We start from the raw sequence: 288,358 nt of genomic DNA, 5'->3' as shown, positions 1-288,358 counted from the left end.
AGTTTAGACTTCCCTCCTCCCTTTCCTTGGTTCCCTATACAAGCATTTGCAAAAGCTGCATCTCTTCCCTAACTCCTTTTATTACTCTTTATTCTTCTTCCAAAGCCACCTTTTAACTGCTAGATTTTAAATTAATTCTGCTAATGTATTTGTTTACATTTAAAAATAAATAATCCCCATTCTTTGCTGAAAGTTCTTGATTTCTTAATCTTCCCGTGGTTTTGCCATTTCTGCATAGTCCATTAACTTTACTTGCTATTCTTCCTTTGTTGGGACAGTGACCTCTGGGCAAGTAGCACCCTGGCAACCGTGTTTGCATACATAAAACAATTTGGCCTAGTCTTTCGGTATTTTCTAACATGGCCTGAAGCAGAGAGGTATGACTCCATTTTGAAATGTGATTCCGTATACTGATTATTTCCCTATCTGCTCTTTTAAAACAAAACACCACCTTGCCAGTACAATAGTACGGGACACAATGGGCAACAGACCGCAGAGCTAAAGAGGAGCACCAATCTTCAGGCCAGAGGTTCTTCATGACTTGATTCAAGCAGCTTTTAAGGTTTCCATTCCTAAGCCCCTATTGCAACAAGTTGCTTGCTGGGAGCTGTCATTGTCAGTCGTCTTAACACCCTGCCAAACCTTGCTGCAATCTGACCATGTGAGTTTCCTACTTTGCTGTACCTCACGGCTACCAACCACAGGTGGATGAGAAGAGTCAGTCACCATTGCTAAAAATCTCTCTTTTCAACCAAGTAATGTCATACAAACCTTTTTTGGGGTTTTTTTTTTTTTTTTGAAGTTCGGTATTTAGATGTGACAGCTTGAAGCATTCTTTGCAAGAAACCAATTTTCTGGATCCAGATAATTCTGGGTTGTGAACAGTATCTGGGGCAGAAGCTGCTTTAGTAGGGAGTACTCATGTAGGGAGATGGGCAAATGTGACCCTGTCTTCTAGACTACTTCATTGCTTTTCATACATCTGACCACCAGATCTATCAGGAGTATCCTCAAGGATGGTGCATTAAAATACAGGAGATTTGAGTGACTGCTTTATAACCTGGGAAGTACGGTAGTAAGCAGAGAGATCCCACCAGGTTATATTTTAGCCCCTTCAATGTTCTGTACACCAATGGGAAGGAACAGTATAATCTACCTGACAACCGACAGCTTTAATTCTCAGACTTGAGAATACAATAGCTTCTTTGAAAAACTATTTCCATGTTGTTCTGGGTTAGAGGTTGATAACTAAGCGACTAAAAAAAGAGGTGCCATTTTTGTTTTCTGATTAACGTAAATCCAGACAATACAGAAATGATTATTGCTGGTGGTCTGTGTGATTTTGGGAATGGATTACCTGTCCTGGACAGGGCCCTCTGGAGGATCAAATATGAAACTTTGGAGCACACCTGCATGTGGTGGTCATGGTGCAATGGGATCCCTGAATACGTCTCCTGGCATCAGCAAAACATCTACACCTCCCCACGCCAGGGCTGAGTTAATAAAAGGGTGGTGAGGGTGAATTACCTTTCATCCCTTTAAAAGTACATAAAGCTGCAAGAGAATGTGGTAAATAATATATGTTTTGCAACTTCCTCCTTTAACTCTATGTACCTGGGATGCGGATGGTGCTGTGGGTTAAACCACAGAGCCTAGGACTTGCCAACCAGAAGGTCGGCAGTTCGAATCCCCACGACGGGTGAGCTCCTGTTGCTCGGTCCCAGCTCCTGCCAACCTAGCAGTTCGAAAGCACACCAGTGCATGTAGATAAATAGATACTGCTCCGGCGGGAAGGTAAACAGCGTTTCCGTGTGCTGCTCTGGTTTGCCAGAAGTGGCTTAGTCATGTTGGCCACATGACCTGGAAGCTGTACACCGGCTCCCTCGGCCAGTAAAGCGAGATGAGCGCCGCAACCCCAGAGTCGGACACGACTGGACCTAATGGTCAGGGGTCCCTTTACCTTTACCTTTTTACCTGAGCAGCAGCACAGAAAGCGGACTGTCAAGATGGGAATGAAGGGGAGTGATCTAGGAGTCTTGAGGTAGGAACAGAGAAGAAAGTGAGGTCCTACAGGAGAGCAGGTACTTGCAGTCCCCACCCCAGCAACTTGGATTCATAAATGTTCTCTTCAAATTACATACTATTTTCAAAGAATCTCCTCCTACCCAACAGCCATCATATCACAGATCACATTCATCTCCACTGACTGAAGCATAAAAAAATTATGGGTCCAGGTGCTTTCAAAAGCTGATGTGGCACAAATACATCAACCTGAGGCACAGATCTTTATGGATCTTCATAATTTTTACAAGGAAATCCCCTCAAAGCTACAATCAAATCATAGGACACCTCAGTATGCACAGTCTCTTCCTGGAATTTATGTTTCTGTAACTGGTGGTATTGTTGTTTACCGAAGTAAAAAAACATGAAAACCCATGCAATGTATTTTTTGTGGAGGTGGGCTACACACCAGATCTGCGCTTTTTAAAAACTGCAATGTACTATAAGCTTGCACTGTTGAGGACCTTGTGCAAAATTATGGAAAGTTCAATAGCGCCTGTTTTTAGTTTTGCAGGATCAGATTTTTACCCAGACACCCGGAAAAACAAAGTGTATGTGCATGCTACTCCTTTCCTGCTGATGGGTGAGTAAACAGAAGGACATGGAAGAGGGAGGAGAAGCAACTGGAGAGTGGCACCCAATGCACACTCTCAAAATAGCAAATGTTCCCATAGGCCCCCAAAAGTTGGTGACTCCTGGTAGCTTAGACTGGGAAACTTCCCTGAATGTGTTTGTTCAGACAAGCATATAGATCATGGCTCGCCTGCCCCCAAGGTTCCAGATCTTTCCTGATCTGTGCTCTGTGAGGAACTGCACAATTGTCTGGACCGTTAAAACCCAGGCTTTTTAGACCAGACATGCTTCCTTCTAATTCCGAGGCTAAGATATTGGCAAAAAAATAAAGGTTGCAGTCAAAAGCATATAAAAAATAGAAGTGTCTCTTGACAATAGCAAGAACAAAACTAAAAAGGGCTATTTCAGTTTAGCTCTGTAGTTCATCACCCACAGATGTCAATGGGATTTGGACATGCCTAGCTTTCTCTGGGTTACATCCCAAATGAATAGGCTTTAGCTCATTGGTAGGGAACATCCAGCCTTCCACCCTGATTAGTCGACAATATGGTCACTAAAAGTGGCAATATTGTAGTGCAAAAGTAATAACGACTGAAGGACTTAATAAAGCACAATCTTAAATGCAATCCTATGCATGTTTACTCAGAAGTAAAGCCCAATGTCTTCAAAACGATCTACTCTTACATAAGAAGGCACAGAACTGCACGCCTCATGACGTCCTAAGAAACACTGTGTCACACCCAGACTTTTTTCATGGACATGTTGCTATTGCTGTTTTACTAGTTCTATGTTGCATTTTTCTTTTAGCAATATTGTTTATGTTGTACACAACCTTAGGGGGTTAAAAAAATTAAGCTGTTTAATAATGCTTATAAAAAAAAACAAGTCCCAGAGGTTGGCCCACCATAGTATTTAGGACTACCCACTTCCCCCAAATGCGGGTTAAACTGTGGATTAAACCACGGAGCCTAGGACTTGCTGATCAGAAGGTCGGCGGTTCGAATCCCCGCGACGGGGTGAGCTCCCGTTGCTTGGTCCTACCAACCTAGCAGTTCGAAAGCACGTCAAAGTGCAAGTAGATAAATAGGTACTGCTCCGGCAGGAAGGTAAATGGCGTTTCCGTGCGCTGCTCTGGTTCGCCAGAAGCGACTTAGTCCTGCTGGCCACATGACCCGGAAGCTGTACGCCGGCTCCCTTGGCCAATAAAGCGAGATGAGCGCCGCAACCCCAGAGTCGGTCATGACAGAATCTAATGGTCAGGGGTCCCTTTACCTTTACTTTCCCCAAATTGGACACCATATAACATCAGATGGGAAAGTTCAAGGAAGAGTCTCTTTTTGCCTCTCTAGTTTGAAGTCAAGCAATGGCTGCAGAGGAGCTGGAACTGCAAACAAAGAATCTTCCACTGAAAGCCAATACCTGACCTTTGAATCGCTTGTTGTCACATGATTTGAGAGGACGGTGCCCCACCCACACGCCAAAGTGGTCCACACTGGTGGGATCTAGTTCCTCTCACCCCTGCTGTGTCCCCAGACCCTGCCGCTTACCACTCCTATCCCAACTCCCTTGCAGCCTGTGTAACCAGAGCCGAAATCTAAGTCGATACGTCCAACGCTTATGCTCATGCAAAATGAATGAAAAAGTAGCAGACACAAATTAATCAAGTTTTACTTTTAATAATTTTCTTAGTCAAAAGTGTAGCTTTGAAAATCTCTAGCTATTTGTGAAAATCTGAAAAGGTTGGGGAGCAGCCTCACTCTGAACAACACAGTTTGCATCTGGAGGCTGGGCTGAGCTGCTTCCAATCTCTTCCTTCACCAAATTAAACCAGTGCCATTTTGAAATTTTAAAAAAGTCAAGCCTTAAAAAATAATAATAAACAAACTGAGGATGTACTGTAGTTGCGCACTTTGATTTCAAGGATATGGTGGGGTGGGAAATTAAGTTTCTTGTACAGTGAACCAAACCACAAAATAAACGATAGTTCATAGAAACCACTGTAATTAGAATGTATTCTTAACGTTTGAAACCTAGTGAAAATAAGGTTGCCACCTTACATTTTTAAGGGTGTATCTACTTTTCAGTGCATCTACTCTTTTGTGCTGCTCTGATCTCTGCCTATGCCAAGTGGTCAGTCAGTCAAACTTGCCACCTCCTTGGGCAAGAAAACAAGCTTTACATTTTAGAAGTCAGAGAAAACAGAACAGAAAGATAGCAGATAAAGTTGAACTCTTCCCTAGGAAGTAAACACGTTTTCCTAACCGAGGGCTGCACAATTCTCCAAAGGTACCACCTCTCTCATTTTTCCTGGACCCTAGTCTTCCAAAAGCAAGATGGCAATCTTAGTAGAAAAGGGATGCTAAATCTTTTAAATAACTTAAAAATCTTTTTTATTATTATTATTATAAAGCAGCAAAAAACATTTTCCTCTGCAGAAAGAAATGTTAGGAAACACACCAATGTAAATCACTGTTCGGAGAAGAAGAAGAAGAAGAAGAAGAAGAAGAAGAAGAAGAAGAAGAAGAAGAAGAGGAGAACACCTGCTAGTTTTCAATTTCACAATAAATTCAAAACTATTTTAGAGCTATTCTTTAACCTCATCAGTACTGTCTGAAGAAGATTCTTTGGCATCTTCAGTCTCTCTGTTACTTTCCTCTTGATTTAGATTTTCGTTTTCCGATTTGGTCCCGTTAAGCAAAGAATTGTCACCATTCACAAATCCGTTTGCTGCAACTTCTGCCCCAATGGCTTCCTCAATCTTTAAGTCCTCTCGATCCTCTGTCTCTTCGTCCAAGTTTCTCAAGACAATTGGGAGTCTTGAGTCTGCCACAGTATTCTCTAGTAAGGCAATATTACTCTCTTCATACTTGGGGAGGAGAACTCCTTCTGCCATTTGTTTGCCATAGTACTCTCTGTTGGCGGCCGCACTCTTGACTGCTTTCTCCAAAATTTCTTTCTCTCCTAAGCGCAGTTTAATAGCCATTGTCGCGTGACAGGTAAGGTCATGCGTTTCCAAAAAAGATTTATCATCCTAAAAACAGAAATTGGGGAGGGGAGAAGAGAAGAGAATAAAACGTTGTGTATTCACCAAAATCTAAGCAGGGCTTTGGATTTTAACCATAAAGCTGTACTTCTGTAAGTGGTCAAAGGTACCAGTTTTTTACACTGCTGTATTAATAATAACAATGCCATTGTTATGCCAGGTCAAATGTAAAAATGAATGCAGTTATACATAGTGAAAGGTAGCAGCTGATAGGTGTTCTAGGCCTAAGGGGCAGAAAGAAGAGTCATTAATTTGAGGAGATAATACTGAGTATGAAACGGTCTTGAATCTTAAGTCAGTGGAGGTCTGAAAAAAAGGAAATGTTTGCAATTCGAAGAACCCTTTTGAGAAGACAAAAGAGTTTCCATGCCCAGAAAGACACTATAGATAGAGTAGCTGGAATGAGTGTGTCTGAAAAGTGGGTATAAATCATAAGCATTAAGAGGTCCATTCCTGCCTCCTCAACCCCAAATTACCGCACACATACTAAAATAGAAAATTGCTTTTTTTCAGAAGCCCAGCATATGGGCTGTAGATCATGGTCCATTTCTGAATACAGTGGTACTTCGGGTTACATACGCTTCAGGTTACAGACTCCGCTAACCCAGAAATAGTACCTCGGGTTAAGAACTTTGCTTCAGGATGAGAACAGAAATCGCGCAGCGGCAGCAGCGGGATGCCCTATTAGCTAAAGTAATGCCTCAGGTTAAGAACAGTTTCAGGTTAAGAACGGACCTCCGGGACAAATTAAGTACGTAACCAGAGGTACCACTGTACAAAGTTCAGAAAACCTACAGTGCAGCAGCCAAATGATGAGCTTACACCTCTAAACATCTCTCAAGCACAAAGAATACTATTAACTCCTTTCTAGAGGAGAAAGGCATCAAAGGGAATGTTTTTAAAAGATGAACTCATTCCTATGAGATTAGACCAAATATCCTGTTAGGTTTACAAGTATGAGCATGCTCTTAGAAGTCTTACCAAAATAGTGGTTTTGTAGGTTTTTAACAGAAGAGATGCCCTGGCTTCAAGGAATGTCCAAAGTTTCACCTCATTGTCCCAGCTCACTGGAAATTCAGAATTGCCAAGAGTGAAGATTCTGTCGATTGCATGCTCTCCTATCAAGTGTTCCTTCAGCTCATCTGTTGAGGAGGAGAAAGGACAATCAGCAATTGCTCCATTTATTTTGGCCTCTGGAAGGCTAACAAAACCGAACCATTCATGAGCATTAGTAAGTGGACCTGTTGCTTTCTGAGTTCTTCAGAGCTGAAGCTCCAGACTTTACTGGCACAGAATCGATTCTCTAAATTCAAACAGAGCCTTTCTGGCCATCACCAAGTTCAATGTGATTTTCTTCCAGCTAAGTCTGTGAAAATATCACAGCCTAAGAAGGCTTCACCACCACAGAGTGTGTATTGTTCATAATTTTAAATTTTTGTGGTTTTACGTTGCTTTTATTTATTTCATCTTACAAACTCACCTTGAGAGGGTTGTTTTTTTTTTGCATAAAGCGATAAATAAATACCTAACTAATGATCTTTTATTTGCAATTCCCCACCTTCCTCAATATAACGTCTCCAAGAGAAAAGAGGTATAAAAATCCTGAAGAATATATTTTGGCTTCCAAACTAGGCTTGTAAATAGCCACTTGTGTAATCAATTGTGACAAGTAAAATTTGCCTAGGTTGGTTACAGCATGGTGTTGATAATGGCAAGGTTGCAGGTTCAATCCTTGCATGGAACTGCTGTATATTCCTGCACTGCAGGGGGTTGGACTAGATGATCCTCAGGGTCCCTTCCAACTCTAAAATTCTATAAAAGCTTTTGCAAACTGGAAAATAGTCTTTCCATATCTTCAATGTTCCATTAATGTCTACCAGAGGATGGTATATATGGTCAAAAAGGCTGGGATATTTTTTCTTTGGTGGGCTAGTAATTTCTCTGGAATTCTTTGGAGGCCTGAACTTTTTTTCCTTAATCCCATTTTGACCTTCAAACAATCGAACAAAATTTGATACAATTTTTCATAACGGTGTTTGTTTGTTTTTTTACCTTCCGTCATGCAAAACACTCTAAGGAAAGCCAGAAGCTGGGCTGAGATTGGAGGCTCTGTTGAGTGCAAGGCAAACACACTAGAACTAGAAAAAAAGGGAATAAGATGTCAGTCTTTGGTAGCTTGATTATCCGGTATGAAAATCCTTAATTTATAATATATTCTTATTATTGTAAAGTGAAGCTGCATAAGGGTCAATCCAACTTCTGAGCATTAAACTGAAGCTGGTCAAACTTTTCTCAGATAAAAATTGAGCAATTCCTCCTCTATAATAGATTAGTCAAGTATTACTTCACTATTACTTTATATAACTACCTAATAAAAATTGTGCATGCTTTCATTTACCACGTTCAGACCTATAGAAATCTCATTTCCAAGCTACAAAATATTAACACTTGCTCCCTTGACATACTGACCATCAGAAATTATTGAAAAATCCATTCGAAGAAAATCTATTCAATCTAGCAAGATAGCTGGCAATTCAACTAAAGAACACTGACTAGATATTGTACAATAGTTTGAATTAAAAAGATTATGGTTCAAAAGTAACAGTGTGTGTTTGGATTTATGGTTCAAAAATGAAGGATGCTGAAAGCATTATAGGTCACAAATAGACTATGACAGTACTTTTATAATGAGGGGAAACAGAGAGCAAAAATAGCAAACCGGCATATTCTCTTGCCCTCCAACAGACAATTTATTCTAAAGATGTTGGTAAACGTGTCTCATAATCAGCAAACATGCTTAATAACAGCAATTTAAGATAACTATATAGGAGTGAGATATAATGTAGGCTCCACCTACTTTAATGAACAGCAGTTTTGCTATAATGTTCTACTTGACCTTAGAGCTTGAAATGTTTCAATACAAAAACAGCGTCTTTCAATTTGACTTACGTTGGGATGCCAGCGCGAGCTAAGACCTCTGCCTTCATAGCATACAGCCTGTCACTTTTACTCACTCCAAGCTTTATTTTCACTCTGTCATGTGAATTATTATCAAAGAAAAACCCACTGTGGATCACAAATTCAGCATTTGACCGAGTGCCATAAAAAATGTAAATCTAGGAGGATGAAAAGAGAAGCGAAGGGACAGAAAAATAGCTTAGGATCAACTCATGGAATGACAAATTACACATTACACAACCCCCCCCCCCCCATACTATAGTGCTGCAGACCACAATGCATATGAGAATGCTATCTTTAAATAATGCACAAGGCAAACTTTAACCCTAGGAACTACTTTTGCTCAAACGCTTTGGACGCTGTTCTAAACATAGAGACCTCTACCCGCATGTGCCCAAAGCTCCTCTATTGACCATCTTCAGAACTACATGCATTAGAAATAGAGAGCAACAAAATTCACACAGAAGTGCAGCTTTTCCCAAAAAATGGTGTACCATGAGCTGTCAAATGACTTGACCAAGCAAAGAAAGAGAACACCTCACTTAAAAAGATGGCATTCACATTCTAAAGGGACCTCAAAATATTACTGGATATTATATTATTCCTGAACCGGGTTCCGTCTGACAGAGTTTGCTGATACTACGCAGGGGGAAGGGGGGAGTTAACTGAGATTTTCCTTCTGCTTACCTTCCCAAGGCCACTGAATGGAAGCCAGCTAGCTGAGAGACTCGAGGTCTACTCTATGTGTTAAATAACATCTAATTCTATAAATGTGTATTGTAGCTATCAGAACTGGTGCCCTATGATTAACTTTGGATAGTGCTCCCCCTTTTCAACAGATATCCAAGAGAATGCTTATCCTCTCTCCAGTGTGTCAACTCTGCTTCATCCTTCACCTCTGTCGCATTCTGTTAGCCATCAGTGGATTTATACTTGGGCTTTTTTAATGGAAAAAGCGAAGATCATCTGAGCGGCAGGGGTGCAAAGTTTTTGCAAAACACCAAAGCTAGTAATTTTTCCTAATAACTAGAAATGGAAACCTATGCCCGCTAGTGAGAAGTGGGATCTAGGGTCGGTGTGACCCATTTCGCCACCAGCTCTGCCAGCACTGTTGCTGTGGCGCTGGCATCAGCATCAACTTCTGGTGAGATATTGCCAAAATCTTGCAAGGTTTCTCGTGATTTCGTCAAGAGTTTGTGGGACCAATGCCGGCACTGCTTTGGAGGCTTCTGCTGCCTGAGGCAGCTGCTTCGTCCTGGCCCATAAGTGGGCCGGCCCTTTACTTGCTGGAATATTCTGGTCTGTTTCCCTCTTCATGGGGATGGAGGGGGAAACAAGATCTTGCTGCTAGCCCACATACATATCAGTGTAAGGGTGCAGAGCATAGCATATACCAAGAGGAAGGGAGCTCAGTTGGGAAAGGAACAAAACAGAGACTCAGAGGAGGTAGGAACCAGGTCCCCTGAACAGCAGCACGCATCAGTAGAAGAAGAAAATCTGCATCCTGATCTCTTTAGTAATTCACGTGCCAGTCACCATGTTGCTTTTCAGTTACCGGTGGCTAATAGATGCCTGGATTTTTGGACTCTAGAGAAGGGGGCATAATATTCTTTCCACTTTCCCCACGTATATAAGTATCAAATTTAACTTAATTGTGTGCATGTTTATGGGGACAAATGACCTATTTTATTTTATTTATTTATTAAATTTGTATACTGCCCGTCACCTGAAGATCCCAGGGAGGTTAGCAACAGACTATGAGAACATCCAATAATTTTACTTAATAATGTTGTTTGCTAAATTAGCAGCTGGGACATGTTTCAGAATTGCAAGAAATTTATGAGAAATTGTAAACCTATATGAAGCATCCACTTCAAGCTGTTGTGACAGGGTGGGGTATAAACAGCATTAACAAATAGCTCTTTATACTACATCACAGGGAAGTCCAAGAATTAATGGTCAACAGTAATAATGGACAACATGAATCGCAAGGATATGAGAAGTGAGCACTGAAGGCAGATATTGATGCCTGTTAAAAGGAGCTATACATCCCTTGGAGAATGGATCCTGACAGCTGAATTGGTTAGTGACATCATCTTTTATTTTCTGGACGGTTAAGTGGTAAGAAGTCAGAAAACAGCTGAATGTGAACTAAATAATGCCAAAGAGCAAAATGCTGAACAAACAATGGCTGCCCAGCTCATGATGCTCAGGTCAAGTATTTTAAATGTCCTCACCTACGTGAACATTTCTACCAATGTGCTATCATTCAAAACAAAAAATGGCTGAGTTACTCATGGCACAAGGTAAGGTTGCTTTAGATCAAGGCATTCTTCTTCCTTTGCAATGACAAATGCACTTTTTATGTTACAAAAAAGGAGAGCTATCTATCCTCAGTCTTTATAACACATTTGTAAGGAATGTCTCATGGAACACTCCTAGTGAAAATTAACAAGACTCCTGAAGCTAAATTAGAATTGCGTGTATTTACTATCAATTGGATGCATCTGTACATGTACGAATTCTACACATGGAACTTCAAATGTTAAATCACACACACACACATCTCAAGATTACCTGTTCGTCAGCCTTAAAATCTTGAAGTGCTACACATTCACAACGGTCATCTTCCAAATTGTAGCCTGTAGTGATCTATACAGAGGATTCAAAAGAAAGAAGAAAAATGTTCAGCATTTTAAAGTTGAAGCTTGTTTGTATGAGCCTGATCTTCCTTTAAAGCAGGCACCCCCCAAACTCGGCCCTCCAGATGTTTGGGGACTACAATTCCCATCATCCCTGACCACTGGTTCCGTTAGCTAGGATGATGGGGGCGGCCGCCGAGACCACATAACACCGGTCTTGAAAGACCTACATTGGCTCCCAGTACGTTTCCGAGCACAATTCAAAGTGCTGGTGTTGACCTTTAAAGCCCTAAACGGCCTCGGCCCAGTATACCTGAAGGAGCGTCTCCACCCCCATCGTTCTGCCCAGACGCTGAGGTCCAGCTCCGAGGGCCTTCTGGCGGTTCCCTCATTGCGAGAAGCAAAGCTACAGGGAACCAGGCAGAGGGCCTTTTCGGTAGTGGCGCCCGCCCTGTGGAACGCCCTCCCATCAGATGTCAAAACGATAAACAACTACCTGACATTCAGAAGACATCTTAAGGCAGCCCTGTTCAGGGAAGTTTTTAATGTATGATATTTTAGTGTTTTTTGGTTTCTATGGAAGCCGCCCAGAGTGGCTGGGGAAACCCAGCCAGATGGGCGGGGTACAAATAATAAATTGTTGTTGTTGTTGTTGTTGTTGTTGTTGTTTTGTTGTTGTTGTTGTACCAAAACAGCTGGAGGGCCAAGTTTGAGGGTGCCTGCTTTAAAGGATGTAAAATGACCACTACTTAAAAAATAACAAGAAGAAACAGCACCTACTACCCTGTAACAAAGTCAAGCCCCTTAGTCCTTGGGGAAGTTACCTTGTATTTTCCTTTCTTTTAGAGCAGTGATTGGGGAACCTGTGCCCATCCAGCTGTTGCTGGATTCCATCTCCCTTTAGCCCCAGCCAGCATGGACAATGGTCAGGGATTATGGGAGTTGTAGTTTAGCAACATCTGGAGGGCCAGAGGCTCCCCAACCCTATTTCAAAGGCTGGTGAGAGATTGGTCAGATATCCCCCTCCTTTTTTTTAAAGATGGGGACAACATTTGCGCACTTCCAGCTTGCAGGGACCTCACCTGTTCTCCAACAATTCTCAAATATTATAGAAAAGCTATAAAAAATGGCACCCTTCTAGACCACTTTGTGTTGGTCCTGAGTTCACTCCTCTCGCACATAACAGTGCTGTTGAGTTTCAAGTTACTCCCATGGGGTTCTCTGCAGCACTGCACTAAGAGAACTAGTTTCTGTCACACACTTCAACTCTCAGTGCATTTTTCATCACTCTGAATCAAAAAGAGGAGTGGATAACTGTGACTCTTTGGGGGATACTTTCTTCAGAGGACTCCAATTTATTTGCAAATAATCTCTTTATCTGAAACTTAGGTAATTATTCTTAGATGGTGATGGGATTTTGCTGTGGGAAGATGAAGAAGTTGCCACTTAACCATATTTCTTTTATCAAACCACAAGGACTAAAGTGGCTCATTATTAACATGGAAATTGTCCCACAATATTATTTTCATAAAGCAAGAATGTTCTTGATAAATCAAGCTGTACAACACAGAAAACATACCAATCTCAAGGAACAGGCCTCATACATAGTTGTGTCCTGAAGATGGGATTTGAAACAAAATCTACAGTTTCAATTGGGGCTGCAATGCTTAGTTGAATAATCAGTTAAATCAATAGATTTGAAATCTTTTGATTGATTTAAAAGAGTGCCCTATTTAATCAAGCTGCAGAAGAAAAAGAGGGTTGCAGGTATCATCTTAGAGGAGGTATTAATCTTATATCACATACAAGTGAATGCCTTTTCTAGTATGTTGCCTGCTCTGACACATGCCATCATTTAAACACAAAGGGAAAATGTTTTTTCTTCTTCTTCTTCAAAGTAACACCTTTAATCAGAATACTTTAAATTGGATGACAATCAGTTTCAAGTGTTTCAGGGCTCTTTTAATGTTTCGATATATAGAATTTGTGGGAGGGTGCCTGGTTTTATGGCATATGAAACTTGTTTTATGGGCTTTCATTTTAATTTTTTTTAAAAAAGCTGTTCCTCTCATTCCCTAGTGGAATAGCTTCCTGCTTTTTTGTCCTTCTCAAAGGTTTCTCTTTTCCTTATATCATTTTTGTTTGTATACAAGTGTTCCAAACAAAAAAGCAGCTTGGAATTTGGGCATGTCGGATTTTTATAGTTCTATTAAAAAAAATCCTCTTGTCCCAGGAGCTGAAAAGTGAGGAGAAACTATCCATGGGGGATCAAACCCATAAGGACTAGCGCAGTAGTCCCAGCTAATCCCCAGCACCAACATCCAGGGGAAATATAGACTACAGTCTAGCAAGGAGGGAGGGGGGCTAGGAAACGCAAATAGCCACAGCAAAGGGCTCTGAACCAAATAAAATCCAAAGAGCTAATGGACAGTTTTGATTTTGAGTATCAACCTGCCCACAACATTCATTGAGCTCAAGGGAAACATCCCCTTCTATATCAAAAGGACATGAAAAGTAAACCTTAAGACACGAAAAATAGGCCAATATATGCACAAAATGATGCATTAAGAAAATGTTTCATCAAATTGCAAATTTGGATCCCCCCCCCCTTCCAAAAATGCTTAAAGCTAAATGCAAATTCAATGTTACAGTGCTGGTCAGGTTTAGTTATAGGTCCCCACTACAGTTCATGGACTGAGGGTGGAAGGGCAACAGATAGGAGGACTCCTCCCTTTATTACAGCTGGCTACATTCCAGCCATACAAATTATTGAGGTTTAAACGAACGCACACTCTATCCAGGCAAAACTCATGCATATCATCCCAGTTGAAGGACACATCTACTCGGGCAAAAGCACTTGAAGGGGGCTAGGGTTAGGGTTAGCGAGAGGCATGGAGGAGCACCAGCCTGAGGGAATGCCAAGGGCTAGACAGAGAGGCTTGCAGGGCTGCATATGGACCTAGGCTTGAGATTGCTATATTATTTGCAGCTATGTTTTGAGAAGGTGCATGAGGTTCAGAAATGTCTTTGCCAACCAAATGGGACAGTGCAGATGTCCCAGCGCAGATGAAAACTGTTTACACCCAGGTGTGCTACAACACATGGGCAAGTCCTGTCAATGAAGCATTTCCCTGTGAGCTTAGCACAACTCTGGCCTCTGATTCCATACTGATGCTCCATGAAATCCTGACTCACTGCATGAAAGCTGGAAGAGAGATGACCCTGCCTTCTTTGAAGTCTGCTGCAAAGTTGGTGGAGAGATGTTTCTCCAGTCACGTCAGCTATAATGCATCTCTATTCTTGCTCTACCCCATGGGCCTTTCTTCTTCTTCTTCCACAAGCTAAATAATAAAAGGCTCTTTTGGTTTTAGCTGGAACCGTGTCCATCCTGCTTTCTCTTGCTCCTGACACTACTAATTAGATCATCCTGTTCCAAGAACTCTGTCAAGAATACTGTCTTCATGTATTTCTCATTGTTATTTTCTAGCGGTTTTGTGACTTGACAGTCAAACTGGTTGCTGGTGCTGCCAGAGGTTTAGAGCCTACTGGACGGAGAGGATCATCATGCAACAAGCCCAAAATTATTAGTATTAATACTATAGAAAAACAGAGATACAAGAGATCCATCAGCTGGTATCAAACATCATAGCTCGAGAAAGGAGGCAACATATCTCTGTTTTTACTGCAGATTTGGATAAAGACAACTTCTGCACAAAGCAGTTCCTTTGCATATACTTTCTCCCCCCAGCAAAACTTGTATTGATGATTTTGTTCCTCAACATTATATTGTACTTCTTCTCCTTTCCAGCTATTAGTTTTAAGGTGGTACGGTCCTCTGAAACAAACATTTGGATCCCCAAATCAACACCTTTCATGCCTAGAGGGTGCCCCCCATTCTGCTGCTTACTACAGTCATACCTCGGGTTGAAGTAGCTTCGGGATGAATATTTTCGGGTTGCGCTCCACGGCGACCCGGAAGTAACGGAGTGCATTACTTCCAGGTTTCACCGCTCACGCAGACACTCAAAATGACACCATGCGCATGCGCAGAAGCGGCGAAATGTGACCCGCGCATGCGCAGTCGGGTCTTACGTTTACTTCAGGATCTGAACAGGGTTCTGGAACGGATCCCGTTCGTATCCAGAGGTACCACTGTATTGGAATTCTTTTACCTCCGAGTGTCTGGCTCCTTCTTTTTGTGTGTGTTAAACACCTGTTAAAAATATCTCCTTCGTCCTGACATATTTAGTGTTGTCTTGACAACCTGAGACATATCCATTATCCCAGGGATAGCCACTGTGAATTAGTCAATGTGCTGTTGGACTCTCTCTCTCTCTCTCTCTCTCTCTCTCACACACACACACACACACCCCCCAACAACACTGTTCTTACCAGCCCATTGGTGTGATTACACATGTCCCATAAAGGAATCAGTGCTAAGGTAACCCGGGAACCATCCTCAGCAGGAATCTGGTTTTGTCGTGTCATGACAGAGGAAACTGCCCATCTACAAGACAAAATACTCAGTTTAGTGAAAGCCATAGATAGACAAAAAGTTCCAATTCAGATTATAATCCTTCCCAACTTTCTGCCAATAGCAGGGGAAAAAATCTGCTCTTAGTACCAACCAGTCGGGTGAAAAAGACACATTGTTAGAATTGAACAGGGTGCCTCTGAGCACATCAAGAGCCAAGGAATAACTGTTCAGTATAAGAACTGAAATGAGTTCACAGTTCTTTCAGAAGAACATCATTCTTTCTCCATTTCAACAACCTAGGTTTTTTGGGGGGTGGGGTGGGGTGGGTCATTTTGCTTGCTGTACTGTCTTCTGTCCACGTATGGTGACCTTTAAAGCGATATACAGCTTTGGCCCTTGAAGGAGCATCTCCACCCCCATTGTCCAGTCCAGACACTGAGGTCCACCTCTGAAGGCCTTCTGTCGGTAACTTCATTATGAGAAGTGAAGTTACAGGGAACCAGGCAGAGGGCCTTTGCGGTAGTGGTGCCACCCTGTGAAGCACCCTCCCACCAGATGTCTATGAGATAAATGTCTATATGACTTCTAGAAGACATCTGAAGGCAGCCCTGTATAAGGAAGCTTTTAATGATTTATGGTTCATTGTATTTTAAGTATTTTGTTGGAAGCCACCAAGAGTGGCTGGGGCAATCTAGTCGGATGGGAGAGGAGTAATAATAACATTATTGTTGTTGTCGTTAATAGTAGTAGTAGTAATAATAATAATAATAATAATAATAATAATAATAATAATAATAAATCACTTGCAGCATCTATCTTCTGAAAACCTAAAGGAATGTGGGACAGACTAAGCAAACAAACAAGTTGTATCCAGTTTTGCTTAATGTATTGGTTTGATGTGACAGCTCAATAATAAGTCAGAAAATTAAGATAATTTCTCTGGGAGTCAATTCAGACATAGCAAGACTTCTTTGAATGTAATTCCTTTTCTTACAAAGCATGCTCCAGCATATATATATATATATATATATATATATATATATATATGCAGGTTTTGGTGTCTTCGGGTGTCTTCCCGTGTAAGAGTTGGGGTGTCTAGGCGACGTTTCGACGAGGTTTCGCCTAGACACCCCAACTCTTACACGGGAAGACACCCGAAGACACCAAAACCTGCATTCCTGTACCCGTGAAAATCTACGAAAGCAATATATATATATATATATATATATATATATATATATATATATATATATATATATATGTATGTGTGGTCTTACTTTTGTTTTAACAGATACCAGAGTATTAAATAGTAACTATGGGCCAAGGCCAATTAAAAAAGTAATATAAAGCATTAAGAAACGTAATACAACAGCATTTAGAAACAACAATTAACTAATGCTAACTGGTTAGCTATAAAACTTTTGATGGTAAAATCTAGATGGCTAAATTAATTATATTCTCTGATCTGTAATATAACTGCTATGGCTGGACCAGGGATTCATGATTAATAACTTGATTATTTTCTGGGGAAGCATTTGAAGGCATTTAACAACCCACTTTTATATAAAAAGGGAAACCAACCTGTAATCATCATAAGTGAAAGAATCCTTTAATGGCAGTTTGCTGGCATTAGGATGGGTCTGAGAAATAAGAGGATTCAGAGAAGAGTTGAAAAGGAAAAACAAAACAAAAAACAACAACCAGAAATCAGTCAGCAGAATTTCATTATTTAGCTGCCTAACAGATCCTAACAAGAGCCAAATGAAGCAGGAGGCGTCCAGCCGCGCTACAGAGGGATCATCATGCTATTATGCTCTCATACATCACTGTCAACTTAATTTGTTGTGCCCAGCAGCCGCTATAAATCTGTTTCTTCATATTTCAAAGACTGGAACCCACAACATCTCTCACACACACATTTAAGGTGGACTCCCATCTCCACGCCACACATAAAAACTTGATTGAGAAAAAGCTTGTCCCAATTATTTTCTTTTCTTAACCTGAAGTGTTAATTCTATGTTCTCCTTAGTCACACTTTAGGGGTGAATGTATTTTAAGCATCTCTCTTCCTTTACATCCAAAAATGCTTCTTTTTCTTTTTTTAAAATAAAAACAATCAGACGTTACATACACCTTGCAAGTCATAATACATTTAAATGTTGAAGCAGTTATGGTCACATGCATAGGTTATATAATTATATTTTGGACATACCACATGTTAAAGGCTGAATGCCTCTGCACCTTACAAGGCAGTAAGCCCTATTGAGATAAATGGAATTAAGCTCTGAGTAACCATGCTTAGAATTGGGAACGTAGGAAGCTATTGGTCCCTCTACTTCAGTGTTGTCTCTATGCTGACTGGCAGGGACTCTCTAGGATTTGGGATGGAGTCTCTCTGGTCTTCTCTGATCTGGTGGAGGGGAAACCAAGGCGGGTAAAAAGGAAAGCCTCTTCCCATCTATGTGAAGGAAATGTGAACTTGCCATTCCTACTCCCTCTGCAGAATGCTGGGATCTCACTCTGGGGTTGGGTTGAAATACTCCACATCTGTTGGGAAAAGAATTCTGAGCAGGGAGGGGTTGTTTGTTTGTGTGCATTAACCATCCCTCTCCCCCCCCCCGGATAGCTCTGCATGATACTCTTAATTTTAGGGTTGAGGGTTTGAGTCCCATGTGTTGGGTGAAAGACTCCTGCACTGCAGGGGGTTGGACTAGATGATCCTAAAGGTCCCTTCGAACTCTGCAAATCTGAATCTAAAATCTCTCCCTTTGGGAAGGAGCTCATAACATGCCCAGTGCCTGCCGCTCAGCCAGCCCCAGAAAGAGGAAGCTCAACGACTTTGGGGGTGTCTCAGGAATTTTACTTTCTGAAATATGGCAAGCCTACCTTAATTATTATGAGGAAATAAGAATGATTTAAAAGAGGAATTAATTACACAGAACTAGCCTCACGTTTCTGGCCAACCGACTTCAAGTACTTCCAAAGCCACTTTGCCTTATGCACTTTAAAACACAGTAGCTAAAAAGAATCATAGCCTTTTGAACATGCTTAAAAAAAACCCTTTCCCCTCTTAAGAGATTGAGAGCCATTAACAGTATCATTTTAATATTCCATTTCAATTACAGTTGAATAGGCAGGTTTCAGTAAGTGATCAAATGAATGGTTATTTCTAATGATACAAATGAGTTTTGCTTGGATGTATCTTTGCAACACTGTTAATGCAAGGAGCTCTATGTAGTGTGCTCCTTTTTTCTTTTTTCTTTACTCTTGATGCATTAGCATCACAAGTGCATGGTAATTTATCATCTCTCACAGTAATGTACTTGCTGGCACTGTGTGCAGGACAGTAGGGGATGAGGTAAAAGTGGCTCAAACCGTAAATCAATTAGAAAACAAAAGCTTGTGCTCAGTGCACAATTTTAGGCAAATTATATATTACAAAAGACTGCCAATTGGGTGTTATGTCCCAGGTGTCTGCTCTCTCCAACCCCTTAAATTAGCCCTATGGATGGACTAGCTCTGAAAACCACGGCTCTCTCAACTAATAAAAAATAAGTGATTTGGTTTACATGCAAAATTTCATTTCAGACTATTTTAGTTGCATATTCTCAGAATAATTTGTGTTAAGCTCAGTGTCACAATTTAGGATAGTCATTATCACTAGTCTCATTATAAATCAAAAAGCATATTGAAATCAAAACCAAGCACATAATTTTTCAGTTATCCCGTTTTTGCTGTTTGACAATGTGGGCATTGATACAGTGAAAATATATAATTCAAGGTTACACAAATGGTCCGATTTTGGTAAAAGTTACCTTGACAAGTACAAAATGTTCACAGATAACTGGTTATTAATTTGCTTAGATATTTTGCATTGACATGGCGGGGAAAAACACATTAGAAAGCCAACATCTTGTCTTGTTATGGGCAAACCCTTTTTGAAAATACCTATGGACATCATAAAACAACCTTAGACAAAAAGTGCTGTTATTGTACATTATTTTTGTGTAACAATTCAACTAAGAAAAGGGTTCTTCCAGTTAAGCGGTCATACCCTTTGGTTAAGATCGCTCTGAAGCAAAAATGGGATTGCTAGAATGGCTATGACTCCACCTACTGGTACCAAACTGGAACACATTTAATACAGAATACAGCCTTAGAACTCTTGTCTTAAAAACATGCAGAAGGGCAATTTTCTTCAAGATGGAATTTAACATCGATTAAGATATAGTTGATCAGATTACTTCACCACAGACTGAAAGAAGCTAACTTTTTCAGAGAATGAAAGCTCACACAGACCTTATTGTTTGGAAATCTATGTTTATCCAGTAAAAAATGACAAAAACAAAAACGACGTTGGCTTACAGAAAATTAAAAACTGACCTTGCTTTTGTTTTCATTATGATTTTTTAAAATAACAACAACAGCTCTTTAAACAAGACAACAATACAACTGATTCCGATGTCACATTAAACCAGAATTCACCTAATAAACCCGGTCAGTGGAAGCTCTGTTTGCACAATGGGACTTTCAACCACAAAAGCAATTAGCTGAGGGGGTCAGGGGAGCCCCAAGAACAATGTATGAGGTGAGGGGGATTCAACTGTGGCTTAATGATTCCCTGCTTTGCTGTACTTATGCCCATGCCAAACCACAAGCTTGTTGTGTCCTTCGAACTTGGGCTCTACAAACAAACCACAAGCCATAGCCCAAGTTTGTTATCAAGTGATTGCTACATTGCAGGGGGTTGTATTAGATGACCCTTCCAACTCTACAATTCTGACTCCAATGCAACAAAGCAAGGCTTGTGGCTTTTTGCAGCCATGATCGAGGGAAGAGTGAAATGGGGAATTCTGAGTAGCGTTATACATGAACTATGGTTTAATATGACATTCAAATATATAGTCATACCTCGGAAGTCAAATGGAATCTGTTCCGGAAGTCTGTTCGACTTCCAAAACGTTTGGAAACCAAGTAAACTCCTGCAGCCAATCAGAAGCTGCAGAAGCTGCGTCAGACATTCGGGTTCCGAAGAACGTTTACAAACCGGAACACTCACTTCTGGGTTTGTGGCATTTGGGAGCCAAAACGTTCGACTCACAAGGCATTCAACTCCTGAGGTACGACTGTATCCATAAAGTCACTTAAAAGCCTTGTACTGAACAGACCAATTTAACCTCACGAAAAAAGGAGCAGATCACTGCCTCTGGAAAATCACCACTAAAAGGGCTCTGCTTCACATGCTAGCGGGTTCATGAACAGAGGAAGCCTAGAGCAGAGCCTCAATACATAGAAACTTGCCTATTACTACCTCAGGCTATGCAAATGGGCATTTCCTAAGGTATTCTGGTCCGGGACATAATCTTAACAGTACACTCTCATTAAAAACATGCAATCTACACATCCACTCTGTGTCAAGAGTAACCAACATGGTGCCCTTCAGATGATGTGGACTACAACTCCCATCATCCCTCAACGCTGGTCATGACTGGGGCTGAAGTGAGTTGTAGTCCAAAATCTGGAGAGCATCATTTCAGTTGCCCCTGCCCTAAGGGACTATGTGACCCATGTGTAAATGCTATGTTAGTCATCCCTTGGTTACTAACCTGATTCCAGCTCCTTCTCAGTATTTTCACATTTCCTGCCCCAAACATACAAATTCATCAAACACTGCCCATAGAAGAAAGTTGCAACAGAATGCAAACTTGATTATGCATTTTGAAGTGTATGCTTTGCCCATAAAGGTATTATTTCAAGGAGGAAAACATAGGACTTCTCAATCTGTGGATGCACATTTATAGTTCCAGTTTTATCCTGGTTGTGTTGCCGATACCAAAATAGCACTGAAAGTGGACACATTCCATATCTAACACAATTGGTGTTTAATAATGTGTTAAATGGCAAAAACTAAAAATGATCAGGGAAAATAAAAGTCAACAGCTTTATACAATGTTTTTGAAAGCCATCTGTACCTTTTAAGATACTTTTTTCAAAGGAAATTTCCTTATTTGTACAGTTCCAGAAATCAAGCTCTACTCTTAATGGAGCACAGGAAACAATACTGAATTATAATACAAAATTATTACTGTTTCACAGCAACATATACGTGTTTAGAGAATTGTGTTATAAAGAAATTAATTGCTGAATTTCTGAGAATGCTTTCCAGAGTTTTAAAGTATGTTGGCGTATCTCTGCTGAAGTGACCAAGAGAAGAATACTCTGATTAAAAAATCGATTTAGCATGCAGCTTCTCTTTACAGTCCCTCGGTAAAAATGAAATCTCCCTAACAAACACTTAATAAAACCTGTCAATATATCTAGAAAGAAAAATGACACAAATGCATTAAGTATTAAATACCCTTGGAAAAAGTCACATATTCCATGAATTTTTGATGTACTATCTTGACATTAATGTAAAACCTTGATATTTATAATTGACAGATATTTAATAAAGTATAGAATATGGCTGCTGCAGAGCATGCAAATTTTTCAGGTTGATCAAAAAGAGATAGACACTTATTCAAATGAAGCAACCAGTTGATAAATGGCAAAAATCAGATCTTTTAAGTTCATGCTTCCTTAGCTTTAGAAACAGTATTACATTCACTTTATTTTAGTCAACTCTGAGTATGTAGCAGACTTCTAAAAAAATGCAAATGGGAACATTAGGACAAATGCTTAATTGAAAAGCACACACTGCCGTTTTATTGGACTAGTAATAAGACTATTTACATGGATATTTGTAAACAAAGAAAGGTTTGGAGATGGGAAATTTAATTCTAATAGATGGTGAATCAAGAGACCATAGCTATGTATGTCTACCTCAATCACTAGGATCGTGGTCAGCTCCATTTAAAAGGTAAAGGTACCCCTGCCCGAACGGGCCAGTCTTGACAGACTCTGGGGTTTGTGCGCCCATCTCACTCTATACTTAATAATTTATCGAGATTATAACTAACACTTTAACACATAGCTAGGCAATTCCATAACTGACATAGTGAAGAGTTCACATGCCACCTTGGAAAATATATTATCACCTCTTCTCCTGTCAATGGGAGCCTTGCTCTTAATTATTCCAATTTTACAAATATATTAGTGCAGAGAAAAACAAAAAGAGAAGGAAGGAGAGAACAAGAGCCAACACTGAAATGTGCCGAAATATCAGCTGCCACTTGCATTGCTGTTTAATGTATTGGATTAGCAATCAGAAAACTACCTTCAACTGTTTTCCTGCAGCGAGTAATGGCATTGCAGAATCTGGATTGAGTTCATTCCTGTATTAATAGCTCACACATGCATCTGAGTTCACTGACCAGTTAATGTTAACTGTATGCTGTAGAATATGATGGCTGCCAGAAGAGGCCTTCAGAAGTCCATGTCTTCACATGAGCTTAATTTGCTGGTGAAAAGAATCCATACATTAATTCTCATCTTTCCAACAGCCACAAGGAATCCCTGAATGGCACCAAGATGAGGTTATTTTCTTTGTATCATCTCAACGTGGGTTATAGTTAAGACCTTTGTGGCAAAAAAGCAAGGGGACTTTAAGGTACTTAGAGGCTTAAGATTTTCACCTTGTTAAGTTGCATGTCTTTGAACACAGAGCTCAAGGCTTTTTCCCCCTTTTGACCAAGCACAATGCTTTGCTGCCTCATTCTCAGTGGTCTCCCCTTTATCCTAATGAGATCTTTTTTCCTCAGCCCCTTCCTATTAATAGGCAGGAGGGGGAGGAGAGATCTCATTAACAATCAGTCTGGATGCTACATGATGATTTCAGGCCAACGTGTAAAGTGTGCAGAAAAAACAAGCATGTGCCATGCATGTGCATAAGGCTTGCTCCAGTAAAATCTGTCAGCACTTTCTGGCTGCTACTGCTCTGTCCGCCACGAAAAACCTTTGAAGCAAACAGCTCTAAGAGAACCTCTTCTCGCTAAAGTTGCTGTAACTGCAAGTCCTGTTAAACAAATAAATAACAGAAAAAGCAGATCTGCAACATTTGATTAATAAGGTACACTGGTTGATGAAGTAACTGTTTCAATATGAGTACAATACATCAAGTGGCAAGAAGAGGTATCTTAGAGGAGGCATCATCACTCCTTTTATTAGAGGCATTCCCACTCTTCCGTCACGTGGAAGCAGAATGCCTCTTCTAAACTGATACAACACATATGTACATCCACTTTAAACTATTTTATTCCTATGCAGCTTTAGCCAATCAACTAAAACTCAGCTGATTAAATCAGGTGTTCCCCTGATTAGGTAATAGCCGTATCAAAGAGAAACTCACCTGGTTTGAGTGCTTTCAAATTAAGTACTGTGTACAAGAATAACTGAAATTATGTTTGCAAATAATGAGATACGACTGAATTCAAACACCTTATCATGAAAACTACAGAAGTTAATAAGTAATATCAGCTGCTTAACAAATACGTTAACAGAATATGAACAAATAAGAGATTACATGAAAAAAATGGGCCCCCATAATCGGCAAAAATATACTACTGGATATCTGGGAAAACATTTTGCAAATGGCATATAGATTCTCCATAAATACAGTAAAAAGGGTGGACTGTTTTAAGATCATGACTAGGTGGGTATATTACTCCAATTCAGATACAAAAGATCAATATGTCAGCAATAATACTTTTTTAAAAAATAATGTAGATTGGTTTATAATCCATCTATTAAAGAATGGGTGTAGAATAAAATGCAGGAGGAAACCAAGGATTCTCAATTACAGTTAGAATCAGTAGCAAAATAATCAAGAGTAACAATATAATTTTTGCAAATATACAAAATAGTTCCAACATATAATCAAAACAATATTGATCAGAAGGCACCTTTCAATGCATTACTAGACCTAAATACTATTATCACTTTATTACTGACTACTAAACTGGGAAGCTAAATTTAGTGCCTTACTTCCAAAACCCAGCTTGCAAATTTAAATATAGAAGCAAAGCACTAACCACAGTTTGCTTATTCAAATATCACAGCAAACTACTGTTAGCAAAACTCAGGAAGTGGAAAAAAGAACTTGTGTAAAATGAGGAAGAAGGGGCAAATGAACAAGCAAAGATTTTTCTGATCACCAAGCCATGGTTTGGCATTAAATTGGAACACAGCTTAAGTGATATGCCACAAGGTAAACTAAATCAGTGTTTCCCAACCGGTGTTCCGCGGCACACTACTGTGCCGTGAGACATCGGCTGGTGTGCCGTGGGAGGGAGGCGGGCGAGGCGGGCGGTGAGAGGCGGCGGCGGCGAGGATCCGCGTCGAGCCGGGGGCGGCTCCGCGGTGGTGGTGCCGAGCGGCGGGGCAGCGCGCGCAAAAGGGAGGAGCGCGAGACAGCGGAGGAGGAGGAGGCCGGCATGTCCGGGCAGCAGCAGCAACAGCAGCAGCAGCAACTCCCGCCGCCGCCCCGTCCTCCGCCCGCTATCGCCGCCACCACCACAACAGCCGCCGCCGCCTCAGCTGCCGCCGTCCCTCAGTCCCTCGCTCTGCTGCCTCCTCCCACCCCGGCAAGGGGGAGGGAAAAAACTTTCACTTTTGTGCGTCCCTCCCGGCGTGACGCTGCGCGCTGACGTCACGGGGCGGGGCTTTAATGGTGGTGTGCCGCGAGATTTTTTTCCGGTAAACAGGTGTGCCGTTGCCCAAAAACGTTTGGGAAACACTGAACTAAATCATTCCTGATACTTAGAAGCACGCCATATTGTAACTTTATGCACAATATAAATAGCAAAAAATGTTAGCTGAACCTTCAAAGAAACATTGATAATGAAATAATCTGGGGACATACAGAGGGGAAAAAATTGCCATCTGAGTTTTGAACGACATTAAATTAATACCAAATTTCAAAATAGGGTATTTCACAACTTATTTTGAAATGAGGCCACATTGAATAAGAGTCTGCATAAATAATGCTCGACACACCCCAACACTGTTTAGCTATGGATGGGTTAGTCAAGTGCTTATCTGCCCCAGAGAATCAGTGCTGAAACAGCTGGGAGGCTACACAGCAATAGTTCCTTGCTGTGCCTTCTAACTGACTGCAACCATCTTTATGACTTTTTAAGTCTAAGAGAAGTATCATTGCATTTTTATGCCTACACCCCAACTGAAAACAATAGAGAGGGCATAGTCATGGGAAGGTGTGAGGTTGATCACCTTAAGGATATTCCAGGCCTCTTTCCTAATTCTTATTTTTTAAAAAAATTCAAGGCTTCCACCCTTTCAGTGAAAGGAATTGTAAGCAAAAATACATTATCCAGTTTCTGGCCAGTGAGGGCAAAGGAGAAGGATAACTGACAAATTAATACTAGAGGGTTTTTTCTACAATCAAACGGTGTGTGTGTGTGTGTGTGTGTGTGTGTGTGTGTGTTTAAATAAATAAATAAATAAATTTGAAGTATTGTTACAATTAATTATTATTAAAAATTAAATACCAACAAAAGCTGAGCTAAAACTGTGTCACTAGTCAATAAGAGCCTATAATTAAATGTGCATCAACCAACTTTCCAGTGTTCTACTAGCCCATACTCTGCAAGTAACTCAATGTCTTTTGAGTAGATTTCTTCAAAGTTCTTCTCTTCCAACAGTAATTCTTGTCAGCTTGCATTATGCAGAAAGGCACACTCAAAAGATGTACCCTTAGGAAACCCACACAGCTTTCTAGGGCAAACTAGATCAATCATATGGAAGGACCAGCATCCATTAAACCAAAGGTATTGGGGGGTGGGGAGAGAGAGAGAGAGATGGGTATACACATTGTAGTATCTCAAATTTATTTACTATACCCATGTCACCTTCCAGCTGGCCTATGAAACAATGAAAAAGATCGTGCCTTAGAATAAACACTAACCTAGGATAAACTCATTGAATACATTGGGACATTCTGAGTAAATATGCTTGGGATTGCAGTGTTATGAATTTTAAAGTCCCACTAATTACAATTAATTAGAATCACGCATAGATTTAAATATTTTCCATTCAATAATGTGGTGAATCAAAGTTACTAATGGTCTGATTCTATGCATATTTACTTGAAGCAAACAACAATGGAAATTGCACTCATGTATAGCACATGATGGGTATATAGTACCACTTCCAGGACTAGGGGCACCATGTCGCTGAATACCAATCGCTGGGGGACTTCCCAAAGGAAGCTGTTGGTTGACTATTGTGTCAAACAGGATGCTGGGCTCTTATGTTCTTACATAAATTGTGTTTTTTGTAAGTTTTAAAACTGTTCTCAATGTTGCATTTTAAATTGTTTTAAGCCCTGGGACCTTAGGGTGAAGGATGGGTAATTAATAATAACAAAAAACTTTGAACTATCTTGGAAGGTGGTGGCCTGTTCTTCACTGGAGGTTTTTAAGCAGAGGTTGTATGGCCATCTGTCAGGGATTTGTTACTTGTGATTCCTGCATTGCAGGGAGCTGGACTTGGTGACCCTAGGGTTCTCTGCAAATCTGATTCTATGAAGGCTTATAAATTGGTATTTGGTATTTGGTATAATCATACAATCAATAATTCAATACCCATAACCTTTACAATGTAACATTCATTTTAACGGCCAGACTCTTCAGTAATTTTTAGATACTACCAGTCAGGATGCCAATCAGAGTCTTATGTAACAGCTATTTGTTTGTTGGCATTTATAAACCACTTAATATTTTAAAAATCTCTAGGTAGCATTTTCACTGAAAGCTTAGTGAAAACACAAAAACTCTTGGTGTTCTAAACAAAAGCTATTTTCACCAGTCCACTGAAATTACCTGATATAATGGTGGTTAGCAGAACCCTTTCTACATGGCAAGAGCAGTGCGTACAAGACAGAGCAGTATGTTAGGACTTTCAAATGACTTCAGATTACTTTGGCTAGTGCAGCAATTATTGGACAGCACTCAGAGATGTGAATAGAGGGAAGCAATTATGCTTAAGTTTTATCACAGCGAACACAGAAAGAAGCATTTTATAAGTTTCACTTCAGAAACATTCCAGCCTCCTACACTGAGACGTATCACAAGACTCTAAGAGTGTATAAGATAATCCATTTTCTAATTTAGTTAAATTACTAATTTCCACCAAGATAAGTCCCTTAAATAGTTTAACAGTGCTTAGAATATATATCTCCTTTGAGTATTTCACTCTAGATACACCAGCTTTCTACTGTGCTTTGATTTTATTGAACATTCATAACTGCAGTTACATCAAGAAAAAAAAGTATTAAATCCTAACAATAAGGCCTATGTATCAGTGAAAAAGTATGATTAACTGTTGAGGCATGGAGTCCCAAAACACAGATAACTTCCCTGGGGATGGAGGCAGTTGCTCTCTGGAAGTGCAACTTGATATGAGGAAAATAAGCGGTTGTGCTATTATAGCTGCAGAATCAACCGCTCTTCTGAATTTGTGGACAGGAGAGGGGTTAGAAACCTCATCTTCTAAAGCAAGTCTCCATAGACCTCTGTATTTTCTAGCCAACATAATATTTCTCCCAAGTGCGGCTTAAAAATGTGCAGAAACAATTTCATCTAATATTGGCATATATGGTTTTGAAGCACAGCGTTTTCAGACAAAGTGTTTGGGGAGACTATTTTAATGGGATCGTAAGCCATTCAGAGAAGCAGAAATAAATTAAAAGTAGTTATGTTGGCAAGCAGGGTCCAAAATACAGGAGATAACTGTTTCCCAAATGAGAAGTTTATGATTTTCAAAATGGGAAGTTCTCACTCAGCCTCCCAATTTTCCCACTGTTACAGAAAAGGGACTTAGTGAATTGGTTTCTATTTATCTTGAAAATATTAGTATCCAAATCCTGGGTGACAGTGTAGCAAAGGGACACACTCTGCTGTGTGCTTCAGGCTGCCTAGCAGGGATCCTCACCTTGCAATATAGAATATGCTAGTTCTATACTGTGGATGGTACACACAGATCCCACTACTGGAACGCTCGTTATTCAAAATCTCAGTTATCCAAACACAAAGAATTATAACCCAACCTTGCTGATTCAAATATCAGAAGGTTGCCCACTTCCTTGTTTGTGTTATGCTGGTTGAAACCAGCTGTTTCAGGCAGAAAGCATGGAGGGAGGGAGAGGGATCAGACAAATCATGGATTAGAAATGTTCCCATAGGAAATAATGGAAATCATCAGCTCATTGTGCAAACACTCGCCTAACGAACAATTTCCTGGGAACGCACTGTGTTCGGAAAGCAGGGCTTGTGTGTCTTCAGCCCTTGATAATAATTCCACTCTTCTCCTATCTCTAGCCAAACAGAGTTTCTGCCCTCACAATATTCGTCTAATTATTATTTCAAAATGTCTTTTAATGGTTCCTTCTCACAAATTTTCCCTCATTTTGTTAGTCTCTTGCAAGGATCTGTATTGAGGCCCCAACTCATCATATTCTTTATGATCTCTCCTATCATTTCTATGTTGACAATTACAATTTTGTCTTTTCAAACTAAATCTTAAGAATTTGGTCTTGCCAGATCTTTTCTTTGCATTGTTCTCCCCCTCTTAACTAGTATTGCTATTCTTCTATAACACTTATAATCTAGGTATTGCTTTTGATTCCACTTTATCCTTTTCCTCCCATATCTGTGACCTTGCCAGATCTTTTTTCATGACCTCAATATTTCTAAGATTAATTCCTTTCTTCCATATAGCACTACTAAAACACTTTTCAATCTGTTATTATTTCTCATCTTGATTATGTTCTTCTTACCAGCCTTCCTTAATCTACATCTTGGTTCTCTTACGAATGCTGAGTCAAGTCCCATTTTCTGTTTTCATCACTTCCACAATGTTCCTGCTTTGGCTTTGTCAACTTCACTGGATTCCACTTTATTTCACACTTTAAAATTCAACTTTTAATCACTTGCCTCACTTTATATTTAATCTCTTCATTCTTTTGATACATGTCTCTTTTCTAAAACAACATTGTTATTGATCCTTATCTTTGTCTATATTCAAACCAACTTCATTCCCCCCCCCCAGTCAACCCCCTCCCCCTTTAATTACTATTCTCTTCTGCAGGCATTATGAACTCTTTATCTATGCCTTTCTGCTAAATTGTGAAGTCCCTTTATGAGTGTTTCCCCCCCATTTGTAAATCACCTGATATAGCGACTATATAATGTGATACCTCTAGAGTGTAAAGGTAAAGATAAAGAGACACCTGACCATTAGGTCCAGTCGTGACCGACTCTGGGGTTGCACGCTCATCTCGCTTTATTGGCCGAGGGAGTCAGCGTACAGCTTCCGGGTCATGTGGCCAGCATGACTAAGTGAACCAGAGCAGTGCACGGAAATGCCGTTTACCTTCCCGCCGGAGCGGTACCTATTGATCTACTTGCACTTTGATGTGCTTTCGAACTGCTAGGTTGGCAGGAGCTGGGACCGAGCAACGGGAGCTCACCCCGTCACGGGGATTCGAACCGCCGACCTTCTGATCGGCAAGTCCTAGGCTCTGTGGTTTAACCCAACAGCGCCACCCGCGTCCCTTGCCCTCTAGAGTGTAAGTTACACATTAATTAATTAATTAAATTACAACATTTCCTCTTCTGGATGCTTGCTTGATTTCATTCTTCATCTCTAGATCTTCCCAAACATTTTCATCAGGGAACGATAGTGTGTCCCCAGTACGTACTAAAATACTACTGGGACCAAAAATCATCACCCACAATGATTCTGTCCCTTTGGGGATTTCTAGCTTGCTGGAGTCAATGCCCTATTTAACTTCCAGAGCAACACCACCTCCAGTATGTCCTTCCTGTATAGTTTATATCCAGAGATTGCTGTGCCCCACTTATTCTCTAATACATGTTGCACCACCACCACTCCATAAGAACATATCTATGCCAATATACCTTGCTACATATTTTCTACTGTAAAAAGGCCTCTGTGTAAAGAGAGCATCTCAGGGAGATCCTTTTGCTGACTTGGCAACTGCACTCAGGAGTGGGTACCTCTCCTCTGGCATGCAGATCGAGGAGGAAGCAGCTGTCTGGACTGCATTCTGGCCTTGCCACTGTAGCACCTTGCCTGTAGGGATGAATATAGGGAAATACACTCCTGGTCCTTAACTGTGCAAAAGCAATAGACAACAGGCAGGTGTGTTAACTGTATGATGGTTTCACCTTTCCCTGTCCGTAGAACTTTTAGAAAAGTAGCTTTGAAACACTGGAAAGCTGCTGTGAAATGATCAATATGGAGACATTAAAGAATAGTTAACGCCCCTGACAACCGTTTTGTGGTTCTTTCCCCCCTGGAAGCAATTCAAATTATACTGAAGACTGAGGAATGTTAGTTTTCTAGGGGTGTTATTTTGGCAGTAGAGACATAATACTGTTTTGAAAGCAATACTTACGTTGAAATGTTTTGTTACTAAGAAGGTGAATGAAAAGCTTTCATCATTCACTTTTTTCCCCCTCTCTCATTTCCCAATCTGGCAGAAAAGGGGGTTCAGCTGGGAAAGTACTGCTGCCTACGTTTTATGAGCTAAAGAGCACTGCTCTGCAATAATCTATGGACCAATTCCCCTTGACAGAAGGCTGCGACCATGCCCCTTGTGAAGCTGGGGGAAAACTTAAAACAGAAAACCACTGCATATTCATTTACAAAGGCAAACTAAATTATAGATCTTCAAGGAACAAGGAATCAGGAATCTCACTCTGAATGTAAAACTATATGGCTCCCTCTTGTGCTTATTACACCACATTTCAGTGCATAGAGAATCCAGCATTATGCAATAAATATAACAGATTCTGTTCACTCTGCTGTGCACATTCAGTGCCCATAACATGCTAAAGGTAGTAACACACGCAAACTGGGGGGGGGGGGCAAGCAAATGGACATATTAGAACAAACTGCAAACCCCTCCTGAAGTAACTTGAACATCTAAGCCCAAAACCCTTTCTCTTTCTTGAAGTGCAATCTTAAGAGATCCAGTCACCTGCCTCCGTTCACATTTTAAGTATCAAATTGCATACATTTCAATGGTGTCAGTGCTGTCCTTTGCCTGGAGCAATGGGCTATTTCTGGCAGGCCAGCGATGCACCTGTGTTTAGTTGTCAAACCAGACTAATATTCAGCTGGGAGCAACTGTAAAAGGAAGAAGTCTCTGCCATCTTCATGAACATTCAGACTACTTAGAGACAGGTAGAGCTCGGCTGAAAACTGCCCTCTTTTAAACCTCCCCTCTGCTCTCATGAAGAAGCGATTACTGGCTACCAAACAAACATAACACATCTCAAAAGAATACCTCAAAATGCCATCACTTTACAAAAAGCCACCGTGGTGCACGAAAGAGTGCTGAACTTGGACTCAGGTCAGCCTTGAAACTCAACTATGCCACTGATTTCATACCTGTTTTCCGTGGTGATTTTGTCCTATGCTTGATTTTGCATTTTTAGTTTTTCTTTTTTTAAAAACCTATGCCAGTCATTATCACAGGGTCTTTGTGAGAACAGGAGGAGATAAGATACTATGTATTTATTTGCCAGCTGATGGAAAGGATGCATTTTTTAAAGTAGTTCTAGTTGCCTCTCATACAACCCCTTGGATTTCCAACGAAATATGGCACAATTCACTAGACAGCGACAACAATGCTTGAAATCTGTAAAGCACTTTCAGGTGTTTGAAATGCTTCATGTGCATATCTAATTGCAATCCTTACAACGGCCCTGTAAGATAAATCAGTATTATTCGCCATCTACAGGTGGCTTGGGAGATATGGGAAAGAATGGCTTACCTAAGGATCAACTAGTGAGCTAATGACAGAGATCAGATTCAAATCACGGGCTTCCTGGTTAGTAGCTCTATCTCTTAGCTGCCACAAAATGTTCTTGTTCAGAGCTCCAGCCAGTTAGCCATGCTCTCTTCCAGCAGACCATCTCTACCCATCCCTGCTTTAATGTCTCTCCTTTCCAGCATGCTCTGTCATCACTGGACTGTTTGTGTTTCGTTCTTTTGCTCCCTTAGGCTATAAAAATATTGCTAGCATTTCAACAAATCTCAGCATTCTTCAGACTCTGCTGATACTTCTTTATTGTTTCTCAGTGGCCCCATCTCCATCAGCACACACCACCTGAGTTCACTATTATAGGGACTGATATATGACTGAATCTCATATGGGTAAGAGGTTAGTAGATTGGGGTTGTTTTTTTAAATGATGCAACAGCAGCTAGGCCATAAGAGCATGAGCATAAGAAGAGTTGAACTTTAGGTGCAATATGCATTTTAACAGGTCCCTCTTAAAGAACATACAGACACCCCATTATTCCTCCCAAGTACATCTCTCACTTGGAAATTCTGGCAAGATGATGATCACACCTCTGTCCTCTTGAATGTCAGTAGTACATGTAAATTATAAATTAGCTATCATGCCATTTAGTGGTAAACTTTACTAACTTTGCACTAGGGTAACATATGGCAGGCATGAAGATTGGTTAGCCTATCAGTTAATGCAGTGTTAGATGCCTAGCGTTGCCAGTTTTAATAATAATGCTGGAGCTTATCTGTGACATTTGCATCTCATTAATATAGTACCTTCTGTTCCCAATGGAAGAAATCTAAATCTAACCCTTCATACAATAATATAAGAATTGTCCATAGGGACGCGGGTGGCGCTGTAGGCTAAACCACTGAGCCTCTTGGGCCTGCCGATCAGAAGGTCGGCGATTCGAATCCCCGCAACAGGGACAGGTCCCACTGCTCTGTCCCAGCTCCTGCCAACCTAGCAGTCTTAAAGCATGCCAGTGCAAGTAGATAAATAGGTACTGCTGTGGCGGGAAGGTAAAAGGCATTTCTGTGCGCTCTGGTTTCCGTCACGGTATTCCGTTGCGCCAAAAGCAGTTTAGTCCTACTGGCCACATGACCCGAAAAGCTGTCTGTGGACAAACACTACCTCCCTTGGCCTGAAAGTGAGATGAGCGCCGCAACCCCATAGTCGCCTTTGACTGGACTTAACTGTCCAGGATTCCTTTACCTTTTTAACCTTTTAAGAATTGTCCAGACATGGTTTGAACTCCCCAAATTATAAATACCACCTAGTGGTACTATTACAACTTTAGAGCAACCTAGACTCCTGAAGCAAAGAAACAAGACAGTTTTTGTATAAACATAGCTCTTGAAATGAAATAACGGATTTACTCAGTACTATGGAAACCTAGTGTTGATATTTTTCATATCCTCTGTAAAAAACAAAACAAAACCACTCACATAGCTTTAAAGGCAAACTGGGACTATTTTGTCTAGCCTACCTTTCGAAGTGGCTTTTATGACAACATTAAGTACAAAACTTTAATTTTAAAATATTAAAAAAACATTCTAAATAATTGTAAATAGATATTACAATTCAATAAAGACAGGCAGGAAGTAGATTATGTTTCAGCAGAGATTTTGTTCCATTAAACATTGATGGCTGAAACACGCTGCTGCATGGTACACCCATCTGTATATTGGAAACATTTCTGTGCAATAAAGGACTGATGAAGGCTGAATAACTACCTAAGAAATCTTTGCCTGATTTTTAAGGAGCCGCAAAATGATGTCTGAGAAGATGTTCTGCCAGTACACTTTACCTGAATGACACTTTTTCCATAGTGTTAACAATATAATGCCTTGATTACTCACAGGCAGCTACATTACATCTGTGGCTATGAAATGCTATGTGTGACAAGGGTAAGACATAGGTCTAAGAAAGGAACACTCATAAGGAAAATGTATACAGATTGAGAACAGACGATGCTGTGTTACAAGAAACAAATGCCATTTTCAGAACTGAAAATGTTCTCCTCCCCCACAAACCTGCCTCCTCAAAAGAGTCCACTAGCTTGTCAGCTCTACAGAGCTGTCAAGAAAGAAGGAGCTAGGGATCAATAGTACTACTGTGCAGAGGCACTCAGCCCCAGATGAGCTCCTGATGCAATGGTTTCACAGCAGTAGCTGTGATACTTTTGCCCAGGGAGCTGGCAGGTAGGCCACTACAAAGCTGCTTTTCTATCTAGATTACCTACCCAGTAGTTCCCAAGCTTCCCACTCTACAGGCTACTTAAAAACTGTTAATTATCTTGGTAGCCAACTCAATGATTTTTCTGCCTGTTGTAGCAACTGTAAAGTCCTACACTAGATGAATGATTTTAAACTGTATTTTTATTGCTTCTTTTATTTCTTATTTTTTTAATTAAAATTTGCAAATTAAAATGCAATACAATAAAACAAAATAGAAATAAAGAAGCAATAAAAATACAAGATGAATATTTAATGCGGGTATACTGCAGACCACGCGAATGAAATTCATGAACCACAGTTTTGGAATCCCTGATCTACACATCGGTGTGAATACTGGGGTGTAGGTACTGAAATAGGATTATGACTATAGGAACTATGGTCAGGAATGAAAGTCAACACGTGAACACACAGGAGAGAACTTTACCTGCAGCCAAAGGGTTGCTTACTCTATGATGTAGCTGTTTCCATGCCTCTAAAACTAAGTGATTGTCTGCCTCTTCTACAGAGCAAAAAAGCAACTACAGCAAAAAAGAGACAAAGTGAGCAAAGCTCCGAGACTGAGCCTATAGTTCTTTCCTGCTCATTCATGTACCCTCTTTGAACCCCAGCCACTTCAAAGAGTTAAGAAGCAACAACACTACTTAGTACTTTGAAGATATTATCTGGTACAGTTTGTATAAAAATGGGACTCCACAGTTCATTACGAATTTGGCTACCCTAAAAAAAGATACAGAAGAGAGCTACAGGGGTGATAAAAATCTAGATGGCGAGATACTGGTTGTGTTTAGACTGCATGAAGTAAAATTATATGGTGTCTGGGTTTTGCTGCCTTTTTATCATGGTTTAAAAAGGCCATAGTTTACTCCAGCAGAAAATTTACTCAATACTTGTAGTGTCTAAACTCAAACTAAAGCTAACTCAATTTACTAACTAAGATGACAGGACAGGAGATACACAAGTGAAGTATTTTACTACTGAAGTAAAGCACTTTTAAGATCATAAGCATGAGCACACTCTTCATAAAATAACAGTAAAATAAGTAGAGGAACATTGAAACTGCCTTACACAAAGCCAGATCACTGTTCCATAGAGCTCAATATTGTCTATAATGATTGCTAGTGGCTCTCCATAATTCACACAGGAGTCCTACCCAGATCCAGCTGGAGATGCCCAGGATTGAACTTGGGATCTTTTGCATGTGAATTCATGTGATCTACCACTGAGCTACAGTACTTCCTTAAGAGGAAATATATATGTTACCAAAAGGAATTAGGTATATATTCGGGGGGCGGGGAGCAGGGTGAAGGCTACAAACGAAGAGTCATACATGAGAATGAATGAGCTCTGCAAACAACTGAATTATTGCCATTACACTCTATATCATCTGAAGTACATCAGCAACCTTACAGGCTAAAGATTTTTCACTAAAAATGAACACAAAATTTCACAAGTGCATGCCAGATGATCGCAATCATTTTCAGATCATTTTGCACATGTGAACAAAGGAAAATGAAGCCCTTCCCATTCACTACAAAGTATCTTCTGCAGGAAACCGATATAGCACATTTTGAGTGATTCTCAAAATTCCATCACAACAACCCAGGATAGGTTTATGCAGACATCTAAAGGCTAGACACACCAGGGGCAAAAAGTAGTATTAATCAGGTATCCACTATAGAGAAAATAAAATGGTGCACTTGCGACACTGCTGACTGATGGCGGCAAAATCTACCCTCTTCCAATAACACTAGAGAGCTATCCCAAAATGTATGTCGCATGTGTGCACTCAGAACAAGACGATGTACTGCACTTCTATCAGAGGTCCTTCCATATATAACCACCACCTCCACACACAACAACTATCATAGCAACAGCATTCTGCTAGTATAAGCAATGGTAAAAAAAGTAATCAGGTTAGCATTGGTACTGTGGTACTTAGAACTTTAGGCCACTTAACAAGCCTTTTAAAAATGTCAGAGTTCTACTTTGCTATGGTCCTCATATAATGCAGTGTCTGTTCCAGGCTCTTACCTGAATAACTTTGTAGAAATAGGCGTACTGTCGAGCAGTATTTTTATATTGGCTGAAAACGTCATGTATGGCCTGAGTTGACTGAAGATATTGAACCTCATCTTCTTCAAAGTAAAGAGGAGTATTGTATTCACTTGGGAGAGTTTGGATGTAAGGCAGCCAGAAAGAACTAGGATTGCAGCGTTCACAAAGAAGGTGGAATGCTAACGTGATGTTGCCCATGGCTTGGAGAATTCGGTCTTGAGAATACAAGGATCCTAAAAAAGGAAAAGAACCCATAAAGAAATTTTAGTCCCCCTAACAGGATTCCTAAGTGCATATTAAGTGATTTCTGTAAGAAAGAAAACTTTAACAAAATAAGTAGGTCTTGCAATAACATGGGTTTTGTTTACTTCCTATTATAGACTTTCTGTAACTTTCCTGTAACCTTTAAACTGATCTAAAAATGTAATTTCAATAAACTACCGTATTTTTCGCTCTATTGGACGCACCGGACCACAGGACGCACCTAGTTTTTAGAGGGGGAAATCAAGGAAAAAAATATTATCCTCCCCCCAGCCCCAAAGAGCAACGGACAGGCTGCATGCAGCCTGTCCACTTCTCCCAGAGCTTCTCATAGACCCCCGGGTTCCCCCCCCCAGCCCCAAAGAGCAAAGAAGCCAAGACAGTGCACAGGATCCATAGCCGCGCAACCTCTCCAGCCAGGAGCTAAACCTCTCCAGTGCAGCTAAAGAAGACAAGGCAGCAAGCGCGATCCATCCCGCTCACTGCCTTGGCTTCTTCTTTAGCCTTGCGCAGCATCTTTAGTCTTGCACAACGGGATGGACTGCGCCCGCTGTCCACCGGGGCTGGACTAGATGACTCCTGGGGTTCCCTTTCAACCCTGCAATTCTATGACCTCGGAAGGTGTTTGGGGTCTCCACCACTGGAGGCTTTTAAGCAGCGGTTGGGGGACCATCTGCCTGGCGTTCTTTAGCTGTGATTCCTACATTGTGAGGGGGCTGGGCTAGATGACCCTTGGGTAGCCCTCCCAACTCTATACAGTCCTACAGTTCTGCGGCAGGAGATCCACAGCCACTTCAGACAATGCCCACTCCCAATTTTCATCTGAGAGACATGTGTCTCTCAGTACCCCCCCTACCTGCCACACTTCCCCCACCCCACTTAAGCTGAGGGAATTCCTGCCCAGAGAAACTCCCAGCAATCAAGGAGGAGGAATCCGCTGCAGCCGTGAGCAGCGAAGAGGATCCATGGTCCCCTTCCTTCCCTCCTCCGTGGTTGCTTTGAAGCAGGAAAGTGGGAGAGGAGCTGCTTACACGAGTGTAAGCTGCTCCCCTCCCACATTGCCGCTTCAAAGGGAGCCCGGGAGGAGGGAATCTGCTGCAGCCTCGAGCAGCGAAGAGGATCGATGGTCCCCTTCCTTCCCTCCTCCGTGGTTGCTTTGAAGAAGGAAAGTGGGAGAGGAGCTGCTTACACGAGTGTAAGCTGCTCCCCTCCCACATTGCCGCTTCAAAGCAATCATGGAGGAGGGAATCCGCTGAAGCCTCCAGCAGCGAAGAGGATCCATGGTCCCCTTCCTTCCCTCCTCCGTGGTTGCTTTGAAGCAGGAAAGTGGGAGAAGAGCTGCTTACACGAGTGTAAGCTGCTCCCCTCCCACATTGCCGCTTCAAAGGGAGCCCGGGAGGAGGGAATCTGCTGCAGCTTCCCCCACCTCCCGCAGAAGCCGTGCGCTCTTTAAAGGGGCTGTGCGACTTCTCCTGGCTTTTCTGAGAGGTGGGGGAATTCCCCCACCTCGGAGAAAAGCCCGCAGGAGCCGCGCAGCCTTTAAAGAGGGTGCCGCTCTTGGGGGCTTTTCCCCCAGGAGGGAGAAGGGACTGCTGCAGCCAGTCAGTCCCTTCTCCCTCCTGGAGAAAAGCCCGCAAGAGTGCACGAAGCTTGTGTGCGGCTCTTGAGGGCTTTTCCCGCCTGCCTCCCCCCTGCATTCGCTCCATAGGACGCACACACATTTTCCCTTGCTTTTTAGGAGGGAAAAAGTGCGTCCTATGGTGCGAAAAATACGGTAGTTGGCATCCATCTGTCTCAAGAGACAACAGAGCGTGCCTCTAGAGGTGAAACCAAACCGCTGTGTTAGCAGCACTGAAGTGACCTCCCTGGAGCGCAAGCCTGGGCAGTGTGTATGCAGGTCCTGGGCTGCCCAGATAACAAGACACCCCTCTTGGCCTTGCTGAGAAAAGAAAGCAGAGCAATACATTTGGCACCAGCTTGGCAGCAGGAGTTTGTCAGAAGGAGGCGTACAAGGTGCCATCCAACCATCTTAGGGACTCTACTCCATATTTGTTTAGGGTTTACTCCTTAGCCCTCTCCTCTCCTGAAGATATCCCACAAGGCAGCAGAGGTTTAGGACCAGAGTTTTCTTTCTGCTAGATGGGCTACCTTCCTAGTTGACAAGACCCATTTGCCTCTCACGTGTAGGAACCATCTTCTTGACTGTTGGACTCACCATAGGTATCATCCACTCAATCTTCCAGAGTCTGTCTTTGCATGCAAGGGAATACCTAAACTCACTGAGGGTTTGAGACCCATTGGCTACCCGCACATGGTTTAGCCAGCCAGTCAAAGCTGTTTCCGGGCTGTGGCCGCGGCTGCATGCCAACAGCTTCTAGAAGCCACAGGTGAGAGCATGGTAGGGACCAAAGGTAGACAAACTACTCCAGAAGAAGTATGAAGTGTCTCCCACCAGAGGTACTACCCCTCCCCACACACCCCAATTCAATAAATAATAATAAATAAATATGATACATTGTTCAAGCATTGTAATAAGCCCACTAGACAATTCTAACTGACAATTTTCATCATTTTGCTAGTGGAGAACTTTCCATCAATACACCCTTTGCACATCTGCAAACGCATTCAAAATCTTCTCTTACCCAAAACTGAATTTTTCGCTGATTCAACAGTCATCAACAATTTTCTGGGAACCCAGAGAAAAAGCTCTTCTGCCTAGAAAAACACAAGGAAAGTTCACAATATCATACAGATCTGATAAACATACTGGATGGTAACAAATTGTGGTAATCCGCCTGCAAAACAGCCATTCTGCTAGTGGAAGCACAGTGGCACAGTGCACAACCTAAGTCCAAGTCTTGCACCTGTGAAAGATGCTGGGCAACACCTGGTGCAACCACTATTATTATACTCTGTGACCATTAAGCCTCTGCACTATATGTGCTTGTGCAATGTTTGCATCACTAATTGGAGGAGGATGGGGAGACAGGCCATTTATACCTAACATTTTCTTTCACAAGGGACATATTAGCACATCGAGATACAGTATTGTAACATCACTGTCTTCTGGAAGATAGAGGATCCTGCTATTCCACATGAGGATCTCTGCATCAGGACCATGATTTGGACAAGCTCAACACCTGTAGTAAATTTCAAAAGATCTAGTCTTTTGCCAATTTAGTATTTCAAACACTGGGGACTGGTTGAGTGATCTTTAAATGCCCCCCATGTACCTTCCAATGCCATCCTATACTCACTTTTATCTCTCTTGTAGCTTTCAAACCAAAACCCTCTTCACCAAAGTTAGCCACTTCAAAGCCCTCTGTAGATGCACCATTCTTTCTGGCCCAGTTAATTAGTTCAGTGAAATAATCTTCTCTTTTCCCATCAAATACGACAGACAAACCTATGTACATATTTAGCAGCAGAGAAAAACACAATGAGTCACCAGTACTAATTAACACAGACGTTAAAAACGTTTAGGAAGCATTCATAGCAGCTTTTAAAATACAGTTGTACCTTGGAAGTTGAACGGAATCCATTCCGGAAGTCCGTTCAACTTAAAATGTTCACAAACCAAAGCACAGCTTCTGATTGGCTGCAAGAAGCTCCTGCAGCCAACCAGAAGCCACAGAAGCCTCGCTGGCTTCCAAAAATAGTTTGCAAACTGGAATAGTCACTTCCAGGTTTGCGATGTTCGGGAGCCAAAATGTTCGGGAACTAAGATGTTTGACTTCCAAGGTACGACTGTACAAGCAATTCAATTCAATTTGGTCAACCAAGGCTTTAATTCTCAGCGTGAAAAACAACGTGCCAATAAAAAGTGAGCTCAAGCAACTCCCAAATTCCTCAGCGAAAACACCACATATTCTGCCAGTCAAGTCACATGCTTATGAAAAGCTATTGGCCACAATTCCTTTGTTTTTCTTGACCACAGATTACATTATCTTAATTTGCCTTATATTTAGGGAGGGTTCACTTTAATGAAGTTCTCCTTGGCATCATTATGAACCTACAAATCTTTCTCCAAGTAGGCATAGGATAAGCCTCACAAGCTAGGGCAAACAAGGGAAATGGTAAAACTGTAGAATTCCATCAGAGTGAAAAGAGTTAGAAATGCCAGAATTATTTACTGTAGCTAGAGATATAAAAGGTTAAACATTCCTAACAAGGTCAATGAACTGTTTCTTAACATTATTGTACTGCAATGTTTTAAAACATGAGGAAAATACTTTATTGTATAAATGTGAACGAGGAAGTGTCTACAGCAGCACTTTTAGATTGTTCTACCTTTTTTATTTTAAAAAGTTAATATGCATGTGGAGCTCAGGCTAAGACAGATTTTCATTTTACCATGTAGAATAAAAGCACATACAGCCCACATGTGCACTTCAATAATTAAACTCACATTTTTACTGTGATGCCACAAATAAAGGGGAAGAAAAAAGCATAAACAAGAGGATTGTTTCTAGAAACAAAGTGCTGAGTTCCCTATGGTGGTCACTTGCAAATGGGACTGCCCAATTTTTGGTATCTATTCAAGCATTAACAATAATCTTAATAGGAAATATCTTTTCAAATGTAAACACTTGTTTTAAGATGTTACGCAAACATATTCTACCAGGTTAAATGTGACTAATGAATCATCCAATACTAATTATCATTGCAGACACTGCAAAAATAGCAGTTGTGGTGTCAGCACACACACAAAGAATGTAATGACTGATGAAAGACCAGCTATTTTGTTTTAAATAAGGGGAATGCTTACAAATAAAAAGCATTTAGCAACTAAACAAACATGTTTCACAACTAAACATTTATAATACTTGAAGTGGTCCCTGAAAGTTCAACACTCAGGTGCTCTGCTCCACTCTACAATACAGACTAGTCTCTGTTCAACACTTTTGCAAAGGAATGAAAGCTCAGTCTTTTTGAGAATACTAAAATAAGAAATATTTGTGACTCAGAGTGTGCTTGGAATTTAATTAGAGTCTTTTTTAAAAGACAGAAGGCAGCAAAACGCAGTGCCAAAATTACTTCTGACCACAAGCAATTAGAAAAGCCATTTCTTGTTTACCTTTCTGTTTTTTACGGATTCTCTCAACAAGAGCTCGGATCTGTTGATACTCTTCCCACTCCTTTCCAGGACCTGGAGTTGGACTGCTACATTCTGGAAGGATAAACAAACAAAAAATTATTGCTCACTGAAATTTAACATTTCTCCTCTCCTTAACATCAAGAGAGTATCATAAATGGATTTATATGTTCAATTTCATAACTTCCATTTGAACTCCAATACTAAAAACATATGTTCACTGAAGCCATGAACCTCTAATATATTTTACAGGAATAGAGGGGCTAGAGCTTGGATAGACTTTCCGTTCCTAATTTAAATACTGAATAGAACAAAATTCAGCCCTGCCTATTTTCCACATGAACTTATAAAGATCATCCCCTTCACCACAACTATAGTACAACATACTTACTTTGTAATAATTCACTAATTAGATTCAACATTTCTTTTGGAGAGACTGCTGCCGTGGCTCCAGTGCCTGACTTCTGAGTTTTCACTCTGCTTTTCTTCCCCATCTTCCAACTAAAAGAGAACAGTAGTTAAATAAGCAAGGGGTTTCTGTTACTACTTATGTTCTCTTTCTTTCTTTTTTTGATACCAATATATTGAATGCTGGGGAGGTGAAGATGAGCAAATATCTGGAAGGCTTGAAAGAAAACACCTGATTCTCTATAAAAATTTGCACCTGTGAGTGGTGCCTCATAGGTACAGCTTCCGCTCCCAGATCTGTTTAGGAAGGACCTCCAATCCTATGGAGCAGATTGCATGAATGGAAGTCTGTTCTGCTCAAAGAACTTGGGTGCCACTCTATTCATTATTTAGACTTTTCTATACCATCCAGTTATCCGAGCTCTGTTACTGAAGTGTATAAGAAAAGCATTCCCATGTATAACTAAAAACACTGGTAGCTAACCATGTAAGTCACGTTAGCATAAATGTATGTATGCATTTATAAAAAATATACACATTTTAAAATGCTCAATAAATTGGGTTTGATCCTAGTTGCAATAAAATGTTTTATTTAGAACCTATCAAAATAGAACAGCTGACTTGCTTCCTGTTTCATTTATTTTGATGAGATTTACATTAATGTATTTAGGGCTGGTTTGTTGAACAAGGTTAAGTAGTGCCTACCTGTGCAAACAGCCAGTGCCAGTGCTTAAAATGTTTTTCTCTGCTAGCTGGTTTTAATATATCGAAAACATAAATTTCTGGAAAACCACAGAAATTTTCTCCAAGGGAGAAACTGTCAAGTGTTGATGAATATGCTTGGTACATGCAGCAAAGTCGCATATCCAAATATAGAGGATCCAATGAACTTGGCACCAAATAGCATGCAAGAACAGTGGCAGCAAGAGTTTAACTCATCTCCCACTCTTAACTCTTGTTGGCAAAGATCTCATGTTGTGTTCGGCTTTGAACTTCTGTTCTACCAAAATCTTTCCTTGAAAAAAGAAATATATATATATAATTTTCTTCCTTCCCACACAGTTTTAAACAAACAAAAAAAAGTGCACCCAATACTTTCCTTCAGAAGGCACTCACTTTGCAATAAATAAGTTCATTAGTGCATGATTTTGCAACCTTAACACCCTGTAACCCTAAAGTTAGATTGATAGGATTAGGAAAACTCTGCAAACATGTTGCTCTCAACAGAATGCTTTAGGACTCAACGGCTGCACAATCTATTAATTGGTGCAAACATAAATATTCCAGAAACCTTATCAGAAAGAATAAGGAGAAGATCTCTATCACATAACCAAGGCTAAGAAGAATTTCTAGCTAACTTTTATCAGATTTCTTATTTAAAACATGCCCATAAACACATTTAAGGTATTGTTGCATGCCATCCCAATCTCCGAGTGGTGTGAGATTCCAGGGGTCCCAGGCACTTACCCGGGGTTTGTGTTTTCTTTTGGAATGAGACACTTTAGAGACTGTTGAGACTTTATGATATCTGCTTAATTTACACATATACACAACCTGAGCCTACGATGGAGAGGTTCACAGCATTAACCTCCCAAGAAAGTCCTGCTTCTCCAATAGCCACAGCCTTGGATTGCAGCGGAAATCAGGCCTGTCTCTCTCTCTCTCTCTCTCTCTCTCTCTCTCTCTCTCTCTCTGCCTTTCCAGCCTGTAGCTTTCGCATCCAGCTTCTAGTTCACAAAACGCAACTCTCAACTCTGGGCTTTTGTCTTTCTAACAGACAACTGAGGGAGGGGAGGTCTAACCCTTTGCCCTCTGGCACAGAGCCACCCCCTTTGCGGGCCATTACCAGGATGGTCTGGCTATTCCAGCAACTGAATCCATGCTGGATCCAGGAATTGGAAGGGTGGCTCAGGGCATACAGCCTATCTGCTGCAAACTCACAACAGTATTTTAACACTATACACACAGTATTATTTCTACAGCATTATCCACAAATAATGACAGAACAGATCCGTACCCTGAGGGTTTTACAATCTAGGATACCAGACAGACAACAGAGAGAGGGAAACAAATGGAGCCAGGATCAACAGGGAAAGGATGTGATTATTGCATTTACATGTACTTAGGATAAGTTACACTACAGCATGGAAGTTCTGCCAAAACACCTGAAGTCTAAAAATGAATTGTGTCATCACACTTCTGGCGAGTTGCTTTTTAAAATGCCAACAACTCCCAACTGCTGTTGCTATAATTTAAATCAAAAGTACAAGAAATTTCTGCACAGTGAAATACTATCCTCTAACAGGAATCTCAGAACTGTTTTGAGTTCACTGTGATACAGTGGTCACCTCTATAACAAAAAAAAAGAAAAAAGGAAGAGATAATTTTCTTTGGTGCAATGCAAAGAAGTTTAACAAAATGATTGATTTAAAGCACCTAGATTTAAATAATGGAGTTAAATGAATTACGGTATAATAAGTTCTGAAACTGTTAAATTTTCTTTTTGTACTATAAAATAATATTTGCTCATAAAGGGTTGTGTCCAATTAGTGTCCATTGGAAGATAAAGGTTATTTCCCTTTTAAAGCGGTCCATGTTGGTGGTCACTACCATGTTAGCAAACTCCATGGTTTAACTATGCAGTTTGAAGAAGTATTTCCTTTTGTCTGCCCTGAATGTCTCACTATTTGGTTTCACTTGATGATCCAGGGTTCAAACATCAGGAGAAAGAGAACCTATTCTTTCCCCCACACCTCATGCATAACTATACTTTTGTAACCTGTCCTCCTTACTGTAATAAAACAGAATACTGTACATGCTGCAAACTAACATTTATGATAAGAACCCAAAGGCATTCTTGTCTTTGAAAAAAACCTCTAGAATAGACTAAATTAAACCAGTATCAAAGTGGAAGTTAGATGAAATCTTTTTAGGGGAAACAAAGACAATCATCAACAATAAATCCTCTAGATACAGCCAATAAATCTCCAACTCTTTCCCATTCTAACTTATTTCAAAATCCAAACTAGCATAATTATTTCAGTACAAGATCAAAGTAAGATCACAATTTTACAAAGTGGCTTTTAGCAGTCCAAGCTCATTTGTAAGAACTAAGCAAAGCAAGTTTCACTGCAGAAAAGCCTACTCATTAAGGTGTCATCTGAAAGTACACTCAATGGGCAAGATCCACTCGCGCAACAGGACTTCTCCTTCCTGTCCTCCCTTTGAAGCCACCTTGGGGAAAAATATTGCCCCAGAGGATTCTACAAAGAATGCTTTGGGGTGCACAGAGGGCTGGGGTGGAGAAAAGAAACTTAAGTCATGTTGCACAAGTTTTGCATTGGGCAAATTAGGCATGTATCATTAGATGTCATTCAAAAAATTGTCATCGTTCATTTAACAGAAAATGAGATTACATATTATTTTGCAAATACTGCTGAGAGCTAAGACAAGTTATGCTTTAAATCCTGAGATTTTTATGACTATGGGGACAATATACAGAATAATCCTTTAAAATCTCAGAAACAAGACGAGGGCTAGGGAAACAAGGAAACTGCCAGTGAAAGCCCTTCTTTTGCTCTTTAGCGAAACATGCTCCACTTCTAGCTGCCTCACTATTTGACCAGATGCCGGTCTAGTTCAGTACTCAATTGTGGCCTGTTAGATAATCCTCAGAAGTCACAAGCAGACGTCACAAAAAACCCATTCCCTTTTCGACCCCAGCATTTGATGTATGGAGGTGTACTGCCACTGAACACAGAGGTTTCAATTTTATTTCTTGTAGCTAAAAGTCACCAAGTCTACTTGAATTTGTAACAGTCTGTTACCATTTGTTACCTTTGTACCCTACTACTGCAGAGAAAGCCAGGAACTTAGGCCACCAGTAACAGTCAGTATGTTTTGCAATGTCCCAAAATTAGTACTTGGGCTGATGTAACTGATACAGCAGTGAAGCTACTTTCCTTCACAAAGCAACTGCCTACTGACAGCAGACTGCATCAGAAACTCTTGCCCTATTTGGGGGCTCAGTCTTAGAATCTTAAAAAGCTCCAAGGAAGTAAAGTCCCTAGGGAGTTTGTTCTACTATGGAACAGATCACATTCAAAGACAGACACAAGGAGGAACACATATTCTACTTGTGAAGAATCTCTGCGCTACTACGGCGGCAAGAATGTTACTTGCCCCAAAATGGACAGAAGCAGAAGTCCCAGCAAAGTAAGAATGGATACAAAAACTTATGGAATATGCAGAAATGGTGAAACTTACTGGAAGAATAAGAAATCAAGATCACAAACTTTTTATAAAAGAATGGAAATGGTTTATTGAATATTTACAAATAAATTGTAAACAGATAAGAACACTGGCAGGATTATTGTAATAACCTGCAGTTTTATAAGAGTATATATTTAAAGTAGATGAATAAATGAGCAAATTAAGTTAATTTGGATATGCAGAAGATATTAAAAATAAACTTAAGGAACTGCAGAAAGAGGGGGAAGGAAATGAAGTTTGGAAATGTTAAAATGATTGTAAAATTAGTAAAATGTATAAATCTGAAAAGCATTAAAAAAACCAAAAACTCTGTGATTTAAACCTCTGATTTTGAAGGGCTTTAAAATATGTTGTGCAGCTCTCTAGTTCAGACCCCAAATTCGTGGAAGGTTCTAAACTGTGTACAGTTGATCTGCCCAGAGTGGCTGGGGAGGCCCGGCCAGATGGGCGGAATATAAACAATAAATTATTACTATTACTATTAAAACAGAGCTGGGTTGCATAACCCTGCTTCTCCTTGCGTGTCCCCCCCCCACGTAAGACTGAATACCCAAACAGTACTTTCTTCTTACAAAGATAAATTCTACTTGTGTTAGCTATCACAGTAGCATGGTTTATGACTGTTTGCCTGTCAACAGAACCAGCTCCCCTTTTAAGAACTTAAATCAATCAAGAAAAATTAGGTTTCAGCAAATCTATGTAGCAAAGTCCACAACAACTTTCAAAGAAAACGCATTTCTCTTGTTAAGTTCACACACTAGAAAACAATGGCATCTTCCTGACATTTAATTACAACATGGTGTATCATGTTTTGTACATGCAGTTTCTCAACAATCATTAAAATTAATTGGGATTCTGGACGCATGTGGGTTGCAATCAATTTATGCTAATAAAAAAAATACCTACTGAAAGTATATTATCAATTAAAAAAGTGAATATTAATTCTGTACTTAATTTGCTAAGAGTTTGTAATTCTCCAGTTTCTTTGTAGAATATGGAATTTTTAAAGATCATAAATGAAGTTGTACCATACTAGCAAGGAGACAAACTTATACTGGTGTTTTATTTTGAGATAGCATGTAGTCAACAGGGTATTTTTAAGCAAATTAAAAATAAATGAAAGTCACAATAAGCAACACAAGCCTGTTTGCTGGCTTTTACTCTTTCACAATTTTGTCATACAAAGGCTTTCCATATACCAGAAGACAGAGTAAGATCCAATGTCAAACAAGCAGACTTCTGATTTGCAACAGTATTTCTCATTCCTTCTCCTAACTCCCTGCCATTCCCCAAACTCTCCAAAGCAGACTTTTTCGGGGAGGTGGGCAGCAGGAGAGCAAGGAGAAGTTCTCTTACGTATATTGAAGTCTGTTCTACCTTTGCAGAGACACCTTTGGATACAACCCAAAGAAAGGATCTGTAAAGCATATCTAAAGCATTTAGCAAATTCAAATTCCTAACCTAACAGTCTGCCATAAGCAATGAGCAGGTTAAATCATGTCACAGATTCCACAAAACAAGGAATAGTAAAATGAGGTGATGGCTAGAACAAGCTAGCCATTTTGCTGAAGCAGATGTTGCGATTCTGTGGCCCTTCAGATGTTGCTGGACTACAACAATTCTCATCATCCCTGACTATTGGGTACGCTCACTGTGACTGATGAGAGTGGAGTCTAACAACATCAGAAGAGTCAAAGGTTCCTCATCCCTGTCCTAAAGGAAAATGATTCCCAAATGAGAGATGAAGCATAATGATGTTTATCAGTTTCCTTGAGAGCAGATCAAGGACATGCACAGCCTGGCATTCAAATCTTGCAATGGCCAACCAGCCTATGGAAAGCCCACATGCAGGGCATGAATGCAATAACCCTCTCCCATTTTTCTCTTGATTTTTTTGCCATATTTTTAATATTTCATGGTGAGGGGCACATCAGTTGGGTTGAACACAGAGGAAGGGAACCAAGATTTCACAAAATAAAAAATGCCTCCAAACTACAACGAAGATCTTAATGCATCATCAAGTCTTGTTAAATTTGTGTTCCGCTTGCCTCCCACATGAGCCACAAGTAGATTGCCTATCTTTCCCTCAGGAACTAACAACAAAGAACCCTTGGCACGGCAAACAGCATCACTCCATTACCCATATATGACTAGCCATACCTCTGCCAAGACAGTATTAAGCGGGTGGATGGATAAATGCAGTAAAAAGTTAAACCTACTACAAAAAAAGACTTTGAGAAGAGAGGAAACAAAACTTCAGAGAAAGGGACATTAAATTATCAATGAATAAGAATGGAGAATTCAAGATGGAAGCAGGTGCAATCACACTACAATGAATATTTGCTTATGAGCAGGTTAAAGTAAAAGGGGGAAACTGTACATTCATTTGGCAGAAAAGGTCTGGAATCATATAATCATAGTTGGAAGGGACGCCAAAAGTCGTCCAGTTCAACCCTCTGCAATGCAAGAATCTCAGTTAAAGCATCCATGACAGATGGCCATCCAACCTGTGTTTAAAAACGGCCAAGGAAGGAAAGTCCATCACCTCTTGTGGGAGTCTGTTTCACTGCTGAACAGCTCTGTCAGAAAGTTTTTCCAAATGTTAATTGGAATCTCCTTTCTTGCAACTTGAAGCCATAGGTTTGAGTCGTACCCCCCAGAGCAGGAGAAAACAAGCATGCTGCCTCCTCCATGTGACAGCCCTTGAGATATTTGAAGATGGCTATCATATCTCCTCTCAGTCTCTTTTCCAGGCTAAACATACCCAGCTCCTTCAAGCGCTCCTTATAAGGCTGTTTCCATATCCTTGATCATCTTGGTTGCTCTCCTCTGCACATGTTACAGCTTGTCAACATCCTTCTTAAACTGTGGTGCCCAGAACTGGACACAGGATTCCAAGTGTGGTCTAACTAAGGCAGAATAGAGTGGTACTATTACTTCCCTTGATCTGCACACTACACTTCTGTTGATGCAGCCTAGAATAGCATTAGTTTCCCCGCCCCGCCCCCGCATCACACTGTTGACTCATGTTCAGCTTGTGGTCCACCAAGACCCCATGATCCCTTTCACCTGTACTGCTAGTAAGCCAGGTGTCCCCCATCCTATATTTGTGCATCTGGTTATTTCTGCCTAGGTGCAGAACCTTACATTTGTCCCTATTGAAATAACACTTTGTAGCTTGCGCCAAGTTCTCCAAACTGTTACGGTCATTTTGAATTCTGATTCTGTCTTCTGAGGCATTAGCTACCTCTCCCAGTACTGTATGGTGTTATCAACTTTAATGAGCATCCCCTCAATTCCTTCATCGGTCATTTATAAAGATGCTGAACAACGGGCCCAGGACAGAACCCTGCAGCACCCTTTTTACTTTTTTCCAGGATGATGAGGAACCATTAATGAGTACTCTTTGGGTTCAGTCAGTCAACCAGCTACAAATCCACCTAACAGTTACCTCATTCAAACCACATTTTACCAGCTTCCTCTTGAGAGTATCATGAGGTACTTTATCAAAAGCCTTACTGAAATCAAGATACACTGTGCCCACAGCATTTCCCCGATCCACCAAGTTTGTAATTCCTTCAAAAAATAAATCAGATTGGTCTGGCATGACTTATTTTTGAGAAACCCACACTGGGTCTTAGTAATCACAGAATCCTTTTCTAAATGCTCACAGACCGACTGTTGAATCATCTGTTCTACGACCTTCCCTGGTATCAATGTCAGGTTCCCCGGTCAAGTAGTTACCTGGGTCTTCCTTTCCTCCCTTTTTGAAGATGGGGACAACATTTGCCCGCATCCAGTCTGTAGGGACTTCACCTGTTCTCCAAAAGTTCTCAAAGATAACAGACAAAGGCTCCACAAGCTCCTTTAGTACCCTTGGATGCAGCTCATTAGGCTCTGGAGATTTGAATTCATTTAAAATAGCTAGGTGTTCCCTCACTACCTCTTTTCCTATCTTGGTCTGCAGCTCCCTCCTTACATTATTTATTCTGTTATCACCAGGTTGAGCATCGTTTTCCTTTTGGGTGAAGACAAGGCCAAAGTAGTTCCGCTTTTTCTCTGTCATCCAATAGCATTTCTCCCTGTTCCCCACACAGAGGACCTACCACGTGCTTGTTCTTGCTTTTACTTCAGACATAGCCGAAGAAACATTTTTTATTCTTTTTAACTTCGCTTTCAAGCCTAAGCTCATTTTGCGGTTTAGCCAGCCTGACTTTCCCCTGCAACTGTTGGCTACACGTGTATACTCCTCCTCTGTGATTTCCTCTTTCTTCCACTCTAGGAATGACCCCTAGAGTTTGTATAAAGTAAACTAGCATAAAAAAAAACAGAAGAGAAGAGAATTGAAAAGTTATGGCTTCATCCCTATGAGGAATAGGCAAAAGAAGAAGAATTATCTGCAAAAACAAGACAGACATTTAAAGAAAGGAATGGAAGTTGTGTATGAGACAATCAAAACAGTTGCATGGAGAATTACAAAAGAATTACTAATGTCAGTATGATTCCTGTAAGAGAAATGGAATTGGCATTAAAGTCAAGATGTGATAAATGTACCATTGAGAAATTTAGAAAACAAGCAGCAAAATACTGGAACTATAGGCAATTTAATCTGAGAAAGATATGATAATCATGAAATTAAGCTGAATGCGCTGCAATCCTATACACCCTTACCCTAGAGCATGGGTAGGCAAACTAAGGCCCGGGGGCCAGATGTGGCCCAATACCTTCTAAATCCGGCCTGTGGACGGTCCAGGAATCAGTGTGTTTTTACATGAGTAGAATGTGTCCTTTTATTTAAAATGCATCTCTGGGTTATTTGTGGGGCATAGGAATTCGTTCACACACACCCCCCTTCAAAATATAGTCCGGCCGCCCACAAGGTCTGAGCGACAGTGGACCGGCCCCCTGCTGAAAAAGTTTGCTGATTCCTGCCCTAGAGAATGAAATGGGGCTTACTTCTGAGTCTTAGGCTGCAATCTTGAACCCACTAACAGGGGATAACACAGAGAGATTGTGAGTTGTCAGGAAAGGGCAATATCCAGTGTTGTAAGATAGGAAGAGGAAATAATGTTGACTAGTAGGGGAATGGTAACAAGGGGCCTGGTCAAGATTAAAGTAAAAGCAAAAAACCATCAAGGAACGATGAGAATCAGTGAAGTATTTCTGACAGCCTCACTGTGTCTGTACGAGGGAATACAGACATGAATTTGATTTAATAGACAAGGTAGGTAAGTGAATACCGGGAGTTTCATGCATGCTGGCAGCTAAGCCACATTATGACAAACAATAGGTAATATTTGCAAAACATCAATGCCAAAGAAACTGTGAGGCAACTGTATTACAGTGATAAGCAGCTGTCATGCAGGCCCCTGAAAGCAGTGTTTACCTGTTACAGTATTTATTAGAAAGTAGAAGCTGAGCAGAAATGGTGGACGGCAGGAGGCAGAAGCCAAAATTGGGCATAGAACAGGCCAGGATATGAGGAGATGAATATGCATGGCGGAGGCCGGTGCGTGCAGCAAATGCGTTTGCGAAATGGGAGAGGCGGAGGGGCAAGGCCCTTAGAAAGGCTGCAATCCTATGCACACTCATTTGGGCAAGGAAGGAACGCCTTGCCCCAAAAACCCATGGGCCCGACTTAGAAATAAACCATGCGGGCGGCTGCAGGGGCGCATCTTCAGGATCCGTTGGAACTGATGACCCCGTCTCTCTCGTGCGTCGCCTCTTCCTCCCCACCCCCCGCCGTTGAGATACGCATGTTTACTTCGGAAACTGGGAGCGTTATGTTTTGTAGGATGGCACCGCACGAGTGGTTTGAAACACACACATACACCCGCACCCCTTCCGACCCCGACTACAGCCCACGGGAAGCGGCGGTGGCGGTTCTCCCGGGCCAATTTACTAGCGCGGACATGACAGCGTGCAAGGAAGAGCGTGTGAACGGGGGCTGACACGGGATGACGCATCTAGGCGACCCCCTGAATCGCGTGCGTCGGTGTCCGAAGAGAGCAGCCGGCGGCGGAAGCGTCTTCCTCAGTGGCGTGTGAGGGCCCTCAGCCACATGGGTTTTAAAAATTTATTTAAATAAGAAAGACACAGGAGGAGGAAGGCGCCAGGCAGGGCCGGAGTAGCCGCCACCCGCCTCGCCCTCCTCTGAGGCGACGCACGAGAGAGACGGGGTCGGGGTTAGGCCTCCCCCCATTTACCTTTTTTAGCGACGACAACACAGGGTTCAAAATCCTCTCACCGGACGGCGCTGCCCGGGGTGTGGAGGGGGGAGGGGGAGGGGGGAGGAGGAGGAGGAGGCGGCGGCGGCGGTGGCGGCGGCCGCGAAGCCAACCACAGCCCCGCCGCGCGCGTGCGCGTAAACACACACCTACAAACTCACTCAGCGGCTCTGAGGACCCAGCGCTGGCCCCGGCCCGCCTGCGGCCTCCCTCGCCCGCCCCTCCAGCGGAGCCCAGGCCTCCGCCGCTGCCATTGGTCCGCAGTCCTCGCACTTGGGCGGGTCAGCCAATCCGGCGCGCCTCCTGTTCGCCCCCCCCCCTCTCTCTCACACACAAACACACTTCTTTTGAAAGGGTGGGGCGCGTGCGCGAGAGCCTGAGGGAGGGAAAGGGCAGCGGAGCGAGGGCGAGAGAGGTGGGGGGTGGGGGTGTTGCGAATTCTGATTGGCGGGGGATAAGAGCTCCGCCCAATAACACCGCCCCCTTCCTCACCCCGTACGTCTTCTTCGTTTACCCACCTCCCGCCTCTTGGAGAGCTCATTGGCTGGAGTCACCCGCCTTCGTTTCGCCCGTGCGTCCCTCCCATTGGCTAACGGAGTCTAGGGCAAAGCGGAGTGGGTGAGAGACAAAAACCAAGCCTCGTCTCTCTCTCTATCTCGCTCAAACGCGGACGTGATCAGGGGAGGGAGCGCCTGCGCGCGCGCGCCGGGAAAATGGAGGAGGCGGGATTAAGAGTCTAAGGTGGGGTTTCGATTGGCGGATGCGACTCGCTCGTTGGCGTTATTCCCGTAGCCTGCGTGACGCAACGACGTCGGCAACGTCTCTGTCGAGGCTCTCTCCCAAGATGGCGCCGCGCAGAGGTTGTCGTTGATGCCTCGACGCGTTTGGCTCCCTGTGGCGCGTTGTTTCTGTGAGTCGTTCGGGGGAATGCGAGTGGCTGAAAGAGGGTTACGGGGCCCCCGGAAGTCTTCTAAAAAGGGGGACCCTCCTAGAAAGAGCTTGTGGCGGCCACAGTAACGATGGTTGGGAAAGCGTTTGCTCCACTCTTCCCGTTTTTGCCTCAGCCCCTCCTGAAACCGCCTTAAAAGGGCTCTTGAGGAGGTTTTTGATAATAATAATGATGGTGATGATGACAATGATAATATATTTATAGCCCGTCCATCTCGCTGGGTTTCCCCAGCCACTCTGGGCGGCTTCCAACAGAATATTAAAAACGATAAAACATCAAACATTAAAAACTTCCCTAAACAGGGTTGCCTTCAGATGTCTTCCAAAAGTCAGATAGTTGTTTATTTCCTTGACATCTGATGCTAATGATATAAAGGATGTTACCGGCAAAAGCCTATGTCATAATAAAATAGTAAATTTTAAGGTGCCGCAAAACGCTTTGGTTGTTTCCTGTTATTTGTGTGTGTGACATTTTGTGTGGGAAACCGTTGTCTTCTGGTCATATAACTAAATCCTTCCCCCCCACCCCCAAAGGTTCGGAAGTTGCCCTGTAAAGAAGCCAACGCTTGAAAACCGGGAACCGTTCGGCATCAATAAATGAAGGAAACAAAAGAGAACTCCAGCCCTTCTGTAACATCGGCAAACCTGGACCACACGAAACCATGCTGGTACTGGGATAAGAAAGACTTGGCTCATACGCCATCGCAGCTAGAAGGACTCGATCCAGCTACCGAAGCAAGATATCGGAGGGAAGGTGCTCGCTTCATATTTGATGTGGGAACCCGTTTGGGACTGTATCCTTTCAGTTGGGTGTTGCACAGTTGGTTGGGTGTTGCTCTTTTTTTTTTTAGCAGTTGAGAATTCAGTTAAGATTTTTCTTGCTTAAACACCTGAATACTTTAAAGTCAGGCAGAGTAGGTGTTGAGGAGTTCCACCTGAATACTTAAGTCAGGGTTTCAATAGCTTGTGTGCAGTGATCTGGTGCAGTGGCTTATAGGATGGGAGGGAGAGTACCCTCTTTCCCCTTCCACCCTAATACTGGGGACAGTCATGAAATTGCTTTCTTGCAAAAGTGTCAAGATAAGTTCGTTGTAATGGATCTGCGACACTGGCACTATGCATGGGAGTGCATTCTTTGCAAACGACCCCATGTAGATGCATCATCATTAAAAAAAGTAAGTTGTCATCATTGTGTTTTGATGCATCATTCAGTTTCATTTGCAGTTAATCTTTAGAGCTGGGTTTGAGCTAAAATCTGTTCAGAGCCTTATCTTGTAATCCAGACATTATGATACGCTAGCAACTGGGATAATTTATTTTCATCGATTTTATATGTTCCATTCCTTCAAGCAGTTTCCAAGATATGTAAGTATAAATATGCTGTTTTTATTCAAAAACTGTTAATAGCACTCTGCCATTCATGTGTATTGTCCTAAACCCAGAAGTGACCAGAAAACATCACAAAATGCGGCAGAGTGGGGAGTTTGCAGGCTTTTTCATTGATGGTTCAAATATATGCCATTTCACTAGTGTTCAGGTGCCTCTAAACGTAACCCCTACGTAAATGGGGGGGAGGTGTGTGTGTTTGCCTGTACAGTCCATAATTCAAACTATAGTTAGGCTATAGGTTAGCATTTTTGCTGGGATCATACCATAATATGTTACATTATATAGGGACAGTTTGTTTTGCAAATTAAATTTCTACCAGTCGACAAATCTGAGGGTGAAATTGGTGATTTCATAGTTGTACCTCGGCTCCCAAAGCCTTGGGAGTAGAATGTTCCAGCTCCTGAATGATTGAAAACCAGAAGTGAGTGTTCCAGTTTTCGAATGTTCTTTTGGAAGCTGAACGTCTGATGGGGCTTCTGCTGTTTCCGATTGGCTGCAGGAGTTTCCTGCAGCCAATCAGAAGCCAACCTTTGGTTTCTGAACATTCAGGAGGTCAAACGGACTTGCAGAACAGATTCTGTTTGACTTTTGAGGTACGACTGATACCTCGGAAGTCAAACGGAATCTGTTGCAGAAGTCCATTCGACTTCTGAAAACATTCAAAAACCAAGGCACGGCTTCCAATTGGCTGCAGGAACTTCCTGCACTCAGTCAGAAGCCATGTCAGACATTCAGATTCCAAAGAACATTCACAAACTGGAACACTCACTTCTGGATTTGCGGCGTTCGGGATCCAAGGTACAACTGTGTAGTGATTACATTGCCAGTAGGTGGCCTATTAGAAACAGAAGATTGAACTAGGTGGAATATAATGTAAGATCATGTTCCTATCGTCCCAAGTTGTAAAGGTCATATGAATTCCACTGTTGCACTTCATTGTGTGCTCTCACAAGTGGCACAACCCATTATTGTGTGGACAAATCCGGCATGACACGATGCCATTTTTGTTTGCAAAATTATTTCATGGCTGGCAATGCTAGCTACTATGGTTTCTGGAAGCTCTTTTATTCTCATGATGCATTGATCTTGGTCAAGTACAGCAATAAAATCTTATACAACTTTCCAAAATACCGGTGGTGATGGTGAACAGTTAGTAGGGGCTTCAGTGTGGTGTGCATAGTCCCACTTGTGCCTGCAAAGGCCTTCCCTGACACCCACGGGACCCTCCTCCCTCTCTTCTCATTGCTTGAAAGAAGCATTTTATTGCAGCAAATAGAAAAGGTTGTAGTGTGTGCTTGGTTTCAGTCTGAGTATCGTGCCCTTGACAGTTTTTCCAGTTTGCAAATGTGTCCATGGGCCCCAAATAGTTGACAGCCCCATCACATCGATCAGATATATATATTTTGTTTTGTATGAGTGGATAATCTGTTCTTCTTTTATAAAATAAAATTATTATTTTCTCTGAATTTTATATTTGGGCAACTTTCTAAAGGAGATCTCTCTCTCTCTCTATCTCTCTCTATAGGTGACTGGAGCTTGCTGTCTCTTCCTAGCAGGAAAAGTTGAAGAAACACCCAAAAAATGTAAAGATATAATCAAAACAGCTCGTAGTTTATTAAATGATGTGCAGTTCGGGCAATTTGGAGATGATCCAAAGGTAAACGGACATGTGCTAAGGATGCTTTAGCTTAAGTTAACATGGTACAACCCTAGTAATATTGTCTGTAGATATCTAGTATAGCACATGATTTTAGTGATAGTGTTAGAGTAAAATAGTGTGAACTAGAAGTCTTCTTAAGCTAGATAAAAAACTTGATATTTTTAAAATAAAATATTACTAGGACCTTTCATCAGTATTTAAACAGCTGGAAGATATTTCAGTGGTTGGGTTCATTTAGATAGTATTTTTGCCATATGTTATTTTCAAAGGCGATGTGTATTGCAGTGCTTGTGTGTTGTTCTCCTTTGCGTTTGCCTGTCTTTTCAGCAAAGAAATAATCCACTGCACAGGGGAAGCAGTGAAACTGGCCACACAGAGTGCAGCCATATGCATACAGTAAGCAAACTGGAACAAATACACTTTTGTCACTTATTTCTTTGTTATAGTTATAATAGGCATTTTGTCAGCCACAAAGTCTTAAGATGACTTAGATATAAAGTTAATTTTCAAAAAAATAACATATGCTGGAAAGTCTTGCAGGTTAGCATGAATATAGTATTTCATTGGCTTTTTTCTGCATAATTTGGTAAACGGTGTACATGTCTTGCTAGACAGTGCTGCCGCATTATTTGTGAGTAACTTTGGATGTTTGGAAGCTTTTGAACACCTCTTGGAGCAACTCCCTGTAAATATCACTGTGGTTGTCTATTTTTTGTGTAAATTTCTGTAGACCCAAGCTTTGAGCTAGTCATAAGGCACTCAGATAGCCAATATTAGTAATAAGGAACTGCTTGTCCACTTTGACTTCTGAGAATGTTTCCTCCAACTTTACTTGGAGTTTTAGGCTCAGAAGCTCCTGTCACAGTTTGATGGCTGAACAAGCATTTGGTTCCACTTCTCCCATCTTCTCATAGCCATGAATGGTTGCCTAGCTCTCGCACCTAGTGCTATAAGTAATGGGGGGAAATGAAAGAATATGCTCAGGGAGTACTGTCAACCTCCAAAGTATCCCTTTATGAAGGATATTTTACTTTGGCTGTTGGAAGTCATTCCTGAAATAATTGAAATCCGGAAGCTCGTATTTCTTTTCCTAGTAATTAGCATTTGACTGCACTTCTGTGCAGTTTCACTCTTTCCCCAAAACTGTGCTGCAGTATTATGGACTTTTTAAAAGAAAAAGACAAAAACGTGGTTGTACAGCAGGGATCAGCAACAGGATTTGCCATTGGGCTTTATTGTGGAGATAGTACTAGCTAGGAAAGTAAGCCCTCTCACTGCCATGAGAACTTGTAACTTCCCCCATTGTACCTTCCTCTTCTCTTCCCCTATTTTTCCCTTTCTGTGACACTTTGCCAGCAGATCAAGAGTGTGGGTTTTTTTGCCAGAAGTGGAAACTGGAGGCACACAAGGCTTGATCGTAATCATGGTTCCTTATGCTCTGCTCTTTGTTGTCTCTATGATCTCTAAGTCCACTGTGATGCCAAGTATAGGCTATGAAAAAATAATAAATAGGATATGGGGGAAAAAACGATTCTGGTCATCAGTGAGGTAGAAGGTGATTTCCAGTTGCTGAACGTTGTTGCACAACCACAATAATGTGGGTGCTTATATGCACTCATTTTATATAGCTGTTAAAAGCAAAATTTTAGTTTTTAAAATTAAGTGAAGTTACTGCAGACAAGCCCAGAAGTAGATAACCATCGATGTGGCTATCCTTGGCATTATTGTGTAATGCCACCTGGAATTTTATAAAATGTTTTTAAAAAAATCAGTTGGCTTTTTGGAGTAATGGAGTCCTTGCTCTCTTCTTATGACATTTAGGAAGAAGTTATGGTTTTAGAGAGGATCTTGTTGCAGACAATAAAATTTGACTTGCAAGTGGAGCATCCTTACCAATTCCTGCTTAAATATGCTAAGCAGCTCAAAGGTATGAAAATAGCATTGCATTTCTCAGTGCTGGTGTGTATGTTGTTGTTTAGTCGTGTCCGACTCTTCGTGACCCCATGGACCAGAGCATGCCAGGCACTTCTGTCCTCCACTGCCTCCCGCAGTTTGGTCAAACTCATGCTGGTGGCTTGGAGAACACCATCCCACCACCTCGTCATCTGTTGTCCCCTTCTCCTTGTGCCCTTCATCTTTGCCAACATCAGCGTCTTTTCCAGGGAATATTCTCTTCTCATGAGGTGGCCAAAGTATTGGAGTCTCAGCTTCAGGATCTGTCCTTCCAGTGAGCACTCAGGGCTGATTTGCTTAAGAAAGGATAGGTTTGATGTCCTTGCAGTCCAAGAGTCTCCTCCAGCACCATAATTCAAAAGCATAAATTCTTCGGTGATCAGCCTTTATGGTCCAGCTCTCAGTTCCATACATCACTAGCTGGGGTGTATAGGTGATGTCATATTCATTTCCCCCCGCTGACTGTGCCAATTTAATCAGCCACATTTTTAGAAGAAATTATTGAAGGGTGGGAGGCAGACAGATGAAATGTCTGATAGGCCATTTAGCATATTTTGCGCTGAATGTGTGTGTTTTCATGTATGCCATTTGTTTTGTAGATTGAGAGCTGAGCTTACACTTACTCAGGGGCTTCTGCATGCCTTTTCTCAATGCCATTTGTTTTGTAGATTGAGAGCTGAGCTTACACTTACTCAGGGGCTTCTGCATGCCTTTTCTCAATGTAAAAATCTGTATAATAATAATAATAATAAATTTTATTTATATCCCGCCCTCCCCAGCCGAAGCCGGGCTCAGGGCGGCTAACAACAATCAAATAATCAAACAGTCAAATAGTCACACAATCTAAAAATATTTCATTATAAAAAATAATTAAATCAAATTGATGGCAACCAATTAAGCAAAATTCTGTGCAGGTTGCCAGAGGAGGGAGTCAGGCTGCGCCCTGACCAAAGGCCTGGTGGAACAGCTCTGTCTTGCAGGCCCTGTGGAAAGATGTCAGGTCCCGCAGGGCCCTAGTCTCTTGTGACAGAGCATTCCACCAGGTTGGAGCCGCAGCCGAGAAGGCCCTGGCTCTAGTTGAGGCCAGCCTAACCTCTCTGAGGCCTGGGACCTTGAGGGTGTTATTATTTGCAGACCATAGGTTTCTCTGTGGGGCATACCAGGAGAGGCGGTCCCGTAGGTACGAGGGTCCTAGGCCGTATAGGGCTTTAAAGGTTAAAACCAGCACCTTAAACCTGATCCTGTACTCCACCGGGAGCCAGTGCAGCTGGTATAGTACCGGATGAATGTGATCTCGCAGCGAAGACCCCATAAGGAGTCTCGCCGCGGCATTCTGTACTTCAAGCCTGTTACAGTTCTTAATGTGCCTCATGAGGCAATTGTCCCTCAGGCCCACCTGCAGCTCACTTGATGTCATATGATGTCAGGCATGGGATAGATAAAGCTGTGGTTGAAAAGGAGCAATTGAGAGTGCTTTCAGCATCATTCACATTTGATGCTGAATGCAAGCTACACCGTGTGGGCTTGATCCTCCTCATACCAGATGATTAACTGGTGGGCGGACCCTGCACACCTGTCAAATGGGACTTGTAGAAGGTTGGTCACAACTGGATCCAGCCCACCACCTGAAACATATTCCCCACTCCTGATAAAGTAGAAAGTATGAATACTGTGTGGTAGATCATCACACATTTTTATTTTTTTGTGCAGTGAAACTGCAGTGTATTCTTTCTTCTTCTGAGGAGAAGACATCTAATTCTGCTTAGGTCAAAGAACGCTTCTCACTTTTTCATTTTCTTTTTAGCTGGAGTTGCCACAATTCCAAGTAGCAGCTGAGGGCTGTGTGTAGAGAGCTATTGTTGAAAAGGTTAGACTTGCACATTTGCTGTTTAGTGGAAGGTCTGATTCTAGCCTCTCTTTTTTGGCAGAATGTAGCCTTCTCAAATGGGCTTTGACTCCACAATCCATTGAATCAAAAGCTTCATGCGGTTGTGTGCAAAGTTCACCATCTAGATGGAGATAGCCATAAAGAAATCTGTCTCTGTATATACTTGGCCCCAATGTAGGTATGGAAAACATGTAAAGCTGTTTTTCTTACTGAGCCTGCAATCTGCAAAAACACAACAAATTTCTTTGGTTTTAATCCTATATAGACTTCTGTGAAGACCAGTTTTACTTCATGGGGCTTCTGAGTGAAAATGCATAAGGTTGTGTTACATATCTGATAATCACCAGGCTGTTTCATTTTCTTAGTAATCCTTATCTTTTCTCCTTTCCTCTTTCTGTTACGTAAACCCCCCCCCCCCCACTTCTTAATAGGTGACAAGAACAAAATTCAAAAACTGGTTCAAATGGCATGGACATTTGTAAACGACAGGTAAAAACCCTGCAATCATATGCTAACTTTTACTAAAAATCATTATGCTCAGTAGTTAATCACTTACTGAGGCTTCCATTCACTTTCTTTTCTGAAGCATTTCCAAAAAACTTGAAAATGGCATTATTCAGACTTTTAGTCTACCCCATCCCACATCCTTGGCCACACATGACAAGTGCTCTGCAATGTGGCTATAGTTGCATATTGAAGTGTGTGGTGGTTGGAAGAGGAACATGATGTGGGAGTGCTAAATCAAGTACCTGGAAATGGTAATGGGCTGGATGGGAGCCAGTGAACTAAAGCTCAGTCCAGAGAACATGGGGGTGTGAACAGTGGATGATTCATCCACTCAGTTAAGTGGCATTCAACCTGTTGTCGAGAAGGTTGCACTCCCCTGAAGGATCAGGTTTATAGTCCTGAAGTGCTCATTATTCCATCTTTGTCACAGGAGACACAAGCAGCCTCTGGTCTGAAGTGCCATTTACTAGCTTAGCCCTCCCTGGGCAAGGGATAGTTTCACTTCAGTTATCCAGGCCCATTAGAACTAGTGTGGTGCATTGTGCATGGGGCTGCCTTTTGTAAATAGTCCAGAAGCTTCAGTTAGTGAGATTTATTTACTGCCTTCCTGCTAAAGGATTCCCGGTGGTTTATGTTTTATAATACCATATACCAGTGTCTGATGATAATGGATTCTGGTTTGGTTTTTCTAGTCTGTGCACTACATTGTCGCTGCAGTGGGAGCCTGAGATCATAGCGGTTGCTGTCATGTATCTGGCCGGCCGCTTGTGCAAGTTTGAGATTCAGGAGTGGACGTCAAAGCCAATGTACAGAAGGTGGTGGGAGCAGTTTGTGCAAGATGTACCTGTGGATGTCCTGGAAGGTATCAAAAATATTTGCTGCCCAAAACATTTTTCTCCGAACCACTACCTTTACAACAGGCATGATTTATACAACTTGAATACAAACTGCTGTTTATTATAAACCAGAATATAGCATGATAGCTCGGTTGGTTGGAGCATGGTGCTGATAATGCCAAGGTTGCAGGTTCGATCCCCTTGTGGGACAACGGCATATTTCTGCATTGCAGGGGGTTGGATCCTCGGGGTCCCTGCCAAGTCTACAATTCTGTGATTCTGTTTAAATAAACTGGGGTCTTCGCATCTCTCATTTAGAGCCTGTCTGGGAAAAGTACTGTTTCATGTTCTATTTGCCTCCTTCCTAATATTGATAAATATTTATCAGTGTTTATATCATACCTTTTGAACCTTATTTGTAGGTGTGGAATGCTTTGGGTCCTTCAGTAAAACCATGTTTAAAAAGGGCCCATACTTTTAAAGAAGAATTCACTCAACAGTTTGCCTTCTAATGGTTTTGATCTCAATCTGGTGAGCAGAGTTCTACTCACATAAAGCTCTGCTGGATTGGGGGGGCAAGTTACATTTATTTCTTCTTTCTGAAGCCCTCTGTGCCCCCTCAAAATTTGCTCTAGCAAGCACAAGAGGCAATGGGGGAGACGGGGGAGCTGCAAGGGAAAGAGGGAATGGGCAACAACCTCATAGGGGGGCAATTGTTTGTCATGGCCAGCTGAGAAGCTGGCAGGCACTCAGAATGTCATATAAAGGAAAGTTTGTGGTTCCTTGGGAAAGCGTTAGATAAAATGTTTCTGGTATGTTTTTGAACACAACTTACAAATATAAGTCTCAACGCTTTAGCTGTTCACCAGAGTGTGTAACTTTCTGTCTTTTATTTCATTGTTTTAAAAGACATCTGTCACCAGATCCTGGATCTGTACTCGCAGGGGAAGCAACAAATGCCTCATCATACCCCACATCAGCTGCAGCAGCCTCCTTCCCTTCAGTCGACGCCTCCGGTGCCTCCAACCCAGCAGTCTCAAAGCTCAGAGCAGTCACAGGCGCAACAGCCGAAAGAGTCTCAGCAGGCAGGACAGCCACCCCCACCCCCACCTCCGCAAACACAGCCATCTAAAAAACCATCTCCTCAGTCAAGTCCTCCCAGGCAGGCGAAAAGACCAGTGGTAAGAATAACAGAAATGATATTATTGAATTGGAAAGTACAGTGGCCATTTTTTAAATCAGACGTTGGTAACAGGATGTCTTACTGGAGAATCTTTATGCAATACAGAACTTACATAAAGCTCTTAATTGTACATGAATAGAATAAACAAATATCTAAAGTTTTGAGAAAGCATGGAACAATATGGAAAGGTACATGGTGTTGCAGTTTTATTGATTGATTGAAATTACTTCTAAGCCATCTTTTAGGGTAAATCCTCCCCCCAAAGCAAAGCAGATTCCAAAATTAGAATATAAAGCATAATGAATTGAAGCTGTAAATACGCAGCAGCCAGCAGGTAACATTAATCCCAGGTTAGCTATAACATTACAAAAATAGTTAAAAATGAAGCAGCATCAAAAATACACTAGCTTAATTAAAATGCTTAACCATAAGAGAGCAGCGTTAAAAAAAATTTCATTGTCCTGCAACAAAGGACCCTGGTGCATCCCAACAAGAACGGGGCTGAATCACTGTGTTGCCACTACTGAGATATTTCCTTTCAAAACACGGAAGCTGAAGTTTTATCAAGTGACTGCATGGCCATTCTGGTGTTTGAAATAAGGGAGCATGCACCAATTTGTGCAGCATAGATCTGTAGTCAGAAGATCACAAGCTAAAAGGCTTCAATTATTTGGCTGTTAAAATATTGAAAGGGTATGAATTTGTGCCACTGATATGTCATCATATTAAGGATTTTGGTGATAATATTTTTACAAAATATGATTCTACATTTGACCCTAACTCTTAACTCACCAACATTTGATGTCCAGAGAGGCTAATTTTGGATTTCCTGATACTCAGTGCTTTGAATACTGCTGGTGTGATTTGAGTGTTTGATCTGCACATTTTTTTCTCAATAACAGGCAGCATCACCAAAGGACGAAACCAAAACTGCAGGTATTTTCCCCCTTTTTGTTTTAAAATGATCTTGTTTTGCATGGTAAAACAATGGTTGAATTATTAAAGTGTACTATTATGCATAACTACCCGCAGCTAAGTCACAATGAGTGTTTAATTGCATTGCTATTTTCTTTGAAGAAACCTTGTTGCTACTTTTTTGGGTGTGACACTTACAAGATCACCCGTTTTGCTCTATTTTCAGAGGCTCCTCCTCCTAAAATTGCAAAAATTGAGACTTCACACCCACCAGCACCCCCTGCGCATCCACCACCTGGTAAGTTCTGCTGCCATCTGCAAAGTGGGTGTTGCCTCCTCTGTTTTTCTCTGAAACTCTGCAAACGCTGGAATTGTCAGCATATGGTTAGCCTGTACCCAGCACGTCCCACAGGAGCCCAGGATTTGGATGGCTATTGCAATGGTGTCTCTGGCAGCCTCTCTCTTACATCATGGATGTTGGCTTATGTTTCCACTAACCCAACCAATGTACCAAAGATGGCATTCAAACCAGAAACTTCCTTTTCCAACGCTCCGTTTCTGCTAAAGATTTCCTCTGCTGTTGTTTTGACAAAAGACATTGGACACATAATCCGGCAGCAAGGGAGTTTTTAAGTCTCTACTGCAGCTGAGTCTATTAGGCCAAAATGGTTATTGTGTATTGTTGAGGTTTTGTTACACGGAGGAAGCTGAGGTTGCCTGGGAGCATACTGTTGATTGAGGTCGAGTTCAACCTCATCAGGACAAAGGAAAAATCATGTCTTCTCCCTTTCATGTCCAAGCAAGCAGCATAAGCAATAGCTACACACAAAACGGAAGTTCCCAGCAAGCTGTGCTGGAGTGTAAACAGGCATGTGACACACAACAGTCACGCCTGTTCCCCTTAAGGTGGAATGGAATAGTCTAACACATACGTATCAGCTCCTAACACGTACAGATCAATTGCCCAGTTAGCTGACAGTGTTCTTTCTGTCATGCGCAGATGCACTTGTGACTGAAGTGTTGTGTTCTTTGTTGCTGTTTTTCAGAGCATAAGCCTCCTCTGACCGCCGCTGTTTCCATGGCAGGCGATCAGACGACTACAGCCGATTCTGTAGACATGGCAAAGGTGCAGATTGCTCCTCCGTCGCATCCCGCTCCTGTGCATCAGCCGCCCCCTATGCCTCACCGCCCGCCACCTCCGCCTCCGCCGTCCAGTTACATCACCGGCATGTCCACCACCAATTCTTACATGTCGGGAGAGGGCTATCAGAGCCTTCAGTCAATGATGAAGACTGAAGCACCGACCTACGGAGCTCTGCCACCCTCCTATGGACCTCCAACTCACTTACCATACCACCCGCATGTGTACCCTCCCAACCCTCCTCCTCCTGTTCCGCCACCCACGTCATTCCCCCCACCAACTATTCCTCCTCCTACCCCGGGCTACCCGCCACCGCCTACCTACAATCCTAACTTCCCCCCTCCCCGGTTACCTCCTTCTCATGCTGTCCCGCCGCATCCTCCTCCAGGACTGGGAATGCCACCAGCAAACTACCCCCCTCCTGCCGTGCCCCCTGGTGGGCAGCCGCCAGTGCCACCTCCCATACCGCCGCCTGGGATGCCACCTGTTGCTGGACTTGGACGTGCTACCTGGATGAGATAGCAGTTGTACATAGCATATGCTTTAACCTAGGGGGTGGGGGAAGCAAATGGTTTAAACAGAATAGCTGAGTGGCAACTAGGGGAATAGTCTGTATAATGAAGAGGCTGGTGTATGGGATCTGGGAGGCAGTGACTTAGAATTTTGACCAGTTTGTTCACGGTCAGTAGAGAGCAATGCAGGCTTTTTGTTTCAATATTGCAAAACTAACTGAAATCCAAGTTGTTCCGAGTTCATTCTAGCACTGGATTACTTTGCACTAGTGAAGATGTTTTAAAAGCCATATTGGCTAAGTTATATTGGTAAGAAGAAAACTTGCTTCTAGAAATCAGTGCCTACTTGCTGAGTGTCGGGATTAAGGTTAGCATTCCATCCGAGAGACCCTTTCTGGTTTTCATTTATGTAGTGTTCCAGCAACACTTAGAGGCAATTTTATTTAATATATATATGCACATATATAACACTCAACAACTGATTGCTGATGAGCCTCCATTGGTGTCTGGCTTTCTGTCATTTTTGGTTTGGAATGTACTGGGTTCTTGACCTGTAATGTATGTTTAAACCTACGTGCAAATTCCTGTACATAAATATCTATATTTTCTAAGTGTGGAAGTCTGAATGTAATGGCATATTGTGATTTACAACTTGGTTAAAAAAAAAAAAGGCTGACTTTGTGGAAATGTACCCGAATAAACCTGGTCCTGGAATCTAGTGTGGAGAAGCAGTCATTTATCCCAATAATTGACACCTGGTTAGCTGCAGCATTAGATGGTTGCAGCGCCTCTCCTCCCAATTCAAATTGTGCTACTCACAGTCACATCATCTATCTGAATTACATAACTGCTCTTCTGATACTTTCACCCTTCCTACCACATTTTCTGTGTCTCTCTGCAAGGCATTCCTAGAAAGAGACAAAAGGAATGCCTTAGCAGTTGATAGATTTTGCTTGCTGCTCTAAGTCACAGTCAGCTACTGGACAGACAGATGATGGCAACCAATGTTTTTGCCTAAATTGTTGTTGTTTAGTCGTTTAGTCGTGTCCGACTCTTCGTGACCCCATGGACCAGAGCACGCCAGGCACTCCTGTCTTCCACTGCCTCCCGCAGTTTGGTGAGACTCATGTTTGTAGCTTCGAGAACACTGTCCAGCCATCTCGTCCTCTGTCGTCCCCTTCTCCTTGTGCCCTCCATCTTTCCCAGCATCAGGGTCTTTTCCAGGGAGTCTTCTCTTCTCATGAGGTGGCCTAAGTATTGGAGCCTCAGCTTCAGGATCTGTCCTTCCAGTGGGCACTCAGGGCTGATTTCCTTAAAAATGGAGAGGTTTGATCTTCTTGCAGTCCATGGGACTCTCAAGAGTCTCCTCCAGCACCATAATTCAAAAGCATCAATTCTTCGGCGATCAGCCTTCTTTATGGTCCAGCTCTCACTTCCATACATCACTACTGGGAAAACCATGGCTTTAACTATGCGGACCTTAGTCGGTAATGTGATGTCTCTGCTTTTTAAGATGCTATCTAGGTTTGCCATCGCCTTTCTCCCAAGAATACCAATGCCTAAATACCAATCGGCTAACCAGGAGGAGAACCAGTTCTATCAACTAGAAGGTCCTTCATTAGAGTAACCTGGTCCTTTGCTTGTTTGTGGTAGTGCTGCAGAGCTGGGGGTCCCTGACTTTGGGTCCAACAAGATGGCTGTTTTCCCCATTTTTTAAAATGAGTGTTGTCAGAGCTGCTTGAAGATCCTAGCTCACAGAGGATCACGCTAGCCAGCAGTCATTAAGTAAAAGTCTTTATTGAATTACAGTTTCCATTCTCACGCTGCTGTCCGCAACTCTACGTCTAGTAGCTAGATCGGCGAAGCTCCGTCTGAATCTCCGCCCCGTGCGCACCAACTTAATATCCTAGCCTTGCTCCACCTTTTCCGCCTGACTGTCCTCCTCTGGGTCCCTCTACCCCCCGGGGCTTCTTCCTTCCGGGATTCTTCTGACGCTGACCCGGACCCTCCTGCCTCCTTGCGCCGGGCTTTAGGACCTGGTTCCCTTTCGGGGCTGCTTACTGCGCCGCCTTCCTCTGCATTTGAACTTGGCGCGCGCGCCCAACCTTCCACTTTCCTCTTAACCGTTTCTTCGCTCCCCGATGGAGGTGTGGCCACTCCTGACTCATGCCCTCCCTCCTGTGGTGAGCTGCCAGCGCTTCCCCCCTGGCTCCCTTCCTCTTCCCTGCTTCCTGGCGGTGACGCTGGTCCCGATTTCCAGCTGCTCCCCCCTGAGTCTCCTCTGGCTCTATCTTCCTGGGGTGCCCCCCTAGACTCCCCCCTTGCCCTGGCCACTGGTGCTCCTTTCTGTGAATCCTCTGATTCACTGGAAAGACTGGGAGATCTCGGGTAGTCGTCATCACTCATCCTTTCCTCTGCCTTCTCCCCTTCGCTCTCTGTTTCCTCCCTTGCCCGTGCCTCTGCTCCTAAACCCCTGACATCCATCCCCCCCTCGAAGCCCCCCAGTCCCCCTTCCCCTCCTTCCGGTGCTGGAGCTGGGGGCTGCTGTTGCAAAGGGACGAACGTCGGATATCGGTCGCTTCCCGTGGCAGGCCTCCATCGGAACTCTTCCGGGTCTTCCCCCCTGCTCTCGTTGACGACGGTCACCTCCGCTTCCATCTCTGTGCCGCCGTGCTCGAAACCAGGGTCGTCCCCGAAAATGTCCATGTCCGTCTCTCCCTCACTTCCTCCTGGCGGCGTTGCTCGTCCTGAGCAGTCCAGCCACTTTCTGCGGAACTGCTCCTCTGGCCTATCGTCCCACCAATACGAGGGTTCTGAGACAGATCCCGAGGGTGACCCCTCCGGGGAACGGACGTCTCGTGTTGGTTCCTCGTCCGAGTCGAACCCCCGGAACGTGCTGGCCGAAAGCGTGGGCGTGAAAAGCCAGTCGTCGAAAAAGTCTGCTGGCATAGGTCTATGTGGGAAGAGGGCATGAAACTCGTCTTTGAGCAGAGGTTCGTCTAAAGCGTAGCCCGGCACCCAGCTGTTCGCACTGGCCGGGGTGCCCTCCCTGGCGAGAAAGTATTCTACCCCCTCTTCCCCCCATCTGGAGTCCAAAATCTCCGTGACGTCGTTGATGCGCTCCTTCTGTGCCGCTCCCGCGTGCCCTGTTCTGTCTTTGGCCGGACTCGGCGCCGTTCCGGGTTCCTGGAACCTGTGCGGTGCCTTGTAGGGAGTGAGCACCGATCTGTGGAATACCGGATGCATTCTGGAACCCTCCGGAAGTGCCAGTCTGAAAGCTACCGGGTTGACCTGCTCTTCGACTTGGTAGGGCCCCAGTTGTTTATGCCCTAGTTTCTTCTTGGCCAACGACCTGGCCGGCACTGCGTGGGCTGCTAACCAGACCCAGTCTCCCACGTGGAGCTCTTCGCCAACCCTTCTGTGCCTGTCCGCTTGTACCTTGTATGCGTGTTTGGCCAGCTCCAGGTGGCGCCTCAGCTGATCGTGGACTTCCTGCAGCTCCGACGCGAATGCATCTGCTGTCTGCGGCTCCCCTTCCCCCATTCTTTCCAGTCCCGGGAAGGTTCTGGGGTGCCTCCCGTTGTTGGCGAAGAACGGCGTGACCCCCGTGGATACGTGCTTCGTGTTGTTGTAGGCGAACTCTGCAAGCGGCAGGTAATCCACCCACGTCGCAGGCTGTTGATTTGCATAACATCTCAGGTACTGCTGCATGATGGCATTGACCCGCTCCGCTTGCCCGTTGGTCTGCGGGTGTCTCGCCGACGCCAGGTTGATCTTGACGTTCAGGAAGCCCATCAGCTTCTGCCAGAAGTTCGAGATGAACTGCCGCCCGCGGTCGGACAGAATAGACCGTGGCAGACCGTGAACCTTGAACACGTGGTCTATGAACAGTTTGGCGGTTTGCTCCGCCGTGGCCACCTTAGCACACGGAATGAAATGCGCCATCTTGGAGAACAGGTCCACCACCACCAGCACTGCCGTCTTGCCCCTTGAGCTGGGCAGATCCGTGACAAAGTCCAGAGCCACCCTTTCCCAAGGTTCGACCGGAGTTTGCAGCGGCTCCAACAGTCCGGCCGGCGGTTTGTGCACTGGCTTGGCCCTCTGGCAGGTGTCACACCTCGCCACGTAGTCTGCGACCTCCCCTCTCATTCCAGGCCACCAGAAATCCCTGGCTACTAATTCCACCGTCTTCTCCTTGCCAAAGTGCCCGGCCGTGGGCGCGTCGTGCAGCTGCTGCAGCACCTTGGCTCGAAGTTCGTCTCCCGGCACGTAGATGGCCCCTTTACGGATGAGCAATCCATCTCTTAGCTGGAAACCGTCGGCCGCTGCTTTGCCCCTTTGCACCTCTGCCATCTTTGTTTGTGCGAAGGAGTCCCCCTGCAACGCTCGCCGCACCGCCTCTAGGTCCACGGTCGCCGCGGCGCACGCCCACACTGTCGGTGCGAAGATGTGCATGGCGGCCGCTGGTGTTGCGTCCTCCAGATACTGTGGCTTACGGGAGAGAGCGTCTGCCATGATGTTGGTGTCCCCCGGGACATACTCTATTCGGAAGTCGAAGTTCGCAAAGAACTCAGCCCAACGTATCTGCCTCTGGTTCAGGAACTGTGCCGTGCGCCAGTGCTCTAGATTCTTGTGGTCCGTGCAAACCTGCACCGTGTGCTTGGCGCCGACCAGAAAGTGCCTCCACGCCTTGAACGCTGCATGAATGGCCAGCAACTCCCTGTCCCAGATGGTGTAGTTCTGCTCGGACTTGCTGAGCTTCCTGGAGTAAAACGCTCCCGGTCGCCACACCCCCTGCGGGTCTTTCTGCAGCAGGACCGCCCCCACGGCTCTGTCCGAAGCGTCTGTCTCCACCCTCATCGGCTTGCTGGGGTTGACATGAAGCAGCTGCTCTTCCGACGCGAAGAGACGCTTGAGTGCCTGAAAGGACTGCTCCGCCTGCTCTGTCCAGATGAACTTCTTTTTCTTGGAGCTAAGCGTGTCAGTGATGGCCGCCGTCTGCATCGCGAAGCCCTTGATAAACTTGCGATAGAAGTTCGCAAAGCCGACAAACCGTTGGACCTCCTTCCGGTTGCGCGGGCTCTTCCAATCCAACACTGCTCGAACCTTGGCGCTGTCCATGGCGAGCCCCTTGTCAGACAGCTTGTAGCCCAGAAAATCCACCTCCGGCACGTCAAATTGGCACTTCTCCAGCTTGGCGTAGAGCCTATGTTGCTTTAGCCTGCTCAGCACTTCCTTGACGTGCTTGTCATGCTCCTGCTGCGACTCCGAAAAGATCAGGATGTCATCTAAGAAACAGACGCACGTCTTGTAGAGAAGTCCCGCCAACACGTGATGCATAAATGCTTGAAAAACGTGGGAGCCATTTTGCAGTCCAAAAGGCATAACTCTGTATTCGTAGGTACCCAGTGGCGTGAACATGGCTGTCTTCCACTCATCACCCTCCCGCATGCGAATGAGGTTGTACGCCCCCCGCAGGTCCAACTTGGTGAACACTTTTCCCTTCCGCACCTTCGCCAGGAGGTCGTCGATTCGGGGCATGGGGAAGTCCGACGGCTTGGTCACACTGTTCAAAATCCTGTAATCCACCACGAGTCTTTTTTGGGGCGTGTCTCGCTTCTTAACAAAGAATACAGGACTGCCCCCCGCTGCCTTGGACTCTCGGATGAAACCGCGCTCCAAATTATGATCGATGAAGTCTTTGAGTTCCTGCAGCTCGTCCTCCGACATGGAATACAGCTTCCCTTTAGGCAGCGCCGCCCCCGGCAGCAGGTCCATTTTGCAGTCATATGGTCTGTGAGGGGGTAGCCTGTCCGCCTCCTTCTCGCAGAAAACTTCCAAAAATTCTGCGTACTTGTGGGGAATCGCTTGCAGCGTGCCTAGCAGCAGCTGTGACTCCTCTTCCTCTCCTTCCTGCCTGGGCACGATGCAGTGTTCAGCACAAAAGGAAGAGCCGAAGACCAGCTGCCTCTGGTACCAAGCCATCGTTGGGCTGTGCTTGTCCAGCCAACTCATGCCCAATACAATGGGCGTGTCAGATAGTTGAGTGACGTTGAAGCTGATGATTTCCCTGTGATTCCCAAGTCGCATCACCATTGGTGGCGTCTGCTTCACCACTTGCCCCCCGAGCAGCTCCCCGCCATCCACAGTGACAACCTGCAGGGGCAGTGTGGCCGGCAGCAACTGCACAGCGTGCCTGTCGACAAAGTCCTGCCCTATAAAGTCTGCATTGCTGCCTGAGTCGATGGTGATTGGCACGTCCATGGTGATTCCATTGGGCAGCTGGAGAGATGCTGTGAGCCTCACTACTGGTTTGGGCGGGAGGGGGTTCACTGGCTGTAAAATCTCTGGGGACTGCGTCACTAACACGTCTGGCTGGGCCCCAGTGCCTCTTCCTCCAGCCAGACATCGTCGTTTCCCTGCTGTGTTCCTCCTTGCTGCGTTGCTGCAGTCACCATTGCTGAGGCTGCAGTGAGCTTGTGGGGCCTCTGGGGACACTCTTTCGCCATATGCCCTGGCTGCTCACAGACGTAACACTTCCTGTTCCCTCTAGGAGGCTTCGCTTTCACTGTTGTCGGTGCTAGGGCTCTGGTTGCTGACTGAGCCCTTGCACCTCCAACCTCCATAGGTTCGGCTCCTCCTCCTGGCGGAGGCGTGGATTGCGCCCGCGCTGCTTCTCTGGGAAGGAAGGAGGGGCCCCCGGCTGGTTCGCGCCCTCCACGCCCTTCGTCCTTGCTCCACGGACGGCCTTCCAGCCTCACCCCCACTGCCAGTGCCCGCTGAACGACCTCCTGGGTGGTTCGGGGTCTCTCCCCCCTGGCTATCTCATCTTTAATCGAGTTGTGCAGCCCCTCCCAAAAGAGGTCTCTTACAGGAGCCGAATCTCTGTCCCATTCCAGGGCGCTGACCAAGGCGAAAAAGCGGGCATGATACTGTCTGACGCTGGCCCTTCCTTGTCTCAGCCCATGCACCTCCTTCCGTGCAAGATCCACGTCAATACTTGATAAAAAACACCCATCCATCGCTTTAATAAAGGCATCCGCATTCTGGAGCGCCGGATCCTTATCTCTCCATAAATTGCGCAACCATGCTTTCGCATCCCCATGCAGATGGGACATGATGAACCCCACTCTCTCTTGTTCATCTCTAAAGTCTTTATGCAGCAGTTGCAGTGCGCACAGTACGTCTGCTCTAAAGTTGGGATACTGTTGCAGGTTCCCATCGAAGTGAGAGAGCAGCCCGCCTGTCCGTCTCGCCAACCCAATTCCCTCCTGCCGGGGTGTCTGCTTTGCCAGCACGTCTAACCTGACCTGGAGATCCCTGCAGGCGGCAGCTGCCTCCTCCTCTCTCTTCCTGGATGCTAGAACCTCGGCGTTCAGTTGTGCCACTGCTTTTCTGAGGTCCTCTATCTGCTGCTCAGCCGTCATGTCGTCTGCCATTCGTGAGCTCGCTAGTAGGCACCTGTTTCTCTCCCCTCCTCGAGGCTGTAGATGCCCACAATGGAGAGACGGAGCTTACTGTCAGAGCTGCTTGAAGATCCTAGCTCACAGAGGATCACGCTAGCCAGCAGTCATTAAGTAAAAGTCTTTATTGAATTACAGTTTCCATTCTCACGCTGCTGTCCGCAACTCTACGTCTAGTAGCTAGATCGGCGAAGCTCCGTCTGAATCTCCGCCCCGTGCGCACCAACTTAATATCCTAGCCTTGCTCCACCTTTTCCGCCTGACTGTCCTCCTCTGGGTCCCTCTACCCCCCGGGGCTTCTTCCTTCCGGGATTCTTCTGACGCTGACCCGGACCCTCCTGCCTCCTTGCGCCGGGCTTTAGGACCTGGTTCCCTTTCGGGGCTGCTTACTGCGCCGCCTTCCTCTGCATTTGAACTTGGCGCGCGCGCCCAACCTTCCACTTTCCTCTTAACCGTTTCTTCGCTCCCCGATGGAGGTGTGGCCACTCCTGACTCATGCCCTCCCTCCTGTGGTGAGCTGCCAGCGCTTCCCCCCTGGCTCCCTTCCTCTTCCCTGCTTCCTGGCGGTGACGCTGGTCCCGATTTCCAGCTGCTCCCCCCTGAGTCTCCTCTGGCTCTATCTTCCTGGGGTGCCCCCCTAGACTCCCCCCTTGCCCTGGCCACTGGTGCTCCTTTCTGTGAATCCTCTGATTCACTGGAAAGACTGGGAGATCTCGGGTAGTCGTCATCACTCATCCTTTCCTCTGCCTCCTCCCCTTCGCTCTCTGTTTCCTCCCTTGCCCGTGCCTCTGCTCCTAAACCCCTGACAAGTGTGAATGTGTGTTCATGGATTGTTAAGGATGTTGCCTCTTTTTGTGAGGGCATTGGCTGCTTCTTTGTCTTGTTTTGATGGTGATAGATGTTTTGCTTATTTTGGATGGCAGGGTCTGAGCATCACTAGTTCTTTCTATGAAATGGCTATATTGTGTAACCTACAACAGGTTCTTCAATTTCCAGATGTACTCCCTGTCCCCCCGCAAAAGAAACGGGTTGCTGTAGAGCATTATGTGGGGGAGATAAAGAATGACACTTAGGCATGTTCACCTATAAAAGGCATGAGCCAAGTTTTTTTCTGAACATGTATTTTGATCGCCCTTGGCAATTCATGAAATCACATCCTTCTCTTTTTCCATGATCACATCTTTGCATTGACTTGCTGAAGCTTCGGGGGGAAAGCAATGTCGTTCAGTGGTAGAACATTATTTGACTTCACCCCTGGAGGCACACTCCATTGTCTTTCAAGACAGACCGAAGCCAATAGCAGCAGCACATAACATGGCAAGGACTGTGCTGGGTAGAATAACATTTCTGCACATAACTCGTATACACTCCTCTTTCCACAGGGCCTATGAATGGTTTTCGATGACATGTTTGTTCCCAGGTATAGATATATATTTTCGATTTCTGCTCCTTTTGAAATACTGCAATTGCTTAGGAATAACCAGCAGGTCAGTGACACGGTTCTGCACTGTTCATATTGACAGCAGGACATCAGATGTCGCCAGAGCGCAAGCAGATCCATTTCAGCTTGCTGCAGGCTTGGCACTCTCCAATAAATTTTGTCTAAAAGGTCATCAGCTGTAGCAAGGAACACGGTGTAGCACTTTCATAAAAGCCACACCATGCTATCAAAGACTATTACACAGTTTCCTGGAAAATGATCAACACGGTAATCTTTACAGCTGGAGAAGAAAAGTCAACAGGAGCTGGTTTACTGGAGTTTGTATAATAAGGGACTTAGTCTTAGCTAAGCTTTTCTGGACAATGTAAAAGAGAACTTGTTTTCAGAAAGCATCACTTTTCTTTTGATTAGTGAATGCTTTCTGGTTATACCTTTTAACAGGAGAGATTTTTTTTCCAGGTAGAAGCAAGCACCTGCTGGTTCTGGAAGGTTACACTGCAATTTCAACTTTCGTAAATAATTTTGTTTGCTAGTGAAAAAAACCAGAATATAAACCTCTGGTACTGCCGTGTAGCTCAGTGAAAGTGAAATCAGTTGTCTGTGCTTTCAGAAGTGGATGAAATGTGTGTTGTGGCCGCCTTCTTAATTAACATCATCCCTCCTGTATATATTTGAAGCAGACTCCCAATTGCTATTTTGGACTATAATTATAATCATCCTTGCATATTGACTGTACTCACTGGGGCCAATGGAATTAGTTAAAAGGACAAAAGGAGTAAATTATGGTTAAATACTGATCTGATTTAAAATATTCAGGTGAAAGCATCTCTGCAAAATATTCCTATAACTGCAAACTAAGTTGAAATATTGCAGGACTGCAAGATCACAGGGTGAACAGAAACCATTGTCCTATCCTAATTTGAATCCAATTAATTTAAAACCCTTAGTTTGTCAAAAAAACCAACAACACAGCTCACTTACAAATAAGGTATTTTATTTTCTTCAACTGAATGTATGCACTATCACAATCTCTTACTTAATTTTTACTAAAATATTTCAAATGAAGTTTTACACACTTATCAAAAAATCTGCTTACATTTTCTCTCCTCCCCACCCGCCCCATCCCAACTTCACAAAAGCAAAGTGATTCAAAGGTATAAACGTGTGTGCTAAGATCTAAAGACATTGCTTATATATACATGAGCAGAGGTACTAATTTATTCCAGTTCTTTTAGTCAGTCATATACAGAAAATATAGCGGGGCTGTAAGATCACAGGTTGAGCAGAAATCATAATTTCATACTGATTTCCAAAAGCAGCACAAATTTTCCCCACTTTATGAAAAATATACAATTTTATCACTTTACAGTCATGCACTTTGAAAAAAGATCAGTAGTACTTCTCCCACCTTGTTTCTAAAAAGGTAAAAGGTCACTTTAAAACACTGATTTATCGCTATCATTTGACTAAAAAAAATGTGCCGTTTTGAAACAAGGTTGTGCTCTTCCTCACAAAGGTACAGGGAGCCCGCCCACTTGGAGTTTGCCATTTCACAATTTTCCTCCACTTGCAAATGTTAAAATGTTACCCATTTTTTTCAAAAGAAAGGAGGGTAGAGGATGGAAAACCATGAATTTTGTTCGGACGTTTTAGAGCAGTTGCAACTCAAAACCGAATGCTCACGAATTTCTGGGGTATAAAAATTTGGTCCCAGCTTTCTGAAGCAGGTTGTAGCTTTGAACTTTCATTTTTTTTAAAATGGCCATCGTTTGTAGGGGTGTGTGGCTGTCCCTTCAGCTGAAGAGCAAGATTTACACTCCAAAACACACACTTTAGAGCACAGTGTGCAATGTTTATTTTTGCTGTTTTTGACAACTGAAACTTCAGCACCCAAGTCATACTGCCAAATCGTTGAGTGACATTTCCCACCCGTTTCCCGATCCCCAAGGAAGACACTGGCTTTAGCTCAGGTTGAGCTAAATACAAAGCAGCAATTAACAAAACAAAACAAAAGTACATATAGCATTACATCTGTAAACTCTACAATGCATATCTTGCATTTGAGTGTACCTTATGCTTTCATCTATGAAAACATAAACTATCCTTTCATTGCAAAGAAAAAAAGAACCCATATAATTAGAAGTACTCAGGAGCAGGGGGAATTATTTGCTTGAATAGGGCTAATTATAATAATATGGTTTGTGCAATATCCACTATAGCAAGTTTACTAAGTCCTGGATGTCTTCTCATTTTCAGATTGCTTGGGGGTGAAGGTAGCGCTCATGGCATTTGTTGGTTTCATGGCCAACACTTCATCCCTGTTGTGTTTTTAAAGTTTGAATTTTACCCAATGAAATAAAATGCAATGCAAGGAAGTGTTTTCCTTTGGCTTGCCAGCTCCCCTGTCATTCAAAAAGCTGAAAGAAAAATCCAGCCCACCCAAACATCTGGAGTGGGATCCATAAGGGCCTGAACTATACACCAAAACACTACTCATCAAATTTGCAGATGACACCAAACTGGGAAGGGTAGCTAATGCCACAGAAGACAGAATCAGAATTCGAAATGACCTTAACTGTTTGGAGAACTAGGCGCAAGCTACAAAATGTTATTTCAATAGGGATAAATGTAAGGTTCTGCACTTAGGCAGGAAGAAGAAGAAGAAGAAGAAGAAGAAGAGGAGGAGGAGGAGGAGGAGGAGGAGGAGGAGGAGGAGTTTGGATTTGAAATCCCACTTTATTACTACCCAAAGGTGTCTCAAAGCGGCTCACATTCTCCTTTCCCTTCCTCCCCCACAACAAACACTCTGTGAGGTGAGTGGGGCTGAGAGACTTCATAGAAGTGTGACAAGTCCAAGGTCACCCAGCAGCTGCATGTGGAGGAGCGGAGACCCAAACCTGGTTCACCAGATTACGAGTCTACCACTCTTCACCACTACACCACACTGGCAGAACCAGAAGCACAAATATAAGATGGGCGACACCTGGCTTACTAGCAATACATGTGAAAAGGATCCAGAGGTCCTGGTGGACCACAAGCTGAACGTGAGTCAACAGTGTGATGCAGCAGAAGCAAAAAAGGCTAATGCTATTCTAAGCTGTATCAACAGAAGTATAATGTCCGGATCAAGGGAAGTAATAGTACCACTCTATTCTGCCTTGGTCAGACCACACGTGGAATCCTGTGTCCAGTTCTGGGCACCACAATTTAAGAAGGATGTTACACGGGGGAACATGTGCAAGAGGAGGGCAACCAAGATGATCAAGGGTATGGAAACTAAACCTTATGCAGAACGCTTGAAGGAGCTGGGTATGTTTAGCCTGGAAAAGAGGAGACTGAGAGGAGATATGATAACCATCTTCAAATATCTTAAGGGCTGTCACATGGAAGAGGGAACAAGCTTTGAGGGTAGGACTCAAACCAACGGCATCAAGTTACAAGAAAGGAGATTCCGACTGAACATCAGGAAGAACTTTCTGACAGTAAGAGCTGTTCTGACAGTGGAATGGTCTCCCTCGGGAGGTGGTGGACTCTCCTTCCTTGGGGTTTTTTAATCAGAAGTTGGATGGCCATCTGCCATGGATGCTTTAGCTGAGATTCCTGCATTGCACACAAAAGCTCACACCAATAACAAACTTAGTTGGTCTCTAAGGTGCTACTGGAAGGATTTTTTTTATTTTGGTTCTGTGAGGAGTGAGATCATTAAATGCTTACTGGCTAGTTTCACATTTCTCTTGAGCAGGGCACACTTCTGTATGAACAACTGCCTAAATCTATCAGTAGTGTAGGTCCCATGATGGAATAAATATCACAGCCCATAAATTCTGCTGCTTAATACTTTAAAAGGCTTCTTGTTACTCCAGAGGCTGGGCACCATTTGATCTCTTCAGCAAATAGGTGGATCAAAGCAGGGCTACATAAATCTCCCCCCCCCCCAAAAAAAAAACACACAGAAAAAAACATAAACTGTTACTTGTGGCTTGCAGAACTGATCATCTCCTTTGCTACCTTCTTGTTGGGATTCATAAGAGTGGAAAGGAGAGGAGAGGGATCAGTGGGAAATAATACCAACTCAATAAAAACAGAAGATTTGCAAATCTACTATTATATAAATTAATGTGGAATATTGTAGAAGAGAACTAAGGTTGGAGAGAAAAAAACGGTTATTTCAGCATAGACGATAGTTTTTCAGAGGCACCTGGTTCAACTTCCTGCAGACACAGGAAATCGGCCACTACAGCAATCACTGACAGGTAGACCAACCAGCCTCTGCTCAAAAACCTCAAAGAAAGGGGGGGTCCATCACCCTCCAAAGTAGTCTGCCCCACTGTCAAATGGCTTACACTGTCACTTCTAACAGTGACAGTGCCTTAAGTGCCTTATCACTTCTAACTCTCAGCCATTTTCTGTGTACATGCGGGGGATCTCAACTGTCAGATCTCAGCTCGGGATCTCAGCTGACCTGGGCCATCCCTGAGCCTCCTGTCCATTCTAAGCAATCCAGATTCCCTAACTGCTCCACCTGTACTGTCCATACATGCCTGCACACCTGAGCTTCTCACATTCACCATTTTCACTTAAAAAGAATGTAGGTGCATTTTTTTAGAACACAACAGGCAAAATGTCCTCTTAAGCTGTCAGTGGTTTCATTCCCAGCAGGGGGACCAATTTGCTCTCTTGGACTTTGGCTCACATGAGAAATGGGTTCTGAAAGGCTGAACTACAACTGACCTGAAAATGGTTTGGGTCAGTTTGAGCCTATTTAAATGGATGAGTTGGATTTTACAGGTATGGAGAGGGGACATGGGCATAAATATTTCTGGTATTACAGTTTTCATTAAGTGAATGTTCACCTGAGTATGTTAAGGGCTTTTTGGGAGAGAGTGCCTGGAAAAAAGCCTTGGGTTCCAATCCTCATTCCTCTTACTTGAATAAGAAAATAAAGGGGGGGGGGGAGAACAACAGGGAGATTATCACTGTTATATCTGCCTGTGGTGAGAAGAGCAAGGAAGGAGGGAGGCTGTGTTGTGAGCCCAAGGCCCCACCTGATCTCTCCTTCGGATAATTCCCAGGGGTGCTGCTAGGTGACCTGTTTATTGAGTATTCATTCACCCCGACTTGTCAACACTGGCATTTATTCTGATTTGTTTCCGGGGAGGTTAGATAATGATGCTTCAAAATGAGTGTTTTCCCACACTGTCCAGAGCATGTCCCCATCACATTCCTTACTGCAATCTTTTGAGGAAGTGAGTTTGTTTGACGCACAAGACCTCACCATCTTGCACGACCTGAGTTTGCTGGTTTGCAACTGAATCCCAGCAACTGTCTGGACGCCCTAGGTCATAAACCACATCCAAATAGGCCCAGTACCTGGGTATGGGAAGGATTTGCAAAGCCAAGAAACGCTGGAACATATTCAAGTGGAAATGCAAATGGAGAGGTATACTGGGAAGACTTTGACTCAAATCTTTTCGGTTTATCTATTGTTTGCAGATCTATGTGGGTCCTCAATAAGTACAAACCCTGAATAGTGGCATCCAAGAGAAACAGGCCTAAAAAACGGAAAGATCTAGCAGCACAATAGCCAAAATTCTTTCTGAGACCAGACTGCAATGGCTGAAGGTTTGGCAACTTCAGGGTAATGGAAAACCGCAAATATCTGAAGAGTGAGCATTAGCGCCCCCCCCCCCAAATCTCCCTTTCTGTTGGTTATTTTACACAAGTGGGATTTCATAGCCGGCTAGTGAGTTGTTATGCTTTCTTGGGGAGAGCCAACATCGACTACAACTCCCAACAGCCTTAGCCAGTGAGTGTTCAGGGTGATGGGCGTTGTATTCTAGCAATGTGTGAAGCTCACTCTGCTGGCTCTGCCTGCACTATACAATTTGAGGAGATGTACCAAGAAATGCGATGAAACAGGGAGAAAGCGATCAAAGTCTTTGGCAGGTTACAAAAGAGCTGCATTGTCATAATAGAATACCGGCGGCCCGTCCACCTTATACGCAGGAGTTCAAAGAGACACTTGATGCGGGCGAGTGGCTGAACCGCGGAGGCAGCACTTCTGAAAGACAGCGTTTTCTTTGTGCGACACAAACGGCTGCTCCTCCGCTTACATTTATAGATAACACCATTCCGCACATTATTTCAGTGAGAAGAAAGAAAGAAAGAAAGAAAGAAAGAAAGAAAGAAAGAAAGAAAGAAAGAAAGAAAGATAGCAAGCCACTCTTTGCAATGTCATGCCAAGGCTGAAATAAATATTTAAAAAATGGAGAGAAGGGGTGGCATTTTCTTTTCAGTTCTGTAAAGCATAGGCAAGAGGGGACACTGAAGAACTGCTTCACACATAATCTTTTTTCTTTCTTTCTGGCATGGAGCTAACGTCTGGATAAGCAAAAGCAACAACAGAGACAGAAGCACGACCGCTGGAGGGTGATGCAAAGGTAGGCAAGGCAACTGTACCTTTCGCTGTCGGATGCAGAGTTGCATGAAAGAGGGAGTTTAGGCAGGTGAGAATGGGATGCTGCCCTTACACTGAGGAATCTAGTTCAGTACTTTCTCCAAGGCCTAGCAGTGGTTTGAGGGGTTTCAGGCAGGGGGTGCCACTTACTGAACGAGTCTCTTCCATGCAACTATTAGGAGCCTGCTCAACGCCAGCGCCCTTGGGTAAAATGCTGTTAGTGGGGCTCCATCTCTAAGCGGGCTCGCCTCCTCTTTCTTCCCTCCACTCTTGCCCATTTGCCTTCCTCTCCCTTTGGATGCAAATCAGCACCACTGCACACAGAGAGAAAAAGGCGTGTAAATCAGGGGTCAGCATACTTTTTCAGCCCACTGTCCCTCAGACCTTGTGGGGGGCCAGGCTATATTTGAAGGTGAGGGGGGAAGAACGAATTCCTATGCTCCACACATAACCCATAGATGTATTTTAAATAAAAGCACACATTCTACTCATGTAAAAACACGCTGGTTCCCCGACTGTCCGTGGGCTGGATTTAGAAGGTGTTTGGGCCTTAGTTTGCCTACCCATGGTGTAAACGTTAGGGTCCTTTCCTCCTCGCTCACTCAGAAACTGCTGGGGAACAGGCAGCAAGAAGGCCACAAGACCCCAAGAATTGGCAGTGGGACCTTGGCTAGGGTGTGGGCCTCGGCAAATTGGTCAGTGATTCCGACCCTTGACACCAGACCTGAGCTGGGTCCTCCTGAGCACTTGATCTACTCTAGCCTACCATTCGCCGTATGTCAACGTTGCATTAAGTGCCTGCTATTATTGCTTGGAAGCTGCAGCATTTCTGCTGCAGCAACGTGAAAAAAATGTAAGATTATGGAAGCGGGGTCTCCTTCGCATGAATGCCTCGCCCGGAAGCCGCTATGCAAGAGAGATGGGCAGACATCAGGCTTATCGGGGCTCCCTTGCTTTCTGCAAGAACCGCAATATCTATCTGATGCAAAACAGATAACAGTTAGAATATAAGAACGTGGTGCCACCAAGCATGTTCTGAGCCTAGGAATCTGTTCTCAGCACCAGAACTGAAAGGAACTTACAGGAAAAACCCATTCGAAAGCTTTCTTCATGTCAGGCAGCCTAAGTAAGGTGTTTTTGCTACTGTTGTAACAATGGGCGGTCAAAAGCCCCTGCAAATCAGCCAGAGATCAGACCCCAGCAGACCCTACCTTCTGCCCATTCCTGATCTAAAGCAGCCCCCATGACTTGCGGGATTTGGGAACTTCAGCCTGGGGTGGGGCATGTGACCTAGAAACATGAAGGCAGTCACCATATCTTCAGCTGTGCAGGCCGGGCATTGCTTCTCAAAACGCACATTTTAATACCAACCAAAGATCTCTAGCAAAGCTTATCACTCTCAACAGGTAATTGCCAAAATAATAAGGCTACAGAGATATCACAGAGCTACTTCTGGTGTTGTGGATTCCATGTTAGTTTCTAAAACAACGCAGCTGGGGTTGTAGCTCCGTGAACAGGGCAAAGTAAGAAAGGGCGGGTGCTTTTGGACGACCTGTTTTATTGCGCATTTGTCCTGATTTGTTTGCAGGGTGGTGTTGCACCAAAAAAAGTGCACTTTCCAATGCATTTATCCATCACTTTCCTTATGGCAAACAGCCTAATCTTTTTGGGGGGAGGCGGAGGAACGAAGCAGTTGTGTTGTGCAAGACCTCCCAGTCAACTCAATGGGGTGCAACCAAAATTTGCGATCGCAAAATGGCAACGGACTGGAAACTGTAGAGGCGAGGAAGGTCCCTTGCTTTTGGGTTCAGGTATCTCTACATATGACCATACAACAAAGCAGGTTGTCACTACAATACAAATGACACAAATCGGCCATTGGAGGATAGTTATTAACCCATTTAACATTGTTCTGGATCAGCACAGCCTGCAGGCAAAGCCTTCCAAACTGCCTTATTTACACTATAAACAGTTACAGAAAGATGGGAGCGAGTAGGAAAAGATAACCCCGGCAGCTAGATGCAGAGAAGTCCCTGTTGCTCTTCCTCTTTCCTCTCCCAGCCTTGCTGCGTGAGGTGCTTATAACGGGCCTTTGAACTGGTTTCCGGAAAGATGTTGCCTGATGGATGGTTTGGAGCTTGCTGCATCCCCCAGTTTCCGCCAGACGACCTAAGAGCAAAAGGAAAGAGAGGGTGCTTGTTACCATTTATTTTATCTGCATTTGTACAGAGTTTTCTATCCCACCCTTCTAGTGCCTATATGTGCTACTCAGGGTGGCCTACAACAGTTTTAAGACTTCATTGTCCTAAAATACGATAAAGGTAAAGGCCGTAAATGACCCTACGGATGCTAAGCTTGCAGTTCCGAGGAATTCCTGGCCCCAGCTGGATTTGCGAGATTCCTCTCTGATTCACTAGGTGGCACCCAGATCCCGAGATAACATTGGCTGACAGGTTTAAAATGCTGATCTTGTTAAAGTCTCCCGAAATTAGAACTAGAGCGGGAGAGATGCCTTAGGTAATGGTATCAAATCAGCAAATTAGGCTCAGAAGTTGAGTTCAGAGCTAGGTCAGTTGCTGGCAAGCTTGCAAGAGTCATGTTCCCTTCATCAAGCATTGCTTCCCAAGTGGAGCAAGTTGTGTGCCCTTCAGACACAAAGTTGCCTTGCATTTGAAATCCAAAAATGCTTAGAGCAGCCATCGCCAACTGAGCGCCCTCCAGCTGTTTTCGACTAGAGCTCCTATCCGTTCTTAATGTATGATGTTTTACTGTGGTTTCACAATTTGTTGGAAGCCACCCGGAGCGGCTGGGGCAACCCAGTCAGATGGGTGGTATACAAATAATAAATTATTATTATTATTATTATTATTATTATTATTATTATTATTATTATTAGCCACCCCTGCTCCCAGGCAAGAGCCATAGCTCTGCCCCAGCAAAATTACACGTCTTGGACAATTTCCTTAAGACACCTTCCTTTTCTGAATCAACCGAGCGAAAGAGAGGACTGCATTACGAAGGGCTGTACCAGTGCAGGGCTCAGATTACTGAGCCTTTAAAAATCCCTGGTCTCCAGAAAGCTCGCCAGCCAAACCAGACTCTTAGGCCAGGTCTGTTTGGCAAGGTCTGTTTGGGGAGTCCATTTCAAAAGACCAGGAAGTGTTGGCAGCATTCCTGAGAAGATTTCCTTGTTTGTCGTTATATCTCCGGCTGTGCAAACATCATTATTTTGTTTTAAAAAGAGAAGCTAAAAGGGATAGCCTCTTGAGGTGCAGCCCTCACATCCCTGCACCAAAAGCGAGCTTTTTCTAAAGGCAGATTACAGATTTCATTGTCGAACAACAGAGCACATTCCGCAGTGCTTCACATCCCAGAGGGCGGATTAGTTGATGGCACTTGCAATGGCAAGATGGTTTGTGGGAAACCACCCAAGTCTAAGGTTCACAGCGGTTTTCCAGGGACGTATCCTGGAACGTTTTTTCACTCTTTGTGTGTGGGAAAAACCACGATGCCTTTCCCGTGCAACAGTGCGCTTAAAGAAACAGGGCTTCTTTTGTCATTGGTGCTTATGGCTTCGTGCCATGTGGCAACCCACAAGCCCAGGGTGTTCACATCATACATAGATTAGCGGTTTCCATCTACTGAAAGCTTCTAAATTGGACCAGATCCCACTGGGGAGTATGAGCTTTCAACCATAACTGTTACCCTAGGTGGCCCCACGAGCGTTGTAATGCTCCAAAGTTTTGTTTATGTTTGGTTTTTAGGGGAACAGACCTGAAATAGTCAAAACAAGTGGATGCGAACCAGAGAATTTCAAGGCAGAGGTTAAATCCTACCCACTCTTATCGAGAGATCACTGACACAGGACTGGGCTGCAGGGCTGCAGTCCTATACACAGTTAACTAAAGATAAGCCCCAGTTGAGGTTCCAAAGAATATCTATCTATCTATCTATCTATCTATCTATCTATCTATCTATCTATCTATCTATCTATCTATCTAAACATGCACTGGGGCAGTCTGAAATTGAAGATCCAGGGAGGCTTTTCACTTGCAAAAGAGGAAAGAAGGGGAAGTAAAAGATGACCACAGTTTTTGACTTTCAAAAGCAATTTGTTATGCACAACCTTCAAGAGTAGCCTTTCCCAACCTTGGGTCCCCATAGCCTATTGGACTACAACGCCCATCATCCATAACCAGCAGGGGCAACGGTCAGAAATAATGGGAGTGGTTGTTGACACCCAACTGTCGCAGGAGACAATGGAGAAGTACATCTCTTGAGGGTGAAGTCAAGAGTTGCAGCGCCCACTGCAGCTGTAGAGACTGATACGGGAGAGACATGTTTCATTGCAGCTGGGGCAGATGAAGGCACCTGGTTGTGCTGCTGCAGATGCACCACGGCGTTTCTTCTCTCTGTGCTCCTCCCAGTGCCCATTCCTCCTCTGGTCACTGCTATGGAAGCACAACCTGTCTGCCTCCAGGCACTGGAGACAGGAGTGTCAGCATGCTGGGAACATGGGCTTGGGAGAGCACGTCTTTCTTTGAGACTCCCAATAACATCAGGGAACCCAAGGTTGAGAAAGGCTGCTCTAGAGTACCAAGACACTCTCTGGATTATAGTCCAATAAGACACACAGGCCCCGAACCATTCTGGCTATGGGAATCCTGATTCATGAATGGAATTCCCCCCACCCACATTTTTCAGTGAAGGAAGCCAAACGCCAACCATAACTCAACACACAAAATACACCAGTCCATATATCCATATATATGTGAGGGTCTAAGTCGGACCCAACCTGGTGCCCTTCAGATGTTTTGGATTACAACTCTCATGTAACCGTATATAGGATTGTAGATTTAACTGATTTAATAACAATTCCCATTCACAGGAAGCCTTAAGAACTGTGGTTTTGGGATCAGATAGGGGGAAAGACCTTCAATAGGTGATTCTCATCGCCATGTTGAACTATAATGACCATGACTGGGAGGATGGAAGGAGCCAAGATGGTCACATTTCTGTAAAACTGCAGTAAGCCTCTGCAACCTTACACCCACAAGCATTCTGAGTGTGTGAACGTTTTGACTGACAGTATTCGTAACCCAATTTCTCTGCAGGTTGCAAAGACAACAAGCGACTAAGCCTGCACACACAGAACAAGATATTGGACAGCATTTAACACCACAGTTGGAAGTGAAAAACTGAAATGGGAAAGACTGTGAAAATGGGTTCATTACATTGCACATTTCACGAACAATTGCTTTCTCCTTTTCACTCAGGTCTTCTTCATAGTTTTCTTGTATTTGCCTGTCCAAATTCTCATGGACTTCAAGGACCTACAAACACAATGGACATGAAATTGTAAAATGATGTCACACAGTGATAGGCCCTAAGGTACCCCTAAGTGGAATGACCACTCCATCCTCATGCTGTCTGCCACGTTGGGAGGGCAAACAGGGCAAAATCTCAACACACGCATAGGAGAGTGGGAAGTCTAATTGCCAGTAAAACATATGGAGCTTGAGATAAATGTTCCATCTGCATATATCACTAAGCTGGAAATGAATGGTTAGCACTGGGGGGGGGGGTTCCGGGGAAAAAAAACATATGATCTACTTTCAACATATGCATACACACTTTTTGCAAATGGTCACTGGATGCTGCCCATATTGCCATTGAATTGTGCAGTTCCTGACACAAAAGAGCATCAGGTGCAAGGCAACAAAGCTGGAAAAAGCTGTGGCCTGACTCAGATCTCCTGCTCCAAAATCGTGCCAAGGTATGGTGAAAAGAGACAAACTTCTGCCGTCATGGTTAGGTACAGAAGACAGTAAAGGAAGAGTGGTCCATAAGCGGTTAAGGAAGGACTGGAGCTTCAGTGGTAGATGCTATGCATACAAAAGGTTCCAGGTTCAATCCCTGACTTCTCCAGGGAAAGACTCCTGCCCTAAACCTGAGCCAGTTAGTTGGACAATGCTGAGCTACAAAGATGGACAGTGCGGCTCTGCATAAAGCAGAGCGGCCACTTATGCATTACCTGCCAAAGAGCAGACAAAAGAGTACAATCGTACCTTGGATCCCAAATGCCTTGCAAGTCGAACGTTTTGGCTCCCAAACGCCGCAAACCCAGATGTGAGTGTTCCGGTTTGCGAACGTTCTTTGGAACCCGAACGTCCGCCACAGCTTCCGATTGGCTGCAGCAGCTTCCTGCAGCCAATCAGAAGCCGCGCCTTGGTTTCCGATCTTTTCGGAAGTCGAACGGACTTCCGGAACAGATTCCATTCGATCTCCAAGGTACAACTGTATACAGATTTGCAGAAGGTGATGCTGATTAAACTGTACAGACACAAACGGATAAATCATTACTATATTTTAAACAGAAATACATCTCGCCGCTATGGGAAAGACCAGGTGACTGTGTGTACCTGCTCAGTCTGCTTTCCAGGTATGGATATGGGCAACTTCAAGGCCCCTGCTCTCCCTTCTTGGAGTTCTTTATCTTTAATATAAAGAAAGCCTGGACTGGACAGAGGACTCCTTTCAGACAGAGGATGGTCCTCTGCAAAGCAAGAGACACATGACTACCCTCATGACCATTCATGTCTAGCTGTCAGTGGATCCATGGTAGCCTGTAGCAGCCAGGAGACGAGAGTCGGAGGCAGGAGAAGCTGCAGGATTGGAGAGTCAAGAGCAGGTGCAGGAGGAGGGAGGGAAAGGTCAGGCTGGTGTAGAGCCCAGGGCTGCCACACCTCTTTCTCCTGCCCCCACCTCTCCTGCTGCACTGTCTCCCAGGACCAGAAGAGGACTGAAGCAAGCTGCACACAGACGTCGTCTCTGCCTGCTCAGGTGGGGGAGATACATAAGCTGAGCTGGGGGGGAGGCCCCCCTCCCTGTTGCCGCAACTGCCTCGTTGGGTACACACCTGAGAGACGCAAGACTTTTCCTAACTTGCAAGTGTGCTTTTGACAAGAAAGAGTTAATTTCTCACGCTGGACATTCCTGAGAGTGCTGTGACACGAGCATCATAATCACCCACATCGTAATTCTGATTGAAGAATCAAGCTTCCACCCCCACCCCCCACTCGATGACAGAATTATGGTTAACACCGCAACGAATGTGGATTGTTTCAATTCAGATGAACACAACACTCTGTAAAACCAGGCACAAATGCTCCGCTCAGCTTTCTAGCGGATGGCACTGCGCTTTGCACACTGACCGCTTTGAACTGGACCAATGCTTCCTTTTCCTGCCGTGCCTCAGAAGTCTCAGTTACAAAAATAGGTCATTCTCTTAGGGCCCTTAACCTACTTTGGAAATTGCATTATCCACTAGCTTAACCGACATATTTTGAACCAATGGCAATTTTGCATGACTGTACAGTTTCGCTTAAATTAATTCAATCCGTTGGCTCCTCTCTTTTTTGCAAGGGGGCGCAGGAACACCAGAGGAAGCAAGCAAGCGGCATTTACAAGCTTGCAAATAAAAATAGATCTCTAATGAATAGGAAGGAATTAATTATTGATCAAGCTGGATGCAGGCTGCGAAACTGACTCGTTGGTCTGGGCACGCCTGCGATACTCATCAGCCTGGATAATCAAATCCCAGCCCCAGAAATATCATGCCGGTAGCTGAATAAATGCACACGGCCACATGTATGTACTCCAGGCTGAGACTCTCCATTAGGTTTTATTGCCTGCATGAAACCCTCCATCCTCATATCGCTTTCCCCAGTGTAAAATGTTAACTACAGGGATTTGTGGCAAGGAAAAACCCTCATATCTGCTTGCATTGTATTGCATGAAGATGCATGGATGCAGGAAACTGCTCCTGTTGAACATATGCCCAGCAATATTATTATTAATGGATTTTATAAGCTATTTGATAATTCCCCCCCTAGAGGTGAACGAGTCCAAATCATACAAATGTAGAAAAACACAAAGCCGCTGGCAGGAGGAAAAGGTTGCAACACTCAACGGGCAATTTTCTCCTAGCATTGCCACCTTTCCTCTCTGACCTTGCCCTGTGCCTTCGACAGAAGCCTGACAAACAGAAATTAAGGTGAAGCTTATCAAAGACCCGCAAAGGAAACAATGGAAAACAACTCATCTGCTCAATTCCTGCATCTCGGGCTGCTAGTAGCAGAGGAGCAGGGCTGTAACTATAAGGTGGCAACCCTTGGAAAGGCTGCGCTTTAGGGGATCTGGGCCTCCAACAGCTGTGCCACTGGAAGATGCTCGGCAGTTTTCTCTGTCAATGTGCCCTGATGAAATGCAGCGTTCGTAGTCTGTTCTGTTAAAAATAGATTTCTGGACCCAGAAATACAAGCTCATTCTGCCAGCTGAGCAAGCTTTCTCTCCCCCCACCCCCTTTCCTTGGTATCTATGCACAGCATCGCAACCTGGAAGATTATCTAAGTGCCCTCAGGCCTGGTACATTAAGAGTGCTTTGCGCAGCATTGAAACTCGTGGATAATGAAAACAATGGTCTCCGGGGGACGATACAGATACAGCGATGTGACATTTACTCTGTGCGTACGTGGCTATGGCAAAGTGGAGGATTTGGTTTGCGATCACTTTTGTTGCGTTCAGCATAGAAAAGAGACTTCTAACTCCTCTTTCCCAGAATTCCTCACAGCAGCGCTAGAGGTTTCCATTTCCTGTGGGGAACACCAGTGTCAACACTGGTCTGAGGAACACGGGGCCCAGTCAGAGAAGCTTCGGCTATTCCTATCCGATGTTGTCATGCTCCTTCTGCTGCCCTCGTGAGGGAGTAGCCTAAGCTCATGCGTGTGAACTCTTAACAGACAAAAGAAAGTACTTCTTCACACGAGGCAGAGGTAATCTGGAGAATTTGCTGCCCCAAGATGTAGCAATGGCTTTAAAATGTAGCACTGGACTACTGCAATGTGCTCTACCTGGGGCTGCCTTTGAAGGTGCCCCAGAAACTACGACTAATGAGGCAGCTAGACTGGTGACTGGGAGTGGCTGCCGAGACCATATAACACCAGTCCTGAGAGATGAACATTGGCTCCCAGTACGTTTCCGAGCACAATTCAAAGTGTTGGTGCTGACCTTTAAAGCCCTAAATGGCCTCGGCCCAGTATGCCTGAAGGAGCGTCTCCACCCACATCGTTCTGCCCAGACACTGAGGTCCAGCTCCGAGCGCCTTCTGGCACTTCCCTCCCTGCAAGAAGTGAGGTTACAGGGAACCAGGCAGAGGGCCTTCTCGGAAGTGGCGCCCGCTCTGTGGAATGCCCTCTCATCAGATGTCAAGGAAATAAACAACTATCTGAATTTTAGAAGACATCTGAAGGCAGCCCTGTTTAGGGAAGTTTTTAATGTCTAATGTTTTATTGCTTTATTATTACAGTCATACCTCAAGTTGCATTTGCTTCAAGTTGCATTTTTTCTGGTTACGAATGCGGCAAACCTGGAAGCGTTTACAGTGGTACCTCAGGTTACAGACTCAGAAATAGTACCTCGGGTTAAGAATTTTGCTTCAGGATGAGAACAGAAATTATGCAGTGGCGGCGCGGCGGCAGTGGGAGGCCCCATTAGGTAAAGTGGTACCTCAGGTTAAGAATAGTTTAAGGTTAAGAGTGGACCTCCAGAACGAATTACGTTCTTAGCCTGAGGTACCACTGTACTTCCGGGTTCGCTGCTTCATGCATGCGCAGGAGTGCTGTATTCCGTCACACGCACGCGCAGAAGTGGCACTCTACTTTTAGACTTTTCGAGGTGCGAATGGCACCCCGGAACAGATCGCATCTGTAAGCAGAGGTACCACTGTATTATTATTATTATTATTATTATTATTATTATTATTCTGTTGGGAGGCGCCCAGAGTGGCTGGGGAAACCCAACCAGATGGGTTGGGTATAAATAATAAATTATTATTATTATTATTATTATTATTATTATTATTATTATTATTATTATTGAGAGTTAGGCAAATTCATGGAGGATGAGGCTAGCCGTGTTGGGTGTTGTGCTACTTCTTGTATCAGAGACAGTCAGCCTCTGAATATCAGTTGCAAGCCAGGCAATGGTGACCACCAAATTGGATGGCTTCAAAAGATGGTCAGGCAAATTCAAGGAGAGGGTGATCAATGGCTACTAGGTACTGCCACAGGCTGTATGTTTCTCTCCTTCCTTGGAGGTTTCTAAGTCGAGGTTGGACAGCCATCTGCCATGGATGCTTTAGCTGAGATTCCTGCCTTGGACTAGATGACCCTCCTGGTCCCTTCCAGCTCTAAGATTCTATGAATGCCAGTTGCTGGAAACCACAGATGGGAAGAGGGCTCTTGTTCTCAGGTCCTGCTTATGGGCTTCTCATGGGCAACTGGTTGGCCACTGGGCAACCTCATGGGCAACTGGTTGGCCACTCATGGGCAACAGGGTGGCGGACTAGATGGGCTTAAGGCCTGATCTAGCAGAGCTCTTCTTATGTCAATAAAAAGAGCACACCTGCTCTGCTATTTCTCAGCCCAGAGCCTCTGATTGCCTCTCCTCATTGTCTTCCTCCCTTGAGCTAGAATGCAAAGCCTATATGAATGCATGCAAAACACCCCACCCCTTACCTTCATAGCGTGCACCACGGCTTCAGGTTTCTGGTTCATGGAGACGTATCCCACGGCAGGAGACGCGGCAAGATCAGGAGCCATACGGACAGGGCCCTGCAAAAGACAAGAGAGCAAACACTTGTAAGTATATATATATTCCAGCAAGAAACATCTGGTGCTGCCCAAGAATCCGAGGAAACCAACGCATGTTGTGATTTTTTATATAGAAAACCAACACATATTGTGATTTTTTAAAACTACAGATTTTATATAGTTTTAGGCTCTGACCTGATCCAAAGAACACCTGACCCAGCTCTGGATTAATGGGATGTGTGTGTCTAAAGTTTCATTATGGTTTATTTGGACTGTCATCTCGATTTGATGTGGTGTCTGGTGCTGTGGGTTAAACCACAGAGCCTAGGACTTGCCAATCAGAAGGTTGGTGGTTCGAATCCCCACAACGGGGTGAGCTCCCATTGCTTGGTCCCAGCTCCTGCCAACCTAGCAGTTCGAAAGCACGTCAAAGTGCAAGTAGATAAATAGGTACCGCTCTGGCGGGAAGGTAAACGGCGTTTCCGTGCGCTGCTCTGTTTTGCCAGAAGCGGCTTAGTCCTGCTGGCCACATGACCCAGAAGCTGTACCAATAAAGCTGTACCAATAAAGCGAGATGAGCGCCGCAACCCCAGAGTCGGTCACGACTGGACCTAATGGTCAGGGGTCCCTTTACCTTTACCTGGTGTCTAAAGGTAGATGATTATGACAGCAATATTATTATTATTATTTTATTATTATTATTATTTATTTATTATACCCCACCCATGTGGCTGGATTTCCCCTGATATCTTTAGAGGCATCCTTCTCATGGTTTGTTATTTATGTGCTTATTTAAGGATGTCATAGAATCATAGACTTGTGCAGTTGGAAGGGACCATGAGGGTGATATGTGGTCAAGTCTCATGCTCTACCAACAGAGTATAACTTGGGCAACAAGATCTTCAGAGGCGTCCATATTGGTGCTGGTTGGAACCATCATACCTAATAAGGTGTTCTGTATGCTCCACAGCTAAGCTTTTACGAACACTGAAAGCACAAGGTTTCAAGAGAACGGTGTACAAGTTCTGTTACGTACAATGGGACTTTGATAAAAGCTCAAGTCACTGTGAAAGAGCACTCCAAATTATTTGCCCATGTTATCCACACAGAAAATGGTAGGTCTAGCTGAAAGGAAACACATGGATGTCTGCACTGATCATTGCAATGCACCCTAAATTATTATTAATTATAAAGAAGTGTGGCTGTGAGAGACTTGGCTAGATACCCTGAAGGGACCCTGCACTTCTGAATTTGTCACTAGAGTCATACCTCAGAAGTCGAACGGAATCTGCTCCAGAAGTCCGTTCGACTTCCAAAACATTCAGGAACCAAGGCATGGCTTCTGATTGGCTGCAGGAAGCTCCTGCAGCCTATCGGAAGCCGCGTCAGACATTCGGGTTCCAAAGAACATTCGCAAACCGGAACACTCGCTTCCGTGTTTGTGCCATTCGGGAGCCAAAACGTTCAACTCGCAAGGCATTCAACTTCCGAGGTATGACTGTACATTACTGGAGGGGCAAGTTTCCCAGGCCCAAATGACTCCTCCTGAAGTGGCTTTTCCAGTAGCAAAAGGACCAATTTACAATTAAATACAGTTTTACCTAACATGCACCTTGGTGTCCTTGGTGGAATGAAATGTTTACTCAGAACATACCAGGAAAGTTTTCAACCCCGGAAACCAACTTAACCTTTGAAGTCACCCATAGCACTGGGTCGCTTTTAACTAGGAAGCAACATTCTGTCTGACACGAGCAGAGGGAGAGAATATTTGGCACCCAGTTCGCTGGCTGCATGGCAACATTCTCCAAAGAGCATCAAGTGCCCTTCAAGGAAGGTTGTGAAGGGAACCCAGGAGGTAAGTATATACACACAGCTGCAGCTAAAGGAGGGCTTGTTTTTTTAATGAATGGGCCATCAAGTTCTCTGATGTTTGGCGTTCTGTTGAAAAGTCAAAAAAAGTTCCTTTAATGTCAAGAAACCTGAGTGCCCAACTAGTCCAATTCTGGTACGAGGGATCCCTTTTACGGTCTCTCCTAAGCAAGGTGAGGCACAATGTCTTTATTCAGAAAGATGCCCCCTTCCTGTCTCTATGATTTGTATGTTTGCACTATGCCATTCAGAGAAACCAACAATGGCTTCATTGAGAACTCTCCAATATTTTGCCTTCATGCTGTTCGGCAAAACAAAAGGGGGATTATCCCGTTGGGCTGTGAAGGTAAATTGGGATGACAGAGCGGTATGCAGTATCACTGCAGGGAATGTGCTGTCCAGGCAGTGCAAAGAGGTGCATATTATAGCCTTTTTCTAAAATACACACAAAAAATGTGCCTTATCTTAGAACTTCACAATTACAGATGTGACAAGGAAGGAAGGAGCTGTAGTTTTTTAAAGATTTTGCTGCTCTGGCTTTATCCCTCATGCTTCTTATTCTGTCCCAGCTAAACAGCCTTCAGATCAACTGATGGCTAACATTGAACATAACCAAAAAAGCAGCTTCCCATTACATGAAAGAGCTACAGAGAGTCTTTGCATCCTTCCTCTTCCTCTTTCGTAGCCCTGGTTAAAAGATCAAAAGCTTCCCCTTCTGATTTTATGCCCATTATGTTCAATCTCGGGAAATGGTTGTTTTTTGTTTTTAACTACAGTTAAAAGAGAACAAGCCAGGATCAAACCATGGTGTTTGATCGTGGCTTGTTCTGAAACCTGTGGCCCTCCAGATGTGGTCAGACCCCAACTCCCACCATGGCCAATGGTCAGGGATGATGATGGCAACCATTCAGAGCATGGTGGAAGGTGGCTTCAGGGGGCAGAGGGGAATCTCCAAAAATTGCACCCCTTCCTCTTAGTAGACACCTGCACAGATCAAAAGCCCTTTCATGGGTTCAAAGGCACAAATTGAAGAACACCCTATTTATTTCTGCATTCACACTCCCCATGGCTAAAGCTAACCAAGGTTATGTTTTCAACTAAAGGTTGGAACCAAGGTTAGAAGCTGGTTTGCAAACCATAAAAAGTAAACCTGGTTACCAGTAGCCAGTGCTATTTTTCTAGAAAAAGAGGTGCTGGAACTCATCATGAACGCCTGCCCTGTTCTCTCATAATGACGCCCACCTGAGAAGTGCCGGAACTGAGTTACGGTAAGTTCCAGCTGGGGAAAAAGCCCTGCCAGTTGCCCTTGTTAGAGATGGGGAGGTGATTGCTGCACCAGACCAAATAAATATAGGCCCTGCTGAGGACTGAGCAGACATTTATCTTTGTCCATCTACACCCCATCGGGAACAGTTTTTAAAAAATGTTTACACAATTAATAAGAGTAACAGAGTATTAAAGCAGGCAGAACAGTATGTAAGCCTCAGCTCTTTTACTCTGGGTTCTCTGAAGAACAGGAAAACCCCGACAAACAGTTAATTTCTCATGGGATTTGGGGAAGAAACAGCTCTTTGTCTCCTGAACGTGATTCCTTATTTATTTCTGCCCCCAACTCCCAGTTCATTACTCCACAATATTCATTCACCTTGTCTCTTCAGAGTTGCTGATGCTGTGTAAAACTGCCATCCGATGTACTAATAGTACTCCAAATGTTTAATTGGTTTCAAAACAAGGAGAAATGCTTTCCTAATGATTTCGCTCCAGGAGATGGAACTCTTGCCTCAGGAGGGTCCAGAAGTCCATTGGCACATATCACCTGTCAGCCAAATGCAGCTACTAGGCGACATCCATTTATTTCAATGGAGCTCACCTGGAGCAGGTGAAGTTATGGGGCTGACATTAATTTATGAAAACCACATGGGGAATCATATCAAAACCCCCCAAAGAAGGCGTAACTATATTTGTAGTAGGGTTGTTCAGAAGTGAGTATAAACAGTTAAGGTTAGGCTGCAATCCTGTAAACATTTAGCAGGGAGTAGGTCCCATTGAATTCAATGGGGGCTTACTTCTGAGTAGAGGCAGGGATAGGATTGGGCTGTCTGGCACATTTCTGTGCTGGATTTAATTAGCATATGGCCTCCTTAGTTTGGGCCACACAATACAGAACAACAGCTCACACCACTCTTGAGTTACCCTTGGTCTGTGCCCACCAGGGGGTTGAGCTGGATGACCCCCCAGGATCCCTTCTGTCTCTACAACTCTATGATCACCATCCATTTTCAAGGTCACAGAGGAAACCTCAAATAACTATGAACTGTTCAAACATTTAGAGGTATGCCCTGTTCCCTGAGCTCAATCTTTGTAGATGAGAGCGGTTAATAATGATAAGTGGTTAATGACGATTGTGGCTAATGAGGCACTCAGAAGCCAAAACGCTAAAAACCACTCAAGTTTAGGGGAGCTCTGTGAGCCGAAACCTCTGTCAGAAAATATTCCAAGCATCCGGCATCTACACTCGCTGTGCCAGTTTTATTGTGATCTTTTCCCCCCTTGTCCTTCCTGACTATCCTATTTCTCCTTCTCTGAAGTGCATTAGTTACTATGGAAACAAACATTGGCATATGCAGCGCTTTGCTGCATCCATCTACCAGTGGCATATAAAAAGTCCGTTTAGATGCTAGCATGGGAAGTCTGGGGGTGCGGGGAGGGGGGGAAAGAGACATTGAGAGGCCAACTGAGTGGCACAAGAACACTATTTTTAAGAAGAACTAGAGGACACGGCAGTTTATTCACCTTGCTGCACCACAACAACCACCCAATTTGGTACCCAAAAGCAGCCCAGAACTTCCACTAGGTTCCAGGTAACCAACTCACACCACTTTGCCTTCAAAATTAGACATTCAGTAGAATGCAAGACAGACTCAGGGGACCTAATCTCCCCAGGGATATTCTCCTCTCTGAGCTTTCAGTCTTAGTGCTAAAATGGCAGGAATCTGTACTCCAGTCTTCCTCGACTTAGTACCTCTACTACAATGGCCATCATCCCTGACAAAAAAAAAAGAGGGGGGGGGAAGTTATTTTTAAAAATTATTTATTAAAAAAAGAAGAAGTAATGTCTTCTCTTCTGTGGTCTCCTCTGTCACACGACCTTCCTCTGGGCCCTGACCTGCTCTCTTGAAGCGCTAGCTGCCGTGGAATAGGCTCAGGTTAGGCCTGGGCTCGGCCACGTGTCCTTGCCCTCCCGGTGCTCTCCTACCTCTCCTCCTTAGTGGCAGCAGCAGCAGCAGCACGTCAAGGTCAGGGCTCCCCTCTTTTTTCTCCTTTCTCTTTTTCTCTCTCCCTTCTCTGTCTCCTCTCCTCCCTGCATCAGCTCCAGGATCTTCCTGGCCCCGGAGCACCGCTGGGCAGTCGGCCGGGTGGCCAGGTCCTCTTGCTCCTGGCTTGATTTGGGTCACGGGGGTGTGTGTCAGTGGTTTTCCCAGTTGATGCGCTGGGCGTCCCTAGTTCCCCCTTGGCAGTGGGGGCGGCAATGGCAGTCTCAACAGCCCGGAGCCAGCCTGGTAGTGCAGTTGGCTCTGGCTGGCTTCAGGAGCTGCTCGCTGCCGTGGCACCCGCCATTTTGCCTCGCCGGAAGTCCCCATATGATGATTTTTGTGCCACTGAACCAATCACACAACATTCCTTCCCTACTAATAAATCTACAACACTTAAAATATAAATCCGGGGACACTAAATGAAATCTGGGGACATTCCGGGGACGGATTTTGTCCGGGGACAGATTTGGAAATCCGGGGACTGTCCCCGGGAAACGGGAACATCTGGTAACCATACCTTATAGAGATATAAGGAAAAATAGATAGAGAGAAACACACAATAAGAAGTAAAACCTGCTCCTTGTTTCCACTGTTCTTGTCAATGAGTGCACAAGGCATTTGCATGATGACTATATCTAGAAAACATTTATTAAACAGGTCTAAATTACACATATTATGCTACTTGTGTTCGGATCTTTGTTAACTTTGATTTACAGTGCCACCTCCTCCAAGGTTTGCCTTCCCAAGCTACTATAACATTTCTAGCTATGGAAATACAACTTTTTGAAGTACAACAATGTGAAAAAGAAGCCACGAAGCTTCCTAGGAAACCTACCTCACAAGGTCATTGTGGGGATAAGATGAGACAGGGGAGAGCTCCCTGGAGCAAAGGTGGCATATAGATATAATAAATAATACTGGTTTACTGGATATAGGATTTGGTTTGCAGAATCTGGATTCTTGAGCAACAGGGCAAAGAAGAGAAGGACACCAGTTATTTGGAGGGAAGTAAAGGGTCACTTCTGTGAAACCCTTTGCAACTAGAGGCTTATCAAGCTTGGTTTGGAGGCTAGTCAATACCTTTTTTCATTCTGCAAGGCCTCTGAACAAATCTAAGGTTGCACCTACTGTTTAGCTGTGACAATATGTGGATTTTAGTTCCACTGCTTTGATTTTCACTGTCATTTTCGCAGTGAAAAAAAAACTTACCATTTAAACGTAAGTTTAAACCAAACGGTTGTGGTCTGCTTTAAAGACCCCGTGCCGAAGAGCAAAAATAAGTAAGAATGAACTTATAAAATGCCCCTTGTCCTTAAAAGGTAAATATACTTCTAAAAAATGAGCCAGGAACTAGATTAGGCTGTGCCCCCCAAAGCAAGCATTTATGGGGATAATTCCAACTTTTCACATTTGTGCCTGACTCACGCATCACATCAGTAGAAAGAGGGGAAGGCGGAGGCACTGCAAACCAAACATCTCTTTAGCTTAAATTGCAGGATGATTCATTCAGAAATGTGAGGAGAAATCACACCATTCAGTTCTAACAGGCTGTCATTGCTGCTTGGCGAAAAGTATTTTGGCAAGAACATGCTAAAAAGGGAGGGGGAGCACGCTTCTTCTCATCCTTACCCACCTCCCCTCTCAGGTTTTTTCCCCAGGAAGGGTGTGAGTTTTTCACTGTATTTTTTTTGGGGGGGGGGGGGGATAAAAAAATTCCCAACTGGGGAAGGAACTGAACTGTGAATGGCAACAGATACACAAAAGTCGCCACGCAAAGGGAGAAATATCCTTCTTCCTCAGAAATCGCCCCCCAAGGGTGTGCGAGAGATGAAAATGAGCAGGTGGGTGTCTGGGCAGAGGGTGGGATGTCAGCAGCGGCAATCTGGAAATGTAGAGGAAGGTCATGAAGCGATGGCCTCGATCAGGATAAGGCTGCCCATGTAATTCCATGGAAATAATGGGCGTCTATAATAAAACCTGCCCCTTTTGGCACAGTTAGGGCACACCATCTTTATATGGGTGGCTGGGGGGTGGCGTGCGAGGGAAGATTAATGAAGGGGCCCATATGGCTGCAGCTCAACGTCCCAGCAGGCAGCGGTTCCCCCTCCCTCCTGGGCCCAGCTGTCTCCCTTCCGCTAAGGAAAAAAAAGCAGGAAGACACTCCAAAGAGATGGGTTGTGAAAGGCTGAGAAAAGCTGAGGTTTCAAGGGGGCTGAGTGGAAACAAGCTCCTCAGTCTCCTGTGAGAGTGGGGAAAGGAAGACTGTGGCATGTGCCTAAATATGCATTCATTCATTGCATTTATATCCCACTTACTTCTCTAAGGGACACGGGTGATGCTGTGGGTTAAACCACAGAGCCTAGAACTTGCCGATCAGAAGGTCGGCGGTTTGAATCCCTGCAACGGGGTGAGCTCCCGTTGCTCGGTCCCTACTCCTGCCCACCTAGCAGTTAGAAAGAACATCAAAGTGCAAGTAGATAAATAGGTACTGCTCCGGCGGGAAGGTAAACGGCATTTCCGTGCGCTGCTCTGGTTCGCCAGAAGCGGCTTAGTCATGCTGGCCACATGACTCGGAAGCTGTATGCCGGCTCCCTTGGCCAATAAAGCGAGATGAGCGCCGCAACCCCAGAATCGGTCACGACTGGACCTAATGGTCAGGGGCCCCTTTACCTTTACTTCTCTAAGGAGCTCAAAGCAGCATGCATGGTTCCCCGCTCCCTCACTGTATTCGCACAGCAACGCTGTGAGGTAGGATAGGCTGAGAGGCAGTGATTGGCCCTAGTGAGCTTCAAAGCCGAATGTGGATTTGCACCCTGCTCTCCCAGGCCCTAGGCCAACATTCTTAACCACTACAGCACACAATACCCAGAGTGAGCTTGAGACAATAAACTTCTCAGCTCCAAATGTGACCATCAGGTTGGGTGAGGGAGGAACAGAAGGACTGCTTCACATGTATTTTTTTTTCTGGCATGAAGTAAACTTCTGGATCGGCAAATACAACAACTAAGGGCTTTTTTTCAGCTGGGACTCACCGGGACTCAGTTCCGGCGCTTCTCAGGTAGGCACCATTACCATTATAAAAGAACAAGGGAGGTATTCATGGTGAGTTCTGGCACCTCTTTTTCTAGAAAAACAGCACTAACTATTAAAACCCCCCAGCAATAATTATAGTTATTATTGTCCCAGCCTAGGGGATCCAAAGGGCAGCCACTCATTGGTGGCACAAGTATATGAGCAAAAATCTACTGTCTTGACATACCCAGCCTCACTCTGAGTGCACGTAAGATTTCTTCCGAGTTTTCCTCTATGATCATGAGGTCTAGAAACATTTTTGGAAGGAAAAGCAAGATTCCCAGGAAACCACTGCATTCCTGGGCTCAGTCCATATTCCATCTTCCGCAGTGGGGCACACACGCCAGTGGGAGAAGCAAGCCTTTCTCCTACTTCACAAAGGACAGCCACAACAATTGTACCATGGCATTTTCTTGACCCACTTGTCAGAGAGCCATCATCAGCACCACTAATGGTAAGAGCTGCTAGACGGTGTCCCAGCCTCTCTCAGGAGCTTGTGTCCCCTCCCTTGCCAGAGGCATTTAAGCAGAGGGTGGACAGCCATCAGCCCGGGATGATGTGACAGAAAGCTTCCTTCAGTGAACTGGGGTTGGGTTAGATGGGCTCTGAGGTCCTTGACAACTTTCACATTCTGTGATTATAATGCATACTATTCTTTGCCAAAGTCCAGCTTTTAAATCCAGCCTTATAATCCTACAGTATACACCATGGGTAGGCAAATTAAGGCCGGGGGTGGGGGCAGATCTGGCCCAATTGCCTTCTAAATTCAGCCAGCGGACGGTCCGGGAATCAGCATGTTTTTACATGAGTAGAATGTGTGCTTTTATTTAAAATACATCTCTGGGTTATTTGTGGGGCATAGGAATTTGTTCATTTTTTTCTTCAAAATATAGTCTGGCCACCCACAAGGTCTGAGGGACAGTAGACCAGCCCCCTGCTTGAAAAAGTTTGCTGACCTCTGGTATACAGGATGCATACCAAATGCAAAATATCAGTTGGTCATCAGTTTGCCCAGCCTATCCATTTACCAGTTGTGACATTTAATTTTGGGGTACCCAGTAGTCAGATGCACTGTGGGCAACCAATTTAAAACAAACCAAACCCCACAACCCTGGCCTGCCCCCCTCTCTCATATATTTAAATAGCTTTGCTGTCCTAGTTCCTGCTGGGATGAATTTTCCTGCTGCCAAAAAACCCAGAATGTCTTGCCACAGGGCACAAGCTGGGAAACACAATTTTATTTTTTATTTTCTGCAGCGAGGGGAGGAAAGGTCAGGGGAGGAACTGTATGGGTCCTGTCCGAATCAGAAGCTCTTTCCCAACATCACACTGAAGCCCTTCAAAACTCTGGTAAGGCCTTTTGACGCACGGTATTAGCAAGGAAAAACAAAAACAATTTTCTTCCTCCAGCTGAGATGGACTTTATTCCAGATGCTAATCTCCTTCATCGGTTATTTAATTTGCCTCTCATTAGACATACTGAGCAGCCGGCCATGTAAACATTCAGATCTATGAATTAACCATGGGGCTTGCCCACAAGCCAAGCCAAGCCCCCTTCCATCTGCCTGCACAGCTCAGACACCAACTTGTCAGACATAACAGCGTATCTTCAGGGCCTTGGCAACGTTCGGTGAAATCTACTTAATCCACAAAAAAAGGCTTACATGCCCCCTTTGATTAATAACCCTCCTTGAAACAGGGGGAAGGGCTTTAGCTCAGTGGGAGAGCATCTGCCTTGCATGCAGAAAGTCGTAGGTTCAATCCCTGGCATCTCCAGGTGGTCTGGGAGACAGACTCCTGTCTGAAATTCTGGAGACATGCTGCCAGCCACTGTAGACAATGCTGAGTTAGATGGACTCAGCAGAAGGCAGCTTCCAATGTCCATATTCTCATTGAACCCATGCACACAGAGACATGCGTATTCATGCATACTCTTTATTGCTTTGTGGCCTTATGGATGTTTTCCAGAAGGACATTCAGAACTAAGCACATATGCAGAGGACTTGCTACATATAGGCACATGCGATGGTCCCAGATGTTAATTTTGAAAGAGTTGTTCTGGGCTCACCACCAGCTAGTGGACACAGAGGTCTTACTTCTCAGTTGTGAAGACTCACGGTCTTAATTTAATTGTAGAGGGAAATTTACCTAACACACACAGTTGTTGTTTTTTAACCAGGAGGGCTGATTATTACCTCTGCTGTCAGAGACAGTATACCTCTGAATCAAAAGTCTCCAGGTGCATTTTGTGACTGGCACGGGTCCAATTGCAACCACGTGGAGATCTCTGGATGCTAGGTTGGCGACTGACATCTCCAACTGGCTGGCCTCTCCAGCTTTCTCAAGAAGACTTATTTATTGCATTTACTCCAAGGAGTAAATGGTTTACCCAGCTCCTCTCAGTTAATCCCTACAACATCTCTGTGAGGTAGGCTAGGAGGCTGCCACTGACTCCAAGGTTACCCAGTGAACTTCACAACTGAGTGAGGATTTGAATCCTGATCTCTCAGGTCCTGGTCCAACACTCTAACCACTACACAACACTGGCTTCCTAAAGTACTTCTGCTGTGGGGCAGCTATATAAATCAAGTAGGTGAATACATATGGGGAAAGCAAAGCAAAATGTCACTTAGAAAAAGCTCTGACATATTCTCCTTGAAGCTCAAATCTGTTTTATTCCAGGTTGTTTTATTGGATATTTTAATGTGTTTGAGATTCTTTTTCTTTACAATATAAAGCGGTATAGAAATGAAATGATAATAGTAACAACAGCAACAATAATAAAGTTCATGGGGGATGGGGTGGGGACCCAGATATACTGTTGTGACGACCGTAACCTAGGTTCAAGGTGCCATTTGGTGATCAGTTTATATACCTTGGTTTTCGGACGTCTCGGAAGTCGAATGTTTTGGCTTTCAAATGCTGAAAACCTGAAAGTAACTGCTTTGGTTTTTTAATGCTTTTTGGAAGCCAAACTTGCCACGCAGCTTCTGTATTGAGTTTTCCGGACGTAAATACTTCTGATAATGCGTGCTTCTGAACGGATTACATTCGAAAACCAAGGTACCACTGTGTCTGAGTTTCTAGTACTGCTCTGAATACCAGTTGCTGGAAGTTGCAGGAGAGGAGAGGCCTCCTGTGCTCTCACAAGCATCTAGCCCTCGGGGTCCCTTCAAACTCTACAATTTTATGCTTCTATGGCCCAGAGCTGGCCAGAGTGAGACCAGGATGCCGGACCAGATGGGTCACTATCCTGATGCAGCAGGTTCTTAGGATCGTCTTATGACAACCTCCACTGTTCACGATTCCCTGCCCTCTTTGAATATTGCACAATAGCCAAAGGATAAGGTTTAGCTTCCTTCAGCAGCCCACAATGTTTCTGCTCTGTTGCTTTTTTTAATACCCAATCAGAAGCGTAGAAGAAGCATCCTCCTGTCTCTACCCACAAATCCATTTCCTCCTCTTGTATTGTCCATGTGTTAAAAGGGCTGCCTCAGATTTCATCCTTTGTTCGGCAGCCTCATGGCGCGGTCGGCCTCTCCTTCCCTTCGGCTCTGCTCTTTAGCCATTGTCTCCTCCCTTTTCTTGCAAAGTTGTACTGCTATTCATTAGTCACCTGCTGCCACTGGGCACCGCTGAGCTCTGTGAGCTAAATTATCCAATTCAAAGGTCCCCTCAAAGCCAAGCGAGTTGGGGAACGTGAGCACAGGTATGCCAAAACACAGAATGCTCCAACAGGCAGTATAGGCAAATGCAAAAGTAAATAATATTTTATAATAATAATTTATTATTACGGTCGGAGACCAGCTTGTAAAACACATAACGGGACTGCACTCCCAAAAGCAAAGCAAACATTTTAAACAATATACAGTGGTACCTTGGGTTAAGTACTTAATTTGTTCCAGAGGTCCGTTCTTAACCTGAAACAGTTCTTAACCTGAAGCACCACTTTAGCTAATGGGGCCTCCCGCTGCTGCCGTGCCGCCGGAGCACGATTTCTGTTCTCATCCTGAAGCAAAGTTCTTAACCCGAGGTACTATTTCTGGGTTAGCAGAGTCTGTAACCTGAAGCGTATGTAACCCGAGGTACCACTGTACAGCAATGGCTTACATGTTAAATGAGGCTGCATTTTAAATTTTATTTTAACCCGTATTTTAAATTGGTCCCCCCCCCATTATGTTTTTATTGTAATTTTACTGGTGTTAGCCACCATGAGTCCGGCTCTGGCCAGGGAGGGTGGGGTATCAATAAAAATTTGTTATTTATTATTATTATTTAAAAATGCGCTAAACACGTAAACACATAAAATCTTTGGGGGAAACTACCATAGAAAATTGGCCCAGAGTTACCCGTGGATCCGAGTATGGGGATTTTCTTGACGGACTAATTTGTATCGGGGGATGGTCTGCGCCTACAGATCTGCAGACAGAATCTGGCGACCGTCCGGGTCGTCTTATGATCTTTACCTAAAAGGAGAATATCGAATTTGTGTTTTTCCGGGAGGTCAGCAAGCCTTCTCAGCAAGTGGTCAATAGTATCTCTACGTGCCTCATTGGACATCTAAAAAACAGATGTTCGGGGCTTCCTATAACCCCCAATGAGCAGGCACAAAGTCTCTGGGTATATGGGACTTTTTTGAAGGATCCTTCCAGGACCGGGGAGGGCAGAGCCGAGCTTCTGGGAAGTGTAAAGGCCCTTCTTGCATTTTGTTTCTGAAGAATGTTCAGGACTGCTGTCTGCCAGCCTGACTGGAACTGGTCATAAAGGATCACCACGGGGGAGCAGATTTAGTGTCAGATATATTGACATTAGGCTGATATGAGCCTCAACTCTCATCATCCCCGTTTCTAGTCTGACCCATGCGTTTGAGACACATCTGGGGACTTGTAGAAGGGCTCTAATAAGTTTGGATTGAACTCTCTCTCAGGGGGAGAAAGGAGAGGATGGTGGGCCCAGAAAGGATCCGTAAAGGAGCTGTACCAACATTTTGGCCTTCCTTATATAATTTTAATGCCGCGGGGACGAAAAAGCCCCCTTGAGTTCTGAAAAATTTAAGGATACAATTTGCAGTCCCCCGTCCCCCCCGGATCTCCCAATGGAATTTATGTGTAGTTTGTTGGATCCTGAAGCCTGAACCACCATACCTAAATACTTATAATTTGAGACTTGTTCTAGTTTATGTCCCAGCTTCTAAGCTTTGGTTTTTCCCCAAAAGCGAGGATCTTGGTCTTTTGGTAGTTAATTTTAAGACATTCCATTTCACAGTAGGCTGCAAGTTTTCTTAATGCTCTTTTGAGCCCAGTAGGGTTTCTAGACAGAATTACCGCATCATCAGCGTATAGCAAAACCGTAATATGCCGATTTGCTATATTCTGGGTCTAAAGCCCGCTTGTTCTATTGCCAGAATGTCCTCATTTTCTACCCATTCTGTAAACTTTTAAAATAGGTGCTTTGTGTAAAGTTTACTATTCACGCTTAATAAGCTAATCGGCCTATAGTTTGATGGGTCCCCTCTATTGCCCTTTTTATAGAATGGAACTATTATGGCTGTTCCCCATTCCCTTGGGATACGGCCAGTCTCATCTATACGGGTAAAGAGAGAGGCTAAGAAAAGCATCCACCAATCCACCTGTGATTTTAGCATTTCCAGTAAATAATACTTTGTGCAGGGACAGCCCAAGATATTTGGGTGCCGGGGTGGGGGGGGGGAGAGGCATTGTCTTCTCTTTCTTCTTGCAGCAACAGTAAATTAAATAGCTAAATTGAATAGCGGACATTTTGATATCTTTTACCAGTAGGACTGCTCCTTCTCCAGTAGGTTAAGGGGTGATATGATAGCCATGTTCAAATATATAAAAGGATGTCACATAGAGGAGGGAGAAAGGTTGTTTTCTGCTGCTCCAGAGAAGCGGACACGGAGCAATGGATCCAAACTACAAGAAATAAGATTCCACCTAAACATTAGGAAGAACTTTCTGACAGTAAGAGCTGTTTGACAGTGGAATTTGCTGCCAAGGAGTGTGTTGGAGTCTCCTTCTTTGGAGGTCTTTAAGCAGAGGCTTGACAACCATATGTCAGGAGTGCTCTGATGGTGTTTCCTGCTTGGCAGGGGGTTGGACAGAAGGCAGCCTTATAAAATCACAGAATTGTAGAGTTGGAAGGGACCAGGGGGGTTATCTAGTCCAACCCCCTGCAATGCAGGAAACATTTGCCCGAGATGAGGCTCGAACCCACAACCCTGAGATTAAGAAACTCATGCTTTACTGACTGAGCTACCTCGCAGGTGCCTTAAGGCTGTCCAAGTTGCATTCCGCATAAGAGTAAGAGAGTAAGAGTTTGGATTTGATATCCCGCCTTTCACTCCCTTTAAGGGGTCTCAAAGCGGCTAACATTCTCCTTTCCCTTCCTCCCCCACAACAAACACTCTGTGAGGTGAGTGGGGCTGAGAGACTTCAGAGAAGTGTGACTAGCCCAAGGTCACCCAGCAGCTGCATGCGGAGGAGCGGGGAAGCGAACCCGGTTCCCCAGATTACGAGACTACCGCTCTTAACCACTACACCACACTGGCTTCTAATGCCGTCCTAAGGGGAGCATACTCCACATGGGCACATCTGCTGAGCAACATCTCAGGCAGAGGATGGGGGACCTTTTCTCAGGCCTACAGGACTGTAAGATCACTTTCAGTTCTGGAACCGGGCTCAGAACGCTTTTAATTCTTAGTGTATGTCTTTTGGACTCTGCTCTGGTTGGTAGCTTCCGAGCTTGAAATCTGCGCACCCTTGCTATATAACAGAATGAAGAAAGAGCAGGATGATTATTTAGCAATTGAGTGGCCATTTGTTTATGCCTGATTATTTATTGGGATGGCACTGCTGAGACTTGGCAACAAGAGAATTCAAAGACGGAAGTTCCATTGTTTATTTACTTATTTGCAGAAGCAGTTTTTGATCCAACATATCCCCTTACAAAAAAGAAATAAAAAGAAGTAAGAGGCTTGTGAGCAGATCCACAGCGTAATGAGTAGTTTTGTGTCCTGCAGCATCCTGTTTGCAAGGATTAGACATGCACCCGCTACTTTCCTGATGGTGTGAGAGGCTCATTTGTATGGTAATGCTTTCAATTTGGTTTTTCAGTTCTGCAAGAAAAATGGTCCCCTCCCATAGCCTTTTAAAGACTGATCATTTCCCCTCTCCAGGAGTTTCATTATCTCTTATGATTTGGAGAATGGCTTCCTTAAAATGACTTTATTACGTGCACCAGCAGAGGCCTATATATCATGCTAGCTCCCTAAGACTACAAAGCAGATATGAGCTCTTGCAAGACTGTGAGCCGAGGCTCATCGCAACTATTTTATTAGGTTACCTATTTTCTTCTTATATATCACCTGTCATTGAAAGGCAACTTCAGATATACTTGAGTGAGGAAGTGTCATATGGTTTTATCTTGTTAAGGAGTAAGGCTGGAGCTATGGGCTAATATTGTTAGCAAAGACACTTGAATAATGCAGATGGGAGTCGAGGAAAAAAAAAGGAACCTGATAACACTTTAACTGAACTAACTAAAGTTCAGAGTATACTTTGAAGAGAAAGCAACAGAGAATTCCCCCCCCCCTTTTCTTAGTTCAAACTTTGTAAACAGCTGGAAGAAATTCAATCAACCATACAGAGGAAAATCTCCCTCAGCACTGCAGAGCCAATCAGAGCTTGTGTTGGCTCAATGAGCATGCTGCCACTCTGCCTGTTTGTTAAGCACCACCCACCCACTGCAAGAAAAATGGTCTATGATTCTATCTCCCATTAACAGAATCACAGCTCTTGGAGTCCAGCCTCTACTTTATGGCTATATGCTTTTATAGCGTTACGTGAGCCAAGGTAAAAATGAGCAAGCAGAGAGGGCAATTGTAATTATAGCTATTTTTGTTATTTGTATGGAGAGGGGAGGGTTATGTTAATCGCTTTCTATCTTACCTGTTACGAAAACTCAACACAACATTCAGGAAAGGAAGGGAGGGAGGGAAGGGAAGGGAAAGCTCAGGGAACTGGACTTACAGACTAAGCACAGTTCACGCATGTCTGAGGAGTTTGAGATTCGGAACAAGATACTTCTTCCCTGTAATGGCCACATCATGTATGAGCCAAATCTCTGAGTCACCTGCAACCTAGCATTCTGATTGGCTAGATCAGCCTTCCCTGATCTGGTGACCTCCAGGCATTTTGGACTTCCATCCCATCAGCCCCAGTTTACTCCTTAAAACTGAAAAGGTCTTAAGTTGCAAAACTTCTTAAGTTTCAAAACGTTCCAGCCGTGACAGATAAGCAGTGCTCGTGTTCTTGCCTTTTTATCATTTCTTAGATCACGTGAAACCGCTCTGTTGACGGGAAGCCCCTGGGAAGTTTCACAGTTAGCACTTCTTATCCACCCATTTACCAGCAACTCTGTGGAAACGGTCCAAAAGTCCTTGGTAAATATTTGGGAGAGGAACATTTTGAAGCGCTTTCGTGTAGGCCATCCATTAAGTTGTGTCCAGTAGTTCTTGGGAGTCATGGCAAATAAAAGGGAGGTGTCCAGGAAAGAACAATGAAAATGTTTTGCTCTGGAAAAGGGTTCTCTGGGAGGAAGTAAAGGAAGTCATGGAATCATACAAATGGGTCACCTATTCTAACCGCCTGCAAAATCTTGAGTCACATGAGCTTATTGACCATGCATTGCCAGTCCGAATAAAAAGAACCGAGGGCGCAAGCAAAAGTTACTTAAATTACGGGAAAGGGTATTTTCTTTTACACAGGGTCAGCCTTTTTTATCTTACGCATGAAATACATGTGTGTGCACAGACAAACACACCAGGTGTCACTGGTTGTCAGCTGAGGGTCAAACTACACGTTACACTTAATGCACTGTGTGCCGCAACGACACTTGTTTCTCTTAAATTAATTACAGCTCTGCAGGGTAGCGCTGCTGATTTTTGTGACTGATTTATTTACCTAGCTATTATTAAGCTGATTTACAGCCCGGGGTTCCCAAACCGCAGTGTGTGAGCTCCATTTTAGCAGTCTGCAGCGTGCCTGTGGATCTGCAGTTGAGAAGGCAGGCGCCGGCATTAAATATTCATACCAATTTTTAATTGTATTTTTATGGCTTCTTTTATTCCTTACATTGCTTTCTATCGTATTACAATCTGAATTCCACACAATGCAATAAAATACAATATATAAGGAATAAGAGAAGCGGTTAGAAACACAATTAAAGACCGTGTGGCACCCAGCATGGCGCATTACAATTGCTACAGGAGGCAGAAAAATCGTTAAGAGCCTCAGCTATCAGCCTCGTTGGATGTTTGTGAGTTCTAGTGTTATGAGGGAGAAAAAAAACTTTTCTCTATCCACAATTGCATAATTTTAAACATTTCTATCATGTGAGTGTCAGAGGCAGTATGGCAAGTGAGTGAAGTGATCTTGAGCTCCCATCCTGCTTGCAGTTTTTCCCACAAGCATTTGGTGATGACAGGATGATGGCCAAGGTGGGTCACTGGCCTGATCCAGTAGGGCTTGTCTTATGTTCTTATTCATAGCCAGCACTGGTTTCTCACGACTCCCATGAAAACAGAACAAGAGGACACAGAGTGTACACATGCCAGAATCAAACACTTGGTTTTGATTCCTGCTTTCCAGTGTTTGCAGAATGCTGGCATCAATTCAGCCAGCCTGCCAGATGTTTGCATTCATGGGTCAGGCTCCCATCTCCCTCTCTCCCCTAATTTACGATTGCCATCAGCGTAATTACACCAGGTAGATAGCGATGCGTGCATCTTACATTCTGCATGGTGTCCTGATACTGCGGCAGTGACGACAGCTGTGACTCGGAATGGTACGGGGATAACCCTTTCCTCAGAGTCCTCAGATCCCCAGAGCTTGATTGCTGCAGGAGAGAGAGAGAGAGAAAGAAAAGGATTTCTATTTAATTCAAAGTAAGACAACGAGACTTTATTCTACTTTCAATTCCTTATTTGGTTCCTACCCTCGCCTCTCCAGTTCATCTGGCTCAATTGTAGGCACCACACAATAAGAAAAATCTAGTTTAAAGGCATGCTGTTGGAAAGGAAATGGAATGTTGCTTGAATCCAAACCGCCGGCTTGGGGTGGAGGCTGGATTACCTCCCCGTCCCAGTTCAGCTAGCTTCTCAGCTGCAAAAGCAGGGACGAGGGAAAACTGTCAAATGGGCCGAACTGAGGGTGATGTGGGTATGGGCCTGAGCAGGCCTGAGGCCACATTCATACCATGCCATTTAAAACACGATGATGCCACCTTGAACTGTCATGGCTTCCCTCAAAGGGAGCTATAGTTTGTTGACGTGCTGAGAGTTGTCAGGAGGCCCCTATTCCCCTCACAGAGCTACCATTCCCCAAGGTCCCTGTGAAGAGGGGTTCAATGTTAAACCACTCTGGGAACTGTAGCTCCGTGAAGTTCCTATGTTATGATTTGGGAATGATATAAAGCATATAAAAGTATGTGTGTCTTTATGGCATCCTCTTCAATAAAACAATAAACAATTGAGGGCATTCAATTGTGAGGACTATGTTTCTGAAAGCCTGCATTTGTGTCCTTATTTTTGTCTATCAATTAAAAGTAAGTGCTTTTTAAATATTGACTTATCATTCACTGAATCTCATGCAATGTCACTGGTGTGGTGGGGGGTAAGGGCATGACACACACACACACACACACACATGAAAGAGACTAAATGAATATGCTACATATCAGACAAACAGATTTGGTACAATGTTGGTTCCCTACAAACCATGCTTTGCAAATAAGGAACGAACTCTTGGAACGTGCCCTCTCTCCCAAACCTTCCTCCCAGGTGGACTCCCCTCTACTCCCCACTGTGGGCCTTAACCATTGAATAATAATGATAATAATAATAATAATATTTTATTTGTACCCCACCCTCTCCGGCCAGAGCATTATGTAACCAGATTCTCCATTAGCCAAAGTTTACAAACCCAGGTCACTTCTAAATTTGGTCAAGATGGCAACCCCGCAGTCTAGTGAATCGTTTTGGAAAATGTGTGGCTGTAGCAGGGTTGAAGCTAAGCAGCTGCAAACCTGAGAGACTGGCATTTGCATATAATAAATAAACATTTATTTAAGGGAAAAGATGGAAACCCCATTTAGCATCAGCACAAATCTAACCTGTACTTGAGGCTACAGAGGAAGTGGGGAAGTGTGCATTCCCAACAAGCAGTGGGTCGTTTGCTGATCTGCGAGATGCCTGTGGTTTGTTGAACAAGCCATGGTTAGAACAAACCATGGCTTGCTGCTATGTTTGAACACAGGCACTGTGTCCCTACCCAACAAGAAGGATCCTTGGAAGCTGATAATGTATGGGGGGCCATGCAAAACTCATTTTCTTGGGTTAGATAACTTACTTTGAAAAGGCTGATAAAAACCCTTTTTTAAGGAACATTTTTTTAAAAAACGTCCTGTATTTATAGTTTCACTTTCTTTGAGCAACTTTTGGCTGCATTCAACTGCCTGTTTGTATGCTTTATTTTTTTAAAAATGACAGTTTTTGAGATAAAATACAATCAGAATCAAACTAGTCTACAGAGCAAGAATATTTTTTTAAAAAAACAAATGGGGGAAAGAGGAAAAAAATACCTGTGAGGCCCTTGACCATATTTATATCAAATCTATCCTGTCATTTATTGACATACAGAGAGGTAGACTCACCCTGGGAGCCTACTTCTTCTCCCAGTCTCTTACCCTGGGAGACCCTTTCAACCCTGCCTTTCATACAGCAGGGGCTCCCCTCCCCCAAGTGTCCCCTTCCAATTTGTGTCCTCCTCAGTCCATGGTAAAGGACTTCTTTATCCCCCGCACCTACCCACCCCAAAGCTGTGAAAAATGTTTCCAATACAAAATACTACTGGAAAACTAGAGAAAACAAGAGAAAGAGAAGAGAGAGAAAGAGAACAAACAGAACAGAGTCAAAAGGATAAAATTATCAAGTAACCACGGCATATTTCCCACTTGTCCCTGCTACCAGGTATGGTTCCAGCACTCAGTCCCTGTATATTTGTGTGAATGCATGTATATAATGCTATACGCCATTAAGTGTCAGAATGTTGGAAACCAGACAATCAACAAAATAGAAATAGTTCAGATTTATCAAATATACACTCTTGGATGGAAACAATGCAATTTTATTAGCATGAACTGTGTTCATTAACTTTTTCGGTTTTCAAAGGCCATCCAGTAGTGGATTGTTCTCCGTTCTGAGGCTACAAAAACATGACCTTTCCAGTTTCTTTATGCTCCGTTAAAGCTTTTGAATTGCATCTGGTGCTGCAATGATATTTTTCCAGTTCGAAAGAACTGGAAGGAGGAGGGGCCATTGCGGCAACAAAATTTGATGGAAGGCCACAAAAACAAGCTTAGCTGTGCATCCAATAAGAATCCAGGTGTTTTGAGGGTTTGACTGCAACCAACATCTTCTACGTCAAGTAGTTTTCTTCCCACCGATACACCAAGATCTTAAGAGCCAGCAGTGTCTCGGAGGCCATTGGAACCCACGGATTAAAACGTATGGAGGATCCCATATGTAAAATTTGTCATGGGGGAACCAACTCATGAATCCATCATGACATGAGTTTGCAACATGCAAGCGGAAGGCTCTCTTTCTTGTCCTGACCCCAGTCTGCATTTTCCCCTTCCGAAAATGCACTTCAGAGTCCAGCCATCTGAGGCAAGAGGCTCATAATGATTTTGAAGTGTCAGGAAATGGTACACAATCATTTGAGCTGTGTGAGAGATTGCATAGCCGCTTGCATATCTGCTGTCAGGCACGGCGGTAAGGAAGCTAAACAGCACAGCGGGGAGTTGCGTTCCTCAATTGATCGCCCCATTTGGTTTCAAGGCAGAAGTAAAGCAACACTTTACAGAAGTAAAGCAACAGAATCCCAAAAACCACATCACAAAAACAACTGACCAGGGTTTGGAAGAGGTACAAGTCGCTCCTTACACTGTTCCAGCCCTATCTCACCCCTTTTGAGGAACTTACATTTGCTTAAGTTCCACTGGCTGGGCCACAGGTGAGCTGGCAGAGCCCAGCTTACACCAGTGTAGCGCTGGCTGAGCTCTGGCTCACCTGGAAAAGCCCAAGATAACTCTGAACTCTCCCATCCTGGTGTATCTTGGGTTCAAATTTCATTGCAAACCTACATTTCTATGGTTCCTTCACTATCTCCCTTCTGGTCACTGTTCAAGTCTCTCATCTAAGCACACCTTACAGGGACTTGGCAGGGGGGAAATTGAATAATGTCACACACACTGTCCTGAACTCCTTGAAGGGAAAACTGGGGTACACATGTGACTAACACATTTTTGTCAGAGAGGCAAAGAGAGATGCTCAACTGACCCCAGGATGAGCCTTCTCAGTTTTGGGAAGCTTGAATACCTGCCCATCCCATTGGGCAGCAGGTAGGATTTTACAGTGGTACCTCTGGTTACATACTTAATTTGTTCCAGAGGTCCGTTCTTAACCTGAAACTGTTCTTAACCTGAGACACCACTTTAGCTAATGGGGCCTCCCACTGCTGCCGCACGATTTCTGTTCTCATCCTGAAGCAAAGTTCTTAACCCAAGGTACTATTTCTGGGTTAGCAGAGTCTGTAACCTGAAGCATATGTAACCCAAGGTACCCTGTATTACACACCAGGTAGGGATGTACAGCAAGAGGATTATTATTATTATTATTATTATTATTATTATTATTATTATTATTATTATTTATTACTTATACCCTGCCCATCTGGCCGGACCTCCCCAGCCACTCTGGGCGGCTCCCAATATCAAAAACACGATAAAACATTAAAAACGTCCCTAAACAGGGCTGCCTTCAGATGTCTTCTGAAAGTCAGATAGTTGTTTATTTCCTTGACATCTGATAGGAGGGTGTTCCACAGGGTGGGCGCCACTACCGAGAAGGCCCTCTGCCTGGTTCCACCCACAGAATCTGTAGCACTGCAAACAAATTTTAAGTAGGGTCCTGTGTAGTATGGAGTGCTCCTGTTCAGGGCTCCAAGCAGGTAGGCAGTTATTCCCTGTTAAAAGATGCTCCATTCCATTCCCACTCGACTTTCTCAGAGAGTTTTCCCAGCAGGCACGCAACATTGTGTACTCACTGAGCATTCTCAGTTCCTAGTCCTCTTAGGGATGTTTTGGGTTTGGGAATGTGGGTGGTTATTGCTGTTGCCTGCTTATGATTTTCTCCCTTAAGGGTTGCTTGTTTGTTCTTCTACATACTGAACCTGTTGTTGCCTCCTGTTGTGCTCTGATGGGACCATTTTGGCCACATCCGATTCTAAGAAGAGCCCTGCTGAATCAGGCCAAAGGCCAGTATAGACCACCATCCCTTTTCTCACAACCAGGTGCCTATAGGAAGCCAGCAAACACGACCAGTGTGCAACAATGCTCTCCCCCAGTTTGCAATTCTCAGCTATATAAAGACGGGCACTGCGAAAATGAGTTCACTATCCATGGAGGATAGATAAGATACCTAGACTAATAGTACAATGTCAGCATACAGCTGACTGCCACTTTACCAATGGTCCCATCCATCTTGGCAAGATGTGAAAATAAAGGAATTAAATAGAATGAGAAGGACACTCAAAACCTCACATACTACTCACTGATATAAAAAGGGAGGGGTTTTATTATTATTAAAGTACTATGGCTAATCAAAGCATTAACAGTCTCTAAGTCTATTCATGCCTATTTGTGCTTCCTGCAAGCTTTGGCTACCCTGCTCTCAACTACTGCCTTATCAGCTTCTCCGTCAAGGTCAAGAAGAACTGAAGTCTGCATCTGCTGGCTCTCCCCTGCCTGACTAACACCAAAGCCTCTCTGTTCCTGACTGTTTTCTGAAGTTGGCTGCAAACCTTCGCTGGGAGCTGGCTCATTCCTGATACCCATCCTAGTTATAGCCACAAGAGCTCTCATAGGGTAAAAAAGGCTCACAGCATTCCATGGGGTAGAGCATCACAACTGCCCTTGAGGGATACAGCTGTGTCAGAGGCAAGTGCCCAGCATGAGTCGCCACAGCTGGAGTGCTGAGAAGATGTGGGGAAAGCACTGTAGTTCACCGGTAGAGAATCCGCTTTGTGTGCAAAATGTCCCAAGTTCAATTCTTAGCATCTCCAGGTGGCAACAGGAAAACCTCCCTTGTCTAAAATCCTGGGGTCTCGCTGCCAGTCAGTGTTGATAACACTGACCCACAAGGACCAATAGTCTGACTTGGTGTAAGGAGGCTCCCTATGTCCTTACTGAATGCCATGCTCCAGCTCTCAAAGTTTTCTTGCAAATGTCTCTTTTTGTTCTGGAAAAAAATCCTTTTTCTTCATTGCAATATAGCCCCATTAGCGATAATTCTAAACAGCTCGGCTGGTTTGGTTCGTTTTGGAAACTGCAAATGCAATTTGAGACCAGCTAAATCAGGTCTTTGCAACCCCACGGGGTCACATCATTAATACCGCCACTGTGCACATTTCATGAACAATATGTTTCACTTTTCAACCAAATCTAATAAGATATTACAACAGCCATAAGAGGGATAAAGCATTTTAATTACCCCTGTAAAATCCTCCTTGCGTGCTCCTCGGATGCTTATAAACACTTACCCATTGAGGCAGGCTTCGTTACCAAGTTTAAAAAGATTACAGAGGAAAAGAAAAACCCAAATTGCTCATTAACGGGACTAGGACGAATAACACGTCAAGAGAAGACAGCGTAATTCCACTTAAACCCCTTTTTTAAGGAATAAAAAAGAGAAAATCATTGTGTGCGCTTTGACAGTTTGTTCACAAATAAAGAAGAGCTACTGTTATTATCCGCCCTACTTTTCATTAGCAGAGATTACTCTTAAATCCAGTGTTGCAAACAATTATTTAAAGGTGTGGGGTCACCCAGTACTGATGCTCCCTAATCCCTTCCCATATTAAGTACTTTAATGAGGGATGTAAAAATCTAGGCACCCTGTCACCAGCGGGCCAAGATGAAGGACAAGATGGCACCCACACAACCCTCTAGCCCACGTAAAGGACCAGCACCTGAATCTTCATCAACAGGACTATGTCCTCTTCTGCACTTGAAACCAACAGGCCCCAGCTCAGTGACACACACGCAAAGATGTCTGGCCTTGACTGTGTCTGGAAATGCCCTCCTCTGGTCTTGAGGGGTCTTCCACCTCACCCAGATATCTGAAAGACCAACTCCTTCCCTACAGACTCTCTCGCGTTTTAAGACTGACGAACAGGGGCCTTCTTGGTAATTCCTCCAGTGGATTTGGGGATGGGGGCTGGCCCAGATGAAGGCATTCCCTGTGGCAGCTCCTAGGTGCTGGAATTCCCTCCCCAGAGAGGTGTGCTTCTGCCAAATGCAGAAGACACACCACTTTGATACCTAAAGTATATCTTTTCAGGACTCACGCGGTTCCTACCCTTCAGGACATTTTCCAGATACATATAAGACAGGCATGTTCTCCATGACCTCAGCAGCACCTATTGAAGTCCTCCCTTTTCCAACAAACTTTTAAAGTGGAGTTTGTTATCCCACTCTGCATCAGTATTGGATTTAAAATTGGTTTGTTTTCCCCATAAAATCTAGACACCACTTGATTGTAAACAACAACAACAACACCTCAAAGCGGTTTACAACAAAAAGAGAAAACTGAGAAAAAACCGCAACCATAATTTTAAAACATACACAAGTTAAAATACACAAATTACCTCAACTTTCTAAGCGTCAGGGTAGGCTTCTATACACTGGTACCTCGGGTTAAGAACTTAATTCGTTCTGGAGGTCCGTTCTTAACCTGAAACTGTTCTTAACCTGAGGTACCACTTTAACTAATGGGGCCTCCCGCTGCCGCCGCCCCGCCGCCACCTGATTTCTGTTCTCATCCTGAAGCAAAGTACTTAACCTGAGGTACTATTTCTGGGTTAGCAGAGTCTGTAACCTGAAGCGTCTGTAACCTGAAGTATCTGTAACCCGAGGTACCACTGTATATGAATTTGTGTGTGTGTGTGTGTGTGTGTGTGTGTGTGTGTCTTTATGGCTAATGCTTTTGTTGTTCAATCACTTCACAAGAAGTGATTCATGAATGGAATAAGCTAAATGAATAAAAAAGTTATTTTAAAAAAAACTGAAGGGTTTCAACCAGCATCTGATACATCTGACAGTTTGAATTTGAAGGCCTAAGCAAAAAACAAAAACCCATAATTTGATCGCAACAAACCGTTCTGGCACTGTTTTTCTTTTTTTCAAAAAAAACCTCTTCTTAAGCTGGAGAAGGACAAGTTCAAGAACACTGTATGTCCAACCAAAACTTATTTTACAAAAGGTTATCTATCATCTTGTTGTCTTGGGAATCAACACAATGGTACCCAACAACTTTCATTTGCTTAGTTAACAGTCAGTGCATTAGTGTCTTCGCAAAATGCAATGGCCAACTGTTCTCAGTGAGACTGTTTTGTCGCATTGATATTGTTGAGTCCCTCCTGGGTGATTTAAAAGGTGGAGGGGCCTGCAATGCTCCCCAAACCCACCCTTCTCTTACTTTGGTCTGTCAAGCTGCCATTTGATGGTCTGACTTGCAAGGAAAACAGAATGAACATCAATCTTGTCAAGTGCCGTGCCGTTAGAATGCTTCCTCCTAATGATAATGTGCATGTCTGGAGTTTTCAGTTACTGTCAGTCAAATGGGTAGTTGAGAAGGAGGCACTGGGATGACGCACAATAACAGAATGCAATGCTACCGATAGCATCGCAGATTGCAGGCTTCCCAGTGGGTCGTAATTTTCAGACGCCAAACTGTAAGCCTCGTGCTTCGTCTGGTTTTCAGTGACTGATGCTGACCAAAAGAGACAGCAGATTGTATTTTATATTGTCAGACCGACAGCGAGCAAAGGGAAGGGAGATTCACAGCCACTGCAGCTGCCGAGAGGCCAGAACTCAGCAGACGAGCATACGCTCTGCATGCAGAATGTCTCATGTTCAGTTCCCAGCACCTCCTGTGAAAGAATCTCAGATACCCTAGCTAAGAATACTGTTGGATGATACCCAATTGTGGACTCCCACAAACACAGTGGAAATCCAGTTGCACAGCTTGGACTTCCCCTCCCTCTCCTCCCCTCTGCAGCCCCATGTGCCCTCCCAAATTCTGCTCCTGAGGACTGGAGGACTGCCTGGAGGAGAATGGAGGACTTGGGATGCTGCAGGGGAGAAAGAAGAGAAAGGGGAAGCCCTATCATATCTGCTAACATCTTGCGAGAGCTGCTGAAATGGATGGGCTGGTGGTTTGACTCAGCAGAAGGAGCTTCAAGCATTCACACAAATTCTGCAATAATAGTTTCCATAGCAGGACAACAGGCAGTAAATGTACGTGTTGTTCCACTTCCTTTTGAGTAAGGGGTGGAGCAGCTGTGCCCTGCCTCCATATGCCAGTATGGCAAATAGGGAAAATGGGAGCCAAAGTCTGACAAAATGGGGAGGACCATACCAGTTTTAAATCATAAGTTGCCTTAAACATGACTCATGGAAAGGAGGGCTATAAAGTTAGAAAATAACAACAGAGAAGAAATAATGTTATTAAGCCGTATGGGGCTTACAACAGCCAAAAGAAAACAAAAAAGGCTTGAAAGATTAAGAATCATCACCACCAACATCCTCATCAAAAATAAGCATATTGGAAGGATAGTTATTTGGAAGAGTGAAACATACAGACAGGCCATTGACTTCTTCATATCCAAATATTCTGAATTTTCGGTTCCAACTTAAGAAGAATTTCAAAATCTCGAAAAAGTTTTATACAAATTATTTTGCATTTCCAACAGACAATTCACCCCTTAATTTGCTACTTCACAGAGCTTTAAAGCCAACTTCTTCATATTAAATGGAATATGTCTAGAAATCTGATTAGTAAATGAATAAACGTAATATTGATTGCTGGCTTTATTTTGCTTTTTTAATTGTGTGCCACTTCCATGATTTGTTTAAAGGAAGTGGCATATAAGCGGACAAATGACAGAGCAGAGATCACTTTGCACATAACTTGACGCTTCACACATTAACTAGAACCCATGGTTTTGCATTATGGGAATAACCCATTTGCCTCTACATACTACCCCCCAGCTACTCTGCTTAATTAGCTACTTTGTGCAAACAAACCCTGATTCGCAATCCTGGTTTTCAGGGCAAACCATAGTTTCCTGGTCCAGATGGACCAGCAGTGGTGGCCAACATGATGCCTCACAGGTGTTCTGGACTCCCAACTTGCATCTGCCCCAGGCAACATGGTTAATGGTCAGGGATAATGCAAATTGTAGTCCACACTTCTGGAGAGCAGGTGCATTCACACTGCATTGACATCCCTGCCGCCGCCACCCTGGTAAGCCACAGCCACGCCAGTCCCAGGAGGCCAGTGAGTGCCATCATCTCTCCCCACTAGCCACTCTTGTGCTCTCCACATTCATGTTCTGTTAGGTTTCAGATAACACTTAATAGGGCTTTAGAGTGGTGGGGTTATGAGAAGCAAAGCAACTGAAGGTCTTGTGAAGGATCAACAGGTTTCTAAGGAAACACAGAGGCTGAAATCGTTGTGAAAGGGAACTGGGTGAAAGACCAAGACAAATTGTGTGGATTGTCAACGACATTCTATAAGTGGTCTATTCATGTGCAGCACACATGAGCATGGAAGACACCATCCAACGTCCTTGCAATATATTACGAACAGGTATGACAACTAAACAAGTGAAGGATCACATCTCAGAGGAAATACATTGACGGCTGCATTTTCTTCGAACCATTAAATATTGGTACAAAATGTAACAACTAAGGTTCTTGTATTAAAAGGAGACCATGTGCTCATCACTGATGTGAATTATTTACCACATTGATAGATGCTTCCTGCCCTCCAAATTGTTTTGCTCATATTTAAAGTACTTCGGTTTTTGGCGCTCAAAATCAGTTCTTTGTATTTAATTGATTAACAGAAGGTCTCCATCTTCACTGGACATATGCAGATTGGTCGACATTAAGTGGAGAGGATTTGATAGTATGGCCTCAGTATCAATGTATTTACCCACCATGCTGAGCATGAGTCAAACAACTGAGCATTCATTTAAAAAACTCGGGATTACTAAAAATGGAAACTGCCAACATTTGCAAGTTAGACATACGAAAGCAGCAAAGACCCATCACCGACATTGCAAGCCAAGGCTTCCCCATATCCCAGAAAGCTGGAAGCTTAAATGTCTTAAGATATGTCTACCTTAATTAAATTTCTTGGTGAACTGTTGTGACCAGCCAGCTAGGAGGGAACAAAAGAATATTATACATATCAGATTATAATGAAAAGCAAAGCAATATCAAACATTCAAAAACTGCATCCTAAAAATTAGCAGCCTCCACATTTGTGTTAATCCTTCCTGCATCGAAGAATGTTGTGGTCATGCATGAGATATGCAGTTCAATAAGCATATTGGGGGGGGGTGTGGACCTGAAATAAAAGGCCTCAGAATGTCTTATATAGGAGGTCTGAAAAGATGAGATTGGAGAAATGGATGGACAGCACTGCCTTTTTCACAAGGGTGAAACTGAAAGAACACAGAACTCAATTAGTATGAAACTGGCATGGAAAATAAATCAAGTCCTGCAGATTTCAGTAGTCAACAGCCTAGCTTTTCACTCCGAAAAAAATGGGTTTGTGAATTAAACTGGAAGAGGTATTGCAACAGTGCGCTATTTAGAGAACTGGTGCAAATTGGAATTCGTAATTGACAGCAGAGAGATAAAGCTGTGGGGGACGCATGACAAATAGCGGGGGATCATTAATAAGGGGTTTCGCTTCAGCATGTAAAATTAACAATCATGAAAATATTTATCATCTGTGGGGAACAAGGAGCAAAAGTGGTGTGTGGCATCACGTGCTTTGCGTTCTACAGATGCAGAGAAACCAACTGAAATACAACAAAGCCACTGACATTCCAAAAGGGCTGCCTTTCTCTTCTTCCCAGAAAAGAAAGGCAAACTGAACCTGTGCGTTCAAGGGAGGAGAGGAGAGCAGGGTGTGTCACTGCGAGCATCCTGAAGCATGAATGGCAAACAGGATATCGAGTTAATTTTGCAAAAATACACAGCCCCTCTTCTCCTCACCCAGCTGGAATCCTCGCATCTGCAGTAAAGCCCAGATCCCACTAATTTCTTTGATTCACACTGACTTCTTTGGTGATGCAATTTTTAAATGTTGAGTCAATGTCTTCTTTCTTCTTCTTTAGCAATCAATTGTAGATGAGTAAGATTGTCTTCCATAAACACGGTTTTAACAATGAGTCCGTAAGTGACTGTGGAGGCCAATTCTGGATCCACACGTCCTTCCACAGTGGGGACATTGGTTTCCGAGTGGGAGTTGATTTGCCAAGTGTGCCTTCCTCTTAGCACGTTTCTCCCTTGCGTCCTGAGTTTGAGAGTCTTCAAAGCCTATGACACCTTTGGTAAAAGCTGTTCTCCAATTGGAGCGCTCACAAGCCAGTGTTTCCCAATTGTTGGTGTTTATACTACATATTTAAAGATTTGCCTTGAGACATTCTTTAAACCTCTTTTGTTGACCACCAGCATTACGCTTTCCATTTTTAAGTTCGGAATAGAGTAGTTGCTTTGGAAGACGATCATCAGGCATCCGCACAACATGACCAGTCCAACGAAGTTGATGCTGAAGAATCACTGTTTCAACACTGGTGATCTTTGCTTCTTCCAGTACACTGGTATTAGTTCACCTCTCTTCCCAAGTGATGTGTAAAAATTTCCAGAGACACTGGATGTACCCCCCCCACTCTCTTTTCCCCATTAGCAGGCACACACTTGCTAGAGGATTCTTGTGGTCCCTTCCAGTTCTACAATTCTATGATGTGTTATCTTAAGTTGCAGCCCTATATACCAGGGTAGTCAATGTTGTGTCCTCCAAATGTTGTTGAACTCCAACTCCCATCTGCCGCAGCCGGCATAGTCAATGGTCAAGGATGATGGGAGTTGTAGCCCAACAAGCATTTGGAGAGCAACGTGTTGGCTACCCTGGCTGTACACAATTACCTGGGAGCAAGTCCTGTCGAATAATATGTTTGGGTTTGGACTATAAGAGACACACACTGAAATGGCATTTACGTTTACAATTATATATACTCAGAGTAGCTTTTTGCATAACAATAACTCTTAGGCTGAGAGAGAGAGAGAGAAATTTACTCCAGGAGACTGTGGCGTTACCTAAACAGGTAATATGAAGACGTAGAAGGTGCATGGAATCCTTCAAGGATATTTTTGCCATTGGTGTAAATCCTTGAAAATTCTCATAGACTGGGTGATCCAGTTGGACCACAACTACACCTTCCAAATGGAAAGCACCTTATTCCCTATCAAGTGCAGGCAGCAAGCTGGCCATAGGGTTTGAGAATCCCCACTCAGCCACAAAGCTCACTGAGTGACCTTCGGCCAATCCTAATCTCTCAGCGTAACCTATTTGCTGCGAGGACAGTGGGGACTGCAGAGAGAACCACCATGCACATTGCCCTGAATGCTTGGTTTGCTTTCAACCATTGCTGGAACAAGTTGCTCACTTGGGAGCTCTCCGTGGTACTGAAATGACAGGCAGGATATAAATGTAAATAATAGGAGTAGACTGTGGCTGCTGATGGCCCAGTTGCAGCACTTGCATAGTTGCTTGCTAAACTGCCGGGAGCTGCATGTTCCTAAATACTAGTTGCTGGGAAACATGGGAGGGAAGAGTGCTGAGGCACATAGGTCCAGCTTGCAGGCTTCTTATGGGAGCCTGTTTGGCCACTGTGAGAACAGGATGCTGAATCCTGTTGATGAGCCAATGCCCTGATCAAGCAAAGCTATTCTTGTGCTGTTAGGTTAAACTAAAGAAACTAAGCCAACCTGCCCAGGAGGGGGCCTGTTAGTGGTACCACATGTTTGTGTGGTTTGAGGGGTGGAGTCGCATGACAGGGTCTTCTCTGTGGTGGCTCCTAGGCTGCCTGGTGCCCTTCCCTCTTGCATTATTATTGGGTAGTCAGGATAAGACAGACCTCTGTACTCAGGCTGTTGGGTGAGTGCGTCCCCTCCTTCTATACTGCTGCGTTCTTGCTCTTGTGATTTTCTTCAGTTTTGTGGTTTTCATTTAATTTAATGGTTTTAATTATTTTAATTTGTTATGTTTTATGTAATCTACCCTGGGACCATTCAGTGAACAAATAGAGTTTTGATTTTGATTTTTTTTTACCCTGCAGAATTCATGCAAAGTAAGAGAAATTATGTACATTATCCTCAATTTGTATAATCTATTCAAGTCGCAGAATTTGGAATGCCTGGACACACACTTTTTTTAAAAAAAAAACCAATAGTATGAATCCACACATACCAAAACATAAAACACAGCAGTTCAGGCTACAGCCTATTTAATATTTTACCTTATTGCATACTAAGGAGAAGCTGAACATAGGAAATTGTGGGCTGTTTTTTTCCTCCCCTCCTCCACGTTATGAGTCATTTGCTCGAAATTGGCCTTGTGGTTTCGTGCATTAAAATAATAACAATTTCCACCCCCACAAACAGGAGGGGGCTTGGGGGAAATAAGGAGAGATTTGCAATTTCATGTTACTTGTGGGAGATACGTGCGCGGCTCCTTGAGGATATAATTGCCACATTACAAAGCTAACAAGCACAAACTGGAAAAGGGTCCTTGAGGGAGGGAGCGGGGCACTACTGTTCATCGCTAATGAGAGGCCTATGCGAAAGACACAAACATAACGAGTGGGAACCACAAATGGCTTCTAACCTGGCTCCAAAAGAAAAAATCTAGTTATTGTTGGGGGAGAAGGAAAGAGCTTACCTCTTCCTTATACCTGGCAGATCCAAAGGTGATCCTAGCCTCAGGAAACATTGGCTAAGCGGCTGGTTGGCGCATAGGCAGCCCATGTGACGAGGTGAATGAAAACACATAGACTACTCTTCCCCTTTGGGTGTTCACTGCATGAAAGGAACTCCATGTGATCAAAAGGGGGCCACATTGCTGGAACTGCCCCACACTTTCTTCAGTCCTGCTCCTATACTGAGCGCAGATATCTGCAGCAGGGAACCCTACTTTGACAGAGTTACCAGCTAAGGAGCCAGACGAAATCCAGGTCCCAGAGCCTAATGATGGAGATTTGCCTGAGGCTGACAGACAGGAGTCCACAGAACAATCTCCAAAAGCACCAAACTCATCGGAGCCTGAGGAACCTAATACCTCCCACAGTATTTGTGCAGTGAGCGCAACAGTAGGGAGGCCATAGAGCGCAGAAGGAGTGCCTGTCTTCTGGCTAAAGGGTTGGCTATTTAATAAACTAAGCTCTCCACAAGAGGGCACAGCCTAGGAGAGGTGGTCTGGGAGGCGGAGGCTTCAGAATGCTCGGTTTGCTTTCAACCATTGCTGGAACAAGTTGATCACTTGGGAGCTCTCCGTGGTACTGAAATTCCTGGCTTGCTTTGCTCTGTGGGCTCCTTTGCCAGACCAGAATAGGACGTCTACAGATCTCTATGCATGTAAACTTCTCTGGGAGTTGGAGCCCTTTGTCCATTAGGATTCTCTTGTAGCCTTCCCCACTGCAGACGTCCATGCCAGATGGGCAGGCCCGCTACCCGTGTAATAACATGGAACCTCTTCATGCAATTCATATGTGAAGGTGGGGTGTTCACACAAACATCCCTCACCAACAGGGATGTGCCTGGTGACAGTGACAAGTCCCTGCTGCCAAATGGTGATGTGTCCAGCCAGTGTGGGAGGGGGCTCTACCACAAAGGGAGAGATCCAGTCAAGTGCGCACATAGAACCCCTTCCCTTGCCATTTTAGCAACATAAGGGGCCTTTGACATAAGACGGGGCCTTTTCGGTGGTGGCGGCAAGTTTGTAGCAGTCACTTCCCAGGGAGGTTCAGCTGGTTCCATCATTATCAGGAGGGAGCATATTAAAACAACCCTGTATTCAAAGCACTTTGAGGACCAGGCTGAACAATGTTCTGCCGGACTGGACGTTTCTACTATATCTTGCATTTTTATTATTTATCAGCTTATTTTAAGGGTGGGAAATCCTTTTTTCAGCCTGGGGGTGACACCCCCTTGTGCACAGTATTTCAGGGGTCATGTGCGAGGGTTGGGCTGGCCCAGAGGTAGAAGTGGGTGTGATTCTAATGCTTGCATAGGTTACATTCCAGGCATGCAAAAGTCAGAGGTTTGCACAGATTCCTCCATCCTCCATCCAGGCAAGCAAGCAAGGGGCTTTGTCCCAGTTCAAGGCCACATTCAAGCCAGGCAAAAGAACTCAAGGAGGATGCACAGCAGGGCTGGTGAAGGCCTAGAGAGAGAGCCAAGGGCCAAATAATAGAGGTCCGGTCCACAGGGCTGGAAGTTCCTCGCTCACAGCTTATACTGTGGTTTAATTGCTTGTTTTAATTGCATCCATGATTGGAGGGAGCAGGTGCTGCTATTAGCTGCCTCCTGGGTCCCTAAAGGATATAAATATAAATGTTTTATAAATATACATAGGGGTGTGTGCGAGAGTCTGGATGTGTTTGTCTGTGTGTACGTGCGTGTGAATAAATACATACGTAATTATGTGTTACATATCTGCTACGTGTGAGAATGGATGTGGGTGCATGTGTTATGTCTGATAGTTATGGATAGGTAAAGGTAAAGGACCCCTGGAAGGCTAAGTCCAGTTAAAGGCAACTATGGGGTTGCAGCGCTCATCTTGCTTCAGGCTACGGCGTTTGTACCCGACAGCTTTCCGGGTCATGGGGCCAGCATGACTAAACCACTTTTGGAGCAACGGAACACCATGATGGAAACCAGAGTGCATGAAAACACTGTTTATGTTACTGCCATAGCGGTACCTATTTATCTACTTGCACTGGCATGCTTTTGAGCTGCTAGGCTGGCAGGAGCTGGGACAGAGCAATATGAGCTCACCCCATTTGGTGGATTCGAACTGCTGACCTATTGGCAAGCTCAAGAGGCTCAGTGATTTAGACCACAGTGCCACCTGCATCCCAGCTGGCAGAAATGCGTGTAGAGAGCTGGCCCCACTCACTGCTGACATCTAGCCTCCAAGTTAGCCCTGAAGAAATGAGGTCTTTGGCCTTAATTTGTTCCTTATCCTTGCTGTAGCACCTTAAAAACTTAATCAATGCATCATGACGTAAGATGGGAATATCCCTTCATGCATCTGATGAAGCCTCTGTAGACTAATGCAATGCTTCTTAGCTTTTAAGCTGCTACTGGACTCAATGCCCAGAGAGAGCCAGTGTGGTGTAGTGGTTAAGAGCAGTAGTCTCGTAATCTGGGGAACCGGGTTCGCGTCTCCGCTCCTCCACATGCAGCTGTTGGGCGACCTTGGGCCAGTCACACTTCTTTGAAGTCTCTCAGCCCCACTCACCTCACAGAGTGTTTGTTGTGGGGGAGGAAGGGAAAGGAGAATGTGAGCCGCTTTGAGACTCCTTAATGGAGTGAAAGGCAGGATATCAAATCCAAACTACTCCTCCTCCTCCTCCTCTTCTTCTTCTTCTTCTATGTCTCATTTTAGCTGTTACAGATAGGTAGCCGTGTTGGTCTGCCATAGTCAAAATAAAAAAATTCCTTCCAGTAGCACCTTAAAGACCAACTAAGTTAGTTCTTGGTATGCGCTTTCGTGTGCATGCACACTTCTTCAGATTGGTATGCATGCACACGAAAGCTCATACCAAGAACTAACTTAGTTGGTCTTTAAGGTGCTACTGGAAGGATTTTTTTCATTTTAGCTGTGTTGGACTGACACGGCAGGAAGTTTTTTCCCACGGTGGAAGTTACTTGCATGACACGCAACCTGCTAATGAGTCAATCCTCACACAGAGGGTTGAGCAGGAGAGCGAGAGGTGGCAGGTGGCAAGTTCAGCGCACTAAGCCAGAGGCAAAAAAGAAAAAAGAAGAGTCATGCAACTTGAATCCACTAAATGCAAAAAATGCGAATCCCACCAAGTCCTAGCTCTCAGATCTGTTAAAAGCACTGCAGGACATGGCACTCAAAGCTTTGATGGAAACCCTTTCATCATCTGGGTGACAAACTTTCTTCCTATTTCCCATCTTGCTGACTTGCCATTGAAATGTGAGCCCCACTGAAATCTGGGCTTTTTTTCCGGGTCAGAGACAACCAATGAACGTGGAGGCAATCTCTGACCTGGAAAATCCTCTGGGCATGCTGGTTCTGAACAGAGGCTAGAAGCACGCACTGATATTTTGACAGCCGATCCCCTTATTGAGCATGGGAGCAAAGTCGAGCGCATGGAACCGAAACTGAGGGGCCGAAAACGTATGCACTTGTTTCAGAAGCAGCAAACAAGAATTACACTCCTTCCTTCAAGCCTTGATTTTGAGCTTAGAGAAGCTTGAAACCTTATGTAAAAGAGCAAGATGCAATCACAATTCTGTACGTGTTGGCAGAGGGAAATGGCCCACCACACAAATTGCCCAGTGATCAGTACACTGGTACCCCGGGTTAAGTACTTAATTCGTTCCGGAGGTCCGTTCTTAACCTGAAACTGTTCTTAACCTGAAGCACCACTTTAGCTAATGGGGCCTCCTACTGCCGCCACACCGCCAGAGAATGATTTCTGTTCTCATCCTGAAGCAAAGTTCTTAACCTGAAGCACTATTTCTGGGTTAGCGGAGTCTGTAACCTGAAGCGTATGCAACCTGAAGCGTATGTAACCTGAGGTACCACTGTACTGTGGTTGTACAACCAGGCTCCAAACTTTCTTAAGAGCGGAGCAGACCTGCACGGGTGAGGAATCTGGAGCCCAGGGCCAAATACATGTCTCTCTCTCTGAGCTTTGTCACTTTCTGCAGACAACAGCCACCACTCCCCTGCCTTGGACCCTGGAACACTTTTGCTTGGCTGCAATGGGTTTCTTGAACTGTAGCATTTTTCTCTTGCTTTTCTGGATAGAGAGCAGAGAGGGACGTGTGCAGAAAGTATCCAACTGTACAAAGGGAAAGCTCAGTGTCATTGTTCCACTCACTTCGACCTCTTAGCCCACCCACCACTGACATGTGACCCCCCACCTCTCAGAAGGGAATGACCTGGGTGGATTTTGGACCTTGGACTGAGAAAATTCCCCACCCCTATTTCACTAGGCCACAGTTTCTCCCATCCTGTTACCTAGGATAGGATAGTTATGTTGGTGGCCTGGGAACTGCTCTGGAGATTTTTATTGAAGGGTGTGTGTGTGTGTGTGTGTGTGTGTGTGTGTGTGTGTGTGTTGCACAGGTTCACTTTGTTAAGGTGACAAGAAGGTGTGAAATCTATTTTTAAGGTTTCTTGATTCAACACTCGGCAGTTTTATAGCAAACAATGTTTGTGACATCTGATGTTAGCCATACTCAGAATAAAACCACTGCTATCAATGGACTTGCTCTAAGCATCTTAAATCCATAGATATGAATAGGTCTATTCCCAGCATTTCTTCATAGTCGATCACCCCCATGATTCCAGGACTTTGGTGCTACTGTTTCCCGACAAAGTTCTGGCAGGTGCATCGTGGGAAAGACTCGCCTTCTGTCACGACCAGAGGGTATCAAAATTTAAAGATGCAAAATGTCCCATCTTTCATTTACATTGCTATTCCTGAATGTTCAGAGTGGCTTGGGAAGGCCATGGAACTCTTAACCTCAGGGTCATGGTTTCAAGCAAAAATAATCCTGCACTGCAGATGGGTGGACTGGATGATAACCGTTGTGGTCCCTTCCAACTCTGCAAATCTATGGTTGTATGATTCTAACAGCACTTCCTTGTGTCTCGTTAACACCAGCAATATCTAAGTGCTGTGCAGAAAAGGACATTCTGGCAGCTGAAGTGAGAAATATCAAATGTATCCTGAGAACATCTGAAGGATCGCTGCTGGATCAGGCTAATGGCCCATCTAATCTAGTGTCCTCTTCCCACAGCAGCAAACCCCAATGCCTATGGGAAGCCTGCAAGCCAGAATGCAACAGCAAACTCCCCACTTATGATTCCCAGCATCTGGTATTCAGAGGCATGCTGCCTTTTCCTTTTTCATAGTAAAAAAAATAAATAAATGCCAATGCGGCCTAGGACCCACGTACCTACAGTACCGCCTCTCCTGGTATGCCCTGCGGAGGACCTTAAGGTCCACAAATGACAACATTCTGGAGGTCCCAGGTTGCAAGGTGGTTAGATTGGTTGCAACTAGGGCCAGGGCCTTTTCAGTACTGGCCCCAACGTGGTGGAATGCTCTGTCACAAGAGACTAGGGCCCTGCGGGACCTTCCGCAGGGCCTGCAAGACAGAGCTGTTCCGCCTGGCCTTTGGTTTGGACTCAGTCTGACCCTTATGTTTCCCTCCCCTTACGGTTTCGATCTATGGGCTACTTTTAAAATGAGGCTGCATTTTAAATTACATTTTAAACTGTATTTTAAATTGTTCCCCCCCATTACGTTTTTACTGTAATTTTATTGGTGTTAGCCGCCCTGAGCCTGATTCTGGCCGGGGAGGGCGGAGTATAAATAAATATTATCATTATAATTATTATTATTAATTTGTTGTCCTTTTAATTTGCTGTCCTACAAGTTCGCTTCTTTATTTTACAATGACAAGCATGACACTCCCCAAATCTGTGGCTGGAAATGGTCCTTGCGCTGAACATCATGGGACATAGGATGCTGCCCTACTGTGAGAAGGCAGGATACTATTGGTCAATGCAGCTTAGTACCGACTGAGCTGATTGGCAGTGGCTCTCCAAGATTTTATACAGGGTTTCTTCCCTACCTGGAGATGATGGGACCTGAACCGGTGACCTTCTGCAATGCAGCACGTGTGTTCTACCAGTGAGCTATGGCCCCTTGCCAGTAGTGATGTCAAGCCCCCAGCAGAATGGGAAGCCTGGCCTTGTTTCTCAACCTGCAAGGTGGGAACTACAGGGAGCGCGAAAGAGAAAAACCACAGATAGCGGCGTGCATTTTATAGTTCTAAAGAATGAAATTTGCTGTGACTCATCTGCGATTTCTCCCCGAATTGAACATGACAAACCAGTGAGGTAAACGCGTTAGCACAATACTATTTTTAGATGTCTTCCTGCGCAGGACTGAGCTGCACAGATAAAGGGCTCAGTCCACAAAACCAGGCTGCTCTGCGGCTGCTGCCTCTGCTTAACGGGGTTTTCTGCAATCTTCAGTAGGAATACATGAAGAGCGGACAGCAGTCGTGTACCATCATGTGAAAGCAGCATGCTTTAGACTTAGTCTGCACAAATGAATTCAGGGTCAGAATTCTGGTTCATATTTTGCTATCCCACCCAACCCCTCTTGTGCAATGGATACAGTCCAGGGGAACCCAGGAGCCATCTAGTCCAACCCCTGCAATTCAGGAATATCAACTGAAACTTCTAGCACAGATGGCCATCCAACCTCTGCTTGTAAACCTCCAAGGAAGGAGAGTCCACAACCTCTCAAGAGAGCCCGTTTCACTGTCAAAAAGCTCTTATTGTCAGAAAGTTTTTCCTGATGTTTAGTCGGAATCTCCTTTTTTGCAACTTGAAGCCATTGGTTTGAGTCCGACCCTCCGGAGCAGGAGAAAACAAGCTCGCTCCATCCACCATGTGGCAGCCCTTGAGATATTTGAAGATGGCTATCATATCTCCTCTCACTCTCCTCTTTTCCAGGCAAAACATACCCAGCTCCTTCAACTGTTCCTCATAAGGCTTGGTTTACAGCCCTTGACCATCTTGGTTGCCCTCCTCTGGACACGTTCCAGCTTGTCAACATCCTTCTTAAACTGTGGTGCCCAGAACTGGACACAGGATTCCAGATGTGGTCTGACCAAGGCAGAATAGAGTAGTACTATTACTTCCCTCACCACACTTCTGTTGATGCAGCCTAGAATAGCATTAGCTTTTTCTCCCTGCTGCATCATACTGTTGACTCATGTCCTTAGAACCTTTTCACATGTACTGCTAGTAAGTCAGGTGTCCCCCATCCTATATTTCCCCAGACCCTAGACTGGGGGTAATGCCGCCTTTCTCAACCAGTGGGTCTCCAGATATTGTTGAACTACAACTCCCATCACCCCTAGCTAGCAAGGCCAGAGCTCAGGGGTGATGGGAGTTGTAGTCCAACAACATCTGGGGACGCACAAGTTGAGAACCACTGTGTAATGTATGTCATGAGCGAAGTTGCTATCTAAACTGCAGTTAATATCGATGTAGTGAAAGCTCTTGTGATCTGGGCACCAGATTTTAAAAGGAAATTGGACAACTCCATGGAGGATGAGGCAGTAAAATGCTACCACGAGGGCCCCAAATTGCCTCCAGTATTGAAGACAATATGCCTCTGAATATCACTTACTTAGGTAAAGGTAAAGGGACCCCTGACCATTAGGTCCAGTCGTGACTGACTCTGGGGTTGCGGCGCTCATCTCGCTTTACTGGCTGAGGGAGCGGGTGTACAGCTTCTGGGTCATGTGGCCAGCATGACTACACTGTTTCTGGCAGACCAGAGCAGCTCACGGAAACGCCGTTTACCTTCCCGCCGGAGCAGTACCTATTTATCTACTTGCACTTTGACGTGCTTTCGAACTGCTAGGTTGGCAGGAGCAGGGACCGAGCAATGGGAGCTCACCCCGTCATGGGGATTCGAACCGCTGACCTTCTGATCAGCAAGTCCTAGGCTCTGTGGTTTAACCCACAGCGCCACCCGTGTCCCTATCACTTACTTACTGGGGAGCAAAAGCGCGGAGAGTGCTCTTGCACTCAAACCTTGCTTGCAGGCTTTCCATACAAATCTGGTTGGCTAGTTTGCGAACAAGATGCTGAACTAGATTTGGTCTGACACTGCAGGACTCTTATTACATTTTCATCTATCCTTCTGAGCCCTGCCTGTTAACAACATATATGGAGTTGATGTTTGGCTTTGACTGTTCCTAGATTAGAAGCCAGCACAAACAAGAGATCGAGAAAGAGAGAGAGAGAGATGAGTTCTGTTAATCAGCCTTTCTCAACCTGTGGGTCCCCAGATGTTGTTGAACTACAACTCCCATCACCGCTAGCTATCAAGGCCAGAGCTCAGGGATGATGGGAATTGTAGTCCAACAACATCTGGGGACCCACAGGTTGAGAACCGCTGTGTTAGATGGTTTTCTTCAAAGCGGACAAATTTCCCCTGGAATAGCTGGATGCTCACAAGATCACCGGCCGAACTGGATCCTGATCCCAGCACGCTTTTACCCTTGAATGCTGACATTCAGTGACTTTTGGTAAGTTCGCTGGTAGGAAGTTGTGTAGACAAGACCCCCGGAGTGATGAAATCTGAGGTCCTAACAAATGCCCATGCATTAAGAGATTAGTGACTCGCTGGTGATTATGGAAGGCTACCTGGCATCTTTCCAGCTTCTAAACACAGAAGCAAAATACTGCTTCATCTAAGGAAATTCGATCTTCCGGCTGAAAACTATACTGCGAGCTTTTTGTTAAAAAAAAGAAGTGTTCCTGTTGCAAATAACCCCCACCCCCTGCAAGACCCTTTGCTACCAGAAGCCTCTCTCAGGAACAAGTCACTTGACCTGCTCAGTTGATGCTCTGCGATGTGTCAAGGCTCCCATTGTGTCTCCTTGAGAAGAGAGTGAAATTAAGTTAGCAAAGGATTTCTCAAAGCACCTCGTCATTCCGCACTTCCTGACATCTCTGCAGTCTGTCAACACATGAGAAGGCAGAATGCTAGTCTCGTGTGAATAGAAGGATACATTCCAGAGGTTCCTTTGAACCTGCCATGCCTGCTGTTAGAGATACTGTTGATGTACATTTGTCAGGTTATCCGTTTTAGATCTGCATGCTTTTAATTATTTGGGAGTGGGGTAATTATTATTTTCATAACGAGACTAACTACAAAGTCCCTTCTTTTCTAGATGGGGTTCGTTCAAATTTCTTTGATTTCTCAAGGATGGAATCTGGGGCCTGACCAACCTACCATATTTTTCGCCCTATAGGATGCACTTTCCCCCCTCCAAAAATGAAGGGGAAATCTGGGTTCGTCCTATGGGGCGAATGCAGGCTTTCGCTGAAGCTTGGAGAACGAGAGGGGTCGGTGCGCACCGACCCCTCTCGCTCTCCAGGCTTCAGGAAGACATCCGCAGCCTAGGCAGCCCTGCGGGATGTCCCGCAGGGATGTCTGTGCTGCGGATAGCAGCCTGCTTCCCGGAGCGTCGGGCGCCCTGAAAGCAGAGCGCCCGGTGCTTCGGGAACAAATCCGCAGCCTAGGCAGGCTTGCGGGAGGTCCCGCAGGGATGTCTAGGCTGCGGATAGCAGTCTGCTTCCCGGAGCGTCGGGCGCCCTGAAAGCAGAGTGCCCAGCGCTTCGGGAACAAATCCGCAGCCTGCTTCCCGGAGCGTCGGGCGCCCTGAAAGCAGAGTGCCCAGCGCTTCGGGAACACATCCGCAGCCTAGGCAGCCCTGCGGGAGGTCCCGCAGGGATGTCTAGACTGCAGATAGCAGCCTGCTTCCCGGAGCGTCAGGCGCCCTGAAAGCAGAGCACCCGGCGCTTCGGGAACACATCCGCAGCCTAGACAGCCCTGCGGGAGTTCCCCGCAGGGCTCCCCACGCTGCGGATAGCAACCTGCCGCCTGGCGCGAGGGGCTCCCTGAAGCAGAGCGCCCCTCGTGCTGGGCAGACATCCGCAGCGTGGGGAGTCCTGCAGGAGTTCCCCGCAGGGCTCCCCACGCTGCGGATAGCAGCCTACCGCCCGGCGCGTGGGGCACCCTGAAGCAGAGCGCCCCTCGCGCCAGGCAGACATCGGCCAGCCCCACAAGCTTAGGGGACAGCAGGGAGGCGCAGCACCGCCATCCCGCTGTTCCTTGACCTGGTTCGGTTTCCCCAACCTGCTTTTGGGGGGGAAATAAAGGGGGGAAAATTCCTATATTTCCCCCCCAAAAAACTAGGTGCGTTCTAAGGGACGAAAAATACGGTAGTTCTTTTAAAAGGTGTTATTTTAAAGAGTGGTTCCAGTCTACCTACTTATTATTGGAATTCCCACCTTTTAATTGTGTTAGGTTAACCGAAAACAAGTGTGCTGGCAGGGGCTGATAGGAGTTGTAGTCCAACAACATTGGAGGGCAACAGGTTGGCCAAGGCTCTAGGGCTAGGCTGAAGAAAACAAATTTGCTCCGTTGTCTATGTGACAATCTGTGTCAGCAAAGGTTCCCCCCACCCCACCCCCCAGTCTGCTACGGCTTGAAATTGTTAATCAGCCTTTTTGTTTTCGGGGTTGTTGTTTTTAGAGTGCTTTAACACAAAATGCCAGATTCGGTGTAAAATAAATAAATAAACAAACAAATCTGTTAAATTCCAACTGGAACATTTCTTCAGCAGTTCCCTAATCTCAGAGGCCCAATTGTAGAAGGAACATCACCTGCTATGGAGAAGAACAGGGAAAATTGCTGTTTGCTTGTTTTTTCAATTGCCCGTGCACTTTTCAACTATTAGTTATTGATCCTGCTTTTGACCTCGTATATATGTTTTTAAAAAAATGGGGGGGGGGTAAACAGATAAAGTACCCTCTGGTGTTTTTTTGTGCAGCATACACAAAGCAGGAAGAAGTCAGGCCAAGGGCATATTGAACAGGGAGCCAGTCACCAAGATCCGATCCATGGCTTGTTGCCTGGCAACAAGCCACACTGCCAAAAGAGCCCATCTACTTGTTTTTTTTTTATTTTAGTGATAATAACTTGGCTTCCTTGAAATAAAAATAAAAGCATCTGACAATAATTACTACTGGGACACATGACTCAGAATTTCAAAGTTCCAGGCTAAAACTACCCAGTTCCAGGCTAAAACTACCATCACACTTCAAAACGACCTTGACAGATTAGAGAACTGGGCCAAAACAAACAAGATGAACTTTAACAGGGAGAAATGTAAAGTATTGCACTTGGGCAAAAAAAAATGAGAGGCACAAATACAAGATGGGTGACACCTGGCTTGAGAGCAGTACATGTGAAAAGGATCTAGGAGTCTTGGTTGACCACAAACTTGACATGAGCCAACATTGTGACACGGCAGCTAAAAAAGCCAATGCAATTCTGGGCTGCATCAATAGGAGTATAGCGTCTAGATCAAGGGAAGTAATAGTGCCACTGTATTCTGCTCTGGTCAGACCTCACCTGGAGTACTGTGTCCAGTTCTGGGCACCACAGTTCAAGAAGGACACTGACAAACTGGAACGTGTCCAGAGGAGGGCAACCAAAATGGTCAAAGGCCTGGAAACGATGCCTTATGAGGAACGGCTAAGGGAGCTGGGCATGTTTAGCCTGGAGAAGAGGAGGTTAAGGGATGATATGATAGCCATGTTCAAATATATAAAAGGATGTCATATAGAGGAGGGAGAAAGGTTGTTTTCTGCTGCTCCAGAGAAGCGGACACGGAGCAATGGATCCAAACTACAAGAAAGAAGATTCCACCTAAACATTAGGAAGAACTTCCTGACAGTAAGAGCTGTTTGACAGTGGAATTTGCTGCCAAGGAGTGTGGTGGAGTCTCCTTCTTTGGAGGTCTTTAAGCAGAGGCTTGACAACCATATGTCAGGAGTGCTCTGATGGTGTTTCCTGCTTGGCAGGGGGTTGGACTCGATGGCCCTTGTGGTCTATTCCAACTCTATGATTCTATGATTCTACCCATCAGCCCCTGCATTTCAGCACATTGCAAGAACTTTACATGCCAACCTCCCACAGTCTATTTGGGGAGTAAGCACCATTAATCGTAATAGGACATACAGTGGTACCTTGGGTTAAGAACTTCATTCGTTCCAGAGGTCTGTTCTTAACCTGAAACCATTCTTAACCTGAGGTACCACTTTACCTAATGGGGCCTCCTGCTGCTGCCACCGCACGATTTCTGTTCTCATCCTGAAGCAAAGGTCTTAACCCGAGGTACTACTTCCGGGTTAGTGGAGTCTGTAACCTGAAGCGTCTGTAATCCGAGGTACCACTGTACTTCTATCGGATCTCAGAAGGCTGGAAGAAGCACCCTAAGCCTTGGGTGATTCAAGAAGATAGCTTTGGGCTCTGTGGAGCAATGATCTGACCTAGCATAAGGAGGTTTCCCATGTCCCTTTGGTCATGGATGTGCCACATAAAAACATTACAAGCCTTGGACTCCTCTGTGGTGCGATGGGGATTTCTTTTCATCATTTCAGATAACTGTCTCCTCCATTTACACCTAATTATCTCCGAGGCAGATTACATTAAAATAAAAATTGGCTACATTCAATCTGGCGTAGTGACATACTTACAGCACAGAACTGATAAAGTGAAACATTAAAATATAGCATTATAACTTTAAAATAAGCATTAAAACTAATAGGAAAAAGTGGGGACATTCATAGCAATTGTGGAGGGTTTCCTCTGTAGGTGACTCATATGACAAATATTTTGCCTTTGAGGCATCTGAAGTGGCAGGGGGTTCTTGGGAGTATCTTAAAGGGGGGAAAGGTTTATATAGTGAGACATGTTCCTAAGATACGCAGATCCCAGCCAGTTCAATGCTTTAAAATTTAAGAGACAGCCACAACCCTTGCTTCAAAACAATGTGTTATACAATATACTCACTCCAGAGGACCAAGAAGTTACCATCTTTTTTGCTCTATAAGACTCACTTTTCCCCTCCTAAAAAGTAAGGGGAAATGTGTGTGCGTCTTATGGAGCGAATGCAGGCTGCGCAGCTATCCCAGAAGCCAGAACAGCAAGAGGGATTGCTGCTTTCACTGCGCAGCGATCCCTCTTGCTGTTCTGGCTTCTGAGATTCAGAATATTTTTTTCTTGTTTCCCTCCTCCAAAAACTAGGTGCGTCTTGTGGTCTGGTGCGTGTTATAGAGCGAAAAATACGGTGGTTTCATTCTTAACTGGAACAGATGTGGGGAACCCTTGCCCCCAGATGTTGCTGAACTACAATTCCCATCATCCCCAGACACAGGCCTGATGGGAGTTGTAGTTCAGCAACATCTGAAGGTCCCAAGGTCCCCCACTCCTGATCTAGAACACAGTACAGCAATGAGCAGAGCGAGGCCTAACTGAGTGAAGCAACTGCCTCAAGTGGAAAATGTGGGGATGGTGGGGGGCAGCAGGGAAAGCCCCCTGCTCTCCTCCTCAGCACCCTGGCTGACGGAGCTGTGGACCTCCATTAGCAAGAGTGGAGTGGAGGACACTAACCCGTTTCCAGCACTGAAATAATATTCACCCGCCAGCCCATTTAGCTTCTGGGAAGGGGGTGCTGTTCCCTTATCTCTCTCCTTCTCCCTCCCACCTCATTTCTTTGGGTTACATGGCCCTGTCCCAGGTAATAATAATAATAATAATAATTAATAATAATAATAATAATAATAATAATAATAATAATAATAATAATAATAATGGTGTGAAAATAGATTAACCGTTTTCAATTTCAGAGTTTCAAAATTCACTTTATGCTTAGCGAAGCAAGGAAGCTGGTCGGATCTTCTGCCAGCCAGTGAAGGTACGTTCCCATTAAAATTCAGGCCCCACTTTGTCCACACCCGCCGTTGCTCCGCCAGAAGGGGGAACCAGGGTAGCAACACATGCTTACGAAAGCTCACCTACCTGAGAGAGAAGTTTATTGTCGTCCTCTAGCAGCTTGACTTTTGTTTCAAGTTGTCTGATGTAGTTAGAAGATGAATCTTTAAAGGGAGGAAAGGAGAGAGAGAGAGAGGCAAAAATGAGAGATTAACCTTCCCAGGAGATAGTGCTTTAAAGTCAAGCAAGATAGCTTCACAATTAGACTAATGTTTCCTCTCAGCAGAAGAAGAAAGGTCAAGACAAGAACTGAAGAACAATGCCCAGGGGAACAAAGCGGGCATTTCACAGTTTGAATCCATTAATACAACAAAGACCACACACACACACACACACACACACACACACACACACCAGAAGCAAACCCAGGAGCAGAAAAGGCCTCTCACAACCCTTGGAGGCTTGTGCCAGTAACAGGAGCATTTTGAGAAGCTAGGCAGAAATAATGAGGTTCAGTTCAGTCTCATTCGAAAGCCGCAGAAGAGGAGACGTTTTAGGCATCAAAAGAGCAAGGGGACATTGGGGTGACCTTGTGCAGGCAGGAGGAGGCCGTCTCCTCCTTCAAAAGAGCTGAGTTTGGGAGCAGGTGGGGGGGAATGGGTTACCGCTGCTCAAAAATACCTGCTTTTTATTCTGAAGGAGTATGAAAGATTTTGCATGTAGTAAGAATAAGGGAATGAGCAAAGGCAGTTATGAAGAACACCCAGCCGTTTCTGTTTTAGATTTCTGCAACACTGCCTTTGAAAACTGCACAGTATTTCTGTGCCAGGAAACTGGGACCAGGCACCATGAGCGTGTTACGCCTATTTTCTATCATCGCCAGTGACTTTGGGTCCATTTCCAAGTCCGATTGCTGGTTTTGACCTTCAAAAGCCCTTGGGAGCTTTTTAGTCCGAAAAGCTTGTAAGAAATGAATTCTTACGTTTATATCCTGCCTTTCTTTTGCCACGGGATCAAAGGCAGCACAAACGTGATTCCCAGGTGGTCACCCAACTGAGCACACCTGTACCTGCTTAGCTTCAGCTAGGTGGTGGCCTCCCATGTTTTCAGACCACCCCCTGTGGAATATGAGCTGCCCAGACCTTGAGATCATCATCCAAAGTCCTTTTCCAGGTGCTCCCCATCAACTGGGATATTGCAGATGGCTGCGAGAGAAAGGGTCTTTTCCACAGTGGCCCCCTCAATTGTGAAAAGCCCTCCCCAGATACATGTGCCCAAGTGCTTTCTACTTTGTAATTTCTAAACATTATAGCATGCTGCGGTTCTGGCAACAAAGTTATATTTTCCGGTTTTCGCTTCTGATCACTTTTGTTTGTTTATTTGACTTTTTAAATAGCCTGCTAAACAAAAGTCTCCAAGGGGATGATGACATATTTAAAACCATAAACACACTATAGCAGTGCCACATTCATACAAAAATGCATCACACACACACACACACACACACACACACACACACACACACACAACAGTACCCCCATAACAGCTGTAGTAGCTCACTAACAGTCAAAACTTTATTGCAATGTTTAAATCTCTTGATATTTGTTATTTATTTTATAGGTATCTCATTTGCTGATCCTTAATTTGTCTTACTGTAAATATGATTTTTTTAAAAAATGTTTCTGCTACCGACATCATACAAATAACATTGGAAATAAGAGACCGCCCCCCCCCCAGTAAATGTTTGGCACCTGGTCTTTCCTTAGGTTCCAACAAATTAATATTTAATTCACCATATATCTGCCTTCCCACTGCCCAAAACAAACAAATACAAAATCCCACACACTTACTCATTGGTTGCAGATGGATGGGGGACAGAACACTGGATTTTATTTTATTTTAAAAAGGTATTTGCAATCAGCACCTGGTGATAAGTAAATGGCACATTCCATGAGTACTTTTGGATGTGCCAAGACATTCCTTGCTCCCAATAAAGTGAAGAGCATCTCTACTCATCTCCAATTGCTCCAGTAATGAAAAGTATGAAAGTTACACTCTCTCTATCAAACTATTGCCTTGAGACCTTAATCTCCATTCAGATGAAATAACCATTTGGCTCTTTACATTCTGGCCTCTGTAAGGAAACACTGGGCAATCATAATAAAATTCAATTTAACAGAGGGCAGGGTGTGTGTGTGCAGAGGCAAAGGAGAGCAAAAAACAAACAAACGAATCAGCGGTGTTGCTGCCAGCGCTTGACGTTCAGCCTGAAAGCAAATTCAACCCATTGCCCTTACGGGACCTACATTACAAAGAGCCGACCCTTTGCCTTCAGCAAAGGGTAAGATCTGCAATAATGATTTTCTCTGCAGTAAAGAAACTGGGATAAGGAAATAAAGAATTAAAAAACGGAATAAAGAAATATTGTGCAGACAAGTCATATGCACGTATGCCCAAATCAGGGCTGTCTTAAGCATATGCGGCGTCGGGGTGCAAAGAGCCACCCGGTGCCCTCCCCCCCCCCCGGTCGTCCAGTCCCAGGCACGCAGGAGGGTGGAGCCAGCCAGCTGCCTCAGCATCTCACTGGCTCGGTGGCCCCCAAACTTGCAGCACAGAGCCACCAGCAGCAGAAGAGCTCGCTGCGGCACTCCAACCGACAGACGGGCTCTTCCCCGGACTCAACTCTCGGGCCCCAGACTCTTGGCCTGGCACCCCTGAGAGCCCGGCGCCCGGGTGCCCCGCACTCCTAGTGCCTATGGGTAAGACTGCCCTGGCCCAAATGTTTCTTCTTGTTGTTTAAATACCCAAAGCAGTGCTTCAGCTCAGGGGCACATCGCTTGCTTTGCAAGCAGAAGGTCCCAGGTTCATCTACAGGTAGGGCTGGAGAATACTCTGGTCTGAAACCTTAAAGCCACACTGCTGCTCAGTGTGGACCAGAGATGGGAAGTCAATGGGCTTCCAGTTATTGCTGGACTATGGCTCCTATCACCCCTGCCCATTGGTCAGGCTGATCCTCCAGGCGTCCTGTCTCTGGTGTAGGCAAAACTAAGGGCTATGATCTTGAAGGCAGCTTCATCACCTCCGTGTGACATGCACATGTAGGAGATCCATGCTGGGAGGTAGTGAGTGGCCTAAGGTCACCCAGTGAGCGTCATGGCCGAGCAGGGAATCAAACCCTGTTCTCCCAAGTCCTAGTCTAACACTCCAAGCACTGTTACAGATAGGTAGCCGTGTTGGTCTGCCATAGTCAAAATAAAAAAATTCCTTCCAGTAGCACCTTAAAGACCAACTAAGTTAGTTCTTGGTATGAGCTTTTGTGTGCATGCACACTTCTTCAGATACACTGAAACAGAAGTTGCCAGATCCTTCTATATAGTGAGAAGGTGGGGAGGGGTATTACTCAGAAGGGTGGTGGGAATGGGAGATTGGCAGATAGCTGAGATGAACCTGTTGACGACTCTTAACGACTCCAAGCACTGCACCACCACTGGCTAGTTGGAAGCGAACCATGAACGTGGATGCCCTCCACGAGAGAATAAACTGCGGACCACAACAGAGCCATCACTTCAAAGGAAGGACAGAAAACAACTAGGATGTCCACAGAAGAAGAAGCCCCAGGAACTAGAGCTTGTGACTGGGCAATCGAGGCTCGTTTTATTGGTAGCCTATCTAATTGAGTAATGGCTGCTGCGAAAATCTCTCTTGTGCTCCTGCTACAGAATGTCTTACTGTGTTAATTCTCTAGCTGAGGAGACAGCTTCCCACACTAGAGGTTTGGCCTGTGTATCCACATAAGATTTTTAGATGCTCTGGCGGCATTTGTGCTGAAAAGCAAAATTTAACAGCCACTTCAGTTCCTCACAGCTGAGTTGTAAAACCTGAATGCCCTTTTCCTATCCTGAGAATCTGAAAAGCTAATTGGCTAAGTTGATATCATTTCTGCTTGTGGGACCGGAATTAAACTCATTAAAGAAGCTGTATTATTACCCTCACGTATACACTGTATTATTACCCTCACGAATAGCACAAGGGCTATTCCATCTGGTATATAGTGTAATTCAACCTCAATTCAATCTAATTTCCCCCCTCTCCAAGCTGACAAACAACTTTGTAATTATTATTGCAGGTAAACCAAAGAATGACAGATTGCAGTAAGGCTGTTTTGCTTCAGTGATGGACAGTGTTCTCGAAGCTACCAGCATGAGTTAGACTAAACTGCGGGAGGCAGTGGAAGACAGGAGTGCCTGGCGTGCTCTGGTCCATGGGGTCACGAAGAGTCGGACACAACTAAACAACAACAACAACAACAACAATACCTTGACTAAAACTTAGTTGAAGAACACCCAAGTTTTCTAGCTCCGTGAGAACGTTCAGCAAATATGGATCTATCACTGGAAACAAAGAAAGAAATCCTCTCTTCTCACCCATGCCAGCCCCAGGTTTTGTGGGACCCTTGGGTAAGTTGCAATGGTGGGTGGTGCTCAATGGAACTGGTAGGGCAAAGAGGTCCAAAGTCAACAGAGCCGATGATAGTTCTTCAAGGGCAACACTGAGACTTAAGGAGGAAGAACCTGGCAGCCAGGTCCACCCTCTTGACTGGAACGTGGGCTTGGAGGAATCAAGGCTAAATTTAACAGCGCATTGCCCCATTTGCCCTTATGAGTCAGCCTCCACTGGCAAGTTGTCTGCAGTTGCCCCCATGGGCGTAGTCAGGGAGCTGTCCCCCCCAATCAAGAAAAACCAATAAAAATACATAGCTAACAGAGGTTCTGCCCCTCCCCGACAAAAATCCTTCCTAGGCCCATAGCTGCCCCACTACTCCTTGACAATGTCACCACTGCTGATTCAATAGTCTTCTCTCCCCAAGCGCAGCAATATTACAGCAAAGAAGGGAGAGGACTAGGAACACAGAGGTAGGTGTTTTTTTTGTCCTTTTCCTTCTTCTTGTCACTGTTCACACGTAAAGAATGGGGCAAGTAAACAGACAGAGACAACGAGGAGGAAGTGGTGTGGGACAAAGAGGGACGGATGTGGTCCCCTTACTGGGCAACTGCCTGATGATTCCCCCCATCTGATGCCAGCCCTACCCATCATCCAAAACAAAGCAAAAATGTAAAATAAGGAACTGCAGCCTTGAAAGCTCCACGTGCATATTTTGATCCCCAGGCAATCGCCTCCGAAATGAACATAACCCTGGCGGATGGTTGCCCAAAGCACTTGCGACTTCCCCCAGCTGAGATTTCACAGAGTGCTCCACGATTGCAAATACGATTTAAGCTGGCAGTAGAAACAAAAGCCTGCATAGTCCCTCATATATATTCCAGTCATCATACATTTCAGTCAGAGAGCACATTTGGCACAGGTGTGTGTTTTTTGGGGAGTGTTTTTTTACTCAACCTGTAAATTTAATTCCAAATTGTTGCTTCTCATTATAATGAAAACATTGATAGCAGATGCTACTTCATTAAATTAATCAGTGCATTTCATTGACCTCCATACTTCACCATTTTTATAACGCAGACAGGAGTAGAATACTATTGGGGGAAAGGTGATTTATTTTTTTAAAAAAGTATTTTCTTACAGGAGCGCACTGAATCACGTTTTTAAAACAGCCGCATCTTAATATTGCGTACAAACAGAAGCACGGAACAAATATTGTGCAGATGCTTCGGCTTGTAAGGTTACCTAAGGAGGCAATTAACCTCCTGGATAGCACAGGAATTTTATTACAAAACTCCTGGGAACACCTTCAACTCAGCCCATGTTGCTTTCCCATCCAGTATCAGCTTGAAGACATAATAAGGGCATGCCATGCTTTAAAAGGGGGATTAGTACGCCACACATTTTTTTAGGAAAAGGAGTTAGGGGAATGGTTGTAACTCTGTGCTAGAACATTTGTCTTGCGTGCAAAAGTTCCCAAGTTCCACCTCTTACATCTCCAGGTAGGGAAAGAAGGGATTCCTGCTTTGAACCCAGGAAAGCTGCTGCCAGTCAGTGCAGAGACAATACAGAGCTAGAGGGACACATAAAAGGTAAAGGGACCCCTGACCATTGGTCCAGTCGTGACCGACTCTGGGGTTGTGGCACTCATCTCACTCTATAGGCCAAGGGAGCCGGGGCTTGTCTGCAGACAGCTTCCAGGTCATGTGGCCAGCATGACTAAGCGAATCAGAGCAGCGCACGGAAACACTGTTTACCTTCCAGCCGGAGCGGCACCTATTTATCTACTGGCACTTGCTTTCGAACTGCTAGGTTGGCAGGAGCAGGGACCGAGCAACGGGAGCTCACCCCGTCGCGGGGATTCAAACCGCCAACCTTCTGATCGGCAAGTCCTAGGCTCTGTGGTTTAACCCAAAGCGCCACCCACAGCTTCCTATGTTCCTTCCTAAGTATGAATTTTTGCTTTAATTCAAGCCTTAATCCACCATTCCTGGCTTTAGGGCCAAGAGCCGCTCTTTTACAATCTTGCTACAGTAGGGCATGCCATTTTAGGGGGTTAAACTTATTTTTTTGCAAATTTCTTCAGTGAGGGGTCTTATAAATATGTGTTTTGGGGATGTGAGGAATTCAAATCTGCTATTATGCTTGTGTTTGGACATTGTTTAGCTTGGCAAGTCTACATTTGATGCAGAAACACAAACTGCTTTTGGGAAAACAGAATTTTAATTTTACCTTTTGAAATTGTCAGATAATAATAGTAGTAGTAGCAGTAGAAATAGTAGTAGTAGTATTGGAAGCTGCCCAGGTACAAAGGGTATAAATAATGAAATTATTATTACTATTACTATTCTTATAAAATAACTGCAAATACTAGGCAATCATTTTTAATGATTTCTATGCACTTTTACACATATTTTACTTGCCAGGCCAAACTAAATTATATTAAGTTAACCAAAACATATATTGAATTCCCAAGTCATGCTACAAATTTTTGGCCCCACTCATTTTTGGAAAGCTGAAAAATTCAACGTGCCTACTTGCTACACGGTTGTACCTTGGAAGTCAAACAGAATCCGTTCTGGAGAAGTCCGTTCCAACTTCCAAAATGTTCTGAAACCAAAGTGCGGCTTCCAATTGGCTTCAGGAAGCTCCTGCAGCCAATCAGAAGCTGCAGAAGACCCGTCAGACATTCAGCTTCCAAAAATAGTTCGCAAACCGGAACAGTCACTTCTGGGTTTGCAGCGTTCAGGAGCCAAAACATTCGAGAACTAAGCTGTTCGAAAACCAAGGTACAACTATAGTACCCAACCAGAGGACCACACATCCTTCGCACCGTTTGCAAACTAAGTCCTTAGGGCCCCATTTTGGCTCTGCACACAGAGACTCTGCCCCAAGGTGGCTCTCTAGCTATTGCCAAACTACAACTTCCATCATCCTTGATCATTGGCCATGCTGGATGTTGAGAGTTGTTGTTCCGCAACAGGCTAGCCATTCACACTCAACTGAGTTGTGGCACATGCAACCAAGACTTGGTTTACGACAGAGCTGCTTGCTCCACCCAAAAAGCACAAATATTCTCCCCCCATCGCACGAATTCCACACGGCCAAGCTGAAAGTCTGTTGGCCTACTTCTCTCACATCACCCTGTCTGCTGCCCTAATTTCCCCTCGCGCAGTGAATGATTCTGACACTTCTATTTCCACTGCATTGTGCGATGACCTTTCCATCAAACTTTGTGTCAAGTGAGGACCTCCACGCGGGGACTAAGTAAAATGTTTCGCTCCCAATGGCTGTCAGTGGGCTTTGAAATCTTACCTCCGCTCTTTAGTGCAATATTTCAGATTCGTTCCTTGACAGGCCTCCTGAGAACAGCACTTAAGGTTAAAAATACAGACCTTGTGTTGCCTCGTAAAAACATGCTGATTTATTAGCCAGGTCAGCACTTCCACACCAACACCAGAGAACGGGTGAAACTTTTGCTTTGTTTTTCCAAAGTGTTTACGTACAAATGCCAGCTCGTAATGTAAAAAAATAAAAAACTGACACTTTTTATTTTGTGTGTGTGTGTGTGTATTTAAATTAAGATTTTTCAAAATACAAGCATACATTGCATACTCTGGATTCCAAAGTACTTGTATGTTACGCTTTTGATAAGAAGAACAATTATGGTACTAATGCTATTATTGTTATTAATTTAGATAACATCCTTCATGCAAGGATCACAGGGCAGTTTACAATATAAAGACACAAAAACAATAACAGCCAATTAACCCTCCCGCTTAAAAGTTTTATAAAAATGAAATTTAATTTTTGCAAATTTCTTCAGAGAGGGGGTCTTAAAAATGATGAATATGAGGACTGACCACAGCTTAGTACACTGGTACCTCGGGTTACATACGCTTCAGGTTACATACGCTTCAGGTTACAGACTCCGCTAACCCAGAAATATTACCTCGGGTTAAGAACTTTGCTTCAGGATGAGAACAGAAATTGCACGGCGGCAGCGGGAGGCCCCATTAGCTATAGTGGTACCTCAAGTTAAAAACAGTTTTAGGTTAAGAACGGACCACCGGAACGAATTAAGTTCTTAACCCGAGGTACCACTGTAATAGACTTCACAGAGGTTCTATTCCCAGAAATGCTGGTTAAAAAGGTGATGGGAAAGACTTCTGCTGGAGACTTTATTAATACTGTGTTAGATGGACCTAGGGCATAGGAACAAAGGAAGCCACCTTATACCAAGCCAAACCATTGGTACATCCACCTTGGTATTGTCTACAATGGCATGCTCTAAGGAAATTCAGAAAGGGAGATTAGACCTGGGACCTTCCGCATTCAAAGCAGATTGCCACCGAGCTTTCTATGTCCCTTTGTTGGAGGAACTGGGAGGTGGACATATCTTTTGCTCTCTGTATCCACACGTCCATTTTGCCTTGTTCCCAGGAAGAGGCGAAAGCTGCATTTCAGAGAAAAGGCTGGAGAAGCACAAAAACAAGGAGCTCAAGACAACCGTCTCCCTGGCCCAGACAGTTCTAGGATTTGGAGATCAAAACTGGACCTTGAACCAAGAATGCTACTGAAGCAGAGTCAAGTCGGTGTCGTGCTACTATGTGGAAATAGTTGCGTGAACCAGCTCTCCACCTAGATCTCCTAGCTACTCTTCTCCAAAGCCCCAGATCCTTTGAGGATCTTCAGCACAATTTCCTCCGGCATTGCCAACGAAAAACACTGCAGAAGCAGCAGTTTAAATTGTCGACACAGCCTTCCTTGTTTTTTAGTGCAGGTGGGAAGTCACTGATCTACTATAGTATGGCCTCGGGACACTCTTCTTAGAAGTCTAATTTTAGGTACCTGGTGCTAAATCGCTGGCCTTCGATAACTCCACTTGTCATAGAACTTGTCCTTGGTGTGACATGCAAAAATTAGCTCGTGGCCCGAGGAGTCCCGAAGAACCCCACCTAGTTCTGACACAATTGTGCAGGCCAGCATTCTTAAAACATTGCAGACGCCCTCTCTGCTTTTGTTATTTGCAAACCCCGTCTCACCGGGACAGAGGCAAACAACCCGAAAAAAGTTTTATGCATCGCTGCCGCTCAGGGGTTGGAACTGCAAGTCACTTTGCAGACTAATGAGATTCCGCAGCTTTAACGATTAGGAAAAGGTTAAAATGACCTGCCGGGCACCCTCAAGTCACTTAAGCCTCTTTTCTTTCCTCGTGCAGCGTTAATCTTGGTAGCGTTAGTCACATGACCCAGCAGAAAAATGAAGCCGATTAGCGGCTTTCCCGCTGGCTACAAAGACGTCGAAACATTTGTTATGGTACCAGCATTTTGTAGGAAACGTGGCAATGGCGCTTGTCCTGTGATCCCTTGCCGAAGAACTCTAGCTGGACACAAGTGTCTGGTGCCAAAGAGAACCACCTAAAGACTCTGGATAGAACTCATGTTCATTTTCACTGGAATAAGGACACAGGAAAGTACTTGATACTGAGTCAGACCATCAATAGGGTGGTTGTTCTCCAAGATTTTAGACAGGGGTCCTTCCCAGGGCAACCTAGAGATGCTGGGTACCAAACGAGGGACTTTCTGCAGACAAATCATTTACTCTAGCACTAAACTATGGCCCCTTTCACCAAGAATGAATCTTCAATTGATCCTTTACCACAGGGATAGGAAGAGCCGGTCCTACCATTAGGCAGAGATAGGCAACTGATTCATGTGGCAGATGCTATACAACCTGTCCTGAACCATCCTAATGTGGCCTGCTCCCTTCAATATGGTGGAAGATGTTATCCCATCACCAGGATTGGCATAAAAGTTAACTGTCAGCCCAGTCGGCTTCTGTAGATGCAGCGGAGAAGGAACACCCTCTTTTGTCCTTCAACTCCGGCAGCATCATGACTTGGGCATGTCCTGGGAATAGTCAGCTGGAGCTTCTGGAGCTCCATGCAGCCTTCAGAGGCTCCTTATATGGTTCCCAGCACAGCTTCAGAGCTTCAGAGCCTCCTTTGTAACTTACTTCAGCAGCGTTACACAGTCAAGAAAGAACTGGAAGTCTCTCTCCTTCACCAGGAAATGGCAGGAAAAGTATGAGAATCTTGCATGTTACAAAATGAAACATTATAATTCTTGACTTGCTGGATGAATCATAGTAGATAGGTAGCCGTGTTGGTCTGCCATAGTCAAAGTAAAAAAATTTTTTTCTTCCAGTAGCACCTTAAAGACCAACTAAGTTAGTTCTTGGTATGAGCTTTCGTGTGCATGCACACTTCTTCAGATACACTGAAACAGAAGTTGCCAGATCCTTCTATATAGTGAGAAGGTGGGGAGGGGTGTTACTCAGAAGGGTGGTGGGAATGGGAGATAGGCAGATAGCTGGGAGAGCCTGTTGACGACTCTTAACGACTGTAATAGGTCTTACAGGAGAAGGCAAGGGGTGAGGAGGTGAGAAATGGTTTAGTCATGTATAGTGAGATAAGAATCCAATGTCTTTGTTCAGCCCAGGTTTTTCCATTGTTTTAAGTTTGGTAATGAGTTGTAATTCAGCAGCTTCTCTTTCCAGTCTGTTTCTGAAATTCCTTTGTAGTAAAACAGCTACTTTGAGATCTTGTATAGAGTGTCCTGGGAGATTGAAGTGTTCTCCTACTGGTTTCTCTGTTTTGTGATTCTTGATGTCAGATTTATGTCCGTTTATTCTTTGGCGTAAGGTTTGGCCTGTTTGTCCAATATAGAGAGCTGAAGGACACTGTTGGCATTTGATGGCATACACAATGTTAGACGATGAGCAATTAAATAGTCCCGAGATGGTATGTGTGATGTTGTTGGGGCCAGCTCTCTATATTGGACAAACAGGCCAAACCTTACGCCAAAGAATAAACGGACATAAATCTGACATCAAGAATCACAAAACAGAGAAACCAGTAGGAGAACACTTCAATCTCCCAGGACACTCTATACAAGATCTCAAAGTAGCTGTTTTACTACAAAGGAATTTCAGAAACAGACTGGAAAGAGAAGCTGCTGAATTACAACTCATTACCAAACTTAAAACAATGGAAAAACCTGGGCTGAACAAAGACATTGGATTCTTATCTCACTATACATGACTAAACCATTTCTCACCTCCTCACCCCTTGCCTTCTCCTGTAAGACCTATTACAGTCGTTAAGAGTCGTCAACAGGCTCTCCCAGCTATCTGCCTATCTCCCATTCCCACCACCCTTCTGAGTAACACCCCTCCCCACCTTCTCACTATATAGAAGGATCTGGCAACTTCTGTTTCAGTGTATCTGAAGAAGTGTGCATGCACACGAAAGCTCATACCAAGAACTAACTTAGTTGGTCTTTAAGGTGCTACTGGAAGAAAAAAATTTTTTTACTTTGGATGAATCATAGAATCATAGAATCATAGAGTTGGAAGAGACCACAAGGGCCATCGAGTCCAACCCCCTGCCAAGCAGGAAACACCATCAGAGCACTCCTGACATATGGTTGTCAAGCCTCTGCTTAAAGACCTCCAAAGTAGGAGACTCCACCACACTCCTTGGCAGCAAATTCCACTGTCGAGCAGCTCTTACTGTCAGGAAGTTCTTCCTAATGTTTAGGTGGAATCTTCTTTCTTGTAGTTTGGCTCCATTGCTCTGTGTCCGCTTCTCTGGAGCAGCAGAAAACAACCTTTCCCCCCTCCTCTATGTGACATCCTTTTATATATTTGAACATGGCTATCATATCACCCCTTACCCTCCTCTTCTCCAGGCTAAACATGCCCAGCTCCCTTAGCCGTTCCTCATAAGGCATCGTTTCCAGGCCTTTGACCATTTTGGTTGCCCTCCTCTGGACACGTTCCAGTTTGTCAGTGTCCTTCTTGAATTGTGGTGCCCAGAACTGGACACAGTACTCCAGGTGAGGTCTGACCAGAGCAGAATACAGTGGCACTATTACTTCCCTTGATCTAGATGCTATACTCCTATTGATGCAGCCCAGAATTGCATTGGCTTTTTTAGCTGCCGCGTCACACTGCTGGCTCATGTCAAGTTTGTGGTCAACCAAGACTCCTAGATCCTTTTCACATGTACTGCTCTCAAGCCAGGTGTCACCCATCTTGTATTTGTGCCTCTCATTTTTTTTGCCCAAGTGCAATACTTTACATTTCTCCCTGTTAAAATTCATCTTGTTTGTTTTGGCCCAGTTTTCTAATCTGTCAAGGTCGTTTTGAAGTGTGATCCTGTCCTCTGGGGTGTTAGCCACCCCTCCCAGTTTGGTGTCATCTGCAAATTTGATCAGGATGCCCTTGAGTCCATCATCCAAGTCGTTGATAAAAGTCTATCATATCTATCATCAAAAGTCTATCATTCTGGAGATGCAGTAGCTGGAACCCGGGACCTTCTGCCAACAATGTATAGGAAGTTGTCTGATAATAATAATAATATAATAATAAATTTTATTTATATCCCGCCCTCCCCAGCCAAAGCCGGGCTCAGGGCGGCTAACAACAATCAAATAATCAGTCAAATAATCACACAATCTAAAAATATTTCATTATAAAAATTAATTAAATCAAATTGATGGCAACCAATTAAGCAGAATTATGTGCAGGTTGCCAGAGGAGGGAGTCAGGCTGCGCCCTGACCAAAGGCCTGGCGGAACAACTCTGTCTTGCAGGCCCTGCGGAAAGATGTCAGGTCCCGCAGGGCCCTAGTCTCTTTTGACAGAGCATTCCACCAGTTTGGAGCTGCAGCCGAGAAGGCCCTGGCTCTAGTTGAGGCCAGCCTAACCTCTCTGAGGCCTGGGACCTTGAGGATGTTATTATTTGCAGACCGTAGGTTTCTCTGTGGGGCATACCAGGAGAGGCGGTCCCGTAGGTACGAGGGTCCTAGGCCGTATAGGGCTTTAAAGGTTAAAACCAGCACCTTAAACCTGATCCTGTACTCCACCGGGAGCCAGTGCAGCTGGTATAATACCGGATGAATGTGCTCTCGCAGCGAAGACCCCATAAGGAGTCTCGCCGCGGCATTCTGCACCCGCTGGAGTTTCTGGGTCAGTCTCAAGGGCAGCCCCACGTAGAGCGAGTTACAATAATCCAGTCTGGAAGTGACCGTCGCATGGATCACAGTGGCTAGGTCAGGACGAGAGAGATAAGGGGCCAACTGCTTAGCTTGGCGGAGATGAAAAAATGCCGCCTTTGTTATAGCTGTAATCTGCGACTCCATAGAGAGGGAGGTATCGAAGATTACACCCAAACTCTTAACGGACGGTGCTGGCACTAATTGCACCCCCGCAAGAGATGGGAGTTGCCCCCTCGATCCCATATCGTCCCGCCCCAGCCAGAGGACCTCTGTCTTCGAAGGATTTAACTTCAACCGGCTCCCACGTAACCATCCAGCCACAGCTTCCAGACATCTGGTCAGTGTGTCTGGGGCCGAGTCAGGATGGCCATCCATCAACAGATAGAGTTGGGTGTCATCAGCATACTGATGGCAACCCAGCCCAAAACTCCGGACAAGCTGGGCGAGGGGGCGCATAAAGATGTTAAAAAGCATCGGGGAGAGAATTGCACCCTGAGGCACTCCACACACCAAGGAGTGGCGTGATGACAATTCCCCCCCAAGCGCCACCCTCTGTCCCCGACCAGAGAGAAACGAGCGCAGCCATTGAAGGACTGTGCCCTGGATCCCCACGTCGGCAAGGCGGTGGTCCAGGAGTTCGTGATCGACCATGTCAAAGGCTGCTGACAGATCTAGAAGAATCAGCAGCCCTGACCCGCCTCGATCCAGCTGCCTGCGGAGATCATCTGTTAGGGCGACCAGAGCCGTCTCGGTCCCATGACCAGCGCGGAAGCCGGACTGGAATGGGTCCAGAGCAGATGTTTCATCCAGAAACCTACCAAGCCGTTCAGCAACCGCTCTCTCAATCACCTTACCCAGGAATGGAAGATTCGAGACCGGGCGGTAATTGGATAGATCTGAGGGATCTAATGATGTTTTCTTTAAGAGCGGACGCACCACCGCCTCCTTCAGTTCCCCTGGGAATATCCCGGTGCCAAGGGACAAATTGATGATATCCCCCAGGGGGCCCCGCACCTCGTCTGGACACGCTCTAATCAGCTATGACGGGCACGGGTCAAGAGGACAGGTGGTGGGCTTTCCAGCTTGGAGGAATCTGTCCACATCGGCTGGAGACATCCGGTCAAAGTGGTCCAATACTGGACCCGAGGACAGTCGAGGGGCCTCCAGTTCCTTTATTGTATCCAATAATGATCTGAGCCAGATCATTCATCCATGTATTATTCTCTACACTGATTTGGAAATGACTCTCCGGAGTTTCAGAGGGGGGACAATCCCAATCCTACCTGAAGATATTGGGGACTGAGCTTGGGACCTTCTGCATAGCACCACCACTGAGCTATTATCTCCGCAACAGTTAGAATAATAAATAATAATAAATTACTATTATAATAATAATAAATTACTATTTGTATCCCACCTATCTGACTGGGTTGCCCCAGCCACTCTGGGCAGCTTCCAACATATATAAAAACACAATAAAACATTGAACCTTACCAAGCTTCCCTATGCAGGGCTGCCGTCAGATGTCTTCTAAAGGTTCAATGTTCTTGACATCTGATGGGAGGGCGTTCCACAGGGTGGGTGCCACCACCGAGAAGGCCCTCTGCCTGGTTCCCTGCAGCTTCACTTCTCACAGTAACGGAACCGCCAGAAGGCCCTCAGTGCTTGATCTCAGGGCTGTGGGTGGAAACGCTCCTTTAGTTTCCATCAGATGCATCTGAGGGGTTCACAAGCAAGGCTGTTTATCCCCAACATAGGGTAATTAGAAGAAAACCACACCTGAAGTTTCCATTTATCTGTCATAATAAACATGCTGTTATTCTGCAGACGTAGGAAATAAAAATGGAACCGTGCCTGTTGGGAGCACCCTGATTGATTGATTTATTTATCTTACAAACTAAAGGATTCGATCCGACCCCGTTTATGCTCAGATACATTCTGTGCATCTCAGACACGAGCAATTATTTTGCAAGATTGCTGCCCAACGTAATACTTTTGCCAGGCAACAAAAATTTATTCATGAGAGCAGCCCTTTGGCCTTTTGTTCAAGAAGGGTCTTTTCGGACAATACCATCAGCAGGTCTGGAAGAAGGCTGCATAAATAGCGGGGAATCACAATGCAAGCCCGTTTTTGCTTAAGCAGTACTACAGCCACTACAAATCTTGAGTTGCTTCATAGTCAGTGCTCCAAGAACTCTCCACCAAGCAGCTCTTGAGGGGGAATTGTAAAACAAAACGAATTTGCATTCTGAAAGCCATCTTGTGATTCCCAATGATACCTCCTATGTAAAACACACACACACACACACACACACACACACACACACACACACACAGCTTTCCAATACAAGTAGGAAGAAAGTAATCGGCAGAAAGCAAAACTCATTATTGGGCTAACAAAAAGGAGGCTGAATTGGTTCAGACTACTCAGCCATTCCAGATTAGGGTAAGCAATCTTCCTGCCTTCCATCCTCCCCCCACCCTTCCTCTCCTGCTTTTCATTTGTTTCAGTCATGCTACTGGGGCCTAAATCACAAACTCATTCAATAGCTGATGCTTTGGTTAGAAGAGGCTGGAAGAACATCAAAGGCCCGCTTGCTGGGAGAGTTTGCCTCCTTTTGAATGGGTGGAGCAACCCCCTCCAGCATCCATTCTTTACAAAGTCTGGTATCCCATGGATGCACAAACCATATTTGCATGAAGGAATCTCTGCTTATTTGCTTGGGTGGAAGGAGACAGCAGTCAAAGGAGATGAACCCAGAAAGGAGATGGATGCCGCTATGAATGGACAGCTCTTCTCTAGAGACTTGGGTGGTGGGAATGGTCCAGACCTTATGCTTGTGCTTATCAACTTGCCATTGGATGGAACATTCTGAAATATTAGTGCTGTTAGTTGGATCTCTATATGATGAGCTCAAGGCAATATAAACAGAGCTTATCCCACACAGTCTTTGGGCAAAAATGCAGTGACTCTCCCATACTTAGTACATCCAGACACTGAGACAATGGGTTCAGAGTTCCCACCTAGTTCTAAACATAGTGGGGATCAGAGCAAGACCCAATCTAAATAGCACAGTATTTGCAAGGAAAAGGTGTTTTTTGTTTTCTAATCAACTACCAGTTGGTGACAGCAGTCACGAAATTAAAAGACGCCTGCTCCTTGGGAGAAAGGCGATGGCAAACCTAGACAGCGTCTTAAAAAGCAGAGACATCACCTTGCCAACAAAGGTCCGTATAGTTACAGCTATGGTTTTCACAGTAGTGATGTATGGAAGTGAGAGCTGGACCATAAAGAAGGCTGATCACCGAAGAATTGATGCTTTTGAATTATGGTGTTGGAGAAGACTCTTGAGAGTCCCATGGACTGCAAGAAGATCAAATGTATCCATTCTGAAGGAAATCAGCCCTGAGTGCTCACTGGAAGGACAGATCGTGAAGCTGAGGCTCCAGTACTTTGGCCACCTCATGAGGACAGAAGACTCCCTGGAAAAGACCCTGATGTTGGGAAAGATGGAGGGCACAAGAAGAAGGGGACGACAGAGGACGAGATGGTTGGACTGTGTTCTCGAAGCTACAAACATGAGTCTGACCAAACTGCGGGAGGCAGTGGAAGACAGGAGTGCCTGGCGTTCTCTGGTCCATGGGGTCACGAAGAGTCGGACACGACTAAACGACTAAACAACAACAACCAGTTGTGACATCACAATTTTAGAGCCAAATTTGACACACGGATCCCACTAACACAGTGTTTCCTGAACTTGGCCTCCGGCTGTTTTTGGACTACAGTTCCCATCATCCCTGACCACTGGTCCTCCCAGTTAAGGATGATGGGAGCTGTAGTCCAAAAACAGCTAGGGACTCAAGTGTGGGAAACCCCGCACTAACAGAAGCCTATGCAAGGACTTCCGCTAGTGCAATGAGGTTCCTCCACACACACACCTTCCTTAACGCCTCCCTGTGTGTCATAAGAACCCCCAGAACAGTATGGAAGTGGGAGGGGGAAAGAGATTGTTCCATTAGGCAAGCAGAAATCCTCACGTTGATGAAGAAATCTCATAAGCACTACACTGAATTCCACCCAGCTGAGAGAAAATCCAGGGAAATCAATGGACTAACTTAAGTCTATTGATTTCAATGGATCTACCTTGACTGTGGCTTAGCTGTAGTAATGGTGTGTATATGCCTCTAGGGAGAACATCCTGTGTGGCAGGTAATTGGCCTGGGGAAAAAACCATCTGACTCGGCTGCAGTCCCATGTTCACTACAAGCAAAGGGCTGAGAAAAAGCCCAGTGGTGGAATGTCTTGAATGCTACGTCTGGGTTCAAGGTAGAGCAGGGGCCTCCCAGCACATGGGCTCTCTGGCTCCCTCATCCTCAGTTCTCTTGTCCTGCTCAAAGGGCAAGACCCCAAATTGCTCTCATCAGTGCCTAAAAATGTGCATGCTCTCTCATGAGCACATTCTACTTGCTTCAAACTCCGAGAAGCACAGTTCAGAGGAAACATAACTGTGTGAAAATGTGTGTTTACTTTTACTTTCTGGCCTTGAAAGAAGCCCAACAGAGATAGGGAAATATAGATTGCGGGGTGGGGTGGGGGTGGAGACACACCCCTTAACCCTAGAAATTGATAAACGGTAGGATTTTGATTAACTGGGATATGGATGAAAGTATCAGCTGCAGAACTGTCCCAGACAAGGAATCGCAGGGCTAGCTATGCAAACCAGCCTGGCTGGCCTAGCGAAGAGCAAATTGGTTATCATGACAAAAGGGGTGGATGGGCCATCCTTTGGCCTGGGGAGACAGATGTTGCTGAGGTGACGGGGGTGTGACAGTGTTTGAGGACAGTAAAAGAGATTTTTTGAGCAAGGGGTGCTGGGAAGGAGAAGGAAGAGGAAAGACTGGGGTCCATTTTGGGCAGGTTGGCTGAAGGCTGGCTGGGAGAGGTGCCTTGGACTCTGGGGCTGCATTGCTGTAGGGGACAAGCCCCTCTTGAAATGACCCTGCTGTAAGATCGGGACCCATTCCATGCAGATGGAAGGTGTAAATAGGTGAATAAACCTTATTTCTTAAAGCTACGACAGTCTCCACTGTGTCTCAGTCTTCCAAAAGGACACAGACCCTGGGTGAGTGCCTGGAACCCAATGGACTCCTGCCACTGCTCGGCAGAAAGAGGAGGAGGCACCCAACGTTTCTAACAATATTCAGACTACATGGTCACTTTCCCCACCCCTACCTTTCAAAGCCAGTTGACAATATGGGGAAAGCCAACAGGGGTGCTTTTGCTTCTAGGGAAGGGGGTACAATGACTCACTGGTGCCTCCATGACTGGAGGTGTGTGGACTTGTGGTTGCCCCGAATTGCAGTGGCCCACAAACCATACTGGGCACACAAGGAGTTCATCACAAGCAGCCTTCACACAAGTCTGGAGTATATGAGCCTGCCAAAATCCCACACAGTCCTGCAGGTAATCTCATAGAGCCCTGAAATAATTTGAATCAAAATCTTCTTCTGCTCCACATCTGGATGTCAGGCTGCTGTTAAAGGCCGAGAAGAAGTGGAAGCCTAGTAAAACTAGGTGGCAACATACAAAGGAAGCCAAATGTTTCCATGCCTGCCCCACCTCATCCTATGATCAGAAGTCACAACCAACTCTTCTGCCTATTTAGACTAGGATTCCCAACTTTTAAAAGGGTCACTGTGACTGTCTCTTTAACTGGAGTTTGCAGAGGAGAATAAATGTTTAGCCCCACACCATGGCAACCTTCGGCTGCTTATTTCTGCCTATAAAGTCATGTTAAACGCACAAGAGAAGACCAGACCACCACCACCCCTTTGATAGTTGGCACTCCTAGATTAGATCCAGCAACCCCTTACTAAGAGGTCAGAGATCTCACTCATTGGCCGGGACAATTTAAGAAACCGCATTTTCGGCAGCCTAAATGAGCCAGGATCTGTAAGGCAACATATTTCAAATCTCTGTCTCTCTCGTTAAAACTTTTCTGGGTGTCCCTGAAAGTACATTGTTTAACTAAAAACAACATCCATCATGGCAAAACTGACAACGAAGGCAAGGCACCCAAGTTACTTATCAACAGGCTTGTTGCCTTAGCGTGGAATACTTTGGACTAATGGGAGCTTCCTTTGTGAAGTTAATCTTAAAAATGAAAACCCCCACCCAAAATTCAGAAGAAAACACGACAGCGCCAGATTAAGCAGGAAATGAGAAGCAAATAAAATAAAATACCACTGCCTTATTTAGCATCCAATTAATGCCTAGAGTTTGCTGCCAAGATCAGTGCCAACTGTTGCTGCCTAGGTCATTTAGCAAACATAACACCAAATCTTAACCTTACTAGATGAGACATAAGAAAAATGAGACATATTTAAGCATGCTTGTTTATTTCACTTATCTAACATATACTGCTTAACTGTAATAAAACCTATGAGCAGCGCATATATATATATATATATATATATATATATATATATATATGCGGCCATTGAGCCCAATTTTGTGTATATTTACTCTGGAGTAAACCTTCCTGGATTTACTTCCTGTGCATAGCTATTTTCCCACATTGGTGGATGGGAAACCTCCCGTCTGTCAATTCCATTCAGAGTACCAGCCAGCCAGCTACTTAGCCCCCAATGCCCTCAACTCCACTTCTTCCCAGTCAGTGTATGTAAACAGAGACTACATGCTTGTAGTGATAATGCCTAGATTCCATAGGATTTTTTAAAAAATTCCTTGGAGACCAGATTCACCCACACCCCAGTGAATGAGGCAAGGGGGGGCTGCTGCTGTTGTTGCCCACATCCAGCTGCACAGCTCGTGAGGTTTATTCGCACATGTGTGGGACTTAATCATTGGAGGGTACACATGTGGGTTTAAGAAATGAGAAATGGGGAAGGGGAGCTATCGGCTAGGGTGAAAACCGAGAAATCAAGGTGTGGCGTTCCGGTCGGCGCCAGCGCTTAATGGCGGTCCTACCTCCGAGCTCCGGAGAAGGACTGCTCCGCAAGTTCGGGTCTTACCCGCTACGGCGAGTGGTTAGTTAGTTAGTTGGGAAAGGCAGTCGGGAAAGCAGTTGGCAGACAGATGGAAATAGGGAGACAGTTAGTGCAGTTGGTTCTCGTGTGAGGGGAGGTAGAAGAGTTAGAGACAGGATAAAACAGGACTACGAGGGGAAAGGGTAACAGCATTTTGAATGCATTTAAAGGTTATTTGTGTTTGCAATAAACTACAATCTTCATTGTTAACCTAAGAACCTGACTGAATGTTTGTTATATTTTTTTCTTTTTTGTGGTTGTTTATTTTTGTTTTTGTTTCATTATAGAAAATGCTAATAAATATATATTTTTTAAAAAGATCCTGACTGAGACTAAGTGATTTACCGGGGAGGACCTGGTTGGGGGCAGCGGATTAGTGGTGTACGGGTCAATAGTCCATGAGACGACCGGGCGCTCCATACAAATGCCACACAAGGTTCAAAGAACCCTTAAAAAAACACCAATATCTAGTATTTATATTGCATATTCCAGATGTTCAAGACCCTTGGGATATTTCATTTTGGTATGTAATCCTTGTAGGATAGGTCAGCATTAACCCTGCCCTGTGATCAGTACTCTGTTAACCATAAGAGCATAAGACAAGTTCTGCATGATCTGGTCCAGCCTCCTGTTTTCACAGTGCCTGTGGGGAGCCTGCAAGCAGATGAAGTGAGGTCAGGGCCTGCAAGATGCCCTTCTGTGTCCTAGTGGCCTGACTTTCACAGAAGGGCTGTAGCTCAGCATCTCCAGGTAGACATGCTTGTGCCTGAAATCGTGGTGGTGATCCACTGCCAGCCAGCGTTGGAAATACTATTGTGGGTGCCCTGGCGCCTCTGGGTCTCTGGGCAACTTCACCCCCCCCCCTAGATACCTGGGAGCTGGGGTTTAATCAGTTGGTTAGAGCGGGGTGCTGATAATGCCATGGTTGCAGGTTTGATCCCAACGGCATATTCTATGATTCTAAAGTATGCTAACGGGCGCTGGACTTAACAGTGTGCAAAGGCAGGCTCCACTTCTTTTCCAGGGCATCGCCTGGGGGCGGTGGGGGGATACTTAGGGAGAACCAAGCTCCTGATAGGCAGCCATCAACACATCAAAGGAAGATCCTTGGCATTTGAGCAAAGAGGGTGTGGCCAAGGTTAAGGTGGGTGTGATGTCACACAGGAAAAAAGGTGCCCTTTGAAAACAGGGATTTAGAGGAAGGGGGTGAGTGGAGCTTCTTGGTGGAATGGCGAGACAGAAAGGGAGGGAAGTGTGGGGCAGATGGGGTTCATCAACCTGGGAAGGTGGCCCATCTAGGAGATGGAAACTCTGCTAGATGGGCGGGGTGTGTGTAAATAAATAAATAAATAAATAAATAAATAAATAAATAGATGATGATGATGATCCTAAACCTCTGCTGCCTTGTGGCTATACAGTGGTACCTCGGGTTACATATGCTTCAGGTTACATACGCTTCAGGTTGCAGACTCCGCTAACCCAGAAATAGTGCTTCTGGTTAAGAACTTTGCTTCAGGATGAGAACAGAAATTGTGCTCTGGCGGCGCAGCAGCAGCAGGAGGCCCCATTAGCTAAAGTGGTGCTTCAGGTTAAGAACAGTTTCAGGTTAAGAACGGACCTCTGGAACGAATTAAGTACTTAACCCGAGGTACCACTGTACTCACAGAACCACAGAATTGTACAGTTGGCTGTGACCCATCTAGTTCAACCCCTGCAATGCAGGAATCTGCAGGTGGCCCATACAGGGATCAAACCCATAACCTTGGCATTATCAGCACCACGCTCTAACCAACTGAGCTATCATCCATGAGAAAGGCTTCGGAAGTAAACCCCAGGGTGTGGGGGGCAATCCATACCTGCTGCCTTGCAGGACATCTTTGTGAGATGGCACCCTAAGGTGGCCAGATGGTACGGTACCTTGTACGCCTCCTTCCAGCAATTCCTGCAGCCAAGCTGATGCCAAATGTATTGCTTGCCTTTCCTTTGGACCACACTGGCGAGGCCAAGAGGGGAGCCTTGTTGCATCAGGGGAGGGTGGCGGACTTAGGACACATGCATTTTCACATGGTTTCCATGGCCTGCATTCATTTTACGTCAGTTATTCCTAGCTTCGTATCTCTGAGCCCCTTTGGCGGGGTGGGGAGGGGACACACCCCTCCCTCTCTGCAGCACCCAAACGAATGCTTTCATAGCAGACATTTGTCTAAACAACAAAGGACCAGTCTTTGCAAGCACTCATTCTGCACTAGGATCAGCCGAGCAAGTGAAAAGCGATGCAAAGCAGTATGAAAGGGATTTATGGCCCCATTCTAAAAAGAGGTGGGGTGGGTATGAGCGTGAGTGTGCGGTGTTTTTTGCTGTGTTGTTTTTTTTTTTAAATGGAAGCTTTTTCTTCCCTTTTTCTCGGTGGAATGCCTCACTTCCATCCCTCAACACAGTGGCACTCAAAACAATGCTATTGATGTTGACCAACAGAAATCCAACCAACCAACAATAATAAACTGGGTAATACTCAATTGTAGCTCCCATCAGTCAGACTAAGGGATTTACAACTACAGGGATTTAAATGTTAAAGCCTTGGCAGCTTTCCCACGGTGACAGGCTACACTGTGTAACAAGAGCTGATGTGAAAATGGCTCAATCAGGTTCCTTGCAGGGGCCCGGCTCCTGTGCCTCCAGCATTCACCTTCCCACCTTCCGATTCTCCAGCCGCCCAGCCCCCCGGCTGCCCAACTGTCTCCTAACCCCTTAAGCAACCTCACCCTTTCTCTCTTTCTGCCCTCAACACCTGGAGCAGCCTTCTTGAATCCCCCTGCAATGTTGTTGTTGTTGATGCTGCTGCTGTTATTCGTTTAGATACCGCTTCATTGCCAAGGTGGCCTCGAAGATGTTTGCAAGTACAAAACCAATTTAAAAACACAGAAACATTCGTAAATAAAACGTGGAAGGAAACACGTCCCATAAAGCAGCAGAACAATAAAAAAAATAGTTAAAACAGTAAGTAAAAGGAAGTTCAGGTCAGGAGATCGCGGGATGCTGATCCTCCCGGCAGACTGGAGGAGGGCAAATGTTGTCCCTATTTTCAAAAAGGGGAAAAGAGAGGACCCAAATAATTACCGCCCAGTCAGTCTGACATCAATACCAGGGAAGTTTCTGGAGCAGATCATTAAGCAAACAATCTGTGAGCACCTAGAAAGGAATGCTGTGATCACCAATAGTCAGCATGGATTTCTGAAAAATAAGTCATGTCAGACTAACCTGATCACGTTTTTTGACAGAATTACAAGCCTGGTAGATGAAGAGAATGCAGTGGATGTAGCCTATCTTGATTTCAGCAAGGCATTCGACAAGGTACCCCATGATATTCTTGTAAAGAAGCTGGTAAAATGCGGTCTTGACTATGCTACCACTCAGTGGATTTGTAACTGGCTGACTAACCGAACCCAAAGGGTGCTCATCAATGGTTCCTCTTCATCCTGGAGAAGAGTGACTAGTGGGGTGCCACAGGGTTCTGTCTTGGGCCCGGTCTTATTCAACATCTTTATCAACGACTTGGATGATGGACTCAAGGGCATCCTGATCAAATTTGCAGATGACACCAAACTGGGGTGGGGTGGGGTGGCTAACACCCCAGAGGACAGGATCACACTTCAAAACGACCTTGACAGATTAGAGAACTGGGCCAAAACAAACAAGATGAACTTTAACGGGGAGAAATGTAAAGTATTGCACTTGGGCAAAAAAAAAATGAGAGGCACAAATACAAGATGGGTGACACCTGGCTTGAGAGCAGTACATGTGAAAAGGATCTAGGAGTCTTGGTTGACCACAAACTTGACATGAGCCAACAGTGTGACACGGCAGCTAAAAAAGCCAATGCAATTCTGGGATGCATCAATAGGAGTATAGCTTCTAGATCAAGGGAAGTAATAGTGCCACTGTATTCTGCTCTGGTCAGACCTCACCTGGAGTACTGTGTCCAGTTCTGGGCACCACAGTTCAAGAAGGACACTGACAAACTGGAACGTGTCCAGAGGAGGGCAACCAAAATGGTCAAAGGCCTGGAAACGATGCCTTATGAGGAACGGCTAAGGGAGCTGGGCATGTTTAGCCTGGAGAAGAGGAGGTTAAGGGATGATATGATAGCCATGTTCAAATATATAAAAGGATGTCACATAGAGGAGGGAGAAAGGCTGTTTTCTGCTGCTCCAGAGAAGCGGACACGGAGCAATGGATCCAAACTACAAGAAAGAAGATTCCACCTAAACATTAGGAAGAACTTCCTGACAGTAAGAGCTGTTCGACAGTGGAATTTGCTGCCAAGGAGTGTGGCGGAGTCTCCTTCTTTGGAGGTCTTTAAGCAGAGGCTTGACAACCATATGTCAGGAGTGCTCTGATGGTGTTTCCTGCTTGGCAGGGGGTTGGACTCGATGGCCCTTGTGGTCTATTCCAACTCTATGATTCTATGATTCTAAACAGGTGTCTTGGCAAGCCGGCGGAATGCCAATACTGATGAGAGCATTCTATAACACTGGTGCCACTAGGGGAAAAAACACCACCTCTGTGTTACCACAAGCCAAGAATCATCAGCTTAGTCCTCACACCTAGCATGTGTGGCCCTCCCAAGGGCCATAAAGTGACGCCTTGAGGGCCACAAATGGTCTCCTGGCCTACGTTACTCATCCATGAACATGTGGGGTGCAAGCCTCAGTGGGGTGGCAGACTCACTGAGAGAAGGTAGTCCATAGAAGGTTCCAGAAGGCAGTGGAAACCCTCTTCACCTCTTACAGTGACACACCACCACATTTCCAAGAGTACTGGGAGGAAAACCATCTCTCCTTGTCCACTCTAATGACCATGGGAGGTTGGCAGGCTGTGTGTTTGCTCACTTGAGCAAAACAAAAGCCTGGGAGCTGGCTACGTGCAGGATTCCCATTTGCAAATAGACCCACGGAGAGGAGAGAATGGCCCAATTATTGTTCAGCTAACCTGAAAGAAGAGCTGAGAAAGAGGAGTTGCTCTTTTCCTTCTTCCTTTTTAAATAGTCATGCTACGAGTGTAGGTGCTGCTTCGGGTAAAGCAGTTCGGAAGCGGCTCATTTCCCCATCCTTCCTCAAGAGAAAGCTGGTTTCCACACACACATTATCTACCGCAGGAGTGGGCAGCCTTTTTCAGACTTAGGGCCACATTCCCTTATGGGTAGCCTTCGTGAGGCCACAACGGGCCATTTGTGTTTGCCGCCGCACCACAGAGAGCATTTCCTGTCTGAAGAAAGGCGAGTGCCACTGACACAATACCAACAGGATGCAGCACGGGCAGGGCAAATAGGGACATTCTGGGGTCAAATCAGAAGCCAGGATGTATTTCATAATTCCAGGACTATCACTAGGAAATCAGGACACTTGGAAGATATGCAGAAAAAGCCAACTTCTGGTATACTTTTAATAATGTCTGACGCACACACCCCAGTTTTGATTCTGACTTACATTGCTGCAATCTTAGCTCAATCAATTTCATCTGTGGCAGCAAAGCGGCATTTAAGTATCATCATCACGACTGTCTAATTTATATACCGCTTAATGCCAAAATAGATTCTGTTTTAGAGTTATTTTTAAAATAAAACATTGTGCTGCATCTTCAAATCCACGTTTCTATTTCAACTTTTGGGGCAAAGTTATTGAGCTTTTTCTTGCTATATCTCCCTCAAAAAATGAAGCTTTTGAGCTGTTATTTAGGGGAATTTTTTTTAAAAAAAAAAACTTCCATACGCCAGGGTTTTCCTGGACATTTTTGCAGATTTCCAAAAATCCCGGCTATGTCCTAGAAATTCCGGACATTATGGCAACCCTACCGTTTCCTGCCATTATTTTCATTTGACCTCTCAACCCAAAGCACCTCACAAAGTTTGCCAGTGGGTAATCAAAGGGGATTTCAAAGGGTTAAAAGGGCTGTTTAGGGGAAAAAAACCCCAATAAAACAACACAACTCCAGCACTTTTCTTTTTTTAAAATATATATTTTATTCAGGATTTTCTTGTTTTACAGAAGTGTAGTTGCTCGTATTTTTTCTTCTTCATGTAACATTTTTACACTGACAGTTCATACTTCTGCTTCATGGACCAACTGAAAAAGACCTTACTTCATTTCTTCTAGCAGACCTCCACACTTATATATATAAACAACCACCCCCAAACTCAACCCCTTTTATTCTGAAGGGTCATTTAAACACAGAGTTTTCTCCCTGGTTCTTGCTTTTCACACATACAGCAATTAAACCCTCATTCTCTCGGGTTGCCTTTTACTCCTGAAGCGCAATCACAAACATAATGATTTACAGAGGCAATAATCACCAAGCTGGCCTCATTACATGCCAAACTTCTTAAAATTAGGTGATAAACATTACTCATTAACTTCCCTGCATTCCCCGTCTGTTACGACTGCACTAACATTTTGGTTAACAGCCCCAAACCCCAAATGGGGAACTGAAGACCAATTTCTGAGCCTGGCTTGCTTGTGTTCTAGAAAGCTATTTGGATCCAAGGAGATTCTGTTCACTCTCCGGTGGGCTTGATGGATTTAAATCATATCAGTATTCATTTACCCTTTACAAGTATTTTGGGAAGAAAATGCAAAAGAGCTGTGTTGGCCCATTAAGAAAAGTAACTGGAGTTTTCTTGTATGAAGTGGGAGAAGGCGCGAGATCCCAAAATTTGGGGAAAGGGTATTTGTTGCATCTATATTCCACTTTTCCTTTAAAAAGCTCAAGGCAACCTTTTTTATACAGTCGTACCTTGGATCTCAAACACCTTGGCTCCTGAACAAATCGCCTCCCGAACAATCAAAACCCAGAAGTGAGTGTTCCAGTTTTCAAATGATTTTTGGAAGCCAAACATCCGGCTCAGCTTCCGATTGGCTGCAAGACACTCCTGCAGCCAATCAGAAGCTGTGCCTTGGTTGTCGAACGGTTCCGGGAGTCAAACGGACTCCCGGAATGCATTCTCTTCGAGAAACAAGGCAGGACTTTACTTGCAACAATTCTGTGAGGAGGGTTAGACCGAGAAACAGTGACTGGCCCAAGATCAGTCCATCAGCAGTGGGTCAGTGCATCTGGCTGTTAACCAGAAGGTTGGTGGTTCGAGTCTACCCAAGGACAGCTGTAGACAGGATTTCTGATACTGTGATCTGTATGTGTGACCCAGCTCTTGATGAACGGCAGTTGAATGTGTCAACTGAATCGGATGAAAAGCGCTATGGATGAGAACTGGGTGAGTCATTACTCTTGCTAATCCGATAGGTGCTAAATTTTCCTTGGTTTAACATGTACTCCTGTCCAGCAATTTCTTTAGTACAGACCAGCCCAAAGCTGATTCCAAAAGCTATCCAGAGTCAGTGCAATGATGTAGCGCAGGAAAGCAGAAAGCTCGACAGGAAGCAAACCAGGATCCCTCTACGAGGTGTGTCTGTTTTGTTCTGCAAGTCACTAGGATAAGGTTTGGCAACTGAAAGGTCAGGCTGAACTCTCAAAGGGAAGACCTGGGTCTGGAGGCAACAGATTGCCCACCCCTAACCTATGAATGGGGTGGTGTTTGTTTTTTTCAAAAAAAGCACAGAAACCATAGTACAGGTGACTAAGAAGCAGAACTCTTGTCTTATTATCCAATTTCATCTCAATAAAACAAATGATTCATTCGCTGTTGGGAAAGAAAATTTATTGCCACAGTAGGGTTAATTATAGCCCTGCTAACATTGTGGCTCTGCACATAGAACTCATCACGTTTTCTCATTCAGAGTGCTAAAAGCCATAAATCTCTCGCCCCACAGGCTCCCACTGAAGCATTCCTATCCAGAGGCACACACTTTTGAGTCTGTACATACTGGTTGGGTTGCTTGGGTGATTCAACGAGCGCGTTTTCTTTGAATGCTGATTCATTGAAATCTAGGTCATAAATGTGTAACATTGCAAACTTTGATTTGATTCATTGACGCACCTACAACGCTCCCACCCCCTTGGCTGAGGAATAACGTGGCATGTATTGCATGGGAGAAGCTGCAGAGGACTGATCCTGTCTTAGGACTTGGGCTTCTTCTGCTTGTTAATGCAAGAACCGCTGTGCTGATCAAAAGTCCAACATTCTCTTCCTAATGAGAGAAGTCCCCAAATGCAGGAGATGGTACCAGATTTCTTCTTTTGCTATTAAAGGTAAAGGTAAAGGGACCCCTGACCATTAGGTCCAGTCGTGACCGACTCTGGGGTTGCGGTGCTCATCTCGCTTTATTGGCCGAGGGAGCCGGCGTACAGCTTCCAGGTCATGTAGCCAAAAGGACTAAGCCGCTTCTGGCGAACCAGAGCAGTGCATGGAAGCGCCCTTTACCTTCCCGCCAGAGTGGTACCTATTTATCTACTTGCACTTTGACATGCTTTTGAACTGCTAGGTTGGCAGGAGCAGGGCCTGAGCAACAGGAGCTCACCCTGTCGCGGGGATTCGAACCGCCGACCTTCTGATCGGCAAGCCCTAGGCTCTGTGGTTTAACCCACAGCGCCACCCGCGTCCCTCTTTTGTTATTACTCAGGAGCAATGCAGCCACTGGACATTACGTAACAGCCACTGACAGAGCCGTCTTTCCCATTGGTCTTAGTAGTTCGTTGCACCAGGGCGCCAGCCTCTCAGGGGCGCCCTAGTGAGTGGGGGAACTGCGCAGCTTGGCCAGCAGCCTCCCCTTTCCCTGCACGTCCACCAGCTGCGCCCCACCAACTATATGGCTGGTGGGCATGCAGCTTCCTTCCCAAGCCTCCGCAGGAGGAGAGCGATCCCCACAGAAGCTTAGGACGGGCCTCTGCATCTGCTAAAGATTTCCCTGCTCCTGGTCGTTGCCCTCCTCCTGCTTCCTGGTGAAAGGGGGCACGCAGCCTTCCCGGGCTGCCTTCTCGGACGCCCCAACACCGGAGAGCATGTCCGCCAGCACGTTTTCCTGCTTGATTGCCCCCGCCACACCGGGGATCGGGGCGGTGGGGGAGGCAGAGGACATTTTCCACTGCCCCCTCCCTTGTTTTGGAGTTGCCGGGGGGGGCGCCGGATATGCTTAAGACGGCCCTGGCCACTGACAGACCTGTTGTGTACGACATTAGCTAATTCTTTCTGTTTTCAAAAGCCAGTAGCATTAGTTGTCTGTGCTCTCTAGCCGAGTTCACTCGTAGACACTGCGATAATCCTGACCTACCTACCTTCCAGGGGTGCTGTTCGAAATAATGTATGCAGAGCTCTCCAAAGTGATACAGCAGTGCTAAATATACAAAAAGCAAGTGTTACTTGCTGTTAATTGTGTTCGACGCTTGGCTATGCTATTTTTATTATGATGATTCATTCCGTTTGTCATTTGCCAGGGCAGTCTCTTGGCGGCATACAACCAAGTTTAAAAACACATATCGTAACAACATCAAAACAGGAGCGTTCTCAAAAATGTAACTCGGATGTATCACCGGCAGTTCAAAAGCATCACCAACATGGGAGCAAAACAACCCATTTGTCATATTCCATCAAGTGTCTGTGAGAAAACGACACTTAACCTGGTGCCAAAAAGCTATTCATATCGGTGGCCTCACTAAGGGAGTGTTTCATAGGACACCCCCCCCCATATCTCAGGGTGGTGTCAAAAACCTGACCTTCTCAGTGGTGGCTCCCTGTGGTGGGATGCTCTCCTAGAGAGGCCCATGTGGTACCATCAATATCAGCTTTTCAGCATCAAAACAAAAGCAGTTTTATTTACCGAAACTTTTTTTTTGCAAGGGGAGTACATTTGTAGCCTGTTCTTCTGCTCATCTTACTAGTGGGGTGAGTTGATTTTACCCTTTTATACATAAGGTGGGTGAGCATTTCAGGTTGCTTTCTATGCTTGTTTTTAATGTTTGTTTCTCTAAGGTGCTTTGAGTCGCATAAGTGGAAAAAGTGACTAATACGTATAATAATAACAGGCAGGGGACTACAAGCAAAAGATCCACTCCCTTCATATAGTCACAGAATTGTAGAGTTGGAAAGGATCCCCAGAGCCTTGCAATGTGATATAACAACAACAACAACAACAACAACAACAACAACAACAATTTATTACTTAAACCCCACCCATCTGGCCAGGCCTCCCCAGCCACTCTGGGCGGCTTCCAACAGCATATTAAAAACACAATAAAAAATCAAACATTAAAAACTTCCCTAAACAGGGCTACCTTGTAGCCCTGTCTTCTAAAAGTCAGATAGTTGTTCATTTCCTTGACATCTGGTGGGAGGGCATTCCACAGGGCGGGCGCCACCACCAAGAAGGCCCTCTGCCTGGTTCTCTGTAACCTCACTTCTCACAGTGAGGGAACTGCCAGAAGGCCCTCGGAGCTGGATCTCAGTGTCCAGGCTGAACAATGGGGGTGGAGACTCAGGTATACTGGGCTGAGGCTGTTTAGGGCTTTAAAGGTCAACGCCAACACTTTGAAATGCAGGAATCTCAACTAGATCATTGATAACAGGTGGTCAAACCTCCAAGACAGCCGGCAACCTCCCAAGGGAGTCCGTTCTCACACATAGAACCTCTGGGGAAAGGTCTCAGATGACAGATCTTAAGGTTCACATCACAGAATCACAGCACTGTAGAGTTGCAAGAGACCCCGAGGGTCATCTAGTCCAACCCCCTGCAGTGCAGGGATCCATGACAAATGGCCATCTAGCCTCTACTTAAAAACCTCCAATGAAAGAGATATTCTTTTATCAATCAAGGCTGCAGCATCGTTTCCTGATATCGAAACCTCCAGGTGGATTTCAAAGTTAAAACCACCCAGGAGTAGACATAAAGAGAGCGCATATGATAAAGGCATCTGGGACATCTAGCTAAATAACCTCTATAGAAGTTTGCCCTTGCTGTAATAAATGCAACTTTCCTGCTCTTGCCTAAATTTTAGAGCGAAAACTTCTCTCTCTCTCTCTCTCTCTGCAAAGAGAGCAATACTTTGTTCGTTGCCCTCAGCTACTTTCATGGAAATTTTGCCGCAGTGCTACGGCTTGGTGAATTCACAACAAGCAGCTTCCTTTCCAAAGCCGTGCGGAAACTACAAAAATTGCTTCGTAGCCTCAGGCTCCCCACCGAAAGCTACCCGGGAGAAATGTGCGGTCGCTGGATGGGTGTGAATGGCATTATGGCAGGTACAAGACGGCAAACTTGTGTCCGTGTTTGTGAATGGCACTTGCCTTGCACACCATTTTATAATTTATTAAAGGAGTTTATTTGATGGACTTTCTCCATTCCATCTGCGATAAGTTTGCATTTCATTCAGATTCAACTGCACAAAATACCCAGGAACAACTGTTTATATACATTATATTCCTGAATCACCTGAGGTGCATTAAAATGTGGGGATTATTGCATTTGTTTTCCTGATTAACAGGCTAGCATTTCTCTCCCAAATTCCAACATTTCTTTTACAGTGGTACCTTGGGTTACATACGCTTCAGGTTACAGACGCTTCAGGTTACAGACTCCGCTAACCCAGAAATAGTACCTCGGGTTAAGAACTTTGCTTCAGGATGAGAACAGAAATCGTGCTCCGGCAGCACGGCGGCAGCAGGAGGCCCCATTAGCTAAAGTGGTGCTTCAGGTTAAGAACAGTTTCAGGTTAAGAACGGACCTCCAGAACAAATTAAGTACTTAACCCGAGATACCACTGTACACAGAATTACAAGTTGCATTACAGAACTGTGGCTTTTAAACCAATATAAATGTTGCGCTAAACTTTAAACAGCAGGCAAGAACTGTATGCCGAAATACCATCCCTTTTTGTAGCATGAAATTACAATGCAAAACTCCCACGATTTTCCAGGTTGGTGTGTTTGAAAATTTATTATTAATGTTTTTATTTATGATTATGAAAGCAGATAACAGGGAAATGAGCATTAAACTAGATTCCATTAGCTTTTCATAATTGGCTTTCATGCTGTATGAAAGATCACATAAAACATGGATGTTACCAGGTAAGGAAACATCGGGAAAATGGAACGAGGTGTTGTCTGAAAGCAGCCCTGGCAATTGCACAACGTAATCCAAATCAAGGTCCACTGGGACGAGAGAGTTTGGATTCAGTGGATCTTGGGCTTTCCCAGATAAGCTGGACCCCCTCACACTAAGGGGCCAATACGTGGGTGGTATCTGGCCCAAACTCTTCCTCAAGTTCACTGCAAACATTCTCAGAAAGACTGCCTTCAAACAGCTCTCACTGCAACCACCTCCTCGCCCACTTCGCAGCTGGAAACTGTCCTTGTTGTTGTTTAGTCGTTTAGTCGTGTCTGACTCTTCATGACTCCATGGACCAGAGCACGCCAGACACTCCTGTCTTCCACTGGCTCCTGCAGTTTGGTCAAACTCATGCTGGTAGCTTCGAGAACACTGTCCAACCATCTCGTCCTCTGTCGTCCCCTTCTCCTTGTGCCCTCCATCTTTCCCAACATCAGGGTCTTTTCCAGGGAGTCTTCTCTTCAGAAACTGTCTTACGATAAGTCAAACCATTGGTCCAGAATTCTCTACACCAGTGTTTCTCAAACCTGGGTCCCCAGCTGCTGTTCGGACTACAACTCCCATCATCCCTAGCTAGTAAGAACAGTGGTCAGGGACTATGGGAGTTGTAGTCCAACAGTAGCAGGATACCAGAAACACTAAATCTACAGTGTCTGGCAGCGGCTCTTAAGGGCTCCAGTTTCTCTACCTGGAGATGCCGGGAACTAAACCTGGGACTGTCTGCATGCAAGGCAAATGTTTTACCACTGAACTACAGCCCTTCGCCTCCCTTCCTCTCAGACTTTAGCAGCCAGTATTTCACATTTCCCAGGAAAGTCACTGGGCAGCCCCGTGTGACATTTCTTTGCCATTCCTCCTGTTACAATGCTACAATTCTTGAAAGAAAAAAAGCTATGCTCAGCCCAGCTAGATGGGGGTAATGTCAAATATCTTCCCTCTGAGTTAGCTCATCAGCCTCTGCAACTGGCAACTTTGCAAGGTGGGAGAAGGCAATGTCTTCCAAAATGAGCAGCGTTCCGTCCGCCTGCTGCACTCTCTTGAGTCACCAAGGGCAGAGATACAAAGGAAACAGGAAGGCTGGAAGGAAGATTCACAACCTAAAGGTGTAGAGATCTTTTCATGCTGCACGTACTTCAAATTCCTATTCTGACCATAATTACAGGTTATTTATATATGACCAACAACCTCAAACAGTAACAGTGGTGCAAACAGTCAACTGTTTGACTGTTTCAAGATTCCACCAATGGAAAATACGGAGAAGCAAGACCTGCAATAAACTGGTCAGTGTTGAGTGTCCCTGTTCAGGGTTCCAGTAAGCCAGGCACACTCTATTCTGTCTCCTCGCCCTCAACCCAGAATTCCATTCTCTGCCACCTCTCATTCAGCGCTCTGTGACCAATGAGCACACTCAATACTCACTGGACAGCTTAGGTTCTTCAGTCCTGCCTTAATTTTCTGGTTGCTGTCCTTCTTCTAAAGCTCTTTGCATTTTTGCAATCCTCAGGCTTCCCCAAAACTTGCTATAATTTTAGCTACAGACCCAGAGACAGAGGAATGATTTCACCGTTTGTGTACCCCGGCCTTTCCCAACTTGGCACCTTCCAGATGTTGCTCAACTCAAACTCTCATCATCCCTGAGCTATGGGATTAGGACTCAGAAGGGCACCAAATTGGGGGAGATTGAGCTAGCAGATTATTCATTCTCTCATTGCCCCTCTTTCCCCCATGTGGCATTTGCTACACAGCCCTTTGGCTCCACGTCAAAGGGGTGAGCAATAACCATACGAGTAAAAATAGGGATGGGTAGATTTGTCGCTTGCCAATTTAATGTGGACATATTTTTTTCGCATGAAGAGTGAACAAACAAGCCATTAAGGATACCAGGAAGAGCGAGCAGAATGGCAAAGGTTCAATTTTAATGTTGATTGTTTAATGTGATAGTGACAGATGGCACCAGAGTTATATATAGTCCTGTTCCTGTCTATTGGTAAGGAATTTCTGGGGTTCCTCCTCTGCATACCATAGCATCCTTGCCCAGCTAGGGTGCAGTCTTGGCAGAAGTTGACAGGACAAAGGTGAAGCTTGATTCAGTAATGGAAAAGAAAATGCGGTGTTACAGGTTGGGGTAGCAGAAGTAATAGTGAGCTGCCAACCCTACGTTCACCACTGCTTCTGGATTTATTTGGATAGCCTAACTACGGTTGTCTATGCTGTGGTAACCTCAAGGTTAGATTGCTGCAATGCATTATGCGTAGGGCTGCCTCTGAAGATGGTTCGGAAACTTCAGATGGTGCAGAATTCAGTGGCCAGGTTGCTCACCACAGCAAGACGGTTTATAATAATAATAATAATAATAATTTATTATTTATACCCCGCCCATCTGGCTGGGTTTCCCCAGCCACTCTGGGCGGCTTCCAAAAGAATATTAAAATACTATGGTACATCAAACATTAAAAGCTTCCCTAAACAGGGCTGCCTTCAGATGTCTTCTAAAAGTCTGGTAGTTGTTGTTCTCTTTGACATCTGGTGGGAGGGCATTCCACAGGGAGGGCGCCACTACCGAGAAGGCCCTCTGCCTGGTTCCCTGTAACTTGGCTTCTCGCAATGAGGGAACCGCCAGAAGGCCCTCGGTGCTGGACCTCAGTGTCCGGGTAGAACGATGGAGGTGGAGACGCTCCTTCAGGTATACTGGACCGAGGCCGTTTGAGCATATTACACCGATCCTGGTCTGACTGCACTGGCTACCAAATAGTTTCCGGGCCCAATTCAAAGTGCTGGTTTTGACCTACAAAGCCTTAAATGGCTCAGGACCGCAATACCTCAAGGACCACCTCTTTCCATGTGAACCAACCCAGACCCTGAGATCCCCTTCTGAGGCCCTTCTTCGTGTGCCTCCTCCTCGAGAGGTCCAGAGGGTGGCAACACGAGGCCTTCTCTGCAGTGGCTCCCCATCTGTGGAATGCTCTCCCCAGGGAGGTTCACCTGGCGCCTTCACTATACACCTTTAGGCGCCAGGCAAAACGTTCCTTTTTAACCAGGCCTTTGGTTGATCTGATTTACATCCTATGTGTTTTGGGGAGGGGGCTATTGGGTTGTTGTTTTTATTTTTATTAGGTATTTTGTGGTTTTATATCTTGATTCTATTCTGTGAACCACCCTGAGACACACACACACACACCCGGTATAGGGCGGTACAGTCATACCTCGGGATAAATACGCTTCAGAATAAGTATTTTCGGGTTGTGCTCCTGAAAGCCAGTGTGGTGTAGTGGTTAAGAGCAGTGGACTTGTAATCTGGGGAACCGGGTTCGTGTCTCCGCTCCTTCACATGCAGCTACTGGGTGACCTTGGGCCAGTCACACTTCTTTGAAGTCTCTCAGCCCCACTCACCTCACAGAGTGTTTGTTGTGGGGGAGGAAGGGAAAGGAGAATGTTAGCCGCTTTGAGACTCCTTAGGGTAGTGATAAAACGGGATAGTAAAGGTACCCCTGCCCGTATGGGCCAGTCGTGACCAACTCTAGGGTTGAGCGCTCATCTCACTCAAGAGGCCGGGAGCCGGCGCCATCCGAAGACACTTCTGGGTCACGTGGCCAGCGTGACGAAGCTGCAACTGGCAAGCCAGCACCAGTACCACACACAGAAACGCCGTTTACCTTCCTGCTATAAAGCGGTACCTATTTATCTACTTGCACTTAGGGGTGCTTTCGAACTGCTAGGTGGGCAGGAGCTGGGACCGAACGACGGGAGCTCACCCTGCCGCGGGGATTCGAACCGCCGACCTTACGATCAGCAAGTCCTAGGCACTGAGGTTTTACCCACAGCGCCACCTGCGTCCCTTATAAAGCACCAACAAGATGAAGAAGAATTGCAGAAGGGACATGGAAGAGATTTAAGGGCCTTGGACATAAGGCTTCCAGGTTGATGGACTAGATGGAATGGACAGTAAGGACTGACACGACCCGAGACCAGGAAGAAGAGATGCTGGATGATGATTGAAAGAGAATTTATAATGGAAATTTTGTATTTTAGAATTAGCTTAATGAATATTAGGGAAAATGTGGGAATGAAACTATACGACCCTAGCAGAAATGTTATCAGGAGCTATGTATATTTGAAAATTAAGATTTAAGTTTTAAGGTACATAGGGGTAAGATAAGGTTAAATAAATTAAGATAATTTGAATAACAGAATATGGGGAAAGATGGAAAAGATTTGTTGAGTTAATTATTAGTTAAATTGTTAAGATAAATTCTATAACAAAAATTGAGAAAGATGGAAAGAATTTGCTGGAAAAATTATCAAATTAGAATACAAAAAGGGAGGTGTGAGGAGGTCAATGAAACAAGCAAATGGAAATTATCGATATGCAATTCGGGATTTGTGGTTTTTTCTTCTTTTTTCTTTTCTTTTCTTCTTTTTATTTTCTTTTGCTGTATTGTTATATATTTTGTGCTTTTCTCCTTTTTTATTCATTTTTTCTTTTTTTTGTATTGTGGTGTTGTTTTTTATTTTTCTTGTAATCTTGAAATTCTCAATAATTATTTATAAATATATATATATATATATATATATATATATATATATATATAGCGGGATATCAAATCCAAACTCTTCTTCTTCTTTTTCTTGGTAGGGCTGGGAGAAAGCCCTTCATAAAATTGCGAAGAGCTGATGCTGGTTTATGTAGACAACACAAAGCTGGATGGAACAACGCTCTTTACGTAGCACAAGGCACCTTACTATGTTCCCAGTAATTTTTCTTCCCGGGGAAGGAAACCTGACACTCACATGACAGGTTGAGGCAGGTGAGCACAGGTCAAAGGCCTACAGGTGACGCTGCCCTAAAAGAAGGCTCTTGAACAGCAGGCATCCGTACCTGAAATATTGTCTCACCAAGTATACACTGATGACTGCACTTGGCAGGAGACAGTCTCCTATAGATATAGATACCATCTTATCAGGAAGTCTGTCCCACACATTACAGAAATCAGGCCTTTAGCATCATTGAACCTAGCCTTGGGAATTCCCTCCGGTTAAATATTAGACAGGCACCGTCTCTCTGTTGTCTTTTCAACACCTGCTGAAGACCTTTCTCTTTCAAAAAGGCTTTTAGATAAAGATATATCCTAGTCTGAATTCGTATCAGAATTGCTTTTAGATTTAATGCTGCATTGCTTGAGCATTTGCCACCCTGGGGAAGAAGAGTGGAATATAAATTTAATTAATTAACAACAACCACTAACCCTATTCAGAGAGAAATAAAAAAATTCCTTCCAGTAGCACCTTAAAGACCAACTAAGTTAGTTCTTGGTATGAGCTTTCGTGTGCATGCACACTTCTTCAGATACACCTATTCAGAGAGGGCTGCGAATAGCAACTCACTGAGCCAGGGTGCAACTCAGAGATCATACCTTTGTCACTAATAATGTCTACGGAAGGGCAAAGTTACGACAAGCATGCCTTCCACCCCAGATCCTGCTGCTCTCCCTCATCTGTTTGTGGGCTAAATTGCAAAACTGGTTGCTTTACCAGTCAACCTGATGATGGAAGAAAGGGATGAGTGGCAAGGTCTTGGAAAAGATGGGCACAGTGGCACAGCAAAAACTCATTCTCCTATTGCTTGTGCATTGCTAAATGCAAAGCGTGACCTCCAGGTTGCAACCAGGCAACAAAGTTCTTGTTGTTGTTGGATTTATTCAATTAATGATTCCATTTCTATCCCATCTTTTTCTCCAAGGAACTCGAGGTGGCATACATGATCCCCCCCCATTAATCTCCACAACAACCCTGGGAGGTGGGTTAGGCTGAGAGGTGATGACTGACCCAAAGTCACCCAGTGAGTTTCATGACCAAGCCGGGATTTGAACCCTGGCCTCCCGGGTCCTGGTCCAACACTCTAACCACTACACCACACTGGCTCTCCTAATTGTTCAATGGTTTATTCTTCTATTCTGCTGACCAGCTGAAGCTGAACTTGCAAGCAGCAACCGAATGAAACACTATTATCTTTGTTTCTTGATTCGGAGTCCTTCGGGAAGCCTGAACGTTTCTCCAGAAGTCCTTGCAATCTTTCCCTTTTCACACTAGTAATCTGTAGTAGTAGTTAGCATTGTGAGCCACTGCTGCTCACCTGTCCTCCGACCATTGGTGCTGCTTACCAGGAGGCAGAGCAGGAGGGGGAACAGTGGGGAGGTGCTAATAATAATAATTATATAATATAATAATTTATTATTTATACCCCGCCCATCTGGCTGGGTTTCCCCAGCCACTCTGGGCGGCTTTCAACAGAATATTAAAATACAATAATCTATTAAACATTAAACGCTTTCCAATGGAGCCAATCTGGTGTATCCACCGGTTTGTTTGTACAGCTTCAACCTTGCCACCGCCTTCCCTCTGCCTCCTAATAAGCAGCAGCGATGCAACTGACCAAAGGGTCAGGTGATCTGCGGCACCCCATCACGCCTTCTGCTAATGCTTAGCTGGTGTCTGCTACCTTCAATGGCTGCTACATCCTTGTCTCCTCCCCTCCCCAAATCAACCTTCTTAAGAATAACGCTGTCGTACCACAGCCAGTCAAGATTTGGCTGTGTGACAGCTTCACTGTGGGTAAAGGAAGCTAATTCATCCTAAAGGTGTATTAGGCTTCCATGTGACAACACTTTTGCTCCCTTTTGCACTTCTCAAACAAACAAAAACCCAACCAAAACCAACCCAAAGTATGTGTGTGGTGGTGGAGAATGTTTTTTCCCTAGGGGAGAAAATGTTCACAAAAAGCACACAGATGCCCACTCAATGCCTCAAGAGGTTTCGGTCAAACAAATATTTCAAAACAATGCCTCCTTCTTCCAGTTTGATGAACAGACGTTATTTGCAGTGTTTACTTCCCGCACTCCTACGAAGAGCTTGCCAGGATAGAGTGCTCATCAGACAAAGATTGGGTGGGAGTCAAAAATGAGGAAAAATAAAAGCCAGCTTCCTCAAGAGGTATCCAACTTTTGCTCCCCTGCCCTGTTCTCCTGTGATAATCAGAACTACAGTGGTGCCCCGCAAGACGAATGCCTTGCAAGTCAGAAAACTCGCTAGACGAAAGAGTTTTCCGTTTTGGAGGTGCTTCGCAAAACGAATTCCCTATAGGCTTGCTTCGTAAGACGACAATGTCTTGTGAGTTCCTGCTGGGTTTTTTTCCTCCCCCCCCCCCTTTTTCTAAGCCGCTAAGCCGCTTATCAGCTGATCCGATCAGCAGATAAGCCGCTAAAAGCCGCTAAAAGCACTAATAGCGCTAATCCGTCAATGGGCTTGCTTCGCAAGACGAAAAAACTGCTAGACGAAGAGAATCACAGAACGGATTCTTTTCGTCTTGCGAGGCACCACTGTATTGTTCCGATGTGGTTTATCTGCAAGGCCATAAACGTCTTTGGTAAACAAACTAGGTCAGGCATCCCACCTGGGCAGCAGACATGGGCCACAGATTTGAAGAGCCTGTGCACATAGCAAAATATGCATGCAACTATGGAAATGGCCTTCAGGGGTAGATCTTGCTGTGTGTGGATCCGTTTTAATTTGTAAGCTTGGCCTTGCAAATAAGATCGCAAAAGTTACTAGCCTGCTAAGGCCTGGCAGAGGAGGGACAGAAAGCTACCAGCTGCATTTTTATGCTGTGAGGCGAAGTGGGGATTTACTTCTTTGGCTGCCAGCTCAGTTTCTTCTGCTGGACAAAACAGAAAGGCAGCAATATTTCACCAGCCTCTACCAGTCCACGTGCAGGGAATTCCATGTATTCACCAGTATGCAATTCCTGGTCACTTACAGCTGCAGAGCAAGTGCTTAATACAAGGCTGTGATAGTTAAGGCATTGATGCTTCTCAGAGTAGTTAGTTAAAACAGCCTTCTGTGTCCCAGAGCCCTCCCACCTCACTTTCTCAGCTTTGGGTAGGAAGAAGGAGGGCTCCAGGACCCTGCCAGAACCTCGTGCCTCCTTTCCAAAGCATGGAGCCTTGCTTTGGACAGGCAGAGCAAGGGCTGCTGGGTGGGTGTCTAATTTTGGCCTTGCTCCCCACCCCTGTGCAACAAGGCAGTATGTGGCCCGTGGGTTTCGGGTCAAAGTACCCTTACAGCCCACTTGGTATGAAAAGTTGGACCACCCTGAGAGAATACTGAGCTAGATGGACAAAAGATCTGACTCAATATGAGGCATGTTCCTATGCTGTGTAAGAGCTAATACAGTCTTGTTTTAAAACACTAGCCTGGTAGCCATAGGTAACCTAGAGGGAGTGAGATTGCTACAGCAGAAATGCCACACACTCTCTCTGCCCGCCTCTTTCTGCTTATATTCTATCTCTTTTTTTTTTTTTTGCAGGTTGTTATCCTTTCTGGACTTCTTTATGAAACTGGAAGTGGGATAAGCACATCAGATGGGGAATTGCTTGTTTAAAATTTGCTGAACTTGCTTGGCAGCCTTAGTTCTCTCTCCCTTGGCCTCCACCCACAAACTGCAAAGTTGGAATAGTAACACTGGTGCATTTTAGAGCAACCTTTGCCAACCCGGCGCCCTCCAGGTGTTTTAGGCCACAACTCCCATCAGCCCTAACTGCCGGCTGTGCTGGCTGGTGCTCATGGGAGTCGTAGTTCAAGATGTTCGCAGGGCCCCTAGTGGGTGAAGGCTGCCTTAAGGGGCTGTTGTAAAAGATTGCTGGGATAATGTCCGTGATGCACTTTGTATGGCCTCCAAACCAGAGCACTGTTGTCCCAAGTCACATGATTCAGTGACATTGCTGAAGCCAAGCAGGTCTGGGTTTGGTCTGCTTTGAGTTCCATCATGGAAGGCAGGGTGTAGATATAGAAATGCTAAATATCTTTTGTGGCAAAAAAGGATTGGAATGCCTGGAGGAATGAACAACTTAGGCACCAGAAAGTCTTCCCCATTACACAGCCGTGAAAAGTGTGCGATTTTAAGGGTATGGTTTTAGAACTGCCTAGCACAAACATAGGTATCTGAACACACTTCATTCCTCTGGAAGTGTGTGGCCAGCAGGAAGGAAGAAACAACTTAGATATTTCCCAACAATGCCACAATCATTGCAGGGCTTCTTTGAACAACATTTACTCTGGCAATTTAAAAATTTGGACCGCAGCCTACAAGTCTTCCATCTGCCATCTGCTGGGAAACTGGCCTCGTAGTGTAAGTTAAGATAGAACACATCATACCACTGACCCTGAGCTGTTTCATATGTAATGCTAAGCCAAACCATGGTTTAGCGTGAACAGGTGACGTGAGGGGTCCTGAAGCAGAGATTGTGGCTGCTGAGAGCTAAGCCATGGTTTGGCTTAGGGTGTGGTCCGAACGTGAGTTCATGGTGTGTCCGACCCAAAACAAACATAGATTACAGCTCATGGTATGCCTGTAGTAAGACAAACCACAAGCCTAAGTTTTGACAACACACTATGAGTAACACATCTAGTTTTCTATGCTGAGGGCTCCTTTCTGTCATGCGGGTTTTCCTGCAATGCAGATAATTATTTGCAACTCAGGCTGTGGTTCTATTCCATTACCTGGGAGCAAGCTCTACTCAACTCAGTGGAACATAAGACAATGTCTAAGATTGCACAGTTGGTATGAACTTATTTTCCCTCTTGTAGCATCAACAGAAAAAGAAGGAGGGGAGAACAGAAACTGCTTATCAAAGTTTCTGAATTTCTCATTTTCTGGAAGGTCAGGTTGTTCGTTGCTCAAGCAAACTTCGTAATTAATGGCTTTTGGCTTCCTCTGTTTACTTCTGGGTTTTTCTTTTAAGTTGCCTGTTCCTCAACACACAAAGACCAGAAGCAGAGAGATAAAATAGCTTTTAAGGTACGGGTCAGTTGACTTCACACATTTCTTTCCCCCTATACAGACCTGAAGGGAGCCATTGCATCATGATATACAGAAAGTGTGCAAGGAACTGCATTACCAGGTACACACTCATTCAGCACCCACTTTGGCCTGTCTTGCTGTAAACCAGCCTTCACCAACGTAGTGCCCTTGAGACTGTTGGATTACAACTCCTCTCAGCACCCAGACAGCACAGCCAAGTTTAGTAATAGCCACCAAATGTGGAGCAGGAAACTTAAGTCAAATTGGGGTTTGTGATTATGCTTTGGAGGCAAACTATGGTTATCAATAACCGCAGTTTCCCAGATTTAAACATCATGGCCAACTATGGTTATGATGAACCAGGAAGTTCAGGAAAGAACTGGCTTATGTAAGGGAGGGAAGCAAGAATGGAGGGGCATGCAAGCAACAGATATTTTCCCAGGGGCCAAACCTTGGTTGGGCAGGTGGTATCTGAACTGAGGGAATATGTGTTGGATTGTTTGCTCTGAGTTAGGCACAACAACTTCTTATGTAAGTCAATCCTGATCTAAAGGCTAGGAAGGCAACAGTTTGGCTGGAATAAAGAGAGACTCTTCCAGGGCTTCCAAAGCTCAGGTAATGCTTTTGGCACTTCCAAATCCTTTGAAGCAAGAGACTTCCTTGTGATCACTGCAGTTGATACCAGCTTGACAAAACATAATGATGCGTGTCACAAACAACTGTGTGTTAGATAAATTAATGAAGACAATTCTGGCAGCAATCCAGTAAAGTATAATGTGTCAACGTTAAATATAGTGCAGTTACAAAATTTTCAGGACTGTGCTGCTCAGAATTGTAACAAACACAGTTTGAGTCCATTCCCTGCAATTCCTAACATTTAAATAATTTTTTTCCAGAATTGTAATATTAGATTTTATGTTTTTGTAAACCACTTAGACAAATTCTTACCACTCAAACGATATCTAACTGTTGCTAAATAATAATAATAATAATAATAATAATAATAATAATAATAATAATAATAATAATTTATTATTTGTACCCCGCCCATCTGGCTGGGTTTCCCCAGCCACTCTGGGCGGCTTCCATAGAAACCAAAAAACACTAAAATATCATACATTAAAAACTTCCCTGAACAGGGCTGCCTTAAGATGTCTTCTGAATGTCAGGTAGTTGTTTATCATTTTGACATCTGATGGGAGGGCGTTCCACAAGGCGGGCGCCACTACCGAAAAGGCCCTCTGCCTGGTTCCCTGTAGCTTTGCTTCTCACAATGAGGGAACCGCCAGAAGGCCCTCGGCGCTGGACCTCAGCGTCCGGGCAGAACGATGGGGGTGGAGACGCTCCTTCAGGTATACTGGGCCTCCTTCAGGTATAACATTACAGCTAAAGACCACTTAGTTTCAATCCAACATCATTCTAACATTCATTAATTTACAGTATTTCTGTAAATAATCTTTAAACTTTTCCCAATCTTCTTCCACCGACTCATCTCCCTGGTCTCGGATTCTGCCAGTCATTTCTGCCAGTTCCATATAGTCCATCACCTTCATCTGCCATTCTTCCAAGGTGGGTAGATCTTGTGTCTTCCAATACTTTGCGATGAGTATTCTTGCTGCTGTTGTGGCATACATAAAGAAAGTTCTATCCTTCTTTGGCACCAATTGGCTGACCATGCCCAGGAGAAAGGCCTCTGGTTTCTTCAGGAAGGTATATTTAAATACCTTTTTCATTTCATTATAGATCATCTCCCAGAAAGCCTTAATCCTTGGGCACGTTCACCAAAGGTGAAAGAATGTACCTTCAGTTTCCTTACATTTCCAACATTTATTATCGGGCAAATGATAGATTTTTGCAAGCTTGACTGGTGTCATGTACCACCTGGTTCAGATGTGTTCTAGTTGCTGCTGCAACTTCTGATTTACTCTAGCTCTTGGCCCTGGCATGTTCCAGCTTGTCGATATCCTTCTTAAATTGTAGTGCCCGGAACTGTAAACCCTCCTGCTAAAAGCCCGCCTAGTAACCAATGATGTCGTTTCAATGTCAAGAAATTGTCCATCTATTTGCCCAGGCATTTGCAAGATATGTGGGTATTTTATGCAGAAAACTGAGTCCTTCTGGATTTTGTAAGTTCACTGTCTGCCTTGTATTTCAACCTGCTCCTTTCATCATTTGTGGCCTTGATTGTTTTAGCGTTCTCTATAAGTATGCAATGTAACTGCCATTGTACACCGCCTGAGATCTTCATGATGACGAGTGAGTTAGAAACCTATCTAATAAAATAAATAAATGAGCTTCAATTCACAAATCCATAAAAGGGGAAAGAGAAAGAGTTCCTTCACACGCTCCTGTAAAATTTGTCACAAAAGCATAGGTCCATGTGCAATGCTTGAAATAGCTCTACTCACTTCACACCCCACCTGTGTCCAAAACTGAAAGAATAATGCTAAAAAGGTACTTAGTGAATTGGAGCAAGAAGTTAAACGTGGCTTTCCCAGAACAGTTTCTGAACATTGCCGAGCCTGTTAAAAGTTGAGAATGTCACTGTTCATATAAATCCCACTGGGCTTATGTTAGCTCCCTCTGAATCCGAGTGGAAGCTTCCTCATTGATTGCAGCATCCTGTGTTCATTGATTTAATGGCTCAAACATCCAGCTGGAAATGAATCATCCAGCTGGAAAGAGGCACAGAAGTCTAGCCTAAGCTCTCACTCCCACCCACTTTTATCAATATAATTATCTAGGCTAAAGTTTGCCACAAGCTGGAGCAAACTAGGTGCATGACTGGATACCCTGATAGACCGATAGATTTGTTTAATCTATGATGGGTTTTCACATTCAGCCGGTAGGCCGGAGCCTGGATTCAAATGAAAAGACAAATCCACAACTCCAGGCCAGTTACCTTGGAGACGGCTCAGGGAAGTGAGCCGATGCAGGGGAGGCAAAAATTACTTATTTAGAAATGTTTATAGACCGTTGTATCACAAAACTCTTAAAGTGCTGTACATAATCCAAAACACAGCTCCTTGTTTATACCCCTGTTTTATAAACAGGAATATCGTGTGTCAATTTCACTGGGGATAAAATTACACCCCAAATTTAGACTATGATAATCAGATTTCAACAAATCTACTTGCCGCATCTAAATTGGGGGGAGGGGGCGTTGGTAATTGAAGCCAATGCTTCAAGGTGCTCACGCTAGCATGGTTCCCTTCCTGAGGGAAATACAAGGGGACAGTTTGCTGGGTTTGCTAGTAAGGGAGGGGGGCAACTAAAACTTTTGATTTAGCCAGCAAGGCTAGCCAAAAATTATAAGCCCCTGATCATGATCAAAGCCATTGGCAGAGTCATCCCCAGAGAAATATTCCTGGGATGCAATTCCTCACTAGAGAAGTGTCTTAGCTGGGTGGCAGAGAATGCTTCACATCCCAAAAATACCAGATTTAATTTCTAGCATGTGCTTCCAAGGAATTCTAGGTGCATGTACTAGACTAGCTATGCATAGCAAAGGCACAAAATCTCTGCTTCAAAAGGAAGCGTATGTTTGTGTCTTTGACCTATGCTGATTACATTGCAATGATTACCATGCTTTAGCAAATTGTACCTGCAACAAGTATGTGGCTTTTTTTCTTCGCAGTTTAATAAATTCAAGAGCAAGTTTTTCAGCTCTTGTTTCTGCTCTGTCAAATAGAAAATAGTGCCCCCTTTAGATAAGAACATTAACGAGAACATGTCTTCTCGCGGTTTAACATCACAGAGCGTGCTCTAAAAAAAGGACTTCTTTTTTTAAAATATATGCATTAACAACACAGCTTCAGCAAAAGAACAGTTCCTGATCCCTGCAGAAAACTGTCATTCAGTGAAGGTGACAAGTGCATTCCCTCCCCCCAAGCAGAAAAGGTAGTGTACATCACTTCTACACCCACAAGTATTATTAAACATGCCAGAGATAAGGAAACTCTGTGGGCGAAGACTATACACAGGCAATTACACAACCTAAACTATCGTATCTACTCATAAATGCTCTGGAAAGAAGGGGGGGGGCTTCGCCACTCATTGCCAAGGAAGAAATTGCCGTATAAAAGCTATAACTGCAGAACCCTAGTGGTAGCGCTGCTCTAATTACAGTTTCTTAAGAGCACAAAGCTATTGGCGTAGAGATCCAATTGAAGGAGGTTTGAATTTCACAGCAGCACCACAAATCGACCCCCTCAAACTAAAGGGGACGCCAACAAATCAGCGGTTGATCATTAATGTTCCATAACCTCACTTAGCCTCGCCAGATGTCTATTCTAAAGGGACATCCCGCAATGCAAAGGATTGGCCTTGGTTTTTTGTTTTGTTTTGTTTTTTGGAGAGGGGGGTGGTATTGCGGAAGCCACATGGAAATTCAAGCCATATAGCTTAGCAACTGCCATGAGATGTCACAAAACCATCCTAATTGGTAAGAATCTCTCTTCTTCTTTTCTAGGAGAGGAGAAAGGTAAACGACAGCAATCTAAGTGCCTCGTATTGAGGTATTCATTGGAAAGGCTAATAAAGCAAAGTGACTAAGAACTATCTAGTTAGAAGGGACCCTGAACATCTTCTAGTTAGCGCACCACCACCTTGCCACAGCTGGAAATTTGGGGTAAGCTGTTCCCCTAGAAAGTTCCCAGTTCAACATTCACCTCTACGATGAATTTTTAAGGTGGCCTTAGGCTAGCAGTTGATATTCTTAGCTTCTGCAATATCTGTCTACAATATAGTGACAGCAACGTTGGTCTATCCCAGGCATAGGCAAACTCAGCCCTCCAGATGTTTTGGGACTACAACTCCCATCATCCCTAACAGGACCAGTGGTCAGGGATGATGGGAATTATAGTCCCAAAACATCTGGAGGGCTCCCCCCCCCCGTCTGTGTTTCATTTGCCTGGGTTTTTGTGGGAGGGTGTTATAGACATTGTCAGTTGGACTTCTGTGAAATGGTATATTGTGGGGCCCACAACACTTTTCCAGATTTGCAGATGTCTTGCCCGCCCCCCACAAAGATCTGGGGAAACTTCTCTGTTGCTGTTTTTTGGTAAAGAAAATCCTAAATATTTAAAAATAGAAGGAAGCTGCTGTGAGAACCTCTTTTTCTATCTCTAACACTGCTGTTCTCTCTTCCAGCTTTCGGAACAACAGATTTGCAACCTGTATTTTATACAAAGAGTCAGGTGCTACTTATTTTAAGACAGGGGTCTGCAACCTAAGTCCCATGGGCCACGAGCAGCCCATGGGGGTCGTTTAACCAGCCCCGAACCGAGCCACTCGCTCGGTGAGTCCCCATGCGCTGCGCTAAACCGGTGCAGCGTGGCAACTCGCTTCTGAGGCGCTGAAAATTGCGTCTGCGCATGCGCAGATGCCGAAAATCGCACACACACTATCCGGCCCTAGGAGGGATCTCCGCTGGAGTGAACCGTCCCAGGCAAGGTAAACCTTGCCAACACCTGTTTTAAGAGATAGCCCTCATTCTAAAAGGTCTTTCCTACGCAGCTCGTTCAGGTTTAACTTGGAAGAAAATGTCCCTAGCTGTACTAGGCTGCTCAGTGAGCATGCAAAGAACAGCAGTCTCATTCTCATTTTTCACACTGCCATAGAACATAATGTCAGAATTAAAGCACTGAAGTTTTGATCTGATAATCCTACTTTAAAACAAGGTTTTGGCTTTTGCAAAAGAAAAAAGCTCTCCCACCCCCTCCTATGTTATCCAAAGTAATATCCAGCATTTTTAAAGCCTCTCCTTAACAACAAAATTGGGGCCGGAGGGGGGGGGGAGGAGAGCAGAGAAAGAGAAAGGAAACTAGAGTATAAAGTAGGTCAATCATGTCACTTAAATTAAATCAATTTCAGCAATGCGATCAGGTGCTTACAAAACAAGATGAGGAATTCAGAAATATTTTCTACAACGTTTAGCAGAGCCTCATTATAATTGCAAGTTGTTGGATTTGAGAAGATTAAAAGTCAATTTAGGAACATCAAGCATGAGCCAGTTTTACTAACAAGCTTCCTAAAGTGTTTTATTTGAAGTGGGACAAGCATGGAGAGACTGACAAGATGTGGCAAAGAACTCTCATTTAAAAAGTGAGGGGGCAGAATGAGCCCTGACAGAGTCCCCACCCCCACCCCGAAAAGGAACTAAGGGCCTCACAGTTGTCGCAAGTAACAAAACATGACATTTCCAAAGCGCTGCAGAGTGCTTAAAGCACGTCGTATATGCATTACTTCAGTAACACAACGACAACCTTGTGAGGTAGAGCAGCCTAATTTGCATACTGCTGATGAGAGGTTCAAACTGAGATAGTGGCTTTCCTAAAGGCAGCTAGAGAAATCTTGGCTGGGGCAAGATTTGAACTTGAGACCCTACCAGTCAGTGTGGAAGACACTAAGGTGGATGGACCAAGGGTCCGATGCAGAGTAAAGCATCCTCCTAGGTTACTAAGTGCATGGGGATTCGAATCCAAGCCTTCCAGAGTAAACCCACTACCACAGCACATTTACAGCCAGAAAGAAGCTACTTCTTCACACAGCACACAATCATCCGGTGGAACTCACTGCCACAAGATGTGGTGATGGTTGTTGCTTTATGCAGCGTTGGAAGGGGGTTACGGAATTTCAAGGAGGGCTCTTCAACTCTTTAGCCATCATTGTCAAATGGAAGCTCCAAACTTGGGAGTCAGTATGCCTCTATGGATACCAGCCCCTGGAGCCAGGTGAGGCTAAGTGGCTGCTCCCCTCAAAAAAATCAAGTAAATAAATCGTCGTCCCACCACCACTCCCCCAGTCTCTGATCCTTCTTACCGGGGGGGGGGGGTCCCTGGCTGGTGCCTCTGCATCCAGCAAGTCCATGACAGTGGGGATGAGTAACCACTCTCAGCCGGAGGACCACATTTCCTTCTTGAAGACCTTCTGGGGAGACCACATGACAGGTCCAGAGGCAAAGGACGACGAATTCTACCTTTGTGCAGTAGGAGAAAATATCCTATATTCAAGCAGGCAAGAAGCAGTGTCGGATTTCCAAGGCATTCAAAGGTTAGGGGGCTGGACCGGGGAGGCCAGGGTTCAAAATCCTTACAAAGCTCACTGGGTGATCAGTGCCTATCAGCCTAACCTGCCTCACACGGCTGTGGCCTTGGGAGATTCCTGAGGACCTGAGAGACTGGCCTGGGGCAGGGGGGCTCAGGGCCTGAAGTTCACCATCCCGGGGCTACATGCCCTCTTTTGGGGCTATCTGTCTGGTCAAGATAAGTGTGGGATGTAAACACAGGAGCAGTCAATGACAACATTCCTAGAGTGTACATGTTAGAACATGGGGAGGGATGTCTGTCCAGCAAGCAGGTAAACTTCCTGGGGACGGACTTCCTCCGCATGTGACCAGAGGTGGGTGTGGCCTCACCTGTGCAGGTAATGACAAAAGAACAGGGCAGGCAGCCATCTCTCTCTCTCTCTGCCATTTTCTTTCGATGAGGAAACATCTAAAGATGCTCTCTTGGCTCTCAGCCAAGAGAGGAGATAAGGTCTATCTTGCAACAAGATAGATTCCAAGTATATGTAACCTTTTTAAGCCTGTCTACCTTCTGGGATCATGTTGTGAACAGAACGTGAGTAAACTCTTTTATACTTTTATAAAGACTGTGTTGTGTCTTGTATTTTAAGAGGGAACAAAGGGGAAATTACCAGAGTAATTATTATAGAGGTTCTAGCGAACCTGTGCACACGTTACCGTTGCGAACTTAAAGGGGAATGTCTATAAACTCTGCTGATATTTTGGGAACTTGTTAGCACAAGTTGGATAAGGATATAATCCCACAATATATCCTCTCCTGCACCCCAGAACATTCCTACAATAAGAAGGATTGCTGGACAAGCTGAGCCTTGGATCTCATCACCCACTAACAACTTAGATGGTACTGCTGAGATTTCCCTTCCCAGAAGCATCCGGCCACACGCCTCAACAGGAACAGATGGCCTTCTCTTCACTCCCACCCACAGCAAAGAATTAAATGCCTGCAGTCAACCATCAGGCCTAAGCAGCTGCATTTTACAGCTCGGCAAAATCAAAGCATCAAGGCCGGCTTTCAACAGTGGTCGCTGAGCCACCCAAGGAAGGCAATGACCCATTATCTGTAACACCCAGTACAATTGGTTTATTGAGGCCCGGAGACACCTACCCCACCCATTCCCAAAGTTGGTTCCATCAAAAGAACCAAGCTACAAAAAGATACTGGAAAGAGGTGGTGTCCTGCCTTAGTTCGCATCGGAGCTCTATAATTCAAATTAATGTTATGGGACCGGTGGGTGTGTTGTGTTATATTTTTTATTATATACGAAAATTCAGTTCTAGTTATGCAGTCTTAAAACAGGAAGTGTGAGACACGTGTTTTCTCAAAGAAGCTCCATAGTGGCTGTGACCACATATGAGCGATTTTCCTTTCTTTGGCTGTAGTTTCCTTGGCACAAGGGATAAGAACGCTCTACATTACATTTGAAGTGAAGAGGAGAGAACCGTAGAAAGTTGTTTTTTGTATGTGTGTGTTTTAGAAAGTAACATATAAAATAGATTTTATTTTTCTTAATGCAAATGCAAAAACATGCGTATATACTAGGGGAAATTTGCACTAAAATTTTCATGAGTACTTGGAAAAACCCACAAATTGATGCAGGAATTTGGAGAACTGAATTTAATAAATGAGAAACGCCCATGAACTGAAATGGACAGATGCATTCATTCGTACTTCACGAAAGAGTGGGGACCTTTCCACAGGAGATGTCAAAATCAACACAAACAGAGCTCGACCAAAACAGCTCAGGTTAATATTGACTTGGCTTTTCAAAGGGACTCCGCCCCCCCCCCGCCCCGCCACTTTAGACAACAGCCAGATAACTTTTGCCATCCAAAGCTGACTGCTATTAAATGCTGCCAGCATGATGTCCGGGGCTGATGATCCATGGAATGGATTTTCCATCACGGATTATCACCTGCATGAAGGCCCAATTGCATTGCCATGGAAGTGCAAAGGGACTGGGGGAACCCCCCCCCCCCGCAGTAATGAATGGGAGAGGAAAGAAACCAGGGAGTCTTCAGCAAGACAATGCCTCTTTCCCGCCTTATTAGCTGCCACATTATGCATGCAGGATAAGCCTCAATCTGCCATTTATCTAGGTACTTCTCACATACATTAGGTCTAATTAAGAATAAACACCGGCTGTGTATTCCCCCAGAAACAATGAGGAGCACAGGAGGAAATTTCCCACGTATGAGAGAACGTCAACAGGCACCAGTCCAAACTGCCTGGCTGACTCTTGATTTGATTGCTGGGTGACAGCTCATGCCTCCTTAGAGATAGTTTGGTGCTAAAGTGTATCTAAAATATGGAACAAGGATGGTCTTTTGCTTAAACTCCAGCTGCCCATCACAACTGGTCACTGGACATGCTGGTTGGCACTGGTGGGAACTGGAGCTTGGAAACGGCTGGAGGGCCACAGATCCTTCATCCTATTTTAATATGGATCACCAAGTGTTGCTGTTTTTTTTAAAAAAAACACATTATTTTTATTAGCTTTTTTTTAAAAGTGTGACCATTTCTGTATGGTAGACAACCATACAGGGTGTGGGTGTAAAGACAGATATAATATAATAAAATTATTATTATTATTATTATTATTATTATTATTATTATTATTATTATTATTATTATTATTATTATTTATATCCCACCCTCCCCAGCCGAAGCTAGGCTCAGAGCGGCTAACAACAGTAAAAATAACACAGTTTACATAATATCACAATCAATTAATTGAAATACATTCTAAAATCAGTTCATTCTAAAATCAATCAAGAGTCAAATTAATGGAAACCATTGGGCTAGAGTTCTATGGGGATTTCCAAAGGAGGGGGTCAGACTGTGCCTTGGCCAAAGGCCTGGTGGAACAACTCTTGTCTTGCAGACCCTGCGGAAAGAAGTCAAGTTTCTCATGTTTTTTTTTAGCACAACAGGAAAGCTTATATGAAATTCATCTTCCTAGAATCATAGTACAGTGGTACCTCGGGTTAAGTATTTAATTCGTTCTGGAGGTCTATTCTTAACCTGAAACTGTTCTTAACCTGAAGCACCACTTTAGCTAATGGGGCCTCCTGCTGCCGCCGCACCGCCGGAGCACGATTTCTGTTCTCATCCTGAAGCAAAGTTCTTAATCTGAAGCACTATTTCTGGGTTAGCAGAGTCTGTAACCTGAAACGTATATAACCCGAGGTACCACTGTATTGTAGAGCTGGAAGCGGCCACAAGGATCCTCTAGTCCAGCCCCCACAAGGCAGGAATCTTTTGCCCAAACCAACGACCCTGAGTCTTATGCTCTACCAGCTGAGCTATCCTGCTGGGGTTTCTTCTTCTTCTTTGTGGGCAGAGAGATGGGGGAAAGGCAATAAGATAAAACAGGAGTGCTATCAACAAATTAAAGGCCTATTATCCTACTAATGGCTGGTCTTTTAGCTGATTACCCAAGTACTCTGATTCACCTGATTAAATTACATATATTTAAATAAATTTGAGCACATTCAAGCTTTCACTTTCTGCATAGATGGAGGACCAGTGGTCCGCCAGATGTTGTCGGACTCCAATTCCCATCAGTCCCAGAGAGCATGGTCACAGAGGTGAGTTGCAGTTCAACAACATTTGGAGAGCCACAGATTCCCCATCCTTGATCTAGAGCAGGGGTCGGCAACCTAAAGCCCATAGGCCACAAGCGGCCCACAGGGGTCATTTAACTGGCCCACAAGACGCCCCTGAATCAAGCCAGCCACTCGGCAAGTCCCCTCATGCGGCACTAAACCAGCACGGCGCAGGGACTTGCTTTCGCGGCGCCAGAAATCGCATCAGCGCAGGCGCCAGAAATCGTGTAAGTGCAGACGCCCAAAATCGTGGGAGCACGCATTCTCTCTCTCATACACACACACAGACGATCCGGCCCACAGAGGGATCTCCGCTGGAGTAAAGCTTACCAACCCCTGATCTAGAGTTCTTAAAAAGACACTGAGGGAAGTGTGCTATAGCTGTTACCTGTTAAATTGGAAATTGCTACTATAATGTTATAGGGACGCAGGTGGCGCTGTGGGTTAAACCACAGAGCCTAGGACTTGCCAATCAGAAGGTCGGCGGTTTGAATCCCCGCGACGGGGTGAGCTCCCGTTGCTCGGTCCCTGCTCCTGCCAACCTAACAGTTCGAAAGCACATCAAAGTGTAAGTAGATAAATAGGTACCACTCTGGCAGGAAGGTAAACAGCGTTTCCATGTGCTGCTCTGGTTCGCCAGAAGCGGCTTAGTCATGCTGGCCACATGACCCGGAAGCTGTACACCGGCTCCCTCGGCCAATAAAGCGAGATGAGCGCCGCAACCCCAGAGTCGTCCGTGACTGGACCTAATGGTCAGGGGTCCCTTTACCTTTACCTTACTATAATGTTAGAATGAAGGTCCGTCCTTTGTAGCCAAAGTAGCTTTAGAAAAAATAAAACAACTATCAGCTGCATTAATTACATTTTAACTCTGCCTGTTCTTCAACCAACAGCCTGATCCTATTAACCACTGAACCAGTTCTGTGATCCTGGTACTCAAGTGTCAAGACCTAAACAGCTCTGAACCAAGTTACCTGAAAGATGCTTTCCCCGCCCTTTACCAGTAAGTGCATGGAGATTTGACAAATGGAACCCAATTATGATTATTTTTTACGACGGCCTGATGATGATCTGTTTGCACTAACAGAGAGGTGAGTATTTTCACATGTTGCGGAATGCTCTCCTGCTCCAATATGAGAGGCCCCATATGTCCTGGCCTTCTGCCAGCTCTTTAGAAAGCATTCTGCCACACCTATTTAGAAAGCATTCCCCTAACCTCCAGACTTTGAACCTCCTGCTTTAATTGCTGTTTTAAGTGTTGTAATTGTTGTGCTGTTTCAATGGGCTTGCTTTATTGCACTTTCCAATTGTGCATGCTTATGCTAATGTTTTGATGAGATGGTTTTATGGTGTGTTTTCATTATGTGAGTTTTGGTTTTATACTTGTACAAACTGCTTAGAAGCCACCTGGGCAACTAAGCAGTATAAAAGTTTAATAATAATAATAAATAATAATAATTCTCTGCCTGTTATTTGGAAGTAATTCCTATTGAGTGCAACTGTGCTTAAAATCCCAACTGTACCACCTCCCAGTCTTCTTCCTTTGCCCATGCATCATAATGACGCCCCTAATCCCCAGGGATTCCCTAGCTGCTGTGGTCTAAACCACTGAGCCTTTTGGCTTGCTGATCGGAAGGTCGGCAGTTCAAATCCCTGCGACCAGGTGAGCTCCCCTTGCTCTGTCCCAGCTCCTGCCAACCTAGCAGTTCGAAAGCACACCAGTGCAAGTAGATAAACAGGTACCGCTGTGGCGGGAAGGTAAACAGCATTTCTGTGCGCTCTGGTTTCCGTCACGGTGTTCCATTGTGCCAGAAGAAGTTTGGTCATCCTGGCCACATGACCCGAAAAGCTGTCTGTGGACAAACGCCGGCTCCCTCAGCTGAAAGCGAGATGAGCACTGCAACCCCATAGTCGCCTTTCATAGGACTAAACCTATTGTAACCATAGGACTTAACCGTCCAGGGGTCCTTTACCTTTACCTTACCTCCCACCTCTCCTCTGCATCCAGCCAGTCAGTGACATCACCAATAAAAATGTGTTATGCTGCTTACCACCACAAACCACCTGAGGGGTGCTTTTTAGATGTGTTTGTGGGAAAAGGGGTTATTGGATTGTTTTTGTTTTATTATCTATTTTTGTGTTCTCATTTAGTATTTTTCTGTTGTGAACCATCCTGGGATCTTTGGATGGAGGGAAGTATACAAATTGAATTAATCATCATCTTGTGAATACCGTCCTAAACAGCACCCTCATTGCCACTGCATGCCACCTAGCATTTATACAAAGCAGGTGGGATTTTTATTTCTGTTTTAAGTTCCTTTGAAAATAGTTACACAGCATGGCCAAAAGTCAATCAAAAGTTGACAGATTCATCTCAGGCTGGTATGATTTTATTACCAATGTTAACAAAAACTGAGAATGATAGCAAGCCACCAGCGCAATATGCTCTCATCCAGAACTTTTGGCTGTATATCTGGACATAGTACTGACTCATACTATCTGATGGGTACGCCTGAATAAAACTACAGTGGTACCTCTGGTTGCGAACGGGATACATTCCAAAGGCCCGTTCGCAACATGAGCAGAATGCAACCCACGACTGCGCTTGTCGCCGCTTCTGCGCATGCGCGTGACGTCATTTTGAGCACCTGCCCATGTGCGAGCGGCGAAACCCAGAAGTAACGCTTTCCGGTACTTCCGGGTCGCCACGGGATACGACCTGAAAACGCTCAACCTGAAGCAAACGCAACACGAGGTATGACTGTACAAAAATAAGAATGTAAGATTATTTTGAACACACACACTAACATACACAGAGAGAGAGAAAGAGACAGACAGACAGACAACAGTCTGCACCAATTACTTCTTCAAAGTACTTATTCATGCAGTAGACTATGGAACTCACTCCCACAGGAGTCAGTGATGGCCACCAACTTGGACAGCCTTAAAAGAGGATTGGACAAATTCATGGAGGAGACGGCTATTGGTGGCTACCAGCCACAATCGCTACGCTCTGCCCCCACAGTTGGGGGCAATGCTGCTGAATACCAATTGCATGGAAACCATAGGAAGGGAGATTACTCTTCTGCTTGCAGGTTTCCTGCAGACACCAGGGTAGCCACTGTAAGAGCAGGATGCTGGACTAGATGAGACACTGGCCTGATCCAGCAGGCTCTTCTTATGTTCTTATAGAATCATAGAATCATAGAGTTGGAAGAGACCACAAGGGCCATCGAGTCCAACCCCCTGCCAAGCAGGAAACACCATCAGAGCACTCCTGACATATGGTTGTCAAGCCTCTGCTTAAAGACCTCCAAAGTAGGAGATTCCACCACACTCCTTGGCAGCAAATTCCACTGTCAAACAGCTCTTACTGTCAGGAAGTTCTTCCTAATGTTTAGGTGGAATCTTCTTTCTTGTAGTTTGGATCCATTGCTCCGTGTCCGCTTCTCGGGAGCAGCAGAAAACAACCTTTCTCCCTCCTCTATGTGACATCCTTTTATATATTTGAACATGGCTATCATATCACCCCTTAACCTCCTCTTCTCCAGGCTAAACATGCCCAGCTCCCTTAGCCGTTCCTCATAAGGCATCGTTTCCAGGCCTTGGACCATTTTGGTTGCCCTCCTCTGGACACGTTCCAGTTTGTCTGACCAGAGCAGAATACAGTGGCACTATTACTTCCCTTGATCTAGATGCTATACTCCTATTGATGCAGCCCTGAATTGCATTGGCTTTTTTAGCTGCCGCGTCACACTGTTGGCTCATGTCAAGTTTGTGGTCAACCAAGACTCCTAGATCCTTTTCACATGTACTGCTCTCAAGCCAGGTGTCACCCATCTTGTATTTGTGCCTCTCATTTTTTTTATACAGCTGCTAGGTTTGGTTCTATGTTTGCAGCTAACATAAAATCACTTTAAAAGTGTTTTTCATATTAAAACACTTGCTACCTGAATCCACGGTGAATCCTCATGTATACAGTTATAAAACTACAGCCCTGCAGTCAGAATAATTCCACGCAGGCAACCTTCTATTATTTCTGGAAGTCTGACCATCACTTTGATCCCATGTACATTACGATATTTGAATTCACATATTTTGCATTATTTTTTGTTCCAATGCAGTCCCATTGAGTTCCCTGGAGATTGCATCCCTGCAGCCTTAAGCACTTCATACAGATCGTTATCCAATTAGTCGCGTTTCAAGACAACAAGACCTCTTCCCACGAGAAAAGAAGCACCTAACTGAACAATAATAAAAACAACGATTCCTTAAGCAGCATCGTTTTAAGGACTTTTAATTAAGCGGCAACAACTGTGTAAACAGTTGTGACAGCGCAGAGGGCATCCCCACTACAAAGACACTTCAACTGCATACATGACCTTTCGGCTTTTGACTCCGCAGGTCAGATTCCCCACATACTCTTCTGATCAGGTCCAGCTCATGCTTAAAGCAATATTAACTGTTCTTCAAATAGGAGTGGCAAGAAGCAAACCTGCTACCGCACACTGGGCCCCCTTTATTTTTATTGGACTCGGGTGGCGCTGTGGTCTAAACCACTGGTGCCGCTTGGGCTCGCCGATCGGAAGGTCGGTGGTTCAAATCCCCGCGATGGGGTGAGGTCCCATTGCTCGGTCCCAGCTTCTGCCAACCTAGCAGTTCAAAAGCACACCCCAAAGTGCAAGTAGATAAATGGTACCACTCCGGCGGGAAGATAAACGGCATTTCCGTGCACTGCTCTGGTTTCACCAGAGGCAGCTTAGTCATGCTAGCCACGCCGGCTCCCTTGGCCAGTAAAGCGAGATGAGCGCTGCAACCCCAGAGTCGTTCGTGACTGGACTTAACTGTCAGGAGTCTTTAACCTTTACCTTTATGATCTGTTGTCATAGAGAGCTGTTTCAGAACCAATGTAAAAGGGAATTGAATGAGTCCCCATTTAGTCTGATTTCTGAAACGGGTTAGTAACAAATGAGTGCAAATGGGTATACTTGGTTCTTTGCCATTCATGCCCACCATTCATCATCCATTAGGACAGAGGTGAGGGACCTATGGCCCTCCAAATGCCACAGGACCACAATTCCCATCATCCCTGGGGCTGATGGAAGTTGGAGTTCAACAGCACCTGTATAGGGCATCAAGCTCCCCATCCCTGAATTAGGCAGTATGTATAGGCTTATGCTTCCTTTGCTGCTGCAGCAGCAGCAGAGCTGTTGTTAACAGCCGCCATGTTTATTTACCCACAATGCTCAAGGCTGTATCTTTCCATGGAATGGGGTTGGGTGGAGGCTGCAGACGCCTAGTGCTGTCGCCCAAAGCAGCTCTGCTAACAGGGGCAAAACTCTGGTGAACAACAACAACAATGGAATTGGACACGGTTATTCTTGAGTACCCACAAGTGAAGAGAATGCTGTTGCTCTCAAGTCCTGTTTGCAAGCCTCCCGCAGGCATCTCACTGGCTACCCTGAGAACAGGATTCCTTTGCTCTGATCCAGCAGGGCCCTTGTGTAATGCTGTATTGAATTTGTGGTAAGAGTTCCATCTGTGGTGCTAGATTTGCAGTGGCTCATTCACACCTACGTCCTTGAAGTCATGGATGTGTGAACCAGCTGTTCTGCTACCCTCAAAGGAGAGAAATGTTCTCTCTGTCTATAAGCTGAAAGAAACACAATTATCTGCATTCAACATGAGATTCTAAACCCAGGATGCTTACAACGAGCCTGTCGTGAATCTCAAAATATGAAAAAAGATTCACGTTGTACCTTTAAAAAAACCTGATAAAACTGTGGTGCTGTGACAGGTGTTACTCCAGACACCGTTAATTTGGCCATCCACGCCTGTCATCTAAAGCTTTTATCAAAAACATCATTCTGACATTAGCGGATAGTCTGGCACTGTCTGCATCTTTTGATGTCGCACAGCCAGAATGTATTCATCTGTTTTTAAGGAAGAGAATTCACACAATATCAATATCTTTGTTCTCCAATCCCTGGAGCACTTAAGATATGCATTGCCAGTCAAACCCAAGCAAAGCCTATTTTTGAATTGCAGTAATGCTCCTACGAGGACCCACTTAACATTGTAAGGCTCTTTTTTTAAAAAGAAAAGATATATGGCGTAATTTTCATTTTGCAGGTAGTGTAGTTAAAAGAGCGAACATCCATCCACACAGCGACTATAATGCCTAACGCAACATGAGGCTCTTTAAAAAGATGCACCATAATAACTTTCCCATTTAAATTCGGAGAGGCACTTGAGAATCCTTAGTTGATAAATGGAATTTCATTCCATATTGATCAGTGAGCATGAACAGCCTTTTTTTTTTTAAGGGAACCTAGAAGCAAGAAGTCATAACATTATTTTCAAATCAGCTACAAGCCAGCTACAAGGAGATGTATCGCCTTTCCAGTACAAAGTCATAACACTGTATTATTTACGCGGCAAATTTTCTCCAAAGATTAAAACCCACAACTCATTTCGGTGTCAAGGCTGATTCCCATGCGTCATTCCAGTGATAAAAGTATCATATGAGAAACGTTTGTAACCATGCCTGGTCACAAGTAAGAACCGATAGGTTTTCATTCTAGAGGTAAGAAAAATTATGGCGAAGATATACAGCCCGGATTTCTTCAGTGGTTCAAAGAAAACTAGTTTCCTGTTCCCCTCCCTTCCCATTAAACTTTCCCGAGAAAATATTTGAGGGCTCTGGGACCCCCCAAAGTTGATGGACATTGCCATTCAAATGGTGTGTGCCTTGTGATTGATTGTGCAGCGTAGGCCTTACCTGGCCCCACCCAATATTTTATTCAAGTTGGCACCCCTGTATACACCCCACCCTGTTCAGAGAAACCCCACTCTGGGTTTTTGCTGTTTTCGCCAAACAGACCAAGTCTTCCACATCTTCTACCTCCCACAGAGAGCACTTGTGATCAGTTCTCTGCAACGTGACAAGAACATATAGACTGTCCCTGGAGGAGAGGAAAAGGAAGAAGAAACATTCCAAAATGAGTAAAGGCTCTCTCAATAAAGGCCACAGGGAGAATTGGTTTCCCATGGTTTAAGGCTGTGATTTTCTCTGTTTCAAAGGGAAAGAGTGTGTGAGCTATTTGGACACCTTTATAATGGTAGCAGTCCTTTTGCGCATACCAGAACACAGCTCACAGCATCCACAGCTCCAGCACAGCGTGGGAACGTCGCTCACAAGCCTGTTTTTGCAGTAATCCCCACCTCCTAAATTTACTGCTGACCTCAGATCTCAGGTGCCTTGATCTGGCAGGTGGTCTCTCTCTTCTTCTGAAGAATGCCTGGTATTCCAGGTCTTGTATTGTCTTTGCTTAAGAGGCTTAATGGGTTTCTCCACCCACACCAAATAGACAGGCTTTTTACGCATTGCAACTACACTGGCTGCTTAATGGACTCACGACATCCTGATTCTTGTGCAGCCATTTCTGAAGAAGCAAAAATGCCCCTGAACTACTGAAGAACTTGGGATCCGCCAAGCCGCCTTGGGTAGGGGCTTTGGCCCTGAAAATTGAGGGACAGAACCTTTAATTACTGAGTAAGGTGACTGCAGCCCGCCTGCCATGAATTTTGGCTACCCAAGTGCCTTGGTGGGCTACAAGTTGTGCAGATCTCCGCAAACTCCGTTCTAGGTGGTGGTATTTGGCGACCAAGAAAGTGTAGTAGAGATTCAGTCCATCATTCACTCCACCTTGCACAGCAGCTTGTTAGGTAAGGAGCTGTAGCTCAGTGATAGAGTATCCGCCTTGCATGCAGAAGGTCCCATGTTCAAATCCTGGCATCTCCACATAAGGGTGGGAGAGAACGCTGCCTGCAATCCACTCCCGGTTAATGTAGACAATACTGAGTTAGGTGGACCATTACTCAGTATAGGCCACCTCCCAATCTCACTCTCCTCAAACCCTCTTATCCTCTTTGTTCCATCACTTGGTCTTTCTTCTCCATAGCATCCCACTCCATCTCGCAACATCCTCCTTTACCACAACTCTATCGTTTTCTTTATCTCGTTGCTCCTCAGCCTTGACTGTTTCCTGGGCCAGAGCTGCCAACACAACTTCACTCTGATCTCTCTGTGTTAAATACACCCTTTACTCCTATCCACCTGCTCTGTTTCCTGCCGAGCAATTTCACGGTTTCTTGCCAAATCTTCCTCTCATCTCAGTATTTGGTTGCTTCTGCAAATTCTCTTCTTCAACCTGCTCCTTTGCCCATTCTCTCCCCCCCCTCAATTAGTACCTTTATCTCATATGTACACTGAAATCTTCACCAATGGTTCCTCTCATGTCTGATATGGGGTGAATGGTTATCAGTGAAAGAGGCGCCCTGGCTATAGAATCACCTCCCCAGGAGGTCTCAACCTGTGTCTATCTTGATGTCATTGTAGCAAGTGGCAAACAAGTTTTTATTTTCCTGGGTCTTTTATTTTAGTCTGTTTTATCTCTGCTAATGGTTTTATGAGCTTCTTTTATAGATGTTGAAGCTTTTAGTAGCTTAATTGTTTTATTGCAATTTGAGTTTCCTTGTAAGCTGCTCTGGGAATTTACTTGAAGGCAAGGGTAAAAATGTTCACAGTCATCCAAGAGTCTTCTGACTTTTTTTTTTTTGCCCCAAACATACTCGTCCCCTTTTAATTTGCTCTGCGTGTGTGTGTATGCATGCATGAATTCTGCCTTTAACATGGTGGTGAATAACTTGTGGGCTTCAATACTGTTGGAAAGCTGCAGTGGGGGAATTTTTAATAATAAAAAATATAATTTTAGTAACTTCATTTAAAGCATCATCCTTTAGAACCAGCCACTTGGCCCTCAGAGAACATGCCTGGTACGTATCTGGCCTTTGGACCAAAAAAGGTTCCCCACCCCTTAATTAAAGTTTCTACTTCACTTCCTGATCCATTTCCCTCTTGTATTTAGTAACTAGTGTTCTGCCTGTTCTTTCCTCTTATTCACATCTTTAAACTTTCCTATTTCAAGTGAGTCTTTTCTTGCTTTTAAACATGCTGTTTTTGTTTTCATTTTTTTAAAAAGCTATTTAGATCTCTGCCTATGCTCCAACTATTGACTGGTTTCTGCCTGCATCTCACACCTTCTGATCCTTTTGCAAATACTTTCCTTTCTCCTCTTGAACATAGCAATTAGTCACAAACAGGGTGGATCACGATTTAAATCACTAGTCAATAAGACCTGATTTAAATCACTGGTCAGTAAGACTTGATTTAAATCTTTTCTTTTTTACAGAAAGACTCATTCTTGATGGTATAATCTTAATATTTACAACCAGATGAAGGTTTCATTTTTGGAATAATCAATTTTCAGAGTAGTTTTTACAGTTATATAAAAAATTACTGATTTGGTTATACTATTAAAAATACATAGGCAGATACAGTAATGATGAAATTATTGTGAGATTTAATAAGTTAACTGTTTATATTTGGACAGCTTTTCTGCTGTACTTTATTGGAAGGAGGAAAAAAATCATTTCCTTAATAACAATTTAAACAATTTATTTAACTAAAACAATAACATTATAGCATATGTATCCATGCTTGTTAACTGATGTGGTTAAATGGTGTTGTTTTTTTAAAAAGTGGACTGAATTTTAGCACACATGAAAAACAAATCCTTATTTCCTGATGAATAGCCTTTGGACTATAATGTAACTTAAATAGAAAACTATCTTTAGAAATATTTTTCCTCCAAAAGCATTTTATTTTAAAAATCCGATTTAAATAAAAAAAACTGATTTAAAAATAAATCAAGAAAATTAATCCTGATAGCAAATGTGGGTCAGGACAGTAGCGCAAGGGAAGAGTACATGCTTTGCATGCCAAACTTCCCAGGTAGATCTCCAGGCAAAAGAAACCCTGGAGAACTGCTGCCAGCCAGTGTTGACAGAACTGAGTTAGATGGGCCAATAGTCTGACTTGGTAAAAGACAGCTTGCTATGTGTAGCTCTCTGCGCTTCTCCAAAGAACATTATTCCTCATTGCCCTACAGGCCAAGCATTGCAAGTAGTTTGAGAAGTACAGAAGTGTCCCAAGGATGAGCTCAATTTCTAGATGCTAATAAATCATTTTAAGGTGGGTGCAGGTGGCGCTGTGGGTTAAACCACAGAGCCTAGGACTTGCTGATCAGAAGGTTGGTGGTTCAAATCCCCGCGACGGGGTGAGGGCCTGTTGCTCGGTCCCAGATCCTGCCAACATAGCAGTTCGAAAGCACGTCAAAGTGCAAGTAGATAAATAGGTACCGCTCCAGCGGGAAGGTAAATGGTGTTTCCGTGCCCTGCTCTGGTTCGCCAGAAGCGGTTTAGTCATGCTGGCCACATGACCCGGAAGCTGTAGGCCAATAACGCAAGATGAGCGCCGCAACCCCAGAGTCGGTCACGAATGGACATAATGGTCAGGGGTCCCTTTACCTTTTATACAGCAACCAGAGGCTTCTGAGCCAAATCCAGCCTCCTTAACAAGCCTGGGCCCTCTCCGTTACTAGACTAGAGATGGAAACAAGGTGAAGAAGAAGAAGAAAAATGTGTTTCTATGGCAACAGAACTCGCCAGAGAGCATTAGGGGATGGACCGGAGGGTGAGACTCCAGCCCACCAACGCCTGCTCACAATTCAGAATCGCCCCTCCAGGAAGACTAGTTGCTCAACAGGGGTTTAAGATGTCTCCAATTTAGACAAATGGAGGAGCGGAAGATTCCACAGCAGCGATAAACCATAATCAGCATGTAATGGCTTGGACAGCAGGATGTTTCTTTTCAAGGGAACATATTGACACTTGAGCAACAGATCTGTGCCGGAGAGCAAAAAAAGACCAAAAACACCTAACAAAAAAGCTGAGATTTCAGCTCTGGTGATGCAAAAACCAGTCCTCAGATAAAGCAAAAGTTGGATATGAGAGGAGCCAGGTGCCCAGAAGAATCCTCCTGGCGGCATATATGAACTTCTGCTGAACTTTCAGGCCAGTCTGTGTCACAGTACATAAGATAAAATAGAATGCACTGGGGCTGCATAGTTAAGAATTGGTCTTTTCCACAAAAGGCCACGTTAAATTTGCCTCATGCCATGACCTCTCTTTTACCCCCTCATATATGACGACAGCACCAGTAAGATGTTGCCTACACCAGTCTGTAGTTGGAAATAAACCAGTGACAGCTAGGAGCATCAGAAAATGAGGCTACCACGAGCTTATTTTAGTTTTCCTGTTTATTTATATAAAGCCCTTCCTTCCCAAAGGAGCCCAGGGTAGCAAAACACATAAGCAGCAACAAAATAATTTTTTTTAAAAAAATTAAACACATCTAAGAATACCTAAGGGGTGAGGGTAGCGCTGTTGGTTAAACCACAGAACCTAGGGCTTGCCGATCAGAAGGTCAGCGGTTCGAATCCCCGTGACGGGGTGAGCTCCCGTTGCTCAGTCCCTGCTCCTGCCAACCTAGCAGTTCGAAAGCACGTCAAAGTGCAAGCAAACAGGTACCGCTCTGGCGGGAAGGTAAACGGCGTTTCTGTGCGCTGCTCTGGTTCGCCAGAAGCGGCTTAGTCATGCTGACCACATGACCTGGAAGCTGTACGCCGGCTCCCTCAGCCAATAAAGCGAGATGAGCGCCACAACCCCAGAGTCGGCCACGACTGGACCTAATGGTCAGGGATTCCTTTAGCTTTAAGAATACCTAAAAGCAATTGCAGTATAGATGCAGACCTGGAAAGATCTCTACTTAAAATGCTTGAAAATGTAAGGTTTTCTGCAGGTGCGGCAAAGGCAGCAGAGACAGTGTGTTTGTATAATGCAATAGGACTGCATCTTATGCACATTTAACTTGCGAAATTTCAACCATACCCAGTGGGACGCCGCTGGTTGAAATCCCAAAATTTAAACACAAGCAAGGTGGAGAGCTTAAAAGCTCCTTTGCGCTGTGACTGGCAAAATTTGGGATAAGAGGCAGCTGCAATCCATCATATCAATAAATGAGACAGGCCCTATCACCAAGGCCCCTGATCTGAAGCTGCACCAAACCACTTTAAACAGCAATGGCTTCCCTCAAAGATTCCCAACGAATCAACTCATGACTCAGTTGCAGGTCAGTTGGACACCGGTGTGATCTAAGCCGACTCAAAGAACAGAGCCAGGATCCCTTCGCACCAAGCTGTTCCAAGCAGACTGCCATGTGCAACTGCAGCCTGTGGTTTCATTTATCTGATGTACAGTCTGCCACAGGCAGTGAGGAAATGGGAGCATGGCGTCTCTTGCCAGATGTGGCGCGGGGAAATGGGCTGTGCTTAGGAAGACAAACTGGCCTGACTGAAGTAAGTGGTGATCAAACCATGTGGGAGGAAGAGGAAAGCGCCCTGTTCTTCACTTCCCCACCCTCCTGCCCCACCCAAGCTGTGGAGGGCGGGTAATAATAACAATTATGATGATGATCTATTTATATGCTCCCCATCTGACTGGGTTGCCCCAGCCATTCTAGGCAGCTTCCAACAAATGAAAAACATTAAGCAAAGAAAAACATTAAAAACATTAAAAACCTCCCTATACAGGGCTGCATTCAGATGTCTTCTAAAAGTCAGATAGTTGCTTATTTCCTTGACATCTGACGGGTCTCCTGTATCCATCAGAGGTCCCATCTGCACTAAACAGCCTTGGTCCAGTATACCTGAAGGAGCATCTCCACCCCCATCGTTCTACCCAGACACTAAGGTCCAGCTCTGAGGGCCTTCTGGTGGTTCCCTCACTGAGAGAAATGAGGTTACAGGGAACCGGGCAGAGGGCCTTCTCGTTGGTGGCACCCTCCCTGTGGAATACCCTCCCATCAGGCGGCAAGGAAATAAACAAGTACCAGATTTTCAGAAGACATCTGAAGCCAGCTCTGTTTAGGGAAGTTTTAAATGTCTGATGCTTTATTGTGTTTTTAATATTCTGTTGTGAGCCACCCAGAGTGGCTGGGGAGGCCCAGCAAGATGGGTGGAGTATAAGTAAGATATAAGAAGAAGAAGAAGAAGAAGAAGAAGAAGAAGAAGAAGAAGAAGAAGAAGAAGAAGAATCACACCACCTCAAAAACGCATGGATCCCCCCCCAGCTTCATGTTCCGACACCGGGGGGCGGAGAGAGGGGGTGGGGCACCGAGTGCAGGGGGGCAGCCACGATGGCACCCTGCCAGGTTCACAATGTTGGGGGCAGGGCGCTCCGCCCGCACTCCTCTTCCTCCTCCAGTGCTTCCCCCAAAGGATCCTGGGAACAGTAGTTTGTTAAGGATGCTGAGATTGGTTAGGAGACCCCTATTCTCCTCACAGAGCTACAATTCCCAGAGGTCCCTAGGAAGAGTGATGGATGGTTAAACCGCTGTGGAAATTTCAGCTTTCTGTGGGGAATAGAGGGCATTTTAACAACTCCCTGAGCCCTTAATCAACTACGACCCCCAGGATTCTTTGGGAGGAGATGTGACTGTCTAAAGTGGCATGATACTGTTTTAAATGCATAGTGCAGGTGGGACCTAGGTCTCTTCCACAACTCAGAAAAGCTCCGGGACCATTCGAAGAAATGAACCCTCTCTGCACTCCTGACCTAGTGTACTGCCAGTAGCAAAAAACCTTGGCAAAACACCTGTGTTTATCATCCTGTGTAAACAACTGTGTACAATGGCTGCAAGATTTATAGAAGTATTGTGGGTGTGCAGTACTGGTAAAATGCGATTTAAATCAGGCTTTAGACAAAAGGAGAGGCATTGGGGAGTGAGGTGTTCCTGCCTGCCATGCTGTGCAGTCTGTACAAGAAGGGTGCCTGTGGGAAATTCCCCAAAAGATGAGCCTTTGCGTTAAGACAGAAATGAAAAGGGCTTCTTGCCTTGAGTCATCTCCAGGGCCCTGGAATATCTCCCTCAAGCGCCAGCCATCCGATTTGAGTGACTGCCCAGGACTCCCCCCTCGGAAAACCATCAGGGGGGGGGGTTTCAAAACAGCGCAGGGGAGAGAGACAAAACTGGCAGGTTCAGAAGAAGATAGGAAGGCGGCGAGGCGAGACTTGAGCAGTACTGAAGAAGGCTCATCCTGACTTGTGGATGCAAAATACAGGGATATTTCCCCAGCGATATTCCTTGAGACTCAAAGCCTAGACAGAAAAGTGGAGCAATGCATCCAGTCCTCAGTCTAATTTCAAAAGCCTTTTGCACACTATGTTTGCAAGCCAGTTCACAAGGAAACCAAAATATAAAATGCGGAAGGGTTAGTAGCTCAGTAAACTTAAGGCAATGAAATGATTACTTCTGACGTACAGTGATTATGGAGGCACAGGTTAATTCTGTGTCCAGGGCAGCTGTCTACCAGCTCCATCTGGTATGAAGGTGGAGACCCCACCTGCCCACAGACTGTCTCGCCAGAGTGGTGCATGCTCTAGTTATGTCCCACTTGGACTACTGCAATGCGCTCTATGTGGGGCTACCTTTCAAGGTGACCCAGAAACTACAACTAATCCAGAATGCAGCAGCTAGACCAGTGACTGGGAGTGGCTGCCGAGACCATATAACACCAGTCCTGAAATACCTACATTGGCTCCCAGTACGTTTCTGAGCACAATTCACAGTGCTGGTGCTGACCTTTAAAGCCCTAGACAGCCTCGGCCCAGTGTACCTGAAGGAGCGTCTCCACCCCCATCATTCAGCCCGGACACTGAGGTCCAGCGCAGAGGGCCTTCTGGCGAGAAGTGAGGTTACAGGGAATCAGGTAGAGGGCCTTTGCAGCAGTAGCCCCCTCCCTGTGGAGTGCCCTCCCATCAGATGTCAAGGAAATAAACAACTATCTGACTATTAGAAGACATCTGAAGGGAGCCCTGTTTAGGGAAATTTTTACTGTTTAATGTTTTATCGTGTTTTTAATATTGTGTTGGGAGCCGCCCAGAGTGGCTAGGGAAATCCAGCCAGATGGGTGGGGTATAAAGAAATTATTATTATTATTATTATTATTATTATTATTATTATTATTATTATGACTGGGTCAAACACTTCAGGGAATTCCCTCTCCCTGCAGAATTCTGGGAGGGGGGAGAAGCAAAAGGGGTGGTAGAAGGAAGAAGATTGAGGGGAAGGGAAAGCTGGGGTGACAGAAATGCAGAGGGGGACAGGAGGTGACCCTGCATACTTTTGACTTTCATCCCACCGTCTGCTGCCCACCAGTGGTAAACTGTCCCTGGCTGATTATCCCCAAGGAAATGTGTCACTTGACAGGTAAAAGACTATCCAGTTGTGGTGTGATGGATAAAAGCAATGGGCTTTGGGCAAGTAATCCTGGCTTCCAAGCTTCATTCAGCCATGAAGTTGACTGGGAGACCACCTTCCAATGTCTGAAATTTGTAGCCGGAGTCAAGAATTATTTTCCAACTCTGTCAGAAAACAGGGCAGTCTGTGGAGTCCAAATTCCAAACCACGCCAGGAGGCCCTGGCAGCCAGCACAAATGTATGACCGACTTGATGCACAAACCCCACCTAGAGGGCGGGCCCTTGTTTGACGTTCTTTCCTCTTCCCTCACTCCAAGCTAGGAAAGAGTGGGAGGAAAGAAAGAGGATATGCGCTGTGATGAATCTCAAAAACACTCGGAAGGCCAACAAGCCATCTTGCTGCTTTCCAAGTATCTCCAAGATTCACCACACTTTGGCCTCTTCTCTAGGTTTGTGAGAAGTACAGTCATACCTCGGGTTACAGACGCTTCAGGTTGCGTTTTTTCGGATTCCGGACCACCAAAACTCAGAAGTACCGGAACAGGTTACTTCTGGGTTTCGGCGGTCGCGCATGTGCAGAAGTGCTTAATCATGCTTTGCGCATGCGCAGAAGCACCAAATCACCACCTGTGTGTGTGTGCAGATGCGCCTCTGCGGGTTGCGAACATGCATCCCACATGGATCACGTTCGCAGGCCGAGCATCCACTGTACAGCAATTCTCCCTGGTGCTCTACACACCCATTTAAAAAGATCCCCTCGCCAACAGCAAGCACATTTGTGGACCTCGACTAATCATATCACCAACACACAGTGAGAGAGAGACACAATCTAAGTAATTCTCAACTCAACATTGCACCATTAAAACACAGCAGGGGCAACCAGAGGCAGCTGACAGTGAGCCACAATTTCGACCTTGTGGAAGATCCTTTCCAGGATACTTTGCACTCTTCCACTTCCTTATCTAAACATTTCCTACAGAATACCACAAAGACGTGGATTTATGTCTCAAGGTTTATCTGGATTACCATTAAACTGTCACATAAGTTAAGGGCCAAAAAAGGTCAAATCAACAAAGAAGAAAAGTGAAACAAAGGCAAATGTTGGAACAACTCTGCAAGCTGTATAAGCATACAGTACTTATATGAACACGTTTTGTCAGCTTTTGAAAATTGAGCCTAAATTGAGAGGTTTAGGTTTTGCCATGGCCATATTCCCACTCTCAGTCCTGAGTTCTTGACCTATGATGGAATTAAACCCAAGCAAAGCCATTTATTCAGATCATTTTCCTAAACATGGACCAAGAACAAGTATATCATATTAATATGCTTTAAAGGCCAAACAGTAGGACTTACATGTTTTATAATGCCACTCCATAAATTCTAATCCATGCTTAGTTTGCTGTCGAAGGAGCAAGGGCAGGGGTCAGCAAACTTTTTCAGCAGGGGGCCAGCCCACTGTCCCTCAGACCTTGTGGGGGGGAGTGGACTATAGTTTGAAGGGGGGGGATGAACAAATTTCTAGGCCTCACAAATAACCCAGAGATGCATTTTAAATAAAAGCACACATTCTACTCATGTAAAAACACACTGATTCCCAGACCGTCCGCGGGCCGGATTTAGAAGGCAATTGGGCCGGATCCATTCCCTGGGCCTTAGTTTGCCTACCCACGAGCAAGGGTCTTCCAAGCCCTTAGAAGTGAGCCATAAAACAGTTCAAGTCGAGCAAAGTTTATCTTAGCCTGAAAGGGGCGCAGGTGGTGCTGTGGTCTAAACCACTGAGCTTCTTGGGCTTGCTGATCAGAAGGTTGGTGGTTCAAATCCCCGCGACAGGGTGAGCTCCTGTTGCTCTGTCCCAGCTCCTGCCAACCTAGCAGTTCGAAAGCACACCAGTGCAAGTAGATAAATAGGTACTGCTGCAGCGGGAAGGTAAATGGCGTTTCCGTGCGCTCTGCTTTCCATCATGTTGTTCTGTTGCGACAGAAGCGGTTTAGTCATGCTGGCCACATGACCCGGAAAGCTGTCTGTGGGCAAACTCCAGCTCCCTAGTCCTGAAGCGAGATGAGCGCCACAACCCCATAGTTGCCTTTGACTGGACTTAACCATCCAGGGGTCCTTTACCTTTTACCTTTATCTTAACCTGCAAGCTGCAACACCGCAGAAGACTGGAGGGGAGTGTTTTTTAAGCTCAGAATGCAGACTTTGAAGCCAAATAACATGTAAGCATTTAGAAAGGAGTCACAAAGAATAGGTTGTGCATTCACACGTTACATTCAACAAATGTGCAATCTTTATACAATCCTTATACAAGCAGCTCATTTGCACATTCATACAGTTATTCACATGCAGTATTCAGTGAGCGTACAGCCTGTGTACACAATGGCCCAGCTGTACAAATTAAAAAGTTTACACTCTTTCACACAAGCACTTGTAGAGGAAACAGCTTGGACCTGTGATCACTGTAACGTGTGAACAAGCCTAGAGAGAAAACAGATACATTGCCTGTATGATTTGCCGCTCCATACTGGGCCATGGAGGATGAACACTCAAGAAGGCGATTGTCACAAAAAGGCTTTTGTTCTGGGCACCCAGGCATGTGACGAAGGGAATGAGATGTGATCACTCTGCCAATGTTAGTTTTCAGAAAGGAGGGGTGGGTGGGAAAGGTCAAGCAGCCAGTGGGTGGATCCACGTGGCTGGGAGCGACTCCACGTCTAACCAGGAAATGCATGAGTGTCAGATCTAGGCTGTTGTAAACTTAGCAGTCCAGGAAGACAGTGTGACTATCAGTGATTCATCTCCCAGGATTGATTTGATGGGGGAAGTGGTACAACCTGGGAGGGCTTGATGGGGAGTTTACATTATCTAAAAAGGCATGATAAGGAGGTCCAGGTGAAAAGAGAAAGATGATTTGTATGGAAAGGGGAAAAGGCGACCAGTTCATAAACGAACACCCACGCACAAAATACTTTATATATTATCATATGCATTCGATGGTTACTAGCCACAATGGCTATGTTCTACCTCCACTACATTTCAGGTGAGTAGGTGGTCAACAAAAGAGGTTTAAAGACGGCCTCAAGGCAAATTTATAAAAATCTAGTATAAACACCGACAACTGGGAAGCACTGGCCTGCGAGCGCTCCAGCTGGAGAACAGCCTTTACCAAAGGTGTCATGGACTTTGAAGACACTCGAACTCAGGACGCAAGGGAGAAACGTGCTAAGAGGAAAGCATGTTTGGCAAATCCACACCGTGATGAACTCCCGCCCGGAAACCAATGTCCCCACTGTGGAAGGACGTGTGGATCCAGAATTGGCCTCCACAGTCACCTACGGACTCATTGTTAAAACCGTGTTTATGGAAGATCTTACTTGGCTACATGAGATCGCCAAAGAGAAGACATTTCAGGGGGTGGGACTAGATGACCCTTGTGATCCCTTCCAATTCTGAAATTCTATGATTCTATTATGATTCCTCTGAATACCAATTGCTGAGAATCGCAGGTGAGCAGAACACTCTTGTGCTCCTGTGCTGCTCCCTGGTTTCACACAGGCGTCTGGTAGGTCACTGGGAGAACAGGATGCTGGACTAGATGGGCCATTGGCCTGATCCAGCACGCTCTTCTTAGGTTCTTCGGCATGGCCACAGAACTGGAAATATTCCTGGTACAAAAGAGCAGTGATTTATGTTTTTTGCTGAAGGCACCTGTTGTTAAGTGGAATGCACGAGAGTCAAACCAGAGTTCCCAAGAATGCTGTGTGAGCGAGAGAGATCAACAAACCAAAATACTCTAAAACACCAAAGGGAATTGCCAGCAGTTTTAAAAAAGAAGAAGAAGAGCAAAGATGAACTCCGACCTGATCTATTGCAGGCAGGAGTTATACACCATCCCTTCCGAGTTCCTTCAAAAGGGAGTTTCAAGCAGACTGGAGTCGCAGGTCACCCCTTCTTGAATTGTACCATCCCTAACAGCAAAGGTTACGTGTCAGATGTCTGGACGTTCCTGCAGCCAAAGAAAGCCCCTCCTGCTTGGGGAGAAGACTAGGCTAAGACTCTTCCTCCTCCTGTCACACTACCTTTCTACGTACAGGAAATTGTTTTACACAGAGCATTCAAACACGGGGATTTTCCTATCTCCGATCCAATCTGGGAAAGTCAGCATTGAAGTACGATTTCTGCATATTTATTTCTGCTATTTATCTACCACTTAATTACCAAAATTTCTAAATTTAAAAGCACATAGACAAATTGAAATTAATCATAAAAACTGAACAGAATCATTGAAACATATGTAAGTGGACTGACAAATGTGGTCTGTTTGGAAAACTCCACTTACAGTCTCTTCCTCATCTACTGAGTTCCTTTCTCCTTTTTCCTAGCCTTTTCTCCCTCAAGGTAAGGCGTGACTGGTCCAATACATTTTACTCCCTGTGGCTGATCTTTCCCTCCACATAAGTCATTCCACACGCAGAATCTGGCCATGTGCGAATGTACTATAAGGAATACTGTATAACTGACCTAAGTGTTTAAAGAATACCCGAGACAGCAGTAGAGAAACTGTAACTCTCTTATTAAAAGTGACATTGCAACAGACCCTCCAAGTGTCCCTATTTTCCAGGGACAGACCCGGATTTACAGAAGCCATCCCAGTTTCTGATTAGATCCCAGAATGTCCCACTTTTCCTCAGAAAGTCCTATTTTCATCGGAGAAATGTGGGAGGGTATGGAGTTATGCAACCCCTGAGCCAAGGAGATAAGTAACTATACAACCTTTAGACGGCATCTGAAGGCAGCCCTGTATAGGGAAGTTGTTTTATGTTTAATTACCGTATTTTTCGCTCTATAAGATGCACCAGACCACAAGACGCACCTAGTTTTTGGAGGAGGAAAACAAGAAAAAAAAATATTCTGAATCTCACAAGCCAGAACAGCAAGAGGGATTGCTGCACAGTGAAAGAAGCAATCCCTCTTGTTGTTCTGGCTTCTGGGATAGCTGCACAGCCTGCATTGTTCATTTTCAAATTTGCAGCCAGTCTGCGGGGTTGAGCGCAATAGGACAGGTACTCTGGGTGTTGGTTCGGCCCTATCCTCCGGTGAAACGTCTACGGGGCTGACATTAACTTTTGGGGATACAAAGGATATAATCTTCTCTAAGGAGCCTTTGATGTCTCTTATATATTTAAAGATATAGTCCACGGTTTTAGCCACTAGGTCTAACGTGGTAGAGTGTTCAAGTAGTAATTCAGAGAGATGGTTTGCTTGTTCTCCGATGCAGTCTTCCGCCTGATCTTGTGGTGTTTAGTGTCACTGGCTTTGGCCGCAATAAAACTTGAAACAGCCTGCATTCACTCCTTAAGACGCACACACATTTCCCCTTACTTTTTAGGAGGGAAAAAGTGAGTCTTATAGAGCAAAAAATACGGTATGTTTTTATGTATGTCAGAAACTGCCCAGAGTGGCTGCGGCAACCCAGTCAGATGGGAGAGTATACCGTATTTTTCGCTCTATAACACGCACCCGACCATAACACGCACATAGTTTTTAGAGGAGGAAAACAAGAAAAAAAATATTCTAAATGAAACAGTGGATGTATGATTTTTGGTTCATGCTGTGGCCACAGACATGTGATCTGACGGTGAGTTTGGGGTAGCCCAGTGCAAAAATCCTGAGCATCCATGTGGATCCATGCTTTGTAACCACGTTTTTGCACCACTGCAGCTCCAGGCAACAGTGGGTGCGTGATTTTTTTGGTGCAAGCTGTAGCCATGGACATGCTATGTGATCTGATGGTGAATTTGGGGTGACCCAGTGCAAAAATCCTGAGGATCCATGTGGATCCGTGCTTTGCAACCAGGCTCTCTGTCCCTCTCTTCTCCCCACTCAGCGACTCTTCTCCCGCTTTGCTGTTTCAAGGCGAGCCACGGAGGAGGGAAGGAAGGGGAACCATGGATCCTCTGCTCACGACTGCAGCAGATCCCCCTCCCACCCGCAGGCATTCACTCCATAACACGCACAGACATTTCCCCTTACTTTTTAGGAGGAAAAAAGTGAGTGTTATGGAGCAAAAAATACGGTAAATAATAAAATTGTTGTTGCTGCTGCTGCCGCTGCTGTGGAATAGGATGTCCCTATTTTCATTGGAGAAATGTTGGCGGGTATGCAATAGTCCTAACAAACTCACAAATGCAAGCTTGACTTGTGTTGCAGTCCTAGTCCTTGTTCTAGTTTCACTTTCCATGCCGCACTGTACGGCATTGCCTGCCTATTCAGGACCCCATTTTCCTCACACCCGGTATCAAACAGAAGTAGGCATGCTGCTGAGCGCCGAAGAATTGATGCTTTTGAATTATGGTGCTGGAGGAGACTCTTGAGAGTCCCATGGACTGCAAGAAGATCCAACCTATCCATTTTGAAGGAAATCAGCCCCGAGTGCTCACTGGAAGGACAGATCCTGAAGCTGAGACTCCAATACTTTGGCCACCTCATGAGAAGAGAAGACTCCCTGAAAAAGACCCTGATGTTGGGAAAGATTGAGGGCACAGGGAGAAGGGAACACAGAGGACGAGATGGTTGGACAGTGTTCTTGAAGCTACCAGCATGAGTTTGACCAAACTGCGGGAGGCAGTGGAAGACAGGAGTGTCTAGCGTGCTCTGGTCCATAGGGTCACGAAGAGTCAGACACGACTAAATGACTAAACAACAACAACATACAGAAACCCACCTTCCTCTCCAAACGCACACACAGAGAGAGAGAGAGACAGAGAGACAGAATGGAGAAAAACTGGGCAACTGGGCCACACACTCTGAAGACAAGGTACTCAGTTCTACAAAAGCACTTCCCCTAAACTCAACTTAGCCTGAGCCCAACCACCAACACGTGGTTTTCAGGACAGCAGCCCATCTGCTTTTACCAGGGATGAAAAGTTGGCGCTTTGTGGCAAGCTCAACTTCCCCTCTCTCCTGCCCACCTTCCAAAATTCAGTGCCAAAATATGCCAGGGCGTTTGGGATCCACCCTGGCTACTAGCATGAGGCCCAGTGCTGCTCCCCACCCCCTCGCAGCCTGTTGCTTTCTAACTTTATTAGAATTCTACCATCACCACCCCTCCCTGGGACTTTGAATGTGTTGCCCTCAGCAAATGCCACACAAACCTCCAAGTCAGCCTGGCTGGCCCAAGCGGCAGCTTTGTTTATCTTGCTTGGCAAGCGTCTCCTTCCTCCGGCTGCCTCCCTCTGCCTGCCCCCCAAATCAGGTCAGCTTCCTTGCTTGCAGCCCCACTGGCTGGACACCATCATCACAAATCCAATTACGGAGACAATAGTCTCCCGCCTGCAACAGGCCAGGGCTGGGCTGGCTGACCTCCTGCCTTGCCAGTCGCTGAACAATGGGCCACTTTTGTTTCAAACCGCCCCATTGTTTGCAATTCTCTCGCATCCATGTGCACGGGATAAAAGGGAGATGTCCAGGGGCTTGTTTATGAATGGGGCTTTGGTCCTGCCGTGGGGATGCAGGGCTCGACCTTGCACAAAAGGATTGCCTGCTCATGAAAGCCACGTAGTGATTAAATGATTAGAGATGCAGTACGCAGCCGGCCCAGGAAAGGGAGATTAAAGAATCTGCGTTGGTTGTTTTTTTTAGTGTTTATAGCAACCCGAACACCTTTGCCTCCCCTCTCTCCCTCTCGCGCTGTACAGAGCAGTTTTCAGATGGCAGTTCCAGGCAAAAGCACAAACTTACTCGCTGCCCAAAGGCAAAGCCAGCCAGCCGGCCGGCCGCAAGTTTCTCCCCCATCACAGCCCCTCATCGACCCAACATGACCTACAAGCAAAGGGTGCCAGCCCCAGGCAGCGTTTAAACCTAATCTGGGGGCCTGAAAATTGCTGAGGAGGTTGGTGGGCCATTTTATATATTTTTTCTGCCTCCTGTAGCAATTGTAATACAAGCAACAACCAACTGAGGCGCGTCCAATTGAGGTGTGACTGCGCCGAGCCGGGAAGTGACTTTAAAAACGCCAAAACAGACCTAAAAGAGCCCAGAAAGGACAAGTAGGCACAAAAAATAGCACCTAACCATCCCACAAGCCTTTGCAAGTGCAATTCCGGGAGCTCTTGCACTGACCATTGATGCCTGCAAAAAGTTTGAGCAAGGAGGTTTGGAGGCAGAGGCGTAGACCGGGGCACACTAGCTATACCACTGTTTTGACAGAGCAATTGTGGTGGAGTTTGACTTCTTGTGAGTGCTGCTGGGTTTTTACAGGGCTTTCCAAGGGTTTCCAGAGGTTTACAGGTGTCTGTAGGCTTTCCCAATGGTGTTTCAAAGATATATATAATCCTGCAAGGGATGCAAGGGAGAAATGTGATAAGAGGAAGGCATGCTTGGCAAATCCACACCATGATCAACTCCCGCCCGGAAACCTATGTCCCCACTGTGGAAGGACGTGTGGATCCAGAATTGGCCTCCACAGTCACTTATGGACTCACTGTGAAAACCGTGTTTATGGAAGACAGCCTTACTCGGCTGCAAGTGATCGCCAAAGAAGAAAAGACCCCCTGAAAAAAAGCTATCTATCTATCTTTCGATTGATCGATCTATTTTTCTTGGTAATATACCCAGCGAGCAGCAGCTATTTGGCATCTAATAAATTTAGTAGACACATAAAAACATACATAAAGTGGTCTGAATTTTCGCTGATAAATAATGGCCAATTCTGGCTAAGCAACATGTTTAAACAGATGTCCAAAAGGGTACCACATATTGCTGTGTGTGTTTGAGAGAGACAGTGTCTGTTATAAAGGGGTGGGGTGAGACAGAGGAAGCATGAGCCTAGCATCCTTCCTTTGTGATTCTGAATTAAGAAGATGAAGACGGCAAATTTTGTTTTAATCTAGGCCTTTAAATTAGGTCAAGGCAGTCATGAAATTCCATTCAATGAACCATCCGTATGATAATATGCAGTGATGGAGCAGCCAGGGATAAAGTTTCTCATCCACAGAAAAGCCATATGCATCGCAATCTATTTACCAGGGATAAACTGCTGCCACAATAAATCACTGAAAATATTTCTTTTGTCTCACAAGCAAGCAGAGATTTCACATAGAGAGAGAGAGAGAGAGAGAGAGCTTATCTTGGGAAGAAGTAAAGAAGAAACAGTTGTAAAACAAGCTGAAGGAACGAGCGTGCAAGTATTCACAACAAAATAGTAGCCATTTTACTCCTTCCCAGGTCCTGTTCCTGTCACCAGGAAACGACGGTTTAGTTTAGCAGTATGTCTGAACCCAGATTCATGGTTTGACTCCAATGCTGCCCTACTGTGGGGAATAGCATACCCCTCAATATGTAATGGGACGCGGGTGGCGCTGTGGGTTAAACCACAGAGCCTAGGACTTGCCGATCAAAAGGTTGGGGGTTCGAACCCCGTGGCGGGGTAAGCTCCCGTTGTTCTGTCCCAGCTCCTGCCAACCTAGCAGTTCAAAAGCATGTCAAAGTACACGTAGATAAATAGGTACCGCTCTGGCAGGAAGGTAAACGGCGTTTCCGTGCACTGCTCTGGTTCACCAGAAGCGGCTTAGTCATGCTGGCCACATGACCCGGAAGCTGTACCCTTGGCCAATAACGCTCCCTTGGCCGATAAAGCGAGACGAGCGCCGCAACCCCAGAGTTGGTCACGACTGGACCTAATGGTCAGGGGTCCCTTTACCTTTTAAGTATGTAATGCTGCAAACTCTCTTCTGCCACCTAGACCCAGGTGCAATATAGGTGCAAAATAAACTGTATACAATATCTTATACAGTATACAGCTTGGGGTGATGCCCTACGTTTGTAACAATATAGTTACACACATGACGCATTGTGATGAGTGTACCCATATTGAACGATACAAGAGATAGGTCAGGCTTCCCCAATCTGATACCCTCTAGATCAGTGTTTCTCAACCTTGAGTCCCCAGATGTTGTTGGACTACAACTCCCATCATCCCCGAGCTCTGGCCTTGCTAGCTAGGGATGATGGGAGTTGTAGTTCAACAACATCTGGGGACCCAAGGTTGAGAAAGGCTGCTCTAGATGTTGTTAGACTACAACTCCCATCATCCCTGGGCACTGGCTATGCTGGTTGTGGCTTAGGGGGACTGGGGTCCACCAACAACCACTGAGAGGGCCTCAGGTGGCGCCAATGCAAATTTTAGTCCAGCTCAGCAGAGCCGTTCCATGAACTTAATCTTTAACCCATTTAAGCGATTCCCACCGATCTGGGATTTCTCAAAAATCAGGCTACAATTCAATCTCATTTTGAAGAGGCCAGGGCCTTTTCAGTGTTGGCTCCAACCTGGTGGAATGCTCTGTCCCATGAGACTAGGGCCCTTCAGGATTTAACCTCCTTACGTCAGGCCTGTAAGACAGAGCTATTCTGCCTGGCCTTTAATTTGAATTCAGCCTGATCTTTTATTTCCCTTCTCTTCCCTCCCCCTCCCCTTTTATGAAGATCACAGGTTGTGATTCTGCCCTACTTTCTGCTTGAAGTAACTGTTTTATGTAGGCTAATCCCAGATAAATAACTGTTTTCTTGCATTATCTCAATCTTTCATTACACACTGTGGGCCATATGAAAAATAATAGGCTCTCTGCTGTCTGTAGTGAGCTCAGAGCATGCCGATTTCTAGATCCACGAGGAAGTCGGTAGAGCGTGAGACTCTTAACCTCAAGGTCGTGGGTTTGAGCCCCACGCTGGGCAAAAATAATCCTGCACTTCAGGGGGTTGGACTAGATGACCCCTTGTGACCCCTTCCAACTCTACAATTCCATGATCCTATGAATACAGGATAAATTTAAAAAGTGCACAGAATATATTTGCCTTGGTAAATTCCCTTGCATGCTTACCAAATAAATGTATTATTTGCAGACATGAGCAAATAGCTTTTTTAACAACACCACGTTCCAAGTTTTGGAACAGTACATGCTGCTCCCCCCAAAAAAACGAAAGCCACAATGGTGGGATGAGGAAAACCCTATCACACAGCTTCTAGACACTTACTTTCATGCCATTTCATTTTCTTTATCCAACATTTAACAAACCCATAAATAAAATATAGAACATATGCTTGGAATCCCTTGAGAAAGAGAAGAGCAAAAAATAGACCACCTCATTTGCTGCTCATCACACAACGCAGCCCTTAGACGCCTGACACAGCACATATTTTCTTAGACTAATTAGAGCTCATACAATCACATAGTGAAAAGAAGTAGGAGATCTAACATCTAATAAGCTTCTGCCCCCTCCTTTTAACAAGAAGCTACTTTTTCCAGCAACCCAATCTCCTGTATTTATTCCATAGAAATCACTTTCCACAGGCTCCTTGAAGCTAGAGATTTCCTCCAGTGTCACTCATGGCTGACCTGGAATTCTTTACCCACCTGACGCTGCCATTTTAAGATGACAGACCACCAGGGAAACAACATTTTCTGGGGCAAAGAGTCCAGTGAACATGTGTTTGCTCCAAGGATCCTTCCTTTGCTGCCCAGCTCGAGCTAAACACATCATCATATAAAGATTTGTGTGATATTGTGGTGATGTCTGGTGACTGACAGATGGGAGGCCCCGTCCAGCTGTTAAAAGTGGTCCCACCAGGGAAGTGGAGGATAGAGGACCTGGCTTGTGGGCTGGATCCAGTTTTCCACCCAGGATATAAAAGCAGGGGTCAGCAACCTTTTTCAGCCATGGGCCGGTCCACCGTCCCTCAGACCATGTGGTGGGCCAGATATATGGGGGGGGGGGTGTGAACAAATTCCTATGCCCCACAAATAACCCAGAGATACATTTTAAATAAAAGCACACATTCTACTCATGTAAAAACACCAGGCAGGCCCCACAAATAACCCAGAGATGCATTTAAAATAAAAGGACATATTCTACTCATGTAAAAACACGCTGATGGACGGGCCGGATTGATAAGGTGATTGGGCCACATCGGGCCCCCGGGCCTTAGGTTGCCTACCACTGATATAAAGTATATGATCAAGGGTAAGTTTCTCTGGTGCTCCCAAGCCCTGCTGCTCTTCTTCCTTGCCCACCTTAAGAAGGTGAGCAAAAGGAAGGAGTAGCTGCCAAACTGAATCTGCACAGCAGACCAGAGACTGAGCGTAAACAAATGAGCCATGGTGATAGCAACCTCTGGCTGTAGAGCATGAAACCTTAAGGTGAGAGGCCTATGAGGTAGATTACAATAATCCTGTTTTGAATCTGGTGGTTGGAGACGGGTCATAGCTCAACAACGGAGCACATGCTTTGCAAGCAAAACACCTCGGGTTTAATCCCCAAGTAGGGCTGGAGATATCATCTGCCCAGAACCCTGAAGAATGTAAAATGCCGTGTAGAATCATAGAATTGTAGAACTGGAAGGGACCCCGGGGGGTCATCTAGTCCAACCCCCTGCAATGCAGGAATTTTTTGCCCAGCGTGGGGCTCGAACCCACGACCTTGAGATGAAGAGCCTCATGCTCTACCGACTGAGCTATCCACAAGGACATGCAGTTAATAGTCCTGTTCACAATTACATGCCCTAGTATGGGCCCATCTACACTGTACATTTAAAGAAGTATTGCAACACTTTATAAATAGTCATGACTTCCTCCAGACTCCTGGGAAGTGTGGTTTGATAAGAGTGCCGAGAGTTATTAGGAGACCCCCGATCCCCTCAGAAAGCTACAATTCCCAGGAAAGAGGGATTGGCCACTCTGCAAATAGTAGCTCTGTGAATGGAATGGGGGTCTCCTAACAACTCTCAGCATGCTTAACAAACTACACTTCCCAGAATTCTCTGGGAGAAGCCATGACTATTTAAAGTGTCATGACACTGCTTTAAACATATAGTGAAGACGTCACAGTGGGAGTCTTTTACCTAGACAAAATGTCCCATTTCAGAGGCTATTTCTCGCTATGCTATACTTGTTCTAGTCCAGCATCGCAGGTGGGGTTGTTGCTGGAAGATGCATTGGGCGGTTGGCAGCCAAAACACAGAGTGGCTGGGATAAGATGGTGGTCGAGATAAGTGAGCAGGGAGTTAAGCCTCTAGTCATACAAAAGCTTGAAAGGAGAAGCTTTCGTTTTGAACCAATGCCCAACAAAATGGAACCTTCCCAACCCAAAGCAGGATAAAACTAGGACTCAAGAGTCCATCCAACAGCCCACAGCCCTTGAAATAACATTTCTTTTTCTGAGGGCTGGAACAGCACCTTGCTAATAGCAAACAGAGAGATTCAACAACTCTTTCAGCTGCAAATTAGTAAATGACTGAATTCAATTATGGCATATTAAATCTTCCCCACCTCCAGGGTAGGGTTTTGGGGGTTGTTTTGCACATATAGCCTGAAGAATTTAAAGAAAGAAACACTCATGCATTCGGGAAGCCCCTTTCCCCCATCCTTTTTGGTTTCAGATACTGAAAATGTGAAATATGGGAAAAGATAGAATCTTCAGAGTTGTAATTACTCCTTTCTAACAACCAGCTGAGGAGAGAAAGACAATGAGTCTTCAATGAGGCGGCTGGTGGAGCAGACACAAATGTCACTTTTCAAAGGGTGATAACGCCCGTAATAATCTTATCATTTGTTGTAAGTGATTTTTCAATGAAAAAATCTGTATTACTAAAGCTTCCTTCCCTCTCTGCTTTGGCAACTTAAAAAGCAGGAAGAAAGGAATTTTGGGAACAGGGAAAGTCATTAAGGTTTGCATTCTAAATTAAAATTAAGGCTTTTAACATACCATGTTACTCACACTGACAATCTTTCACAATAATTGCTTAGGAAGAGTTACTGTGGACTCATCACCACCTTTCCCCCCCCCACTCCCCTTAATAAGTTGCCAGAGCTCTGACAGATCTACCCTCCCCCTAACATAGCAAACTACTTTGAAAGGCAATGACAGGCTCAAAAGGCTGTTTTTTCAAAGGGAAAGAAGCTTGACTCTGATTGCTTCTAACACAGGAGGGGTTAATAACATTGCAGAATCATCAACAGAACGATGAAGTGGCAATTGGGTTAGGCAAGAAAAGAGTTGCCTGATGTTAGCAGTTTAAGGATGTTCGGGGTGAAGAAAAAGAAAGTGGGGGAATACAGGGAGAATAATTCAGCTGCCTGAGAAACAAAGCTTTCATTTCATTTTATTTTCTTATGTACAGGTTCTATGCATGGTGACAGCAGTGCCAGGAATAATTCCCTGGGCTTCTCCACTACTAGCAAAACTAGAATTATGCAAAGGAGGGGAAGGGAAATGTTCAACATTGTTCGGCTTGCTGATTTTAGGTGAGTTGCAGAATTCTGCTTTCCTGGGCACAGAACCTGTGTGGCTTTTGCGCAGAAAGTGTGCAGTGTGAGCCACGGTGCCTTTACTCAAAAGCAAAGCCCAACGTGTTCAATGGTGCTTGCGCCCGACTGAGTAAGCCTAGGGTTGCAACTTTAATTTGTTTTCATAGCACAGAGTACACGCTGCCCTAGTTCCCCTCCAGTGAAATAAAACAATATACAGTGGGAACGACAACTTGATGCAAGAAGAGTTCAGGCTTCAACTCACAGTTAACCATTCTGCACCCGTTACTATATTAAGCAGCATTCCCACTCCATCCCTCCTTCTGCCAATCCTGCCTTCTCCCATTTGGTTCTGTGAGGGGATGATTAGCTGCTTGTGCGTAAAAGCGTACTCCCTCAGAGTTTGTGCGGCTCCACAAACCTCTGTGCGTGACAGAGCTCCTCAGACATGTCTGCTCTAGTCACTCGTAGTGTCTGACAGTGGCTGCCGGCGGAAGCGCTTCCAGCAAAGAAGCTCCTTGACGGAAACGCGTCTCCTGGATTCACGGCGTGACAGTTTCCGGCGAGGCATGGGTCTCCCCACGGGCGCCTCAGATACTTCCCCACTGTTCTCACTGGAAGCGTCTCTGAGCCCTCCCTCCTGCTCGCATTCCCTCAGAGATTCACTCCTCCCCCTGCTGGTTCCTGCCTCAGCTGTTGAGTCTCTTTCTTCCTCCCTGAGACCCTCCACCACCTGATGCTCCGATGGCAGTTCCCTGACATCCACCTCCCCTCCAGGGCCCCCCTCACCCCCTCCCATTTCCTCTCCTCTGGGAGATGAAGGGTAAAAACCCCGAAAAGAATCTTCTTCATCTTCAGACGTCTCGAACAATTCCCTCCATCGATCGCCGTCCTGGCTCGCTGAATCCTCCTCCTCCTCGGAATCTGTGAACCCCTCCAACTCCTCTTCTTCGTCGGTGGTGGCAAAGTATTTCCTCCGGAACCTCGCTACGGGCTGAGGTTTACGTGGGAACCTCTGATGAAAAGTTTCTATTAAAACTTCGTCATTGACATCCTCTGCCCTAACCCAGGTGTTTTCCGACTCCGGTTCCCCTTCCCACATTACCAAATACTCTACTTGATCTCCCTTCCACCTGGAATCGAGGATCTCCTCAACCTGGTAGCTGTGTTCCTTCTCCTCCATTGCTGGCCCCCTAGTGACCCTCCCTTCTCTGTCTCCTTTATACGGTGACAGCAACGACCTGTGGAAAACTGGGTGCAGCTTCATGTGGTTCGGTAACCGGAGTCTGAAAGCCACTGGGTTGACCTGCTGCGTGACTTCAAATGGACCCAGCCTTTTGGGTCTTAACTTCTTACAACCCCCTTTGAATGGTAACCCTTTGGTTGACAGCCACACCTGGTCCCCCACCCTAATGGTTTCACCTTCCCTTCTGTTTTTGTCTGCCTGCCTCTTATATTCCTCCTTAGCCCTGTTTAAGTTAAGTTGGAGCTGGCGATGGATCGCTTCCATTTCTTCAACGAACTGTTCTGCAGCTGGAACGCTCCAGTTCTCCCCTTCCCCCCCTGGGAAGGCTCGGGGATGGCACCCGTGATTAGCCAAAAAGGGGCTCATTCCCGTGGACACGTTCTCTGCATTGTTGTAGGCAAATTCTGCCAACGCCAGCTTCTCCACCCAATCATTTTCTCTGTCATTCACATAACACCTCAAATACTGCTGGAGGACACCATTAGCTCTTTCCGCCTGCCCGTTGGTTTCTGGATGACGGGCAGTTGAGAAATTAACTTCAACATGCAGTAAGCTCATGAGCTTCCTCCAGAACCTGGAAGTAAATTGTTTCCCTCGGTCTGAAACCACCCTCAAGGGGGCGCCATGCAACCTAAACACATTTTCTACAAACAATTTAGCGGTTTCTTCTGCTGTGACCGCATGTGAGCAGGCTATGAAATGGGCCATTTTAGTTAACAGGTCTACCACAACCATGATGGCTGTTTTCCCTCTAGACCTCGGCAGATCAGTCATGAAATCTATTGCCACTGTTTCCCATGGTCTTTCAGGTGTGGGTAGTGGTTCTAATAAACCTGCCGGTGCCCGCCTCTCCCCCTTGGCTCGTTGGCATTGGTCACACCCTCTCACATACTCCCGCACATCTTCCCTGACCTTGGGCCACCAAAATTCCCTGGTAACCAGCCACATGGTTTTGTGTTGCCCAAAATGCCCTGCTGTGGGGCTATCGTGCAGTTGCTTGAGTACCTTCTCCCTTAATTCCCCTTCAGGTATATATAACGCTCCCTTGTAGTACAACGCCCCGTTTCTCTCCTCAAAACCCCCGGGTTTGTCTCCCTCCCTCCTGAGACCCCTGAGTTTGTCCTGGGCGTATTCATCATGCACTGTTCCCTCTACCAATTCCCTTTGCCCCACCAATACCGCCCCACACACCCAGCGGTCTTCTGGAATGACATGTGTCTCTTCGGGTGCCCCCTCCCCCTCCAAATATTCGGGTTTGCGTGAGAGAGCGTCCGCCCTAACGTTCTCTGGGCCTGGCACGTAACATATCTCAAAGTTAAATTTGGAGAACTCCTGGGCCCATCTCAACTGCCGTTGGTTGAGCACTCGCGCAGTTCTCCAGTACTCTAGATTCTTATGGTCCGTGCACACTTGCACCTTATGTTGTGCCCCAATTAGCAGGTGCCTCCATCTCCGGAAAGCCTCATGAATAGCAAGAAGCTCCCGGTCGTACACCGTGTAGTTCCTCTCGGATTTGTTCAGCTTTCGCGAAAAGAAGGCACACGGTCGCCACTCTGACTCCTCCTTCTCCGGCTGCAGAAGAAGCACCGCCCCTATGGCTCTGTCAGATGCGTCTGTTTTGACCCTCAGCCTTTTTTGTAAATCCACATGCAGAAGTTGTTCTTCAGAGGCGAAGGCCCTTTTCAGTTCCTCAAACGCTCGTCCCGCCTCCGCCGTCCAAACAAACTTCTTTTTACTGCTGAGACAGTCCGTAATGGGCGCCGTCAGGTGGGCGAAGTTTCGGATGAACTTACGATAAAAGTTCCCAAACCCTAGGAACCTCTGCACATCCTTCTTGGTTTTGGGTGTTTTCCATTCCAGCACTGCCTGAACCTTGCCGGGATCCATGGCCAATCCCTTGTCTGACAGGAGGTACCCCAGGAATTCCACCTCCTTGGTATGAAACTGACACTTCTCCAGTTTCACCCACAGCCTGTTGGCTCGCAGCCTGCTCAACACTTCTCTGACGTCTCTCACATGTTGCTCCTCATTCTCCGAATACACCAACACATCATCTAGGAAGGCGACGCAATTCTTGTAGAGCAAAGGACCCAGTACGTGGTTCATAAACGCTTGAAAACACGCTGAGCCTGCTTGTAATCCAAAAGGCATAACGAGATATTCAAATGCCCCCAAAGGTGTGAACATGGTGGTTTTCCATTCATCCCCTTTCCTTATACGTATCAGGTTGTACGCCCCCCTTAGATCCAGCTTTGTAAAAATCTTTCCCTTCCGCACCCTGGTCAAAATATCATCAATCCTGGGCATAGGGAAAGCCACTGGTTCTGTCACTGCATTTAACAGCCTAAAATCACATACAAGTCTCGGCTTGTTCGTGTTTTTTTTATCCACAAAGAACACTGGGCTACCTCCCGCTGCTTTGGACTCTCTGATGAAACCTCTCTTCAGGTTCTTGTCAATGAACTCTCGCAACTCCTGCATTTCTCCGTCTGACATGGCATACAACTTGCCTACAGGAAGCTGTGCTCCAGGGAGTAAATTGATCTGGCAATCAAAGGGTCTATGCGGGGGTAGTTGGTCAGCTTCCTTCTCGCTGAACACGTCGCTGAGATCTGCATACTGTGGTGGTACCTTCACCTTCTCCATTACTTCAGTCCCTGCTAGGGTGGCTTGGGCCCCTGCTGAACCCTTTTCCCCTTTGCAGTGTTCTAAGCAATGTGCCGAACCAAAGGCAACCACTCTTTGATGCCAGCCCACCAGCGGATCATGTAGCGCTAGCCAGCTCATCCCCAAAATAATGGGAGCGCCTCCCAAGGTGGCCACATTAAATGCTATCAGTTCTGTGTGCCTTGCCACCCTCATTATCATTGGGACGGTCTGCAAGCTGACTCCTCCTCCCAACAACTCCCTGCCATCGATCGTGGTCACCTGCAGGGGGTTGCTTAAAGGGATAGTCTGTATCTGGTGTTCAGCAGCAAACTCCTTGCTCATAAAATTGCAGGAGCTGCCTGAGTCCAACAGCGCCTTTATTTTTAGGGGGTGTCCATTTTGCAGCTCTAGCGACACTTCAATCACTAGAGCAGGTTGAGGTGCTTCTGGCACGGGCACTTTCACTGCTCTTTGGCCTGGCTGCAGTGCCCCGACTGTGGCAACCAGGCGTTGGCTTTTACCTGCTCTGTTTCTCCCTGCTCTCCTCCCTCAACAGCTCCCACCATCCCTTGCCATTCCTTCCTCTGGGGGCAGACTCTGGCAAAGTGGCCTGGCTGTTGGCAGAGGTAGCATTTCCGGGCGCCCTTTCCCTCCTTCTTAACCCCCTCACTGGGTTTTGAAAATGCGCGCGCGCGCGCTGTTCCGATTTCCATCGGCTCTGCAGGCGGGAAAGCTGGCTCAGGAATGTCTGGAATGCGGAACTCCTTCCAACGTTCCCCTCTCCCTTCCCGCCTCTCCAAGGCTCTTGCCTCCTGGCGCGCTCCTATGGTCAGCGCAGATTTGGTCAGCTGATCCATAGACACCGCCCTGGGGCTCCGGGACAGTTCATCTTTCACAGCCGAAGAAAGACCTTCTTCAAATAACATCTGAATGGGTGCCGCCGATAAATCCCAACCCAATCTGTGTACCAGCATGGTAAATTCAGTCCAGTACTCACGGACAGATCGGCTTCCCTGCTTGCAAGCCATTAGCTGCCTGCGCACCACCCCTTCCTCAATATCGCTGGAAAACATGATATCCATTGCACGAAAGAACTTCATCGTGTCCTTTAGTACGTCATTGTGCGTTGCCATCAGGGGCCGAACCCAGTCCCTCGCCCCCCTCTCAAGATGCCCAATCACGAAAGCAACTCGTGATTCCTCATCAGGGAATTCATCAAACTGCACATTAAGTGCATATTGCATCTCTGTCCTAAAGGCATGGTAATCCTTGGGGTCCCCCCCAAACTTCTGCACCAATCCTGGTACCTTTCTGGGGAACTGAGTGGCTCTCCCCTTCTTGTCTGCATCCTGAGCCCTTCTCTCCTCCAGCCTCGCCGTCTGCAGCGCCAGTTGGACCTCCAACGCTCGGTATCTGTCTTCCAAGCTTGGACCAGTCCCAACCCCTGCTCCTCCGGTGCCGGCTGGGTCGCTCATGATGCTTTCTCCTGCACAGGCAGCGTACAGAGACTGTCAGACTGCTGTGAGGGGATGATTAGCTGCTTGTGCGTAAAAGCGTACTCCCTCAGAGTTTGTGCGGCTCCACAAACCTCTGTGCGTGACAGAGCTCCTCAGACATGTCTGCTCTAGTCACTCGTAGTGTCTGACAGTGGCTGCCGGCGGAAGCGCTTCCAGCAAAGAAGCTCCTTGACGGAAACGCGTCTCCTGGATTCACGGCGTGACAGTTTCCGGCGAGGCATGGGTCTCCCCACGGGCGCCTCAGATACTTCCCCACTGTTCTCACTGGAAGCGTCTCTGAGCCCTCCCTCCTGCTCGCATTCCCTCAGAGATTCACTCCTCCCCCTGCTGGTTCCTGCCTCAGCTGTTGAGTCTCTTTCTTCCTCCCTGAGACCCTCCACCACCTGATGCTCCGATGGCAGTTCCCTGACAGGTTCCTTATGGCCATATTCATGCATAATGATAAGCCGCACTTCCTTGCATGCGTGCATGAACATGCTGCATGTTTATGCCAAGCCATGATAAACCAGACTGCTGTTGCTCTACTTCTCCCCAGAGCAAGCAGGATAAACAATGCACAGTCTTGGCTTCAGGTTACTTCCAAACCCCAGGGATCATAGTTTGCTGCACAGTCACGATCACTAGCCAATCCTGACCCATGGCTTGTTGTTGACTTGCTGGTCATGCTAAGTAGAGAAAGCTGAGTTAGATGAACCACTGGTGTGGCTTTCTGCAAGGCATCTCAGATAAATCCATACCCACTGCCTCGAGGGACATCGCTGGGAGAAGAAAAGGCTGAGGAATAAACCCGACACAAATCCAGTGTCCCTAAAACGGTTGGATGGCACCTTTTACGCCTCCTTCCGGTAATTCCTGCAGCCAAGCTGGTGCCAAACGTAGTCATACCTCGGGTTACAGATGCTTCAGGTTGCGTGATTTCAGGTTACGCACTGCATCAAACCCAGAAGTACCGGAACGGGTTACTTCCAGGTTTCGGCGCTTGCGCATGCGCAGAAGCGCTAAATCTGTGCGCAGACGCGGCGCTGCGGGTTGCGGACATGCTTCCCTCACGGATCATGTTCACAACCCGAGCGTCCACTGTATTGCTCTACTTTCCTTTGGACGTTTGACATTGAGACTGGGGGTCTTGTCGTCTGGGCAGCCAAGGAAAAGTCGCTTCTGAGCGACTAACACAGCAAAAACAATGTGGGAAGAAGCAGGTACAAGTTACCAGTCTCTGCAGCCACAGCAGGCACTGTGGTTCTCCAGCAGTTTGACTTCACCCCTGTCTCTAGAGACATACAGATAGATGCCAACAAAAATAAGTTATGTTCTATTCCCAAAGAACAAAATATATACACAGCAGGAAAACTGCATTTTCTGTTGAACCAACTTTAGGCAGGAGCAAGGCTGTGAGTTTCACAGGAATCTTCAATACTCCTGAAATATTCCTACAACAACCAAAAGTTTGTCCAAAGGAAGATACCATGTTACCTACTTTGTGTGTTTTTGTCTACCCAATGTAGAAGTGAACTGCTATGGGAAAGAGCCTTGCAGCACCAGGCATATTGTTTGCACTAAATTATTGTTAAATGCTAGATGGGGGACCAGCAGTCAGGGAGGGGTGAGTAAGCCTAGAATAAGGACACACACTGCCGCCTGCAGAGACTCAGAAACACAGAACATCAGCATTTTTATCCTCATTGTCAATTGAAAGTATATTCTCCCACAAGCCCCTTATATTAAGAAAGCTAACAAAACATAACATATTAGGAAAACACCTATAAGATCCTTGGAAAATAAAGGTGGTATATAAATTAAATAAATGAATGAATGAATAAGATACAATGAACCAGTTTTATTTAGGAACCATGGCCAAAAACCATGTTCAATTGTGAGTACATACTGTATTTTTCCGTGTATAAGACTAGGTTTCTCTCCTTTAAAAAAATGTCCAAAATTTGGGGGAGTCTTATACATTGATAGATCTCCCCCAGTTATCTTAAATTGGAGTCCCCAAAAATAGGGGGTGTCATACATGGGGGCATCTTACAGACAGAAAAATACGGTACTGCAGAAGGCCAGTGGTATATACAGATTAATTTTGTTCTTAAATCAGCTACAGAAAAATTATGCTACACACACACACACCATGCTGCTGTTCCATATTTCAGCACAACAGTGGATAAAAGAAAATGTAAGTGTGTTCTCAGCAGGCCAGACTGCCAACTATTATGTGTAAAATCTTTATAAAAGCAGATTTTGGTTTCACAAAAAAAATGGTTCTGAACTAGGTACGGCTGCATTCATATGCAGATTTACCAAGACTGCCCACAGGTCTGCAAATTGCAGTATTTCCAGGGAGTTGTGGAATGTTCATGGATTCCAGGCGGGAATATCCAAACAAACAAGGCATGCATTATCATGTTTCCTGACATCAAAGAGGAATGAAAGCCTTGAGCTTTAAAAACCAAATCCCCATGTTTTAAAGAGGCAGAACAGGTAGTTAAGAGGATGGTGAAAACAAAAGGCCTTGGGAGAACATGACACCCCCCCATCAATGTTACTGCAGTTGTAAGAGACAGGGCACGGAAAATTGCTCTGTTAGGTAAAACCTGCATTTCTGCATGGAAAAGAGTTTTTGTTCCCTTCCCCTCTCTTTATACACTTAGGATCACAGCATCTACAGGGGCAAAAGAATTCTGAATTGTGTTCTTAGGAACCATGGTTTTTCCTCTTCTCAGAGGTTATTTAATACGGAGGTCATTCACAGTGGACAAATATTCTAAAAGTCAACTTCTCCACCACTGCTGCTTCTACCGCTGCACTGGGTGTGGGGACACACCATGCTCCTTCTGGGGTAGTTTGTCCGCCTTTGGTCCCCACCTTGCACTCAGCTCTCACCTGTGGCTCCTAGAAGCTGTCAGTACGTGATAGCAGCCGCACCCTGGGAACGGCTTTGACTGGCAGGCTAAAACAGGTGAGGGTAGCCGATGGGTCTCTAGCCCTTGGTGGGATAGGGAATGTGAAGACAGGCTCTGGCAGATTCCGCAGATGGAGACCAATAATGGATCCAATGGCCAATGGTGGTTTCTGCACCTGATGTAGAGGGAGGTGAGGGGCAGATGGGGCTCGTGAACCTGGGAAGGTTCCATCTAGGAAAAGGAATACTCTGATCTTAAACCTCCACTGCCTTGCAGGATGTCTTTGGAAGATGAAAAGGCTCAGGAGTAAACCCTAAAATCTGGAGTGGGGTCTCTAAGATGGTCAAATATTAGATGGTTGTTATGCCTCCTTCCGGCAACTCCTGCAGCCAAGTTGGTGCCAAACGTATTGCTCTGTTTTTCCTCTGAACCGCATCAGAAAGGCTGAGAGGGGGGGGTTCTGTTGTCTGGGCAGCCCAGCACCTCCATGCACACTGGCAGGGCTGGATGTAGGCTTGCTGAGGCCCTAATCTACTGAAGGTAATGAGGCCCTTTATATGCCCAGCTGTCCTTCATCAACAACAAATTGTTGCTGTTTTTTGTGATGAATATATGGACCATGCAACCAGGCTATATATAGGCACCCAATATAGTCATACCTCGGGATAAATACGCTTCAGGTTGAGCGCTTTCGGGTTGCGCTCCGCAGCAACCCGGAAGTAACAGAGTTTCGCCGCTTGCGCAGACGGTCAAAATGACGTCACACACGTGCGCTGAAGCGGTGAAATGCGACCCGCGCACACGCAGACGCGCTGTCGTGTCTTATGTTCTGTTCAGGATGCGAACGGGGCTCTGGAACGGATCCCGTTCGCATCCCAAGGTACCACTGTATATAGAAATGAGCAAACCAGTGATATTTTAGGCTAGCAGGCTAGCAGGCAGTGCCCATTACTTCCATCATAGGAGCCTACACAACACAAAACACTGTTGCTGTATGTAGGTTTTATTTTATTTGTTTTTTATCTTATATTTTGGAAATGTACATCCAGGTGTTTTTTTCCTTTAATTTTTTTTTGGGGGGGCCCAAGAGAGTGGGGCCCTAAGCTATAGCTTGTTTAGCTTATACATAAATCTGGCAGTGCACGCTGCCCAGGTTTGCTCCTTGGGGATGTCACTTCAGTGCTGGATACGCAGCCGTTTGACTTCACCCCCCAGAGGTGCACTCCATTGTCTCTCAAGACAGATGGATGACAACAAAAGCACCACTGGGGCAGACAAAAAGGCCCATCTAGTCTGAAGCCTCTAGGAAGCCTGAAAGCAGGACCTGAGTCAAACTGCACTCTTCCCATTTGTGACTCCCAGCAACTGGTGTTCAGAGGCCTGCTGTCTCTGACAGTGGGAGGAAGAACATAAGCTATCATGCCTAGCAGGCATTTATCAGTGGCCTTATCCGTCATGAATTTGTATAATCCTCTTATGAAGCTATCCAAGCTGGTGGCCAGCATAACTTCTCATGGGTGTGAATTCCATAGTTTAAATTACATTTACTTAAAATTGCATTTAAACTGCATTGTACTTCCTTTCGTTTGTCCTGAATCTCCCAGCATTAACTTGGTTAGGCATTGTGAGAGAGAGGGAGAGAGGGAGAAAGGCTTTTCTCTATTCGCTTCCTCCACACTTTCCAGAACGTTCTACACATCTATCCTATCTGCCTCGCCAGTTCTAAAAAAGCAGAACGTGGGCAAAGGCTGCTTCAGCGTGCTAGCAAGCATGATAGCCTTGAAACCTCCTTTCGTCTTCCTGGCCTTGGTTCTAATAAAGCTACATTTTCTGCCAGTGTCTTGAGGTAACAATGCTAAAGGAACAAAATATACTGGAATGAAAGATACAAATTGTCCAACACAGAAAAAAGGATACTGGAGACCAGTGCAAAACCTATTGATACCCTGCAAAACAACCGGCAGTTGCACCTTCACCCATGCTTCTGATAAGCATGTATCTGTTACGATATTGAAGCAATGCAGCTGCGAGCTGCTGGTAGCTTGAAAGCAAAACATAATGGGAATGTTGGGACTGTCCATGGGAAACAGAGGGACAGTCTATTCACAGTGCGAAGCACCGGAATTAGCTCAGAGTGTAATATGAGCTCTTCCTCTTGTTCCTGTACAGGAAGAGCAGGAGGTGTTTCTTTCTCCGACTGCTGGAGTTTGAAGAGAGAGCAGTCATGTTTTTTGTAACGCTGCAAAGACAGAAATAAAGGCATGTAAATACGTTTCTGTCTATCTCTTTCCCCTGCCGGGGGGGCAGGAAAGAGGGGTGTGTTCTTCTCACGCTGAGAAGGATCGCCTATCGCGACCTAGCCTGGATCTTGCTGGGGAATGCAGACAGGGAGGTCGAGATCAAGCCGGGTGCCAGGGAGAGTTGCCAGTTTCTCCTGATAAAGTCTTGATTCCCGACAGTATCAAAGGTTTGGCACGATGTTATTAAGAACATAAGAAGAGCCTGCAGGATCAGGCCAAAGAACCATCTGATCAGGCATCCTCTTCTCACACTGGCCAACCACAGGCCTGTGGGAAACCAGCAAGCAAGACCAAACCACAAGAGCCCTTTCCCCTCCGGTGGTTTCCAGCAACGGTTTTTCAGAAGGCATCGCTGCCTCCAGCCGTGGAGGCAAAGTGTAGCCATCATGCTCATAATTCCAGAGGTTTGCACCAGCTCTCTCTCCACACAGAACAATACGCACTGTAACCAATCACAAAATGGTCCGAGAGGGTCACATGTGCATGCTCACTGCTGTACTCCTTGGGGAAAGGTTGTAGGTCTGTGGTAGAGTGAACCCCAAACAGGTGCCAAAGGGAGGAAAAAAGGTGACCATTGCGTTTTGGTAAAATGCACTTCAGGGGCTTTAACAAAATAGTTAAAGTTAAAAAATTGTCCAGTAGCACCTTGGAGACCAACCAAGTTTGTTCTTGGTATAAGCTTTCATGTGCATGCACACTTCTTCAGACACCTAGTAGCACCTTAAAGACCAACTACGTTTGTTCTTGGTACAGTGGTACCTCGGGTTAAGAACTTAATTTGTTCTGGAGGTCCGTTCTTAACCTGAAACTGTTCTTAACCTGAAGCACCACTTTAGCTAATGGGGCCTCCTGCTGCTGCCACGCCGCCGGAACACGATTTCTGTTCTCATCCTGAAGCAAAGTTCTTAACCCCAGGTACTATTTCTGGGTTAGCGGAGTCTGTAACCTGAAGCGTATGTAACGGTATATAACCCGCGGTACTACTGTATAAGCTTTCATGTGCATGCACACTTCTTCAAGCTTATATCAAGAACAAACTTAGTTGGTCTCTAAGGTGCTACTGGACAATTTTTTTATTTTTTAATATATTTCGACTACATCAGACCAATACGGCTACCTACCTGAATACAAAATAAAAACCCATACCAGGTTCACTTGGCATTCACTTCACCTATTTTGCTGCTGCCATCCTTCCCCCTCCACCCACCCATTTTGCCAAAACAGAGGTCAAGTCTTTAACCTGCAAAATGGGAGTGGCTCTCAGGAATGCCTATTAGGGAAATGAGCGTGTTTTCGAGGGGGCGGAAATCAAGCCCAAAGGCAGATGCAGGATTCTCCTGATGAATGCTCGATAACACATCCAGAAGAGTGACAAGCCTTATACATTTGCAAAGTGCCGCCTTTGCAAGGATTGCCAGCAACACGTTAAGGATAAAGGCAAACCTCTTTAAACCTGGCTTGAACTCTATCAGATAAGAACACCACTGACAGCAAATCTTTTTTTCCATACAAGTTGTTTCCATAGAAATGCTGAGATTCAGCAACACCAAATGCCGTAAGAATTACCTAGTTTTGAGCACATATGTTTATTTTTAGTGATTTGCAACCTTTTACTTTTTTAAAAAAATAAAAAATCCTACCTCTCTCTTCTTCACATTGTAAAAGCATGGGAGAAAAGGAGTGAGAACCTCACAGCCTCAAGAGCCCCGGGTGTCAAGAAGCGCTTCTGAGAAGCCACACAGAGCTTTTGAAACTGGGTTAAATCACTATGAATAAGCTTCAGGGTTTATGGGTAGACATTCAAAGCTACAAACTGGAAGGGCGTGACATTGCAGGTCTCCAAAACTCTGCAGAAAAATACAGTATTTACTTGAAGCTAATGCTCAGCTTCTTTTGGCCAAATTACATTGCAAAAATTAAGGCGCGCATTAGATTTGATGGCACACTTACATTCGCCAGCAAATATTTTTTTTGGTTTCAAGGTTCTGAAAATTTGAGGCACACATTAGATTCGATGGCGCATTAGACTCAAGTAAATATGGTAGTGGGGCATCAGACTAACCCCCATTTACCCCCCCCAAAGGGACATAGGCAAGGGTTCCTACTGCATGCCACAGTGATCCGTACCCAGCAGACCAAAAAGACTATTGAATTCAGGGAATGCCGAGATTTCGAGTCATAACGGATTATTAGCAGTGGGAATGTTTGGCTCTGTGTAACCCTGACATATATAGAAGTTGTGTGCATGTGGAGCCCTGGCCAATAAGGGATTGAGAAGGCATCCCTGGGTCTTGGTGACCCAGTAGGTGAAGAGACCATAACAACCTGGGAGAGACATCAAGTCTGTATTTGATGATGAGTGCAGCAAAAAAATTTGCTTAGCCAGCTGCTGATGGTGCTCTCCCCTGGAAAAACTGGATAAATGAAGTGAGCAGATAAGTTTGTTCTCGCTTCTGATCAATATATTGCAAAGCCCAGGAAATACAACCTGCTATGCTTACTCCTACCCTTTATGCTTTGGAGGGTACTGCTGAAGGACAAAGGGTCGCTGGGCTCTGGTGCCTACAAAACTTATAATAGGACAGTGCAATCCAACCCAAGTTCCCCCAGGAGGAGAGTTTGCATTCAGCAGATCTTGGGTTTTACCAGCTGAGCTGGGGCTAGGCCAGCATTAAGTCCTTCACCTTGGCTCAGCTGGAGCTCAGGTAGCAGATGCGTGTGTGCATGCGTGCGTAGACTCACCGCTGCAGTTTGCGGACGTGCATCCTGCACAGATCACGTTCGCGACCCGAGCGTCCACTGTAATGCCGTACTTTTTCCTGGTTCAAGCTTCCCCACTGGGGCATAATTTTGAACCCAGATTTTCATGTGCCAGGTAACATCCCTAGCCGCAAAGCACATGCAGAACCGTGCACATTTTGCCTGATGGAGATGTGATTTTGTGATATTGTGCTCCCGAGTCCACTGGTTCCATCTAGGTCAATACTGTCTACACTGGCTGTCAGCACCTCTCCAGAGCTGCAGACAGAGGGCCTCCAATATGATGACACTGAGGACTGAACCTGAGCCTCAGCCCTTCAAGTTACAAGAAAGGAGATTCCAACGAAACATCAAGAAGATCTTTCTGGCAGTAAGAGCTGTTGGACTGGATGACCCTCGAGTCCATTCCAACTCTACAATTCTATGATTCTATTATTCTTGTTGCTGAAAAGGAGTGACACATTTGAATGTTCAGGGAAAAGAGGGACAGCAATAGTAAGAAATTATTTTTCTCTCTGACTTGGTTCTTTCCACCAATCCCACGATGGCTTCACACAGTAACATAAACATTATTCATAGCATGTGCTCAAAGCTGTTGCGATACTGGCACCGAGTAAATACCTACCTATTTACCTAGGCATTGTCAAGGACTTAGGGCTAAATGGTGACTGATACCCTGGCTCAGTGGTTTTAGCTGCTCCTATTGTCCCAAATGAGCTCTTATTGTGTTTAACAGGATTGTATGTATTTTGTATCCTGCCCCACGATCCCTCAGGTTGAAGGGTGGATTAGGAGAAAAAGATGTCTTTATGAGGTAAATAATTAACAACAATTGCAGTTGTAAGAATGTGAACACGTGGCGCTTGCAACAAAAAGTTGCAGCATGCACATATAAGGTAAAGGTAAAAGACCCCTGGGCAGTTAAGTCCAGTCAAAGGCAACCATGGGGTGTGGCGCTCCTCTCGCTTAAAGCTGAGGGAGCCGGCGTTTGTCCACAGACAGCTTTCCGGGTCATGTGGCCAGCATGATTAAATAACTTCTGGCACAACGGGACACCGTGACGGAAGCCAGAGCGCACATAAATGCCATTTACCTTCCCGCCACAACGGTACCTATTTATCTACTTGCACTAGTGTGCCTTCCAACTGCTAGGTTGGCAGGAGCTAGGACAGAGCAACGGAAGCTCACCCCACTGCGGGGATTCGATCCTCCAACCTACTGATCAGCAAGCCCAAGGGGCTCAGTGATTTAGACCACAGCACCACCCTCTGGGTTCCAGTCTGCCAGCTGTACAGATTCGACATTCCATCATCACTGCCAACAGACTCCCAGCAGTCGGTACCCATAAAGCATGCTTATTCTCACTGGGGGAATGCCTCCCCACAGAAATGTCCAAGGTGCTTAACAAAGTAAATAAAACCAGTATCAACAGGAGGGAACTAACTGCCAAGAAAATGTTCCAGAGCCCCACTCAGCAGAAAAATACAGGACAGTCCCCGAATGCAATAGGGATAGCTTGCTACATTTTTAAGTGAAGTAATACACATTACCATTTAAAGAATCCAAAGCAACTCCTCCACCCTCACAACACGAACATTAAATTCAGAGTCTAAAATTAACTGCACCACTATCAATCTTTGAAACCAAGGAAAGGTTCTGTAGTTCCTTCCCCGCCCCCCACTCCACAACCCACAACTGACACAAAGTTGGAAGATATGTAAAATAGGCACACAGATATGCCAATTTAATTGGCATCGTCTATACAGCCCTCCACTATTGAGGGCATAGAATCTAGCTTTGCTCCGTATAGAATTTTAATTATTTTAGTGCCCATGACATGCAACCCCTAGTTGTGACTTCCGACACATTTTGAAAACGTAGACAGCAAAAACACTCAGGAGAGAGGCAGGTTTCTAGTTAAGCTTTTTTTATGAGGTAAATAGTCTGTAATAAGCCAGACTTGTGTTGAATCAGACAAAAGGGTCCATGTCCCAACCCCAGATATTAGCCCCTCAACACGGAACTGCAAGCATGCAAAGCAGGTGCCTGTCATCTCCTGAGACTGATCACATGATGTGGTCAGCTTTTTTGCTGCATGCCCAAAACAGATTGCAGAATTCGTTTCCAATTCCAAAATCCACTCATGAGCGGTGTTTAAATCCATTTGGTACTTCCAAGTTGTTCTGCTTATCTAGAGCTGAAAACCATCACTTGTCACAGGCTGAGATAGTAATTTAAGACGAGTCCGGAAGCTTCACTGATTGATTTCGGTGGAACTGCTTCTATGTTAACTGCGCTTAGGAAAACAGACAAAAGTGATATACCATCTGCCAGAGATAGAAAAGTCAAAGGTTGTAGGCTTTTCAGTAAGATGCATTGGTGTCAACATATCTTAAGAGCGCTCCAGCGTCCTCATGTCGTTGCCATGACAGTCTCTACCAATTAATAAGAACAATATATGATTATAGATGATCAGTTTGAGTGAATGTTAAGTCTGCAAACATCTAGAAGCACAAATTAAGCCAACAAGCCGGGGTGGGGAGAAGTTAGATCTGGGTCTGTTGATAGATCTCTGGGCAACTTGCAATAGGTTTTCTGTCTCCCAGTTGTTTAACAATAGCTGCAAAAAAGGACATCCCTAAATTACATGGATTAAATGAAGAAAGGGGGGAAAGTTGAGTTGTTGTGGAAGGACTCTGAGCTCTGTTCAGTTCTTGCACTCAGATTCCTGGTCAGTTGCTTGCGTTGTATGGAATTTTATGTCCCCTGAAGAAACAGGTTTACAGTGGTACCTCTGGTTAAGAACTTAATTCGTTTTGGAGGTCTGTTCTTAACCTGAAAATGTTCTTAACCTGAGGTACCACTTTAGCTAATGGGGCCTCCCGCTGCCGCCGAACAATTTCTGTTCTCATCCTGAAGCAAAGTTCTTAACCAGAGGTACTATTTCTGGGTTAGTGGAGTCTGTAACCTGAAGCGTCTGTAACCCGAGGTACCACTGTATAGCCTTATCCCCTCTTCTACAGCCATCCAAGATGGTGGCGATCATTGCCTCATGTGCGAAGGAGTTCCATAGTTTAATGATGTACAGTTGAAGAAATACTTTTTAAAAAGCTGTCCTGAATCTTCCTACATTCGTTGAATATCCACGAGTACGAACATTATGAGGGAGAAAACCTTTCCTCCGTCCGCTTTACAAACTTCTACAATGTCGCCTCTAAGTCGCTTTTTCTCGAAACTAAGAGCCCTCAGACACTGCAACCTTTCCTCAGGGGAGAGTCTCTCCAAACCCGTTGATCATCTTTGCCCCCCTTTTCTGATCCATTTCCAATCTACAATCTCCGCTTTTTTGAAGCGCAGCAAGGTTTTTACTGGGAAATCACTCTTGAGATATTTTACGGGAAGCAATTCGTAAACGGAATCGAATAATATAAAAGTAATAAAATAGAGTTCTTCAATTTTCCTGCATCAGGTTTCAGATTGTGGATCTCAGGGCAACCAAAGCTGAGCCACCAAGCTTAGAGTCAGTCTAGCCCTACTGCAGTCCTGCCGTGTGCCTTGCACACAAATCTCCTTGGGTGTCAAAAACAGCTTTTTGCCTGCTTAAATTTAGGAGCCCCTGGCACAGGAAAAGCCTGCTCTGTAGTTTGGAGCTGTCACAACAAAATTAGGCCAACAGCAGCTAATATAAAACTGAGAACTTGGCAGAAATCACATAGTCAGAGTGGCTGCAGAGGGAAGGGACATACTGTCAAGCATCCATCATCTTAAAAGCTACCTCCCTATATATCTCCCAGAGAGGCAAGCTATTTCTGGGTTTGTCTGTTTCCAAACCTCAGGCTCCCATGATCTCCTCCCCTCACGTACTGCAATTCAATTCTTTTCCTCATTTCCTAGGTTGCTCAAACCATGGTTGCCCTTACATCCAACCAAGGAAAACAATGCTTTGCAGAAACTTGAGGTGTCCCACCGGACAGAGGACAGTCCTCTGTTTTTGAAGGCCTGTCTGGTCCAAGGCCAGTTAAAATATATTTAATATGCATCTACACACAAACATCAGCGCATACAATGTTTATGCAAATGTGTAACATGTTTCCTTACTCTTTTTTGGGTGATGTGTGTTCTTTCTTTTTCTGGCTGTTAATAACTGACCGTGCTACATGAACCATGTGGTTTGCCCAGTCTAGATATAACAGCAAACTGTGATTTGATCAAATCAGGAAGTGAGATGGGGAATCAGAATGTCTGAGTATTCACTTCCCAATTTAGTTCCCAGTTCATAAGCCCAAAATGGGATATAAGTGTTTGGCCGCAACATGTGAACCAAGCTGCTGTGGGCTACATGACCAATTTCCAGCACTATACCTGCCTTTACTGTAAACGATGCAGCTTTCTTAGAAAAGGTATATGTACGACAGAGTTTGGGTTGCCATTTTCTAATGCAGCTCTCAACTGCGGCGCCATTTTGATAATATTCCATTCTATTGTCATGCATTTGACACTCAACTTTCCTGAGCAGAGACAAGTTCCAGGACACTGCCAGAATAATTTCCTCTGGGTGAGAGAGCTCTGAAGGTGTCTATGTACCAAATGTTCTATTTACAAATACAAGAACGGAGGAGGGGGGAACAGGCTCTAAACTCTTGAAGCAGGTGGCATAGCTGCTTAACCTGCCTCAGGTATTCAAAATCCACCTGTTTCAACCACCACTAAGGCTGGCCTCAAGTTTTTAGATAACCCCCAGATAGTGGCAGTCACATCAGTTTGATCCCCAGAACAAAGAGATGACCAGGGCACTGCACATCCCGACTTCTGCATGCCCTCTCGTGCCAAATACAAGCCACATAGTTTTCTCCCTAGCATACTGGGAATCTAGTGTAATGAAGGCTCTCTGAATTCCACAGAAAAGCAGGTAGTACTGCTAATGGTGCAGAAACAGCAATTTAGTGTGCTGGCTCTGCCTCTGCCCTCAGTAACTCAGCTTTCAGTGGGGCTGCCCCTTTCCTGGTGGATAGCACTGCTGTTGAGATACTCTCTGCACTTTCCAGAAACAACTGAAGGCATTTTCATTCTCAAAGGCTTTTGCAGCCGGATTGGGCCTCAGCCATTGGTGCCTATTTCATTACAGTGATACCTCGGGATACGAACAGGATCCGTTCTGGAGCCCTGTTTGCATCCTGAACAGAACGTAAGACACGACTGCACGTGCACGGGTCGCGTTTCACCGCTTCCGCGCATGCACACGATGTCATTTTAACCGTCTGCGCATGCGTGAACGGAGAAATCCGAAAGTAACGCGCTCCGTTACTTCTGGGTCGCCGCGGAGCACAACCCGAAAATACTTATCCTGAAGCGTATTTATCCCGAGGTATGACTGTATTTAAAAATAAATAAATATCCGCTGTGGGCTTTTTCTTTGTGGTTAAACGATTTCCGCCATTTTTATTGCACATCACCCTCAAATGCTTGCGTAGAAGGGATGTGATAACAATAACAAAGGCAGCCCCACAGTGAAGATGAGGGCAGCTAGCCACCATCACACCGGAGCCCAGCATCAGTTCAGGTGAGATTTCGTTACCAACAAAGGTATGTGCAGGTAATTGAATAAACCCAGGTCGTGGCTGTTTTAAACATGCCTCCCTTTATATGGTTTCTGTGCTTGCATTAGCTACTAAAAACAACAACATCCCCTTTTGTTTTACAGCAATCCAGCTCGTGTGCGTGCGCCCGGGACTTGGAATTCATCCTGCGCTGTCTCGAAATGTCATCCTCTCCTTGTGGTTAACTCGCTTCAATTCATGAAACACTGGGCTGCCACGAGTAGTTATGCAGAGGAGCTCTGCTGCCTGCGTCGCGGACAGAAAAATTGTAAAGCAAGCGCTCCCAGGCACTGGAGCGCTAACGTGTCCACCAAGAGGAAGCTGACCCATTTCCACAAATAGATATCTGCTGGCAGAAAAAGTAGCATTGTCTCCGAGAATCTGTCTTCGCGCTGCTTACTGAGTTGTGAAGCATAGGAGAAGGTTAGCTCCATCTCCCAAATTAAAGGCTGCGTGAACACGTCCCTCTCCATAGAAACAAGAGCGCTGCTTGCTTGTGAAAGTCACTGCATGGTTGAAGCAAAAGCCAAGAACGGCAACGGCTCATTTTACTTACATGCCCACCCACAAACACCCACCCTAACGAGCACTCTCGTTTAATGAATTGGGACGTGAGACTTAAAACACACACACAGGGAGAGTTTGCCTTTCTGAGAATCTCGCAGCCCAAGGCTTTGCAGGAAACGTGTCATGCTTAGCACGTGGGGCCTGCAACAAAATGTTGCAGCGGGCAGTGTTCTTGTTCGCTGTTCTAATCAGCCACGCCCGCCGCCCGGAAACTCCATTCCATTTCCCCATCCATTTCCATGTGCATCAACAGTCTCCAGCTTTCAGAGGCCACTGAGCATGCTCAGTCACCGTTGGGCTGTTTTAGGGGGTCCCCACAATGTTTCCCCTAGGAATATTTTTTTACTTCTACAACCCTTAAGAGTTCCCCCAAATCTGTCAATGCCATTATATGTATATGGGTGGTGATGTTTCAGCTGTATAAGCAACACCACTCCCAAATGAGCATTGGAAATAGAGGGAATGCACACTGCAAGACCAGTCAGGATTAAGACCACTGAGCAAATTTGTGGCAGAGAGACAAGGTCAGAACCCAGGAGCTTCCCTTTTTATCTCTCAGCCCCTATACTATGCCAACATGTCAGAGACTTTCACTAATTTTATTTTCTTTGTAATGGAAAGTAGTGAATGAGGCTGCAATTCGACTAGAGAAGCAGCAGGGGAGGAGGTGCTTAACCCCTTCCTCTGCTCCCACCAAATGCTATCCCAAAGGTTTCCTCAATACTTGGATCAGATTTGGGGATGGGGGCAAAGGCTGCAGAAGGAAGGGGGAGTAATAGAAAATTACCTGCCAGCACCCCTTCATATAAGCCTCTGCTGGATCAAAGAGCTTCTCTGAATGGTTAAAATGGGGAGGGGAGAAACCGATGGCTAAAACGTTTTGATTTGAAAGTTAACTCAATCTTTTAATCTACTCCTTGACTTATATGGGTGCTTATTTTTATATGTTTTGTTACAAATATTGTGTGTTTCAAATTCTACTTCCCCTCTCTGATTATTGGGGGGGGGGTATTGGGTTGTTCTTGTTTTTATTTTGATTACGCATTTTGTGATTTTATCCTGTGAACCTCCCTGAGACCTGTGGGTACAGGGCGGTATATAAATTTAATTTTTCCCCAAGCAAAATCCTGATCTCAAACCACTCTCTAAACTGCCCTTTGATCTTTGGATATACATTTAATAAATAATAACAACAATAACAACAAACTGCTTTCCCACTTGTGTTGGGGTGGGGATAAAATACAAAATTTTATATTATATATATATATATATGTAGGTTTTGGTGTCTTCGGGTGTCTTCCCGTGTAAGAGTTGGGGTGTCTAGGCGACGTTTCGACGAGGTCTCACTCGTCATCTTCAGGCTGGTGCTTTCGGCTTCTTGTTACTAGAACAGAGCAGGATCTCAGTGTTTGAGTTCCTATAAATACTGTTGAGGGGGTGTGGTGTATAGCCTCCAACGTTCTGGGCAGAGAGGAAGTTCCTAGGTTAATGTGCCTTTTCTTCTTTTGTTCATTAATTACTTGAGGGATATCTTGAGTGATTACTTGAGTGATATTCTGAGTACCACTTAGGAGGGTCATTAGGTGTGGATTAGTTGCTAAAGCTTTCGTGTCTTGACCTCTTGACCTTGTAAAGAGTTTTTCTGAGAAGATGGCTGTACTGCACTTAGTTGTGCTCTGGCTTGGCTTCGTGTATAGGGGCGAGCTGTGGTTTTGTGCCCTGTGCCAGCCAGATCTGTGTAGGGATTGCAGGGGGGTGCAGCATCCGGAGGTGCCACTATGGTTTGGCTACTGGATGGTGTCTGTAATTTATCTGTGGAGAGGGTCTGGGTTTGGGTCTGGTGTGGTTGATTGGAGATGGCGTTCTGTGTGCCTCTGGTTCTGGTGTCGGTTTTTGTGGGGAGGGCTAATTTCCAGATGTCTGGCAGGCGGGACGTGTCGTCACGCTTGTTCATGTTGTGAGGGTGTTTCTCTATCTCGATGGCTTCCATGATTATTCTCTTGTGGTGATGTTCCATGTTAAAGAGCAATTTGGAATCTGCAAAGTTAATTTCGTGTCCTGTTTCTTTCATGTGTTGGTAAAGAGAGGAAGTTTTTTCTTCTTTTTTGACGGCATTCTTGTGTTCTGCGATACGTGCATTTATTCGTCTGTTTGTTTGTCCAATGTACGTGGCTGGGCAGACTTTGCAGGGTATTTCATAGACCCCTTGGTTTTCTAACTGGATTTTATCTTTTGGGTTTCTGAGGATATTGGCTATTTTTTGGTTGGTGCAAAAGGCTGTTTTGATATTGTGTTTATGGAGGATTTTGCTAATTTTATCTGTAGTGCCCTTGATATAAGGAAGGAGGCATGGCCCTCCTTCCTTATATCAAGGGCACTACAGATAAAATTAGCAAAATCCTCCATAAACACAATATCAAAACAGCCTTTTGCACCAACCAAAAAATAGCCAATATCCTCAGAAACCCAAAAGATAAAATCCAGTTAGAAAACCAAGGGGTCTATGAAATACCCTGCAAAGTCTGCCCAGCCACGTACATTGGACAAACAAACAGACGAATAAATGCACGTATCGCAGAACACAAGAATGCCGTCAAAAAAGAAGAAAAAACTTCCTCTCTTTACCAACACATGAAAGAAACAGGACACGAAATTAACTTTGCAGATTCCAAATTGCTCTTTAACATGGAACATCACCACAAGAGAATAATCATGGAAGCCATCGAGATAGAGAAACACCCTCACAACATGAACAAGCGTGACGACACGTCCCGCCTGCCAGACATCTGGAAATTAGCCCTCCCCACAAAAACCGACACCAGAACCAGAGGCACACAGAACGCCATCTCCAATCAACCACACCAGACCCAAACCCAGACCCTCTCCACAGATAAATTACAGACACCATCCAGTAGCCAAACCATAGTGGCACCTCCGGATGCTGCACCCCCCTGCAATCCCTACACAGATCTGGCTGGCACAGGGCACAAAACCACAGCTCGCCCATATACACGAAGCCAAGCCAGAGCACAACTAAGTGCAGTACAGCCATCTTCTCAGAAAAACTCTTTACAAGGTCAAGAGGTCAAGACACGAAAGCTTTAGCAACTAATCCACACCTAATGACCCTCCTAAGTGGTACTCAGAATATCACTCAAGTAATCACTCAAGATATCCCTCAAGTAATTAATGAACAAAAGAAGAAAAGGCACATTAACCTAGGAACTTCCTCTCTGCCCAGAACGTTGGAGGCTATACACCACACCCCCTCAACAGTATTTATAGGAACTCAAACACTGAGATCCTGCTCTGTTCTAGTAACAAGAAGCCGAAAGCACCAGCCTGAAGATGACGAGTGAGACCTCGTCGAAACGTCGCCTAGACACCCCAACTCTTACACGGGAAGACACCCGAAGACACCAAAACCTACATTCCTGTACCCGTGAAAATCTACGAAAGCAAATATATATATATATATATATATTTATTCTTGAACCTTCTTCCCAATCCCCACTGCATGTGTTAAGTTAGTGCTGAGAAGTGATTCAAGCAGGGGGAAATGGAACACAGGGAAATACCATATTTTTCCATGTATAAGACACCCCCATGTATAAGACGCCCCCTACTTTTGGGGACCCCAAATTTTGAAAATGGTCATATGCATTATCCATGTATAAGACGCCCCCAGATTTTAAACCTTATTTTAAAGTAAAAAAAACCTAGTCTTATACACAGAAAAGTACGATAATTAAGCACCCTTTCCTCTCACAATGCTCCTTCACCCAAATCTGCAGCCTCCCAAAGCAGATAGCTCAGTCACTAGAGAATATAACTCTTAATCTCAGGGTTGTGGGTTTGAGCCCCACATTTTGCGAAAGATTCGAGCCCTGCAGGGGGTTGGACTAAATGCCCTTTGCGGTCCCTCCAACTCTGCAACTCTACGATTCTATTGCTTTTCAGTTAAGGAGACTGCCTTTCTACCCTGAAACATGCAGTTTATCCTTCAGCCTCGATTTTTGCTGAAATTGGCTGCAACCCCCCCCCCCCCAACACACGTTTGTGAAAAAATGCTTGGGGGAACTGTAGGCAGTTCTTCCTGAAGGCTCTACAAGAAAGAGGAGCCGCAGGGAGGAATTGCACTGCTCCTCCGGAGGAGCTTCCCCCGTAACTTGTAGCAACGATCCGAACGGCTCTCCCTCCTTTCGCTAAATCTATATGAGCTTCATCCCACGATTGCCAGCGTAAGCACTCCAAGTCCCACCCATACAGAGAGGCCTGGAGCAAACAGCAGAAGTCAGAGTACAAGATTACGGTTGTCATGGTTTGTTTGTTTGCTTTTCCCTTCCTGGCAGGACTCCTGTACCTTTGACAGCTCTGAGCAATTCAGCACTTGAACTCTTTCCCCCCCTCCCCCCCGCACGGTAACACAAGAATGAGAAAAGCTTGTGCATGCATTTGAAATACCTTACGCACTTCTGGTCACCTCCAAAAGGATATTGCTGGGTTAGGAAAAGGTTCGCAAAAGAACCTTTCTGTTATCAGTCAGATGGGTTCGAGGAAAAATAAGGTCAGCTGAAGAAACATGGCAGGTATTCTCCAGATAAAAATCATACTATTTGGTTGGAACAATACCTCTGAGAGGTTATTGGTTCAGCCTTATTTTTTTAAAAAAGAGCAAACTGTTATTTCAAGGTTCCTCATAAAACGTGGTTTCCAGACCCTTGATCATCTTAGTTGCCGTCCTCTGCACACGTTCCAGCTTGTCAACATCCTTCTTAAACTGAGGTGCCCAGAACTGAACACAGCATTCCAGATGTGGTCAGACCAAGGCAGAATAGAGTGGGACCATTACTTCTCTTGATCTGGACTATATACTTCTGTTGATGCAGCCGAGAATAGCGTTAGCCTTCTTTGCTGCTGCATCACAGTGCTGACTCATGTTTAGTTGAAATCTCTCCTCCCCCCCTTTTTTTGTAATTTGGATCCACTGGTTTGGATACTACCCTCTGGTACTAGAGAAAAGAAATTTGCTCCACCCTCTTTGTGACAGCTATTAAATTGCATATATATCACATTGTATGTAAAAGAATAGGCTTCCCGAAAGCTGTTTACCATGAGAGCTCTATTGAGGGGCAAAACACATTTGAATACCATAGATTGGTATCAGATACTTTCTGCCAATATTACACTTCCTGTTTAAATATAACAGGTCTCGAGGGATGGTTTCTTCTTCTGGACAAGTTCCCCGTGACTGCATTTTTAAAACCAAACTATATTATTTACTGCCTCTCAGATTGCTCCTATGCTAAATGATTCAGGACCTTCACTCTCCCAAATTCCCCAGCCAGTCTTCACCTAAATGCGGCACTCTAACTTAGCAGGCCCACGGCTTAAATTAATTTGATCCTTTGTAATCATGTACCGCGGGAAGGAACCAGATATTTGACATTACTCAGTTTCCGTTCCATTATTTAATTGCCTCGGACAGGTATGAGACCATAATTGCATCAACAGCCCAGAGGCTCTTGATTGATTTTCTCTCGCAATCCATAAGGAGTCTTTATTCTGACTTTTTTAGCTAGAACATACCAAAACCGAGAGGAAACCGGGAAACGGCAGCAGAAGAGGTGGCGGTCAGAGAAAGAGAGAAGGGGAAAGATTTGAGGCAAAAGTAACAAATACTAAATTATATAAGCAAGGGAACACAGACACCTTTGAGGCAGCTGAACTCTCAAGAACTATCAGGTTTAACTGATGTAAGCGCTAGGCAATAGTCCATTTCAAATCTGGGTGCATTTCAACTGATGTACAAATAAGAGTCTGGGCAAGAGAACAAATCTATAGGCAGCATCAGCAAGAGATGGTTGAGTTGCACATGAAAGTCTCTCAGACCAAAGCTGTCAGACCAGACCAACCGGCTCTCTGGGAGCATCTCCCTCTTGCTGTTGGTATGTGGCTGCTTGGACCTGGGAGCCTTGGTGAGGCAGGTGTGGCCCCAGAACCACAAGCTGTTCACCCCACGTTCTTGACAATATAATCGGTATCCTAGGAAGGAACATGGTACAGGGCAGCTTCCTGAGTCAGAGAACTGGCTTGTCCACCTCAGTATTGTCTGACTGCAGCTCTCCAAGATTTTGAAGAAGAGTTTGGATTTGATATCCCGCTTTATCACTACCCGAAGGAGTCTCAAAGCGGCTCACATTCTCCTTTACCTTCCTCCCCCACAACAAACACTCTGTGAGGTGAGTGGGGCTGAGAGACTTCAGAGAAGTGTGACTGGCCCAAGGTCACCCAGCAGCTGCATGTGGAGGAGCGGAGACGCGAACCCGGTTCCCCAGATTACGAATCTACAGCTCTTAACCACTACACCACACTGGCTCTCATTTTGGGCAGCTGTCTCTGCCTGCCCCACTGGGAGACACTGGAGATTGTACCTGGGACCTTCTGCATGCAAAGCATATGCTCTGCCACTGATCTAAGGCCGTCACACAGGTCTTCAAGGGCATTCTTGGCAACAGCCCCTCAAGGCTTGAACTCCCCCTTTCCTGGAGATTGGCCGACAATTGTACTTTGTGCAGAACTTGGTTTTCATATTTGAACTGGCAGCCTAGAATAGCATTAGCTTTGTTTGCTGCATCACACTGCGGCCTCATGTTAAGCTTGCAATCCAAGAAAACGCCTAGATCCTTTTCACCTGTACTGCTAGTAAGCCAGGCGTCCTCCGTCTTATATTTGTGCATCTGGTTCTTCCCGCCTAATTGCACAACCTGACATTTGTCCCTATTGAAATTCATTTTGTTAGCTGCTCAGAGTGGCTGGGGCAACCCCGTCAGATGGGTGGGTTATAAATAATAAAATTATTATTGATAATATTATTAATATGGAATAGGATATTGCTATTTTCATTGGAGAAATATTGGACGCTATGTACACCGAGAGAGAGACAGTGAGATCTTTGGAATTGGGAAATTTAAAACAAACAAGTAATGCACGTTTCTCTGTTCTTTATTTATCTTTTCGAAACATTTTTTTACATCCAGGATGGCCTTTGCCAGTTGCTCAGAAATCCCAATGAGCTAGGCCAGTTTCCTGCCTCCGCCCCCTGTTGCTCCTTCTGGCCTCATTAATTTATCCCAGCAAACATGCACATTGACTGTCAATACCTTAATGAAAACAGAAGGTTCTCTGGCCTACAGGGCTGGCAGGGAGGCAAGGGAGAGGGAAGTATATATTGTGCCTTAATGGCCACACGCATGGATCAGTTCCAATCCCCCCCAGGCAACAGCCACTTCCTTTCAAATAATGCTTCCATACCTCTGCTTTACTGCAATACATTGTGCCCCCTAAGTGAGCATTTACAAGTGGGGATCAATAGTACTAGTGGCGATCTTTCCACCCTCCTAACCCCCGAGACAGCAATCCTTCTTCGGAAAACCACATAGCCATGATGGGCTATTACTGCAGACACATCAGTCAGCAACGTAATTGGCCAAAAAGATAAATATCTCAGCGGGTTTCCTTCCATACGCCTGTGCTTTACTCACTAAGGGTAAAGAATCTGTACCCTGCTTGACTAGAGCCAACCAAGGAAAAGAACTAGGCAAGGTCACCCATAATATGGACAGATTCAGGCAGAAAGGCGAGAGGGCAAACTGAAGCAAGGTGGTGGTTTCTTGGCAAAGTGGCTTGTCTTGAATGCTCCAATAATACATAAATCATAGAACTGCAGAGTTGAAAGGGCCCACGAGGGTCAGCCAGTCAAACCCGCTGCAATGTGGGAACCATTTGCCCAACGTGGAGCTCAAACCGACAACCCAGAGTCTAAGAGGCTCATGCTTTACTGACTTAGCTATTCAAGCAGCAATGGACATGTTTCTGGGAGCCACATAGGGTCTCAAACCAGAACAATCTGAGCCACCTCATGGATAGCAAGTCTATATATATGTGACAAAGCTGAACATGATGTAGCAGTCAAAATAAATAAAAACATTGTCCAGTAGCACCTTAGAGACCAATTAAGTTTGTTCTGGGTATAAGCTCTCGTGTGCATGCACACTTCACGATAGCGTATACCCATAATAAACTTAGTTGGTCTCTAAGTTGCTACTCAACATCAAATAAACTAAGATCATGGCTACTGGGCCCATCACCTCCTGGCAAATAGAAGGGGAAGAAATGGAGGCAGTAAGAGATTTTGCTTTCTTGGGCTCCATGATCACTGCAGATGGTGACAGCAGTCACAAAATTAAAAGACGCCTGCTTCTTGGGAGAAAAGTAATGACAAACCTAAACAGCATCTTAAAAAGCAGAGACACCACCTTGCCGACAAAGGTCCGTATAGTTAAAGCTATGGTTTTCCCAGTAGTGATGTACAGAAGTGAGAGTTGGACCATAAAGAAGGCTGATCGCCGAAGAATTGATGCTTTTGAATTATGGTGCTGGAGGAGACTCTTGAGAGTCCCATGGACTGCAAAAAGATCAAACCTATCCATTCTTAAGGAAATCAGCCCTGAGTGCTCACTGGAAGGACAGATCCCGAAGCTGAGGCTCCAATACTTTGGCCACCTCATGAGAAGAGAAGACTCCCTGGTAAAGACCCTGATGTTGGGAAAGATGGAGGGCACAAGGAGAAGGGGACGACAGAGGACAAGATGGTTGGACAGTGTTTTCGAAGCTACCAGCATGAGTTTGACCAAACTGCGGGAGGCAGTGGAAGACAGGAGTGCCTGGTGTGCTCTGGTCCATGGGGTCACGAAGAGTCGGACACGACTAAACGACAACAAAAGTTGCTACTGGACAATTTCTTACTTTTTTAATTTATTTCAACTGCAGCAGACCAACACGGCTACCTACCTGAATCTAGAATGATGTAGCAGGTGAGTCATATCAATGGCGCACCACACATTCCAAGGATATGAGGCTCACATAATTAGGAACCAGCTGAGGATCTGGAGAATTTCCTAACGTTGGAAGCTGCCTCGTATTAAGTCAGACCACTGGTGCAGTTGCACGGGGTGGGACTAGATGTCCCTTGTGGTCCCTTCCAACACTACAAGTCTATGATTCTATTAGCCCAACTAGATCAATAATACCTATACTTACTAGCAGCAGTTCTGTGGGGTTTCTGGCAGGGTTCTCTCCAGGCCATACCCGAGATGCCACCACCTGAACCTAGGACCTTCTGCATGCAAATAATAATAATAATAATCATCTTATTATTCATGCCCACCCACCTGGCGGGCTTGCTCCACCACTGAGCTGTGGCTCTTTCCCTAAAAGTTATCAGATAGCTAGCTAGATAGGCAGATAGGCAGACAGACATAGACAGACAGATTTATTGTTTCAGTGAATTAGTTTAATTAACAAAATGTATACAGCACTTGGCTGCAGTAAAGCGTCTAAGCAGTTTGCTAGCAACATTAAAATTATCAGCAAACTCCCTTAAAAATAATTAATATTAGCAATAAAAAGATAAAAACACACAAACATCTACGTGTCTGGACAGGCTTTAGGTTTTAACTGTTTTTACATATGTAATGCTTTTTAATTGCTTTTATATGTGTAATTGTTCTGCATAAAAGTTATGTTGTATTGTGAAATCACTTTCAGGTGCTTTGTAGGGAATACGCTGAACAATTTTATTTTTCAAAAAATCAAGGGCCAGATTAGCAGAGGCCCGCATTTGTTCTAGGACACACACCAAACAGCAATGCAAAAACATATTTACATGAAATATAAAGCACATGGAAACTTCATTGCTTCATTTTCCTCATGAAATTTACTGCCACGCCATGATTAAAATTTGGTGGGGCCAGAAGGGGTTGGGGCAAGCCTGCAGTCTGCCACCAAGCCATCGTTATTTTGATATGTCACGAAGAAGTGGGGAGATTATAGCTCTTCGCATCCTGCCTCTTTTGCCACACTTCAGAGAAATTCCAGGAAATGGCAACACTTGAGCCACTTACCTGCCACACCTAGCCAGCCACATGAATGGCCACCGCAGCCATCGAAGATGCCAGCCATAGGGTGTGGCATTTGGACACCTCAAACTTCACTGGAAGTAGGACGGGAAAAGAAACTGGCCCAAATTGCCAGTTTGGAACCACACCCATGTTTTGTCCTCCCCCAGATCAAACTAAGGCAGTGTTTCCCAACCGGTGTTCCGCGGCACACTAGTGTGCCGTGAGAAGTTGGCTGGTGTGCCGTGGGAGGGAGGCGGGCGGTGAGAGGCGGCGGCGGCAAGGATCCGCGTCGAGCCGGGGGCGGCTCCGCGGTGGTGGTGCCGAGGTTTCTCTCTCCATTCTCCCCTCACACACACACACACAGGAAATAACACAGGATCAGCTGACAGGACCCAGCCAATGGGGCGGCGGCGGGGCAGCGCGTGCAAAAGGGAGGAGCGCGAGACAGCGGGCAAGGAGGAGGCCGGCATGTCCGGGCAGCAGCAGCAACAACAGCAGCAGCAACTCCCGGCGACGGCTCCTCAAGCCCCGGGCAACCCTACTCCCTCACCGGCCTCGGCCGCCCTCCTGCTCCACCCGCCGCCGCCTCCCCCGCCGCCGCCGGCCACCTCGGCCCCGCCGCCGCCCCCTCCTCCGCCCGCTATCGCCGCCACCACCACAACAGCCGCCGCCGCCTCAGCTGCCGCCGTCCCTCAGTCCCTCGCTTTGCTGCCTCCTCCCCCCCCACCCCCAAAGCTTGGAGGTTCCCCGGCAAGGGGGAGGGAAAAAATTGAAAACTTTCACTTTCGTGCGTCCCTCCCGGTGTGACGCTGCGCGCTGACGTCACGGGGCTGTAATGGTGGTGTGCCTCGAGATTTTTTTCCTCAAACAAGTGTGCCTTTGCCCAAAAAAGGTTGGGAAACACTGAACTAAGGAACTTGGAAAGAGCAGGTGACCAGGTGTAACAGGAAGAGAGGGCTCCAATACATCGGAGATTTCAGCAAAATGCAGCTTTTCATCACTTGTGCAGAGCAGCCTGTAACCTACCAGAGTTTTATTTTCTCTCGTATCCTCAGCATCTGAAGCTTTATCAAACCGACTGTGGTTTCTTAAGGGCACTGAGGAGAATTGTTAGGGGACTACTGTTCCCCCCACCAAGCTGCAGTTCTTAGAGTGGTTTACCTATTTGTCCCTTTTCCCAGGGAACTTTGGGAAATGAAACTCCATGGGTGGGTGGGAAACAGGGGTCTCCTAACAACCCTTGGTGCCCTTAACACATTAATGTTCCCAGGATCCTTTGGGGGGAGCAATGACTGCTTAAAGTAATAATAATAATAATAATTTCTTATTTATACCCTGCCCATCTGGCTGGGCTTCCCCAGCCACTCTGGGTGGCTTCCAACACAATATTAAAATACAGTAATCCATCAAACATTGAAAACTTCCCTAAACAGGGCTGCCTTCAGATGTCTTCTAAAAGTCTGGTAGTTGTTGTTCTCTTTGACATCTGGTCGTTCCACAGGTCGAGTGCCACTACCAAAAAGGCCCTCTGCCTGGTTCCCTGTAACTTGGCTTCTCGCAGTGAGGGAACCGCCAGAAGGCCCTCAGTGCTGGACCTCAGTGTCCGGGCAGAACGATGGGGGTGGAGACGCTCCTTCAGATATACTGGTAAAGCTCCTTCAGATACACAGATAAAGTGGTATATATACAACTGCTTCAAATGTCTAGTGCAGATATAGGAGACCTGCCCTCCACAGTCGGTCACCTTATTGACTGGAAGTAACAGGAGGGTGGGGAAGAGAGGAACCGGGCTCTTCCTTTTCCTCCCACAAGGTTTGGTCGCCACTCGCTTCAATCAGGCCAGAGCCCTTTTCCCATCATAATGTCTGGCAAAACACGCCGCGCACCCATTTCCTCCCTGCCTTGGGCAGGCTGCATCACATAAACGAAATCACAGGCTGCAATCGCACATGACAATCTGTCTGGAACATCTGGGGGTGCAGGGTTCTGGCTCTGTGCTGCGAGCTGGCCTAGATCTCTGGTGTCCAAGTGACCCGTAACTGGGTCATGAGTTGTTCTGATGCGAATCACAGTGTTCCCACTGCTGTAGTTTTCTTTAAATAAAAAAAAAGTGGGTCGGGGTGGTGGTAGAAGAAGATCTACACAGTAAAGCACTTCAATGGGTCCCGTGTTTGAGGTTGGGCTTAAGTGGTCTGAAGAGGCCCAATGTTATCACTCTTACCTGTGAAGGTAAGCAGGTTCTGAGCTGAGCCAAATCCTGGAAGGGAAAGTCCTTAGAAACACAGCAATAAACAAAAGTTGTTACCTCATAAAGCAAATAAAAAAGGTTGGCATTTGGATCCTATTCAGCCTTACCGCTCTGTGTTTTTGGATCTAAAAGGGAAACAAGCATTGCCCTCCGTGGGATCAATGTCAAATTTCAAAAAACCTTGTCTGATCAAAATCTAAGGTTCCAACCATAAGAACGTGGAGTCATGGAAACACATCCGGGAAAGAAAGAGTGTTGGGGAGAGAGTCATTTAGGGGCCAAGCTAATGTTTAAGCTTGCTTTTGAGCAGAATATTCACACGCAATCAATATGCATTCCTACATTGCAGCGTATTCTGGGTTTGTTTCTCACCAAATCTTTTAGCAAAGTATCATGACCTCAATGCCAGATTTGTTTTTTTCCTAAAAGAGCTTTTACTGTGTTAACGTTTTGTCCAGGTTTTTAAAAAATAAAAATCCAAGACTCCGATTGAAATGTTTGGGTGAATTTCTATTGGGCACCTTCATCATTTTTAAAACAGAGAACTGCGGCCAAACTCTGAACCACCTCTCTGCACAAGGGAGATGGTACACACAGACACACACCACTTCTAAACTGTTTTAAAAACCTCTACCATAGGACAAACCTTGACTACAGGTCATCACGGTTATGGAAGAGAACCCTTACCCATGATTTCGGATTTGGACAACATGCTAAGCCAAAGCTTGGTTTATTGGCTGTGCACACTGACCTAAAAAGCCTAGGAAGGAGCAAACGGGTACAGTTGCCTCCTCAGGAGCCTGTACATTCATGATACGCCATAGTTTGGGTGAGCATGATGCGCCAACAGCAGTGGCGTAGCGTGGGGAGTGGAAGGGGGGCCGGCCGCACCGGGCGCAACATCTGGGGGTTAGGGTTAGGGGGCGCAAATCCACGGGTTAGGGGGCGCAAATCCACGGGTTAGGGGGCGCAAATCCACGGGTTAGGGGCGCAAATTACTTGCCTTGCCCCGGGTGCTGACAACCCACGCTACGCCACTGGCCAACAGGCCAAGTGATTTGAAATGGGGATTTCCGGGTTCTGAGCTCACAAGCTTAGCTACGATGCTAAGTGTAGCAATAAAGAAGAAGAAAATGGTTAATAAAACACCTCACATACTAGGAGCTGTGCAATGAAAAGGAGTGGAACCTTTCATATTTATATTTCTCATGTCCTTGGGGAAAGGAGGGAGCAGATGCCAGTTGCTGCTTCTTCAAGAACTCTCGGGATTGTTTGAGGGAGATGCCTCACAGATTTTGACCTTGAACGCTGCTATCAGGTTCTTTCTCAAAACACGTTTACACTCTCAAAACACGTCTATTCTTTTTCTAAGAGGATGTCAACCTGCAGCCTGGGCACTTTGTATTTTTCTAAGCACAGCAGAAAAGAAAAGCAGGGAGTTGGAAAGGCCTAACACCAAGGCACCTGCAGTGCTGAGCTACAAAATGAACAAGGAAGCTGCCATATACAGGACACAGACCATTAGCTCACCTGGTTCTGCATTATCTATATGTACTAGAAGTGGCTCTGTAGGGTCCCAGGCAGGGACCATTCCCAGCCCTTATTTGGAGATGAGCAGGCGATTGAATCTTCTGCATGCCAGGCCCTTGAGCTTCACCTCCTAACGAAAAAATAAACACTTGCTTTCTCCGACGCCTACTGGACAACTCTTTCAATACACATTAAGAAGGTGGCATGTGAAAACATGCCAGCTTAAAACATGAAAGTACAACTGGGCCTGCCCACCCCTGACTTGTAACAGTTGGCCTTGACACCAGACTTCTGGGTGGGGTCAAAACTGTAGAGTTTTTGGAGGGTTTCTTTTAGCTCCAAACTGGGAGTTTACTCTCCCCACCAGCAATGGGATGACAGTCCTAATGAAACTGCTTTTGCTACAGCAGACTTTTCAGCATCAGTACAAACAGTGCGGATAAGAGGCTACATTTACATATGTGAAGGCTTTTGCTACACCTAATACTGATGCTTATCTGAGCCATTGAAGTTCTTAACATATGTACTCGGAGAAAGATCAGGTTTAGAAGGAAACCCAGGAATGATGCTGAAGAAAGAACATGAAGATAGCTGTCTCAACTCTCAGCAAATGAAACCCATATCCAGGACTTATCACCAAGCTGAACGCCAAGACCAGCCACCTTTGGGTGTCTGAAGCTGGATGTTTGGAAAACAGAGGCCTCCGTACCCAGGGGGTGGGGAGAAAAGGTTGGCTTGCAGCCAGAGAGTTCCTTCCCACACAGGCAGCCAAGAAGTGGGAGGAACTGTGCTCACACACATGAGCAGATTATAACAAAGCTCAGGCAATCTATTGTTCGCAGGGCAAGTTATTCCAACAGCGTACCCAAATGGAGAGCCGATTCACAAAACACTTTTCAGTGGGGCGAGCTTGATTTGCATTCCAGCCAGCTAGTAAAGTGTCTGCACTACTGCTTCGCCATGCAGCAAACTGCAGGTTTTGCCATTCACAACATTTCACCAAGGAAAACGTGAGCTTGGGGCCAATTGCAGCCTCTTAAAAGTCGCACAAACATGGCACACCAGTTTTACGTGCCACAGGGTACGAAAGCAGGCTTCAGACTTAAGTCTCTTTTATACAAACGCAAGGGACTGAACAAGGCCACAACAGCGCCACCCTTTTCATTTTTGCTGGCAAGCAAAATTTCTATTCGGTACAAGGTATACAGGCATAATTATGCACCCTTGTACATCCTGGTTAATTCCGAAAGAATGTTCCACACATACTTGAGGAGGCAGAATTTATAGAGCAGTCTGAAGATGATGATGATAATGATAATAAAATAATAATTATCATCATCATTATTTGCACCACGCCCATCTGATTGGGTTGCCCCAGATAGTCTGGGCGGCTTCCAACAAATGTAAAAGCATAATAAAACACCAAACATTAAACATTAAACACTTCCCTATACAGGACTGATTCCAGATGTCTTCTAAAGGTTGTACAGTCATACTTTGGATCCCGAATGCCCTGGAACTCAGACGTTTTGACTCCCTAATGCCACAAAAGTGATTGTTCTGGTTTGCGAACGTTCTTTTGGAACCCGAATGTCTGACGGGGCTTCCGCAGCTTCTCATTGGCTGCTTCTGATTGGTTTTCAAACATTTTGGAAGTCGAACGGACTTCCGGAACGGACTCCATTCGACATCCAAGGTACTATATATTTATCTCCTTAACTTCTGATGGAAGGGCATTCCATATGGCTGGCGCCACTACCAAGAAGGCCCTCTGCCTGGTTCCCTATACCCTCACTTCTTGCAATGACGGAAGTGCCAGAAGGCCTTCGGCGCTGAACCTCAATGTCTGGGCTAGACAATGGAGGTGGAAACGCGCCTTCAGCTATACAGGGTCGAAGTCGTTTAGGGCTTTAAAGGTCAGCACCAACACTTTGAATTGATGATAGTACCTGACCCCCACTATGAATACATATGGAATTATCTTATCCCCCAGTCAGTCCATAGATCCCTTCTACTCAGTATTGTCTACAATAATGGGCAGTGGCTCTCCAGGTAGGGATCCTTCTGGACCTACCTAGAGGTATTGGGGTTGAACTTTGAACTTTTCATATGCAAAACATGTGCCCAGACACTGAGCTATGGATATTCCATTGTTCCCAAGATGTCTCCCATTTTGGTGCTTACCAGAGTTTAAACTAAAGGTTGGTAAATAAATGAAATAAAATACTCCTCCACGTTACTGCCATAATATGGATGATTCAGCATAGGGCAACTTTCCTGCAGCAGCAGCAGCAGCAACAGCCCAACAAGAGATCCAGCCTAAGAACAGACCATCGCTTTCTGCATTTTTACCCCTCCCCAAAGCCGCACATGTGTTTACTGGAGGAAGTACCCAAAGAAAACTACCTCAGCAGCAATTTGCCTTCCCTGTGCCAGACTTATTCGTCTCTCCCATCTCTGTATTCCAGGGCAAAGGAATTCAAAGGAGGGAAATTGCCAAGTGATTTCTCAACCCCCAGAACCCTACAACATAAGGGAGGGTGGGGTAGGTGGCTTGATAGCCTAGAGGGGAAGCTTAGGCAAGTTACCACACATGTTCCTGTTGACGTCAGTGCTTCCCTGGAACCCAACAGCAAAGTGCCAGTGCTCCCAGCTTAGCAGAACAGGGGGAATTCAGAGGGCTGATGGATCCACTGCAAGACTGCTTCTCTACAGTCTCCTTATGAAGATGAGACAGACACTTGGGCCTGTGCCTTGTGCCAGGGGACCCACCCACTGGGAGGTTACGCCCCCTGCCTCCAAAGGAATAATATTTATTTTTACTTCATTCGCAAATCACTCCACCCCGAGACATCCCAATGCAACCAACATTTCAAAGCATCAAGGGGGAAAAAACACAATTTCAAGCCAGATCCAAACCATGATAAAAATCTCCAGGAAAGATTTCCAATGTGTAGGTGCCACCACACTAAAGGACCTGTTCTTACACTTCTTGATGAAATTGATATCCACAGGAGGTCCTCTCTCCTGCAGACCACAGCACTCAGTTATGTAGAGGGGGAAAGACAATCGGAGCAAGGAGACATTCAGCCAGGCCTCATCAATCAGCCAGAGAAGGACCAGCTGCAAGGAGCTGGCTTCCTTTCTCCCTGCCAGAAATAACACTCAGCTCCAGCTGCCATTTGCCCTGGCATTGTGGAGCTAGAGGGAAGCAAATTTGGCCCCCATCTATCAGCCAGGGGAGCTATGGATTGCTGGACCATGGCTGTGTCCAGTTTTGGGGTCTCAATCCCCGCTATTAACACAGCCTATTCTTAAGTCACCTTGAGAATCATTCAACTTGATTGAGTACTCACAGCTTGCAAAATTGTCTGGGAGATTAAGAGGAACTACTACACAAAGAGTCAATAAAGACTGGTCAATATTCAATGATTATCTCAAAATTTATATAAGAAACACAAATCTCCTGACAGATGTATAAATAAATCTAATGAACAGAGAAATCAGACGAGTAAAAAGACGTAATTATTACAAAAGATAAAATAAGTAGTATGAATTGCGCATAGATTTAATGAGTGACAAAATTACACAATGAGACTGGTTGGAAGTCAATAATCACGTGATAGGTAGAAGGGGTGGTGAAGGTGAGATATATGTTGTATGTTTTGTATGTAACATGTAATGTTATGTTGAGTGTATATTGTTTTGTAATGTATTGATATTTATAATAAAATAAAATTGAATTAAATTAAATTACAATTTAAAAAGAGAATCATTCAACTGAAAGGCAGGGTATGGATACTCAAAATTAGAACAAAATGTAGATTATGAGGACTGAGGGCTGAACTGGATTGCAAGAAGAATTTTATGGAGATCACAAGCCAGCACAGCAGCATCCAGATTCAATCATCAAGTCTTGCTGAGCTTGTGCAAAACCTCTCTCTCTCTCCATCAGGGTGGAGGGCCCTGTGAATCCATTATTCAGGCACAGCCATACCGCACACACTTAAAACTGGTTTGATTGAAAGAGGCTTAGCACCGCTCATCCCAAGGCGGGACTGGAGAAACCTTGTTACCGCAGTCTGTCAGAGGCGGCATGCCAGCCATGGGTGGGATCAGAACGAGAGCAGAGTCTGCAGTTTTTCTAAGACAGAACTCCTGAAGAACTGGAGAATGCTGGGAACTGTAGTCTCCTCTTTGAGCTCTTTCGCAGAGCCACAACACGGTTGATTGGGCGGTACATAAAATGCCAAAAATAAACAAACTACCATTTCCTTTGACAGGTTGGCAGAGGGAAGTTTTAAATAGGCGCTTTAAATGCCATCTTGTAGAAGTACTGCTATCAATTCCTATTGGCAGTGTTTAGACAGCCAAGTCTCCCAGGTTTTGTTAGGTGTTCTTGTAAGTAGCATTGAGAAGGGTTTAACAAACAAGCAATGCCCAAATGCCAGTGGCTGTTAAGGACAGTAGCATTGTGGGTAATTGTTGACTCCTGTAAGAGACCTGCCACAGCAGAGGGTCATTCCTTTAGTGATGGGACTCTTGAGAGTCCCATGGACTGCAAGAAGATCAAACCTATCCATTCTTAAGGAAATCAGCCCTGAGTGCTCACTGGAAGGACAGATCCTGAAGCTGAAGCTCCAATACTTTGGCCACCTCATGAGAAGAGAAGACTCCCTGGAAAAGACCCTGATGTTGGGAAAGATGGAGGGCACAAGGAGAAGGGGACGACAGAGGACGAGATTGTTGGATAGTGTTCTCGAAGCTACCAGCATGAGTTTGACCAAACTGTGGGAGGCAGTGGAAGACAGAAGTGCCTGGCATGCTCTGGTCCAGGGGGTCACGAAGAGTCGGACACGACTAAACGACTAAACAACAACAATACAGTGTATTCTCCCATTTCCTGATCAGGAACTTTTTCCAGTAGAGGGGTCATATCTCCTTCTCAGCAATCTTCTGGGAGCCGCATGCCATTTGTGGGTTGAACCAGAGGCAAGAGGAGGCAGGGCAATCATGCGATTTCTACCTCTATACCAGCAGTCCTGCCTTTGCCTGCCCGTGCAAACCCACCTCTATCCTGGTAAGTAAGAAGCATAATTTCAGTTCAAGGACGCATTCCAGCCTGGCAAAAAACACTTATGGAATCATAGAACTGTAGAGTAAAAAGGGACCCCAAGGGTCATCTAGTCCAACCCCCTGCAATGCAAGAATCTCAACTGAAGTAACCATGAAAAAAACTCCCATGAGGGAGAGTCCACCACCAGAGTCCGAGGGAATCTGTTCAACTGTTGAACAGTTATTACTGCCAGAAAGTTCTTCCTGATGTTTCTTATAACTTGAAGACATTGGTTCAGGGCCTACCCTCCTACTTGAGGAGGGTGCAAAACACAACGGGTGAGGGGTTTGGCTTCGGAGGGCCTGTGGCCTAGAGTGAGTCCCAAGGGCCAGACAGAGATGCTATATTTCCCTACTGAACAGGATTGTGATTATCCATCCCTTCCTCTCCATCCCTCCTTTTTTTACCTCAGCTATTCCAGCCACCTTCTCTTATCACACCTCAGTTCCCTCACAACTCCACTGCAAATTATCCACCTGTCTCATCACTCAAACACCAAGCAAATGCTCAGCTTCAGCATGAACACCACGCACTCATCTAATCCATGGCCAGACCCCCTCCCCAGTTTTCTGCCCTTATTTCTCAGTCATTTGTACCTGGACCATCAGTTGTTCAGGAATCCCATTCCTACACGCCCAAAGGCCTATTAAATTATTCTGCCAGGTTTTGTTCTTGATTTCCATTGCCTTGATTCAAGGAGTTCCTTGGGATGCGATTGTGGTGTTATGCTCCTTCTTCAGTCAAAGTGTTTATGTAGCACTAACTTTTCCATTAAAAACCCTTATTTAAATTTTGTCTGGAGAGTATGGTTTGGATTAAATCCAAGTACATTAATCAGTGGTGTACTGGTAAATAATTGAAGCACAGGAACTCTTCATAACTATGGATTCCCTTAGGTTTTCACAGCAAGATTGAAGGCAAGAACATGTTTGAGGCAGGAGAGAAGGTCTTTTCAGCTCCAGAGGCCAAATCATTATAAGGATTGGCCTTGCAGGCCAAATCTGACAGGTGTATTACTACACAGGTTGGCTACATGAGTGTGAGAGGGAAAATTTCTAGACCACTTCTTGTCATCTTAGCCACAATATCCACTACTTATCAATTCACACAGCATTATTCTTAACAAAACTGAATTGCTTTTGAGAAGATGTCTTCTGAGCACACTTGCCTATCTAAGCACACTTGTTTGGAAGTCAAGCCCCAATTAAATCAATAGCCCATTTCACATACAACGCTAAGCCATGATTTAACATTGAAAGAAGGAACCACAGGAAAACTGGGCTGGCACACTCCTCCATCCATAGCATGGCTGTGAGAAGATTGGAAACTTCTACTTCTGTTTTAAATTAAGCACAGTTTAGCGTTATGTCCAGACCCTAAACTGTGGTTAATCCAATCTACAGACAGAGAAACAAACCAGCTTTGTAAAACATGTTTTGAAGCTGTCTTGTTTCCACTAAACATAGCAAAGTCTAACCACAGTTTGTCAGGGTTTGGACACTACAGCCAGTGGCGTAGCGTGGGGGGTGCAGGGGGGGCCGGCCGCACCGGGCGCAACATCTGGGGGTTAGAGTTAGGGGGCGCAAATCCACGGGTTAGGGGGCGCAAATCCACGGGTTAGGGAGCGCAAATTACTTGCCTTGCCCCGGATGCTGACAACCCACGCTACGCCACTGACTACAGCAAACTGCGGTTAGTCTAAAAAAGAACCGGAAGTTTCCAAATTCCTCCTTGGGGCAGCACTGGAGGAGCACTGCAAACACAAGGTCTTCTGTGGCTCATTCTCTTAATAATATCCCATAGGGCAGAGGTAACCAATGAGATGCCCTCCGGACAGGGGTGGACTCTGGTGATATGGCACCCTCAGCGACGACAAAATTTGGTGCACCCTCCCAATATTTATTATTTTCATGTGTCATCCCTCTTGCCTTCTGTTCTGCAAATGCTCTCAAGTGCACTGGGTCATAGTTGCAGCAACTCAATCGCCCATCTATCCAAGGCCCATATAAATATAGGTGTTGCTGTTGTTGTTGTTTGGCAGCCCCTCAGCTCAGCACCCTGTGAGGGGAGCATCCTACACCATTATAAATCCTGTGCCACTCCAGATGTTATTGGCCAATGTTCAACACAAAAGCAATAGCACAAGCCTAACACAGCTGGCAAGACTTACTTCCAAATATAAAAGGTTAGGCATCAGTCTGCTAAGATTTGAAGGGTATTTGCACATGCATTAACTATAGTGCTCAGTGCCCAATGCCCTACATAACAAATTGAAAGGTTTGTTCAAGTGAGGACCCCAAAATCCACCTCTCATCCTACAATGCCCAATATATTACCCATGGCTTTTCTGTTTGTATAAAGTCCAGAAAGCATGTGGCCAGACTGAGTGGCTGCCGCATCTCCATCAACTACTCAATCCTTGGCTACTCAAAGTCTGAACACCTTTCAGAGATGATATGCTAAGTTTTATCTGAACCAAATTTGGCGGCTGCAGGCAAGGCGATAAGGAGGATAGTTTTTCACTTGGCAATCTGATGTGTGTAACATTACAAAGGCACGTGCGCGCACACATTTCGTCCTACTGTCAGCATGCTAACCAAGTTCCTGTACTCTGCTAAGCCCTCGAGACAGAATGAGCTCAACATGTAGGCAGATATATAAAATAAGTATGAGATCACATCAGCTTTGTATCAGGGTTTAGCAGAAGTGACTCAGAATATTTATATGGATCCAATCACCGAAGAACAGCAAATTAAGCACACAAACACACACACACACACAAACAAAACTACACATACACTAACCAATATTTTTGGCACAGATATTGTTCAGCGAGAGAGAAAATTGCAAAGACCTAAGAATCAGCATTTTCATCACCACCTTGCAGATGAGGACTTAAAACTGCCGTCATCGCTATCCCTGCTATGCTTTCAGTGGTGCTCAAACTATCAAACAGGTAACAGGAGAAAACTAAACATTAAAGGCTGAAGGGGAAAACTTTTTATTTTATTTTACTAAACACTGTTTAATTTAGACCCTCCACACAATCCATTCATTTAGCCTTATAATGGAGCAGGAGGGAGAATCACAACTTCCACTTCAATGGCACAGCTAACGAACATTTTGCAATGATGCATTAGTATCAGCAGCAAAACTGTTCTGCACTCAACCAGCCTTAAAAGAAACTGGGTTGTTGTTTTTTAAAACAATCAGATCCTCAATACTGCTATTTGGGACCCAGCATTTCGGCTACCATTGCCTGACCTGCACTCATCCAAATCTCCTATGCATCCCTGTGACATCGTCTGTCCCAAAGTGCTTTTCTTACATGCTAATGAACTGAACCTGGCAAAAACCCTGGAGACAAGGGAACTGTGTCTGTCTATTTGTTTGTTTGTTTTGCTGCAGATGGTGAAGCCTAGACAATAGGAGGCCAGAGCCTTCACTCCTGCCCAGGAGACTCTATGGAGAACCAAGAGCACATCATAGCCAAGCTTTCTGTTAGCACAGGAGCCAAGAAGCAGGAATTCCTAAATGACAGGCTGGTACCACGAACAGAACAGCTCGTGCTGCTGTGTACTGGGTGGGGGTGAAAGTGTCACAAGAGGGACAGGTAACACAATGACTGCACCTCTGAGCTAACTGAGGACAGACACCTGGTTCCATACTTATAACAATTTTTTTCTGTACTGTACTCTCCCAAAAAATATACGTTGAAAAATGTGGGGTGGGGGGTTTTCCTTAACCACCCAGATTGCTAGCATGGCTGAGCTGTTATTATGGGTTAACTTTAACCTACGTAGCGTGACTTCTGTTAAGCGAGTTGTAAGTCAAGAGGACAGGTGTCAGGTTGCAAGACAGGATCAACAGGCCTCAAACAAAGCCAAAATCCCACAGGTGGGTTCCCCCTTGGACTGATCTCTAAGCTTCTTGCTATTTCCAATGCACACACACAGAGAGAGAGCGAGATAAGTGGATTTAAAGAAAACTTACCATTCAGTCCATTAGGGATGCTCCGGTGGTGAAGCGGTGCAGAGAGGTCATCCATTGACCTGCGGATAGCTCCGGCCTTGTTCTCAACAGGCTTGTGATGGTGAAGATGGTGGTGATGGTCTGGGCTCCCTGCGCTGCCAGTGCTGGAGGTACTGCTCCCATCTCCAACATCCCTGGTTCCAGAGCCCCCGTTCAGGTTGGTGAGGCTGGCTTGGCTGTCTATCGAACTCCGAGAGCCCGCCCCGTTCCTCTCCTCGTCCAACATCAGGACAATCTCCTTCAGCTCCATGTTCTCCCTCATGAGGGAGTCCTGCTTTGCCTCCAGCTCCTTCAGCTTCTGCTGGTACATCCCCACCTCCTTCCACATCACGCCGGCCGTGTGCCTCCCAAACCTCTGCCATTCCCTGGACAGCTTTTTCCCCTTCTGCCGGTCATCGTCCAGAAAGCAGCAGAGCTCCCTCAGTTCATGGTTGTCGTCCTGGAGCTTTTGGTTCACTTCCTTCAGCCCTCTGATCTCGTGCAAATGAATCTGGAGCCTCTGGTTCACGTCCTTGATCAAGTTGCCGTGCTCCACCATCAAGTTCATCTTTTCGCTCTCCAGTTTCTTCAGCCTCTTCACCAGTTCTTCCTTGCTGCACCTCAACATGTCCTCTTCCGTCACTTTGCTCAGGTCTTCCTTGGACCCTTCCACAGAATTCTTTGCCATGTTTGTACAGAGCCACTTCTACTTTTACTCCTTTAAGAAAACCGCCCTTCACAAAAATTAAATAAAATTGTTTTTAATTTTTTTTAAAAAAAAATATCCTTCAGGTCAAAATGTTTTTTAATGCAACATCTTGGAGGGTTTCTTTTTAAAAAAAACAACAACAACACAAACACACACAAAACCCCAGTTCACTATAATTCTTCAGGGAAGAGCACAACAAGGAAGAAAAGCAAATCCACTCGTTTCTGTAAATCGCATTCTCCTGCCTGCAACTCCCATGCCTTAAAATTCGACGCCAAAAAATAAAAAAAAGCCACACAACCCAAATTAAAAAAGGATCAGCTCCGAAAGCTCTGTAGCTATTTTTTTTCTCTCCAAGTGAAGCAATCAACTTACCAGAGGTTAATCAAAACCACAGCAAGCCGCGCGGGGGGGGTGGAGGGCAGTTGTTGGCTCGTAGATCAACCTGCTTTAGGTCTTTGCCCGTTTCACTCGCTCCAACATCGCTGCTACCTCGACCCCCCGATGCAAAATACAACAAAAAAATCTTGCGCTAGGGGCACTGAGCGCGCACCCTCGGCGATCCAGCCTCCTAGGAGCCCGCAGCAGCTTGGAGAGTTATAACAACACGAAACAATACTGGTTAAAAATTAAGAAGCAGATCCCTTCGCCTTCGTTTTCTTCGCTTTCAGTTCCGAGGCAGGATGATGTCAGTCCCTTCTTCTGTCTCTCTCTCTTTTTTTGGGGGGGGGGTCAAAACTGCATTTAAATTTCACGGCGAGAAGGTGATGGCGAGATGGGGCGGAGGGGAGAGCATTCCTTTAATGGAACAGGAGAGCCGGGGGAGAGGGAGGAAAAGAGCTTGAAACGAGGCGCCGCCTCCTCGAGGGGAGGAGAAAAGGAGGTGGGAGGCTCCGGGAGGAGGAAAACCTGGAATGCCGCTGGAGAAGAAGCAAGAAAGAGAAAAGCGAGTGCGGCGGAGATCGAGAGAGAAAGAGAGCTCTGCAACCGCGCAGACGCCCCTCTCCCCTTGCAGCGCCCTGCTCTCAGCAGCCGCCGACCCCTGCACGGTTTTGCATGCGGGCAGATGACGGAGCCAAGCTCCTCCCGCTGCCTCGCGATGGCCCAATCCGGAGGACCCTGGGCAAAAGCGGCTTCTCCTCCCTGCCCCTAAGCCCGTTCAGGTTGCCTTCCCTTTCCGCCCCGGGGTCAGGTTACCGGGGAGAAGCGGCGCTGCTGGCGCGCCGCAGCCAATGAGGCGGCGGCGAGGGCGCAGTTCGAAAGAGCCAGGTGCGCAAAAGGGAAAGGTAGACGCGCGGCGCGCCTCGCTTAAAGGGACCGCGCGCGCGCCCCTCTCTCTCTCTCCCCCCCCCCCACCCCACACAGCAACCGGGAGCATCAGCAGACAAAAGGAGGCTTCCCCCCCCCTCCTGATCCTTCTTCCTCTCTTATTCTTTTCTCCTAAAAGTCACCTCTAATCCGCGCCTTCGAACCCAGAGCAGGGAAGGGATCGCAGGCAACCGTGCGCAACGGACCCAGAAAGGAGCACAACTTGGGAAATCCTCGATTTGTTGTGGCCCCAGCCTCATTTTATTTTTTCTCATTTCGTGTTAATCGGCTCGGGAATTTCTTTGGTCTGTGCAAGCGGGGAAGATGGGGGGGGAGGGGGCGGTCCGTTTTGAGGACGGCGAATGGGATGGTTAAGTTTGTGGGGTGGGGATATTTTTGGGTTCAGATCGGATGGGAGAAACAGCCGAGCAGGCAGAAATTGGGAGCAGTGTGGGGCTCCCAATGGGGGGGGACGGGGTTGTAACGCGAGGGAAAGGGGCGCGCACCCGCATCCCAGAGGATAAAAAAACACCCAGGGGTGTCCGAAACGTGTCTACTTTCGTGGACTTTGGTTCAGCGTCAATCTCACACGCCAAGAAGCAAAGCCAATAAAGGATTTTTTTTATTTTTTAACCACCCATAAATGTGTTCTGGAGCTTTTCTCTGTTTTTTTTACATTAAAATAAATTTCCTTACATATTTCTCTTTTTCTTCTAACCAGACCCAAGTAAAGGTTTAAATACAAAACGAAGGTACTGTGATCCTGCTGGGGTTCCTCCTTTAAAATAAATAGGCTTGGCCTGGCTGATATCCCATCCTCTGAATTCTGGGCCTGATCTAACAGGTAAACAAGACAGAGAGAGAGAGATCAGCCAGCATGGGCTGGAGGTGAGAAACTATCTCCCTGGTAGACTAGATACTTCCTATAAAGATCACAGGTTCAATCATAGGTTATAGTGAAGAGTGGCTATGAGCTTGTGACTTGGAAAGTTGAAATCTGGCCAGAGCTCAGTAGGGTATGTTAAGCAAACCACTATTGGCTTATAGGGGTCCTGGGAAAAGTAAGAAACAGCCCTGGTTTGCCTTATAGGGCCATTGTAAGGAGGGTGAATGTATATGAAATGCTTTGAACACTGGAAGTGAGCTCGGTGTAGTCAGCAAAACCTTTCTTACAGGAAGTAGGCAACTTTCTGCGTTGTCCCTGAATTGCTTGACCTTGGGCTGTTTTCAGAACATTTGCACAGCATGGTCACAAGATCTGTCGTTTTATAACCTCGGAGCTGGTGCATTGGCTAAGAATGTGAGACGTGAACCAGGAACCCCATAGCTGCAATTCTACTTCAGTAGCTCATTAAGACAAGTCACTGTGTCTCAGTCCCTGCTGAGGACATTCGCTCTCACCTGCCTCAAGGGGTGTTGTAAAGGTTGCAAGGCAAAATTTAAATAAAACAGGAAAATGTGGCTTGCACAACACCTAGATCTTGGGGCACTTTATAAATTGTCGCTACATATTAGCTTCCTCCCAATCTAGGTGCTGTGCAAAACATTGTTTTATTATCTTGCCTTCCAAGTATAAGGTCTCCAAGGTAGATGTTGTTGCAGTTTTGCGATCTTAGCAACTTGTACGCTGCAATACTACGCTGTCTTATTTGGGTGTTGGTCCCATTCATATAAGAACCTTGTGTCAGGCTACCGTCCCAGAACACAAGGACAGCAGCTGTTACTTGAGTGTAAGGAAGATTATCTTTGTTCAGGCTAACAGCGATAGAGGCTCAGCGGCAAGCACAAGGTCCAGAAGTCAAGATTCCAAGTTACTTGAGCAAAGCAAGAGGGACATTACCAAAAGGAAGCTATGAAGATGTCAGCTGACTCGCCTCTCCCGCCAAGCTTTTTAAAGACAAGGCGGGGCAAGCTCGCATACAATCTTCTCTTGCTCTACAGGCTGCAAGCACACACATGTGCTCTGTCTGGGCAGGCAGGTGCACCTGGTCAGACATGAAGGCAATGGCTGGATCTCGCCAGCAAGGCTGTGCCCTGCTCTGGGACAACTTGGTTCTCTTGTCATCTCTGATCAAACAGGTTTTGCAGGGGGCTTTGAGTCCCACAAAAATAACTGCAAATCCCACGAAGGGAGACAATGGTGGGATGGATGTACACACCACAGGCAACACTGCCTCTATCTTACCTGAAGAACCCTCCACCCTGCCCCGCTCCTTTCCCATAGGATCATAAAATTGTAGAGTTGGAAGGGACCTCAAGGGTCAACTCGTCCAACCCCTTGCAATGCAGGAATCTCAACATCCCATTGGAAACCTGGACCTTACTTCTTCTTCTTTGGCAATCACTCGTAACTGAGTAAGATTGTCTTCCATAAACACTGTTTTAACAATGAGTCTGTAAGTGACTGTGGAGGCCAATTCTGGACCCACATGTCCTTCCACAGTGAGGACATTGGTTTCCGGATTAGAGTTGATCACGGTGTGGATTTGCCAAGCGTGCCTTCCTCTTAGCATGTTTCTCCCTTGCATCCTGAGTTTGAGTGTCTTCAAGCCCATGACACCTTTGGTAAAGGCTGTTCTCCAATTGGAGAGCTCGCAGGCAAGTGTTTCCCAATTGTTGGTGTTTATACTACATTTTTTAAAAATTGCCTTGAGACAGTCTTTAAACCTCTTTTGTTGACCATCAGCATTACGCTTTCCATTTTTAAGTTCGGAATAGAGTAGTTGCTTTGGAAAACGATCATCAGGCATCCGCACAACATGACCAGTCCAACGAAGTTGATGTTGAAGAACCATTGCTTCAACACTGGTGATCTTTGCTTCTTCCAGTACACTGGTATTAGTTTGCCTGTCTTCCCAAGTGATGTGTAAAATTTTTCGGAGACACCATTGATGGAATCTTTCAAGGAGTTGGAGATGGCGTTTATAAGTGGTCCACGTTTCACAAGCATATAGTAAGGCTGGTCTTAATGTCACTAGTCAGAGTAAATTGGAGCACATCACTAAAGCACAGCCTGGACACTATATGGCATGTTGGAGACAACAGAATGATGATGATTGTGATGCATGCTTATGATAAAATACATACATCCTGTTTCCACCTTTCTAAATCAAGGCTTATCTGTTGTAGACAGCAAGCTAACAAAGCCAATTCCTGTCTCTATCTCGCAGGAAATTGCATTTTTTTAAAAAAAAATAAAAATATTATGTGTGCTAATTTGTGACAGGGAAATAAGGGCTGTTAATAAACAATAGACCAAACACTCACATTTGGCCGGGGGACCTTCATCAAGCTGCAAATGAAAGGGATTTTTAATGTGCATGCCACACTAAGCTTTTTATGCCCGTGTAATGCAGCATCAAAGCCTATCACATTCACTGCTCTGAAGAGGACAATTTTTCTCCCCTCTGTTAATCAGGGATGAGTTTACTGAGCAACACTTAATATGACAAGAACGGAAGAAAGCTCATAGGGCTAGATTTCCCCTTTAGCATGTTTCTTTGGAATTTATGGGAGTGAATTCAGCCATGATTGGTCTCTCTGTGGCAAGACGCCGTATTCTGCGCATTTCATTTTATACAGAAATGAAGGACTACAATTAAATGAAATATCAAATTAAACATGCATACCAAAAAAGGGCACAATTTTGGGTCATTTCACTCACAATCCCTGGGGGATAGAACTATTGTTACTGCAGGATAGTAACATTTCCTTTTAAAATATTTGTTTTGTTTGTATCAGGATGCTGTCCTCAGGGTCTTATGATATACTCACTTGATGCTGAAGAGTTACTAAGAATTCCAAATGGCATATTTTACTGAAGGCACTGCTGTCATAATTTACATACAGTATAAATGTTTGCCACGTGGTTGAAAACAAATCTTTGTCCTCTACTACACCTTAATTTTTTTGTCAATTTTTTTAGCACTAGCTGTGCAGATTTGACTGTACCATAAATCCTTATTTAACTCCTAAATATTTCCATTTTTCTTTTCTTTTTTACTTTAACCACCCTGGCAGCTAACAATAAATATAGACTCAATCCTTTACCCTACTCATCTTCATTTGGCCTATCCTGTATCCCCAATAACTAGATGTTATGTTGGGATGTTATATTCTGATTTTATGCTGGGAACAACCCTGAGATCCTTGGGTATAGAGTGGTATACAAAATAAATAAATAATAATAAAATAATAATAATTGGAATCGGTTTTTGTACAGTATAAGATGGATGTAAAAACATAACAAAACCAGGGACTTTCCATATAAGGTGTTTCCAAAAAGCAGGACAGAGTTTGTTTGTTCTCTGAGTTTTGCATAAGGCAAAGGAATTGCATAGTTGTAAAGGTAAAGGTAAAGGGACCCCTGACCATTAGGTCCAGTCGTGATTGACTCTGCGGTTGCGGCGCTCATCTCGCTTTATTGGCCGAGAGAGCCGGCTATTGCACCAGCACTATTATCTTTGAACATTAATGCCATTCTTTATGCGGCAGTCACAACAGAACATCAGTGCAACCTAATATTATCTTAATTTTTATTTCTACTTTTAATTCAGATATGGTTCGTGGGATAGCAAGCTCACATTGGATTAATGAGGCCAAAACTCGTGTCCCAGTTCTGCCACGACCCCAATGGGATTCTTTGTACATAATGCTACACCGTGGTTTGGCGCTATGTTTAGCGCACAAAGTGGGACTAGCCCAACTGAGATTTAAGCTTGCGCACTCCCTCTTGCTTCTCCCAACCTACCAGAAGGAGGACTCTAGCAGCGTTCAGTTTCATTGTCACAGATTCTACACTCGTCCTGTCATAAGAGTGGATGACCGTAGTTTAAAAGAAGCTGATCAGTTTCAAAACAAGCCAGCTTCAAATCATGGCTTGTGAAACTAAGATGTTAAACTTATCATTTATTTTGCAGTCATACCTCGGGTTGAAGTAGCTTCGGGTTAAGCATTTTCAGGCTGCACTCCGCGGCGACCCGGAAGTAACGGAGCGCGTTACTTCCAGGTTTTGGAGCTTGCGCATGCGCAGACGCTCAAAATGATGCCACACGCATGTGCAGAAGCGGCCAGTCACGACCCACAGACGTGTGAACGCAGGTTGCATTCACTTCAGGATGCGAACGGGGCTTCGGAGCGGATCCTGTTCGCATCCAGAGGTACCACTGTATTTTATTTTTTGACCCAATCTCTTGTTGGTATGATATAAGTCAGAACTCTGTAAAAGTGCTGAACTTCAACTCTGGGCTGTGCATGCAGCAGAAGGAGAAAGAATGAAAGAGCATGGAAGCTCAAGTCTCACTCAGGCTCACGCCACATGATGCCAAGCCATGGTTTAGTGTTACATGCAAACCATCCCTCATGACACCCCTCCTTAAACTGAAAGCATTTAAAAGATGTAGGGCGTCACCCTTTCCATCTCTGACCTTGTGTCATTCAGTGGCAAGAGCTAAAGGGGGTTTGTGAGCATGTTCACCTGATGGCGCTTATGAGCCTCCCTGTGATTGGGAACCCACAATCAGTGTTTTCCATTACAGGAAGGTTTGTAAGCCTGTTTAACTAAGCAGGCTTAGAAGCTCCCTTCAGACCTTGCCTGTGGGATGTGATCCATGAGAGGCTGTCAAGTACAACATTCCTTGTAATGCTAGGAAGACATGCAAGGGAATGTTTGGTCCAGCTAGTCAAAACTTCCTGTTCCTCCTGGCTGGAGCATCCTTCCTTTTGCATGTGAAAGAAGGTGGACGTGACCGAACCTGTCCAGGTAACAAAAGGATGAGTCATGCAGCAATCTCTCGTTTTTTTCACTTCCTTCGTCGTTTGACTATCTTTTAGCTAGGACTGCTCTGCTAGCTTTCAGCTAGCAGAAGCACTGGGATTATTCCCCCATATGGGGTAGATCCACATGTACATATTTATAACTAAATCTGCCTTCAGGGATCCAACTGTGAACTGATGTAAGTAAACTTCTTTTATTGACTTTGAATAAGATTGTGGCGTCTTTATTCTTTTAAGAGGGATTCAAGGGAACTTACCAGGAACGTACAATTCAATCGGAGACAGACTGAATTGTATAATAGTGAGAGGCTCAAACGAGCCTGCAACCAGCTATCTGCTGTGCATGTAAAAAGGGGAATGTAAACTCTGCTATGTAAAGGAACTTGCTAGTGCAAATTAGGAAGGATATTAATAAATAATATATCCTCTCCTGCCACCCTGAACATTCCCACATTGCCACTAAACACAGCAAGATCAAGGATGAAGGGTGCAGCACACACAGCCCCACGCCTCCTACGTGTTTTCGGTTTAATAATGTCTAATAATGGAATCTGTCACCCTTTCATTTCCAATTCCCCATTTGTAAAACAGAGTAATATTGTAACCCACTGTTGTTGTGACAGCAAATGCAACAAAGGCCAAAAAGAAACATTTGCAAATCAAAAGTGCTATACGAGTAATCAGGACTAGCCTTGGTCATTACTGAAAACATTATTAACTGGTGCAATCAAATAAAATTAATTAAGGTTTCAACTGCATTTGTCCAAGACCCTTTGCAAAGGGACCACAGAGCACTGAGGGCACAGTTGCAAAGCATGTTTACATCCCTCTTGATTCAGGCTTTGTTGCTTTATTCAAAGAACAGATAGCTCATTATCTCCATTAAATAACCACAAAAGTGTCACCTCACTTACTAGAGCATTTATGGTGCGGCATCAATCACTTTAATAATTTGTGTTCATTAGTTAGTCAAGGCAATCAAAAGGTTTTTCAACACGACCCCATTAACTCAGTCACATTGAGTTAAATAGGACTTCCTCCCATGTAAGTGGGGATAGGATGGGAGTCTTACAGTGCGCTCCTGTGCATGTCTTTGCAGAAGTAAATCCCACTGAGTAAAATAGAATTTACTCCCCAATTAGAATCCGCTTTCCCTCATAGGATAGATACCAGATTGCATTTTGTATCCCTGTTCCTGAACCTCCCTTGGAACTCAGTCTGGTTAAACACACCCCTTAAAGCAAGCTGTATTGTCATCAGCAGAACAAATCCCAGCAAATATTTTTTTAGGCTTCAAGAATGATAATGTCAGCATTTAGAGTAACTGCACACACACAATGAGATGAAAGCAACTGTGGAAAGCCTTTATAGGCTAAGCACTGGGTTTTTCTCAAAATAAAATAAAATAATGTATAAGCAGGTGTTTTTTAAACAATGTTCCACATCAATTAAGATTTAGAATTCCAAGCTGCACCTTAACAGGACCAAATTCTTACAAAAAACATTCCCTCTGCAGGACAAAATGGGTATTGCAAACATGCAAACTCTTCCAAGATTAAATAAAAAAAATCCTTCCAGTAGCACCTTAAAGACCAACTAAGTACGTTCTTGGTATGAGCTTTCGTGTGCATGCATGGAAGGAATTTTTTTATTTTGACTATGGCAGACCAACAGGGCTACCTATCTACTACTCTTCCAAGATTAATTCTCTTAAGTTACCGGTATTTATCTGTTCAGTTATTTATTTATTTTATAGAGCAGAAAGATTGGTGGTGTTATATCCAGACCTCTCTTCTCTATTTGATGGACTGTGTCACCTTCCAGACTCCACCACTTTCAGCACACCAAAAACATGCTAAGCCCCACAGTCTCTTGTTCTTATATTTATTTAGCTATAATTTATTCATCATACATTTCTCATATTATATATTGAAGAAAAATCACAGCACGTTGGATTTCATCCAGGCACTAGATGAATTAGCTTCACAATGTAATGACACCTGGGCATTATGTATCTTCTTAATATTTGCAGTGTTACATTAAAAAAATACCCTAAACCTCAAAAGGAAGAAATGTGTGTGTTTAGTAGTATTTTTATTGAGGTTTTCGGTACTGCAATAAAATATATAAAAAAGGAAACCAGATACAAAGTAAGACAAAACAAACAAACAAATATCTCTTTGGCGATCACTCATAGATGAGTAAGATTGTCTTCCATAAACACGGTTTTAACAATGAGTCCGTAAGTGACTGTGGAGGCCAATTCTGGATCCACACGTCCTTCCACAGTGGGGACATTGGTTTCCAGGCAGGAGTTGATCACAGTGTGGATTTGCCAAGCATGCCTTCCTCCTAGCACGTTTCTCCCTTGCGTCCTGAGTTCAAGCGTCTTCAAAGCCCGTGATACCTTTGGTAAAGGCTGTTCTCCAATTGGAGCGCTCACAGTCAAGTGTTTCCCAGTTGTCAGTGTTTATACTACATTTTTTTTAGATTTCCCTTGAGAAGTCTTTAAAACTCTTTTGTTGACCACCAGCATTACGCTTTCCATTTTTAAGTTCGGAATAGAGTAGCTGCTTTGGAAAAGGATCATCAGGCATCCGCACAACATGACCAGTCCAACAATCTTGATGAATCATTGTTTCAACACTGGTGATCTTTGCTTCTTCCAGTACACTGGTATTAGTTCGCCTGTCTTCCCAAGTAATGTGTAAAATTTTTCAGAGACACCGTTGATGGAATCTTTCAAGGAATTGGTAATAAGGACCAGTGGCGTAGCGTGGGGGGTGCCAGGGGTGCCAGCCGCACCGGGCGCAACATTGGGGGGGGGCGAGTCCAGAGGGAAGGGACAAGTTCCTTCCTCCGCCAGGTTCCCCGCCGCCACCGCCAGCCTTGCGCCCTAGCGCGCGCGCGCCCCCCCGCCGCCGCTGCTGCAGCTGCGCTCCACTCACTGCTCGCAGGAGGAGCAGCTGCTGCAGCAGCGCCGACGCCGCCACCGCCACCTGGCCGGGCACGGGCAGCCTCCGCACCCCGCCGCCATCCCCTCGGCCCAGCCACAGGCGGCGGCTGCTTCTGCCGACTGGGAGGGAGCAGAGCTCCGAGGGGCCTCGCCGCGCCCTGCGCTCCCCAAAACCCTCTGAGAGGAAGCCGCGGGCGCGCGAGGGTCTCACGGCAGAAGGGGGCGCCGCTGGCTCCGGCTCTCAGCGCAAGTCTCAGCCGCGGGGGGGGGGGGGCGAGGACGGAGCACGGCTGGAAGCCCCCGGACCCGGCCGGGAGGAGGAGAGGCGCTTGCCAAGCCCGGATCTGGAGCTCCACCTACAGCCCAAGGAGAGGAGGGGGCGGGGAGGCGCCCGAGGGGAGGGGGCTTCGGCTGCCTCGGCCCGCGGGGGCTCCGCAAATAATAAATATACTAAATTCCTGCTGAGCCTTTGGGGGGGGGTCCTTGGCTCTTTCGCTCGCCCCCAGCCCCAGTGGCGTAGCGTGGGGGGTGCAGGGGGGCCAGGCGCAACATCTGGGGGGGCGCTCGCACTCGAGTGCTAAAATCCACAGGTTAGGGGGCGCAAATTACTTGCCTTGCCCCGGGTGCTGACAACCCACGCTACACCACTGATAAGGACAAACTGAAATGGCAAAAACTACAAGAGTCATGCTGCAGACATACACCTAGATATCATTTAGATGCTATCCTCTCTTTACCCACATAGAAATGTGTGAAACAGAAACCAAGATGGTGCCCTGCTGATGGTTTGGACCACAACTCCCATGAGCTTCTGCCAGCATGACCCAATGTCAAGCATGGAGAGAGCTGTCGTCTGCTGGGCACCAAGCTGACTACCCCTTAATCTCCTAAAATTCAGGTCAATGGAGCAATATCCTGCTATGCCACTGCATACAAACGCAGACTGTGATACACCACATTCCTAATCTAACCCAGACTCACTCGCTGGTGAGTGGGCTTGCACGTTCCTATGACTCTTGTGAGCAGCCATCAGGAGTCTCGTACTCCCAGCAGTCACCCAAGGCGGTAAGGTCAAAGGGGAGGAGCTAGACAAAGAATGATCCAAGACAGGCACTCCCAAACTCGGCCCTCCAGATGTTTTGGGACTACAACTCCCATCATCCCTAGCTAACAGGACCAGTGGTGAGGGGTGATGGGAATTATAGTCCCAAAACATCTGGAGGGCTGAGTTTGGGGGTGCCTGATCCAAGAAGTCCTCAATGGCAGAACAGGTGGAAGATTACAAGCGGTATGTTACAACGGCTGTGAAGGCAGATGAAGGCTGCAGCCGATAAGAATCTACCGGTCATGGTGGTACTCATGCTATGGGAATAGAGCCTTACTGCAAAGACTGTGTGTTGGTCACCGTGCACTGATCTCCACACATAAAACACATTCACGCACAGGCGTCCAAAAACCCATCCCAAATCCAAACCCCAAAAGTCCCATGGCAGTCAGCAAATGGTAACGGGGGCAGGACCGTAAAATCTGGAAGCCCCTGGTCATAAACTGCCACACGGGCGGTGGATACAGATTCAGTCGCTCTGACTCAAGGAACGAGGCAGTTGAACAGCTTGGCAGATGTATCCATGACTGAACAGCTCTATTTAGGATCCACTCTGCTAACCCCAAAAAGATGGAGAGGCTAGAAAAGTTGCCCTAAACATAGCCTGTCTCCCCTTTCCTCTGACTGGATCACCATACCACGCCCAGTGGAGTCACCACCCAGCGGTCGTAAACCCTCACCGTGATAAACTCCTGCCCGGAAACCTATGTCCCCACTGTGGAAGGACGTGTGGATCCAGAATTGGCCTCCACAGTCATTTACGGACTCACTGTTAAAACCGTGTTCATGGAAGACAATCTTACTCAGCTACGAGTGATTGCCAAAGAAGAAGAAGAATCTACCCAGAAGAGATTGATACCATTGCTTCAAGCCTGATTAAACCAGTGGTGGAGAGACTCAGGGCAGTGGCGTAGCGTGGGTTGTCAGCACCCGGGGCAAGGCAAGTAATCTGCGCCCCCTAACCCGTGGATTTGCGCCCCCTAACCTGTGGATTTGCACCCCCTAACCCTAACCCCCAGATGTTGCGCCCGGTGCGGCCGGGCCCCCCTGCACCCCCCACGCTACGCCACTGACTCAGGGTCCATGTGTAGCCCTCCAGGCCTCTCTACCAAGCTCTCAGTCTCTTCTAAGGACACCCTCCCTTTCTATGCGTTACCCCTCACTGGCCCTGCCAACGAGTACTTGAACTGTGATAATACGTCTTGCTGCCAGCTAAATCTTATGTGCACATTAATATCAGAACGTAGATAGGTAATAATCAGTGCAGATGCAGCTAAGGTTAGATTGTTTATTGGTCTAAAATGTAAACGTGAACGGGCATTTACATTTGGAGCAATACAGAACTCCTTATCACATGCTGATATTTGCTGCAAATAATTAAACTTTTGTACCTCCTTATGTCTCGTATTCAAGCTCTAGTGATCTGTGAACCATCCAGGGAATAGAAGCTTTGAGAATGCCAGCATATTGTCTGATGAGGAAACCAGACAGAGACAGTATGACAGGCGTGCATTCAAACCAAAACAGAACCAGCAGGTCTTCTTTTTAGGTCCTGCATCAAGTACTTTCCTGTATGAATGTATAAAATTACTCAGCACTGCCTAAAATGATATAAGGCTAGTAGGCATAGCAATAAATTATTTTCATCCAATAGTGCTAAATGTCAGGAATGCCTACAGAGCACTGAAGATACTGTTCCACATCACGTTATGAAAAGAATATTCCCCCACCCACCCAAAAAAATTATCCCAATTCTTTATAAAACAAGAAGAATACATACTACAAAAACAGGCCATCACCAATGGCAACTCACAGGTGAAGCAATCCTACTAAGACAATTAACTCCAATGTGAAATGGTAATTACAGAAGATTATAGACAAATAGATAGCTAGATAGATCCCCAAGCAGCACTATAACCACTTCCTTTTTTTCCAGGGTTCATTGAACTGGTCATGTTGTGCGGATGCCTGATTATCGTCTTCCAAAGAAACTACTCTATTCTGAATTTAACAATGGAAAGTGTAATGCTGGTGGTCAACAAAAGAGGTTTAAAAACTGACAACTGGGAAACACTGGCCTGCGAGCGCTCCAATTGGAAAACAGCCTTTACCAAAGGTGTCATGGGCTTTGAAGACACTCAAACTCAGGTCAAAAGGGAGAAACAAGCTTAGAGGAACCCTCACTGTGATCAACTCCCACCCGGAAACCTATGTCCCCACTATGGAATGACATGTGGTTCCAGAATTGGCCTCCACAGTCACTTACGGACTCACTGTTAAAACAGTGTTCATGGAAGACAATCTTACTCGGCTATGAGTGATCGCCAAAGAAGAAGCCAGCATAAATATTGAGATCTGCAAGAAAGACTCTTCTCATGGTCTTACTACCAGAATAAGGCTTAATCCCCACCCCTGGTGTAGTTGGGGAGTATAGCTCTAGGACTTGCTCTAGAGGAGGAAGAATGGCGCCATCTTCTGCAGCAGCAGCAGCAGCAGCAGCAGCAGCAGCAGCAGCAGGGAGCCATCTTGCTCTGGGTGATAATGATGCTTTCAAGTTTTCTTATTGTTGTGCTAGATGAGCATAAAGGAAGTCAAAGGAAAAATACTCTGGCAGAGCCTAGATACTTCTCTCCTTTGTATGGGTGCTTTCTTCACACTAGCAGTTTAAACGGTACCACTTCTTTATAAGAATGTGTGCAGTTCTAATTAAAAGCTAAAGGTTGCATATTTTGTTAAAGCCCAATGCTTTTTACAAGCTGAATATATTCTGTAGGCATCTATTCTATGACTGCCGGCTAATCCTAAGAAACTGGGTATTATGCTATGTAGTGTTGCTTGAGGAAGAGTTTACGTCCAGGTGGTGTTGAAACAACTTCACTTTAAATCAGTGCAACGCACTCATGGCTAAATTTCTTTAAAACACCACATATCATGTCTTCTTTAGACGTTGGCTCACATCTTTTTGCTGCTAACACACCAGACATCTGCTACTGAGGGGAAACTGCACCTCTCAAGGGACCAGTGTAATGATGACATACGAGTCTTTCATTTCGAAGCTCCTGGTTCAAATCCAGGCAAACCTGGCAGTGACTGAATACTCTTATCATCTGACAGCTGTTAACTAGCCAAATGAAATGAGTTAGTGCTTTCAGTCCATGGAGGACAGATGTCGGCACCAGAATAACCTCTACCAACACCATGAGAAATTCAATTAGCAGGCTCATCCAGAGAGTGCACAAACCTGGCAAATGGTGGCATGTATTTTGCCTGACCTCTCTGCTGGAGTGGGGCCGCTCCCTGTTCATGTTTATGAATTGTTTCTATTTCAGGAGATAACTGTCCATAACAGAAAATTAAGGATGGAGTTGTGTTTCCTTTCTTGTGTGCAAAGGCAGAAATGCATCTCCAAACAAGCATCAGTTGGCTATACATTCAGTTTCAAAACAATATGGGAATTTGAGAAAAGGGGACTTGTGAATTATTCCATGAAGGCAGCAAAGAATGACAGTGGCTCTGCTTCAAAAAGAAAATGAGAGGCCCCCATGCAGCTGGACTCTGAAAGTACTGCTATGATTGTTGTTGTCTTTGTAGTTTTCCCTCCTGGATGTTGGGGGTTTTGTTTGTTTGTTTGACCTGCTGTTGTCTTATTCCAATTATAGTTGTGCATGGTTTTTTTTACTGCTGATTGCAGTATTGTTAGCCACCTTGGAGGCCTTCAGGCAGAAAGATGGCCTGCATATTAAATGCAACAACAGCAGCAAGAATACTCATCGCAAAGTACTGGAAGACCCAAGATCTACCCACACTGGAAGAATGGCAGACGCAACTGATAGAGTACATGGAGTTGGCTGAAATGACTGGCAGAATTCGGGACCTGGGAGAAGAGACGGTGGAAGAGGACTGGAAAAAATTCAAAGACTATTTACAAAAACATTATAAACTGTATGAATGTTAGGAGAATGCACAATTGAAAGAAACACGGCAGCAGTAATTTTATTGTAAGACATATGAGAATAAGTGATGTTTAAGGAAATGATGAAATTTGAAGCAATATTATGTCCAAGCCAAGCAGTTTAATTTATGATAAAAACCATTTAAAAGTTGGAAAATAATATTTGAGATTTATAAAATAAGACTGGAAGGTAAAAAATTGCTGCATATAATTACATGGCTGAGAACGCAGGGAAGGGTGATGTGAGGAAGTCTAAAGACTATGAAAATTTGATTTATGAACAACTTTATTTTATTTGTATTTTCTTTTCTTATTCTTTCTTTATCTTATAATCTTACTTTGATTTTTTTGTTTGTTATATGGTGATGGTACTTTATATGTTTGGTGGTTTGTTTGTTGTTTAAAAATTGTAATAAATATCCTTTCAAAATAAACGCTGCTCCCCTGACCGGGCAAGCGAGAAAAGCCAGACTCCTGGAATGCATGCCAGGGCTGGTCAGTGCTGAGGCTTCATACAATGCTTGTCAGTTTCAATGCTGGACTCATAAAAAAGCTCTCTGGTCCCTGAGCCCTTGCAGTCTATAGTAGCTCCGTAGGATAAACCTCAACTTCCCAGCCCTGGAGTCCATGACAATATGACTGGTGGTCAAAACACAGCCATGGTTGAAACAAAAGCCCCACTAGATGGAGCCCCAACAAATCCTCTCCACTCTTTTGAAGTCTTACTTTCTTCTCAGCGAAGGCAGCGCTTTCCTATGGTGAAATGTAGGTCAGGGGTACTCTTTTCTGGGCAGAGCACGCCACAGGCAATTAATACTAGGAATATTTGGACAGCTAATGAATATGTTAATTTCGCTTCAGTCTTTAGCCTCCCGCTTGTTAATTTATTGGCACAGCCAGCCTTTAAACCTGTCTTCTTTGGCCAGTAGATATCAATGTTTTCCTTTCCCCCTCCCACAACTTCCCGGCATATACCTCTGAATAACTGCTGAAAACAATGTCTCTGAGGTTTGATGGATGGTATTTAAGAGCTGGCTTGCCCTGCGCTGGATGAAAGCAATTCATGATATAAGGGCTGACATCAGATCTCTCACACGCACACAGCTGTGGAAGAGATATCTCCTATTTGTCACAAGAATAATGTCAAAGAGCTCAAAGGCAACTCTTAAATCACCAAGCGCTGGAAAACAAGGAGAGACAGCTAGGCCTTTCCACAGAAAGATCAAAGAGCCATGGAGACACAGTGGTCATTTATAGAGGGCCCCACTTTCATCCACTTTTGTGTGTGACTAACGTTATGATCTTTGTCCCTGAGGAGGAGTTCAAATGTGAAGCAGGATAAGTAGATCAAGTCAACAGGTTAGTCCAAATAGGGCAAGGTGGGTGAAATATAGCCCAAATGCTGGCATCACTGCACAAAGTGAAAGAGGTCTCTGGCTGAATCATTGGTGGAATCAGGTTTCGTAGGCTGGATAAGGCCTTTTTTTCTTGCAGACTGCACCATCTCTGAGTTAGGGAGCAGTTTGTTCCTCCATAGGATGCTGAAGACCTTTAATCTGGGAATAACCTGCTCAAATGGGACATGGGTGGCCCTGTGGGTTAAACCACAGAGCCTAGGTCTTGCTGATCAGAAGGTCGCGGTTCGAATCCCCACGACGGGGTGAGCTCCCGTTGCTCCGTCCCAGCTCCTGCCAACCTAGCAGTTCGAAAGCACGTCAAAGTGCAAATAGATAAATAGGTACCGCTCCGGCAGGAAGCTAAATGGCGTTTCCGTGCGCTGCTCTGGTTCGCCAGAAGCGGCTTAGTCATGCTGGCCACATGACCCGGAAGCTGTACGCCGGCTCCCTCGGCCAATAAAGCGAGATGAGCGCCGCAACCCCAGAGTCGTCAACAACTGGACCTAATGGTCAGGGGTCCCTTTACCTTTACCTTAACCTGCTCAAATGTTCTTCCCTGCAAACCCCATGTGGATGAATGTGATGTGGATGAATGCACTGCAAGAGCACAGCATATGGGGCTTGAGAATAATTTCCCAGTGGACTGTGTCCATTGCTGTTTCCTTCCACTGTTTTTAGTTGCACTTGGATGTTGTCTGAAGGAAGCTGGGGCAGAGATGCAGAGAAGTGGTAGACAGAAAGGCCGCCAAATAGGTGGGAACGTAAACTGCCTTGAGGTTTTGCAATCAAGCAGTGTATAAATTTTACGAAATAAAAAGAAATAGTCCTGAGAATCAGACAGATAAGTTTCACTCAATCAAGGAACTAAGAGGGGATCTTGGAAATCAAGTCCAGCTGCCTGCTCAGTGCAAAATATCCAGGGGCAAATGAACACTCACCATCTTCTTAAATTTACCCAGAAAGCCCAAAGCACACTAGCTGCTTATGCAGTTTGCACAACTTCTGGTGGGGTGCATGTCGTGATTCCACTTTTGGTCCCCACCCTGCACTCAGCTCCCACCTGTGGCTCCTAGAAGCTGTCAGTATGTGACAGTGGCTGCACTGTCACATGGCTTCGACTCGACAGGTGAGGGTAGAGCAGCCAATGGATCTCAAATGCTCAATGAGGGACTTCCCCTGAAAGCTCTGGCAGATAGAGTGGAAGAGACCAATAGTGGGTCCACTGGCTAAGAAGGGGGTTTCTGCACATGCTGTATGGAAGTGAGGAGCAGATGGGGCTTGTCAACCTGGGAAGGTAGCCCATCCAGGAGAAGGAAAACTCTGATCCAAACCTCTGCTGCCTTGTGGGATAGCTTCAGGAGAAGAAAAGGCTAAGGCATGGGTATGCAAACTGAGGCGGATTCTAAATCTGGTCCAAGGAAGGTCCAGGAATCAGTGTGTTTTTACATGAGTAGAATGTGTCCTTTTATTTAAAATGCATCTCTGGGTTATTTGTGGGGCATAGGAATTCAGGTTAAGTACTTAATTCGTTCTGGAGGTCCGTTCTTAACCTGAAACTGTTCTTAACCTGAAGCACCACTTTAGCTAATGGGGCCTCACTGCTGCCACCACGCCGCCAGAGCCCGATTTCTGTTCTCATCCTGAAGCAAAGTTCTTAACCTGAAGCACTATTTCTGGGTTAGCGGAGTCTGTAACCTGAAGCGTATGTAACCCAAGGTACCATTGTATAATTTTCTTCAAAATATAGTCCGGCCCCCCACGAGATCTGAGGGACAGTGGACCGGCCCCCTGCTGAAAAAGTTTGCTGACCCCTGGGCTAAGGAATAAGCCCTACCCAAATCTGGAGTGGAGTCCTCTTGGAAACTGCTGCAGCCAAACTGGTGCCAAAAATATTGCATTGCTTTCCTTTGGACCATATCAGTGAAGCTGAGTGGGGAGTCTAGTCATCTGGGCAGCCCAGGACCTCCATACACACAGCCTAGGCTTGTGCACCTAGGTGCTGCTAATGTGGCGGTTTGACTTCACCCCTGGAGGCGCACTCCATTGTCTCTTAAGACAGACAGATGCAAACCATTGCCACGGGGGCCAAACTCACTCTCTAAACTTTTTAAAGCTCTCCCCTCATGTTCTGCATGTAGCTGTCAGGGGAGCTATATTGAATTCAACCAAGCTGCAAAATTAAGTAGGGCGAATGACTTCTTCCCCAGTTAGCTCAATGAATACATCTGAAAAGTTCTTGTTATGCAATAGATCTCATAAAGTATTTCCCCTCCTTCCCAGTGCACATAACACATAGTTTGTCCGGTGTTGTAGATTTCCCGTATTTCACCCACATGGAATTCCCACCATGGGACATTGTTCTAAGTCAGTGATATAAATGATCACTGAATAAAAGTTTCACCAGGGAGGTTTCTAGATAGTTCTGTGCTTTATTTACTGCCAGGACATAAAGGTAAAAGGGACCCCTGACCGCTAGGTCCAGTTGTGGACGACTCTGGGGTTGCGGCGCTCATCTCACTTTATTGGCTGAGGGAGCCGGCGTACAGCTTCCGGGTCATGTGGCCAGCATGACTAAGCCGCTTCTGGCGAACCAAAGCAGCACACGGAAACGCTGTTTACCTTCCCGCCTGTTTACCTTACCTTACCTATTTATCTACTTGCACTTTGACATGCTTTCGAACTGCTAGGTTGGCAGGAGCAGGGACCAAGCAACAGGAGCTCACCCTGTCGCGGGGATTCAAACCGCTGACCTTCTGATCGGCAAGCCCTAGGCTCTGTGGTTTAGACCACAGCGCCACCCATGTCCCAGGACATATGTATCAATAAAAGCTCAAGGCCGAGATGCTTAGCCAGCTGCTTCCTAACAGTTTCCAAAAACTTAAAACCTTAATTCAATATAGCTTAGTGATGATGACGACATAGACTTATGGAGAGGTCTATGCTAGCAGTTGGATGTTTACTTTAAGCTGTCACTGCATCAGAAATTTTAAACCAGTTTCCAGAACCTCTAGGAAAGGAACATTCTTGGCAATGCATGCACACACTGCTTTGAAAACAGCTCTGAATGTCCAATAAAGCATCTTCTGCGGGAGGAGGGGTGGGAGTCCAAATCTACTCTGCTGAATGATTCATAGTGGGATTCTTTGTAACTGCTCAGCACAGCTAAGCTACAAGGAAGCATTCCAAAATCTGTGAAGGACTCCATTTGGCTCCAGTGTACTCACAGATGCTGTGACAAAGATACAATCTGTTTAATGTCAGGGCTGATTCTGCTGGTACTTTTCTTGCAGATTACTGACGTTATTCCGATAGCTGTATTCAGAGGAAAGCTGTTTTTGCTGGTAAACTTCAGAATTCTCTAGGATGACTTTAGGAGCTGTCTGTGGAATAGCCAAAGGTTGTTACTTTTTACAGGGTATACCAGTTCACATGTACATCTACTTTCCAATGGGGGGGGGGGGTCGGAACTGCACAATGTGGTCATGCAACCATTCTTCCCTCATTAGGATTCAGCTATACAGCTGCAAATGAAACGTTTTAATTGTGTTGTAAAGTGCATTATACAAAGGTGACACTAGATGGCGATGGTGAGCTTTGGAAAATTCAATATATTCTTCAAACCCCCCCCTTTTTTTTAAAAAAGCATTTTCACAACATTAGTCTGCAAAAACAACAACTAATTTCTAATTTTTAAAAATGGAACACTAGTGCTATCTGCACAAGTGTGGGATAACCTTAGTTCTTTCAACTCCTTGCTGTTTTGGAGCCATTGTTGGGTCTGTGACCCTCAAAGGCAGCATTGGCTTGGCAGAAGTTGGAGGAATTTCAGGCAACCAAAACGGTGGCGGGCAATAATAATACTATGTGCCACAAGGCATCCTTGCCCCATAACCCCCCCTCCCCCCGAGCTGGCCAGATGCCTAGCCAAAAAGCACAGGGGGTAGTAGTGGAATGGTGACTGGTCAAGGAAGATTGACAGCAGGCAGGAGAAGAATGGGGAGGCGACACCAAGGACAAGTGGTTAGGGCAGAGGGAGGTACCTTGCCTGGCAGTACCTCTGATTGATTCTGTCATTGCGTTTCTGCAGTTCACCTCCTCTCCAGCTCTTCTGAAGGAGACTCATCTGCAACTGTGTCTGCTTCCTTAGAACAGTAGTTCCTTGTGGGCTCTTTCCTCTGTCTGCTTGAGATGAACGGCTGCTCAAGAGCCAATTAGGAAGTGCTGCTTGAAGAAGATAGACGCAGCTGCTGAGGAGGACAGATTGGAAAAGGCAGAAGAAGCTTATTCTGTTCTTCCCTGACCTGGTTGGCTGCTCTAAATAGAAGGAAGTGTCCCTTTTACTTAAGAATTTGAAGAAGTCACAAGATGCCCAGTCACACACTCCATTTGTGGTCCCAGCATATGACTCTGAAGGCACACGAGGCCACCACCGTGGTAAAAATAAGCAGCTCTGGGTCTGACCAATGAAATAAATAAGAAAATAAACGGACTGTGATTTCAAGATTGGATTACTGCAAAGCACTCTAGCTGGGGCTTCCCTTGTTGTGCCTGACCTGGAAGCTGCAGTTAGTGCATGGTGCCTGGCAGGAGTGAGACCCCATGAGCATGCAACACCTCTGCTCAGAGATCTTCACTGGTTGCAGATTTGTTACTAGGCCACTTAAGGTGTGTATAAAGTATTTAACGGCTTGGGACCAGTTTTCTTGTGGGATCACTTTATTCCACAAGTGTTCCCTCAACCGCTTCAGTCTGTGGCCTTGCTACATAATACTCGCTCCACAGCTGTAAGAAATTGGTCTTCTCGTGTGCCGGCACTGATTTTGTTAAATAAATAAAATTAAGCAAACAAAATTAAGCGGGTGGTGCTGTAGTCTAAACCACTGAGCCTAGCCGATCAGAAGGTCAGCGGTTCGAATCCCCGCAACAGGGTGAGCTCCCGTTGCTCAGTCCCTGCTCCTCCAATCTAGCAGTTCAAAGCATGTCAAAGTGCAAGTAGATAAATAGGTACCGCTCCGGCGGGAAGGTAAATGTTGTTTCCGTGCACTGCTCTGGTTCGCCAGAAGCGGCTTAGTCATGCTGGACACATGACCCGGAAGCTGTACTCCGGCTCCCTTGGCCAATAAAGTGAAATGAGCATCGCAAACCCAGAGTTGTCCACAACTGGACCTAACGGTCAGAGGTCCCTTTACCTTTACGTCTTATTAATCGGAGCTTTCCCCTGTAATGTGCTATGACACATTTCACACACACAAGGAATAATACATGGGTAGGAATCCTTCTACAGCTATCTGAAATTCTGCAGAAGACAGGGGATTCACTCCTAGGGCAGCACAGGATGGAGTCATAGGAAAACACAAATATTCTGTTCTAATAACTACTGTCTGCCCTTGTATATAGACCTGTGTGAACACTTAGATCATCAGGGAAAAATTCAACTTCTTTCCACCATACGTGAAGCAGTAATATTCAGTTGCTTCAGACGTCTTGTGAAGACTTCTTTTTTTTTGCCCAGGCTTTTCCCAGCCCATAAGATAGTGCTTGAATCTCCTGAATTCCTGTTTTATTTGTTTTAATATACGTATAAATATATTACTGTTACATTGGTTTTATGTTGAATTTTTCGCCCTAATGATATTCTTTGTCTCAGTATTATATAACCACTTAAGAGATTTTAAAAATATTGAACAATTTATAAATGCTTTTAAATAAATAAGGTGAGAAATGGCCCTCTTAGGCTCATTTTTAAGTCCTCCACTTTGCAGAAGATGCAGAAAGCAGAAGAGTTGCTCACTTGCGCTTTTGCATTCCCCATTTTCATACAGTGAACAGATTTTCCACTTGCAAAACAACTTTACTGAATCCATGAACAAGTGGGATAATTTTGGCTTAAGCCCATTTAGTCTCACCTTCTTCCAACAGGACTGAATCAGCTTTTCCAAATACTTTGTCTTAACAGGTTTGTGGACTCGGGTATTTGCTGGCTACAATAATGTCGCTCACGTTTTTTGGAGAACCGTTGTCAAGCCAAAAACCGTGCACCGAATCCAAATTTTTCAAAGGCCTCTGTGTTTTTAATTGAGCCATAAGTGCAATTCCAGTTATGGCACTTTCCATCTATGGCTATATACTTTAGGGGAGGCTTCATGCAGGTTTTGGCTTGTTTTTATTAGCCACATTTTACATTTTGCAACGACTGAAATAGCTAAGAATGCTGCCTGAGGATCCTTGTGTTTCAGAAAAGGGGGCCGTAATGGAAACGGCTGTTGTAACACGATTTGTTCCATGCCACTGTGGTTCTTGATGTCAAGACTCCCAGAAACATAAAAAATAGAGATGACAGACATATAATTCTACAAATTATTTAAGTTTTCTTGTAAAAAAAAAAAAAAGGATGCAGAAGCCACACTAGATTCACAACTGTGAGACCAAAAGGCTTTGGAAAAGCCTTCACCAACGTTGTGCCCTCTAGAAGTTTTGAACTAAAACCCCCATCAGCCCCAACTAGCACAAGAAGTGCGGTTGCAGCACAGATTCAATAAAGGAAGGAGATGGACCTGGCGCAACCTGCCTTCCAAAGCTTTTGACAGATGCCCTAACACCGTTCCGCCACACACAAGTTGTTGTTGTTTAGTTGTTGAGTCGTGTCTGATTCTTCGTGACCCCATGGACCAGAGCACGCCAGGCACTCCTGTCTTCCACTGCCTCCCGCAGTTTGGTCAAAGTCATGTTCGTAGCATTGAGAACACTGTCCAACCATCTCGTCCTCTGTCGTCCCCTTCTCCTTGTGCCCTCCATCTTTCCCAACATCAGGGTCTTTTCCAGGGAGTCTTCTCTTCTCATGAGGTGGCCAAAGTATTGGAGCCTCAGCTTCAGGACCTGTCCTTCCAGTGGGCACTCAGGGCTGATTTCCTTAAGAAAGGATACGTTTGATCTTCTTGCAGTCCATGGGACTCTCAAGAGTCTCCTCCAGCACCATCATTCAAAAGCATCAATTCTTCGGCGATCAGCCTTCTTTATGGTCCAGCTCTCACTTCCATACATCACTACTGGGGAAACCATGGCTTTAACTATACGGACCTTTGTTGGCAAAGTGATGTCTCTGCTTTTTAAGATGCTGTCTAGGTTTGTAGAACACCATAAAAGAAAAGTAGTTCCCAGAGGTGCACTCAGTAGGGTCTCAAATTTCAAGAGTGCTGTGTGCAACTCCAAAATCTGGTGCCCTTTGCCTCTCACGCTCCATGCTAGTTGTGGTGCCCCTGAGGCTCTGCGCCCACTGCAACTGAACTGGTCGAACTCCCCTAAATCCACTTCTGGCACACACTTCCATTCAGTGGCGTAGCGTGGGGGGTGCAGGGGGGGGCGGCCGCACCGGGCGCAACATCTGGGGGTTAGGGTTAGGGGGCGCAAATCCACGGGTTAGGGGGCGCAAATCCACGGGTTAGGGGGCGCAAATTACTTGCCTTGCCCCGGGTGCTGACAACCCACGCTACGCCACTGCTTCCATTGTCTCGTGAGACAAACATATGCCAAACAGAACCAGAGGAGTCTTTTTCTGAAGGCCCTCCTGCAACAGCAGCAACTTAAGCAAGTACTTGCGTCACTTAAGGAGGAAAAAAAAAAACACATGGAAAAAGGTCAAAGCTGTGGAAAATTACAGCAGGAATTCCAGAATTTCTGCTGTAAAATCCAACCATTGTGGATTTTTTTTTTATTGCCTGCATAATAAGCCTGGCAGAACAGAAAGGTTTTCAGCATAATATAATATAATGTGCTATATTACAGCATATTTAAACGAGGCTGGGTGGGAATCTGTCATGGGTGCTTTAGCTGAGATTCCTGCATTGGCCCTTGGGAGTCCCTTTCCAACTTTACAATTCTATGGTTTTATGAATATGGTATGTAATAAGCACCTATGAATTGCCCTGCTGCATCAGGCCAGTGGCCCATATGCTAACAGCATCCTGTTCCCACAGTAGCCAACCAGATGCCCATGGGAAGTCTGCAAGCAGGACCTGAGTTCAAGAGCCTTCTTCGTGTATCTGTGGGGTTGTTTTTTTGTCTGTTTGCAAGTTGCTCTGGATTCCCCTGGGCAAGATAAGGTGACTAACAAATTCAATAAAGCAACATCATCAGCAACAACAATAATTCACT

At 45.0% G+C, this 288,358-nt stretch overlaps 3 protein-coding genes across 9 annotated transcripts; 1 reads left to right on the top strand and 2 right to left on the bottom strand.

Moving 5' to 3' along the window:
* Nucleotides 1–4,290: 4,290 nt before the first annotated feature.
* SETD3 (SET domain containing 3, actin N3(tau)-histidine methyltransferase) lies at nt 4,291–53,273 on the bottom strand. Of its 2 annotated transcripts, none has more exons than XM_081192691.1 (13): nt 53,254–53,273; nt 42,577–42,686; nt 42,168–42,260; nt 40,348–40,496; nt 39,733–39,805; nt 36,806–37,062; nt 17,336–17,394; nt 15,670–15,784; nt 11,213–11,287; nt 8,627–8,793; nt 7,730–7,815; nt 6,659–6,819; nt 4,291–5,665 (listed from the first exon to the last, which is right to left on the bottom strand). In XM_081192691.1, the coding sequence occupies exons 2-13, from the start codon at nt 42,677–42,679 to the stop codon at nt 5,219–5,221; spliced, it is 1,785 nt and encodes a 594-aa protein (XP_081048817.1). In that variant the 5' UTR covers nt 42,680–42,686; nt 53,254–53,273; the 3' UTR covers nt 4,291–5,218. The 2 variants fall into 2 exon arrangements, with proteins under 2 accessions (XP_081048817.1, XP_081048816.1); XM_081192690.1 differs by lacking the exon at nt 53,254–53,273 and adding an exon at nt 53,073–53,199 and having other exon boundaries at nt 42,577–42,688.
* Nucleotides 53,274–53,828: 555 nt separating this feature from the next.
* Nucleotides 53,829–66,738, top strand: CCNK (cyclin K). Of its 3 annotated transcripts, none has more exons than XM_081192606.1 (12): nt 53,829–54,002; nt 54,575–54,834; nt 55,324–55,405; nt 56,955–57,086; nt 57,417–57,485; nt 58,911–59,016; nt 61,362–61,419; nt 62,130–62,299; nt 63,183–63,454; nt 64,359–64,392; nt 64,598–64,669; nt 65,418–66,738. In XM_081192606.1, exons 2-12 carry the CDS (start codon nt 54,638–54,640, stop codon nt 66,032–66,034), a joined length of 1,809 nt encoding a protein of 602 aa, XP_081048732.1. In that variant the 5' UTR covers nt 53,829–54,002; nt 54,575–54,637; the 3' UTR covers nt 66,035–66,738. The 3 variants fall into 3 exon arrangements, with proteins under 3 accessions (XP_081048732.1, XP_081048734.1, XP_081048733.1); XM_081192607.1 differs by lacking the exon at nt 53,829–54,002 and adding an exon at nt 54,097–54,114; XM_081192608.1 differs by lacking the exon at nt 57,417–57,485 and having other exon boundaries at nt 53,830–54,002.
* Nucleotides 66,739–76,117: 9,379 nt separating this feature from the next.
* Nucleotides 76,118–264,846, bottom strand: CCDC85C (coiled-coil domain containing 85C). Of its 4 annotated transcripts, XM_081193601.1 has the most exons (8): nt 264,090–264,836; nt 262,988–263,739; nt 138,023–138,099; nt 120,619–120,657; nt 110,103–110,207; nt 91,963–92,058; nt 86,620–86,718; nt 76,118–83,554 (listed from the first exon to the last, which is right to left on the bottom strand). In XM_081193601.1, exons 2-8 carry the CDS (start codon nt 263,691–263,693, stop codon nt 83,465–83,467), a joined length of 1,212 nt encoding a protein of 403 aa, XP_081049727.1. In that variant the 5' UTR covers nt 263,694–263,739; nt 264,090–264,836; the 3' UTR covers nt 76,118–83,464. The 4 variants fall into 4 exon arrangements, with proteins under 4 accessions (XP_081049727.1, XP_081049729.1, XP_081049730.1 ...); XM_081193603.1 differs by lacking the exon at nt 86,620–86,718 and having other exon boundaries at nt 262,988–264,846; XM_081193604.1 differs by lacking the exon at nt 110,103–110,207 and having other exon boundaries at nt 262,988–264,841.
* Nucleotides 264,847–288,358: the final 23,512 nt, after the last annotated feature.

Source organism: Podarcis bocagei (assembly GCF_964188305.1).
Source record: "Podarcis bocagei genome assembly, chromosome: 1".
NCBI classification, from domain to species: Eukaryota; Metazoa; Chordata; class Lepidosauria; order Squamata; family Lacertidae; genus Podarcis; species Podarcis bocagei.
The sequence above is the reverse complement of the archived record's forward strand: the minus strand, read 5'-3'. Positions and strand labels throughout refer to the sequence as shown.

What these genes read in the sequence shown, in the direction of transcription:
- SETD3 (XM_081192691.1), bottom strand. Translation starts at nt 42,679, where the DNA reads ATGGGGAAGAAAAGCAGAGTGAAAACTCAGAAGTCAGGCACTGGAGCC. An exon ending in AGCGAAAAATTCAGTTTTGG is followed by an intron (nt 37,063 to 39,732) that starts GTAAGAGAAGAT and finishes TTCCTTTTTTAG; the next exon opens with GATCCTTGTATTCTCAAGAC. An exon ending in AGTGTTTTGCATGACGGAAG is followed by an intron (nt 6,820 to 7,729) that starts GTAAAAAAACAA and finishes CCTCCTCAACAG; the next exon opens with ATGAGCTGAAGGAACACTTG.
- CCNK (XM_081192606.1), top strand. Translation starts at nt 54,638, where the DNA reads ATGAAGGAAACAAAAGAGAACTCCAGCCCTTCTGTAACATCGGCAAAC. An exon ending in AGTGCAGCCATATGCATACA is followed by an intron (nt 57,486 to 58,910) that starts GTAAGCAAACTG and finishes TATGACATTTAG; the next exon opens with GAAGAAGTTATGGTTTTAGA. An exon ending in CCCTGCGCATCCACCACCTG is followed by an intron (nt 64,670 to 65,417) that starts GTAAGTTCTGCT and finishes GCTGTTTTTCAG; the next exon opens with AGCATAAGCCTCCTCTGACC.
- CCDC85C (XM_081193601.1), bottom strand. Translation starts at nt 263,693, where the DNA reads ATGGCAAAGAATTCTGTGGAAGGGTCCAAGGAAGACCTGAGCAAAGTG. An exon ending in CATCCCTAATGGACTGAATG is followed by an intron (nt 138,100 to 262,987) that starts GTAAGTTTTCTT and finishes CTCCCTTTAAAG; the next exon opens with ATTCATCTTCTAACTACATC. An exon ending in CCGTGGTGCACGCTATGAAG is followed by an intron (nt 86,719 to 91,962) that starts GTAAGGGGTGGG and finishes TTGTGTTTGTAG; the next exon opens with GTCCTTGAAGTCCATGAGAA.